The sequence below is a fragment of the Calonectris borealis genome, chromosome 14 (genome assembly GCF_964195595.1).
Source record: "Calonectris borealis chromosome 14, bCalBor7.hap1.2, whole genome shotgun sequence".
NCBI classification, from domain to species: domain Eukaryota; kingdom Metazoa; phylum Chordata; class Aves; order Procellariiformes; family Procellariidae; genus Calonectris; species Calonectris borealis.
This window is the reverse complement of record NC_134325.1, coordinates 18,782,013-19,003,986: the sequence shown is the minus strand read 5'-3', so window position 1 is coordinate 19,003,986 and position 221,974 is coordinate 18,782,013. Positions and strand designations below refer to the sequence as shown.

Sequence of the window (221,974 nt, the reverse complement as noted above, 5' to 3'; positions counted from 1 at the left end):
GCTCTTCACTCCTCTCCCAGCAGGGCCGCCACTTACCCCATTTTTAACAATAACAACAGCAAAACCGGAGAGAATTCACTCACCTTTTCTCCCGAGGACTGTGAAGAGCCTCACGCTTCTTCTGTATCTGCTCCTTTCACAACTTCTTTAGAGCTGGTTCAGGGCAGCCAGCCACCACCTCATCCCTGCAGGCTGCCAGTGCTGCTCTTTCACACAGCCGGCTGATAACAGCCCCTCATCAAGCCTTTAAGGGCTGCAGCTGCAGATCTCCCTTCTCAGGGCTCAGCTGCCCCCGCCAACGTGGGGGATGTGCCCTTGCCACCGCCTCTCACATAGCGGCCTGCTAACCAAAGGTGTACGCAGGCTGCGCGGTGCAAGGCCCATGCTTAATATAGATGCTTCATGAAACAGCCTCCTAGAGAAGAAATACTGTCTTTACCTAGGAAGAAACTGCTTCTTCAAGGATTTGCTGGAAAAAGGAGCTGTGAGATCTACAAGTAAATATAATGCAGCTGTGTGTCAGCTGTAGGTAAGTCTCGCTGTTCCAAACCTCCAGGGTGCGAAGCTGGAACATCAAGACAATGCAGCAGGGCACTCAGGTTTGGGACAGGGACATTCCGTGTCAAAGGTCTGCCCTGGGTTTGAAGCCTCTGGAGTCTGACAGGCAGCAGACCTAGAGTACTGCAGTCACAGAAAGTCCCAGCTCCAGACTGGTACATATTGATTGCCAGTAGCAGAGCTGGGGAGTTCAGTGGCTTGCCTGCTCAACTGGCCCCCGAGCTCCAGGAGAAGGCCACTAAGAGCAGGTGTCAGTATGGTAGTGCTGAGGTCCTGGCAACCTTAACACAAAACTTGCCAACAAAGGCAAGCAGCAGCTCTAGGCCAGCAGACAGCAGGGAGACAGAATGGCCAAAGCAGCTTCCCCAGCACCTGTTAATCATGTTCCCCTGCTTGGGAACGAGGAAATGTAAATTACTGAGCTATGGGAATGCTGAGACCTTGTAAGCAAGTCTGAATGCAAAAGACCAGCCTTTATTACAGCTGCTTGAGGAGCACAGTAAGTAGGAACTATAGACTACCTTCCAAAATAGAAGTGTTCATTGTACACCCTGAACTCCTGTGAGCAAGGACCAAATCATGAGTCTGAATTGACTACATGGTTAGTGCTCACTGAATAGCCAGCCCCAAATAAAAAGTCAGTTGTTGTTCACACCAAAAACTCCCTCAAGCTACAAAGGAGTGGTAGCACTACTGAACCAGCAGCTGCATATATCAAGATGTGCTGCAATGCTAAAAAGTAGAGTCACATACCAAAGCCTAACGCATTTCTCTCCTTTGTTGTCCAAACTCTTTTTTAATAAAGACACCAACCATTAAGACGCAGGGAAGTTTACAGATTGATCTGCCCTCTTTGAATGGAAACTCTGTAGCTGCTACAGCACCCTCATAATATCCCAGTGTGTTGCTCAGTGCCTCGCTCAAGCTCTGCAGTCACACTTCATAAAAAATCTTCATAGACTGTCTCCTGGCAGTGTCACTGCACTTCCCGTAATACAAACACTTTAAAAATGCCTCTAAGGCTTTTCCTTCCCTCCAGCTCTCACCCCCCCAAAGTAAGTCTTTTGATTTAAAGGAAAATAGTACTTCTTAAGTACAGACCCGTCACTTGTTAATTCAAGTTCACTGATTGGCTTTAAAGTCATTTCTTCCACTTCTGCTTTATATCTTTAGTCTTCTTAAATTTCTTCTGTTGCTTGGGTCCTCTTGCTGTTTCTAATTTTCTCTTCTTCTCACTGGGAAACAGGAACAAAATATCTGTTAAAAATACAATAGTTTCCCATCCAGCTGGGAAATTTTTGTTGTAAAAGGGGGGCGAGGGTCTACATAGAAATGTGGTTGGGAGAAAATACTTCCAATTTCTTGGGTCATTTAAACTGGTGCTAAAGAAAGCATGAACAAGAGTATGACCTAGATTCTCTAGTGTCTTCAGATTCTCTAACCCAATTTGAATCCTGTAAGATCTGGATTTTTAGCTCTTGTCATTGCTTTTCAAGACTTTAAGTTATGTGTCCTAAAGGCAATTCATATAGGGCATCTAGAATTTAGAGTACCTAGAAAAAATATTACCACTGACAGTTTTAAGTGTACAATTTTGTTCCTGCACTAGATTCTGACTAGAGCAAACATGACAGAGCTCCAATCTTTATAAGCACTGACAAGACTGACTCATTCCTGTAAGGCTTCTGGAAAGTCACAGCTTCCAGCATTCAGGAAAAAAAAACATGAATATACAAAGGGTGGAATAGAGATCACATAATTACTTCAACTGTCAGGCGCCCCAGGAAGGGGAGTCTCAACTATAAATCCCCAAGGAAAAGATGAGGAAAGACTCCATGCTGGGCAAGGTAGAAGAAAGAAGATGGATGAAAAGGAAGGAATTGCAGAAATGCAGACTCAGTATTTGAAAGAATTCTTCTTGCCTGAATTTGCGTTTTCTCCAATGGGACTATCATAGGCTCCCACCCAGCGTTAGCCCCCAGAGCAAATGGGACAGTTATGTGGAATGAGTTCTTTCTTTAAAAGTGACCCAAGGGAGAAATAGTACCAACCTCTGTGCACAAGAATTAACCACGTCAACAGAAAAAAGTTACAATAATCAACTAAGTTACATGAAGACAGGACTATACTCTAGAGCAACACAGAATGCACAGCAGCAGTCTCGCCATTAGAGGAGCCACTGAGTACCCAGCAGAGCTCTCAGGTGCTCACACCCTGATTTCTCCAGGAAAACTGAGGATTTATCAAGGATGCTAAGTTCATTTTATCTGCATTTAACTCTTCAGCTTCACTCTTCTGAAAAATGTTATAATAAAGCCAGCAGGAAAGACCAGAGAGACCTCTGTGGAGTATTTCAACTTCCTTAACCTTTTCAAACTGACGACGGAAGCGTTCTGTCCTGCTTTGCTCAGCACCTCATTCCATTCTTCATCGTCACCCCGGATAATATATCTAAGTGAAAAAGGTAAAGGAAAATGCAAGTAAAATTGCTAGCACAAAGTAAAAAAAAAAAAGGTGATTATATTGTCAGGCACACACTACTCTACAAAGAAAGCCACTGCGTCAGCACCCAACGAAATCACTATTTGGAAATACATACAAAAGTAGACTGGCAAAGGGATACAACAGCTTGCCACGACTCTGTCAGCAGACTCAGTCCAAACTAGGTCAATAGCAAACAACAATTGTCCCCATGCAAAGCCGGTCAGTGTCGAATGAAGTTCTCAGAAGCCCCTATTGTAAACATCACAGAACTGTTCTATGAAAGCCTCTCATCAGAAAAGCAGAGTGCTGAGTAGAGTACATCTGTTACGAAAGCAAAAAATAAGGCCACAAAGGTTATACTTTCCATAGCAGTGGTGTAGACTTCCACTTTGCCCACTGGATTTCTTAAAAGATAGACCTTCAGTCGCTACAGCTTTAAGCCTGATGACCACAATCAGATCTATATTCACTACATAGATTTCTTTATAAAAGCTTGCGGGCTTTTTTTCTTTTCCCCCTCCAAAAAAGAGGAGAAGGATGGTTGTGGTGGTAAAGGAAGAGGATGCAAAAAGAAATGGCTTATAACAGAAAGTTAGCTAAATTTGCAGCCTCTTAGACCAGCAGTAAGGTTGAAAAACTTAGGAAAAACTGAAGACCTGCAACTTTCTTTTGAAAAGAGAAATTAAGACAACAATTGCTATTCAAATAAGCTCATGTTCTGTGCCTCCTGTCTGGGTGTTCAAGTACCCTGGAAATTACATACAAATTTAAGTAGGCAAAGCAGTCATGTAGCAAAATTGAGTGGCTGCTCTCCATCTCAAGTTCTTAGAGATTTAGAATAGACTAGCCTTTGTTCATACAAGGCTGAACAATACTGGACAAAACCTTTTCAAATCAAACAGCTCTGTCTCTTCTGTTAGTTTTCTACAACCTGTATTGAAAAGTGTTTGAAATAGATTTTTGTCTCTCTTTCCTCATGGAGGAGAACAGAAATCTATTTCTGGGTGAAAAAAAAGGAAACACAGTCCAAAATGAGAAACAGGTATGTAACACTATCAATGCTAAAAAATGGAATTAAAACTTTTTAAAAATTCTGGGTTTATTGTTTTCCTAATGTGACTGACTTGCAAGTGACTTCAAATCGCATCCATTTTTATCCTTCCTTCAAACAAGACAACCAAAGATTCACAGAAGCTTTTACTCCTTTTCTCAGATTTAACAGAGATTAATCTAGAGCCAAAACAGACAACTTTTCTGGGATGCCAATATAGAAAACAGGATTTATAAGACAAAAAGTGGGAGGAGAAGAGAAGGAAGGGAGAGAATCAGTGGCATGTGTAACCCCTGTTGGTCCAGAAAAAGAGACATCTGCTGACACTTCAAGTAAATTGCTGGTTCAGCAACTCAGTATCCTACAAATTGTCCAGCTCTACAGCAGTTAAAAGGCATCCGTGCACACTGTAGTTAGTAAAAGAAGCTCTGGCTGGTTGTTCTTTTTCTGTTGGTTTTGGTTTTTGATGGTTTCTTTTTGTTAAAGAAGAGAATATTAAAATCAGCCAGGTACTATTTTCACTTGAGTTGCACACACAGCTAAGCTGGATAGCAGACAACAGCACCCGGGTATCCTGGTTTGACGAAACTAATGACTCTTTCTAGAAGCACGGGAAACTGTAAAATTAGAAACAATCCACAGCAAGGTAGCTTGCTTTTTTACTCCATATTATAGAACTATGTAACTTATATTTGTATAATATACATACCGTACACAGCCAGGATCAAGACTGACACACAGAGCTACTCCCATGTAAGTAGCAGTAAGAGCTACTGCCATGAATAATTTACCATTTAAGTGACAAAAGAGAACAGATGTAAAAGAAGAATGTGCTCAAGCTCATGCCAGAGGCACTGGGACAGAGCTAAGAATTGATCCAGCGTTCCTGTTTGCAGTACATCTTCTGTTTGCAGCACTGTAACGATGAGCCAGCCCCAACTCTAACAACAGTTCAGTTCTACAGTTCCGCAGACAGACAGATCTCACTGCTGATCAGCTGTGATCTGCTAACTCGCAACCTTCTGCTTTCTGTTCAAAATACCAGCAGAAAAAGGGAAGTCAGTAAGTTCACACTTGGGAGTGTGACACACTTCTCAGGCAATGAATTCATGTACTGAAGTACACAGGTGAATGGCCTTGAAGAGAAGCTGTTACTGAATTTAATTCATACCGGAAAGAATGTTTTGAGTGTGAAACAAAGCAGCTGCTAACAGAGCCAATGAAGACTAAGTTATTGGCTGTCAGGCACACAATACCCAAAGTTTCCATTAGCGTAGCAGCATATGCTTATCTTACCTGGCCACTACTGCAAATACCCACTGCTATTTCTCATTTATTGATCGATTGAGATTGTGATACTGCAACTACTGCTGCCTTGTGCACAAGTCTCAGCAAGGTGGGCAAGTGACCTGGCATTCAAACAGATATCAGGGGAAAACTGGATTTGAGACTCATACAGATAAATTCTTACTGTGTAAGGTCCATTTTCTTCAGCTTCCCCACTTCTTGCTTGTGTTTTTCTTGGAATTCCTTTGCGGCTTCTTCCTACAACAGGACAGCAAAACAGATGCATTAAGTTCTAAGTGCAACAGTGATCATGTAATGCAAGGAAAACGCCTTTCCCACTGAAAGAGAAGTGCATCCCCTAAAACAAATACCAGATGATCCTGAAAAGCTTCTCTCTTTTATATAATTGCATCTTTATGTTATTTGTATACATATACTTGTAATATATAACTCCAAGAACATCTTAGTAGGTTCTGCGAAGAATCTATATTGCAGATTAACAAAGCATGACTAAAGCATGTAACACAAAGCTGTCAGGTTTTAACTACCATAAAGTGACAGATCTGATGTGGAATTCTTTCCATCCAAGAAAATTTAGATTACAAGGCTTCTACACCCAAGGGAACTCCATGAAGTGTTTACATATGTATGAAGAAGAAAGTTCATAATTACCAAATCGTCATTTAAAGATTTCAGTGTTGGCTCCATTACAATGTCCTTTGTGGCCACCATCTGCTCCTCCACAGCTTTTTCCTGGACTGTGTTGAACAACTGAAAATGAAGTAAGCCAACACATGTAAGAGTTGCTGATGTTTCTTCTAGGTTATTGCTTTAAAATAAGTAAGAAATGCTGTCTGTCCGCATGACACTCTTCTAACCTTGCAAATATTATTAGGCAGTTTTTTATTTCTGATGCATGCATTCCATCATACTGAAATAAAAAGCTCAAGGCTGCTTCCTGAAAGCAGAATTATATACAGCTTTTATAAAAAGTATAAAACTAAAGTCAGTCAGCGCTCAATGTCACTCGCATAAATGTAGAGAACTCGTAGTTTACAACATACTTTATTAACACAGCATCATTTGATTAACATTTGCAGCTAAAAGCTGCGGTTTTTTTTTTGTATGTTATTTTCTTCAAGGTAATTATAAGGATGTTATGCTGAGCAAATCACCTCTCCAATGAACAACCTATGCCACACTGCAGAAGCTTTGCTACCGTATCCTGATCCTTGAGAACTAGAGGCCCCAGTCTCGGCAAGCAATTGCAAGCAGTTGGCCAGTATTCTGTCCGTCTCACCATTTGATAACTCATCACGCCACTCACTTTATCACAGACATTAGAGAGAAAGAAAACCACATCCAAAACTTTCCAATTACTTCCCTGGACTTCAAGTCTACCTCTAAATTACATTGGAAAAGTTTTTTTTCAAGAAAAGTTAAGATGCCACCAACGCAGGGAACAATCATAAACAAATGGCTCAGGCTCAGCTGGCAACATGGGTTGTACGCTCAGCATTTTGGTCAGGACGTTTCAATGTTTAAAACCATAAGACAAGCACTATTATTTGGGAAAACACTATATAAATCAATGCCATAAACACCTGCTTTTTCCACTGGGATTTTCCCATCTTACAACAAAGTTGTAAGTCAATTATTACAGTCAATTATTTGGGACATGTTAAAGATACACAGCTCGGATTCAGCTTTCTATTAGCGCCAGGCTCAGTACTGGAATCACACTTTGGTCCAATACAACCAAGACAAAGCTTGTCACGGTGCTAATACCTGAACTACTTTGCGGATGATTCTGTTGAAGAGGCCCATCAACTGACTGCTGGGCAGTTCCACCTCCTTTTCCAGTTGGTCCAGAGATTTATGCTGTAGGCCAATCCCCAGGAAAAGGGCCTGAGGAAATGACATGTATTTCAGTTATAGAGGCTTTTAGAGCAAATACAAATATATAATACCTTCTACACTTCCTACATTTTACCAAGTCCTTGCTCTACTCAAGTAGTACAAGGCTCCTCTGGTACAAGCTGAAGCTCAGATACACTGGAACACCCCTAAATTATTCTGTAGATGGCAGGTGCCATTCCATACCTAGTACAGATGAACACCTTTCTCCTGAAGAGAGCCAGAAGATCATGAGCCAGAAGATTCTGAGGGGTTTTTAAGGCACAGTTCACACCATATTATAAATGCATGGAGTACTTCACTGAACACACAACAGAATATGATCCCTACAAATTTATTCCAAGTAAACGCTAAACGTGAAAGAACACTACAAGCAGGAGAAATCATGAAGAGGACTACAAAAGAAGCAATTAACTGAAGCAAAGTCTTTTTTTAAAGATGATGTGAAACAGGAAACTATTCCAAACATATACACAAAGAGAGGTGAAGCATGGCTTGTTCTCACAGTGATACATACCGACTGTGCAGCAGAGAGAGAGATATCACCCATCTGGTTGAGAAAAAACATCCTGGCAATGGTAGGTACCATATCCATGATGAGATGATAGTCTACCATGTTGCGAGAGTACATCTCTAATCTCTTCAGGTCATATGGGATGAAAACTGATTCTAATTCAGCTCGGCTGATGGCTGATGGGTACAATAAAAAGACAACAATGTCAAGACTGTTCTTCGTAGTTATCCAGGATCTCAGTATTTAACAAGTTCCTTTTCACATCATTGAGTAAAGGCCAACCACTATCCCATAGGTTCACTTCCCAACACACTTCAGAATTCAACACACTAGGTACAACACTGCTATTAAGACTGGCTTGGTTATTCAAAGTCTTTTCAGACAGACATACACCCACATGAAAAACATTGCAACTGTCAAAACACACCAGCATATCAACCCAAAGATACCAGAGAGACTGAAAACAATGAGGGTTGAGAAACACAGTTTGCCCAGTCTTTAACTCTCTTACACTGTTTTTGCTGTTAAAGAGCTTTGTTCCTTGTAGCAGCCACCAAAACTCTTTCACCAAGACAGATACTAAAAACCCACAAGACACAGATTACCAAGCTCTCTCAAGAGGACTCCCCTCTGTTAGGCATACTGAGAAAACAGCAATTTGCTTTTAAGCCAGAAGTGATGGTTAGAACTGTCTTGTCTAGCCCCTTTTTTTACACTGCCTGTGTGCTTCCCCCAACAACTGCTGCACTGAGCCCAATAACATGCAGTTGAACTAAAGCCTCTCTCTTAGAAAGACATCACATTCCAATTTCCAAATTTCTGATGACAACGTTCTTCCTAAGATCCTAAGCAAGCTGCTCTGCCTACTGACCCTTGCTATTCAAGGCTTCTCTTTTAATTCCATACTGGATTTGGCAGGTGTCAGTATCCATCCATGTTTTGTCATGCATTTAGCTGTAACTGTCAAGAGCCCTCTAATTTTGGGTTACTTAAATCTTCGATCAAAAAAGCAGGAAAAAAAAACCCACACCAAAAAACCACCACTACCTCTTTTCAGTGGCAGAAAATGTCCTCTTAGATTTTACTTAGAAATACAAGCATTTTTCTGGGTAATAGGAACACAACACAGTAACTGGCCAAGAGCAATTCATGGCACTTCACAAGAGACACCATATAATGCATGTATTTGAGAACTCTGATAAACATATATATAGACTTTAAACTGCAATCTAACTGGAACATTGTGAGCCAGGGTACTCACGTGGTTGTGGCTGCTGTTTGATATTTTTGTTCTGTAGAATATTCAATGCCAACGAGGGAGAGAACGTGCTGAACTGGTAGGAAAGCAGAGAAAGGAACCGCCTCCTAAAATCTATAAGACAAGATGATAAAATAAACGACTCCTCTGGACCTCTAGAATAAATATCCCAGAAGATTCTTCCAGCTTTGGCAAAATCAAAGTTACCTTTCCAGAAGGCTGTAAGCCAAGGCTCCTGTTCAGTGTCCTCTTCATTCAGCGTCTTCAGCATGATGCACGAATGCTCACCAGTCAAGTCATTCTAATAAACAAGATATATTTCCCATCATCCCCATGAACCTTTTGCACTCTATGCTCAACCGAAGAAGGCAAAGGTCTTCTAAATCAACAACAACAACTCATGTATCAACTGCTACTGATCACCACTGCCTAATGTAAAATCTATGAACTTCTAGAATTTGGTAAATCCCAGTGCTGAGGGATTTTGGCTTCTTGAGGTAGTCACCAGTACTGCAAATTCCAGGTACAGCTCAAGAGCCAGGAAAAAAAAAGGAAAATGCAGTGACACGGGAAAACAAATTATTCTCTCCAAAAGTACTATAACTGCTAGTGTTATTTTTTGTAAACATCTTGAAAAACAAGAGCAGTCAATTCAAGGGCCAGTTGCATATTTTACCAACGACCACATTAATAACCCTCAATAGCTGCACCTTTGCTCTAATCTAACAGTGGAAGACCATATTCACAACCCATATTCACTTTACTCCTTTAGCTAACTATCGGCCCAAAGAACAAAAATGAACATAAAACAAACCCCAAATGTAGTCTCAGAAAACTTTCCTGCCCAAATCACATCTCACAGAAGCTAATGGAAAGATGCCCAGTGATTTCAAAAGGGCTGGATTTCATTCAGAAACAGTATGCTACTTACTGGTGTCTGCCTTAGATAAACTGGCACAAATCCAGCACGTTTCCAAAACCTGGGGAAAGAGAAAAGAGAAAATGCACTGAGAATTATGGAGCTGTTGATTCTACAATAACACCTGTGATTAAATGCAATCTATCTACCGTACAAGAACAACTGTTGAAAACTAGGCAAAAGTCTGTAAGATACCCAACCAACTAATGAAAATGAACACTGACAGAAAGTAGTAACAGCAATCAAACTGACAGAGGTTCTAACTTAGAGGAGTGAAAAATGATGGTTGTGGTATCAAAAAATGAACAAACTTTCACAGACTGAGAGACATGATACAAGAGTTATTGTATTTGACACGCTTCCAGGACCTCCTTTAAAAACAGGCAAACAGGTTTTGACCAATAATATCACTGACTCCTAAGGGACACCCTGGGGAGGGGCTGAGGATTTACAGTTTACTTCAGAGACTCTGCTCTTCTTCAATGAATGACGATTTTCCCTGGCAACTTCCAGGTTTCAGATAGTCACTTGTGGACCAGGGAGAATCCCAGACTGATCAGCAAAATCTTACTGACATCCCTTTCCATCCTCCTGTTCCTTCTCCACCTTAGTTGTGAACTGATCCTTCATTTTGCCCAGTAAAAGGAGGACTAGTATAAAAAGACCTGCTGAGACCAAACATATGGCATCCCAGACAAAAGAAAGAAGCCAGGCCCCAGAGCAACCGTCACTGGCAACCTACCTCCACAGGCCATGGGATGACTACTCATCAGCTGCGCAGGATGTTGCAAAATTTCAGCAGGAAGCCCTACATGGGCCTCTCCCTACCCCACTATTCATCCTTCTTTTATCTATCCCACCACAGCTAGCAAATAATTTAAAAAAAAGTAGTGAAACACTTTATTCTCCCCCTCTGCCCCAAGAGGGATCGTTCAAATAAAGTAAGATATCTGAACCATTTGCTTTATAATTTCCAAAGATTAAGACTATTCCACAACAACCATTCAGTTCTGATGCTCTCCTCCACAGCTAAACAATTCACCATCACATTTTGGCATGAACTTTGCAGCACGCTTGCCATGGAACAAAACGGGCTACAGTCTCTGTATCTGAAATGCCAAATCGCACATAGCTGTCTAACATCGTTCTGACTAGGTCAGTCACAAATTGGCCTCCACCACTCTTACTTCTTCTGTTGAACTCAGTCGCACCTCATGTGCTTGTACAGCACCTGTCCTCTGTAAGTGGAGGCAAGCTGGCAAGGAACCAAGGTTTTGGGTGATAAATGACTGCCTTGCTTTTAGGTTAGCAACAGGAAGAATTCTGCATTATTTTGAAACTGTGTCCCAAACTGTGGATTCACCACTTCCCACACTATGGCTAAGAAAGTCTCAGAAACCTAGATATTTTATAGAATTTGATAATATTAAAAAAGTTAGCATTTATTATAAAATCATATGCTTTTATATAAAACTATGTTATAAAGTGGAGGTAAAACATAAGAAAAATTAATAAATGATTGACAGCTGCAGTAACTCAATGGTAAGAAGCAGCTGCAGTTGCTGGTGAAAAGCATTTACATTACTCAGGGAACTAACAACTAGCTTTGAAGTCAGCAGCAGCTCAAGCTTCTACAGGTCACAGGAAGTAGTATCTAACTTCCCACTACTTATTACAGGCTGTTCTTACTTCTCTAGCCTGGAAAAACTGAGCAATTACAGCTAATTAACTGTTCAGAAGGGTCACACAGACAACCAAGAAGGGAATGGGTTTTCCCTCAGAAGGAGTTTGAGGAGAAACTACCCTGAAGGGTGCTCTTAGGATCAGCCCTACTGTACATCCAGAAAAGGTCTTACAGGAGAAGTGGGCTTGGACCTGTCACAGTTTTAGAAACCAAGTGATGCATGCAGAGATAAAGAAAATGTCCAAGGGCTAAAATAGCTGCATCTATATCTATATACTAATATAGATATTGTTTTAATATACACCATTTATATAGTTATGTTTTTGCACTGGATGTAACTAGCAAATAGAATAACGTCTTACTTGAGTAATCTTGGTGTTAGGCCATAAGATACCCCTAGATAGTCTAGGTTTTCAGCTTGTCTCTCGCTCAGTTTAAGAAGTAAAGGAGGCAAGTCTTTCCGAGGTGTCACAACCTCTTCTAATAAACTAACAGTCTGAAAGAGAAAGTGGAAATGGGTTAGTAGCAATCCTTACAGAAATCTGCAAATTAAATCTCTTATTCTGTACAAAAAATGAGTATTTCCTCCTTACACAGAGAAACCATTATCGAGACTTACAGTGAAAAACAAATAGCTTAGCAAAACAGAAAATACAAGAAATGCACTTAGCTCCATACCTCACTGCTTACAGTTGCAATTTCTTTTGGCTTTTGAATTGTTTTTTCTTCCAAACATGGAAATTTGCCTTCATAGTACATCTGCAGTAAAGTCAGAGCTCTGCTGCCATAGCCCATCTGGGAAGTAGGAACAATACACTATAAGCAAAAAGATGTATCTAGTTTTTAAGACGGGGCAACAACATTACAAACCCATTAACAATCATCAGTGCAGAGATCACTCAGTCACTGCAAAAATGCATTTTCTTTGCCACGTAGCAGCTCCACAGAGAAGGACACTACAGAACCTGCATGTCCCAAATCACAATGAGAGCCCAGTTGGTAGTTCAGGACTGTGTAATAATTCTTGGTGCTTAACTCTGGCACTCAGAAAATGCCAAACACCAGCATGAACATTTGGTAATCTCACAATAAGTATCACTGGATCTTGATTGTATACTGCTGCTTGGGATGCTGGCATGCTACAACGCTGCCTAGTAACGTCAGGAGCGCTGGTTTCCTCCACCCAGAGGAAAGCAACGCCCCCCAGCCTGCTGTGGCATCTGACCATTTCTGTGCGTCTGACCTCATTCTGTTACTACCGCTGGCTCAGTCCCCAAGCTTAAAATGCTGAAAACTGGAGCAATTGAAATGTTTGCCCTGTTCTTGAATTCTGCGTGTACAGCCATTCTCCTGGTGCCACTGCTGACTATTCACAATAATTGGGTTCCAAAATACTTTACCCCCTGATAATCTGGATGAACTGCAATACGAACAACACGCCCACCAGAGAGGCTCCCGAAGTCCGGATCTTGGAACTGCATAAGAGACAAAAATCAATTTAAAGAACACAGATGGGTACTCTGGGAATAAGAAATAGTGCTGAAATATATCTTGGGTGTGAGTACACAGCCAAATTATTCACCTGCTCTGAAATGGTCCACGGAATAAGATCACCAGAAGCTTTCTTTCCCCTAGAAAGGCTGTTCATGATAGACTGGCGAGAGATTTCTCCCTCCAGGCACACCTGGAGAAGGTAAAAGACCGTTAATGGAGAAAAAGTGTTTTCTCCTACAGTTACTCCACTACAGCAGAATCAAAAGTTATACTCATGTATTGGGTTTGCGTGGCACGGTTTTGGGAGTGGGGGGACCACAAGGCTGGCTTTTGTGAGAAGCTGCTAGAAGCTTCCCCTGTTGCTGATGAGCCCATCAGCAATAGTGGTAGCACCTCTGTGATGACATATTTAAGAAGGGGAAAAAGCACAACAGCAACTGCAGCCGGAGAGAGGAGTGAGAATATGTGCAAGAAACACAGAAGGAGGCTGTGGGACCCCGTGGGAAGCCTGTGCTGGAGCAGGCTCCTGGCAGGACCTGTGGCCCCATGGAGAGAGAAGCCCAGGCTGGAGCAGGTTTGCTGGCAGGACTTGTGATGCCGTGGGGGACCCACGCGGGAGCAGTCCGTTCCTGAAGGGCTGCACCCCATGGAAGGGACCACACTGGAGCAGTTCGTGACGAACTGCTGTGGGAAGGACTCACGTTGGAGAAGTTCATGGAGGACTGTCTCCTGTGGGAGGGACCCCACGCTGGAGCAAGGGAAGAGTGTGAGGAGTCCTCCCCTGAGGAGGAAGGAGCGGCAGAGACAACATGTGATGAACTGACCGCAAACCCATTCCCCGTCCCCCTGCATCGCTGGCGGGGAGGAGGTAGAGAATTCAGGAGTAAAGTTAAACCTGGGAAGAAAGGAGTGGTGGGGGGAAGGTGTTTTTAAGATTTGATTTTATTTCTCATTATCCTACTCTGATTTGATTGGTAATAAATTAAACTAATTTCCCAAGTCAAGTCTGGTTTGCCCATGACGGTAATTAGTGAATGATCGCTCCCTGTCCTTATCTTGAGCCATGAGCTTTTCATTGTATTTTCCCTCCCCTGTCCAGCTGAGGACGGGGAGTGACAGAGCGGCTTTGGTGGGCACCTGGCGTCCAGCCTGGGTCAACCCACCACAACTCGGTTGCTGAGTCCATTATGCAGTATTGGCATTTCACGTGATCCCTGCTCTGCAACATGACGAGCAAACACGTATGTGCCAACAAACAGGCTTTGCCCCTAAAAGCCGTGTCGCAAAAAGCACACCAGCGGAACACCACTTGATGCAGGAGGCGTTACACTACGGTGCAACTGAAGAGATTAAAGCGTAGAAAGTGCTCTATGCATCTTCTGTAGTCCATCAACAGCAAACACAAAAGCTTGTCCCACCAATATTTCTCTTTACATGTCATATATTTTTCATGGAAATGGAGCTTTTCCTTTTAAGAAACAGTAGATTTAACTAGCTACATCGAACACAGGTAATAAAGAATCTGTGTTCTTAAGGAAGGAAGGAAGCATACAGTCAGATACCCAACAGTCAAGGGCTGAAATATTTCTACATCTCTAAGCATGTGCATCTGAGGAGTTTGTATTTTTGCAGTTCTACTGCAAACAAAAGGAATGCTGGAAACATGGGATAAGCAGAGTGAACCAGTGAACCAACTCTCCTTGCAGGAAGTTGAAACGGGAGGACAAAGCTCCTCAGAAGGGTTCTCAGCACAAACACACTGTGGAGACTGGGAGGTGAAGGGATCAGCATCACAATGTACTTATACAGCAATTAGTGTTAATGAAAGAAAGCAGGGGGGGGAAATCGGCCTTAATACACCGTTGTAAGACACACAAAAACACAGCCCTAAGCTACCATCCACTCCTAGACAGTACGCTGCTGTCATAGTACACTGACAGTACACTGTCTCACAGCAGTGTACTGCTGCACCATTGAACAGTTCACTTTCATGCTGCTCTCTTACCTGAACAACAGCAAGTACTTCTGGTAACGAGTTCTGGGTAGGTGGAACAGGTGGCAAAAGGCAAAAAAGATGATGGGCAGGTGCATCAGATAGCATCTGGAGGTCATTGGGTGAGTTCTGGAGGGTAAAGTTGAAGAATTATTCCATGAGACAAGTTTCAAAGTCCAGTGTAATGTTAGTAGCTGACTTCTACACAATCCTCCATTTTCTGAATTTAGGGCTATTACAAAACTTGGAACTATACAATACTGATGGATGAAGAAGCTCACAGGCCAGTTCATGGCTGTTATACTACCAGACAGCATCTGTTTTTCTCAAGTGAAACCTCTTGCTCTAATATGTATGGACCTGAACTTTCTATTTTCATATAGCTACTTATCTCTTAATCTACCGAACGTTAAATAATTTTTTTTTTAAATGTCAGATTTTTAGTACTCAGTACTTCAATACTTACAGACTTCACCACTCACATTTACTAGTCACCCATGGTCTTGAAACCTTGAAATGAATTATTACTCTTTTCAGTAGTACGATGGTACTAATCTTTTGGTTAAATTGAGGCTACCAGAATACGGTAAAGAGAACTGCAAAAGAGATTCATCTCTGATACTATTCTGACAAGCTTGTAGCCTCATCTAGAATTTAGTCTCTAGAATTTCTCAAGACAAAAATATTCCAGTTATCTGTAAATCCAGTATATTCAGCCAAGACCAGAGATCTTCTCAGCGGAAGGAGAATACGGATTGGTATACAACAAGAAGCAACTGAAGATCTTCAGAAATCTCAATTAGGCCAATTCAATTAGACTGTCATAACCAGCACTGCTCCCTCCACAAAATTCCTAACTGAAAGTTTGGTAGAAGTAGCACAAGCTTTACCTTGTAGTGTGAAGCCACATAAAGGGCCATCAGTCTCTGCAGAAAAACTTCTGATGCTCTGTGGTAACAAAAAAGCGTGTCTCTATTTACATAGTATCTAAACACAGGGGTTAAGGAAACAACCTCCTTGGAAACAAGAAAAAAGCTCCTTGTTGGTTTAGGAGTAATATTTTCAATACAGCCTTGGGCTACATGCTGGTTTGTGCTCTTAGAGTCCACAGCTCTATCTACAAGAATGAATGACTTTGGGCAGTGTTCATAGCTTTCACACCCTTCACCTGCAACGCTAAACCTTTTATAACTCCAACAAGGACTTCCCTTCATTCAACCCTTTCTTAGGATTGTCTCTGCAGTAAAACGGGAGTTTGGTAATGTCCTGGTAACACACACCACCAGTCTTACAAGGCAGTGGTAAGAGCTTAACTCCAGAAGTGTGGTCTAAATAGACTTTTGCCAAACGATCATGTGCTGAGGTTATCACGTTAGCTGGAGAACCACGACTGATCAGCTTGAAAAAGCCTCCTTCACCTGAAAGCAATATATTTTGATCAGAGCACAATATTTGAGTAAGGATACAGGTCACAAGTCTCAGGCAGCGGGCAGCCGGAGACAATTCTGGTGATGCTGAGACAGTCCAAACACAGCAGATCATTTAGCCACTTTTCAACCGGGTCACCAGGGGCATATCTGATTGACTCATGGAGGGAGACTTCATGCAATGTACGAGCTGCAAACAGATTTCAGAGAAGAACATCTAGTGTTGGAAGTTACAGCTAGCAAAGAATCCAGTAGGATCAGTGTCCTTTGAAGGGCTCCCAGGAGATAAGAAAATCATTACTCGCATAGCTTTCATCCCTTAGAAGCCTTTACATCTGAAAATCATGAGGAAAAAAGAGGAGAGTTCCTTCATTTTCCCATACCAGTACCTTCCTACAGCTGCAAAGTACATGGACACACGGGATACCCACAAAGCTTGCCAGTCAGCAGCACCGGAGATCATGGTTATACACCACAGTCCAGAATACAATGGAGTACCTGAGGTGAGTTTAGCTGTAGCTGTAGATTTGTTCTCTGCTGTCATGGTGACTTGGGTTTGTGCACTCTGTTGACGGAGCTGCTGAATGAGCTTCAGAGAAAGTGATCGACCAGTACCCTCATACCTGAAAAGCAGAAGACAAAAGTCTGAAGCAAATAACCAAACAGCAATTCTGAGCCAGGGGGAAGCTCCAGCACAGAACTACGCTGCCATCCAGAGCTATGTGCCGTTCTGAGGCCTGTGAGGGCCCCATCCATCTGTGAGAATCGCTGCCTTTTAACGTTCTTGCACATGTAGGGCAGCCTACCTGCCTCTTTCTTAGTCTCACCATTTTGGAAGGAAGATGTCATTCTTCCCTCTCCCCTAATAGACTGCAGAATCCTATTTATGTATTTGCTTCTTGTAGCAGAACAGAAGAGGTGCAAGTCAAACACTTAATGAATCCACAGTGGAACCAAAGGAAAGCAGCAAGTTCAACTACTGACTCTTGGTTATTTTAAGGAGCAGTTCCATGACAGATCAAGAATTAGCATGACCTGATATAATAGTGTGTAATAAAAAAAGTATTGTAGATAAGAAATAGTCTACTGGCACTTGCACAACTGCTTTCCCAGGTAGACAGATGCTGCTCAAGCCTTACCCGTTGATCGTAGAAGCCATGAAAACAAGGTAAGGGCCCAGCAGGCTTTTCACCAGGGGCAGAGGAATGGCGGCAGCTTCATCAATCACAACAAGTTCAGCTTGACCCAGTTTCACAGAATCAGCAGGGTGTATGTACTGCAAGGAATGAGAGGACACCGTCATTGTCAACAGCAGCTTGTCTGGGAATTAGGGAAATGTCAGAGTTGGCAAAGCTGGAGCCCTGAAAAACTGTTTGTTGTCCCTGTTCTCCACTACCATCAAGCCAGAGACTGAAACATGAAAACAAACAGCCGGGAGAGGGTTCATGTCACCCTAACAAGGACTGGGTCACACATCTTGTTTTGCACATTTTCACACAAATTTATCTGCAGAGATCATGAAAATAAAGGAAATCTAATCACTGGAAACATATGCTCTTCCTTCACTGTTTCTTTCACCTTCCTTTGCTTTTGTTTCAAGAAGAAATCCACAAGCAATTACCAAGGGAGCTTTGTAATCTACAAGTTATTCACAGAAAGAAATAAGATATTTTGTGAAAGTCACTCACCAGAAAAAAAGGTCTGCCTTAAAGCAAAATCTATCAGTTACGTATCACATAAAATGAACATGCTTAAAATCAAAACAACTACAGCATCAGTAAAACCAACAGTCAGGAACAAAAAGTAGAAAGGCAGGAGTGCAAAGGAGGCCAGTTACCTGAATGGTCTGTCTGTGCTCCTTGAACACATTCACTCTGACAACAGCCTTGTTAAACTCCGGATTTAAAGACTGAACAATCTCATAGTCCAGATGTTCCTGAAAGAAAACATTGTTAAACAGTATGAACAAGCCAAGATCTAAGAAAAATATCGTTTACCATTATCATAAAAATAAGCTCACGAAGAGTACACTGTTATTTCAGATTCTAGTTAAAAACTCTTATAACAAAAGCTTCAGAAGCCTGAGAACTGAGAAATTATTTACTTATTTTAAAAACTATTTCACAAAGAAACTGATCTACCCAACTTAAAAATAGAGAAGGAAACATAACTGTACGATGATTCATTTTTGTAGAACATTACTAGAAAGACTAGTAGCTAAGAAAAATCACAGATGAGATGCAAAACCCTTCCTAAACAGGAATGCTTTGAAAGTATTGTAAAATAGTCTGCTCTCCTTACCTGATACTGCAGTGCATCAAAACCTTTAAATATGAACTCAAAGAGAGTGTGAAGGTTATCAGGGCTTGGAGATGTGACAAAGATATTGGAGTAACTGCACAAAAAAATAAAACAAGAGTTTAACTCTTTTTCTAACAAATTTTACATATACATACTAAGTAGAATATTTTCTTTATATGAGGCATTGATTTTACCTAATAACCAAAACACAGCAGATTCCTTTAGACGTTTATCTCAATTTATGTGTGATTATTTTGATTAAGACTGAGATTTTCTTATTACTATAAAATAGAAAAACTTGAATATCAGTATATGCAGCAATCAAAAGATATAAAAAGAATAAAAAGGAGGGATGTAGGACTGGAAATTACAAATATATTCAAATCCTGTCATCTTTTTTTTTTTTTTGAAACTCATGGATGCAAATAAAGCCTGGGAGGTTGGGGGGGGATCACTCACCCAAAAGCTACTGCTCCAGCAATAGCCAGTCCCAAAGCAGCAGATTTACCACGTCCCCTGGCTGCTGTTAATGCCACAGTGCTCCGTAAAGTCTTCTCAGAAATGGCTTCAATAAATTTTAGAACTGCTTTTGCCTGATGATCAGAAAAAAACAGAAAACAAAAATCAGCTGTATTTAAATTGCTTTCAGCATTACTTACACTTACCACTAGTACATGTCTTCTCTCCTAGGACAGGAAGAAGGAAGAGAAAGACAAGACGGGAGAGCTGAACATTAAAACCCAGACAAATAATGTGCAAGAAGTGGTAATCTTGACCCACTGAGTTCTTGAAATTATTCAGATCAAAACACAGATCAACAATGAGTACAGCAATTCTCAATTACTACCTCCGTGCCACTGACCACAGAGTATATTCGGCAAGACGGGAAGAGGCACACTGCTCTCAGAGGAGGAAGACCAACATATCTGGGCAGTGAGACCTACTACAAAAGGGCTTAAGCAGTGCACAGCTCTGGGAGCCACCAGGCTGAACTGCAGCTTCTCAGCGGATGCTCCAAAACAGGAAAGACAATTGCACACTTATTCTCAACTTCATGAAGAAAATCACTGATACTGTCGTTGAGCTACCATGTCCAATCAATTTTTCAAGGAAATTCTCTAAGACCACACCCATCACTGTTCACACTCAGATTTGATTACATGCAAGATGAGACACAAACATGGGTACCTAAGGTGACCTGTCAAGCACAGCGTATCTCAAATTTAAACACCACACCAACCTGATCCAGGGTTTTACAGCCATCCACCAAAACTCCTACAGGCTGTGTATCCTGCAAGCTCTCCTTCAGTTCTTTCAGCTCCAAGTCCTGCGGCCGGAGGCTATCTTCCTATAAGCACAGGATTTACCATAACAGGATTAGTAAAGGATACTTCGGCACAGTTATACCTTTGTGATGTCTTCTGATATCTTTTATCAGGCAGAGAAAAATATCTGAAAGGAAATGTTACCACAAGTTGAATATACTCCCTAGAAACAGAAAAATTTAAATGGACAGACAGATATTTAACACTTCAATTTTAATGCATCTTCAGGAGAATGGTTACACAAGAGGTGGGTACCCTGGCTTCCCCAAGCTTGGAGGAAAAAAGGAAAGGATTTTTCAGTACATGGTAATTGGAGAATGGCATTGCTGGGAAGAAGAGACCATGGACAAATTTTCTGAAGAATTTAATTCATTTTTCAGTCTTCAGGCTGTACCAAAATTTTATGATCTTTGTTATACCTGTCATACAAGGTGTTCATATCGCCGTGTAGGGGGAAAAACTTCTGCAGCAGCAATAGATCAGTTTTCAAACCAATATCAGGATTTTCAAAGCCAAACAATAAACTTGGACACAAAAGCAATCAATTTTAAATGGAAATGAATTCTGATTTTCCTTATCGTCACTTAAAATTCTAAAGGCATCAGTCTATCTATCCAACAGATAAGCATTTGTGCTGCTGTCAATATTGTTATAATGCTAAGGGGAGTTTCTTTTCGTTGTTTTTTTTTTTGAATCAGTGCTTTGTTAAAATGTTTTTACCATCTCTGATAGAACATATGGTATTTCTTAGGCCACACTAAACATTTCAAAAGCTTAAAGATTTCTATTTAAAACTGGTTCAATTTTACTTTAGTCTACAACTGGAAGTGATAAAAGGATACATTTCTAACAGCGCAAGCTATATGTCTGGCTTATATTCAGTGAATATTTCCCGAGATGTGGCATGTGTATCTCAGAAACTGAAACAACCACCACAGCTTCTAGGTATCAGATGTCTCTTGAGCTTGTAATACGCTTATTTCCAAAGTGTTTTCCCACCCTCCAACTGTTGAAAGGTTTTTTTATTTGTCTCGTCCCAACTGGGCATCAGCTTGAAACCTCTCTATGCACTTCTGAAACAGCAACACAGCAATTAAAGCTCCACCTCGTTAGGCTAAACAGCAATAAAGCAAAATCAATAAATACAGGCAAGCACAAAAAAAAAAGCTGTGACAGAAAAAAAAACAAGGAGGAAAGAAGAGACAGCTTCCCATGCTTCACCCATACCAGGTATAATTTTTGCAGAACATTCTACTTCCTCTCTGCAAAACCATTATTTGCTATAAATCAGGGTGAAAGGAAAGCTTCCTCTTTTTTAAAACTTTAACACACCATGGTCAACTCAGACCAATTTCTCCCAAGGAAAAATGGCTGACATTGCTTACTGACCTGCGACTGTGGTGGAACAGGCGTGATGTTTGCAACGTGACTGGAGATGGGCAAGATATTCAGCTGATCATCGATCACGATGCAATTCTTGCATGAAGCCAGAGACAGAATGAACCTGAGCAGTCAAGCAAAGGCAACTCAGTAAAAACACCAGCAACATAACTGCATTTTGGTAGTTAATTTAAACTCTTTTCTAACCCCAGAGATAGGATTTACAGCTGAGCTACGACAAGTTCACACAACTGGCAGTGTGCCTCTCACCACAAAATCAGGATCATCTACACAAAACAGGCATCCGCTTACTAGGATGTCTTCAAAGAAGAACACTAACTGAAGATGAGCTACCAGAGAGCATTTAAGCGAGAGGTAGCTGCATAAAAGTGTTAAGACGTGAATCCACAGCACTTGTGACAAGCGCTGACCCCCAAAGACTGCAGTCAGTGCTGGCTTATTCATCCTTCTAATTTCTGACTTCACATAACCACCTGCATGCTAAAGAACGATTTCTGCAATTTTCCTATGGCTAGTGCTAGGGCTCACTCACTCAATAAGAGCTGCTTATTCTATACAACAAAAGCAGAGAAAACACCTTTACAAGACACTTCTAAAACCACAGAGAATACTCCACGCTAAGTAGTTTTTTACAGTAGTGCAGTAAGTATCTGAACTTCAGTGCATCTGGAGCATATGTTTCTACAGAGCGTTTCAAGAAAGGGACTCAGAACAGTTCACAAATTTGGGCCTACTTGCATATATCCCTTGTAACATATGCCAAAATTTTGTATACAATTCCTCCAACAACAAACTGTATTCATTTCCAGAACGGTACATGAAAACTTCACTGAAGCAGCCAAGAAGCCCTATTCCAATGCAAACCTATAGGATGCTTTCCTAATATGAATACACAACATTGTTCCAGATGCTTTTCTTGGGCATACAGCCTAGATCCATTACACTCTTAATAACTTACCTCTCATTAAACCGTCCTACCACATCCTGGTGTGCCTCTGTTCTATATCGAGAGTGTACATCCTGAAACAAAAAGAAAAAGTCAATCTGGAGAAGGAACAGCAGTAACAGATTAACAATTTACAAGATTGTTACTCATGGGACAATCCAACTTCTTTTCCACTCTTGTGGATTACAGTCTCCCTTTCCATCAACACCACATCCCAGGCAGGATTCTGATTTTCTGTTTGTTGTGAAACATCCACATTTTCCAAATACTTGTTAAAAATGTACTTTTCCCACCAATACTTTTCACAATGGTCTTACTTATTCTTGCCTGACTTAAAGGTCAACTCTGCCAGGTACAGAACATTTCAAACACCTCAGGGATGCTAAGAAAAAATAGTCTATCACTTTAATTCACCTACTGGCTTTATTACTAATGGAGACAGTTCCTGCTTTAGGGGTAAGTATACTCAGTGTGAATAGCTCATATCTAGAAATGTATAGTAGTTGTGAAGCTGATCTCACCTAGCAACAGGTCACAAAACACTCAAAAGGCCTATTTTTTACTTAACTTCCTGTTACATGGGCAGATAGCATAAATACTTTCCAAAGCTATTGTGAAACAAAAGAACACTGTTACATTTGTGAATGACAGGTGTTTCTTCCTTGTAAACGAGCTGCATTTCAAGACACAGAGGTTGGCAGAACTGCCTACGCATAAGACATTCAATCACAGATGAATGAAGGAGCAGGAAAGATGATGGAAGGAAGACCATAGCCCATAACAAAAGCAAAACTTAGCATCACCACGATATACCTGCTTATATAAAACAGACACATTACACTGAACGTACCATGGTCATTGTATAGAGCTGCTTCAGCGAGTTCATAGTTCTCAGGAGAATCACAACAATTCCACCCCCTTCTACTGTTTCAACAGTTCTAGCTAGCAGGTTTGGAGTCAAGGCTTCAAAATCCTAGGAAATAAATAAAACTTCAAAGTTGCCTAGAATTCACCAGCACAACTAGCACCTGCTAAAAGGAGCAGAAAATGTAAAAACATTATTTCTCAAAGCTTAATTCACACTTAACATTTGCATTAACCAACGTCCCATTAAAATTCTATGAGCAAGGCTATCTCATCCTCACAAAACTTGTAAAAGATACGTAAGGCCATGATAATTGAAATAACAGAAGCACCAAATACTATTCCTGCAGCATTTAACCTGAAAGCAAGTGATTCCAGTGCAATGTCTTTTTTAAGTCAAAGGTTTCACTCCTTACCTGAAGTACACACATGCCGAAAGTGTTACCAAGAATCTTATGAGTTTCATTGTAATAGCAATAGCGAATGTTTGTGGCAGCTATAAATAACTCAAAAGGATCATCGTCCTTTATGTTCAAAGTTCCACTTTTAATCTTCTTCTGTAGTTGTCTCATCCTCTTCTTCCGGTGGCTGGAGAACAAAATTATACAGAAGTTTGCTTGGAAAAAGGTTTGAGAAAAGTGCATTCAGTCCTATGTTCAAGTCTAATTGGAAGTCAGAGGGCAACCTCCAAGGAAAAAAATCTTGGATCACACTTGCCGCTTTCATGATATGTTCCCATGACCCTTCAGCCCAAAGTGATGGACATCACACAGAACCAGCTGTTTTTGCAAGAAACCACTTGGTTGGAATCATGCAGTTTCAGGTAACACCTCCTTCCTGACTTTGTATGCAGACTTTAAGTATACAAATCTAAGAATTAAAATTTTAAACACTTTTTCAAAACGAAGGCATTCTGATGCTTAATCTACATTCAGTCCTAAATACTACTGAGGCTAAAAAGCTGAGGAATTAAACTTTTGGCCTTTTGAGGTTAAAAGGGTGAGGGAGAGATTGGTCCAGGACAACAGATTTAGCGTTAGAACTACAGAAAGAAACCAGAAATACCTAGTGCTGATGTCAACTGTATTACGGAAGCCAAATTTCTAGTTCTGGAAGACCAAACTTCCTATTGCTCCTCCAAGAACTAATCCTGTTTCTCCTTACAACCAAATCACGCAACCTACGCTCATCAGACCATGGAGCTTTTGCTTCACACAGAGCAGTGACTGCAGCATGAGACACAAGAGGTATCTTACCTGCTAAAGCCCAGCTCCTTCTTGTAACACCATAGGACAGAGGGTCTGGCCTTTACAGTTGCTTTAGACAACATGTGATGAAGTATAACCACCTGCCAAAACACAGAAATGTTCATGAGCAACTGTACTCGCAAGCTGACATCGAAGAGCAAAATATTTTTCTATACTTGATTTTACAGCTATGTTTTCTACCAACCAACCCTGTGCAAAACAGAAGGATCTTTTGACATTTTGTGAAGGATTACATTCCTTTTTACACAGAACTGTGTGTCTGTGCCTTCTCCAGGGCTGCATGACATTGAAGACACTGAATTATACCTACCGTTCCCTTTGCACTCTTCTTTGGCAGAACTACTAACAACTGCACAAACGGAAAGCGATTATTCCAGGCTAAGCACAGTTCCTAGTATTTGCCTTTTAGTATAGATTTTGCACAATGTATTTCGGACGACTTCTACAATTTAACAAGATTTCATTTTGAATTTCAATCCTCTAGTGGGTTTGGCAACCCACCTCACCGCTATGTAGCCTGCACATTCAGTAAGCACACTTGCTGCTGTGGAATCCAACTCATCACTGAAGCCAGACTCAGGATATGCCCCACCAGAACTCACCTGTCCACTTTAGCAGCAAATTAATGGTAACTTTCTTGTACTGCCATCTGATCAACTCGTTATTTTCCAAGTTTTTTTTAAAACTAGTTTATTTTACTTCCCCAGGAATTGGAGCTAACTGAATGGACTTACCCTAAAATGTTACAGTTTTACTGTGCTATTCTTCCCCCTTTTCACTCAAAAATCACAAGTCTAGAGTCTCTGAGGATAAACGCATTTAGCGGTTCATTCCTTCCATACAACGTTACCAGGTAGGTCCAGTCCAAGCTCTGGTGTGGTGACATCTGCAAGATGACTCAGTACGTAAAACACGGCTCGCGTGGAAACCCGTAACGTCTTACAACAGAACTGAGATAGGAGTTCTGAATAGAACTAAGAAGTTCCTGCTAGCCAGAAAATTAAATATCTTTTGCCCCAGTTTAAAAAAAATATTCCGATTTGCCCGCACTCGCTTTCATTTAACGTTCACGAGCTTCTCAAAGAGACGCTGGAGGACAAAGTCTCCTAACCCATTTCTAACAGCCCTTCGCGCTTCCGCAGCGCGGTGACTTACCGGCACAGGCCGCACGCGCGGGCTTTAACACCGGCTTTACAGAGGAAAAAGCCGGTACCGGAGGATCACAGATCAACCGTTCCTCAGAGGCTCGGTTCCGTATCAGCACCCCCCACCCCCGAAGGCAGGGCGAGTCCCTCTGCCCGCCGGGAGGAGGTTACCTGGTCCTTGCCGCGGTCACCGACCACCACGAAGAGGGCCCGCTGCCGCTCCGCCACCCCGTTCTCGATCAGCACCCGAATGCGGTTGTCCACTTTCCGGCGCTGCATGGCTGCGGGGCGCTCGGGCCGTCCCCCCCCCCGGGAGCCGCCCGCCGCGGGGAGAGCCGTCCCCTCAGGCGGCAGCGACGGCCCCGCCGGCTCGCGCCACACCACGTGGGAACGGCGCGAAAGGGCGGGCGCGCGCGCCGCGCAGCGCGGCAGGACCCCGAGGCTGCCCGCGCCGTTCGCCTGCACGGCATGCATATAGATATATACGTGCGTGTGTGTACGTATCCATAGGGATTGCCATTCCTTGAGGGGTGCGGCCCATAAAGCCGCTTTCCAAGGGGGGGGCAGCGGTGGCCTCGGCCCCCGCAGACATGGGCCAGCAGGCACCGCACCCCTTCGAGGAGAAGGCGGAGAGAAGCCGCGCTGCAGGCCTGCCCGACCCGAGCCCCAGCGGCAGCCGGGCCCGGCCGTAGGAGGCAGGCAGGGCTGCGAGGGCAGAGGGGTAGGCAGGGATTGCTGCAGCGAGGGCGCTCCGCCAGGGAGACAGAGAGGCCTTCTGGAAGCTACTCTTCAAGTCACCTGCGTATCCTCCATCACATACGGCATACACAACATGAAGTAGCTGAACGTACGGCTGCGAGAACAGGTGAAGAGAAGGGCATTGCTTGAACAGAAGCCCACGGAGGTCAGACCAGGCCGCGCAGGAACGGTCACACCTACTCCCCGTTTCTTACATTAGGTGACTGTAAAAAGGGGATAAACCAAACTTCCATCGCAATGGCAACGCTGATTTTATTTTTTCTAAAATCCGCCGTTCTAAATAAATCTCACTTGCAAAACCCAGCCCTGTTGGAGTAAACACCGTATCTCTAATGATTTTATAAAGATAGTCCATTTCCGCACACTGCGGTTCGACATTAGCGATACACTCTGTGTCACTCGGTGTCCTTTGGTACTGCTGAGAGGGAAAAAAAAATGGGCATTCGGATACAGAGTATTCCCATGGAAACGAAGACTGCAGAAAGCTGAGAGAGCACATATACAGAAAAGCAACAAATCTTTAGGATACGTTATTATCTGACACTAAACTATGAAATCCCAATAAATGTTAGTAACCTTGCTTCTCAATAAAACTAGGTAGCTTATAACATTTAAGCTCCGCTGTTTAATAAAACCACAGCTGTTTGAAAGTTTTCTATACAAAATGCCAAGCTGTGCAACTGTGGAGCTGCAACAGGAAAACAATTAATCTGACTTGGTTCAAATTCTAGTAAGAGTTTTCAGAAACACTAAATTTATTCTCAAACTGACAGCAAAACTATTCCTAATAACCTAAAATTTGTAACATTAACCTGTCAATACCAAAGTTGAGCCAAGCTACTTGCATAGATATATTTATTCTTAGCTTTTAATACTGCCAAAAAAAAAGTTTTGAACTTAAACATTTGAACAATGAAGTATTTAAAACCAGGTAACATCGTAGGAAAAATGTGTTTAATACCACTGGGTGTATTTTGGGATTAAATATTTAAGTTTTAAAATATAGCAAAAAATACGATAAAACTATTGAATTAATAAAGGCTGTAGAACAGTATTTTTTGAGGAGATGAACCCAGGTAAACCCAGTTACTGAGACAAAACCACCAATGCAACAGAAGTGTAGCAAGACAATTCCTCAAGATATAGATAGGAAATATTTGTTTAAAAGGGAAGGACATAAAACGTTTAAATAGATTTATTTTTCAAGTGTTTACATAAGCCATGGACCAATTTGTTTTAAACGTTGAGTTAAAGAACTGCAAAGACATATATACAGGTATGTTTAAGGCCATCAGAAAGTTTAAATCTGACAACTCAAATGTAATTCTGAAGACTTATTTTATATGGTAGATGCACTACTAAAATTTATTCTAAAATTGAATAGCTTCAAAAAAGGAAATACATTTTCATTTAGTAAAAGTCTAATATATAATTGCTAAAATTTATCTTGATATCAAACTTTCCAGTGTACTCTTGATCCACTACTGGATATCTGAGCACATTTTATAGCAAGGAGAAATTGGCCACCATAGTTGGAACTGAGCTAGTTTCACCTACTGATTATTTTAAGAACGTTAAGTGGTGGGGGGAACAGAACCTAGCTTTTAAGATTAATGGGTTAATAATTACAGCAAGAGCTAACACAGATAAAGTTAGGCTGAAGTTTTCCTAACACAGTTCTCTTAAGCATCGCTCATATTCGCTTTAGGATGTGGATTTTAGAAAACAGATTTCCTTCCCTCCATTAAGGCTAGATCTACAGAGCCACAAATCATTTTAATTGCATTATATTAAAAAACCTAAGAAAGTGGTTACCAGAATAGCACCTCTTCTCTTAAATAAACCATTTAGAAAACTCGTTTCTCATCACAGACTCTGCCATACCACCCCAAAAATTCAACAATGCCCAGTTTCTGAAACCCTGTAGGAATAGAGGCAGAAATCCAAGATGCTGCTTTAAGTTTTCGTAGAAGTGTATGAAGGTCAGGGGCTAGCTCTCACATAGAGGAAGAAACATTTAAGTTCCTTTAGCAGTCCATTACAGCATAGACATCTTCTTTCCTTTTAATGTTAAGATGATTTGAATGCAACATCAAATCCTAAGCAGCCAGGTGCAGTGGTTCTCAAAAGCACAGAACCTTTCCTCTTGGAAAATGTACTGACTGGGATGAAAAACATTTCAATGTAAAAGCAAGCAGTATTTGCAGACCAGGAAATTTGAAGGACCTTCCCCATCTCCCTCCCTCCAGAAAAACAAATTGGCCAAACAGAAACACATTAGTTTAAGCGATTAGCCTTCTTCATGACTAGCAGGTATGCTCATCTGACGTTAAATAAGGGAATTTTCCCAAAGTTCATGTCAAAGCTCCTTCTGTTAAGTTCTGCCACCAACTATGACAGCCAAGATTAGTATGAGACCAATCAAACGCTCAGATGCTTACGTTGTGACAGAAGTCAAAGAAATTTTAACAAATTTTGTAATTTAGAGAAAAACAGAATTAGAAGAAAACTACACGATTTTGCAATGTTTGTGTTTCCAGTGAAGTTCCAGACAACAATCATAACTATATTTAAGCCCAGATTTACATAAGGAAATAATCTTTCTAAGTTCAAAAGGAAAGTTTTATTGTTCAGGATCATTTCCTGCTTGCTGTTCAGATGAGGCACCCATTTTTCGGTCAGTGGCAAAGAACACCCCCACCCACCCCATCCGTAGAACTTAGCTGTTGCCAGCTCAAGCGTTTAAAAACCTTTCTAGTCCCATCCATATTCAATGCAGATGGAATACTGTAAAAACAGGTGCACAGATTTTAAAGACTATACAGTCTACTTCATATAGTCACAAACCTCAACTCCAGCTATAAATTTGTGTCTTCAAGTATCTGTTTTGATACTTTGCACACACTTTAATCAAGAACAGTTTTGCATGAGCAAGAGGGATGATCTTTATTTTTCAAGAAGTGACTGGCAGCCTCATTAATGGGGCTGGTTAATGAGCAGTGTTCTCATGTCCCTTTGTGTCCACAGGAGACTTGGGATGGGAGAAGACAGCACCGTTCTGTCCACTGAGCCCAAACACTTGTATCTCAGACATACATTTATAACGAATGGTTCTTGCAAAGAAGAGGTAAGAAAAGTCAACTACTTGGCTTAGGCAATGCCAAAACTTAAAAAACAGAATAGGAAGATCAAGATTTTTCTGACCAATTGGTTTTGCTATCTTACTCTGCTGGACCACAAAGGTTTTGCCCTATTTGCTTTTAATCATATGAAGCTTAACCACTTTTTCAGTATCATTTATCATCTTTTCAAAATTTGTCTCGAGTTAAAGCCTTTTCAGTTACTTTTCTCTCTCCAAAGTAGTTCCTCAAACGCCATTTGCGGGAAAGAAGGAAGCTCGATCCATTCCCCAAAGACACATCAAAGGTGACCTGTAACCCAATCAAAGAATCTGCCTAACAAATAAGGTCAGCAGGATATTTTGAGAAGACACATTTTTAAGGTCACAAAGCTCTCTCAGAGTTATAAAGTCCCGGCAGAATACATTAAGTGGCTACTACTCTTCTAACTATTCTGAATGATGTTATGCTTTAGAGATTGCTATACACAAAAGACAGTATCTTGGAAAGATAATAGGGGTTAAGTGAAGTCTCGAACTCCCTCCCCAGCAAAATCCAAGAGTCATATTGGTGAACTGTTTTTAAAAGGACAGCCTGTATACAGGGAGAACAGAGGTAAAATGTAGGACAACATTGACCTTAGGTATGAGAAAATAGCTCATGATTTCTGAGTTAAATATTTAAGTTGTAGGATGTCTAGGAAGGATCCAAGTTTCCCAGACACAGTAACATTAGGTAGAAACATCTGGAAACTCAAGTGATTTATAAGTTATTTACTCAAGAATCCTTGTATTACAGCCAAGAGGAAGTAAGACGCTGAAGCTAGAAGTTTGTTCTCAAACACATACCACTGTACGTTATCACAGCCTAGCAATTTTAGATAATGAAGCCCCCGCCAAAATAAAAATCTGTATCTCTTCCTAGTAGCTGTATATGCAAGACGACAGTCATAACTCATAACTAGGCTGTTACGCTCCCAAAACACAGGTTCACAGAATAAAGTAAAACCACCGAAAAGTGCAACTGATGTGTCTACATACAGGCTCAGAAGTAGCACTTTGTTATGCTCACTGGCGCTTTCCAATCACAGGCATCAGGCCCGAGCTCCCCTGAAGCAGCAGCTAACTAGAATAAACGCAGCTCAGCCCCTGGCATCCAGAAAGGGCTCTACAACACAACCAGCACGGAACTGCCACCGTTTCGCCTCAGTATGATCACTTCTTATAATGGTCTTTGTTCAAAATACCATCTTTTTCAAAAGACGTATCTAGGAGTGCTTGTGAGCTGGATGCAACTCAGATCTAAAGCTAAGTTACAGAGTGAAGATACTTAAAAGTTCCCCTGAACAGGCCAGAAAAACCAGTTAGTGGATCTATGTGCCATACTGTGACTCAAGCCAATTTTCCAGTACACTGTTTATTAGACACATATATTGAGATTAGAGGAGTCAGTGCAAATTCCCAGATTAAACACATCTTACGTACTTGTTTGACGGTTGTTATTATTTTAACACATCTCCCTCTATACAGTAGAGCAGCTACTCTAAAGACCATTTTCATACACAAAAAGGCTTACAAAGTTGTATCTCAATTAAGAGGCCTCTCAACTACCCAATGTTTTATTAATAAATTTAAGTTAAAAAGAAAAAAAACCCAAAACTTAAGTGGAATGTTCTGATCCATTCAGTGGTCTTTAATTCAGTATGCTGCAAGTTTACTGTCAAACTACAATTAGCTATTTAAGAAGCATTTGGTGTGCAATGGAAAAAGCTGATTAGCTTGTGTTCTACCAACCATTTAAAAAGCTGATGCACAAAAAAATAAAATAATTTAAAAAAAGAATTCACTGTTTTCCTACATCAGTTCAACATTGAAAGGTTTGTCTTTTTATTTTTTTCCAGTTAAAAAACAGTTGGGACTATTATCTCAGTAATAGCTTCCTAAAAAAGACACAGAACAGCAACTTCTCACCGGACTGCAGTTTATATTGTTATACTGGTACGGAATGTTTCTAAGCCTTGACTAAAACTGCTGCTTCTAGCCATCAGCATCGTTTCAAGATGTCTGGTATGTAGTATCTTCTTCACAAGCTTATCACTTCTCTCAGTAAAAACATTTCTCATTTGTGCTCTTCACACAGAACATGGAAAAGTGATATTACCACCTATTTGTATGGAGTTTCAGATTATTTAACAATGAAGTCAAAATACCTGACTACAAGTTCTGAAAGTTCAGTTGTGATACAAAGTAGAAATGACCCTTTGAGTGAAAACAACCTTCAGTTTTGTATATAACAGTTAAACAACATGTAGCTGTTACTCAATTTCACCTTTCCACAGGTAGGAATTATTTGATGAGCAATACTTAACATATATAGCACTTTTCTTCTTGCACGTGCTATAGAATGCGACAGAACTACCAACACCTCTATGGAGGCAGCTATCAATATATTCTCCCCACTGCAGAGAGAGTGCATGTGCGCAAAAGGTAGGCACAAGTGATTTTCCAAAGATTATACCACAAGTATGCAGTAAAACTTGAATAAGACTTGGTATTTTCCAGCTCCTAGTCTTATGCCATTTCTTTTATACATTGCTGCCTTGATGAAAAGTCCATAAAAAGAAAGTTTCCCAGAAGAAGTCACAGCTATTAGAATAAAATCAGAAAAACAGGAAGAGGGTTTGCATCTATTCAGGAAAAAGAGAAACTATTGGGGGAGGGAAAAAAAACAAACCAACCTTATGAAATGTCACCCCATTACATTAAATTTGTTTCAGTCGCTGAAAACCAGTGTTCCAGGATACAATTTTTATAAACATGTTTTATTTGTCTTTCTTATACCATTAGAATTGTAACTGCTGGCTGTCATTTCCCTTAAAAGGGGAAATCAATTCTAACACATACTGGTGCTTTTCAAAAGATAGCAATTAAAAGGGCAGCAGCAGCGGGCATTTGAGATTTCTTAAAACCTTCAAGGCTGCAGGAAAGACAAAAGGACATGTGACCAAAAGTGTTATGATTATCCATTAGAGATTTCCATCAGTACCGGCATCAGTTATTTAGGTGATAATACAGCAAGGTCAAGTATTAGTGACAGACAATGTGCAAGTTATAAGGAATGATAGAGAATACCAATCCTTACAAAAGTCATTGCTATCAAAGAAACTTAAAAGTGTTTCAGAGAGATATCTAAATACTTCACATCAAATATACAGTGGCCATCCAGATTATATCTCACATTTGTTGCAAAATTTTGTTGAAGTGCCAAATCAAAGCTTTTTTTTTTTCCTTCTTTAAAAAAAAAAATTACACAATTACATTAGCAGTTATGCAAGCGATCTTAAATCCTTAGCCACAGTAAACAGGGCCCTGGTGATGAGGAGTGCTGTAGCTAAGGGTGCTGCTTCTTTGTCAAAAACTGGCTATAAGCCTATTTGTCTATTTAGGGAAATATGCATCACTACGCAACTTTAACTGTTCAGTGCTTCAATTTAGTACGAAAAAGCTGAAATGCAGTTGCTCTACCAAGCCACACTTCACCTTTTCCATCCTTTCATGGGAACATTAAGTTTTGTCAACTGCCGCCACAGTAAATCTTTACAAATTTGCAGATTTTATCCAAATTTGTTACATCACTTTTAAATGTCAGAAGTGAGTCTTTGCTTTTTCCTGCCACTTCAGTTAACCATGGAGATTGGATCACCCTGAAAATTGCCTTTTTTGCTTTACTCTTAGCAAGGGTGAGGAATCTGAATCTCATGTGCAAGGCTCAAGATGATGCTTAGGACAGAACATGCAGAGTAAACGTTGTTTCGTTTCTTTCCATATCCAGGTAATATAAAGCTGGCAACTGTAGTCCTGTCATTATGGGTAATGAAAATAGTCCCTTTACAACAAACTTCCTGTAAGGGAGAACAAATAGATAATAACTCTTCTGGTAACATGTATAGTACACTGGCCAGTGTGTTTTTGGCGTTTAATGTAATCCTGTGAATTTGTTTAATTCACTTGCTGAGCATTCATTTGAGGCATCCCTCTGTTTGGTCTTGGGGGCCCTCCACGACCTAGAAAACATGTAAGAAAGGCACTTGAATTATGCATGAAGTCAGGTTATTTTAAAAAATTCCTAAAAGCTCTGGTCTAAACTGAGTAAGAATTCCCAGGTGTGTATCTAGACTATATATGGTTCTAAAAGCTCCTTCAAATCAAAACTCAACAGCATGTAACCTGTCTTTACAGTTTTATCCCAGTATTTTTTTTCCCAGAACTACAAAGCCGTAATGACTTCAGGTAAAAAAAAAAAGTCATGAAGTTATGAATGTAAGACTAAAAATAAAAGTTTTGCATTAACGTAAGGAATAATTACTTTACCGTATTTTAAATAGAAGTACTGTGAGCTAACTAGTCATGTTTTAACTTCCATTCTTTTCTTCCTTCATTAAGAAAGAGACTGCCTGTAGCTCACACTCTCAGTATATGAGAATTGTAGGTCACTTGGGGAATCCCCCTCTCATGTTTGTCTGCATATCCCTGAAAACGAACCTCAAGACTTTTCTTCATTATAGTTGTGCTTCCTAAAATATGCTCCCAGTTTCACCACAGCCTAGTACAACGTTGAACTTCAGGCCATCGTTCCACACTACAGCGCTTTCAGTACCAGTCAAGGACAGAATTCTTCAAAACCAAACTACCACACGGAACTGTGGTTTCACCGACAGTGCAACGTACAGCCTCAAGCTGTCCTCACTGACAAAGCACTCTGGTGGTAACTCAAGATTCTCATGGAAATGTCTGTATCGAGACAGAAGACAGTCTCATGACCAAAAATCTACTAAAAAAAGAACTGTGGAAATCGTGTTGAAAATAAAATTTATAAGTTCAACTACAGCCTCATTATATATGTGGGGTTTTTGCTTTTGTTTTCTCAGATGAACATGTGGCAAACACTCAGATGAAGCTACAGGACAACGTACCTCCATAAGCTAAAAGCAACAATTCTATAAGATGAAGGAACAGATGAGCATGGAGGGAAGTTTTGTATCCTCAGGTCAAAAGAGACCTCCACAACAGATGGAGTAGGACATCTTTAAGTGCGACAGAGTAACATACAATTCTGAAGGCTGACAGCCAGCTCAAGCCCGGTATCTGCTTTACAAGCAAGTTTTACTTGCAAACTACTAACGCACCTACTAAGCAGATCTTAAGTCATGATAAACGTCACAAAAAAAAAACCACTTTCCTACAGCTTTCATTAAAAAAAGGCAACTACATAGTTCTGCTACATTTGAAGTGTCAAAAGCAATTGTTGTTTTAACTTCTTTTCAAAGAATTCCTCATTCAACAGCCAGCTAAACTTCCACCACCAAGTTCAAAGGATCACAGTATAATTCAAGTCAGAAGGGACCTCAAGAGGTCCTCCAAGTCCTACCCCTGTTCAAAAGCAGAGCCAACTATGACGTCAGAGGAAAATAAGCTTGTTCTTCAATTGTGACTTGCTGAATAAGGAGTGAGGTTGCTTTTTAAATCCAAAACTCCAGAAGTTGGACCAAAAACTTCTGTTCAGCCCAAATAAATTATTCACTACTCAGGAATTACCTCTAGGAGCTCCCCGAGGTCCACTTTGTCCAGAGCCACGTTTGAAGTTCTGTTGATATCCATCCTGAAGCAAAGAAATGAAGAAAGTTTTGTTATGTTTCAGGAAATATAAGGAGCTATTAAAGCAATATGCACTGACAGAACACCTGACTTCAACATATAGCATTTTATTAGTTTAAATTAATCTTAGAAAAAGATACTAGTACCTAGCAGGTATAACAAAACATAAAATGACAAATTCTCCCTCCAGTTACAGGATATGTTGTTCAATATAAATAACAAATATAAAGAGATGTATTTAGTGTTCAAATTTTCAAACTACACAGAGATCAAACTGATGAATTTGCTGAAGGACCAATCAACAAATGAAGCGATATTCTACCGGCAGGATCAAAATCTGTCATCTCATTTGCTTATAAATACTTGTTTGGGGATATGCAGAGTTAGAATTTTCCAGTCAGTCTAAGCTTTGAGCAAACTGAGCATACTTCTTTCAGAACAATGAAATTCTACACAAATTTCAGAGTAACATATCAGCATGGCAGAGGACAGGCCATCCCAAACAAGTTTGAAAAGCTAATTTCAATGGATTTAAGTTCTTCTCTAAGTTTCTTTCCAACAAAGCTGTGAAAATAATTATATTTAAGAAAGGGTTCTTTAAAATTCACTCAACCTTGCTCTAGTTACTAGACTAATTCCTTTAGAGATCGATCAGCCAAATAGAACACGTTTCCCAACCAGCCATTTAATATTCTGCTATTTCTAAATATCTGTTTAGTACCTGAAACGTTTGTCTTCATTAGCAATAAAAAAAGTCCTCGGAGAAGTTTTCACTAATAGATTTGTTTGAGTGCTTTCATTGACAGGTACTTTTTTCTTCTACTGTTAGACTGTCACAACATAATAGTAGCTTACCCGCTGGTAGTTTGAATAATCCCGAGGAGCATTAAATTGGGGCTGCGTGTAACCACTGTTTGGAGTGTTGGAAAAGGAAGGACGGTAGCCATCATATCCTCCTAAGGAACAGGGTACAAATCTTTCACTTGGAAATGATAGCCTATTACTTTATGCTACCATATAAAGAAAAGCAGTAACAGCATTTTACCTAAAGCTGAGGAAAAAACTCCCTTTAGTAAGTACCGTTTACCTGCAAGTCAAGCAAATGTTTGCAACATCAGTGCTAATACTATTACAAGAAACAAGAATGAAGACCTAGTAAGAACTGGGAGGAGATGGCAATTCAATGCATTTTTCTAGTAATTTGAAGTTTGATTTACATAACATTCAATCCAAAGCTAAACATAATACTAGGATCTAAATGTAACAGCTGTGACCTACAAGGCCACAACAGCCAACACAAGCAAGAAGTTGTTCCTGAGCCAAGACTCTCCTGAATGCTAAGAACCATGTCCAAGGATGGCTGCAGAATCCAGATCAATTTTAAGCAGACAAGAAGTGACAACTGCATTCCCTACTACAATCAGTTCTATTTGTATTACACAGGTTTCTCCTCTACTCTCCAACCACGAGAGGAAGAAAACATGGCAACAGAACACAGTACTGTATCCATTAGTCTAATCCTGTAACACCTGCCACGGAAACTGTCTCCCTCCCCCATTCTAACATCTTCGTAACATTGACAACCACATATAATAATCTCCAGGAATCATGAAAGTACTCTTATTTATCCAGAACTACCCTATCATTCCTCTGCTCCTGTTAATTCCCTCAGAGTCATGACTTTTGGACTTTTTTGTTCTTGTACTTCTACAGTATCCAGCCTATTCTCAATATGATGAAACATGGAACTCTTTAAAATACACTGCTTCTACCATAACTGGAAATAAAGAACATTTTTGAAAAACCAACTGGCATCTGAATTCCTCACTTGATGGTTGTGAAATTCTGTTGGCTATTTCCAGGTTTGTATATACTTGCAGTAGATACCTAATCAAACTAACACTAAGCCTTCAGCACAGAATGGAAAAAAATGCTTCTTTGTTTACATCCTAGTAGGAAGCCTAACCAAACACCTAAAATTTCAGTTGCTTAAGATAGCTAAAGCAACTGGAATTTTTACTACAAGTTTAAATATCTTACAGAGATACTACTGCAGTATAAAAACAACAGTAGGTCAAGTTTAACGCTTGGTATCTTGACACTTCCAGAAAGAAGTAAAAATCAAATGAGAGAGTTTAGTAAAGCTGTTTACCTCTAAATCCATTTGCCGGTCCCCTGTAACCGTTCATTAAGCCACGAGCCCCACGTGATCCACCACGAGACACTCCTCGACTGTTATAATAAGGCTGACTGTTACGTGGAAATCCAGTATTCTGTTGGGGAGGTTGCTGGTGGTTACCCGCCACTTGATGAGTCTGGTCCGGGGAACCATGGTAAGTACCAACCACTATATTGGAAGTGTGGAGAAAAAAATTAAGTATAGAAGTCTGCACTTCTTTATTTATGTTCCCACATATACTCTCTTCAAACTCAACATTCAAAGCTTTGAAATACCATTGAACACATCTATAAATGCTCACCCATTCAAAGAAAAACAATCTGCAGAATTAAATACCAAGTTCACTATTCAGATATACCACAATATTAAAACAACACAGAAACTGTAGAGTTGATTTAAGTCAGTGTCAAGAATTCTCTAGTGTAAGTTCAGCAACAAGTATTCCTAATGCACGTACAATCTTCCTGTGCTATTTCAAACCCTTTAAAAATCAGCAACACACACTCTGGAAAAAACAGTATGAGTAAGTTAACCCACTTCTGTAACCTCCTCCTCTCTGAAATGGCAGAGAGCCACTAAGAAATCTTTGCTTTCACTAATTAAATTCTCTGTTAGGTGTAGCTGTGCCGACTAAGGTGAGATTGATGGGAACATTTTAACAGAGCTGCCGTTTTGACTGTACAGGCTGGGGGATCCTTTCTTTACATAGAATGTGTAAATCAAAAGGCAAGAGCAGGACAGATAGCTTGAGACTATCTGCATCTTTGAAGTAAGACTACATCTTTGAAGTAAGGTATGCCACCTCTTCACTTCACAGGAATCGTCAGGAATGAAGTGGATTACAAAAGCAATCCAAGGGCTATAGGCTCAGTAAATGTAATAAAAGATGGAATTCTGTATGTAAGAACAAAACAGCCGTAAAATTTAGCCTGATACCAAATGCTGAAGCAAGATTAAGTGATAAAGCCCCCCTCATATGCAGAAAAGGAAGACTTCTCCAACATCCATCAGGGAGCACAACTTTATGCCTACTTCACTCAGCCACAGAGCGCTATGGAACTTTTGCATAGATCCTCCCTTCTCCTCAACTTCCCATCGATTCTCGTGGAATGCATGAAGTGGTCATCCTTTTGAGTGTTTAATTAGTGTGCAGGTTTTGTTCTAAGGCCACTGCATTTTCTGTATATCAACAGTTATATTTACTTAGCTGTTAAATTAAGTTAAGCATTTAATATTGCCTGGCCCACCTTCAACACCAGCGTTCCCCAGATTGTCCTTCTGCCTTGTGCTGTATATGGCTCAAAAAACATACAGTAGACAACGAAAACTTGGTTCTCCCTCTTCTCATCCACCCACCCCAGTATCCCAGCTTGCAAGGAAGACAAAATTCAAGATCATAATCAGAGAAAAAGGATCAGGCTCTTTTTCCTTACTCCACCCTCCAGTAGTTGTTAGCACTTCACCCTTGTCATCTCTGTCCTGTGTCCTTCACTCAAAATCCCTCTCCGCATCTGCAAATTTTATCTCAGTGGAAAGTGAGGAGAGTGCTGGGAGAAGAATAGCTTTGTACACAGACTTTATTTTACTGTTTGTTTGGTTTTTTGACATTGCTAACTTGGAAAGCATTTTGCCTGCTGTATTCAAACCATGTCTAACTGATTTTAGCAGAAGGTTCTAGACCTTTATGAACCTCACAGCGTCTGTGAGAAGCAGTCCATATTTGCTCTCAATTCTAGCTTACTACTTCCTTTTTAAAATGTCATCTCAAATAGCACAACCTTTTTTTTTTTTTAAAGCAAATTTAAGGATCATCCAACAACCTTAACATCAAGTTTTCCAAGTATTCCATTACACTGCTTTCATCTTTACAATAATCCTTAATCCTGTTCATGTTTTTTTTAAACCTATATAAAACTGAATCAATTGGCAAAATTCTTTTAACAGTTGGAGAGATGTATACTGCAATTTCACCCCCTGCTGGATATTCAAACCAAGACAGAGTAACAAAAACCAGGCGTTGTTCAGGGGAAAGCTTCACAAGACTAGGAACATTTGAGAATGTGTGACGTGCTTTGCTACATCATCTAGGACTTCACAGCCTGATCATCTGCTCTACTCAAGCTATTGCCATTCTAGTTTTTGCTAAAATAAGTTTACCTGTCTGGAGTTGTTCTTGCTGAAGATCTGATTGTTCTACTTGGTGAGGCTGATTGGAGAAACTCTGGTTGTAACTGGCCTGGTACTGATTTTGCTGCTTAAGGGTTTCTGGCTCATTAACAGGAGGAACAGGTGCATTCATGTTGAATACCTATAACATTAGAAAAATAGCTCTCTGGTCCAATTCGGTTTTTACAATTCCTCATCGCATCACGTAAAGAAGCATGCAAGCCCGAGGAATGTGAATAGCCAAAGACTATTTTATGTAATTACATGACCGATTCCAGTGTTTGTATAACAACACAAGGAATGACTACCAAAATAAAGGGATTAAATATTAGTTTACTACTTACTGTTTGCATGGATTGGAATGGAGCTGCATTAACATTGATCCCGCTGCTATGCAAAGGTTTGCTAGATCCAGCCTGGAACACCTGTGGCTGGGATGCAGTGGGAAGTGATGATGATGATGGGGTCTGGTCTGCATTCAGTGACATTGAAGCCTAGTAATTAAAACAAACAACATTTTAGCAGCTTTTGAATAATACAAAAAATTTAACTTAAAAACTTCCCTTTAAAAAAAAAAACTGACAATGCCTCAGGTTCACCTCAACAAATGAGTATCTTCTACTTCAGCTGAACAGTCTCATTCACAACGACATAATGGGAGAGGAAAAACCTAGCAGTCTTCTCCCTCGTTAACTTGAAACACAACTAGAAAAAACTACAGGGGGAAATGAACAAGTTTCTGGGCTAACTGCTAGCTAATGTAAAAAAATAAATCACACTTCCTAAGCAAACAACACTGATGCTCATATGCTGATGTTGGCATGTTACTTCTAACTAAACAGACAATCTATTAAGTTAAAAGTTTTACTATGAAGGACTTGCTGCTCACAGACAGGCTCAAAATTTTGAAATTAAATGGAACTGAAGCGGCCCTCTCAATAGGTAACTAAAAATTAGAAAACTTTATTTACAAAGAAACATAGACTAACATTTGATCACACCTGCAAGCAGAGTCCTTCCCACCCCTGTGAAATCTGACTTGCCTGAATCTGGTCAATTGATTCTTTCTGTGGCCGTTGCTCTGTTGTGTGAGAAGGCTGATACATGGGTTGGGAGGCTGTATATCCCTCACTTGTAGAAGAAACCAAGGGAACCTGACAAAATAAAGCCCAAAGCCCCCAAAAGTCAGCTGATGCTCACACACAGTTTTATAAAAACTATCAGAGAACTCTGGGATGAATGGTACTCTCTAGTAAAAGTATGTATTCCAGCAAATCTTTACAACCATTAAAAATTAAGTACTTTTTAACAAGCAGAGGTTTAACCACCTCATCTTGACATATATTCTAACATGCCTCACCACCCACTCCCCCGCCAGATGGTATTCTGTGGATATTTCTGAATCAGCTGGACATGTATTTGCTTTTACTTTCTCAATTCCTTATGCAACCCCAAGTACTATTACAATAAAGCTGGGGAAAGCCAGACAGAGAGAGCAAGAAATATACAGAAGTTTAAATCCTCTGCTCCCCTACACAGAGTCCAGTGAAAAGTCTGGCCAACAAAGCAGAGGACTTTGCATTTATGGCTACTGGGGACTTTAAGAGGCAACTGATAATGACTGATGGGTGTGTTCACATCACCTTGTTGAACATTCAAAAGGAAAGAGGCCAGTTTAGCTACTGCTTGCAAGAACCCCAAGGGAATCATTGGCAGCACTTGGTTGAGATAAGGAAAATAAAAAAAATCCATTGGAGTAAGTCACAGACATCATTTAACAGTAAAACAAAAGCTAGTGCAGAGAGAACTCTCTGACAAAAAAATTATTCTACACCTACAAAACAACAAAACTGCTGAGAGTACTAGCACTTCAGCAGGTATGTACAGAGGAAACTCAAGGTGAAAAACCCCATTCCTGTTTCTATACAAGTGAGTGACTTAAAACTTGCAGACCTAATCTGGACAAGATAAAGCAAGTAATTTATACTACCATCATTCAGATACACAATCTAGCCAGATTTTTCTTTTGGTTTTCAAACACCTACAGGGATCAGATTTGTTAAGTGAGACCAGCAGAGTCCTTCAAAGATGCCACACATGCTTAATACAAAACCAGGAAGTTCTTTATCACTAGACAATTCAGTAAGAAACTTGGCACATCTTAATCAAAAGGTGAATACATCATTTATACATTGCAGAAGCACATTTAGGACATCCTACTTAAAGAGGAATTTCAGGAAAGCTCAACTGAAAACAGCGTTCAAACTAATTCTGACTGCTCTACAATTCCAGTATTAAAATACTATCCAAGCAAGTAACTGGGACCCATCCGTAACAGAACAAGTCAAAAACAACAACACAAACTATATAGTTAATCCATTAAATCTATCTGTATTCTGACACCCACTTGAACAGATACAGACTGTCCTTTAACCAAGTTATTTTGGTTTTGGCATTTCTGTCGCAAATAAGCAAATAAAGGACAATTCGATTCTAACTAAATTAAAAATATTACTACATATGGTTTAACATGAAAGAGAACACTACCAGGCAGAGACTGACATGTCAAATTATTAGTCCATCTTCAACAGAATGCACAGAGAAACTTCAAGTTAAACTGCTATATTACAACAGGACTACACAGAGCAGCATTCTAAAGTCCTTCCCCTCAGTCATGAAAAACCACTTAAAATTCACCACTGTCACACGGGATACAGATTTTAAGTGATGGCAGCCTAACGCACAGGCATGTGGAAGAGTCAATTTGTGAAACAAAAATCACATCCACACACCAAATTTGAAGACTGGGGTGAGCTCCAAGGATTGAAAGAACTGGCAATTGCCGAGAAGTCCACATCGGGCCATCAGAATGAGCAATGCAAACTGCAACTGCTTCTGTGCTTGTGCCCTTCAGGTTAAGAGGCCTCTAATTCTAAATGCGGTTTCCTCAATAAACTCATACTTCAACCTTGAACCTGACAGTTTTCCAAACAGGGTAATGCCTGATAAAGACTCCATTCCAGAAAATATGCAATGTTTGCATAGCATAAAAACTGTATATAGTAACGCTTATAAATGACAATGCTGAGGAGATAATGGAGATAACCAATTTCCCAAAATCAGAACTTCAAATTTTCCTTGAGTTTTTCATATAGTTAGGAATTAAATCCTATTATAACATAAATCAAGACTAAAATAAATTTAAAATCCAAAATACAATTTACTAAACACGTTACCTGTGTAGCTTCTGGTTGCACAGGAACTTGATTAGGCTGGGCAAGTCTTGACTCAGCATGAACTGAAGCAAAATAATTGCACTTATTACATAGTACAATCAAGACTTTTACAGAATAGCATTACCATCTTATCTAATTCAGTTATTTCAGAGCTCATCATTGTAAAGATGATTATGCCTTTGGCATGGCAAAGCTATACTCAAAACATCAATTACCATTTCCATGCAAAGTACGTTTTTTCCAATTGTCCCAAATAATCCAGCAATTTCTGAATGGCTAAGCAAAACCGTATTTTGTCCATTTAAAAAAGTTTAAAGTGTTCCACTCTTCCAAAATCCGGAAGCAAGTGAGAATCGGAGGTCTACAAATGGTATGCTTCAAAAGTACAATCACATTTCTGAGAAAAACACCTTTAACAGTACTCTATTACTACTTGTGATGACTCCTTTATTATGTAGCAGTAACTGAAGCATTTCTAATAGATGACTTGCAGGCTTCCCCAATATTTATGTTTAGGATTTACCATTACAAACCTGGAGGGCAAACCATTTGTGGCATGTCCAAATTCTGTGCTGGATTCATGGGCTGTGCAGATACAATAGCAGGATCAAGAGTTTGGTTCTCAAACTCCAGCATAGAGTCCTGGAAAAAAAATAAAAATAATAAAATCAAATCCAGTTTACTGTATTTTAAAAATATTAACATTCAGAATACAGAAATGACCAGGTCATAATAAAGGAAGCTTAGTCCACAGTTACACAATTGTTGGTTTTACCATACATTTTAAATCAATTAAGATACTAAAAATTCCAAAATTTATTTATCACAATAAAAATTCAGTCCAGGTATACAAATTAGAGCTTATCTCACAAAAAGATAACTGGAGGGAGATTTTAATAGCCAGACAGAATAGGCGGCAATCTATTCTTTATTCTTTATCCTAAATTAGCACTTTGTAGGAAGAAACAAGAAAAGGAACATAAGAAGCGTATGCCTCATTTTTTACCAAGGTGCCCACTCTGTTCTTTGTGGAGGAGGAGGAGAGGCTTTTTCTGATGTATTCCATTATCTCCCAATGCATTTCTAGTTGTTCTAACTTTAGAGGTTAAAGGAGAGCCTTCGAGAAGCAACCCAAAAAGTATTCTCTTCATGTGTTGTAGAAGTTTTTCACAACACAAAATTTAGAACTAGCTTATAAAAGGGATATTTTACAGCTGGTCTCACTTAAGCAGAATACACAATGGCACCCAGTGATGCACAACTTTCTGCCTTCTCTGTAGATTTAGTACAAACAAGGACTGAAAAGCTAAATAACATTCTAACTGTACTTTGACAGCAATAGAGGTTTGCGGGCTTTGACGAGATCTTGCCATATGGCACTATACTGTTTGCACGAGCATTGTATTTTTCAAATAAACTACAGCAGACTCTTTAAACATGAATAACAGCCAGAAAGTGCTTTTGTTTCTTTGGTTCTAGCTTCACAGTACCATGGTGGGTTCATCATACCTGCATGAAGTTGTAAGGGCCCTGCATCTGCGCCATAAGGTCCTGTACTCGCTGTCTTCTAACAAGAGGATCTGCTGGAGCCACGGTAGTGAGCGTGTGAGGTTCAGGAACTGGAGGAGATGTAGCTTGTGTCTGTTGCTGCAGCGAATTTACAACCTAAAAAGAAACAAGCAACCGACTGACATTTCAGCTTAAGATAACACGCATAGAAGTGACTCAGTAGTTCTTGAAATTTATGGCTATTGCCTAATTCGTTATGGTCATAATTACTATAGTGTTCTTGAAGAAAAATACTACATCCTCCTACAGTCATGCCAATACTGGTGGCCAGCTACTGACCTGAGCACTTGACAAGATGAGAAAGTTTAGAGACTGCTCTATTTGCTTTCCATCTACTCTATTCCCCATTAAGAACAGCGCTAACAAAAAATTTGTTCGCTATTACGGGGATTTTTTTAGAGCAGGATTTGAGACAGCAATTTATCAACATCCGGAAATTTAAAGAAAGTCAGGGAAAAGTAAGTTTCAGACACACGCACACAAGGAGAACAATTCTTTTCTCATATGTTTTTGGCAAATGTAAATAGAGTCAGAACTTTTTGGTCTTTCTTAAGATTTCAAAATTTTAAATTTTCATAGCCATGTATAGACCCAAGTTCTTAAGTGTTATCCTAGCTAGCCGATATATGGTCTCAGAGAGCAGCAGGCAGCATCGCGTGATAGGAAGATTGCAAGGCAGCACCGTGGGGAGACACCAGAAGCAGAAGCACAACTTACAGCGGGCAAGAAAGCTCAGATTTACTAGACATATTCCAATATGGTGCACGTAAACAAAGGTACAACAAACAGCAACATGCTTTCAAATACCACCTTGTCAAAGACAGCAGAGCAACCAGGAAAGCTGAACATGAGCATCTAAGAACAACCATCATCAAACAGCTTGAAAACAGATAGTTACAAGAACAGTTGAGCTGCACAAAGCAGCACTTTTGCATTCCTAACCAGTTTTGCTCTTTAGGCAACTCCCATAATACAGAAAAGCCATTTTCAATTTGCATTCATGTCAACAACTCTCCTTTAAGAAGAAGATAATTATCAATAACTTGTCAATCTTCTCTATTCCCATGAGGTTTTCATTATTAATAATCTTCCAGATAAACAGGTAAGCCTTAAACTTACAGTTGTACAGGGCATAAATTAGCATACATGCACCTGAAAGTTGAAAATATTTATGTAAAATAGCTGGTTTCTTATTAAAATTGCAGAAGACAGATTTTTGTACAGCAGTCAACACAAGGGACAAAACAGTCCTATTTTAGACCAGTTCTATAATCACAGGTCTGAACTTTAAACTTGAACTCCCTCCACCCACCCCCAAAGCCTGTAAATTTTTTTAAACTTCTCAGAAACCTACAGCATCTTCCAGTATGCCTACTCCTTGCTCAGATTTACATTGTTTGTATGTGACATTCTGCACATGCAATTGCCTCACAAACTCCGACGACTCTTTCCTTGACCAAATCCCTAGCCATCTCTAATAGATAATTAAAAAATAAAATAAAAAAAAAAAAATAAACCAACAACTCTAAACAAAACTAAAAAACAACCACAACCTACATTCCTCTTCAAGATTCCCTTCAGATCCAAATCTCCACTATTAGCCATCCAAAGAGAAGCAATGCGACAATTCCCATGGAAGTATAGCCTAAGGCCCTCCACACTGGAAAACAAGCACAACTGCTCTGTTGTATTACACGGTCCCCAAACTTCAAATTATGGACTGTTCCCAAATTAAGAATTACACCCTGTGAGTAGAAAAAATTTTTTTTAAAAATATTATTTAGAGCACATATACAGACCTCTCTCACATTACAAAGCTTTAAAAATGAAAGTAAAGAAAAAAAGCAAGCCACATGACTGGGTGAAACTTGAGAGGTAAAACCAGCAGTTGCTCATCTCCTACATAATTATTATCAAAAATGTACTCAATTATTTGAGTACTATCGCTTAACATACGAAGTCCAAGTCATTCATAACAATTCAGTATCTTCAAGAAAAAACAAGCTGATGGAATAATCAAGAACACAGAACAGGGACAAAATTTTATCAAATGTTTTCCTTTTCCACAAATAGTACAGTACCAACTAGATGGTGTTTTACATTTTACAAAAGACATTTTACATTGTCTTTTTCAAACCTCTTTTTTAATGTCAAAAGGAACTGTTTAAGGTCTAGTTCTTTAGTCTTATTATCACTACCAGGTACTTTGACCTATTGTAATCATAGTAGGATGAACCTACTAAAAAAATTTCAAGTTTTGCATATTAAATTGCCAATGGACAGGCTGTAGTTCTAAAGTTAACAGCTTTCTAACAGTTTGCTGCATGAAAAAGGTACTGAACTACTCAAATATAAGGATCGTTATTCAAAAATCAGATTATTACCTGACCATACACCTCCATTCATCCTAGGGGCACAGCAGCAATGTGAAACTTTTCTTTCAGAAGAGTTGAACCCCTCTGCAGAATAGTACTCGACTCATTAAATTGCACGCTCACTTTCTGACACCCTGTCTCCTGACACCCTGCACCTTGACCTTCTCAGTAGGCAGAGCTGCCCAGACACAATCAGAGGGGAATGACAGGGTAGAGAAGGCCAGGGGGCAAAGGAGGAAGGAAGGAGAGGTAAAAACAGAAGTTTAATGAGACCACCAACCAACCAGAATGAACTTGTATTCTGGCAGTCACAGAACAGAGTTTCCAATTCTACACAAAATACACACACATCCATCCAGCTGAAGTTCCATAACCTAAGACACAGAGAACTTTGTATACAAGTAGATTCAGGTACTTATCACAAAGGAAGCAGTTTAAAAAAAAAATCCCACCAACAACAACCCCCCCCCCCAAAAACCAAAACAACAACAAAAAAAACCCCACTATTACCAATAAAGGACACCTTCACCAAAATTAAAACATCATACAATCCAAATGCAAATACACTTTGAGAATTCACAAACAAATTCTTCAGTTTAAAACTTATGGAAGGCCCATACAGAAATGTCATTGTGAGACACCGTCACTTCTCAAACTACAATCATACCATACCACAGTAATCTTGAATGTATCACATCTACTTGAGGGTTATGGAAAAAGAGACGAGTCTGTGATAGCTTTCCTCTTCATAAACAATGACAGAAATCTGCGTAAATGTTCCTTTCAGAATACTATCCGCTTCCAAAATTAACAGCTATCATTCATAGCTCTTAGTATACTAACGCCACAACTACCTTGAGCTGAAGAGCACAAAGGCTCTGTATGATGTGTATCATCATCTTCCCTAAGGACAATTCAGTTGCATTCCCATGAGGAATGGGATTTTGGTGCCAGCAAGAACAGCAAGAGTCATTTCAAAGATAGTTATTTTCGATTTTCCCTTTTTGTGTTGAGTCTGAGAAAATAAGGTTCTTAATCATGAAGAAACAGACTTCAATTTTAAATTTTTCTGAATTGCTCATTTGTACATAGTCCAAGAAATTGGGACAGAAAGGAGAACTGAAGTATATATTCTTTGTATTTTTCTATGAAAACAAAGCTGATACAATCCAGATTTAGCTAACTAGTAAAGACGTGGAAAATTAGAAGTTTCTGAAATCAGTCTGATACAAAACTACAACCTGTACTGCACTAGTACAATTCCTGCATATTATTATTATTCCCATGAGGAAGCATCTGAGTTTTCAACTGTGCAATACACAGTCTTACAGTTCAAGAGCAGAGGGAAGCACCACAGGCTTCAATCATAAGAACATTTCCTGTACTCTCGTGCCTTCATCCACACTACTTATGTTAAGAACTGCAGAGAACTGAACCTCTAAGCTACTCTGGACACTTGGTAGAAACACAAATGTCATTTGGGTATAATTCAAGATAGATTGAAGCCAATCAAGCATTAACTTTAAAATACTGTGTCTTGTAAGAATACCCCAATCAAGCATGACTTTAATGGGTGGGTTTGGAGAGTTTGTTTGGTTTTTTAAAGAGATTTCTTAAATCACGTTCTTTAGGGGTTTTATCTATCTTTAGGTTTTTTTATCTATGACAAGATACTACCAAAATTGCCAGGGAAGATTATGGAGCAGTTCATTTCAAGGGCGCTCACGAGCCACGTCCGGGACAACCAGGGGATCAGGCCCAGCCAGCACGGGTTCATGGAAGGCAGGTCCTGCTTGACCAACCTGATCTCCTTCTATGACCAGGTGACCCGCCTCATGGATGAGGGAAAGGCTGTGGATGTGGTCTGCCTGGACTTCAGTAAAGCCTTTGACACTGTCTCCCACAGCATTCTCCTAGAGAAGCTGGCGGCTCACGGCCTAGACAGGTCCACTCTTCGCTGGGTAAAAAACTGGCTGGACGGCCGAGCCCAGAGAGTTGTGGTCAACGGAGTTAAATCCAGTTGGCGGCCGGTCACAAGCGGTGTTCCCCAGGGGCTGGTCCTGTTCAATATCTTTATCAACGATCTGGACGAGGGGATCGAGCGCTCCCTCAGTGAGTCTGCAGACGACACCAAGCTGGGCGGGAGTATTGATCTGCTGGAGGGTAGGAAGGCTCTGCAGAGGGACCTGGACAGGCTGGATCGATGGGCCGAGGCCAACTGTATGAGGTTCAACAAGGCCAAGTGCCAGGTCCTGCACTTGGGCCACAACAACCCCAGGCAACGCTACAGGCTTGGGGAAGAGCGGCTGGAAAGCTGCCCACAGGAAAAGGACCTGGGGGTGCTGGTCGACAGCCGGCTGAACGCGAGCCGGCAGTGTGCCCAGGTGGCCAAGAAGGCCAACGGCATCCTGGCCTGTATCAGAAATAGTGTGGCCAGCAGGAGTAGGGAGGTGGTCGTGTCCCTGTACTGGTGAGGCCGCACCTCGAATACTGTGTTCAGTTTTGGGTCCCTCACTACAAGAAGGACATGGAGGTGTTGGAGCATGTCCAGAGAAGGGCAACGAAGCTGGTGAAGGGCCTGGAGCACAAGTCTGATGAGGAGCGGCTGAGGGAACTGGGGGTGTTTAGCCTGGAGAAGAGGAGGCTGAGGGGAGACCTCATCGCGCTCTACAACTACCTGAAAGGAGGTTGTAGCGAGGTGGGTGTTGGTCTCTTCTGCCAAGTAACTAGCAACAGGATGAGAGGAAATAGCCTCAAGTTGCACCAAGGGAGGTTTAGACTGGACATTAGGAAAAATTTCTTTACTTGAAGAGTGGTCAGGCCTTGGAACAGGCTGCCCAGGGAAGTGGTTGAGTCACCATCCCTGGAAGTATTTAAAAGACGGGTAGATGAGGCGCTTAGGGATATGGTTTAGTAGGCATGGTGTGTTGGGTTGACGGTTGGACTCAATGATCTTAGAGGTCTTCTCCAACCCTAATGATTCTATGAAAATCATTCACATACATGGCAAAGTTGTCTAGTTAGTTCTAGAAGTCTCACACCCATCCTAAGTATTATTAAATCTCTTAGTGGTCTTCAACACCGTAAGATATGAATTTCAGCCAGACCAAATGTAAAATCGGGCAGATTAGATAATCAGATCAAAATGGCTGCTCTTTTTCACCACTTGAAGAGATGATGAACACTTACTCCACTCCTACACTTAAAAGAGCATGAAGACCCCAAGGAAGAGTCTAAAAAATTGACCATCTGTAATTTGCTGCTGCAGAAGGCTAAGGTGAATCAAAATCTCCAGCACCTGAAAGATGCTGCTCATATCTGTTCTTAACAGGTGGATACAACCCAAGTTCCAACATACCAAACATATGAATGACTCCATCTGACTTGTCCTTTCCAGTACGTGAAGAACACAAATCCTAGTATAATAAAATGGACTTGTTGTACATGTAATTAAGTCTAAAACCTAAATTACTAAACTGGGAATGTATCCCAACAGCAACGTACCACAAACATCAGAAGTGAACAATCACTCAACTGCAAAGTAGTAACAAGTTAAATGCTGAATAACTATAGTTCTTGAAAGCAGGGATGTACATACAAGCATATTTTAACACCAAATTATGTGCATATGCAATCTGGAGTAGATATTAGTTGAGATATTAGTTTTCAGCTCCCTCTCCATGGAACTGCTCAATGAAACACACAACTATGCCATGCTGTCAGCAGCTGTGTAGATAAACTTAACTTCTACATTTGCAGCAAAGTTCTCTTAAAAAAAGTAGTCTTCAAAAAAATCTTAAGTCTTTTTAAGCCTAAGACTCTTAAGTCCTGTTTTCCCAAGCAAGCCACTATTGAACAAAAGCAAGTTCTCCACAAGCTTAGCCAGTTTTTATTTTAGGTACTCCTGAGCTAAATACGTAATTGAAGAATGAGCAGTGAGTCCAAGCCTACTTAAAATATATGTATTTTTATATATACTGAGGGAGAAGGGGTGCAATACTAAAACCTCTCATGAATTGCGAGTCAGCGGAAACAGGGATTGCAATTTTACCTGCAGTACACAAGATCTTACCTCAACCGTTTCAACTGTCCACTCATCTACCTGTTCCTTCTCACTACTGCTGAACTGAGTCTCTGCCATGAATTGTCTGTTTACATACTAAAATAAAAATAAGAAAGGGTATGAAAGTAAAAGTAAGTGGCATTAAAGCTATACAAAATGACAATCTTTCCACTGAATAATACCTCAGTTGATTCAACTTCAGTTGGTTCAGTAAATTCTTCCGCTGGATCAGGTTCTGAAAGAAAAATATTACCACTTACGTGAAAAAAACCCCACACCAAAAACCATGTTACAGACCTACAAGATACAAAGTTAATGAAAAAATCTCCCCCAATAGAAGTGGAATTTTGAAGAAGTGTGATGCATTTTTGCAGTCATCATTTATCAAAAGCATTGACTTTAAAGAAGTGTTCTAGACTATTACTACACAGTAATAACTTACGCATTACACAATTACATCACACAAATTACTACACAGTAATCTGCTGGGTTCAGAAACAAACCTAATGTTACAAGGTAGATAAAAAAGAAACTGTGTCTCAGAGTGAATAAAATAAAAACAACAGATCACTAACAGAGAATTAAGCAGTAACAAAGACTCTCAGAGTTTTGAATTAAAACAAAAAAAATCACATTAAATTCTTGCTATGAAGAGTTATGTCCAGTTACCCCAAATTTCTATTTTCTCTACGACATATTCAAAAGGGAAAAATGGTCATGAATTTTTTTCTTCAAGCTTGGTACCATATTCTCTAGCTTCTTAAGTATGTAAGCATACTCTCTGCTTCAAAAACTCTTCTGTTCTAACAAAAGATTAAACTGGTGGGAACCACTGAAAAATGGAAAAGCCTCAGGCAACCACAACTTTAATCTTCGATCACTTTAACACTACAGACAAACAAAATTTTGTTTATACATCATAATAAGAAGTTCTGCAGAAAAACAAAACAGGAAAGAGATGTTGGCAATAATTCTCATTTGCATAAACCTGCTTCTAAAGAATTTCATTGCTAGCCTGGGTTCTCATTTCAGCAAGTGTCTGGGCAAAGAAATGCTGAAAGATGTGTTCAAAACCAAGTACCACTAAGTGACCTTGTTCCCTCATTCAGCTGATGCTCCACAGTTAGAACAGTAAGCCCTTCCTCGCACACGACGGAGACATTTACCATGTGATCATTAGAAAGGATTACGGTCTCTCCAAAGAAGTAGTTGGCAAGAGTCAGCCTTACAGAACTCTTCTGGGACACAGCTCTGCTTTTCTTTCCTCACGGCTCAGAGCAGGACTGAATGAATGGTTGACTGCTCCTATATATGTTGCCTGGCTAGATGTATACCTGATTATCAAGAAATGACATTTCTATTCAAAACACTTAGTACACCTGAAGAATTCAGAGACAGGTGCTTTTTGCGCTTAGAACTGCATTTGCAATTTAATCATTCTGATGAATCCAAAGAGACAAGACAGTACAACACAAACGAATATGCTAGTCACAAAGGATCTTCATATTCTTACCAGCTTCTGCTACAGTGTCTTCTACTGCCGGTGCGGGTGCTGCCTCTTCTTCCTCACATAATCCATTCTGATGGTTATGGGTGCTATCAAAGTAACTAGTTTGAAGAATACGTTCAACAATCTCCTTTAGCGCTTTATCTAGGAAAACGGAAGAAGTTAAAGATTAACAGTAACTCAATCCTAATCATCCTTTCCTTCCTTCCCGAAGATCCCACATAAATTTTATTACCCTTTTGCTGGGAAGATATTGCTGTCCCAAGCTAATCCAGGCACTACTGTTACAGAATTACTCCTGTCTTACTTGGTCATATTAAATAAATCACTAAATAATTAACTTCTGTTCAGAAAAATCTGAAGGGCAAGGAGAATCTTAAGAGTATATAATACTCTTCAGAAGATTTGTGAAACACTTCAAAGTGAGGTCAAGTGTATGAATTTAATTACCATACTTTTATTCCTGCTATTTCAAAAATCTCTGGTTGCTTAGTTTTCAGTTTGGAAAGTTTCAGGAACTCACTGAAGTTTCAACTGTAACTGATTTTATTTGTAATTTCCCAATTAAAAAACCTTGCTGTAAGTCAATTTCTTACAAAACAACTGTCAGTACAAATTTCCACAGGTACCACCTTCATAAAGGTTCTTGCCCTGAGGTGAAGGGGCTCAGAACAGCCTTTGTAATCGAAACAAGCACAAGCTTGCACTCAGTGCCTCAGATGAATGCTGTGGTAAAACAGATCAGCCACACTGGCAAGGCAGCATTACCGACTGTCTAAGCCGACAAAAAACAAAACAGACTCAAATGGAAGAATCACAATGCACGTCTGGCAAGTGATGATCACTGTATGAATCAATACATACACAGAGAAGAGCACAGAAATATATTAACACTCATCCCTATTATAAGACAAAGCAAACCGGCAATGGCTGCCAATGACATCACTAAAAGCTCATCCTGAGATCCAGATACAATACCCAGCCCGACTTCAGCCAGTAAGAGAACGACTACGTCTCCAAGGAGCATACGTAAGCTCTCTCCTGAAAACTATCCCCTTACCTTCTCCTTCCTCCACCTCTTCAAGAAAGTATGTGGTACATATCTTTGGGCTCTCAAAGATCTAACATCACAACCATTTCACACTTGAGTTCTTGCAGAACAAATATTAATTAAGAAAATACTAACCTGGTACCTCCTCACAAAATTTCATTTCAACAATATAAACAACAGAATGTCTTGTTTATTCCTCAATAAAGCCAGTTAGATAACAATTGCAATACTATCATTTCACTTTCTATGAATAGAACACAAAAAACTCTTTCAACAGCTCAATATTATTCTAATATAATAAGGGTAATCCAACTTTTTTTAAAAAGGGAGAAAGTTGTTAGCCATTTTACCCGCAAAAAGGATACGATTCCCTACAACTTTCCTATTGATTTCCAATTAAGAGACTTCAAAAATTCCCCATGATACAAGAAACGGCACAACTGCCTAGCAGAACCATTTTCTTAAGGTCTAGTATTAGAAGGTATGTATTTGTGAAAATTTACATTTCTGCAAGAAAGCAGTCCATCTGCATGATCACACCCTGATTTACAGAGTTAATCAATCAAAATAGGGCAAAACCAGAATGTTTTTTGCAGGAGACAAGGGGGAGCAGAACATCACACTAAATAAGGCCATGCCAGTTTATATATTAGGTCATATCATTGACGAAGCTCCTTGTTCATCCAGAAAACAAAGAACTGTTACTAAGCACCACCAGCAGCAGAATACTGCTGAAATAGCAGGAACAGACTAAGCTTCAATACCGAGTAATGCTGCATCAGTAAAAAAAAAATACACCACACAGTAAGCTCAAGTTACTCTGTTACAGTCCAGCTACGGTCTGAAAAAAAGTAGCTACTCTAAAAACTTGGGAAGATAATTAACTGCCAAAGTTCTCTTATACGAGACACTGTATTTTAGTTCAAGCACAAATTCAGTGCGTTATCTCTTAATGCAGAGACAATACTTACAGGTTGTTCCACAAACTGGTTTCTCCTTCCCTTCCAGTAAGTCCCACAGATGAACAGATGCTTGCTCGTACTGCTCATTCAACCTTAAAAAAATAATTACTGAGTTAATTTCTTACCAAGGCTTTAAATTACCACAGTACAAATATATCGTTAACTGACTGACAATTATAAAGAAAAGTACTTTACTGTAAGCCTACCTCATGTTCATGTCTCGTTCAGGGTAAACTAGCTTGTAAAACTCATCCAGCATTGTCAGTTCCTCTTCCGTCAGTACTGGTACTCCATTTGATCCTTGTTTCAAGTCGTTGCGCACTTCGTCATCACCTAACTTGTCCAAAATAAACTGTAGCTCTAGTACAGTCTTTAAACGCTTCTGCTCAGCTTCTTCTCGCATCAGTTGTTCCCTGCGAGCTGTCTTTTTTATTGTTTTCTGGATCTGTTTAAAATGAAATTTAAAATTTGCTTAAACTTAGATTCTGTAGTGAACTCAGGGAAGAAAAATAGATTTGAAATGTCTTTTATTGAGAAGTAGAGATGGATGCTGGTGTTGAACCGCCACTTATCAATCTAACGTTACAGCAGAATAACCTGTGAAATTTGGAGAATATCTTTTAAGCAGAGTCAAAACCCTGCAAATTAAGACAGGCTTTAAAATCAATGCCACAAACCTTGGATCATATTGGATCTTGATCATATTCTTACTTCAAGATTGTACTTCATGACTTACACGCAGTTCAGTCAAGTAACTGCAGTTACCACATCTAAAGCTTCAGACATGAATGTGTCATTTCAAACAAGCCCAGCTTGCTATTTTCTGCTTCCTTTATGAAACATTCTGTGAACACTAAGTGATTCTGATCTAGACAAAAGTGGCAAAAATGTACAAAATTAAGTAACTTCTAAGAGGCACACTGTGGCTACTTACAACTTCTGGCTTCTGTAACTCAAGGAGGACTTACAGCAATTAGAAAAGGTGCAAAGAAGGGCAACTCAAATAATTAAGGGGACAGAGCAGTTGCCTTATGAGCAGAGCCTAAGGCTTGAGTCCTTCCATTTGGAGGAGTAAGGGTGATCCAGATTTTTCATAAAGGCCACAAAGGCCAGCAGATAACATGAACAGAGCGTTTTTTCACCATATCCCATGATTGTAGGAGGCATTCATTGAAACTATTAGAAGATCAGCTTAAAACAGATGAACAAAAGTACTCTTGTTTCTTACACACCATGGGAGAGAACCCATGGAATGTTTTGCCATGAAAGGCTGGGGAGATACAGTACTAGCAAGTTCAAAAAGAATTTAAACAAATTCTTGGACATGAGGTCCACTGACAGACACTAGAGGGGACGGGAATGCATCCACTCTAACATTCGCAGTTTGAGGATCATGGATGCTGTAAGGGAATGGATGACAGATAATCATCAGCCTTGTACTCTGCATAGTACCTTCTACATTAGACCTATCATAACACTGGTCTAAATGCATCGCTGGTCTGAACCTACAGGACATTTCTTCCATTCTTATTCTTAATCCAAGCATCTAGCATCCAAAATTCAGCTTGCTCACTTTGTAACTATATAAAGCTTCAATCTTCTTTTTCAAAAAATGTAGCTTGTGACAGTAGCTTTCTCCCTCTGAAGCATTTAAATTTATTTTTTAAAAATCAAAGACACATCTTAAAATCAACTGTATGAAAACTAATTCCAATCAGGAAAAATTGGAACCAAGTTTGAAAGCAGAGCACCAATTTATTACTCCTGGATACACTTGCTCTTTTAGCAGTCAGTTGACCAGGGAAACATTTCAGGACAAACTTGTCAAAAGAAGAAAGTTCTTCATTACTAACATTCCATAAACAGCCATGGAACCCTGATGCAAGAAAAGCAAAGAAACGGCTTGGCTTAGAGGCCTATAAATTTACAACCACATCAAACATAGAAAGAAGTTTATAACGTGAGGATGCTGATACCCTTCAAATTATCACATAGTCTGTTCGCAAACGAAATACAATCGTTAGACCAGTCTGCTGCACTAACATCAACTACACAATGAATTCTACCAGTATTGCTCCTCTTTCCGTAACTCATTAACTCTCACTGTACTACTGCATTTAGAATCTTCCAGCCCTGTAGAATGGGTTATGCTTTCAGTTTGCCCCAGAATTAATTCTTCCTTACAATGATACTGCAGAGGTCTAAAGCGTGTCTTTTTGTTTGCAGCTCTTGGCACAAAGAAATAAAGCAAAGCTGTTCATGTAACTGGAATTGTCTGTTAGAGTTTCAGAACTTATTCTTGATTACACTGTTATTTTACATCCTTGATAAAACACCAACCTAAAAGATTACCTGTTTTACTAGTATTCAGTTAATTTATCCTTTATGAAAATAATACTAATCTTGACCCACACTGCAATTTCAGACTGTACTTGCAATTAACAAGACCGCAAGAAACTTGAAAAAGGAACTGCAATGCTTTCAGTTGCTGAGACTTGATATCCTATGGTAATACGAAGAAATGAAAACCCTCAGCCACTTGCCAAAGAGAGAAGCAGGTCTGTAACATCTGTTTTCTTTTAAGAAAATGTTACTATTGGCACTAAGTGTCTGTCTATAACCTTGCATGACAGGCCTCTTTAGCCATCACACCGTTTTCAACAGTTATGTTTTGTCAGAAAACGACATTATTTTTGTTCCCATACATTTATGTAGTCCATCAGAAAAATCTTTTAGGAACAGTCTTCAGAAAACCTGACACAAACTAGTACACAGAGTAAAAGAAAAACAGCCAAACATAGAAGAAATCATGAGCATTTCATCTCTGTAAATAGAGGTTACTACTGCATCTAGTATTAGTGAAAGAGAGATTAAAGCCTAAGCGTTTTGGTATTGCAGCTGATAGCCCACATTGCACCACTTGCTCTTTACTTACGTCTTGGCTCAGAGCCATAAAACTCCTCTGCAGTTCTTTAGCAAATTCCAGATTATTTGTCACTTCCTGGTATTTTGACACTGCATCCTTAAAAAAAAAAAAAAAAACACGAAAAAACACAAAAGTAAACCATCACAAATAGAACAAAATACATACTTCCAACAAACAAATTCCCACATTTTTAGTTCTTAAGTGAGACACAGCATCCCTGATCGGGACTGCAACAATGTTAAGTCAAATTTTGATTTTCACTGGCCAAAATATTGAAAAGACTTGTGTATGTCTTTAGGGCCTCTGGTTTCTTAGATAAATATGCTAAAGTATATGTCACATGCATGACATACTTTCAATGTTTAATGTTTGGTTTTAGCCAGTTTCTGACAAAAACTACCTGGCAGGCCGGGAGGAATGGGGGAGAGGAGTAATCTGCCAACTCAAAACTGCTGAAGAGATAGAGGTTTGAGAACTAATGCATTGTTATCTTGAGTCAGAGACAAAATCACAACGCTATACACAAAGCATAATGTTCCCTTCTCCAGAAATCTTTATTATTTGCTTTTTTCTTAAATCTAATATTCTGATTTGCACCAAAGCAATCCAAACTCCTTAACCCACTTTGCAGTGCTGAGAAATTACAGAGAATCAAATCAGGGAAAAAACCAAACGGCCGAGACGTTTACACTCCTGCTATGACAAAATTAATAATGGCTATGTTCTTGGTTAAGAACAATTGAGCCAAAGAAAAGGTAAGGTCCTACTTCCTTTGAAAAGCAAGGAACATGAACTGTATTTGCCTTTTTTTCCTTAAGAATTTCCATTTGTAATACAGCTAAGAAACTTACACATACACACATATTACACATATACATTAGGTGATTTACAAAATTCATCATTCTTAGCTGATTTGCAGAAGCAGAAGACAGAAGGGAATGTAACAAATACTTTCAGCATTTCTCCAACCAAAAAAGATTTTATCTTTATGAAGTGTGGTAGTCAGGCTTGATCTTCATAAAACTCAATCACGAGCTTCCCCTCCTCAGTATGGTATTTCATTTATCTTCCCTGCTCATCACATAGAAAACTTCTCATGGTTTATTTTTACAACATGCCATTAAAAAATAAAAATATACAAATCAGTGATATTTCAGTTTTCAGTTAGCACAGAACCACCAAAGCAAAGCTCAGACAGATGAAAAGATCACGTGGATCAAGGGAAGCAGCTAATTCTTGTAATTGTGAACAGCTGCAATAGTTGCAGGGTACTTTTTTTTTCCTTCACTCTTTTCAATGTTAAAAATCATCAATAAAATATTGTTGATTACTGAGCAGCTGGTAATATCTTTAAGTATCAATATGCATGTTTGCATCATACAACTTAATTTAATTTGATACTTGTTTCATATTTATTACAACTGGAAAACTGCTGTTGAGTCAAGCTCTACAATAACCTAAATTAAGAACCAGCCCCAACAAGGAGAGAAGCAGCATACATCCAGTAAGCCCAGCTTATCTAGAGCATCACATCTGCTGCACTGATAGCTGTGATATACACATGGACGTAGCTTATTTTCAGAGCCCTTCAAAACTTGGTCTGAGCTACATCCCTAACTGGACTGCACAATATTTACCAATCACCAAGTGATTAAGCTTGTCACTGGGCACATTTTCTGCAACGAAAATGACAATGTCCAGAGAACCTCAAAGGTATCATTTAGCTCTTTCAACAGTCCTAGGTTACAACATAGGCCAATTTTCACCACAGCTTATTTACAACCTAACCTCAACAAGCATAAAGCATTACAACACATTCCTCTAACTATTCTTTCAGTTTCTGATTAACAGAAAAATTGAGATGTTCTAGGCAATAAAAAACTGAGGCCAAGTCAGAGCTCAGACAAATCTAGCTTTTAACAACAGAAAAGGGAAAGTGAAATTAATCCCTTCCTTCTCCACCAAGATCACAAAACAATTTAACATGAATCTGGTTAGTGTATTTATTTTTTTTTTTTTACCAGTTGATCTTGATTCAGACGTTCTCCCTTGTTCATTCGTTCCTGGTAATCATCAAGTTTGCTCTGAAAAGAAAGAAAAATGCTATTATGAGGAGCCAGAATCAGGTTACTGCTTTCTTCTACTTCTGCTAACAAAATCAGGTACTGCAATATACAGTAAACACAGACTGTAACACATTACACAAGCATGTTTCTGTCATGTAGGAACAGTACCTGAGAAAACTTGTCTTCTGGGTTAAAAAAATGTAAATACTTCCCCAAGTTACAAATATTTTAACATTATTTGGCTATCACAATATATCTTCACGACTAGTCTTAATTTCTGAGGAAATACACATTCCTCCTAATGGGGAGAGCACTCTCAATCCATACTTCCTTCAGTCCAAACAACAGAGAGCTAAACTCAGTTCTGAGTCAGAGCTTATTACCACTGTATCAATACAATACCAAAAACATGCCTGCAAAAAAACACTGTCAATGCCATTAAGATTCAGAACTGTAATTCTTTGTACTTGCATCAGTTAAGATAGTTTTAAAGAATTTAAAACAGTTTCTAATCCTTTGTGCAAGAACGCCCACCAACACAATCATATTAATAGCTCCAAAATATTTTTGTTCAAGAGCATTAAGATTTCTTTTTCATGGGGAGGAACTGAAAAAGGAATCATTAGGTTAATATTCAGCAGGATCAGTTCTCTAATCTGCTTAAATAGAAAACCATGCAAAACACTGCCATTAGGCAAAAGCAGGTAAAACTTACACATGCTGGAAGTAACAAAAAACCTACAGGTTAAGTAGAAAGGCTCTTAGAAAGGAAGCAAAGTTTGTAAGAATAACATAACTAACAATTGAACTTGAAGTTTTCACCATTTCTGCATTATCACATATGTTTGTATTTTTTATGAAATTGGCCTTGGTCTTATTAAAAGAAAGTCATTAAAATGAATCATTAACAATTATCTTCCCAATCTAGCATAACAACATAATGAAAAGGAAAGCAAACAACAACATGTCGTTGTGAATGTAAAATAATTAAAACCCTGATGCAACCACTGTTTCGGAGTTTATACTTGCCACAGAGTGACAGGTTTTTTTGTTGTTGTTGGTCTTTCGTTTTTACTATTTTTGTTTCGGGACATTTCAGTTAAAATATTTTACTGGTATTTTTCTAGCTAATTCAACCTCTATGCTCAATCTCAGACTTTTTGGAAAGATCAAAGTCTGTGAAACAGTTTAACCAGAAAGCTCCTCTTACGAAGTATTTGATGCCCAGCATCACTTACTGAAACACATAACCACTCTTATGAGACTTGGTCCTTTTGATGTCACCTAGTGCCAACAGTTTCTTTCTTTAGAAATCCTACAGGTTAGATGTAACACTTAACTACTTCATCTTTCAATGTATCAGAGCCAGTAATGGCCTAGGCAAAGTCAAAAAAGAGGGAACTTCCTGAGCTCCAAAAATACAATTACTGGGAATTTCATGCTGGGGACAGACACTAGCAAAGTAACAGTTGTCAAATGCTGCAACCACAGTTGGTCATATATCAAAAAAATACCCCTGAAGAGCATTTGGCATATTGGAAATCTACCACAACAGGAAATAAGGTCATTTTACTCTTATACATACTAATTTTAGAATAGATGATGACATGGTTGGACAATCACAAAAGTAGTTTTCATTATTTAAGAGATCGTAGCTGAGCTGTGAAGTCAAAAAGGGAGGGTAGAGACCTCAAACGTTGCAATGCCTCAGTGCAAAGCCAGCCAGGTTAACTGAAGCCTCCGCTGCTTAAGGTAGCTTAAATCCCACAATGAAATGGCTTTGCAGACAAAGAAATTTTTAAAAGTTCCTGCTTGCTCAAGCCACTTACTCCCATGCTGCAGATTACAATTCCCTTGGTCACACTGATGCAATTGTTTGTGAGGCTGCACAGTAAATAGACTGCTAATATGCTCCAGTTTAAACAGTGTCTACAAAAATGCATTAAAAAAACCCCAACAACTTCTGTGATCCAGTTTCCAACACAAACCCATCAACAACAACAACAGTAGAAGAAACAGAATAGAACATCAAATTCTAGGAGAATACTACTTAGATCAACTTTGTTGAAGAAAACATATATTGCAAAATTATGCTGCAAAACACTCACATAATCCATTTTCATGGCTAAGGGCATAAGGAGGGAAGAGACAAAAATACACTAAATAAACTACGCAGAAACAATTGTAGTTTTCCATGCAGCCTTACTTCAGCATGGATGGTATCTTCAAATTAAGCACATTGCAATAACATACTCAAACAGTACAAAAGTTTTTCTTAAATGGTCAAATATTCTTAAGGTCTAATGAAAATGCTTTGTTCATTTTCATTTAGCAATGTATCAACTAAAAAACAGAGTAATGTGTCTATTTCTAACCATTAGAAGCTACTTCTTTTCACTTTTTCTTCCTTAAAAACATCCGTATCGGAAAGGCAAAAGCAAAAGAAGGGAAAGCCCTTTCAGCTGCAATGCAGAGGACAGGCAAATGTGGTTTTAGTTACGTGTTATCACAAAGATTTCAAATGCCAAGTAAGCATTTTTCTATTATCCCAAAGACACAGTAAAATCCAAATGCTGCATATTACACAAAAATACTAAGGAAGAAAAATGCTTTCTTTTTAACCTGTACTGTCAACTAACAGCAATCTAAGAGCAGCATTAGTGCTGTAAAATAACTGCAGTAAAATTCCTGCTTAGCAACCTACTGCAGTGTCTGCAAGAAGTAAAGATTTTCTTAATTTTACCCCCCCTTACACAACTTCATCCTCCCTCATCATGGATATACATCTTGAAGCATAAAAGCTAGACCAGCAGAAAAAAGATCAAGTCGCAAAGCCAGCACATAAATTGTCTATTAAACAGCTCATGAGTCAGCAGATCCCAGCTGTGCAGATAGCAAGCCACCGCGCTTCAGTTCCTTTTCCACTGAGATACCTGAAGTATTTTGGAGTTCCCTAGGAGAAAAGCACTACATATAGTCTATCAGGGAGGGCACACGGGGAAGGTGGTGGTGTTCATTGCTTAAGTATGCCCTAGATTTTATTTAATCGGAATCCAAAATTGAGTTACTTTATTATTGTAAGAGATACCTTCCTTCTCACACTCAAGTTCTCATTATCTTCTCTGAATTGCCTCAAAAATGTTATCCTAAAGTGAAAAAAACATGCAGTTACATGACATTAGCTTCAAAAACAATACTGGTTTTAAAAATGCCTGACCACTCAGCTGTGCTGTTACAGTCATTTACAGTGCTATGCTATAAACTGGATCACTTGAATGATCTGATTAAAAATAACCCTTAAAAAAGGGGGCCAGGAGCAGGAGGGAGGCACTATATTTAACCAGATAATTTCAGTGGTATAGTTTATACCAGCTACAGTGGCACAAGTGTATATGACAAGCTGCAAGGTGGAAGGGGAGAAGGTAACCTCTTCAACCAGCTGAAGTAAACATTTTGTAATGCACACTTGACTACAAGCAAAGAAAAGATGGAGGGGACTATTGCAAGTCTGTTTTCTGAGATATCTCAAAACCTGCATGTGTTTGTTAACAGCATAAAGCAAAATAGCTTTAAAATAGCTGCTTTTATACATTTATACATTATAAAAATAGCTGCTTTATGCATTTCCCACTGAAACAAAAGCCAATTTGTACATTGTAATTTATTTGCCCTCCACCATCATCTCCACACTCATTCATTAGTTTAACTTCTCAGCAAAGACTGCCCAGAAATGACTAAAAAAAAAAAAAATCAGTCTCCCAATTTCCTCAGAAAAATAGGCAGAAAAAAATGAAAAAGGTAATCCACTTAAACTGTATCAGGAATGAAACATGGAAGTTCAGAACCTCTCAAAAAAACCCCACAGTTCTCACATTCATAATCTGGGTACACTTCCTATAATATAGACACAGCTAACAAAAGTCCCAAGAAGCTGTTTCAGTCCTGAGTTATAACCAAGAAGATGTAATGAAGCATTAACATCAATACTCCAGGACACAAAACACTTACAGGTCATCTGTTTAAACTGAATTAATTTTTGAAATAACAGTTATAAATATTCTTACGTTTTTTTCCCCAAAAGTCTGGTAAGTTTGACAGTTTAGAAAAAAATACCTGCATTAGTTTTTAAGTGAGTGATAAAGACATGCCAATTCTGAGACTGCACTCTCATGAGGAGCTTACCCCAGAGGACACGGATCACAAAAGGGGTCAGCGGTTCTCGGCCCTTCCCACATGCCAACAAGGACAGCCATGCGGCCAGACTGACAGCTGGGTCAGGAGCCTGATCCAACCAAACAGGTACAGCCACAGAGATACAAGAATGGCTAGGAGCAGGACCCACTCCTTCCCAAAGAAATGCAGAACGGATGGATATATGCCATCTTTGAAACGTAAACCTTTCAAACTCAAATGAGTTGCCTACAGAGAAATAAATTGCTTCTTCAGCAACCTGAACTAAGCCACAATGAGTGAAACTCCTAAAAGTTTTGGTGGCTGCATATATATGTTCTCTTCCTAAATCGCCATACAATATTTCCTATAGAAACACTATGAATTTAGGTAGGTTGACTACACTGCAAGAGACCTAGATTTTGTTCTACCCATCATTTATGTTCAAAATGAGTTACTTTTACAACAGCAAGTGAATTCTAGAACGCAAACTGGGTTCCAGAACACGAACTGGGCTCTCCCAACACATTCTGTATATCTTTTTCTTCTGAAAGGAAAGGAAAAGCATCACAAAACATTGAAGTAGCATCTGAAAAACTTAAATAACTAGAAGATCTTTCACAGCTTATAGGACTCATCATATATCTAGCTAACAGAACTTGCTAGGAGAAATAATCCCTATGCTACATAAAACAGTTAAAATCAAAACAGAGCAAGCTGAAACCAGAAACTAACAAATAAACTAACCAAACACCAAATAATTTCACAGATAAACCTGCTTGGTTTTTCAGAAATGAAGCTTGGGTTATTCAAAACTGCTATCAAAAGATGTTTCAAAGAAAAATTCAGGCTTTCAATACATAGTTTCAAATTAATTTTACAATTTCTTGGTTTCAAAATCACGTTTAATCTCCAAAGATAAATTTGAAACCAAACTTCACAAGGAGAGCTTCTAGAGAGACACTCACAAGCCCTGAGCATCCAAGTGGCCCAAATAATGGTGCAAAAGGACTTAAGAGTGCTGCTACTGATGGCCAACTTGAAGCATCCCACTTCCCTGCTATCATTAGCTGCATCAGAATAGGAAATTGATCTCAGCTTTTACTATAGGTTCATAACTGTTTCCTACAGGAAATTCAACATTTTATTCAACTATTTTTATATAGTCAGATTAACTTAAAATATCCATCTACTGTTCCAGTGAAAATTCTTGTGTAATAATGACAGAGGCATGTTTTAAGTATTAACTTTTCAACCCAATCAGGATTACGCTTATTTGGAAACTCAGGCTGATAAAGCAACAGCTACAGCTAAAATGTGCCATCTTTTTAACTGTATACACCAAGCTCAAGTCATGTCAAGTAGTTTAAGCTAACATGCTTACTTTATATTTACAGTTGTCCAAGAATAATCTTTGTGATCACCTGCTCATATCTTAAACCATGTGTTAGCAAATGAGGTATTTTGTTCCTCTTACAGAACATTTGGTTATAAAAACTATTTTTACATAGTTCATGCTATAGAACACAAGTTGAAAGCAAAAATAACTTTGCTTTTTTCAGTCGTCATTGCATCAAGACATGAGTCTTATCTACATTCAATAGGCTTAATTTGGAAAGGTTTTTCCCTCTAAAAATCAAAAAGTAGAAGGGGCAGGGAGAAGAAAATGCAGGTCTTACTGAAGTATTTTCTCCTAGGGAACTTGGAGAGCTAGTAGGATTCTAACCTCAGGCACCTAAAAAAAACTTAGGAGTTCATGCAACTTTTAAATTAACTAAGCTTGTCAATATATACTCAAGTTGCATGTCTGAAGGTCTTGTAGAGAAAATACCCCTTCAATTACCCCCTCCCATGCACACACAAACATCTAAGAACAGAGGAAGAAAACAGGATACCATTCCTATAATTTCCAAATATAAAGAGATGAAGAGAGAACAGACATTTTCAGGCCATGTTTTCACATACATTTATGAACAGCAGTTTAATTTATCCTAGTGCCTTTCAACACAAGCAATCCTCATTCTTTCAAAAGAGGTCACTTTCAGGAAGAGAAAATGAAAGCACAACGAATAACCTAGTATTTCTAGTTTATACAGAAACAGTCAAAATAGTATAGAACTAAGTTAGAAATACTATGATTTGAAATTGTGTACTGTATTTTGATGGTCACACCACTTTATCCGCAGAGTTTAGAAGGAAACATGACACTAAATTCACTTCAAAATTTCTAATTTCTTCATAAAGAGTGATCTTTCCTCAACTAAAAGCTGCACGTACCATTTAAAACCTAAGATGGTACCTCTTACAAAGCAATTATTTTTCAACCTTCAAAAGCATGTGTCTAAGTCAAGTGTATTTTTGCATTCGTTCTCAAATACAAAGCTCTCAAAATCATCTCTACTGGCCTTTGTTATCAGCTGCTGACGAAGAAAGGATTAAATGTTCAAGTAAGCACAAGTTTTCAGTGAGATTTACTGGATTTTTCACCCACTCCTGACTATGCAGTATCCAGTATGATTTTACTTTCTGGATGGTTAAAAAAAATTGTCATCAAAAGATTCAAAAGAAAGGAAAATCAATGAATTTGTGTACTTAAGTAAACTTACCAAGTAATGAAATAAAAACACTGATGCCCATGTGTGCAATAAGCTTTGTTTTCACGACCTTAAGCACGCAATGTTCTCTTTATTAAAGAATGTTGATTAACTAAAGAACTGTTGATTCCCCCAAGGGAGAGGCTCAAGCCTGCAAATTAGTAATTCTGGTTTAATACACCAAGAACAATAGCTCATGACTTTTATAGTGTTTACATGAGAGTCCTACTTCAGGAAGTTTCAGAACTTCTTCAGAATGTTAAGACTTACAGAAATCTTTGAACTTTAATTCATCAGTGTGAGAGCACACCTAGCTTTTCTTTTTCAAGACCTAGCCTTTGCCTTCTCTTTTTTCAGCCCACACTGCCTAGCACTGAGTACCCCAAAAAGAGATGCTCTAAGTAATTTTAATGGCAGATCTTTCAACGCAAGCCATTTCCAGAAAAAAGGCACTTCAACCCCTGTATTCACCTGCTATGACACCACAGTTACAAAAAGTTTCAACAGCAGCCACAGATACACAAAAAAACCCAACACACTAGGGCCTTCATAAGCCCAGCATCACCAATTTTCACTCTCTCCTGCCAGAGTAATAGCCTCCCACACATCCTTCTAACTTAAGATACTATGAAAGTTGACCAAAAGTCCATTCAAATAGAATGGAATGGCTAAGCCAAGTGTAAATTATTTTAAAAAGTAAGTAAAAATGCTACTAGAAAGGAAAGCTGACCTGCACACCAATAAGAGTGCGCTTCTCCTCTTTATTACTTCAAAGTACAGAATAGATCAGAAGAATGTTCACCTGCTAATTTTATTTTTAAATACAATTTTGAACTTCATAGCAAAATATTTTAGAGGATTTTTTTGTGTATGTTAGATACAACAATCGTTTCAAACCATTTTATTTTACTGAAAAAACTAGAGATATACAGAAAAATCTGCATTCTTTCTCGAGTTGAGGACCAGTGCTCTTGTGTGCGCGCACATTCATGTGTATTAATGACAAGTTTACGACAGATATCTTGTCCTACCTATACACGACAGTATTCAGACAAGGATCAAGAAAAGATCCTCCGATTCTAAAACATATCTAAAAGCTCCTGGCTTGCTGCTTTTTGTTGTTTTGTTTTTAAAAATCAGGAAAATCCAACACCCATTTTTTTAAGTGGGAAACTACACTTCGCACATATTTACAGGTAAAGCACAGCTTGTTTCATTTGTAACTCACCTGTGCAGACTAATTTACTGCTAATATTTCCACCTGCAAATCTAGAATAGTAATCTGTAAACTACTACGATCTAAAGTGCTAGTTTAAAAAAAAAAAAAGAGGAGTAATTGTGGTTATTTACTTATACGAGCAAAAACAGATTTAGAGCTTCAATGCAGACATAAAATTATTTTTTAGTATTCCCTAATTTTAGCTTAGTAATACAGTGTTTTGAAGCAAGTCTTTAGGCTACATGTATGTTAGTATTTTTCTGATGGACACCTCATGCTCTGTAGGTTAGAAAGCCCTCTGAGGCTCGTTTAATCTAGCAACACTGAGCGGGTGTCACATAAACCGTAAGTAACGACGACACCCTATTTTCTCTTCTGTCACAACTCGAACCGTCCAAGGACCAGGGATTTAGTAGCTGCTATTTCTAAAAATAACCCCTTGAAGGCCGCTTCCAGCTGACCTAAGACTCCCAAAGGGGTGAGCTCAAGGCGATGAAAAACGAGAGATGAAAAAATCCCTGGGTGGGGTGGCCGGCGGCCCCCGGCTTTGTGCAGGCTGCTCGCACAATGCAGTTCCCCGGTCGGAGAGGCTGAGGCTGCCTCCGCCGCCGCCATGTTAGCTCCCGCTTCCATGTGCATGGGCTCTGAAGGGAGCCCGGCGCGCCGCAGTCTCTCCCCGCAGCTCGCCTCTCCGGGGCGGGGAGGGGCAGCGTTCCTCCGACGGGAGCGGGGCAAAGAAGAGGGGGGAAAAGCAGGGAAATCGGGGGCCGCTCCCAGCGGGGCGCCGAGAGCAGGGCTGGGCAAGGCCCCGCCGAGGGAAACAAAAGGCGGAAGGGAGGGGGAAGGGAGCCGCGCCGCCGAGGGGGTCTCGCCCGGAGCGAGGAGGGGGCCGTGGCCCGCGGGGCTGGAGCGGGGCGGCAGCGACGACCCCTCCGGCCGCTGCTGCACCGCGGGGGGGGCGACGCGCCCGGCCGGCTCCTGGGAGCGCGGTACGGGGCCGCGGGAGAGGGCGGCCGAAAAAAGGTGCCGGGGGACCCCCGAAAGGGGAAGGGGAAAGGCCGGGGGAGAGGCGCTCGCCCTTCTGGAACCTTCCAGCGGGCGGCCCCTGGGGGCGACGCCGGGAACAACCCGCGCGGGCCGCAGGCCCCCTCGCCCAGGGACCAGGAGGGCACGGCTGAGGGGGACCGGCCGCCGTCTCAAGGAAGAAGGAGGAAAATAGAATGGGACGGTTCAACGTCCCTTCGGACGGCCGGACGCCGGGGGCGAGGCTCGCCAGAAAGCGGGGGCCTCCCGCGGTGAGGGGAGGGGGTGAGGAGGGTGGGCGACCGATGGGCCCGGGGCCCACCCTCGGGGCAGAGGAGGGGGGGGCGGTCAGCCCGCGGCCGCCGTCCGAGGGGATCGGGAGAGCACCTTTTTCTTCTCCAGGTTGCGCAGCTTTTTGTCGATGACTCCCAGGATCTGCTTCATGGCCTCGGTTTGCACCGAGGTGATGCTGCCGCCCGATGCCTGCGGGGCGGCTGCCGCTGCCGGGGCAGCCTCACCGCCCGGGCCCGCCTTCCCGCTGCTGCTCGCCATAGTGCTGTTGGTAGCCGAGGGCATCTCTGTGAGAGAGAGCGAGGAGAGAGCGAGGGCGCGTTACGGGGGAACGGGCCGCCGGAGGGGACACGCGGGAGGGCGGGCGCGCACACGGCCGCTTCCCCACGCCCAGGGCGCGCGCGCGTGCGCGAGCCGCACCTGCCGGCGCGCGCGCGCGCCCACCCACCCGCCCTCCAACGAATTGACTCGGGCGGGCGCGCGCGGGGCGCTCACGTGACCGGGGAGCCTCGCGCCGCCGCCGGCGCTCACCCAGCCAACGGTCACTCCCCGAGCTCGACCCTTCCGCCCTCCTTCCCCCGCCCCAGGCCCGCCGGTGACCGGAGGGCCTCGCCACCCTCCTCACCGTGTGCGTGAGTGGCCCGGGGGAGGGGGGGGCACTCGGTGCGCTGCGCTCTCGCTCTAGGAATGGCCGCCTCAGCCGACTCCGGCCCCGCCGCCCGCGCTGCTCCTGCTACCTCTGCACCGCGCTACTAGGGGAGAGAGCGGGGGCGCGCACGCCGGCGCGTAAGGCAAGGCGGCCCGGGAGCGAGCGGCGCGGGGTCCTCGCCGCTCGCGAGTGCCCGTGGAGAATGCCTGAGCCCGCCCGCCAGCGCGCTGCGGCGCCGGCCCTGCCCGGGCGGAGGAGGCGCTTCCCAGCAGCGGCGCCGTCTTTCGGCCCTGGCGGGTCTTTCAGGCGCGCGGCGGGCGCCTAAGCGCCAGACACAATAGCCAGGCGGGGCAGCCTGCCCCAGGGCCCCGCCCGCCGCCGGCGAGGCGTCCCCGCCGGGCCCGCGCCTCCGCACCGGGCCGGGACCCGCCGCGGGGAGGGTGAGGCCGGCCCGCCCTCCCCACCACCCCCGCGCGGCACTGGGCTGTGCCGCCCGTCAAACAACCGGCGGCGCTGGGCGGGTTGTGGCCGCCCCTGAGGAGCGGGGCGCTGCCGGGCCCTGCCTCGCTGAGGCGATGGGTCTGAGGCGGCGGGGGGGTCTCCCCTGAGCGGAGCCCGTCGCGCCGCTCCCGCCTTCTCGGGAGCGAGGCCGTTCGTGACTCCCAAACATGTTTTCTGCCTATTCGTGCCTTTAAGGCACGTCCCTAAAACTGTGGGAGGGTTCTGGAGAGGTGGCGTGCCACAGGTGTAATTGAGCCTTAATAACTCTATTTTAGTCACTGAAAACAGTTGCCTCACTTTTCTTTCATACTGGGATTTGCGTTAGAGGTACCTGCATCTCTCTCCAAATACAATCCCTGAATACTACATAACATAGTTCATTTTAGTTTTGCATATTTCTGTGACCCAAAGCTGCACCGTGTCTAGCTAGCACTTGCTGAACTTTTACTTCTACGCTGACAACAAATAATTATTTAATATTACTGTAAAGACGCTGTACTGAATTAGCTTTGGGGTTTCTGTGAAGTAAAGGAAAATTTTGAATGAATACTATGCCTTCTTAGTGAGGTACAGCTTAAAAATTAAATGCCACTGCCTTCAGCAGGCTGGGGAGCTAAATAACCTTCGAAAGATTTTAATATTTATTCAGTTGTCTTTCTGGAATTAATGGATGGAAGGCTTTGAGAATACAAAGCCCTGAAAATTCAATTCCCAGTAGTTGCAAATTTGAGATGGACTTTTTGGTTGTAATACCAATTTAAGATTATATTTGTACCACTGGTTTTCAAAGCTGAATTTTGATCTGTTTAGTCATGGATCCACACAATCAATTACATTGGCACAAGAAAGAGCACTGTTTCTTGGGCCAACCTAATGGTTCTCCACCACCAAAAGAGAGAGATCTCGTTACCCTTCCTCACCTGCACACAATCACGCAGTCCTTGGCCTTGTTTACATCCTGATTCTTGTTTCTCATGAGTTAATTCAAGTTGATATAATCCAGCAAGAAACTGCTTTCTTTGACCTCGTGCTGTAGTAGTTGAATGGTCAGATTTTTTTTCTTCATTCCATCGGTAAATATTGCTTCTTATGCTTCTACTTTTCACGTCTCCCTGCATTTTCCATAGCAGCTCAATGCTTTGTCATTTTATATTAGATTATTTGCTTTCCAAATCACGTCTTTTTGCATAACAGGGTATAAGACAAGTGTAGTAGATCATCCAGCCCAATTATTTCAGTTGAATAAATGAAGCATAAAAGAAATACCTTCAAATATTGAAAGTCCATTTCTTTTCACTATTCACTGAGAAGATTTTGTTAATACCATTATATTTAAAATACTTAGTTTTTATGCATTTACTTCTCCAAGCCCCTTACGCAGGGGTTGAAATCACCTTTTTTCCAAGTCAAATGCGGTTTCTTTGTGAACATGTGAAGCACATTGAGGCTTTTGGACCACAAAATAAAATGCTTTAAAATAATATGGAATTGTTTCATCCATTCCTATTCATTTGTCCTTTTTCTTACGTTGCCATTGCAATTCTGCATAAGCTCTGGGCACTCAACAGCTTAGGCAAGTTTTTCAGCCAAGTCATAGGATCCTAACGTAGTTTGTACTCAAAACCTGGATTGCTGAAGAACTAAAAAAAATCTGCAATAAAAGAAAAATCAGAGCTGATGGGAGAATTGGTGACAATAAATTAAGAATACGTGTCAGACCAGAATAAAGTTCTGATCTCATCCACCAACATGAGATATTTATTCTTCATGGGAGAGCATAACTCAAAACAGCAAATGTTCATGGTCTCAAAAAAAAAAACAAGTTAAAAATACTGCTTCTGAGAGCAGTTATTACGTGACATTACATGAGCAATAATTACATGACAATTACTGCATCAAAGCTCTTCATAATTACACTGGATGCCTTTTTGGTTAGCCAAAGATGGAATTGAGACTACTGCTAAGTTTACATGCTAAAGCATAAGTAACTCTAAGCAAAGCATTAAGTACTTATCTTCCACAGGGACTGCAAAAGGAGGACTTTCATATTAGACTTAAAAAAAAGAGACTTGTTAATTTAGCACGGGATAATCATTACTAAATTCATTTAACAGATTCTTACTATAACACAGCAACTTTGTACCAAAAGTATCTGTCACTGTTGTATTGCAGCATAGTTCACCGTCAGTACGACGCTGCAGTCGCTCTGCGTGGGCTCGTACCGGATCTCCGGACCCTTCAGCAGTCTCTTGGAGCTGGGAACAACTGAAGTACACGTGGTTCCCTAGTCTGCGTCAACTTGAGAAGTAAAACTTCCGTACTTCCAAAATTCACTTGAAAATAACTTTCACGCAAACTGTACTGCATAGTCAATCTCAACTCTTCATCCACGACATAGACAGTGGGATCGAGTGCACCCTCAGCAAGTTTGCAGATGACACCAAGCTGAGTGGTGCGGTCGACACGCCTGAGAGACGGGACGCCATCCAGAGGGACCTGGACAAGCTCGAGAAGTGGGCCCGTGTGAACCCCATGAGGTTCAACCAGGCCAAGTCCAAGGTCCTGCACCTGGGTCGGGGCAACCCCCGGTATCAATCTAGGCTGGGGGATGAAGGGATGGAGAGCAGCCCTGCCGAGAAGGACTTGGGGTACTGGTGGATGAAAAGCTGGACATGAGCCAACCAGAAAGCCAACCGTATCCTGGGCTGCATCCAAAGCAGCGTGGCCAGCAGGTCGAGGGAGGGGATTCTGCCCTTCTGCTCTGCTCTGGTGAGACCCCACCTCCAGTCCTGCATCCAGCTCTGGAGCCCTCAGCACAGGACAGACACGGACCTGTTGGAGCGGGTCCAGAGGAGGCCACAAAAATGATCGGGGCTGGAACGCCACTCCTATGAGGAAAGGCTGAGAGAGTTGGGGTTGTTCAGCCTGGAGAAGAGAAGGCTTCGGGGAGACCTTATTGCGGCCTTTCAGCACTTAAAGGGGGCTTATAAGAAAGATGGGGACAGACTTTTTAGCAGGGCGTGTTGCGACAGGACAAGGGAGAATGTTTTTAAACTGAAAGAGGGTAGATTTCGACTAGATATAAGGAAGAAATTTTTTTACAATGAGTGCGGTGAGACCCTGGAGCAGGTTGCCCAGAGAGGTGGTAGATGCCCCATCCCTGAGAACATTCAAGGTCAGGTTGGACGGGGCTCTGAGCAACCTGATCTGGTTGAAGATGTCCCTGCCCATGGCAGGGGCATTGGACTGGATGGCCTCTAAAGGTCCCTTCCAACCTAAACCGTTCTATGATTCTATGATAAAATATTTCTTAATACTTAACGTGCTTATAATTTTAGGCAGATCATGCTGTCATATATTCATCTACTTTTTTCATACCATTCTTTAAAAAACAGTGACCACAAATTCATTGTACTTCTGTGCCAACAATATTGATCATCAATGCCTGACAGAGAAAATCCTACATGAGAATTCCCCACCGTCAATGAAGAACTGAGACCTCATCGTCTTTACTTTAAGGAAGTGTTGAACCACTTCTGATATGTGAGTAAGCTTTATCCTGGCAACTTCTAGCATGACAAATGTGTAATTAGCATGTGGGTCTCAACCTTTACATTTCTTAGGGATAAGTACCCCCTTACTTACCATGTGTGCTATGATCGCCCTGTAAATCTGTGTTCGGGTCTCCTCACCTTTGACTTCTTTGATGTTAGCTAGCTGGTTGAAATCACACTCAGCATAATTATGGTGCAGATCAAATCTTTTTACCTGTAGGGAGTTGGCTTTGTATTTCATGTTTGTGAGCTGTGTAAATGTAGGTCAGCTCTGGAGTTGCTGATTTTGGAGTCACATTTGTTTAGTCACTATAGAAAGGCAAGAGAGGAGAGAACATCCCCCCAGCATACGTAGCACTTCCACAAATGTGAACCTTTAGACCACAAAATTGCTCAAGATGAGGGAGGCCTCCACCTCCCAACAGGCAGCATGGGGATCCAGATTCAGGAGACGCTTAGCTTTGCTCTTCATGTTCCGGTGAAACGTCTCCCATGCTAGATCTCTCTGGTTTTTCAGTCATCATTATTTTACATCAGCTGTAACTGGAAAGTCTGAATACACCTTTTCTGTTTGTTTCTATCTAAACCCACAGGCTGGCTAACTTTCATGATAAAATTAAGCCTAGACAAAAAAACCCTCTCTTTGAATAAGGATTGAAAGCTCGGTATATTTTGTCTGCATAAAATTAAGTTACAAGTTTTGTATCACAAATGTAAAACGTTGATGTGTTAGCAGCAAGATCAATAAAAAATTCAAAAGATATTTGGGTTCAAAGCAGATTAAATGATGTCTAATGGTACATTTAGTCAAAACTATCATAATTCCAATCCAATACGGCAAAAATTAATTAAATGCCACTAAGTGATACGTTTCCCTACGTAGCTGTCGATGGGAAATCATTATAAAATGTGCTTCTGTTTCTACTGATGTCACACAGTTCTTTGGCCCTTTCGTGAAGCAATTGTTTACAAACAATTGTTTGTAAAACAAAAGTCTTCAGCTTACAGAAGTAAATAACCAGGCTGGGACAGTACTTTGCTACATAAACTATATGCAAAGTAGATCAAGCATTCATTTTCATGTACAAAGTCCTGACATAGGAAGAGAGTAAGTTGGTCATATATACCATAGAAGAAGTCTCAGAACCGCTTACAGCTTTATATTTGCCTGAATTAGATAATTTGAATGGGCCCAGCTTACCACACTATCCAGACTCTTCTATGCCTGTCCTCCCTCTAATTTACTTTTTCAGTCATCTTTTTGTATTTGTAAATTATATCAAGTAATTCCATATTTATTTCCTTACTGTAAGGAAAATATTGGGTAGTGTTATGGCAAATGCTGCAGCTCCAACCAAAACATCTTCCTAAACAGCAATTTTCTATTCAGTTTTGGGGGTTTTTTTGCACCTCAGCCACTTTACTGTATCACACCAGTTTAAATAAGGGTATCACAAGGCTGTCACAAGGCTGTAAGTCAAACTTAGGCTTATCACAGTCTAAGTATCTAAGCATCTTATCTAGATGTTCTGGAGAACATCTAGAGTGGTTGTCACCCAAAACTTGTAATCACCTCAAAAAAAAAAAAAAATTTTTGTTTCAAAAAGCTATTCTCTTTTCTCTGGAGATAAAATGGTGCTTACTGAAAGGATATTCAATCCAGTGCTGTAAGGTATCATAAAAATCAATAGTTGGAGGGCAAAGATACTGTCAGGGAGCAGCAAGGGCCAGCTGCTCCCTGAGGGAGGCCAAATTTTTCTGTAGACAGAATGGGCAACGTGGGGCTTGTGATGTGTCTAATGCCAACTTTTTATTTCTATGAATCTATGAATGGAGGAGGCCAAATAGTTCTTCACAGTCAAATGGCCAGACCCAGCTACTGCCTGCCCACTTAGCCCCCACTAAATTTGTGCCTAAGCTCTTCATCTCTTCAGCCGATTTGGTTATGCATAGTCATTAGAAAAACAACAAGTTTTTTCTAATGATATTAACAATTTATTCATGGTCACGACACATGGTTTCCAAGTGAACCTGAAAATTGCTAATCAAACCTCATGCTCTCCAACTGGCACGTCAAAATCTTCCTGCATATCATAAGAAAGGTAAAGGAGGAGTAAATCTGGAAGTAACTTGAAGGTGAAGGATGACTGGTTATTTTAAGGAATCCATAATGCTGATATAGGACCGGCTGGATTCAGGATGCAGTTTAGTCCCAGGATGCAGTTTAGTCCCAGGATAGACTGCGAATGTCAGCCTCCCAGACAGGTTATTTTGATGCTTCATGATTCTTACTGATAGAAAATTGTCTTTGCATGTAATCTGAATCTCTCCAGTGTTGATGCTGCTACTTCTCATCCTAAATATCCTGGACGCAAATACTACGTTTTTTTCCTTTCTCTTTGAAGCTGTCTTTCTAACACAATATGGTAACACAGTTGTATTTCTTCACAGTGTTCTTTGATAGGTCAGGCACCCCCAGTCCTTTCAACCTTTCCATAGAGTTGAAGTTTGTCAGACCTCTGGTTTATTCTTGATGTTTTCCTCAACTGCTATCTCCAATTGGTCTGTATATACCTTCAAATGTAGTGCTTAAACCAGGTATGTTACTTCAGCCAAGTCCTTATTAATGATGATATCATGATACAGTTCCATTATGTGTCTCACAGGATACATGCACTTAGATATGATGTTTGCTTTTTCTGCAACAAAATCACACCGTCCACTGAGGTTCAGCTTGTAATTCATTATCACCTCCTCATCTTTTTCTGCAGAAATGCTGCCTAACACATTATCCCCCAGCATGAGTTTACGAAGTTGTTTATTGCTGCCTAAGTGGACCTGTCCAGATTGAGTTTCATCTCTTTTTTTGACCATTTCACATTTTGTCTCTGAAGTATTTGACTTTTTTTTTACAGCTTTCGTACCCTCTGTGCTACCATCTAGGTCATAATGAAAATATTAACTAGCATGGACACGTGAACGAATTCCAGTGATACCTTGCTTCATACCTCCTTCCATTTTGACAGGGAATTGCTGGCAATTATTCTTTAAGTAGACTAGCTTTGCACCCACTTTACAGTAGTTTCGTGTAGATCATGTTTTTTTAGCTTGCTTATGAGTTGTGTGAGAAAGTATTAGAAGCCTTATTAAAATCAGACTATGTCATCTGCTTCTCCTCTGTCCATGTGATATTCTTCGTGGAAGGAAATTAAATAGTTTGACACAGTTTGGTTTTTACAAATTTATGTTGGCTTACTCATCTCCTTTATTTCCCAATCACTTAGGATTTTTCGTTAATAAAGGTAGAGCATCTCTAACTTAATTTAGAAAGACTTAGTATACAGCTCAATTTGCAAGTGGCTAGATCAACTTGTTGTTTCATTTTGTTTCCCAGCTGAAAAACTCTTATTATGAGCTTTCAACTGGCAAAGTTTCTCCCAGTGTGAAAACAGAAAATAGTGTTGATGTGTAAATCCCTGTGCACTGAGATGAGAAGATGCCTCTTTGCAGTCTGGCTCTTGTGTACTTGTTTATACTGACCTGCTTATCTCCGGCTTTATCATATCATTTACACTTCTTAACCTAATGTCTGTTTTCCAGTACAGCATAGTCAGAAGGGAACAGGAAATACTTAAAACCTCTCATACAAAATATTCTTATGTGGAAAATCAAAGTGTGCTTAGTAAGCATGACTAAAAGAACTGGAAGCTGCTGTAAACAACAGTATTTGAAACCTCTGCACTTAACAAAGGACAGATGCGGGTTGTACATTACAATTCCACTGTACAATCTTTAAATCCTATTAATGTAACCATGATGTAAAAGAAAAGAAAATCACAGGATGTTTTATGATTCTCTTTATATCATATTTAAGCACAAATGTCCTATCTTTCAAAGATTCTGAGGAACTACAGTTCTCATGGAAGTCAGGTATATTTTAAGGCTCACAAAATATTGACTATAAATACTTTTCTGTCTATCTATCTGTGTATCTATCTACTGTTGTAGTGTCTACCTATCTGTCTGATTAGAAGATAAAGTAATAATACAGATGACATTTCCTCACAGTGAATAGAATTGCATCTCACAATGAATACTTGCATGAAAAGAATGCAGAAAGCCTTTATCCCTGTAGGTATAAAATATCCCCAGTCCAGAGGAGAGCAAGGATGGGTCGATAATTCTCACACTACAGTCAGTATTTGAGGCTCAGCTGGGCTATTTTGAGGATGACTAATCACAGACCTTATGCTAAAGGTCTATCTGAAGAAAAATGACTGGTTGCATTAAACAAGTATTTCCAAATATGTTGGTGTTACGGGCATGCTGTCTTTAGGAGTGCCCGCTGGCACTGTAGCCCTTTTGCTTCCTGACTGCTCAGCACTCTCGGAGGCATGCATAAACATGTTCCTCAAGGCCATATACATCCCAGGGCAGCTGAACAATTCTTCCACTAAAGAATTGCAAATGTTTCTGCTCAAAAAAGCCCCAAACAAACAAAAAACCCAAAACAAAACAAAAAAACCCCGAGCCATAAAAATAATGTGAAAACTACGTAAATTCAGATTTATTCCTAATTTTTGCCTGTGCTTCAGTAGGTTTTTTTTTCAAGCCACTGAGCCTCAACTATGTTGTAGAAGGCCCTTGCTCAGCCCTGTCCCCTGCTGATCATGGCTGGACCTCCTGGCCGGACCCTGACTTGTCCCCTCACCTTGTCTGATGGCCTCTCAATGGAAGGCATCACACTCACCAACCCAGCCCCACGTGGGTACCTTGGGACTGCGCTGTGGTCAGTGGGGTCACTGCCCCTGTTCTGTTCTTGCGCTTGGCTCCTGGCTCTCCTTCCTTTGTGGAGCAGTCCCTGATAGCCTTTACGTGACTATAGCCAGTCACTTTTGGCATGGTGTCTTTTGCAGTCATGAAATTAAGTTCAAGGACTCTTCAAGTCCAAACTCTTCAAGTCCACTGGGCAATTCTATTCCCCAGCACCCCAGTGGTGAATGGGTTATAAATGTCATTGAAAAGCATGAGGGCTATTCACCAGGCAGCTAACCGAGTCCTAAACACACCGGGTAAGACCCTACTGCAGCTGAGGAAATAAGAAATTTGGGAATAGCTTTCCCTAGGGAGGCTGTAGCACGCCTAATTTATCTGAGGACCAACACAAGATTTAAGGTTTTAAAAAAAATATTTTTGACTCACTGACATTAGTAACTAACATATTGCAATAATAACATGTTCCACTCTGAGAATGACAGAACAATTATCTAATTAGAAAGTAAAATTAATTACATCATGTTGTAATTACTTAATAACCAAGAAGTTGTCATCAGGATGAAGGCTGGGAAATGTCATGAAAAATTATCAGGGAGTGCAATTTGCTGGTTAACAGAACGTTTTCCTTGCAAACATGAAGTTTGGAAGCAGGCTTACATCAGCTCCTCACAGGCCCACCACCGAGTTTCATTTTGCGTCACCACATCCATAACAGACTCCCTTTGGGGACAGGAGGCCTTGTTGGACCTGAAGAGCTGAAGGCAAGAGCTGAGACCTGCCGTTGACAGCAGGAGGTAGTACGGGTGCTAGAGAGGGAGAAAGCCTCGGTCCAACAGCGAGCTGGAGGAAGCTGGAAGTGGAAGATGAGATTGGAGAAAGAGGAGCACTGATTTAGAGCAATGCCGGGCATGCTTGGTGCTGTGGCTAGTTTGGTCCAGAACTCAAGAGCCTACAAAAGTGCCATTATTTGGCAGATTATGGCTCACGCTGTAAGAGATGGGTAGCATTGGTTGCAATGAAGGAACACCTTCAAAATCTAAATCTGCCAAATGTGTGATTTGGAATAAGTTTTGGGGATACAATACTTACCAAGGACCTTATATGACACAGGATTTTTGCGTAGAGTTGTTATTGGAGCAACTTTCCGAGTTGCTTCAGACTACTTGAAAAGCAGTCTGATGTTTAAACGGATGATGATGATGATTAAGGTAGTAACTGTGACGAGAAAGGCAGACAAACAAGAAGACACAGTCTTTAAATAAACAGAGTAGACAAAAAAATGAAAACATTCAAATGCCGTGTGTCTGTGAACCAGTGTGTTTGTTTTTGCAAGACAGGTTGCAATTAACATTTGAAAAGGTATGTAAATAATGTTTCATGCAAATATTCCCTTGGACCCAGGTTTGTGATCTATTAATTATTGAAAAACAACGCAAGCATTTTGTCATTACTGTCTGTGGCATGTTCTTTGCTGTAATCTGTCCTTTGGTCTTGGAGCTGCCAGATTTCCATAACTGGGTCACCTGGTTCTTTCTCAACTTTGCTTTCTGCTGTGAAATGAAAAATTAGCATTTTCTGTGACATACATTCAGGGCTTCTATGAGGAGCTTGAATAACTACTCTGGAAAGTAAGGAATCTTGAAATAAGCGGGAAAATATGCAGGAAGGAATGAATTCATGTTTATGGATAACATGAATTTTCAGTGACCGCTGACCTTTGCAAACACAGTCTAGGATAAAAATTGTTAGTTGGCCAAAGAAAAGGAAAAATGTCACTTAGAATCATAGATGCACGGGAATGATATTAGACTCACTCTTTGTACTTTGCATAGTGAAAAACAATACTCTAGTGCCTAACAATAAATTATAATAAAATATTATAACAATTATAACAATAATTAGAACCATAGTTTAAAAATCTTTTAAATTCGGAGATACATGAGTCATTGTGAGTGATTTATCAATTAAAATTGGGTTGAAAAGGTGATAGATGACATTAAAAGTATTTGCTATTTTAACCACCAGAGAGCGTTCAAGAGCTGCTTTAAAAATCCATTTTTAACTCATCCCTTGAACTCCAAAGCAGGGGTGCTCTGAGATGCATGGGATAGTCACTGCGGTTTGAGGGAGGAGTAGGGAGACATCTCAGAGAGAATGAATTCTCCGGCTCTGAATTCTGCTGGCCTACACATGCCAATGAAGAAAAGTATGATGAAGGAATGGAGGCAACCCTCGCCTTTTTGACGTTCTGTCACAATTATCCTCAGCAGGTGACATGCCGTTGGGCGTACACATCCCCGGTAGCAAACAGCACATCAGAGACGATCGGTAGGAAAAAATAATCTTGGAAGTGTTTGTCCTGAAAGGTGAATTTTTTGGTTTAGTTTTCTTAAGAAGAAATATGGATTGCATATTCTGAAGATGAGTAAGCAATGCCGTTTTATTAACTCAGTACTCATAACAAAACCTCTTCATCGTTTGTAAAATGTGTCATCATATTAGAGTTTTGGCTGAAAGAGACTGAAGGTTACTATTGGGACCTCTACAGAGAATAAAAAAACCAATGAAGCCCTTCAGTGGCATGACTGCTACCAGGTGCTGCACTTTGTCCTTCCTCTTTAAAGTGCAGTTTCCAAAGCCAGTTTTATTAAAGAAGACAAATATGTCTCGTTAGCAAAGGCCGTAAAGAATTCTGATCCTGCACATTGACTAGGGATCTCTTCCTCCCTTGTATGAACGTATTGAGTGGCCTCCAGGTGGTTTATGCTCTCTGTTAGAAAAGCACCCTTCTTCTCCTCACCTTTCCTGGCCCCAAACATCAATTTCCAAATTCCTCCAGTCCTCACTGCCCACTCAGACCAGCAACTTTATGGGAACACAATACGTGTTAGCATTTGGCATCCCATGCCAATATTTAATCCTAAACAATGACAAATAACCTGAACTGGTAGCATAAGCATTAGATGAAAACAAATTTCTGTTACGTTCACAACCCGACTCATGACACTTGAACTCCCAGATTTAACCGGAGAAGGGAGAGTTTCCAAGTCAGGACAGAAGAGAGAGCATCACCCCACCTGATACAATGGGAAGCCGTGGAAAGAATAAACTCAGCTTTAGTAATGAGTGTCAGATGGTAAGAGTGGAGGTGGCCCGAGGGACTGGTCTTACTTTTTCTTCTTTGCAGGTGGGAGTGGGTGGAGGAGGCCTCGGTGATGCTCACTGGAAATTTGACTCAAGCACTTGATGCCTTGCTCTGCAGCAACGGCGCACCGGGGCTAAAGACCAGCATCCTGGCATTCCTCATCGTGCCGGCTGGATGCAAGTCTCATGGGAAGCCTTAGGGATCTCCTGAACGTGCTTTCTTCATCCGAAAGTCAGTGTCAGAAGCCAAATTTCTATAAACAAACTCCATGAAACTCCACTTACCTCATCTTTGAAATCACCCACGTTCCCAACTTCACTTCTAGATAATTACTGGAGTTCAGCAGAAGTTCTTCAGCCTGCCCTTTCTTTTTGTATGTGTGGGGAACAAATGGGGATGTGGCAGAAGCCAATTCTGGAGCAAGTGGTCTCCTTGTGGAAAAGGGGAAGGCTATGAGAGGAGAAAGGGAAGGGGGTGGGACAAGCAGACTGTCTTGGAAAACAGCTCTGCTGCCCCATTTCTTTTCCCCAGAGATGTCACAATTTCACACCAGATCTATGCTCCATAACCATTGCCGCAGACTCTCTTTTTAAGGTCCTGCCCCTTTCAAGTGCGTGTTATGTACTTGACCTCAGTTTTTACAGTCCACTAGAAAGATTTGTAAGTGATTTACCGCAGAAGGGAAGAAGGCAGGAGAATGTTAACCTTTATCTGGCACCGTGATTTTAATGGACTTAAGATGTGATAAGAGGTGAGGCTTGGACACAGACCTGCAATGCCTGACCCCAAGCCAAGGCTGGGTTCCACCCCAGCCCCCGAAAGACAAGCCAAAGTGGCAGAGTGAGGATTTGAGCCGAATGGCAAAACTTTGGCACCATTAAGTAAAGTAAAGAGATGTTTCCTCCTGAGGCCTTTGGAGTTGATAGGTAAGGATCAGAAATGTTTTTGTTCTAACAGGATGTCTCAAAACCCTGTGACTATGGATAGTTTTTATGCTCAGGGAAACCTGAAATCAGAGAATCAGAGAATCACAGAATAGTTCAGGTTGGAAGGGACCTCAGGAGGTCTCTAGTCCTGTCTCCCAAACCCCCAAAGTTGGACACTCACAACCTCTTGGGCAACCTGTGCTCCTATTCATAGACCCCAGGATGTTGTTGGTCTTCTTTGCTGCCAGGAACACTGTAAGCCCGTGTTCACTCGCTGTCCACCAAGTGACTCAGGTCCTTTTCAGCAGGGCTGCGCCCCAGGCAGTTGGTCCTAGCCTGTCTGGTTGCCAGGGGCTCTTCCTTCCCAGAAACAGAAGAAACATCTAATTGGACAAGTGGTTCCATTGATTTTTTTATTCTCCTACATGAAAAAATGTGTATGTGTACCAGAAAAAAAAAATGAAAGCCTTCTGTCTGAAAATGATTCCAGCAAGTCTTAACTTGCGCTGCTCATCCAGGGTTAATTTGTAATTTCTAGTGTACAGAAATGTTTAGATTTGGGGACCTGTTCATTAAGCTTACATCAAGTCTTTACATTTGCACTCATCGATTTTGAGGCTAATACATCATTAGCCTAATTTTCAGATTTCTAGAACATCAGTGTTAGTTGTAGATACTGAGCTCGTTTGGAAACCAAACTGAGCAACGATTGCTTATATAAAGATAAATTATGTGGCAATCTGCATTTCCTATGCACTGCTGCTTCTGCTACTTTGAAAACCACCTTCTTACAAGGTCTTCTGGCAGGAAAGGAAGGGTTTTTTTCTGTCCTCCATATTAGTGGCAGAGTTATTTGCAGTATAACCAGAAGTGGATGTAGCAGGGCCTGTTGCAATCAAAATCAGCCCAGTATTGATCATTTCGGTATCCTTGGCCTTCCACGTAGGGTTGGGTTCATACTAAAAGAGAGGAGTTGGGCTTCGTACCATTACAATCAATGGAAGTCAGGGTGAGAAGTGAATGCAACAGTCATTGTTTTGAGTAAAAATGACAAGATTTTTGCTTGAGTCTGATCTTCAGGGCTTGTTAATAATGACGTTGAGGAATCCGAAGCTAATTTTCCTTTCAGTAGTTCTCTCTTCTTTTTCTGCTGCAATGCTCTCCTAATCTTTTATCCACTAGAAGGCAGAAGTGAGGTTTTATGAGCACATTTACAAAAAAACTGCACAGCAGGAAGATTTATAGCAAAGTGACTGCTGCTGTTTTTCTATGGTTTCATCATCTTCAGTCTACCAAGCACTTCTCATTTTCAAGGGTCCCAACGCCTTCACAAACTTGACCTAACATAAGCATTGCACGCAGAAATCCTGCTATCTGCAAACGGTAGCTCAGCGGTGGGCTGCGACACTTCTCAGCCTCACAGGACACGCATGGAAGAATATATTATCTAGCTGAAACTTCAGGGGGAATTTTAAAAGGCAGATTGTAATTAATTGAGTTGGAATTTGGCCAAGGCAGAGACTTTAATATGTCTTCTTTCCTGGCTCTTTTTTTTTTTTTTTTTGCAGACTCAGGAGTCATATAACACCCTTGTCTAGAGCTTCTTTGTCAAATCCATTTCAGTCCCATTCCTGTCAGAATGGTCCGGCCATGGGGCTGGGGTCAGTTTAGCCCTTAGCCGTGTGCGTGCATGAATGTCTTTGGCGTTCTCTCATCCGAGTCCCTCCTCCGGGGTCCCTCCTCCTCATCACATTTTTCCACCGTAGCCGGTCCCAAACCTTGATTTGGCGTCCTTGCCTGCTCCTAATTTCTCTGTCATTCTTACGCTGCGTAATGGCCGCTGCCTTTGGAGGAAGCCTCTTCCTTTGGAGGAGATCTTCAGGTGTCTCTGATTTAATGCAGCCACTTCTGGCCTATAGACTCTTAGTGCTCTCTTTCAGTACATATCTGCTTTCACGTTTTAAACTTTTGGCTGAGCACATCTTTTTACTTTTTCCTCCTTTTCCTCAGCACCAATTAAAGTCCCTAGGCATATATAAAAAATGCCTATTCTTTCCAAGACAGAAACACTTTCTCTTATCGATGGATTTTAAAACCCAAGATGGCTGCAGCAATTTTGTCAATTAGCAAAGAGAATCAACTTTACCTCATTTATCTGACAATTATGCAATGTCATTTGCATAATGTGAAATTTAGATCTTCCATTGTCACATGCTTCAACTCATTTACGATCCTAATGTCCATTTGAAGTACATGATGAAAGTGTTGGCGAATTCATAGCCCTTTGTTTCATACCAGACTTGGTTTGAACCAGTTGCTTAATTTTCTGCCAATTCCTATAGCACTGCGGGAGTTCCCAGCGTTTGTACTACCAATGTGCTTATCTGAATGTTGTATCGTTTTTGCGGCATTCTGTAACGGCTCCTTCCAAATAAAAAGCCTTCATAGCATCAAGGAAAATAAAAAGCACTTTTAAACCCCATTCTTCTTTTTTTTCCCATCAACTGTAAAAATCTGCATATCTGATTAATGCAACTTCATCCTGATCTGAAGCCTCACTGTTTTTCTCTCATTACTCCCTCTAAAACCAGCTTTGATCTGTTGACTATTACTTTAAACAGAATTTTTCTCAGTACTGACAATAAGCTTTTACCTCCATAATTATTTTGATCAGCAGGATCTTCTTTTGCCAGGATTGGGACAACTATTGCCTTCAGCTAGTCACCTGGTAGTCTCTCTCACTCCCACAACTGTTTGTATTTTTGTACATGTTCCACAACCTTTCTGATTTTTAACTCGTTCACTGCTCTGGTTGTTCTTATGATCCTGGCTAAATACTGACTCAGCACTGCCTTACAAGTTAACAAGTCTCTTCTTGCCAAGCGTCATTAAGTCATTCACATACGAAGATGTTCACCGTGCCAATGCTGCGTTTGATCCTTCATGCTTAATATACCGCCGACTTCTACCAACTCGCAGTAACCAAGTCATTGCCGTTAGCAGGTGTTTCTTGGGGGTCTTCAGCAAGTACTGATCTTCTTCAACACGTGAGATATAACGAGACCACTGTACAAGAAAGTATGGCTCAAATCTTGAAGTGATGCGTATTACAGTCACTTTTTTTAAAATGGAAGGATCATACTATGCTAGTCTTTCCGATTTCATCCCCATGGTCCCGTTCCCTGAAGTCCATGAATAATGGCAGTCTGGGTGGAAAGAGTACTTAACAATTTAGGGGGCAACTATGGAATGAAAAAACCCATCACCAGGACACTTTCCTTTCAGTGTCTGTCTGTTAGTAGTCAAATAGTTAAAAACACAGACTTTTTTTTTTGCCTGGTGTGTATGGGAATGCATTCAGTATTTGTACAAGTCTTGTCAGATCCAGGCTGAAATCTTTGTATATACCAGGTTTTAAACATCATGGCAACAAGTTACATAGATTAACTGTTTCATTGGGTAAAAAAATAAAATCTTTGCCCGTTAAAAAAATGTATTTTCTTTCAATGTCAGGAAATGTCTCCTTACTTTTGTACTATGGAGAGGACAGACTGGACCATGACTTTGACTTTACCGTGACTTCTCCTGTTGTTCATTATTATTCACATCTCTGTTACGGGCAAAAAAATTAGCACTAAGTATTTATGATTTGAGTTTTAAAGTCCTTCTGTGTATTGTTCCTATTAACATGGTTTATTATAAAAACAGATGCATTCAATTACTTCTGTGACAGTAAACCACATGGTTTCTTTTCATTGTGTTCCAGCTACGTTTTTGGCCTTATATAGAGCATCTCATTCCTTAACTTTTCTCTCTATTCTCTCTACTAGCTCCTTTCACCTCCTTTCATTTTTATTTTCCTCTTCTCTCTCTCCCTCTCTTCCTCTGCCCATAATATTTTCACTTTCAGAGCTCCAAGAACCTCTTCCCTCCTGTGAACCCCTGGTTTATTATATCCGTGTGTGCCTTCAGTGAAGCTGCTGAGCCCCTGCAGCTCCCACTGCAGCAGAGGGGAAGATGGTCAGCAACCTGCAGAGCAAGTATTGGGCTTTCTCAGAGCTTGGTACATTTTGTACGCTTCCCTTTTTCGCTGTCAGTGTGAAATATATATGTGACACATACTGTGACATTTGACGGAAGGGTGTACAGGGGTGTCCTTTCCCGAAAATAAGAGAAAGGGACCCTCAAAGGTGACTTGTTTAACGTGGATGTTTCATCACGCAGGGCCATGGGCTGCCGATTCTGCCTTCCGGATGGGTTTAGAGAAAAAAGAGAGCAGAAAAAAAAACCCCAAGTTTTTGTTTTTAATTCTTTTTACAGGCCATTTCTCGGTTGGTTCCGTTGCTATCGCTTTGAAGACTATTTTACACACCCCTGTGAAAGGAGTGTTTGTGTCTGTGTGGAGGCTGATAAGGGTGCGTGAGAGGTGGTGGTCTCACCCCGCCCGCTGACCACACCGCCTTTCCCTTTCCTCCGGCTTCCCTCGCTCTCTTTGAGATGCCAGGACATATGGGAGGAGGGAGAGCCGTCTCCTCATTATCATTACCCTGCAGAGAAAGCTCTCAGCAACATCTGCCCGAGCTTCACTAGCTGTGTTTATACCTTGGGTTTCCAGCTCTGTTGTTAAGTGACTTTATCAGCTCCTTCAGCTGCTCTTCAGCGACAGGCGGGTGTCCACTCAGGGGACAATTCTGCAGCGTTTTTGGGAAGCTCAGACCTACAGCCCTATGCAGGCAGAATTTCGGGAAAGGATGGCCTCAGGTGGGGCTGGTTGGTTTGGGCCAGCAGTGCTGCATATTTCTAGTGATTGCTGTCACTACATTACATACATGCCTGAGGGACGGGACGCCATCCAGAGGGACCTGGACAAGCTCGAGAAGTGGGCCCGTGTGAACCTCATGAGGTTCAACCAGGCCAAGTCCAAGGTCCTGCACCTGGGTCGGGGCAACCCCCGGTATCAATCCAGGCTGGGGGATGAAGGGATGGAGAGCAGCCCTGCCGAGAAGGACTTGGGGTACTGGTGGACGAAAACCCGGACATGAGCCAGCCAGAAAGCCAACCGTATCCTGGGCTGCATCCAAAGCAGCGTGGCCGGCAGGAGGGAGGGGATTCTGCCCTTCTGCTCTGCTCTGGTGAGACCCCACCTCCAGTCCTGCATCCAGCTCTGGAGCCCTCAGCACAGGACAGACACGGACCTGTTGGAGCGGGTCCAGAGGAGGCCACAAAAATGATCAGGGGGATGGAACGCCACTCCTATGAGGAAAGGCTGAGAGAGTTGGGGTTGTTCAGCCTGGAGAAGAGAAGGCTTCGGGGAGACCTTATTGCGGCCTTTCAGCACTTAAAGGGGGCTTATAAGAAAGATGGGGACAGACTTTTTAGCAGGGCGTGTTGCGACAGGACAAGGGAGAATGTTTTTAAACTAAAAGAGGGTAGATTTAGACTAGATATAAGAAAGACCCTGGAGCAGGTTGCCCAGAGAGGTGGTAGATGCCCCATCCCTGAGAACATTCAAGGTCAGGTTGGACGGGGCTCTGAGCAACCTGATCTGGTTGAAGATGTCCCTGCCCATGGCAGGGAGGTTGGACTGGATGGCCTCTAAAGGTCCCTTCCAACCCAAACCGTTCTATGATTCTATGATTCTATGATTTTCAGGAGGCCAGATTGCCTTCTAGCAGTTTCCTTCATCAGTCAGGAATGTGCCAGAAATATCTTTTAATCCTCCCACCATCCATCTTCAAAAGCTTTTACCCTCTAAATAAGGACCTCAAGGGAATACCATACATAGAGCTGATTTCTTCTCGGCTTCCCACAGCTCGGATCTGGTGGGAACAACAACCAACTGTCTTCTGGGAGCTCACACCCTCCCGGGTACCCACAGCCTGCGAGGGGAGCCACTTTGGATGGCCGATAGGCAGGCAGGCCATCCCATGTTCCCAGCAACGTGGCTCTGAGTCCCTCTGCGCTAATCCAGAACATCACCAGAAGCCCCTTCCATATAGCATTTCTCTTCCCATAGCATTTTTTTTTCCGCTAGCAGGGTGGGTCACAGGTTTGTAACCCTTCTTTCTGAATATTTCTCACTCCATGTAGTTGTCACTGCACTTCTATTGGGTAGGTGATTTTATTTCAATTGTATATATTTTACCTTTCTTAGATATTCCACCCTGGTACTTCTTTTAAATACCAGTTTTGGTTAGAGAAAACTGATGTTCTGCTTATTGGTATTGATACCATATATGCTGCTGATCTGGAACCACTTAGGCACATAATTAACCAAGAGATTTTATACAGCCCTACTGAGTTCTGCCCAAATATTTGCATGTTATGAGAATCTTTGTAGGACTAGGCTTTCGTCTAAAAATGTTTTAGGCTGGCGACCATTTTTTATGGCATGGCTGGTATAATAGGCGTACACCTGACAGCTGAAGCCTCTACAGACTGCTGTGATGATATATAAAGAAAGTCAGGGAACCAGGGAGGAGTTGAAACATGGTCCAGATGATGTGAATGTTTCCTCAGGTAGAGAGAGCTCTCCCCTTTTTGCTTAGAACAGACATCATCGTAGCCTCAAAGGGAGCTTTCCTAAATTAACATTGGCTGTGTAACTTAAGCACAGACAAATTTCACGCGGGTCTCTTTCCTGCTGTCTTACAAGACCATCAGAAGGGGATCTGTTTCACTAGGTGTGTGTACGCGTTATCAGCCTGCACTAGAAAACCTTTTATTCTGAGTTTTATCACCAAGTAATCTTTCAAGTATTTCTACAATTGAGCAGATGTTTAATAGCCAGGGACAAGTCTAGCATTGAAGAAAAGATATTTTCAAAGTAATTTCGGGGAACCTGACAAGAATCTGTTACTACTGGCTGCTAACTGTGTTTTTTTCCTCTTTTGATAGATCTGGTTGTGTCAAGAAAAGTCTCTATGGACTTGGTTTAACAAAGGCATGATGGATCTGACCCTTTGTATTCTTTGCCATTAAAGCTAGAAAAATGTTAGCTTCTTACTCTGTTGCTATCTTGCCAAACATCATTTTACTCCCAGGAAAGACTGGCTTTGTATCGTGTTAGGGGCAACAGTTACCCACCTGGGCTTGCATCTTTTATCCAAGCATGCCAACTCTTTTTTCCCTTTGTGTTGCCACAGATTTTGATTTATTGTGCCTCTGCTCTTTCTGAGTTAATGTTATTATCTTGAAAGAAGATTTTCCTGATCAGTTGCCATAATAAACAAAGGTTTCATTTGCAAACCTGCCTTGGGTGATTATAGACATTAAGCACATTTGGATCCCTATTGCTCATGATTCATTATGAACGACAATGTGTCTATGGGATGCGTGGCTAGCAAATTTAGAGGGGAAAAAGAGGTCCTATCCCAATTAGGCTGGTGAAACTGAGTAGAGGGGAATGGTGGGTGACGCAGAAATAAGAATGTTATTTCTGATATTCTAATGAAGAAGGAGAATCTCATCAAATAGCTCCCCAAAAATTTCACTGTTCATTTAAAATGTGCCTTCTTGTTAGAAACAACCTCCCAGGCTTGCCGGTACTGCTGTTGTTAATTACTGACTCATCTCACAGAAAGCTGTTTGAAGGAGGTTAAGGATGTTGATTCTTTGGATAATATGTGGCAGCAATGGTAAATGGGAAGCCTTTCTGGATCCTGCTATTAAATCAAGCCCTGGAGATGCCAAATATAATTCTACCGACAAGATGGAGGGCAAGCTTGTTCCTATCAAATGTACAGGATGGAGGGAGGTGCCAGACAGTCATCCTTCGGATACCTCGGTGGACAGGAGAAGTCACAACCTGCTGCCTTTTTATTCTAAACCAGGAGGGCTTGTTTTGTGGTGGGGTCTTGTGCTGCTTACCACCACTCAAGTAGCTCAATGGAGCTTTCCTGTGGTTGTGTCAACTTTGAGACAGGGACAGTATGTGAGATGTCTGAGCCTAGTTAGGTTGAAAATCAGCCCCCTTTCACCTTCCCAAAAGCCTGAGCCTCATCCAAGAGATGCTGCCTACAATCCAGGGCAGGGAGAGCTGACGTGGGAGAGCTGGTGGGTTTAGGATTTTAGATACAGCTACTTTTTTGAATGGCTTTCAGCTACGTGATTGGAGTACGGTCAAAGAATGCAAGCTATCTAGGATTTTCTGTGGTGCTTTGTTTGCACACTTTTATGTAAATACCAGAATAAATTCTGGAAAACCCTACCGATATTCTTGTTTCTTTGTAGTTTCTTTGTAATGAATTTTCTCTCTGATTAAACCTTGACCCTGTTTTTTCTTTGAGTTGCAGCCATAACCTTTTTTTAGTTTTAGAAGTGTCATTCATATTTATAGCAGCACATTCAGGAGAATAATCTAGTCTTGTATCTGAGAAAATAAAAGATGCACTGCATATTTCAGGTTCACACCAAAATGTGAAAACCCAGCCTTCTTTTTCACCTCCAAGACCATAATATAAGACATGGATAATTGTTTATAAAGGATTATAAAAAAGCATTTGTGTAATCACAACTAAGCCAAAAGTTCAAATTTGCTAATCCTCTAGTGGACATTTCTAACTTGGTGAAATGTTAAGAAAGAATTCATTAAGGATATTTTCTTGTCGATATGTTTCTTGTTTTTTAACTCCCGCTCAGAAAGTGAGACCAATCTGACTCAAGGATTTAAAATGAAGAGTACTAATGCAGTACAAAATATTCTAAGGTTTGCTAGCTGTTCATTTTTAAAATAATATTTCATAATAATGGTTCTTCCCACCATATCACTTATTCTATTCACTCCAATGTCCTTCTTTGTAAGTTTACCTCCGCTGGGATCCCAGTGTGATAGATGCTGTACAAACACGAGTCTGAGACGGATCCTACACAAATGGTTTCCAAGGACAAGCCAGGCAAAAGGAAGCAGTATCATTTGACTACGCAAATGGAAAACTTCCACGGGCAGACGAGGCACTCTTCCCAAGATCACCCTGGGAACAGCCAAGAGCTGAGTTAACATCTCCTGAGTCCTTCAGAGATGATCCTTCCTCACCCCATCAGTTTATTTTCCAAAGCCAGTTTATAATCCAAAGTCAGTGGAAAGAACCTTTTGATTTCAGTGGTGTTTGAACAGAGTCCCAAATGCCCCCCCAAAATCCATTGTTGTTTTCCCAAGCAACGTAAAGATAAGACCTTATCCAATGCAGAGAAGAATTTTAACCTCTACTTTTGTCAACTTATGCCCAGATGTTCACTTAAAGCATGGTAGAGCAGCAGGAGCTCTGCACCCTTGTTGGCAGTCAGCGTACTAAGAAAATTATTTATTTTTGTTGCTTCTTGTTATTAGCCGTGTCTCACGTGGGTTACATTGGTACCATTGTTCTCTCTTTTTGAACTTTGCAGTTTGAATTCAGACATGGTTTTTTTGCTCGGCTCACATCTTACTGGTATACAGAGTACTTAAAGAAAAGTATTTTTTTGACAAATTCCGTGATGCGATTCCTGCAAATCCAATATACAGACTTGAGCATCAAATATGCAACTTCACTGCTGTTACCACACTTATCCCCTCTGGAATATTTTACAGTGGAAAGTTTTGAGGTATTTTGGAGTTGAAACAAGACATCAGAGCTGTCACAGTATCATCAACATCATTCAACTTTATCGTGTATAAAAAAGCCTAAACATATGGTTAGACTCTGTAGTGTAAATCTACTGACTTCAGTGAAATTACATCAGCCATAAATTTAGGCCATTAGTTTCATCCTTTGTGATGAGAAGACCCACTGTACCGATTTTGCATTTTTATCGTTCCCATCGAGGCAGTAACCAGCTGAGGCAGAAGCTAAAGCTTGTAGCCCGTATTTCCAAGAAAAGCGAAGACCCGCGTTCTCTTCCTCTGTTCTAGTCCTATTCTAATCCTTGTGCATTTGAAACATCTAATTCCCACTTTTGGCAAAAAAACGCTAGAACCAAACCCAAACCCAAAGGTTGGCTCTGTGTTTTTGTTCTGAAACCCCCCAGTCAAAGCTCTGTCCTGGCAGTCGGTCTTCTGTAAGCCTCGCAGCCTCCACAGAAAGGCTTCAAAGCAAATGTTTACAAAGCTTATTGAAATGCCCCTACTACGTCTCTTTGGTTATCAGCTAATTTATTCTCAGGAGTAAAACCCACACTGGTGAAGTCATCCTGGGTAACTAGACATCCTGAAGGATTTTTTTGACAAATATTTGATTTTTTTTTGCATCTGCGAAGAAAAAAAAGCTTTCAAGTTTCACTTTCAAAGTAGGTTTTTCACATGTCATTTGAGATTCCTTTGCATATTTGAAAACTTCCACGTCAAAATGAACTTATGCAAGAATGCTTTTCATCCAGTGTGTGTTTAATAATGCTTGTTACTCTGATCTAGCTATCCACTATTATTATTTAGCATTTACCCAGCCTTGTTTGCTGTATTCACCTGTTGCGTCCTTTCTGATAATGTTATAAAAGCTCTCCTAAGCAGAGTCTGGCGGCTCACTGGATGGTTAAACCATACGGCTACCATGGAGCCTCCGTTCCTACCTCAGACCCGAGACGTTACTACGATTACAAATGCAGCAGCAAGAGTCTTGATCGCAGCAACAGAAATTTTCATCTCATCCCTGGTACGATTTTACTGCCAGACACAAGCAAAAGTCAACCTGCAAACCCTCCGTGCTCAGCCACGGAGATGAGTGATCAGCGCTACAAGGGCAATGGCGAGGGGAGAGCAAGTTACAAGTGGCATTTTCTTGTCACATTACGAGCTTCTCTCCTACCAAATCAAAGAAGAACAAATGGACCATTTGTTGCAGAGATGCTGCCCATCTGTGGCTGTGTCTAATCAGAGTTAATTATGGCGAGCCGAGTCTCTGTAATACTCCTGGTCCCCGAGCTCTGAAGGACCCACTGCTTTATTCTGTAGCTTCCACTGCCAACCTCTGGAGCTGCCTATTTTATCAAGCACCAAAAGGTAGAGATTGTACAGGATCCCTGGCAAGCAACACAAAGTATCCCAGCTTAATACTAAAGCAATGACTAATCAGGGTATCCCAGGAGGAAGCTTTGCAATAGCTCTTGCAAGGGTAATGAGGACAATTTCCATAGCTATGACACTTTAAGCCAAGCCAAATGCAAGCAATCTCGTTAATTCTTGTTTATTCTTTCCTGGAGCAGCAGGTAACGCAGATCCAAAAGAAAAGGACCCTTCCTGGGAGAAGGATTGCGCCAAGTTGGGTTGCAGGATGAACAGCCACGTTTGTTGTTTTATCATAGCAGGACTAATAGCTAAATTCTATTAATTGCTGAAGGCTGTTTTGTTTGGCAAATACAGGAAGCAGTTTACATGGCTACGCCGTGCTCTGGTTCACAGTCCTTCTGAAATAGTATTATTGTAACGGGATAATACCGATTAAGGACAGTTCCCTGAGGAAGGAGGGCCTTTTGATGATTGAGTCATTTCCTTTCCCTGCTCGACTTCTGTAAGATAGCGCTTCTCTCACCGCAGACACACACCCTTTGTAGCCAGAGACTTCTCCAGCGAGGAGGTCAAAAGCACACATTGGGTGGAAATGCCTGAGTGCCTGAGACCTAAAGAAAGCACTGAATCACCAGAAATGTGCCAGGAGTCCAGGCAGAGACTGTTTTCCCCCCCAGATACTCTTTGCCAGTCCCCTTCCAAAACTACAGGATGATACTGTCTTTGGCTACACCACTCTGCTGGAATAACCTTTCAACCCTTTAATCTTTGCTTTGTGTTCCCATACAGGTTCGGCAAATTAATTAGGTTGGACTCGACGATCTTAAAGGTCTTTTCCAACCTAAATGATTCTAGGATTCTATCTGAAAATAGCGATGGGTTTGCCAGCTAAGCAAAGGCAGTTCTAACAGCACCTCTGCAAACCTCTGAAGTGCAGCCTTCTGCCTCTGGACGTGGTCACCTGCCAATTGCTGACCAAGGCCACTAGCTGAGTTAACACAGATCAGAAATCAGTAATAGCAAACGCTGTTCACTCCTAAACTAGAGCAAATTCAGATTAGGGACCTAGAGGGAAAAGATTCCATGTTCTCTTACAACTGGTGGGCACCAACAAAATCCCAGGTCCCAAACCATATAGGGGGGTTTGGGGGATCCTGATCATATAGGAACATGGGAGATAAGAACAAGCCTCAGCCTCTTCTCTCTCTTTGCTTTTTGTCAAGTGTTGCCGTGGGAGATGCCTGAATGAGCTCAAGTCTAACCATGGCTTAGCCCGAAAATGTTCCTGTTATCACTTCTGAGCTAAAACTGGGTTCTTCTAAATGTTTTCCCTTTTGAGGTACAGTAATTGCTCTCCGATTAGGCAGGAAACTGTACCAGCATTATTGCTCTAAAGGAGCCAGCGTTATCAAAAAACAACACATCAGGGCCTGTCCTCACAGGAAGGGAATCATAAGTAATCAGCAGCGCTATAATGCAATTGGCTGCTGGTCCCTCCGCGCCGAGGGGACAGAGCACAGAAAAAAGTGTTTTAGGACTTCTGTTTGTGGCCAAAGTATTTTAAAAGAGCCCTAGTTCCTCTTTGCCTCCCTGCCTGGCTATTCCAAATATTGCTGTATTTCCTCAACAGAACATAAAAAAACCTCGGCATGTGCAAGAACGCAGAGCAAGGTCCTTCCACCCAAAGGGTTATCTTGCAAACTGGTGCCATCCCTTCCCTGAATGCTCCACCAGTTTGCACTGGGAAAGCCGCCCTCATCGGGCAACATTATCAAGGGGAAGAACTGCCCTAATGTAGCAAGATGATGAAGATCCTTGGTGGTTCCTACACTTTATTCCCTTTCAGGTTACCTCCCTTGGAAGTTCTTTCTAAACGATAGGTATGCCCCAACGTGTGTGAATACGGCACGGGAGCAGTCGTGGGTGTAAAGTCGGTTCTTTTACACAACTGGTTGACATAATGGCCTCTTAATACTGTCCAAGTGGTAAGAGAGCTTAATTTCATCTACCCTCCATCGTGAGGTACATCAATATCATTTGGCTGTTAGACTGACCAGGACCTACACATCCATCCATCCTTACGTAAACACACCCACCCACCCCTACGTACACACCACGAGAACTGTGCAGAGTACTTACATTTGGATTACGTAGCGAGAGCCAGCTTGCTCGCAGCGTGTTCTACGAAAGGAAATAGAAACACGTAATTTGGGTAATAACACAGAATCTGACTGGAAAACTCACCTGGTCTTTTAAGCTAAATTCTACTCAAGTGCTCTTTTGCTCTGCTTTTGCTAGCTGTGTGTTTTGGGATTTGTAGGGGTGTGCAGAGATGAGGTCTACTCTTGATCCCTCCAAGTTCCTCACTGTGTCTTCAGATCAGATCTATTTTTTTTTAACATAACACTAGTGCAGCAGCGAGAATCGGAGATCTCCAGGAAAACTGCTGCATCTGTCGATGTTTGGTTGATGTTTGCGGGGTGAGTTCCCGTCCTGACACAGATGAAGAGGGACAGTCGTTCATCACTCATTACAATCTCGGAGTGACACAGAGGTCGGTCACAAAGGGAGGTCTTCGTAACTCTACACTGAACCTCAACCTCACGACTGTCTGGAATAGATGGGTAAGAAAAAGTCAATCCTCAGGGCCGGTTGTGTGAGAAAATGTCAGGGAGTCACAATTTCCCCGTTTGGCCTGATCGAGGGGTCATCGTCCTTCAAACCTCAGCGGAAGGCTTTTACCTCAAGGGGTATTGCGAGTACCGAGTTGCTTTTACATCTCAGTTGCTCTCCCCGAGATGACTTTTGTCAGTTTGGTTGTTTGTTTTAGTGGTGATGTTTTTAAATTGAAGCCTGTGTGCCCAGAAGGCACATAAAACAAGAGGCTTTTAAAAGCCAGAGGATAAATAAAACACAACCTTGAATAAACAATAGGCTTTTGTCCTGATTTCCTTCCATTCCTTAATGGATGCTGATAAACTATCTGAATTTCTCAGTGTATTAATGCCACAATGACAGTAATACGAAACCCACAACCTCACAATAGCAATGATTTGACCAAATCGTTAGCTTTTAGACAAGCAATTGTTTTATTCAAAGTGTTTTGTAGGCTATCGTGGTCTTACCAGGATGCTCCTTTCTCTACCCCATCATAGACTATTTCAGTGAGATACGTTTATCAAAGAAAACTGCTAGACCCACTGGGGGCTAATACATTTCATAGAAAAAAATCTTGCTGGATCAGGTAAGAACATGCACATCGTGTTTCATTACTGATTTTATACTCACCGCTCTGTTACTAAATAATACTGCTTATTTTCTGCATCAAAGCCTTTCTTGGTATGACTGTGGCTAACAGAAGTACTAATAATACTTTATGTTGCTTTTTTTTCCTATGCAGAGCAGCAACGAAGTAAAGACATACCATTTTCAGGACCTAGGAACATGCTTGCGAGTAAAGTAAGAGAACTGGAGGAACACGCCAAGGAGACTTCTTTGGGAAGTAGATTCAGACCAGGTTGAGCATAGGTCATGCCACTGCTTTTGTCTGCCAGCACTTCAGGTCTGCTTATTCCAGAAGAGATGACTGGTCCCCATTTTGCTGACTGAGGGGGGAACAGGAGCTCTCAGCACGGGCTGAGCCGAGACCCTCACGCAGCAGCAGAGATCATAACAACCATACGAGCCACAGGCTAGTGATAACGATGACATTAAGCTCCATGTTTCCCTAGAGCCTCCTGGTGATTGTCCCAACACATCACGCGCTTTGGCAAGTATCCCTGTCGCCGTATGACTGCCAGCAACACCTATTTCACCCGCACTGGTGTATCTGCAAAAGTACCACCACAGCTCCATTTGTGCCCGCTGTCCTCTGCAGTTACTTCCACCGTGACAACCTTTCCTTTATTGTTTGTGGTCCTCAATGCTCCCACTGGCCCATCCTGGAAGACTATGATTAATTCCTTCCTTCACCCAGGTTTGTGTATTTATATTCATTGTATATTTATATTCATTATCAATGGAAGAAGCCTGAGAATTGCTACATGAAAGAGAGGGGAATCTCTTGTCTGCATTTCTGTCCCTCTCTTTTCGATTATAACTAAATCCGGATGAGGAGAGACACTTCCCCTTGCCCAAGAACAGCTCAGACCTTTGCAGACACAACCACAGTGCTCTCAGCTTCTCAGTACCAGCTGCGGTGCCAGTTCTGCCAGCCAAGCAGGGCTCCACTACTAGTACATAAGCTGCTAGTGCTAAATAAATGCCAAGACCTGTATTTAAGTGCAAGAACCGTTCCTACGCTAGCTTCTCCCAGTATTTCACCGGCACTTTAACTAACAAGGCGCCTTTTTAGCACTTCAGTTCAGTGGGGGTTGGAGCCTGAGCCCAGGATTTCGGCTTCCAGCAGCTACGATCCGTGAGCCCCCTCGCCCCGTTTGTGCTCTGCACCAAGGACAAGTCAAAACAGACTGACCACCCACCCAACGCTTTGTTTTGAGAACATTCCCAGGGTAAGTCACACCCGATTCATTTTTCTTTCTGAAAGTCTTGAAACAAAGCAAGCTATGCTCGATAACATAAACACACACAGACCGAACACGGCCAGAAATAGGCAGCAAGCAAAACACATTTACAGAAAAATACAACTTTGGGCAAGTCTAGACACAGAGAGCGTTCATCTTGCACGTGGATGCACTTAATGTTTATTGCTTGGCAATGGGCTACACGGTGCAAAAAGCGTTTCTCCTCTGTATCGATCCATTCACTTCTGTTTATTTCAGGACGTGTATAACTTTTACCAAAGGGCGGTGATAATTTTCACAACCAGATTTAACTTCGCTTCAGAAACAAGCAAAACATTAAAACAGGCCAATTCATAAAAATACATTAAAATATTGCACATAAAACGACTACACATCTAGGAATGAAAGCTGAGAGTTCAGAGACAAATGGAAAGCACAACGATTTGTTACGAGGGGAGCAGATGAGCGTTATACTAAATAGCAGTAATATTTGTCCACCTATTGGTTTCTCCTGAAGGATTATTTTCTCATATAGCAAGAAAAGAAGCCAGACCTTACGTCATCAGAAACTCAATCTCTGAGCAGCCACGTGACAATCAAGCAGGGTTTGGAGTATTCAAGTATCGCAAGGAGGACAGTGCGGGTTTCTTAAACTACGTCAGTTTACAGAATAAAAAGGAGAGGGTCTCAGCTTCTGCAGTGCAGGACAGGCTGAAAAAGAGAGATTTGTAATCTAAAATTAATATACATTTCAATCGTGAAGGTAAATTAAAGTTCTCGTATGCTCGGGATCTACCCAGAACTAAAAGAAGTGGGAGTTGAGCCTTCCCCTTGCCGTCACAAGCCTTTTCTCCTTCACCCCTACAAGCGTCGTGGACGTTGCAGGGTGCCCCCTGTTCATCCTCGGGAGCTGCCGGCACACAGCTCGGCACAGGAGCAGGTCTGTGAGAAGCAAGCCTGCTGTGTTATGATGAATTCCCTCAGTTATAATGATTTGGAGAAAAATATTGTTCATGGGCTACATAAACAATTTTAATTGGCTCAGGTGCCCAAAATGTGCTTTTTTTGTTTGGCTGCCAAGGTTGCTTTCTCGCTTGCTAATTATGTTTCGCTTTAGCTTTCAGCAAAAACAGGAAATAAAGCATCCATTACTCGAATGACAACTTTTCAGCAAGCCAACATTTCAACATCCATTGTGTAATTTCCGACCTAGAGCCAGCTAGGAGCTAAGTGCCTTTAGAACCGTATATCCCCCCTTACAGGGGCCTTAGTGGGCCCCCTGAGCTCCTAAATAACAGGGCACAACGTGTATGAGTCTGAAATGATGCCAGGGATGTTTGCCGCTGCTACCCCCTGCCCCAAGAACCCCCTCCGTAACACAAGACTTCACGAGTCCTGCCGAAGACCTTCTCAAGAGGTTTTTGCTTTCTCACCTCCTGCATCGCGCTCTGACCGATGCCCATTTTCCTGGCGTTTCTTTTCCTCTCTCCCACACACAGAAACAGGTTTCTTCTTCCAACAAAGGTAGCTGGTAGCTCAAGCCAATGCGGTAGGTGTTCAATACTCACCTGCTGCTGGTACAGAAGGTAAAAGATGAAGGGAAGCTGGGAACTATCACCCATGTGTCGGGCAGCCGTTGGCTTTATTGAGCCATCAGTCCAGCTCACTGGTTCATTTTCTTCACAATCGTATTCAAATCAGCTGTTTGTGTCCTCGAGGAAAGTTCAATATAAATGTATTTGCAACTTTAAATAATCATCATCCAGGTCAGTGGACGTGGAACTTGGTACAAACAAAGCATCTTCAAAACTGGGGTTACAGGTGTAGTTTCTCTTACGTAAACTCTCTGGCATGAACATTGTGGAGTTACCTAGGATGTCTGAAAATCAAACTGGCAATCTAGAAACAGATTAAAATATAGTCTCTCCTCCCTTATATGAAAATATGGTGGTCCCAAGCCACAGCACCAGCAGAACAGGGTTGGACTGAGGACTGCATGTATTTTCGTTTTACATCTCTGTTTCTTTAGTGCTGATATTGATTCTAAGCTCTGATGTGGTCTTTTTAAACAAGTCTTGTGAGTTAAGATTTTTCTTCCCCCCTGAGATGCCTTGCGTTTTGTGGTTTCAAAACACACTATCAAAACCACCTGGAATAGATGCTGTGTACCATTTCCCCGTTCGTGTGTGGAGAAAAAGCTCTTATTCCTCGTGTTCAGCCAACTGAGCTGTAACTGGCAAAGCAAGCGATAGGTATATACCACATCGCGGGGGTGAATGAGGATGCCCTTTAAATTACCTATAAAACCCTTTGATTCAAACTGCTGATGTTGCCATAGGCAATTTGCTAAGCTTATTGATCATCTTCTGTTTAAATTAAAGTTTGATGTCCTGGAACAGGCTATTCAGCACAGAGAGCTAATGGGATGGGATGAGATACAGGGAGCGAGAGAAACACACACACACAGAGGGGAAATGGATTGTGGTCAAAAAGAAAAAAAAGAAGGTTATATGCTGAATAGGTTCCACGGGTCAGTTAGCAATAAATACCATGGTGATAAAAGAGACCAGCGTGGATATTGAAGATAGGGGGTTTTGCTGTGTAATTAAAGGAAAACGGGCAGGTTGTTTGAAAACTAAAATTTCAGACAAAGGAGGTGAAAAAGAGAGCGTTAAGATTTATTATAAATGTGTGCATACAAGCTTAGTGATTTCTGCCAGAAATTCAAGCTCCCCCAAGTTTTTGGTAAGTTGGGTTAGATGCGAGCCAGTACAGGCAAGGGGTGATAGGCTTCAGGTAAATGTTGGCCAAGGCAACCTGGAAGAGGTTGTCCCTAAGAGCACCCCTCTGGCTGCTGTCTCTCCATCTGTCAATCAATCCTACAATCATTCAAATTCAAGCAAAATAAAAGCTTTGGAAGGAAGAAAACTCAGGCTTTCATAAAGAATGAAATGTACCTTGCTGGAGCTGTACCCAGCGGGACGGAGGCTTTTTTCCCCCATGAGAATCTAGCTTGACTTCATGGTCTTAGACTGATTTTCAAACTTCCAAATATTTTCATTGCACAAGACCACCCTTGTCCTAACATTAATGAAACATATGCACTTGCAGAGGGAATATCAGAACAAATTCTGTATTTGAGTTACCAAAGGTGTAACTGAGAGCACAATTAAACTCACTTTAAACTTGGAAACTGTAAAATCAGTCTTCACATAGAAGAATTGAATTCTGCAGAGCTGTTAAGCCGGGGACCACTGGCAGAATCCTTTCTAAACCAGGATTTCTCTCTAAGCCGTAGCAGAAGCATTGCAGTAGGGCTGGGGTTGCACAATGTGTGTACGTGGATGAAGAGGTTTTCTTACTTGACCAAGAGGCAGGAGGACCGCAGCTACTGCTAAGCTTGTAAGTACGAGCTAGGGCTGTATGAAAATAGAGTAAATTTTGCCCACGCTGACTAGGAAGCAATTTGATAACCCCCCCAAAGCTTATTAAGGCTGAAATAGTCTTGATAAATAGTGGTCCTTTGACATGTATACTAGCAAAATCTCCTCAAGATAAACTGCTGCCGTGGATTTTGGTAGGGAATTGTCAGATGCTCTCCTTTTTCTCCAGTATTGCTGTAAATATGTAGGCCAATGAATCCTTTAAAAAGGAGAGGCTTGCAAGATATGGACCTACTTCTGAGCCATCTAAGAATCCAGAATTTTTGTTCATGAGCCCATCCACTTGGCATCAATTACAGGACGCGTCAGCAGCTTTAACTTGCTGGTTGGGGTGGGGATCTTGTTCTTCCATGTTAAAAGCCACTGAAGGGACCTCTAGACTTGGTCTTGCCTCACATGTGCACTGTAAATGAAGATGCTCTCAAGCTGCATCTCTACATTCAGTTCTTATCTATTTCTGTTCTCATCTGGGGATGGTCTTCCCTACTGAAATCATTCCTCTTTCTGCTTTGCACTGTGGGCTAAATTCTGTACATCCTTCTGTGCTGCCACATTCTCCTGGGATGTACCTTCACAGAATCATAGAATGGTTTGGGCTGGAAGGGACCTTTAGAGGTGATCTAGTCCAACCTTCCTGCAACGAGCAGGGACATCTTCAACTAGACCAGGTTGCTCAGAGCCCCGTCCAACCTGACCGTGAATATTTCCAGGGATGGGGCATCTACCATCAATCTCTGCCACTTCACTGCAGCTGAGGTGAAAAGTAGCCTGGGAATCTTAATCCTGGTCAGGTCACCTTTCCTGGATCTGCAGGATATCAAGCCCAGGTATTGCTTGCAGCATTTAGAAACCCGATTTCCCCACCCTGCAGAGTGGGTGGTGAAGCTGGAGTCCTGGGAAGAGTGCATGGAGGAAATGGCAGAAGCACTGACAAGGAAACCCAGATATCGACGTCTTCTGAGAAACACAGCGTGGACTACGTGGCATGGAAAGATGGTTTTGCAATCTCCGCTGTGTTTTGTGTTGCTGTGGGGTCCAAACTTGCCCTCGTTATGATTTTAGTCATCTTCATAGCTGGGATAGAGAGATATTTCTCCTGCTTCCAGCCAGTCCCATTCCAGGAATAGCGTAGAATGGCTCATGTTGTTGCAAAGAGAGGGTTTTCACTGTTAAGTGATGAAGAATTGCCTTATGTCTGATCATGATGCTTATGTTGCAGCAGCAAACCAGAAGCGGTCACACGCTGCGTTTCCTTCAGCTTGGAAAGCAACAGGAACACAAGGAGGGAAGAAACTCTGGGAGTAAGGATACGAAGACTTGTGACAACAGCAATATGTCCTACTTGCCTTCACCTAAAATGGTGAAGGTAAGAGGTGGGGGTTTGCCAGGAAAGCATAGCGGAAATGAGAAATATAAGCTATTGGCTACCACATCACACTAAGTCGCACGTTCATAGCCCACCTCTGCTCATACGGCCCCTGGACAAAGTTCTGAATTGCTCCGTACCTGGGTTCACTGCTTTGTATCCGTCCTGTATAAATACAGAAAACTGCGAGGTTTAAACCATTAACCCTTCTTTGCTGCGAGAAATCAGAGAAACGCACGGGCAAATATTTCATCCATTTTCTGATACAGGTCCAAGAAGCCCGAATGACCCAACCGCAGCCTAAGCCCTAGCCCGCAGATGTTTTACAGCCATCAAGCCCTCGTCGCTGATATATCTGAGCCCGAACCCAGCAAGCTGTGGTGCCCGGGAAGAGCTATCGCAGGAAGCCATCTGTGCAAAGGCAGCCTTTGCAGGAAACCCAGCCAGGCCAGCAGCCATTTTTTATTATTATTTCTCCCCCTGACAGTTTTCTCCTTGACACTTTCCCTAAACGACACCGGGGAGGAAGTAAGTTGTCAATTGAAAATCATCACTTATTATTAGCCGTGGAACGCAAAGGACTTTAGTTAAGAAACCGACGTGTAACAGATTTGCATTTATTTCCTGTAGGCGTAGTTAACAGGAAATCTATTTGAAATAGAAACAATTAGAACACTACAGTGGGCGCTTTTAGAATCATAGAATCGTTGAGGTTGGAAAAGACCTTTAAGATCATCGAGTCCAACCGTCCAACTTTTCCTGAGAAGAGTAGTTTTTATCTGGCCAGAAATTCATGCTCAGTGTTTTGGTGAAAACACCAAGGGTTAGAAAGAGGGCTGAAGAGAATAGGAAAAAAAAACCAATTAGCGGACAAAGTCTGATAAAAACTTTAAACAAGTCACGGAAAAGCAATAGTGCAGAATGCACCTGTAGGATCTCAGTGCACACTCTCCTGAGAAAGCAAAGCCAGTCCCACCTTCCAAATTAAAATGATATCTTTTCCATGGCTAAATAATGACTGAAATGGCCGTTAATTCTACAACACCTGCAGGATGGTGGGAAGAAAATACAGAAAATTATGCTGATCTTGCAAACTATCATATTGTTCATAACCGTCGTTGAAATATTATGGGAGTTATCCCACCTTGGAAATATTTTTCCTCTGCCCAGGTCACTGGCTATGTAATTACTGTATTTCCTATTATGTAAAATAACCAAAATATCTTCAGAATATTCCCTGAGCAATTGCTGTTCATAAAAATCTTCCTAGATTGAAACTGTAAATCTATAAAATAAATCTAAAATCTAAAAAAGCCTAAATCTGTAAAACAAGGTTTATCAATCACAGCCTACATTACAAGCTTTGGCTGGCTCAGGCAGAGGTGGAGGGAGAAATGATGCCAGATCAACATTGCAGTGCTGGCAAAAGCTCCTAGCACATAATAATTCATCCCAGCAAAATGGCACTTTTGCCAACAGAGCATGTTTCACCCCAGTAAGGCTGGAAGAAACTCCGCCAGAAGATGCTTAGGGTCTAAGCTATGGCTACAAAATCAGTATTTTGCTGGTATGGCATAACAGCATAGGCGAATATTCCCCATTTAGGTCTGTCCCAGGTTTCCTACTGAAAGGTAGTAAAGGAAATAGGAAATCAGACGTCAGTGAAGAAACCTCTGAGTCTAAAGGGGAATCTCCCAAAGCAGCGATCCCTCCGGGAAAGAGGAACGTTGGGTGCCTTCCTGCCCCGCAGCAGCACCCACAGCCCTTGCCGGCTGCAGGATCAACCCAGCTGCAGGGCAGCGGGGGGAGAAATTGTGCAATAAGCTCAATCGGCGCCAAAATGAGGAAGGAAATAATGTGTTAAATGATTTAATTTTCTGAGTTCACTTTGTTCCTTACAGATAGACCTAGAATCGGCGCTGATTACAGTGCCTTGTTCTGATTAACGGAGAGAGATGTAAGACGGAGACGTTTCTATCAGTTTCAAAGAGTTTCCACATCTTGTATTTCATTTTCATAGTGGGGTCAGGAATTCAAAGGACATTTATCTGTCACTCTTTATAGCTAAAGAATTATTCTCAACGATGCTAGTTTAATGCTAGTCAACTCCGCTGACCTTACATTTCCTATACTTCAGTGGAATTACTCCAGATTTACACCAGTGGAAGCAGGTACACTTTATCTGACGCTAAGTGAATTTACAAGCTTTAAGTAGTCTGTGCATGCTTGTTCCACTTCTTGGGGAGTTAGATGGAATTTCTAGGTAATCAATTATTTTAGTTGTGTTTCAGCTCTACATACTCCATCAGTCAGGTTTACCGTGTAATGCAGCCAGAATTTGGAAGTTAATGGGCCAAGCGCAGTCTCAGATGCACCCTGAGATGCTGTTGAGATCTGGTCCCCCCCCAGACCATCACTCCTTCTGCCAAATCCCAGCACCTCTGTACTGCCGCGGGAGATGAAAGCAACATTTCTTTTGTACTAGCCCATAATCTTTATGCCTGGTGGTAAAGTTAATGTACGGGATTGTCATTCAACTCATTTCACACCGGCTGCCAAAGAGCCTTCAGAGCACAATGAGGCGGTGTCGCTACCAGCCCCGAGCGGATCGGAGCCAGCGATCTGGAGGTAAAAGCACCGCACACCCATCCGTTCCTCAGCTTCAGAGGACATGCAGCGCCGAAAGCAGTCGCTGGAAAGCGAACGCCGTCACCCTCGCTTCTAAATGAATCATTAAAAGGAATCTAGGATTCCTGACGCTCAACCCTTCGTAACTACTAGAAAGCATCTCCACCCCCGGAGCCTCTGATTCTCAGGAACTGCAGCTCTCTTGAGGCTTGGTGAAAGGGGAAACGGGGGAGAAGCCTGTATTAGACAGCTCTGTTCTTCGCAGAGTGTGTTCCTTTTAATAAGGAATGAAGGCAGGCTCACAGAGCCTATTAGTTGTTCCGCATACACGTTCATGGGGAAGGGGAATTAGCCTCTGGCGAGCACACAGCCGCTGGGTAATGCGAAGGCCGGGCTCCTTTCATCTTCCGCAGCCGCGTAGCGGTGTCCAGGCTTGCCAGGAGCTGCAGGAGGAGCGATGGCCTTGTGGCTGACAGCCTGCTAATCGGGTAGTAGAAAGCAGCTCTAAAGGAGGTGTTTGTGCCAACAAGCGTGGCTTGGCACCGAGAGAGATCTGCAGAGGAACGGAGAGGGAGAGCACGGCGGTGCCGCGGTGCTGGATGCTGCCCCAGCCCAGCAGGGCTTGGGTTTCACAGCCAGCAGAGCTTGATGGTGCTGAGGTTACCCGTAGCTGGTGGAAAGCTACGGCAGAGAAGAAGATGCTTGACTGGAACCAGAAGCAATCGGAAGCGGGTGGCCTGGCTGCTCTGCCAAAAAGAGGTCTCTGTGTCCTGGCAGTGGGACTTGAGCTCACAAACGGCCTAGGAGATGGGAGATGCAAGAGCTGCAAGCACTGGAAAGCGTATGCCCACCACGGGTTTGTCCACTGGTCCTCCAGTTCTCTCGCTCCGTACCACATAACGACCAGCACTCCCAGTGCTACCAGCTGCATTGCTGGGATCCAGCCACCTAGATCCACCAGGACCTCCTGTGTCGGCCCCTGCTTCTCCAAAGCCACTGCAAAGCAGCAGCAGAGCTGACAGAAACTTCACAGCGGAAAACACAGGCAACTTTCTAATACCGCTTTCACTTAAATGTTAGCAGGAGATGCTGACTAATTCCACCTTGATGGAAGTCGTCAGAGTGATCGGTCAAGGCCAGCTGATACGTATGTGATATGCACTTATTGCTGCACCTACGTGTCGCTCCGCTTAGTTAACTCTAGAACTGAGTCAAGGAGGAATTGAAACCACAGTTTAATCTGAAAACACTCAGCCCCTGTGGTTGTGGAATTCAATGCCTGCTCTAAATATAAATAAAGGCTGAAGAACTCACTGCCTACAATATTTGGAGGGCGAGCTGTAGCGCAGGCAGGGTGAGAGAGGCACCCAGGGGGAGTCTGGGGCTGGAGCGGAAAACGCAGGCAAGCATGCCCGGGCTTTGTCAGGCTTTGCTGTTGTTCCTGCTGACCAGGAAGAGAAGCCGCAGCTTCGTGGTGATAATTTGAGTGGGTGACATCAGAGTCTAAAGGTCCCAAAAGGGGCTAAGAAACCAGAAAGGAGAGCTCCAGGGAAGGGTGCATTCCAGAGCAAAATGTCTATCCTCCTTCTTCTGGGAGTATTCCCAAACTGCGAGCGGCCCTGACCGAGCTTCCAGTGGCACCGAGTGCCCACAGAGCTTCTCTCGGTAACAGCAGAGAAGCAAAAATCAGCAACGGATGGTGGTGACCAGATGGGGTGGGAAAGGACCGAACACGCCGCCAGCAAGCCTCTCAGCATCCCAGCTCTCCTCCTTTGCCACGCACATGACTTCTCCACGTCCTGCCAGAGCAAGGAGGTGGCCCTGCTGGTGGCGGTGGAGGTGCACCCGGGATGAGCCGGGTGCTTCAGAGCCGTAGCCGGTGCGGAGAGCGCGGAGGCAGGACAAGCGGCGATTCCCCCACGGGTCGCACGCTGCAACCCAGTGAAGGCAAAAGGATCGTCCCAGGATAATTTCAACGCTCGTGGACAAGGTCACAAGGGCTGTAAGGGCTATATTATTTTTAAAATGTGGCAGGACTGATGAATACTCTGACAAATAGAGGAGTTTTTGACAGGGCCACTGTAAACAGGAGATGTAGTAACTGCGTGGAAAGACACCAGCTGTGCTGCAACCAAGGCTGTTTTCTCATTTAAATGATACTTGCCCGCAGACTTGGGTGCACGGAGAGGAAGCCAGACAATTCATACCCACAGCATTTAGAGGTAGCTCGTAATTTGGTCAATGGTGGAGTGCAGCATGTTTTACTAACATCTGTGGTAACTGGAAATGTACCCATCCAATTTTCTCCTCTCCCCCAGCCACAAAGGGAGATCACTCCAATTATTTTTCAGACAGAATTAAGGCTGATGTTTATCATTATCTCCCTGGTAACCCTCTTCTCATGACTACATTATGCAACGTAATTGTAAAGCTGCCTCAGCTCGCTGGGGTTGTTATTAAATGCACTCTGCTGCTTTTTTTCCCAAGGTCAAGGTTAATAATTAGGTGGCTGGTATGCCAGTGACAGAGCCGTGTTATGTAGGAAAAAAAGAAGCAATTTAAAGGATGCATCAGACATTCCCAAGTGATGAAATTTCTGCAGAGCGTTAGAAGACCTGCTGAAGGTGGCCCAGTGAAGTAGGGTGAATTAGTGAGCATGAAGCGGTCCAGCACGCCGGCCTATGGATGAAGCTTGGACAGACTCGCGGTATGAAGGACCTTAGACGAACTTCTATAGGGAACGTGGGAAAGTGAGCGATGAGATTTGAAGCTGAGCTGCAGCTTCTGAAATGAAGAGGTGAACTTGGCTCCTCTACGCTGCAGTTGGTATTTGAGCTGGTGTAACAATACTGGATTGAGCTGTTTGTTTTTCTTCTGGCCATTTTTTTCCAAAGGCACCTGGTACTTGCACGCAATGCGTAAGCACATTATACAGTTCCCAGGCCATGTATTTTGAGGGGGGGGGGTTATGTGTGTGCATTGGGATGGGACAGCCACTCAGCAGGAGGTCTCGCTGTTTCCATGGCCGGTCAACGGTACATCCAGCAATGCCAGACAAATGCAGTGATTTGCCTGGTTGAAGCTCAGAGGCTGGAAAAGGAGGACGCAGCTAGGAACGGAGAAACTGAGGCACAAAGTCTTGTCCAACTAAGTTCCCTACTCGGTGGCAGAGCGGGAAGCAAAACTCATCTCTCCTATCTGCTGCCCGCTGCCCGTTAGACCACTCTGCCTCCTTGGTGGCACCAGGATGGTCAGGTGAAGACACCAGACCTACTCATTAGAACTACCTCCTATTACATTTAATTTGGGAAGATGGCTTTATCGCATGGTACAGCCCCAGAAGGAATTAAAAGCAGAAAGAACAACATGACATCGGGGAACAAGAGGAGTGATGTATTCCCGGAATGATGTTAGACTTTCTGGTGTTTTGCCAGCTAGTGCCAAGGTTACTACACCTACCTGGTGACTCTCTCAGGTGATAACATGAAATAGCGTGTCGGCTAGAGCCGGCGGTAATCTTGAGAAGCTACTTTTGTTTGGGAAACAGCTTGGAAAGCAGCAAAAGATGAAACTGCACGGCATGCAAGTCTGTATGTGCCTCTGTGTGTTGACAAATACCTGCACACACACCACTGTGTAATTATATGCACATCACATAGACACGCACGTACAAATGTGTATATATATATAAACATGTAAATATGTAAAAATATATATATGTGTGTGTGTGTGTATACATAAACAGGGGAGCCTGAGCTACAGTTTCTGGTTCGTCTATGACTCCCTCTGAAATTTGCCCCGAGGGAATTGCTTTCCCAGTCACCGGTTATTTTCTAAACGAGAAGTATTTGCGGGTCCGACTCAAAGCCCATTTCGGTTTAGATGTTTCTCTCCTCTGATGTGTATGGGATGAGATATTTAATAGCAAAGTAAAAACTATCCCCAGTGCCCTACTGGGGCGATTCCCATGCATAAGCAGCCAGAGTACTTACCATGGAAAAAGGCGGAATTGCTTGGAAGGACTATACTGTAGAGCAGTAGCCGTATGAAAACCATGACAGGGTAATTGGCTCTAGCTTGTGTGCAAGGCAGCAAGGGCTTGATGGGAGCAAGAGAAATCAATAAAAGAAGAGAGAGGAAATGGGGAGGGGGAACCTTTCACATTTTCGCAGTGAAATCTCCCTTCATCTGACTGCCTGGAACTTACTTTTCATCATCTGCGGTGTGACCTGCAGTCAAAGATATCTCTCAGCTATAAACACAGACTTGGTGGGGTTTTTTTTTTTCCCATCTTTGTTGCTTGTTGAAGAAAATAAAGCAAAACAAAAGAAAACCTTGTAACTGCTCAAACTTCTTTATGTACCAGGCTTCTTATCTAACGTCTGGACCTCACAATCCCAGGGCAAACCTCACCCAGAGTGTGGTTTTTATTGTTCTGGTTTGTTTTCTTCCAGTTCAAAGGAAATGTTAACCCCCAAAAAGAGAAGTGTGTCCTTGGTCAGGAGTCTTTAAGTCCTCTGAATCACACTTTACCAGAAGCCTGCAAAGTACATTAGTGCATGTGGTCATCACTGAAGGAAAACTCCTTATCCTTGCTATCACCACTTCTGTCCCCAGGAAAGCTAGAAAACGTGCTAGCTAGGAGAACGATGTGGAGTCTTCGATATGAAAAAAAAAACCAAACCAGCACTTGTGGAGACTGCCCAGACCAGAACAGAAATTACTGGCTAAAAAGACATTTCCAAATCCATGAAAAGGCAAAAAATACCTATTTTTTTCTTTGAATTATGTGGTGCCTTTCATGCCATTAATATTACATAGTGGTGATATAAGTCACTATTGGTATGGCATTGTTTCTCCAGTGGCACAGTCAAATGTCCTTAGCAGTAGCTGGTTCATAGTCCTCCTCAAGCGTTCTGTGTTCTTCAACAGAGACCAAGATCCCAACTTGTTCTGCAGCGTCAAAGCTGTGTTCAAAAAACCCAAACCAACCCAAGCTTTCCCTTTCTTGAGAGCATCATCCAAAGGGCTGGCGTGTCAAAGCCTCAGAAATCCTTATTCCTCTTTGCCGCCTTTCATGCTAATCATTCACCTTTACTCACGGTCTTCACTTTTCTATCCCACAGAAAGCGTTAACAGAAAATCTAGGCCACCGTCACTGCGATTTAATTCTTGTATCTATGCAGAGACTTCAATCTTCATAAACTGCATTTTAGGCAACCAGCATTACTGGCTATTAAGGGCAGCAAAGTTAATCTTACTGAACACAGACTGCTGTAAATGAGGGTGACCTGAAATAGTTCAATAGTATCCATAAGCTCTAGGGGGAATAAAGCTAGGATATACTAAAGAAATAAAGGTAGGAGCAACCTGAGAGTGAGTGGTGATGATGATGATGAACCTGTGGCCTTCCAAAACCAAGCTGAAAATACCACTGAGTCCAAGAGAGGATGTTTCTTTGGAAACAGGCACGTTGAGCTATTTCTTTAGATGACACCACTCATACAAACGATGCAGTTTTACATCAAATGTTCTTACTGAGAAATATCTAGAAAAGTCCAGCCGACTTATTCATGGCACATTATTCCAAGCACTGAATGCTAAACGCAGTTACTAACAGCGGATTTGATCTCAGCCATGCTCCAAGAATTAGGCTATAGCGTGATCTTTATTAATAAAAGTTAATTGAAACCAAAACTCATCCCTCAGGATTTGCAATCAATGAACACAAAAAAAAAACCGTACAAAAAAGCACTGGAAAATACAGCTTCACAGAGAAAGGGACAATGGAAAGAAAAGCCCTCACTAAAAATAGCGCCAGTCTTTTTGTCCCTGTGCAGGAAATGTCGGCACCACCAATGCTAGCGCTGAATAACGCTTTGTCTTTGGGAACGTTATTCAGCGGGAGGCAAAAGTAAATCAACAGCCAATTCTGCTGAGGGAAGTAAACATTTGCAGATGGGAACATTGAGGCAAAGAGGTATTAAGGGACTTGCTCAAGGTGAAATATAGAAGTCGCTCTTGATTGCTGGTCATCTGTTCTGGTGGGACACAAGAGTCCTCAGCTGGAAATGCCAAATTTCACTGTCCAGAGCAAGAATTTACTATATTTAAACCCATAAATGAAAATGGAATTGTCCCAAAAAGGTCTCTGTCTTTGTTCCTCAAAGGTATTAGAAGATGCAACTCTCGGTTAGCATGCTGAGGACCTTCTCACTGGGCTTTCCGCTGCAAATTCCGCTGGCACTAAACCCCAGCACAAAAATGTCAAGAAAAGGTGCTTCCAGAAATGCCACTGGGGCAAACCACCCCCCAGACCCCCATCAGGGAAGGACACTGCTTCGTGGCAGCCTCTGTTTACCTTCTGCCACACCAGCTCCTGCAAAGCCGTGTTTTGATTTCGTTCGAAACCCAACCTGGTGCATGGTGTTGCCTGGTGTCTTTGCTGCGCGGTTTGTTCAAGGTACCCTGACAACTTTAATCCTCACGCCGCGTTTTCTGATGACTCTCTGTCCAAGCCGATCGAGGTCGAGCACTGTCCCATTAAGCACGGTGGAGCAACACATTTATTGTGTTACCTACCAGCAAATTGACTGCTTTTTTTCACTTTTCTTAGCTCACGACTTTGCCTAGCATCTCTCCTTCGTAGGAAAGAGAGAAAACAAGAAATAATCTTGCGGTTTTGATTGCAATTCTTTGTAGACGAGGAGACAGGTGGTGGCTGCAGGACCGTGGAGTGGCCCCAGCCCTATCACAAGTCCTGTGCTTGAAGATCTGGCTTTTTCTAGGAAGTTTGTTCTGGATCTGACTGAAAAGGATGACAATAAAACGCATACAAATTGTCCTCTTCGGCTTCTTTATTGCACGCTGTTCTGCTGGTTTTATGCAGAATAGCTTTCTGCAGGTTAAGGGATTGATCTTGGAAAGCAGGGAGCGTTCTTGGTCTGTCCAGCAATGCGTGTACTCGACTATGAATATGAGAAATAGCTCATTAGCTTCAGATAGTCTGACCAAAGCAAGGAATACAGGTATTGCAAAAGCTTAAAAATTGTGTTTTCCAACAATCACTGGCCACTGTATATTAAAAGTCCTCATTTTTATGTTGTTTTTCTAAGGAATTAAGTAATTCCTTATGTGCGAATGTCGATGTTTTTGTCCTCACCAAAACTTTTGAACCAGCTGATCTCTTTTAGATAGACAAAGGGACAGAGGTCTTAAAGATATTAATTTCCTGTGATTTTTGGAAAAATAAATAGAAGGGAGGCAGCATGCCAGTGTGTCTGTAGTGTGTGCACAACTGTGTCATCTGAAACCGGAAAATTTACCTGGCATTGTGGAATTGTTCACATTATTCCATCAGGAGCTATTCAGAATACCCCAATCATCAGGGAATTTTTGACTCAGAGTTTGTACTTTATTAAACCTCGAGACACAAAGCCAGGAGAAACCAACCTCACAGAAATGTCTTTTTTTTTTTTTTTTTAACATGTTTGAAGTCCTTATGCATGTTTTTGATCCACCTTTAAATTCAATTTCTGATTTTTTTTAAACCAACATAATAAAGTTCCTAGCAGTTTTCTTTTGGGGGGGTGTCTTACAATATTTTAATTATTCAGTCTTCTGGAAAGGTTTACATTTTCCTTTTTCGATCACGGTGTAAATACATCAGAAATTAAATAGTCACATAATTCAGTCCTATCTGCGAAAACCTAACAAAAGAGCCTTTTCCTTTAACAGAAATAAGAGTGACTGTCATACTGTAATAGCTTAAAATACATCGGCGATAATGTTTTTAAAGAATAAGAAAGATGTGTTCTAATGACCAGTGATGGCTCTAAAGTATTGCGAGAGCTTGGTTCAAAGCCCCTTGAAATGAATAAGAGTCCTTCTGCTGACATCACTGATCTTTGAATCGGGCTCATTAATGTATTGCAGATATTATATCCCTAGCTGCCAAAAAGCTGAAAAAATTAGAATGTGGTCATAAAAATAGACAGCAAATACATTTCGCTTCTGGGAATTGATATAGAAGTGAAGTATTTCTACTACTATTCACTAGCGCTTTATTACAGATATTTTCTTACTGTTTTTAAAGGAATTAACAGAGCAAGCAGTTCATCTCATCCAGAACTCTCCCTCCAGCACAACCAGTATCTGATGCCACAGAGACTGGGAAATGCTCAAATTGCTGTAATAGTTTTCACTCTGGCACTGTAAATCAGTCCTTTCCGGGATGTGCTGTGCTGATGGAGAGGAGGAAGGGTGGGATGGGAAATAGAGATATTCAGGCAAGACTCTCCCATCTTTAGCTTCTCTGTGATTAATTACAGATCGATACTTTGTACTCTCCGGCTTTTATAGCTCATTAACATCAAACGGTGTCAAGATATAAATTTGTTATATTGCTTGCCAAGAACTAAGGGATGTCTGGAAGCAGACACCCGTAAATGTTCACTAGGGGATATAAATGAGATGCAATTTAGTTGACCAATTTGAATCCTAGGCAGAAAAAGAATACTTAGGTTCTTTACCTGTGGATCTCAAAGTACCGTACGAAAATATGCGTGCGTGTGGGCATGTGCAAATGTATGTAAGAGAAGGAGAGGGAGAGGAGAGAGACCGTGACTGTCGCTTTGGTCCTGTGTGGAGCTGAGAAGCAGCCAGTAATACGGAACCAGACACTTATTTTTTTCCGCCCTTGGGATCATTTTCAGGTTGCCTACCTACCTGAGCACCCCTTGTCCACCGAGAAAGTGTTATTTAATGCCCTCGGAATGTGAAAACGCAACGTCAGCTCCCAGCCCTGGCTCTGGGGAGCCCCAGCTCTGCCTCTTTAAGAAACCCAGCGAGTCGTGATGCTGCTGTTTGTATTGCTAAATCCCCAGGAGCCCAGTTAAGAAATGGGCAGCTGTCTCTTTAAGTGTGATTTCCTTCTATTGTATTTGAATCGTGATCAGGAAAAAGGAAATGAAACCAGAGACCCGGGGCTGAGCCACGGAGTCATAATAATGCGAGCGATGCTGATCTCCCCATTTGCAGCATAGCCAGCCGGCTCCGGAGCATGTTCGGAGCTGCCCAGGCAGAAAGCCTGAGCGGAGCCCGGGGAGCTCCGGGCTGAGGCCAGCGGTGGCAGCCGAGGCAGCCGCTTCCCACCCGCCGCCGGAGCCGCGGCCGCGGGAGCTGCCCCGCCGGCCGGCGCGCAGGAGGAGCGCGGCGGGGATGGGAGGTTAGAGCCCGCGGAGCAGCCGTGGGGAGCCGGAGCCCGGCGGCGGAGGAGCAGCAGCAGCAGCAGCAGCAGCAGCAGCAGCAGCCCCAGCCCATATTTTTTTTTTTTTTCTCTCTCTCTCTCTCTCTTTGGTGTTGCAGGAGGAAATCCTGTGAATGTCATTGGGGGGCGGAGGGGGAACTCAGCTGGTGAAAAGGCTTCGAGAGCAGACAGCCTTTGCGGGGGCAGCGGGGGCAGATCCCACCACAGGCACGCTACAAAGGAACAATCCCTGCCAATGTCATCGGCCATCGAGAGGAAAAGCCTCGATCCTTCCGAGTAAGTAGCCTCTTTTTCTCCCCCCCCCCCGCCGTCCCTCTCTCCCCATGAGCCTTTCGGTGGCCACTCATCCTCCCCACCGCAGCCACTTGACCGGCTCCGCCGCCACCGGCATTGTGTGCCCGGCAGACCCCTTCCCGGTGGAGGGGAGGGGGTTCGGCAGCAGCCCCTGCCGCTCCTTCCCCCCCCGGCCGTGCCGGCGGAGCCGCCAGCCGCGCCGAGCCGCACCGGGGGCGGCGGGCACCGGGCACCGGGCACCGGCGGCCGCGCTGCCCCAGCCCCCGGCCCCGTGGGGGGCTGGCGGTGGGGTGTGGGTTGATGAGAGCTCCCCAAGTTGTGGGAGAGAGCGGCCGGGAGCAGCCCCCGGGGGCGGCGAGGCGGCAAAGCCCCCCGGGCAGGGCATTTTCCAGCCGCTCCTGAAACCCGGGGGTGCTGGGGACGGCTCAGGGAGAGGGAGAGCATCACGCTTTCCAAATCTGAAGGTGTTTTTCATTTGGAGGGACCCTCTCTGCCCCATCTTTGATCTGCCCAACTCGCCGTAGCCGATTATAGCGAAAGGTCAGAGCTGTTATCTGTGGGTGCCCAACTTCCACATTTTCATAATGCAACTTTCGAGAGCTCGTATAAACTGCTTTGGTGGGGGCAGGGTGTTCTGCAAAGGGCATGTAGAAAGACTTGATTGACGGGATGTAGACGATGAGAATTTCGCTCCCTGGGTTTTCCACTCGGGGAAGGGACGGGCTCTCGTGTCCTGATCCCGGCTTTCGGGCTGTGCTCCGCAGCTGTCCCGTCCCTCCTGCGCACACAGGCATCCCGCTGGCGAGAGGCATGGCAACTCAGCATAAACCCAGAGCCAGTGCAGCCCTGCAGCCCTGTACGTGCTAATAACTGCAGTTATGCTTGTCTGGAATCATGATAAGACAAAAGAAAAAAGAAAATTATAAAATCTCCATTTCAGATAATGCTTAAAACATTGCTCTCAGTAAACTTGAGTCATTGGTGGCTTGTTTCCTGTGAGATACTAAAAATGCCATTGCTTGAAGCCCGGAGTGAACACATGGGAACTGTTTCTTTTGGGGATTAAATCAATTCATTCCGTGTCGCATCTGATAAGTTTTATATGTTACGTTTTCTCGTATTTTATACTGTTTTTTAAGAAACGATAATCCAAGCTCCTAGGTATATGATGTCCCGGTTTCAACTACAAAGTTTTAGTAATCTTTATTTATTTACCTGCCTTGTGTTCTAGTGACTTAAGTGCCGGCTTAGAAATCTATGGACATCAAAAAGCTAATGCATAAACCAGCAGTTCTGTTCTGCATAAACATCCGCCAGGCTGTTCCGGAGTTTAGGGCTTTCAGAGAGACCTGGCTTGTGACTCCTGAACGCCCGTAAGATGAAATATTTTGGGGTACATCTGAAGTTTCCAATAATGGGTAATAATGTGCATTTCCTTCTATTGTGAGGCGCTCAGAACTTGTCAGAGTGGAGCCCACACGTTAGGAAAGGGAGTATGGGGCCCCAAAGAATAAACTTCGAAAAACCAGGGCCTAATCGCATACAGAGTTCCCCATGATTTTAATGAAAACTCACAGGACGGAGAGCTGGTAGGAGAGGGATGTTATGACACAACTTTCGGGGCACAGCAGTTTAAACTTAGAAGAGTGAAAACCAGAACAGAATATAATCAGATAATACCTTAGGGCTCAGCTTGCCTAAATAAAAACTGCAGGAGCAGTTTCTCAGCACAGAAGTTCTTGACCAGTGGTCGTTTCTCCCTACTGAAGAAAGTAATTTTTGCCCAGAAAACTGCTGACCCAGTAAAGAAGCAGTAGTAATATAATTTTTTCCTGTTGGCTGCTGGAAACTGGGAGCAGCCTGATCCTTCTCTATCAGCGTGGGTCTCCTCTGCCCCACCAGCCTAAGAGAGGCCAGACCAGCACCAGAAACAAAGCGCTGAGGGACTCTGCGCTAGAGCGAGAACCCAACAACGTACGAAAAAATTTGGGGCTCCACTCTACCAGATGTTGAGCACCTCGGTCATCATCCAGCAAAGCATAAATGTGCAAACACACGCCTTCCAGGTTTAAAATTAAGCAAGTGCCTAAAGGATTGATCCAGTAGGTTTTTTTGTTAACCCCCCTAGGGTTTGGATGGGGCCCTCAGTGGCAGCACCAGGTCGCTGCAAACCTTGCAGAACTGAGCTCAGGCGCCTTTCTTTTAGTATTTTTGCTGTTCTTTGTTTTTTGGCAGAACTTGTAAAATTGCACGAAAAGGCAAAGAAAAGAATTCCTTAAGAAAGTAGCTTTGAAGAAAATTCTTGCTTTATCCCCAGAACCATCCTAGATTTCCGAGCTTTTTAAAAAGGGAAAAAAAATATCGTGCATTATAGTCAGTGCTAATATCACAATAAAGGTTTGTGCCTCTTTTCATGCAGGGATGTGTAAATCCCAAATAATTGTTTGAGCTATGTTGGCATAGACCCCCCCAGGGGGTGCATGTCCTTAGCCGAAGGAATAAAAGAAGTCCTGCAGTAACGTCAGGTAAAATTCTGGCTCTATTAAAGACGGCAGCAAGACTTAAACCAGTTGGGCAACAGTCTCATCTGTTGTATTTATTCATTTCACGCTGTTCAGAGAAGTGACATCCCCAGACTTAGCCTTTAAATTTACGTTTCCCAACGGAAAGTTGACTGCATGGAAAATCCCTCAGGTGCCTCTTCTAGTCCTTTAGCCCTTGGTGAGACAGAAATTCCCTTTGCTTCCAGCGGCTCGAACAGTCAAAGCTTGCAAGCTCAGGTTTACAATACGGGCTCATGTATTTTGGGGGTTCATGCACGGATGCTTTATGGTACTGCTGGGGTTCTTCAGTAAGTCATAGGTAAATCCAGAGGTTATCTGTGTTGATTAGGTCGCTTAGAGATGTTTCTAGGTAAATCTTAAAAATATTGTTGGGAAAAAAAAGGCATTTTTTAATGGAAATGAAAGCATTGTTATGTGTTGTGGACAAACCAGAATTATCTGAAAATGTGAAGAATATAGTAAGAACTCCTGGGACTTTGGGGTTGTTGGCATCCGTCAGTCTGCACAGACATAACCAGCATTTCTATGAAATGGTGAATCCAGGCAGCTTTTTGATGGTACTTTTGAAAAAGTGCAATCTTTAATGACGGAAGAATCACGTTACGGGAAAGGTATTTCTTTTACAAGAACTGCGTGGATTGAGACACATGACTGAGCAATTCATGTTCTGTCCAGTAGAAGAAAAACGACGTATCTACACAGACACCAATGTCCTGGTAAAGTAGTAGCTGCCTTTACAGTAATGAATACACACGGGTGATACAGAGATTGTCATGTTTATGCATTATTTGAAGAAAAATAAAAAAATCAGTTGGCAAATTTTTGCATGCTCTTATTGACTCTTTAAATTTTAAGCCGTTCTTTTTTTTTAAAGCAAAAGAAGAGTGAAGTCCTGCTCCCTCTGATGTCAAAAGCAGATAAATCATTTACTCCGCTGAGAGAGAAAATGAGGATGTAACCTCTGTTCCACCTTGACCAATCTTGTGTTTTGTTTTTCCTTCTCCTTCTTCTCCTGCGGATGCTTTCAGAGTACATTTTCCTTCTCCGACGATTCTTTCATTCCCCCAGGGAGCCAGTGGATGAAGTCCTCCAAATCCCCCCTTCGCTGCTGACATGCGGCGGGTGCCAGCAGAACATCGGGGACCGCTATTTCCTGAAAGCCATCGATCAGTACTGGCACGAAGACTGCCTCAGCTGCGACCTGTGCGGGTGCCGGCTCGGGGAAGTGGGGAGACGGTTGTATTACAAACTGGGCAGAAAGCTCTGCAGAAGGGACTATCTCAGGTACACAACCCGCTCCTTCTACCCTCGCTCCCCTTCTTTCTATCATTTTACCTTTGCTTATTCGTTTACTTATAGCTAGTGAGCAAAGATCCATGAAGAAGTCATTTTTGGTTACTCTTGAACGTAAAGCCTGACGGCAGTCGCAGTTGTAACACAGCCCTGTGTTTGCAAGCTCAGGTTTACAATATGGGCTCATATATTTTGGGGGTTCGTGCACAGATGCTTTGTGGTACTGCTGGGGGTCTTCTGTAAGTCAGAGGTAAATCCAGAGGTGTTGATTAGGTCACGTAGAGATGTTTATAGGTTAAACCTTAAAAATTTTGTTGGATTAAAAAAAAGCGTTTTTTAATGAAAATGAAAGCATTGCTACGTGGTGTGGACTAAAGAGAATTATTTGAAAATGTGAAGAATATAGTAAGAACTCCTGGGACTTTGGGGTTGCTGGCATTGATCAGTCTGCACAGACATAACCTGACAGCTCCAGGCGAACCGCGCAGTGTCAGCGTGGGATTCTGGCAAGTTGAAATTGGGAAAAGATGATGAATTTCAGCAAGCTCCCTCTGAGCTGACAATGAACCGGTTCCCCCGAATGGTTTTAAGAAGTTCTGTGCTTCTCCAAGCATTGCCTTGGAGCCGAAAGGTATATAAAACCAGGTGCCAAGATCAGCGACTGATGAAAGATCATTTAGTTCTCCCATTTAAGAACACGGTATCCAAGGTAACCGAATTAAATTCATTTTTCTGATGCAGTAATATCAGCTCTATACGTGATGCTTCATTCCACTAGCCAGCAGGGCTGCTGTACCTGTTTGGCGTCTGAAGCCACCGCCTTTTACACACGGATTGATCCCTGCCTTTCTCTGCATCGCTGGTAAAGTTATCTGGGACACTTCAAGCAGAAGGATGCAATGTGCTGTATGTTTATGGCAAAGCTACAGCCAGTACAGGAAAGTTTGATTGCACTAATTTGGATCCAGTGGATTGATTGCACTAATTTGGATCCAGCGGATTTTTAGTGTTCTTAAGCCTGGTCCTGAATAGAGAAGAATTTACCCATTTTGCTGAATCAGATCCTACGAATATACTTGTTACAGGTATTTTCATTAACGTCTCTCTGCCTATCTGTTTTGCCAAAATGCGTAAGTAGAAGGATTAAATTGAGATGAAGATATTTCACAAAAGTTATAATAAAGGATCTTTACATTCTTGATTACAATTAAAGTGTATTGATCTTTGCTGTGCTGGCTGTGATCCATTTCTTCTACTGGATCCCTGCTGTCACAGGAGGTCTGTGGAACAGAATAATGGCATTTGATATTTTTTCAGCTACCTTACTGAAGGCTAATTTACCTGCCAATAAAAACTAAAGCAAAATCTCAGTGGAGTTCCTAATTATGGTGTCCCTGAGCTTTACCGATGGGAATTTTGCGAAGCAGGAACTAAGAACTGAGTTCTGCTAATGGGGCTGCTTGTGAATACTCCACATACACAAGAGCCCAGCAGTGATCCAGTGTTAGTTACACTTCCCAAATTCTTTTCATCTTAAAATGGAAACAACAGAAAGTATGGCAATACAATTAATGTATTTTCTTGCAGTGAAATTCAACGTTTTCATTTATTTAATAATGCAACATGTAATATCTTCCCTCATTAATGAAAAATTTGGCAACTTCTGTGAAACCTTAGTGTTACTTTCGTTGGGCAGAAGTAAACACTGACATCTCCTGGTAGACGAAAGAAACGATGTCTTTTCCCCGTAAAGATCTCTCTTAATTTAGTGGGCATTCTTTTTCCAGTTCAGAAGATGATATGAAGCAGGCACAGCACATGTAAGAGAAGTGTTGGAAAAACTCTTTCCAGAATTACTATGGAAACTTAGAAGTCAAACTCAATAGGCGTATACTTCAAACAAGTAATACGTAGCATTTCTCCCCTCTTTTAAGAAAAAAACCCAATATATTCATGCTTCTTTGTTAATGATTTGACTTACCAACTCCGTAGCCAGCAGACGGCAGGCCAGGCTGGCGTTCACACAGAGCTGAGTGTGTCGCGCTGCTCCAGGGGATGGTAGTGGATGCTGTGAGGGGAGCGCCCAGCTAGGGCATTCGTTAGAGCCTCCTTCTAATAGACAGTACCATCATGATCTCAGCAGGGTTTTTCAATGCGGATTCAAAAGCGGTCCAGATCATAAAATTGTTTAGGCTAGCGTAAGTATCTCGAAAGTCTGAGCATGTATCCATCTGAAACCCAGCAGGAGGGACGTCATGGATATAGAAATGTTTGGGTTTGAAAGAGTCTCCACTGTGGAGGCAACGACAAGAGGCAGGGGAGTCTTAGACCATGGCTTGTGTCAACTCCCTTCTGTAAACTGCAATAGCAACAGCTGAAGATAGGCAAAATTTATCAACAGAAAGGTAATTTCTATCGGTCACGGAAGTGGAAGTATTAGCATGGCACAGCTTTATGCTCTGATCTGGGGAACCTTTACTCCTCCTGAAGCTGCTCAGCAATTCAGGATAAGGTCATTGATCAGAGGAGTCAATTCTGCTGAAAACAGGTGAGGACCTTGGACTTCCTACCTCAATTTTTGGTATTGCAAAGTTTAGAGTTCCGCTGGGCAGCTTTCCACGTGGCCTCTGTCTAACTCGGCAATACGATGACTATTGGATCAAGGCACTGATGATGTGTTCTTGTTTTGATTTGGTTTTTCCCACCTCCCCAGCAAAGGAACTCTGCTTACGTCTCTGCTGTTGTTGTTTCAGGCTCTTTGGCCAAGATGGCCTCTGCGCCTCCTGCGACAAGCGAATCCGGGCTTACGAGATGACCATGCGGGTGAAGGACAAAGTGTATCACCTTGAATGCTTCAAATGCGCTGCCTGCCAGAAACATTTCTGTGTTGGGGACAGATACCTCCTCATCAACTCGGACATAGTATGTGAACAGGACATCTACGAGTGGACTAAGATAAATGGAATGATCTAGCAAAGACATGCCTCATAGTCTATAAAAGACATCTCACGGGCGACACCGATGCATAGCTGCAGTGAGGAGATCATCACTTGAGCTATGGGCTTTGTCTAAAATGGGGGGAAAATACCAGGGAGTCGGCCCTTTGCAGGCAGTGCTACGTAGAACCTAAACTGCAGAGAGGTGAAGAAGGGAGACGGCAGCAATAGTAGATAGACTGACTTCTCTTAACAAAGGCGTAGGGACAATAACTGACAACAGCCATGTAGGCGAGCGTTGGGGAACAAACACAACGCGATAACCAATTCTCCTAACTGGAAAAAGAGTAGGGACTTCTGTAAAGAGATGTTATGACTTTGTCACCTGCAGACTAGGATTGTGCAATGGAATTTTCTTTTCGTCTTGTTTTAGTTACTGAGTTTAGACGACAGCTCCTAATGTAGACATGAGGAAGAATACTGGAAGGAAAGGGCCATCATTTACATGGTCATTCTATACGGCCTTACACTTTGGATAGGAAAGAAAGCGGGAAGAGGGTGGGGGTTATTTCTGCATGGATTTTATTTTTCTTTGAGAATGAACAGTGCATCCTCTAGTCCCAAACTCTTCTTTAAAAAAATCCTGCTGAATAGTTGTTTTTGGGCACTGCTGTTTCAAGATGAGATGTTCCACAGATCATTTCTATACAAATATAAATCTAAAGAGTTGTTCAACTATTTTATTAACTTAGATTATATCAATAAAATATTTGTTGTGTGTAGTAAGACTCTGCAGCTTTAATAAAAATAACAGAAGATTTGAATGTTGTTATTCCTTTTTTTGGAGTTCAGATGGTTTTTTGTTTGTATTATTTATTTTAATTTTTTGTAGCAGGGTTTCTACACTTTGTCTACGGCTGATGCCTGCTGGATCCACTTAAGGTTGTGTTTCAAAGCAGTAATGTCAGAACACTGAGGTCCAGTAAGCTTTGTAGAGTTCTTCATGCTAACGAGAAATTAGATAGTGTTGTAGGAGAAATTAGGTAGTGTTGTAGGAGAAATTAGGTAGTGTTTTGTGACACTGAGGCTCTTTGGTGTTTATGAGGATGTTTTGAGGCTGGTGACCCACAGAGAAATACATTTGGGTGTTGCTTCGCCACAAAGACAGAGCCTATCTGATCTCAGAGGAGATCAGGTAAGATTAGGGTGTTATAGAAAGGTAGCTCGTCCTGATTTTGCTCTGGATTATTGAATCCAGTATAATATCAGTGGAGCCAATCAATACTTGCTAGTATTCAGAAAGAATTAAGTTCAGAGCCTTTCCCGCAAAGACTGTGGTCACTTGCTTCTTAAGCAGAAGGAAGTTTCTTAGGACTGCAGTAACGCTAAGAACATGAGAAGTACGCCTGGTCAGGCAAAAGTGGACATTCGGTATTTTACTCCCACAGAGACAAGTAGTGGGTGTTCAGGCGAGCAGGCGTGACCTCCGCATGAAGCCTTCCCAGCTTGCAGGAAGGTCCAGTGAGCTTTGTGTGAGCTTGCCTTCAGACCCCTCTGCTTAACACCGACCCACAGACCCATTCTCCGTGAGTTTGCCTAGTCTCTTTTTTTGACTCTTTGGCCTCCATGAAGTCCCAAAGGAATGATTTTCACAGTTTAATTCTGTGTGTGTTTATTTCAAAACCTGGTGCCTGATAACTTTATTGGTTGACCACCATATTGTGAGAGAGAATGAATAGTCAACTCCTATCGCCTTTTTTTTTCACTATTCTTGACTTTAAAGACCTATATCGTATTCCCTCCAACTTTTTTTTTCTGAGATGAATAGCCTAAGTTCCTTCTTGCATGAAAGCTGTTTCATGCCTCTGATAATCTCTGGTTACATCTCTGTATGTTTTCTGGTTCTACGTTATCATTTTCAAGAGTGTCACTAGAACTGCACGTTGTATTCAAACGTACTAAAAAAATAAAGCTTATGACACAGTTGAACAGGTCTGACAGTCCACTCAGAAGACAGTTGGCAGGTCCATTCACCCCATCAGTACTAACAGGTAAGGAATAGCACCTAAGCATGTGGATATCTATAACCTGATTATTTTCCATAAACTTGTCACCTAAGGGACCTCTCATCCAAGTGGCAGTACTGACCAATGACAACATTTTGCATTTTACAATGGATATTCTGAGACCAATTTTTTCTTTTCTTGCTTTTGTGGTCACAACTAGCGCTGGGGAACAAAACCTTTAACTGTTATTACCAGTGAAGTTGGGTACTATTCAGAGGACAGAATGAGCTCATGCTTGACAAGTATAGTTTGAGGGCTCTGTGATTTAGCTCTTCTCAAGTGATACGCTGACCTCTGGAGGCCATAATTTTAATTCTTAGCCTAAAACGTATCCCTGCCAGCACGAGCAAGAAAGCTATGTACCCAGGGAAACTACAGCTATCATCTCTCTTCTCCCGCAGAGGCTCCTTGCAAATATTCTGTCCAGCTAGAACCAAGTCTCCGTACCCCTGTTCGTTTACACAGCTTGCTGGATGTAAGCAGGATGCTATCGCAGGGTGGAGGTGCACAATCGTGCTCCAGGTCGGAGCGTGGGAGCACATACACGCAGTGAGCTGCGCACCACCAGACAAGGTAGTACCAACAGCTTCGTGGCTGATGCCTTTGAAGCTCTCCAGGTCGTCATGCCCTGCCATGTCATTGCGATGTCCCTCTCAGAGCCCCTCTTCTTTCGCCCCTTCTCCTTTCCCCGAAAAAATATACCTCGATAGCACTATTGTACGAGCAGGGCAGAGGAGTGCTTACGGCTTCATGAACATCTACTAGGTCATGGCAAGAACATTTTGCAGATGATGGCCATCAGCTATGAAGCTGATTTTTCTGTAGTCACACGCTAATGATGGAGACGAACAGGTATGAAAGGGAGACTGGGAGACTGGGACTCCGCTCCATCCCACGGCGCTGCCAGCTGAAGGGTCTCTGAACGAGGATCACCGGTAGCCATCTGCCGATGGCCCTGACTCTGCGAGGGGCAGCGGGAGATAAAATGAGCTCCCCTTTGACAAAGTAAACCATGATTTTGACTTCTCAGAATTGCTATGAAGACGTTTTGAGCCGCATCCTGATCTCCTACAGCATGATGGTGTAACTGACTCTAAAATAACTGCAATCACAGAGTTACACCAGCATAACGATGGCATCGATGGGGTCACAATCAACTGAGGTCATTACAGGTGAGAGTTTTGACACTTGTTCCCTAAAACCTTTCCAGTGCAATTTTTAACCTTACTCAGCACGCTGCAGAGCTGATTTTCATGATTCCACCTCACTGAGAGGTTTGACTGAAAATTGAGTGTAAGGGGCCTCGTTAACATCTGGGTTAAGATTAGGTAAGCGTGTCAATAGTTCAGGGAGGCTTGTGGTTTTGCACTATGAGAGCAAGATCCGTGTTTTGTTCCCACATCAGAAAGTATTTCCTGTGTGACTTTTGGCAAGTTAGCTAAATATTCTGCTTCTCAGCTGCCCGCCTGTAAAATGGAGATATTACCACTTATTCTGTAAAATAGCATTTAAAACTCCCTAATGGAACTTCACTCATTATTTTGTGTAAGATATAATTTACAAAGGAAAATACATTTTAAAATCTCAGCGAGTATATTTGTAAAGGAAGGATGCTGCAGGGCCCACAGTGGGTATTCTTATTTTATTGTAAGACCACCAGTCTTATCTAGTCTATGTAACTTCAGAAAGGGCTTAAGCTGATCTGGAAAATGACAACTTGTGCCAGAAGAAGAGCAGTAGTATTACTCTACTTTTATAATAATACCTGTCTGTTGGTCGACTTTTCCCTGCCAAATTCCTAACTCTTGCTCTCCGGATCCAGGAGGAGAGAGAACAGATTTCTCTTGGAATTAGTGTCACCAACCCTTCACCTCCATCCTCATCTCAAGTATGTAAGGCCTCTCTCCTGAAATCACAAGAAAATAAAATGTTCCGAAAACAACGGCGAAAATAAAAGCAAAGATGATTTAAAGGCATAGGCAAAAAGCACAATAATCTGAATATGGCTTCATCAGCTGATATTCAAATGCATTGTCCTTTACATGTTTTCAATATCAGCAGTATTTTAAAAGGCGTATCAGCCTTCAAGATTTCCCTTCTTTGTCCCCATTATTCAATGTCACGGTAGGAAGATGAGAGCATTACCATCGATATCACTTTTTTAATTCTATGCCCTTGAATAAGGGCAATAAGAACCCCGCATAATAGAGTTTTCAGCAGAGAGAGTAAATGGGAATCGGTTGTTAATTCAATACAGGGTACAGAAGCTGTCTCTCCCATCTCTTTTTCTCAAGGTAATACTGTGCCTCCAATTGTCATTATACCCAAGAATCAAATTATTTGAATTCTGGACACATCAGCACAAAACCGAAGACTCCCTGCCAATTTTGTAGCCTGCTTGGAAGAGAACATCAGAGAGCATCACTCATTTATACGACTGCCAGCCTGAGACTGTAAATTCAGAAAACAAGAAGGCCTCAGGTGCTGCACTTTAACATGTCTTTCTGCTCCCGAACCACCCCCCCTCGCACCCCCACCACATACGAGGTAACACTTTATCTCCGAAACGCAAAGCTTTCAAGCATCTGCCAGGGTGAGCATAGACACTGTATGAAAATGGGACTATTAAGTATATTAATTGATAACAGTCGTTTGCGACTTTGAAGGAGATTCATGACACTTGGAAAAATAATCTATAAAGATTGTTGTTGCTCTAAAAAGACAGTGCAGCATCAGCTTATTTCACTTGCAGCGGGTTCATCTCTTTTATAGAGCGTACTGCACTGCAGGCAAAGGGAATTTTAATGGACACTGGAAAAAATGAGCTATTCCTCTGTCCCACGACAAAAAAGAAACTATAAAAAGACATAGGCCAGAGCGATTGAGATACGATATCAGAAAACATTTAAGGAACTGTAATTAAATTAAGATTCAGAAGTCTGTCAATGAGATGAAGATTAAACTGGCAGAAAGTTGAACCTTGTTCGAAGCAACTTGTTCCCTCCTGCTGTGGGTTGTTTTGTACCAGGCTAATGAGAAGGCGTAGCTCTGAAAGGTTCCTAATAAACCAGCAGATCTCTGATGGTTAATTAATAAACATACCGTTTCCGTTTAACGCTTTTTAAGTGCCTTGCAAGCATTAATCCATTAATGCATTACTCTCTCCTTTTTTAAGCTACAAGCCCTGCTCCATAGGTGGGGAAACTGAGGCACAAAATGAACATGACCTGCGTAAAGATCACACAGTAACTCAGCCAAACCTCTACGAGAGCAGAAGTTAGAGCTCTTGGCTTAAGCGAGACCATTCAGCCATGGACCACTTGGCAACCGCTGACGGAGCAGGTATGGGTACCACGCATGTCCTGACCTGTCGACAGTGGGGATCTCAAACACATTCTGAATGTCGGAGAGCAGTCTCAAATAGCATTTTATATGGATTTTTGCTATGAATTTTGCCTGACAGTGATATACATCCCTCCCTGCATGACAGACAATCCGGTATATAAAGCTTAGCTGTGCTTGTGGAATCAGGAGTTAACAGCCTATGGGGACATCTGGGCATGGGTGGTAAAAACCCACGAACTTCAGCTAAAATAGATGCATTTGATGACATCTATGGCTTATTCTTCAAACATAGAGAGCGAGCCACCATTTCACTCTCTGTAGCAATACTCAAGCAATGCCTGACGCACCCGTAAGCCCCCTTATCTGTGTTCTTTGCCAACAGCAAAGGGATGGTCAAAAAGCTCCTGTTAAACTGTTTCTCTATTAAAAATTTAGTTTTCAAATATTTAATTTTTGGGGGTGAAAAACAGATCATGCATGAAAAACCCATTTAAGATTTTCAGGGAAGAGATTTTCTTTTTTTAATGAAAAGGTTGAATACACTTTTTGCTGAATGCTTCCGGATCATCTCTGCTCTCTCTCTGGCCTGTTCTGGGTATATTTATACATCGGCATAACTTGCCGTAACCAACGGCAAGAAGTTTGACTTCTGCGGAGGTGCTGGAACGGGGGAGCAAGGAGGGATGCTGTGACAGCAGTGACTGGGCTAGGGAAAAGTAGCTGTTGTCTGCAGTGTTGAGCGAGGAATAACCTTTGAAAGCCATGACCCAAGAGAGCTAACTCCTTTTGCAGTCCCGTAGCTCTGTGCCAGCTACCTTTCACACGATTGCTGAGAGGTTTCCCCTTCAGGGCTGTATCTTCTTGGCTTGGTTGGTAAAAGCTTGCACTAAGAAGGCTATGAAAGAAGCCTAAAAAGCGAGGGAGGCTTTTGTTTTCTTGTTTTGGTTAATCATTGCAGCCCTCTGTCTAAAAGACAAAAAAGTAAAAGCATTTCTCTTGCGTGAAAGCTGCCACGAATGTTTGCCGGGCTACTCACGGCAAAAAAAGATCTGGAAGCAGTGGTGTAGCAGACCAGCAAACCAGCATCTGGGTACAAGCAATGAGGCAAAAGCCCCTGGACATAACAGCTGAGAGTTTAGAAGAGTTTATTCGTAACCGACTGATGAGCCTCCTATTAGTGAAATACTGAACAATGACTCCTGCGCGCTGTGTGTAGCTTCCACAACATAGGATGTCAGCGACAAGATGTATTTTCCCTTTCTGTGGCAGTAGATTTGGATGCTTGTTAGTACAGTGGCTTTTCAACCACGACAGCCGGACCCTTGGCTTCAGTCTCCAGCCTTCAGACGTTTTTAGACCCCTGATTCTGGGCTGGGATTAGGACTTTGGTTTTCTTCTCTCCTCAGATACGTGTCTTGCATATCAGATAACTTTACCAATGTATTTCACAAGACCTGCAAACTGGTTTTGAGATACAGATGATTTACTTATTTACGTTTATTTTAAAGAGACAATCACAATAAAACTGAAATTCTTCTACAATAAGACATAGTCTTCAGCCTGACAATATCCCGAAGCGTCTTGACAGCTACCCAAAACAGTGCTTAGATATCATGTTGATATCTCATTAAAAAGATCTAAGAGCTGCAATCATCAACCTAAGGATGCTTTGCCGGGAAATTCTTGGTCAAAGACAACGCTCCATCACAACGTGGTTATGGTTTTTTTGCAGTCGGTAGGTGCGAGCGAGCGCCGAACGAGCTGCGGTGCAGTCGCCCTGGAATTCTTGGAGCTGGACCAGCAGTGAGTTTGACCCAACATGCATGAGAAGCGTGTTGTTCAGCTGATAAGGAAACTGAGAACGTGCATCAGCAAATACAGTTTGTTTATCTCGTAATAACTGTTTTTGAGTAGTACAAGCAGAAAGAGGCCGGGTCTGCACTAGACAGATAAGAGCTCTGACCGAAAGGACGACCAAAGGTTGCACCAGGCCTCCTGGAAACTTCAAAAGAGAAGCCTTCGGTGGGAATGGATGACTAAGGGAATTGCAAAGGGCTTCTGGAGTCTTTTATCTTTGTGCTACCTCTTCAAATCCAGCTCAACACTCCAGACATTTATTGTTGCCATCGTCTGATGAATGTACGCTGGGCTCAGCCTTGTTCCTACTGCACGGGTGTTTGTAGCCAAAAAAGACCTCACCGCGGTGGCCGCGGCTAACCGGTTAACAATCTCAGCTAACAACCTAACGAAACAGCGCGTGGAGCTGAAAAGTGAGCTGCTATCTGGTTTGTACAGATGGGTTTTTTTAGGTCAGGAAAGACTCAATAGCAGCAGAATTTTCTCTAGGGGTGCCCCGTTATTCTCCATGTTCCTCAGGTAGAGACAGACCTTCTGAGCTCCCAGACAAAACAGCACTTCCCACAAGATAGGACATCATATTCCTCCAGTCCTTGCTTTCAGCAGGGTCTCGCACACATCCCGTAGGCCGTGAACATGCCATTGCATCAGGAATCGCACACAGTGAAAATGCTGTAAGCACATGAAATTACAAATATTCCTGAGGCTTTATTTTACCAAGTTAAGTTTGAAATAAGCAATCGTGGTCTCCTGTGAGCGTTGTCAGCGTTATTCTTTGTCGGTATTAATCCAGCATGCACAGCTGTATACGTACAAAACCTGAAAGCAGGTTTTGCTGGCCTGTGATGAGGGCACCTACGGATTATCCACTGCACGGAGTTTCTCTTTACACTATCTGCTTAATTTAACGTGTTAGCTCTTGGATAGAAGAATCATGCCTTTCTATGCTATTCACGCTCTGTAAAGTAAGTAAACTTTATTTTTGATACCTTCACGGGTTAATGTTTACATTTGTAGCAGTATCTTATATTTGATTTATGTGAAAGAGGATGATATGAAAAGAAAACAAACTCTGAGCTAAGCAACCCTGGGAAAGAATAAAACTTGGGTATGCCAGTTTGTGTCAACATGGAATCTTTCATCTGAAGAAAAGCCCAGTCTACTAAAATTACTCTCCATGTGGGATTCCAAACTCTGCAAACGTACATAAATATTTTAGACCCATCTTGGAGTTAGGAATCTGAGACAAGAAGATTCGCTAATAAAAAAAAGACAAGCCTAAAGTCACAGGGCACCTTGACTGTGCTGCGCAAGATCGGGGAGGACCAGAGGTGGCTTTTTGGCAGCCTTAGGCAACCAATGTAGACAAGAGCATCCACGTAGGGCTGTCTCACAATTCCAGATAGACCGGCCACCGTTATATTGCCGCAGTGCTCCTTCCTTAGCTCACCTCGGCATCAGGACCCGCAGGGGTCAGAGGCAGGAGGACATGAGGCTCAAATTCGGCTTGTGACCTTCTGCCCTAAGGGACCTGCCTGGATTACTGCACATGGCGTACCTTGTAGGGTCCAGAAGGATGAAAGCTGGGAGCAGACTCCAGCTACGGTTGCGTCGAGTCTTTCACTGTGATAAAGTCCATTGGTCGAATTCTTGGCGATTCCTTTGACTTCATTTGACCTTGGAGCTGTCAAGGCTAATTTACCATCGTGTGAGAGAGATTCAAGAGGGGGGGTGTTGTCGGCTGTGTCTACGTGGCAGGGTTTTTTTTTTTAAATCTATGAGGAAGGGATTTTTTTTTAAACCACTGTTTCATTCTGTAGGAGGCAGCCTGAAGCTGTACTCTGACAGATATCCCATTTGTTACTAAAATGTCCGACAAGCTCCTATGCAATATTTAGTTTATTTACGTACACTGAAGTTCTGGCTCTGATGCCTTTAGCTACCTCTCCGTCATCTTTCAAATCTCATCTGAGATTCACTGGTGTGAAGCCTGAAAAAGTGATTTGGTTATCAGTTCATATGTAAATCCCCCACCTTTCAGAGGACTGCTGAACTATCTTTATGTTTATGTGATTCGTTGGAGTCACGGCATGATCATCCAGCTCCCGTTTTTAATTCTCTTACCTTACTCCTCCCGTGCTCTTTATTACAGCCACTCATTGTGTTCTGGTTAATTTTAGACGATTGGCTGTCCAAGCAAAGGTCATTGCCTAATTGTTCCTATGCAGCCCTGACCTTATTGCGTCTTTGCTACAGCAAAGAGCAAACCCAATAATAATAGTATAATAACAATGCAAATTTTCTGGACCTCAGCTTCTTTCCTACTACCAATTCCCCAAGCTGTCTACTCCCCTCGAAGTCTCAGTTTTGCCCATTTATTATTGTCCATTTAAAGCACTAAGAAGCCGATCTTGTGAAATGTAGACCATACCCTGACCAAAAATCTTTGCGCGTTAGGTAAATTTCAAGAGACGCTCAGCACCCGGTGGTAGAGATCCCTAGTGTGTCGTTTCATTAGATTTTCAATAAGTAAAAATAAATGAAGGATGCTAAAAGCCTCATTATCTTTCAAAGATTAAACATGGGATGCGCGAAGCAATCTGAGAAATTTTCAGCCTGAGGAATACCTCTGATATATTTAGCCATTTGGGCTCCAAGACTGGTGATAATGGAAGAAAAACTAGGCTCCATTATTAAAATGGAAAAGAACATTTATGTCTAGACTGAGCTGGGAAAATGCCATGATAATTTACCTGTGTCCACAGTTTGTGCAGCTGTCAGTTATTTGATGGAGAATGCAAAGCCTGCTGTGGGTAAAACATCTAAATGCTACAATTTTAAGTGGGTTTATGTTGGCTTTTGGTTTTTGGGGGTTTTGTCTGTTGCAAATTTTTTGTTCAGCTTCAGGAACATATATTTCTCTTTTACTACGTGTTCTTCGCAATTATTAGGATATCCATGAGGAAAGTAAAATGACAGCTCTTCGATGCACACTGGAGGAGCCCCTAGCCTAACCAGCGTGGATAATTAATTTTTATAACTAACTCCTGCAGAACTATAGGCCACTCCATCTCCACCTTCACCGCTGCCCAAGCCCCCGAGTAACAGCGGTCCTGGATACATTTACCCACGCTGCAATCGCACCTCTGACTGTGGAAAGGCTGCCCGTCAACTCTCAGAAAAGAAACAAAGATCTAGAAACCTTGAGAGTTGTGGGTGCGGAGCTCTCCTCAACCACGCACTGCGGTGTTAGCGATGGTGGAAATTTAAATGCGAACCCACCTTCCAGAGAGTTTAAGCTAATACACTTATTTTGGCAGGGCAGTAGGTAAGAACGAGCGTGTAATTGCTGCAGTTCAGATGACCAGCAGTACTTTACGGAACTGTAGTAACTTCATTCCTTGCAAATACGTGCCCACCTCGAAGGTATGCAGACACCAGTTACTGCCACCGACACTATCTGCCAAACCCGCAGTCTCATGGCAAAGTACTTTTCCTAATTTCTCATCTTTCCATGCACTGTTGCAGACCTTTAGAAATCATTCAGCTATTTTTCTGTAGCTTGGCACATCATTTCCGTGATGACTCCCCATTCTTTAATCCCCTAATTTCCTTGGTGTTGTGAAGATTTGGAGGCATTTATGCTCATTGGCCATCTTGAGCAGGTATAGTTAAAAAATTAAGAGCAGTTATGAACTTTTGAAAGGCCATGTTACAAATTGCCCCTTTTTGGAATGGAAGATGATCATTGAAATGTGCGATTATGATAACTTCATAAATTGTTATGCATTTTCTGCTTCCTTAGCAAAACCATGAAGACACCTTTTTTATTGTTTTTGTATTTCCTTCTGTTACAGTTTCTACTTTGCTAGCAAATCTTGATTATTTGGCTTCCTTTTCACCCACTGAATTATTTTATTTCAAAAATTCCAGAAGTGTTTTAATTGTTGAAGGTAATACCTGCTTTATGTTATGCATGAAGGATAACATAGAGAGGAAGCATATGACATATGAATACTTTTTAGTCTGTCTGCTCTTGGTTTTCTAATTTTTTTCAGTCCGTATGATGTTTCATACTGCTCTGACAGGCAAATGTTATTTAATGCTGTGGTCTGTCATTCAGAATGCAAAGGCAAATTCAGACCATGGCATGGCATTATACCAATAATAGAGGGATTTAAACACTAAAATAGGAGCAAACAGCAAATGAGAAAGAAAGGTAAAGAAGGAATTTGAGAAAGAAAGAAATACAGTGTAGTTTGCACAATTTTATGAAATACCTAACTTGGCTGTTTGAGGGACGAAATCCTCCCCAAAATACACACGCATTACATGGAAGTCATCTCATGTCAATTTACATGGAATTACATCAAATCAAATGGAGCCCAACAGGAGCAGAGGAAGATGGATTCAGCCGTTGAAACAACATGAAAGAGTTCCAGTAGGTTTTCAGAATGAAAATTGAAAGCGCCACAAAGGGAAAGAAGTCCCCTCAAGACAATATTAGAAAATTAAACCATAGATTTTCATTATTTGCAAAAAAAGGTAACAATTGACAACTGTCAACCCATGCAAGCCTTAGAACTATGCAAGTACTAGAAGCAATACTATCCAGGCTTTGGATCTATCTTTTGGCAAAACCTGACAGAAATAAAGAATTACGTAGCTTCTCTTAGCTCTGCATTGTTAGATTTTCATGGACCACAAAACCAAGAACAAATACAAATACAAGTAATAGGATTTTAGTAACATTTCAAATATACTTTTACTATTGTATTTTCTTCTCTACAGGGAACTTTACAATTATACAAATTATAAAGGACAAAAATCTCCCCGACAGCTAGCAAAAATGCAGTCCTATAACCACTAGCTTGCTCCTTTTCAGTTCTTATTTCAGTGATGTTGCTAGGACAATCAACTGTTTCAATAACGTACTACTGGTATCTGAAAAAGAAGAGAGAAAAAAGGATTAGTAGTGTAAAATCATGCAGCAGAAACAATTCCTTCTTTCAAATAAGAACATTTAACTCACTAAAAGTGAAGGACATAAAAAGAATAGTTGCTTTTTCTTCTGCAGCTGTCACAGTCTGATTTTTTCCATATAAAATGTGACCTATTTAGTATTTATCTACTTCAGAGGATGCTTGTGAAGCTCAATTCACAGTTTGTGAAATGCTTTGGGATTCTTAGTTTTACAGGGCTATAGCATTATAAATGAATTATTTTTGTGACTGTATTATCTACTAGTTACTTTTGCTGAGCAAACAGATTTTGCTTGTTAAGCTTGAAATGTTTCACCCGCAACATCGCGGTTTTGACACACTTTCACTCAACTCGAGATTTCTGTGGGCGAGCTGACGGCTGGAAGCTGGTGCGTCTGTGGTCTGTGGCTCAGGAGAGGACGTGGCCAGGGGGTTGGGTTGCAGAGGTTCCAGCGGTGACGCTTGGCGACGCAGCCGTGTCTGAGACACTGGGCTTCTTCACAGAGACCTGGGAGCCTGGTTTGCAAAAATTGCCACATTCCTATTGCAAAGCCAGGACTGAGAACCCTCCTTGAAGGTCTTAGAGGAAATCAGTTCTAGGGACAGTGTTCTGGAAAAGATGTTTTTCTGAAATGCATTAAAACGAAATGAAAATACGCTTTCTCTGAAAACATATTTCTTTTCAAATGTGGAAGAAAGTTAAAAGAAAATCTGGTATTTGCATATACCCTTAAGATGCAATGCATTTTTTCGTCTTAATGATACTCATCTCAGTAAGTTTATTTTCCCGTCTATGGGTACCATAACCTTTTTAATTTCAGTCCTAGTGGATCCATCACAATCAGATGATGGAGGCTGATTATATAAGCAGGTTTGTATTTGCCTCGTCAGTGCTATTCTAACATTAATTCTTGTTCCTTTGGTAAACAGAAAACTACAAAGCAACTGCAAGCAATCTGATGTTGGAAGTAGTCAGCATCTTCCAGGGACGCCCATGGTCTGATCCTAGCAGCACGTACCCACACGAAGATTCAGTGGTCCAAGTGCTCCAGCTGAACACAAATTATTTTTCTGTTTCAGGAAAACAAATTAAGAAGCTTGACCTCTTAACATTCCTTAAAAGCAAAGCCTAGCTTCGTGCGCACGTGTAGTCCCAGACTGCCTGAAACGTTGACAAGATGGGCTCCAGCCAGTTGCCTAACCACAGGAGCCAGACGCCATCTGGGATGCTTTAGGCTAACGGGGACACCCGCCCAGGGCCCGCAGATGGCCGTGCGCCGGCGAGGCCTGCGCTGTACTGGAGCAAAGGCTGAAGGCCCGGTGGCCCGAGCTCCCCGAGGCGCGGGGCACCTCTCCCCGCCGAGGGCCTCCACCTCACGGCCTCCGCCGGAGACGACCGTCCCTACGGGACACGTTTAACGGCCGAGATGGGTTGGAGATGGCCGCCTGCCCCGACCCCGCGGCTGTCCCGTGCGGGACGCGGCCTACCCCAAGGCCCGGCCCCGGGGCTGAGCGCTGCGGCAGGGCGCGACCGCGGGCGGCGGGGCGAGGGGCCGCCGCCCTCGGGAGGAGGCGGGCGGGCGGCGGCCGGCAGGGGGCGCTGCGGGCCGCGCCCCCCCCCCCCCCCCGCCCCGGCGGCTGACAACGGACCGGCGCGAGGGGCGGGCGCGTCCCCGGCAGCGGGCGGCGGAGCCGCGGGACGTCTCGCAAGATGGCGGCGCCCCTGGACATGGAGCCGTCAGCCCTCAGCCTGGAGCTGCTGCCGACCGACCCGCTGCTGCTCATCCTCAGCTTCCTCGACTACCGGGATCTGATGAGGTACGGGCCGGGCCCGGGGCTCCGCCGGATCCGCCTGTAGCCGCGCTGCTGGGGCGGGGGGGCGAGGAGAGGGCCGAGCCCAGCCTCGGCGGGGGGTGGGGGAGGCAGCGCCGGGCCGCGGGCAGAGGGGCGGGGCGGGGGAGCGGAGGCCCCCCCCGCGGCGGGGCTGAGGGGGCAGGCGGGAGGCCCGGCGTGCGCTTGCCGGGTGAGCCGGGGCCGGCCGCCGGGGTCCGCGGGGCCGGGGCGGGGGGACGAGGTGGCGGGTGAAGCCCGTGGGAGGTGGGGTGAAGCTGTGGAGGAGGCAGCCTGCCGCGGCGGGAGCTGCCGGCAGCTCGGGGTTGCACAACTTTTCGGTGCGTGGATCGCTGCGGCCGCGGACGGGGTCGGGGGAAGCGGGCTGGGGAGGGCTGTTACCGGCGCAGCAGGCAAAGCGCTGCCGGAGCCAGCATGTGGGAAAAGGGTTCGGCTTGTTCTGGAGGAGCTGCTGTGTGGAGGACATGTGCCTTTCCAGAAACAGTGGTGGTCTTCGGGGGTTTTGCCTGTTTTTTTGGGTTTTTTTTTTAAAGCAAAAGGGAATTTTCCTCTTTTTTTCTCTCCCCCGTTATATGTTGGTTTTGTTTGTAGCTGAATTGCAATTTAGAGATGAACCAATAACTGAATTTGTGAAATCAATAATTCTCTTAAACTGGTGTGTATCTATGGGCAAACAAAGGGCGGTCTTGTTGCCAGTAAATATATTCAATTATTTGAATGAGCTGTTGTTTGAGGAAAACCAAACGAAATGAAGTAGGACCACTTCTCAGGCAGAAAAACACGAATGAAAGTTGCAAGCTCCTCTTGGACAGTTGAGTAGGTGGCTGGAGAGTTCTGAGAATGAAGATGAGAGTATGTTTTTAGCTAAAACCTTACCAATGAAGTACAAGCACTGACAGTGATTGAAATCACAGTATTTAATCAGAGGGAGGAATAGGTATGAATAAAATAGAATATTAACAAAATGGTTATTGTTTAGTTTTTTCCCCACTGCTAAATATTAGTCAAGAAAGCTAAAGACATCAGGGAGAATTCTGTTAGGGTAACAGCAAAAAAGAGGTTAAGCGTAAGCAAAAATTATAACAATTGTTACAAGTCCAGTATGGATGATTTAGTAGTAGTTGCTAATGGTGTAGTAAAGGCACTACCTATTTTTGTTATGTATTTAGCAAAACGAGGTGGATTTTGCTGTGCAAGGACAATCAAGTGCTGTGTAGGTTTCTTATTTACAAGGTCAGTAATGGCAGTTTTGCATAACTCGCTGTTTATAGTACTCAAAGCATTAACTGAGGAAATCTCTAGCTTGGTTACATTTGTTTTAGTGACGTGTATCCTCTGACCATTGCGAAGATTAGTTTCCCTAGTATTCCACAGGCTGGTTAGCCTGGTGGTGGCTCTTAAATAATGGAAAAGCTGACAGGTGACCAAATATTTATGTAATTAATGAGAATGGCTTTAATTGCATCTTTGATCATCTTTGATGCCACGGTGACGTCTTTCCTACTAGAAATTACAGGCTTGATTGATAAACACCAATATAATAGATTTCTGCAAGGACTTTGACTTTGGGATATTTCTGTTGCACCCCCCCACCCCTCCAAAAAAAAAAAAGAATCACCATGTCATGAATGAAGTTCTTACATGGCTAAATGTCAGGGTTTGAAGTGAATGCGTTTATGTCTTCATCTTATTGCGGGGGGAAAGGGTAATGGCAGGGCATGCAGGAGAATCCCTTTACTTTGTTAAGGTTGGTTTTGAAATACTAATACAATTTTAGTTTAAACACCTTATAATGGATATTGGGGAGGAGAAAAAAAGGATTGAATTGAACAGATAAATATGAGTGATTCTCAGTGCAAGATGTTTTCTCCAGCCCTGGACTTTGGCTGATTTTACTTATCAAAGACAAGATTGAGAGGCATCTTTATTTCAGTATGTAACTATGTCCATTTACACTGTTGATCTTTCTTACTTACCAATTTCTGAGCTACACTGAAAAAAAACCCGAAAAGCAGTAACTGGAAGCTTAAGTTTGGTAACCTCATTTGGGGTATTCAGGTGTTAATCACAGCCATTAAAACACACACATTAACTGTTAGAACAAGCTACCAGAGGAAGCTAAATTGGTGGCATCTTTGGGGGAGTTTCTTTAAAGTCTATCTGATAATACAGCTCAAACACAGAAGGAAAAAGGTTTATTGACTGGTGTTCAGGTTAGATTGAATGAGGCAATAATTTCTTTTAAATTCTATGAATCTTTGAATAACACAATCATTCCCTGTATTACTGCTCTGCATGTTGCTGATGCTTTGCTGCACATTCTTATTCATATAAATACACTGAAATGTCTTGCTGTCGATACCAGTTGTACATTCCAGAAAGGCTTTATAACTGTAAAAGTAAATATGGGAACAGACTGTATTTGATGGCACCTCCATTGCTGCTTTTAAAGGGCAAGTTAGCAGGTGTTGGGAATATACGTTAGCTTTTGCTATCTCCTTGCATCAAACAAGGATCAACTTAAATGATTTCTGAGGACAGTTTTAGACCTATATTCTACAGGTTTTTTAATACTGCATTTGCAATAGTGCTGCACAGTGCAGGATATGATTCTTTTAATTTCCTGAAGTAGCAATGTAATCTGTAATGCAATGGCAAGAGTTTATATATGGTCTTCATTAGAGTCAGCTTGCAGTACTTATTTCCACGTCTATCATCCTTTGTATTTTTCCTGTGTCTGTCTTTGTTTCTGGTCATGAAGTTTGTTATTTAAACAATTTAAAGTGGAAAGTAACTTTGTAATATTCAAACTATAGTTTCTGTAGCTTACTATTTGAGCTTTCAGTAGTATGGCAACAGTGGAAAAGATAAGGTAGAGACTGACAATCCAGGTAAGAGAGCGATTTAAATCATAACTAGCCTGTGCTACTGGAATGCTTACTGCTGGTGGAGAGGAGTCACGCAGTAATCTTCCAGACAATGTTTACGATGGCGTAGGTCTACAGGATGACCTGCTTTACAAAATTACTTAATTGCTGACAGTTTTCAAAGTGTGTAGAAAAGTAGTTCACAACTTACACAGCTCTAATGAAGACTTTTAACCATTGTAAGCACAACTCTAAAAACGACAGCTAACTAACTTTTAAACTCTGCATTTATTTCATGAGAATGGAATATGTAATATACTGGTCAGTATTTATCTGTTTATTTTACTATTCTTTTGCAATCAAAGTTAATGATTTTATATTTATAGTTGCTGCTATTTAAGTCGAAGATTAAATCAGCTATCAAGCCATGATCCGTTGTGGAAAAGACACTGCAAGAAATACTGGCTTATTTCAGAGTAAGTGTGGTTGTTTTAAGTCTTTTTTTTCTATGAAAATGAGGCTTATGTTATTGTGCTGTCTGCTTATGTCCGCATTACTTCTAGTAACTCTAAGACTGAACTGGTATTCACCAGCTTCAAACCAATGAAAAGTTAATCAAAATGTATCAAAAATGTTGATTTCCTAAAAAAGTTTCATGAATGTGCGTTAAAAAGTTTTATGGATGAGTAGAGAAGAGATGCCCTGTTAATGCCTGGACGGGTAGAGAAGAGGTGTCCTGTTAATGCCTAGGCTGAAGGAGAAGCTGCAGCTTGACCTTATCAGACACCAAATATTCTACGGAGGAAAGTAATATTTCTCATTCTGAGTGCTGTAATTATGAGGGTTACAACTGGATGGTTGTGTCAAGGGTAGCCATGACTGGAATCACAGAATAGTTGAGGTTGGAAGGGACCTTTTGAGATCCTGTAGTCCAACTCTTCTGCTCACTCAGGGTCACTTAGAGCAGGTTGTCCAGGACTATCTCCAGTGTCCTATCAGTGGGCACTGCTGAGAAGAGTCTGGCTCCATCTTTACTCCTTCCCATCAGGTAATTCTATGCATTGATAAGATCCCCCGAGCCTTCAGAAGAGTTCCCCCTAGGCAGAAGAGTTCCAGCTCTCTCAGCCTCTCCTCCTGTGAAAGATGCTCCAGTCTCATAATCATCTTTCAGGCCCTGCACTGGACTTGTTCCAGTATGCCCATATCTTTCTTGAAATGGGAAGCCCAGAACTGGACACAGTACTCCAGATGTGGCCTCACTGGTGCTGACTAGAGAGGAAGGATCACCTCCCTTCACCTGCTGGCAACACTCTTCCTATTGCGGCCTAAGATGCCGTTGGTCTTTTTTGTTGCGAGGGTGCATTGCTGGCTCATCATCAGCTTGGTGTCTACCAAGACCCCCAGGTTCTTCTCAGCAGAGCTGCTTTCCAGCCGGTCGGCCCCCAGCGTGTACTGGTGTCTGGGGTTATTCCTCCCCAGGTGCAGGACTTTGCATTTCCCGTTGCTGAACAGGCGATTCTTCTCTGCCTGTTGAGGTCTCTCTGAATGGGTGCACAACCATCTGCTCTATCAACCACTCCTCACAGTTTTGTAGCATCTGCAAACTTGCTGAGCGTGTACTCTGTCCCATCATCCAGGTCATTAATGAAGATACTAAATAGTATTAGCCCCAGTATTGAGCCCTGGGGTACACCACAAGTGACTTGCCTTGATCACCCTTTGGGCCCGGTCGTTCAGCTAATTTTCGGTCCACCTATCTACTTAGCAAACACATACTTTGTTAGCTTCGTTATGATGATATTAACAGAGACAGTATCAAAGGCTTCACTAAATTCGAGGTAAACAACATCTGCTGCTCTCCCTTCGTCCATCAAGCAAGTCACCTCATTGTAGAAGGCTATCGGGTTGGTCAAGCATTATTTCGTAAATCTATGCTGACTGCTCCTGATCACCTTCTTGTCTTCATGTGTTTGGAAATCCTTTCCAGGAGGATTTTCTTCATCATTTTCCCAGGGAAGTCACACTGGGCTGTGTAAAACGTTTTACATATGTGGGTCTGGAGGTGGTGGTGTTTTATTAATTCTTAAAAAGCTCACTTTCTGTTCTGCTTGCTTGCATTGAACTCAGGATGTCTGTTAAGTGGAAGCTAACAGATAAAGGTATCAATCTGCATCTTGCTAAAAGAGCATGTTTTTCTCAAGAGCTGAGAAAGCTAGTGGAGTTGACTGAAGTGAACCGGTTTTGTTACTGCTTATCCCCTGCTTGTGTCCTGTTTTCTAGACAGTATCTTTCTTTTTAGATTGTAAATTGTGAGGAGTATTAACTACTTACGACTTCACTGACCAGTTCCGTGTATTTTTCCATTACTGAGGTGGTCCTTGTACTACACGAATAGCCTAAGATGGCAGAACAGCTAGTGATAAAGAGTTAATATATTATGCATAAGTGGGTGAAGGAGGTAATTTAAGAAAACGTTTCCAAATTTGTAGTTTGTAATCTATATTATATCATATGGACTGTATTAAAAATTAACAGTAAGCAGAGTTGAATCCACAAGGATGAACATACTGTGCATATTCTAATTATATGCAGCTTATGAAGATGTAACACAACTTGTAAAATTTTGCCTTGAGATTCTCTGCATAAAAATCCTAAGCAATATTCGTACTAGAATCCAAACTAGAAAGCAAAATCCGGTGGGGGGCAGGGAAAGAAGGTAGGGAAATGGGAAGTTCAAACTGAGTACCTGATGCTTTAGAAGAGGAACTTGGTGTGTGTATGGGGGAAGATGAGGGGGTTATAGCGCTTTACTAAGGAGAACTGGCTCTGGGGTTGGTTTCTGAGATGCTGGCTTCTCCATAGCCGAGAAAAACTGAGTAATGAAGGCTGTAGGTAATTTCTACAAATAACATTTGGAGGGTGAAAATACGCTGAAACCTCTCTCACCTGCTGAGAGATAATTCACTTGGGGTTTTTTCTTTTACCTCTTTGGTTTGACATTAGTTTATCTAACTTCCCAGTTTAAACTTACTCTACTTTTTTTCCCCTCAGCTCTTCTTCAAGAAGTAAGGTTCTTCTCTCCTTTTTAAAGCTAAAGAGATCTTAAAGGTGATGTCAAGACTTCTCAGTTGTTACATTTTTTATTTAGGTGTACGAAGCTGTACTGAATCTTTTAGATTCAGCGTGCTGGTTGGAGTTTGAGGAGTTGGAATATATCCTAACACAATGATGCAAGGGCTGCTACAATTTGGAGGCAAGCATCCTTTGTCAGATGTTAGTCAGCACTTTTTTGGCAGCCTGTTTTCCCGTAGCCTGCTGTTGTGCCTGTGAGGAGAACTGAATATGCAGTAATTCCTTAAGTGACTGACTTTCCAGATCAGTGCACAGAGTTCTCACTTAACTCTCTGGTTTACTCCTTAATCCTTCTTACTGGGTAAATAAAGGAGTTGTGACTAATGCAGTAGATCAAAAAATGTGATTTTTTTTTTTTTGAAGACCTTTTCTGTGTATGTGTGAAATGTGATCTCAATTAGCTATTCACCAGTTCTAAGATTTAATAATAGACAGCACTCTGTTTAAAGGAACACCGTTTCTAAATTTTCCCGTGATGCTAAGTACCCCAAATGTTTCCTGATTCTGTTCCAAGTTGCCGTTGAATAGATGCCAGAATTAATTGAGTTTGTGTAGCTTCACGTGACTCAAAGTGTTCCTGGCTTAATATTATGCATACTGTTTCTGCCAAATAACAAATATTAACTTACTGGTTTTAGAAGTCAAGCTTTTTAGGCTGGTATTTGAACTTATTTTCTTCACGTCCACTTAGAGATGAAAAAAGTCAACGAAATCAGAGCTGGAAAGCCATCTTCATCAGTACCTACTCTGACCTAGGAAGATATATCCGATACTACGCTACATTGAAAAAAGCCTGGGATGACCTAGAGAAATATTTAGGACAGCGGTGTCCTCGGATGATTGGTTCTTTGAAAGGTACGGTGTAATACCTGCTTTCTCTAGTAGGTTGGCTGACGCGGCATTGTCTGTTATAAAGTTTCATACTATTTTCATCCTAGGTGTGTGCCTCAATTACTGTAGCCGTGAAAGTCAAGTAGATGTGCTTTCCCTTCCCCTCCAGTAAATAAATAAATCGGACCACGTGTAGTCCTTGCGCAGTTACTAGTGATCCATAGATTCTCTGAAGATTTCAGAGAAGAAATTAATTTTGGTTTTTTTCTAGTGATCTGTCTATTTTCTTTATCTCTGGATAATCAGGAAATGAATACACTTGTACTGCTTTTATCTTTGGTTACTATGACTGATTTTTTCTGTTTATCATTATTTTTTAGTTTAATAATCCCATTACTTCAAGGACCTGGGACCTGTTGGTGTGATTTTATTTGTGAGATTTTCTTAAGACCTAATTAAAACACTTTCACATGAAAACAGGCATTTTAAACTAAAGCCAAACAAAAAGGAAGTATTTTTTTTCTCTTCTGTAGGTCTTACTGTGTTCCTCTAATGAAGGTAAATTAGTGGCTGAACAAGAATTTTTACTTCCCCCCCCAGGATTCTGTTTTCAAATTAAGTTTGTGTTTTAGTACTTGAAGTACTTCCAGTGTTCTGGTTCATAAATTTTACACAGCAAGACATACAGCATATTTGGGCTTTTCTGGTATAGGGACAAAATAGCTCTTACATTTTCAACTGTATTCAGTCTTCTGTATGAAGTTGCCTGTTAGACCAAGATGTTTGATTTAACATGATCTGTGAAATTAAGAGAAATCTATAGGCAGTGATCTGTTTCCAACGTAAATCTTGCATGTTTCTTGGCTTGCTGGATAGTGCTGGATTCGTAAGTTTTGCTAAGTATTTGTGAATAACGGAACATGGTTGGAACTTAATACTTACTGTTTTCTTTAAAAAATGTTTTGTTTTGTTACTTCTGAGTGTTAGTAAGGAATGCCTTTTTAGGAAGAGGCCAAAAGGGTTATATGTAGCCTGAACTCTTGTGTAACACAGGCCGTAGCACTTGATGTAGATATCCATGCCTTGATTTCTGTAACTTTCACGCTGCTCTGTCAAAAACACAGACTTCACTCAGGTGTACAGAACCACTGAATTGTCAGTCAAATATTTTGTTAATAAAATGGAAAGTATCTGTGTTGGAGGTGTTGAAATGAAATGCTTTTACCACAGTTTTACTTTCAAAATCCTCCCAAGGAATTTGGTGCAATGAAGCTTCTCTTTGTCTACAGAAAGACAAAAATAAATTTAAAATTATCAATTTCCACACTTGTATAGTGATGGCAGGTTTTAGCAGGAGCTCTTCCATAACTTGTGCCTTTTTAATACCATTTGTACAAGATCTTGTTTCAATGAATTGTTAAATTATGCCATGTAAATGAAACTGATAATGAATATGAAAAGAGTTAAAAAAAAAAATCACCCAAAAAACCTTGATTGGAACAGATCACACAGGCCACCCAATTGATCTTTAGTAGAAGTGAGGGTGCGGAAACCCCCTGAGGTGTGTGTGTAGGTGTAAGAGTAGTTACTCCCCACGCCCTTCTGTTGATGACGATGTGAAAATCCCCTTGTTACAACCCATTTATTGCTTCAGATTCCAGGTGAATGCTGGCTGCAGCCAACACTTCTTTGTTATGGATTGGACTGGAAACTGAAAGAAGCAACCCTTAGAATGATGAAAGAGTGAAATCGATATGGCCTAAAAGTTTTAACTGGGATTCAGTCAGCTAATGAAAATATTGTGGGGAAAAGATTAATTTCACTTTATGAATACTTTCTGCTGAAGTCAGGCCTGTTGAGATCTTGTTGGATGGAGATTGGTGTGCTGTATTAAGTAATCAGTTAATGTAATCAGCTTCCTTTCAAATTTACGTAATATTCATTCTGTGCCACCTAGCATACAATAAAGTCACCAAATACTGACTTGAGTCCGTGTTCGTTTGATCAAGGTATTTACAAATTCCACGCTTTGTATTTGAAATACTTGATTTTTAGTGATTCTGGCCACTAGCGTGAATTTAATCAGTGGAAGATTCTTGAGACCGTGCTAGTAGACAGCTGCGTCCCAAAGTTGGACTGAATTTGTCTTGCTTTTGTATGTCTGTTAGTTCACTTTCTCTGAATTATAAGTGGCAAAATACTTTGAAAAATATATTCCTTTTGTGAGAACATAAAGAAAAATTCCATAATGCTAAGGTTGCTGGGGCTACTTAAAATTCGCTTTGGCAGTTGAAAACATGCTGTTATGTCTAGAATGTAGCTAGTTTTTGCCTTATTTCTAGCCACGCAGCTCTGGAGAAATGATGTGAAAGAAAATTTTAAAGGAAAAGTCTTAACACAAGTTCTGGTATTCACCTTTGTCAGGAAGAGCATACTGGGCACTTGGGGGCAGAGTAGTGAAGCAACATTAAATTTGAGAGTTTCGTAGGAGCAGCAGTTCTTGATTCCCCCTCCAAAACTGCCACTTAATACTCTGTTTCTTTTTGTACACAGAGAGCGTGCGGGAGGAAGATCTAGATGCTGTGGAAGCACAAATAGGTTGCAAACTCCCTGATGACTATCGATGTTCATTTCGTATTCATAATGGACAGAAGCTAGTTGTTCCTGGGTAAGGAGCGAAAACTACATACCAAGTTATTAATTCGTTTCGTGTTTCTTGGACAGTTTTTTTATTAGAAAGATAAAATGTCTGCTGAACAGGATAGATGAAGCATTTAAATGTATTGTAACTGAGTGACAGCTTCAAGTGACGCTTCTAGAATTGGCTATCTTCTAGTCTCAGAAGTAATTGAAAACACAGTGTAGATTTCTAATTGCTCAATTACTCTATTACTCTTACACTTCAATCCTTTTTCCAAGTGAGAAGCTTTTTTTTTTTTTTTGGTAATAACTAAAATATCCAACTGTTAGACTTTTAATCACACCACTGCAAGTTGCTCCCCTGAAGTTTTGCTTTGTATTACATAAGTAAATTAGCCTCTTGGACTCTACAGGTTTCATTATTTAATAACTTTTTTCTTTAAAATGGTTAGGGAATAACTTTGAAACCAGGTGGTCCTTTTAAGTAGAATCAAAATGTCAGTTCTGCAAATGAAGTTTTCTTAGTAGAAGATTTTACAATTTTATGCTGTTTCAGCAATTAAAATCTCCTTTTACATCAAAGTTAGAAGGCAAATGACCAAACATAGTTTCCTATCTTCCAGCTATGGAAAAAGTTAGCAGGTCAGCACTTGATGAAGTGCTGCAAATATTAGCAAAAGATGGAAAGCTAGGGCAAATCACTGCAGTGTCTGCAGGGGGCAATGCATTCGTGTTGCTTTACCAAAACCTTCACTAGTAAAGAAGGTGCAGCTTCCTCCAATTTTAGTGTTGTATGTGCAGAAGGAATATGGGAAACAGTTTTATGCAACCATAAGGATGACTTCTAGTTCTGTTTCTTTTCCAGGCGAGACTTTTTTTAGAGCAGGTGCCCTAGTTCTGTAGACTTCAAATGGAGCTCTGCAGCTTGTGTGCTTCCTGCTCTTCCTACTATTTTTTCACTCCCACAAAGCCTCTACTGTGGCGATGTGCCTGTGGAAGGGCTGTGGGAGCAGACACATGCCTTTGGGCATGCCTTTCAGCTTGAGCAACTGCCAGTGGCCTCTCGTCCATTACTGTGCCCTCAAAGCGAGGGCCTGAGCCCTACACACAGGTTGACAAACCTTGTTGGTGGAGCACTGACTGGGGGACTAGTTAGGTCTGATATGCCGGACCCTGGAGCAAGAAGGGCTGCCACACTGCGAGTGGAAGGTGTGGTCTTACTGTTGGGGACAGGCTTGCTTTCTTGTGGGAGGTGAATACTGGAAAGATCAGGTGTAGGTAGTAGAAGTCTATGCGGCAAGTTGTTGGCGTGTTAGGTCAGAAATGGAGGAGATTCGGGAGTAGTTGTCATTGTTGGATGCTTCAGGTTTCTGTGTTTGGATGTTAGCATTGCTTTTTAAACTGTAGAACATGCTAATTCCTCGTGAGACTAGTAAGGCGAAAGAGGAATGGAACCTGTTGCCCAGGATGGGAGCAGCTTATATCATGCTGACGTGTGGCAGCTTGCGCCTGAGTCACTGCTTTCATAACACCAGTAAAAGCTTAGCATCTGCAAGAGTTTACGTCTGAGGACACCAGTGAAAGGCAAATTAGAAGGGAGTATGGGTGGGGAGGTGTACATTACAGGTTTGTGTACTACTCTTATTGCTAAGCGCACTGCTGTAGTGTGTGCCCTTGTAGTTGATTACTTTGATCATGTTACGCCTTTTTATCATTCTTGCATTGTCTGCCCCTTTGTTACATTGAGTGTAGGTTGCTTGTTTTTTTTTATTTTCACCCTAGCTCTCATCTAGCCCAACATTCATATCAATGTTAACTTTAGCTTCCGATGCTCACCTCCATTCCTAATCTGTTACACATTTCAGATTAGTACTACTTTTTTCCAAGTGTATATTTTCTTTTCTTATGTATAGAGAGGCTCCTTTTACTGTCTTACATCCACTTCCTTATTGGCAAAAACAAACACATAAAAAATCCCATCCTTTGCTGTGATGCTTACAAAAAGCTAGAGGAAAGAATTCGAAAGACAGTTGCCATGTCATGCTGATGAATATTGTCTCATTCTTTCCTTGTATGTCTGTTTACTTGTGTCTGTATGCTTTAGGTTTTATACTGATATTATAATCTCTCTGACTCAATAGTTACTTTCCTTGTTTACTTCTCAATTGTTTCTCCAAAGCATATAGAGCACCTTGCTCACTGCAGTTTTGATCAATGACTGTTACTATAGCAGCTTGGTATTCTAATTGAAAAATCATGGATGCTTTGACAGCATTGAAATGAACTTGCACAAAACTTGAGATGGGGAGCACTGGTTATTATTATATTATGCTACTATAGGAAGCTGCGTCAGCTGTGAACGACTTCTTTGAAGTAATTGCAGACATAATGGGAATCACCAACACAGTTTAAGATGGTGCTTTGGGATGCATAAAACATACAAGGAAGTGTTTATCTTAGAGACATCGTCTTGCTTTGTGAAGGTTTGATCTTGTGAACTAATAACCTAGTTCAGCACCTGGATATTGGGCTTTATCTAAATCTAATATGCATCTAAAGCATTGATAGAATCAATGCTTAGAAAAGATTTAAAGCTATCTTTGTATTGTGAGTGGTATCTTCTTGTTTATCTTTCCTTTTTTTGTTGTCGTCTGTTAAGTTTGATGGGAAGCATGGCACTGTCGAACCACTACCGCTCTGAAGACTTGTTGGATATCGACACAGCGGCTGGAGGTTTTCAGCAGAGGCTAGGTCTGAAACAATGCCTTCCTCTTACTTTTTGCATTCATACTGGCCTGAGTCAATACATGGCCCTGGAGAGTGTGGAGGGACGAAATAAATACGAGATCTTCTATCAATGTCCAGTAAGGAAGATATGTTTATACTTGTGAACGTACTTTTCTAATGATTGATGGTGTCCCTTTGCATGTTACCACATACCTGAAATATTTTACATAGCATAAGGTGAATACTAAGAGATGATATTAGTTTGTTACTTGCCCCTGAGTTGCCATCTGGTTTTCATCAAAGCCCACAAGTGGAATGGTTAGTAAGTGAAAGAAATTTACATTAAGCTGTTTATGGCTATAGCAATTTCTATAGGTTCATGATGGTGGACAACATTCATCCTTATTGGAAGGTATTAAATTTAATTTGCTCAAACTGTGGCAGGTATATACTCTTGACCCTCTTTCTGTAAGGAAGAAAAGGTTCTCCATTATGGAAGATCAGCATCTGTATATATCTTCTCCCCAAGATATGTTAAATGTAAACTTACTACAATAAATGATACCCCCTGGTTTGTAAGCAAAACTTACTTTCCAGTGAAAGAACAAATTGCTCTTGAACAGCTCCTTTGTAGAACATCATTATTTGAGTATTTTTCATAATTCTTATAGCTGTAGTATTTTAAGATAGGCATGTTGTTGCTAGTGAAGCTTAAGGATATTATACCTAACAAGATTTTAGCCCTCTTTCTCTTTACCCATGCCCTGATGATTTCCCCTGCCCACCACCAACAGAAAGCGGGGCGAGTAAAGGGTGTTTCTTGTTAAAAAAAAAAAAAAAGATGGGGATCTTCATCCTGCTATGGAGTTCCTGGCTTTTTGTTTTCAAAGCATGCAGCAATGAGATTCCTAGGGAATGCCTTGATAATGGATCACTTGAAGGATGTTGAGATTCCCCTTTGTATTACGCTGAGCATTTAAACCTCTGGATAATGCTTGGGCACTTGGAAGGTTACTTACACGCTTATCTTGTGGTTCATCTGTGGACAGCCCTGCTTGTTTCAGGGGAGAATATGGTAGTACTGGAGCTGGGATTGTTTAGCCTGGAGAAGAGAAGGCTCAGGGGAATCTTACCAATGTTTATAAATATCTGATAGCAGGGCATAAAGAAGTCAGAGCTAGACTCTTCTCAGTGATGCCTGCCCAATGACAGAAGAAGAGGCAGTGGGCACAAGCTGAAACACGGGAAACTTGATCTGGATGTACACAAAAACGTTTTTACTGTGAATGTGATGGAACACTGGAACAGGTTACCCAGAGAGGTTGTGTAGTCCCTGTCCCTGGACAGGGCATCATCCTGGGCACCTTGCTCTACCTAACCCTGCCTCAAGCAGAGAGGTTGGACTGTCTCTTCCAACCTCAGCTGTTCTGTGCTTCTGTTCTAAGGCAGTATTTTGGGGGGCCTTGTTTCTCGAATGATGCATTAAATCTGATTTTATATGCATGAGCTTTAGTGGAATGCTCAAGCTGTATATTCAGTGATCACGTGAGCACTCATGGGGACAGATGTGTGGTTTATGTATTTGACTATCTGATTGGGAGTATAATGACGTATTAAGCAGCCAGATTTTAGGTTCAGTGAATATACGGGAAGTGTTCCCTATGTTATATTTCAGGTGTTGAATTTTAACCTTCTAATGCATCCATAACCTTCTTTCCCTTTTAGGACCAAATGGCTCGCAATCCATCTGCTATTGATATGTTCATTACAGGTAACACTTCAGATAAAATATTCTGCAAAATGTTTCAATTGCGCTGTTTAGAAAATGCGTGTCAGTATGACTTGAACAAAGCAAACGTTCTAAATTTTCTGTGCTACTTGTAAGACTCTAACCTACTTTAAAACATCAGCGGTTACTTGAAATGAGATGCAGGTTTTCTCTATTAAAGCTTGTCCTTCTGTGTGTCTTGTATACAAATCACTCAGTGTACTAACCTGTCTAACAAGATGAGCAAAACCTTTAACTTAGCCATCATGGGGGTGATGTAAGCAGTTATTAAATACAACACCCAAGTGGACAGAAAGATTTTTTTTTTTTTTTCCCTCAGTAGTTTTTGCAACCATGTTAGAAGTTGAAAATATTTTGCGTCCCTTAATGAAATCTAATTAACTATAAAAATAGCTGCAGAAGAAGACCCTTCTGGATTTTTGATTTGCCTGATTGCTTTGTTCAAAGGATAAAAGAGGGAAGGGGAAAATTGTGTAATTGTTGTTTGGTTATGTAGTAACTAAATGTTGTGATCATCTGTCTGACATGTACATTAACTGGAATAGTTTTGATTATTTCTTTTTGTTAATCCACTGGAATCTGGAAATTGTGGCTTTGTCTAAATTAATTCCTCTCACTCGGTGGGAAAGCAGATGTGTAATAAATGGCACCAAAATTAATATTAAAATTTAGCCTTGCACATTTCTTAGGAAATACGTATAAATATTTCAGTGAGAAACCACATTAGGCAATGCTATACCATTGCTGGTTTGGGTTGAAGGTAGTCAGACTCTTAGCCACGCTAATTGTAGGAAACCTTTCTATGTATTGATTGATTGTATGAACTGATTTCAGTGTGAAGTAGTCAACCTGTTATCTCTTTTACAAAGGTCATTGCAGAATGCATTGTGTGCTTTAGAACCATCATAGGAAAGATATAGCAAAAGCTCAAGAGTTTGGTTACTTGCTTCTCTCCGCCCAAGGATGATGTAATGCTTTAAAGCTACTCTATGGTGAATTGGTATTGCTGCTCAAGGTTGCTGCTTTCATGGAATTGAGTCAATGGTGAGGTGATCTGACATCATACTTAAATGTATTCCACTTGGCTGAAAGGGTTAATCTTGGCTTATCGCAGAGTGGAGCATATACATATACAGCATTTCTCTTGTCGTTTTCAAGGTGGCAGGGTAAATTGGTCCACTTTCTCCATTCGGAGTTACTTTATACAAGGTTTGCATTTTGTGGATTAGTGTAGCAAGGAGGATAATAAACTTGGAGTTCCTTAGACTTCCAAAAGATCAAAGGACAGTACACATAGCTCTTGCTCAAAGGAAGAAGTGGTAAGTACACTTAATCTAACAGGAGTGGTGGTACTGATAACACGTCAGTGAAGGTGAGGATAATGGTTTCTTAGTATTTCAGCTTAAATCCAGTTTTGTATCAGTAATATTGACAAATAGTTGAAGAACTCTGTACTTTTCTATTGAGCTCTATATTGCAATGCTTGGAAGATATATGGCTGAGAAATTCTTTTACAGAGAGCCGGTATGTCTTGTGTGAAATTTTCTTCTTTGAGAGTTAAATGTGACAGCTTGACTGTCTACTTAGAAATCAAGCTGTTCCTAAATAATGGCTGTAGGTGTATGAAAAGCTGTTCTCAGACAATGGCTGTAGGTGTATGAAAATCCCAGGTTCTTTGGAATGGCATATAGCCTTAGTCTTCTGGGTTTGTAGCAGGAGCGCAGTGTGTGTCTATGACATACCCCTGTTTTTAAGGAGAGGGGAATTCGGCAACTTGCTAGCATGTTTCTTAGAAACTCTATTCATATGGAAACCTGCATATCAAAACTAAGTCTGTAAATCCACCAGCGGGCTTGCATGTCTCTTGTAGGTAGAATAGTTGGAAATATGTATACAAATAGTAGGCCACTATACGTGTCATCCTTCCTAGTCATAGCAGAAGAGTCATGAGCAGGAAACCAGATGATGAGAGACACCAGCATTTGAAGACCGTGATTATAATGTGAAATACTTAGCTAAGAGATTCTTTGTTTGCTGTGTCATTTCTGGAGTATGCACCCTTAACTCTTGGTTCTTGGTTGGTTTCTCCAACTGATCTTTGTTAGTAGAATGGACTGGAATACGGACTGACTTATCTAAGTAAACCTGAGAGTTTATTATAAAAATATTCAATGCTTTAAACTGTTTCCTTGGAAGTACTTAATGTAATGTGCTTAGTGGTAAATTCGCCTGTCCTTATGAATACTTTCCTTCTTTGGCATCTAGGTACATCTTACTTGGAATGGTTTACATCCTATGTAAACAAAGTTGTAACTGGTGGTTATCCTATCATCAGAGACCAGATTTTCAGGTATTGTGACTGGGATTTATAACCTCACTGCAAGGTTTGGATGCTTCTTTTAGAATGCTGACCTCTTTCCGAGTAGTTACGGGTATCTGATACAAAAGCTGATGGTGGAGAAACAAGAAAACACGTGAAACTGATTGAAGAGAAAACTGTAAAACAGAATGCTTAAAGAAACTTTTTTTTTTTACTAGAAGCTTCAGAGTTTGTAACTTTGCATTAACAGGACCAGAATTTTGCATTATAACTGATCTGAAGCTTAGGTAACAGCATAATATTTATTCTGCTTGTCATGAGTGTGCTGCTGCTGCAGGACTGTTCTGAGTTATAAAAAGGCAATTGTTCCAGTGAACTGGTCTCTAAAATAACACTGTTGAATATGTAAATAAACAGAACTTGCACTTCATGCACTTTTAATTTCTTCTAAATAATAAACAAGAACCTTATTTCTGTCAAACTGGGATGCTATAGAACCAAGTTCCTGATCTGTAAATTAATTTGCTGTAGGAGTTGCTAGGTTTTGTTTTTTAAATAGCATAATAACACATCCTTATAAAACAAGTGTGTCTTGATTGACTTGAGATCCAGTTATACACCCAGCTTAATGCAAGCATTAATGGAGGTACAAAATGATCCACAGGTGTATGAGTTTAGGTAATGGGGAAGTATACATCATGAAGACACTGCATACATCCTTTATTTAACTGCCAAATGAACAGTTAAGAATTACTTTTAACCTAGTACCACAGTACTCTTACAAGTAATCAACTAATCACTTTACGTATTTAGCTTTCTGTATTGAATGTACAGAGCTACTTGCAGAGTTAATGTTTTCCTTTCTGTAGGTATGTGCATGATAAAGAATGTGTTGCTACCACAGGAGATATTACTGTTTCTGTGTCCACATCTTTTCTACCTGAACTCAGTTCTGTGCATCCACCACATTATTTCTTCACTTACAGAATCAGGTAAAAATAACAACTGAATTAACTCCTACACACAGGATAGACCCACGTAACTTTCAAAGCATCAGTTGTTGCAAACTTAGGCACAAAACATACTAAAAATGAATAGGATGGGCACAAGAAGCTGTACTTTTTAATAAAAAAATACTAAATCATTACCTGGTCAGGTGCGCAAAGTACCAGTCAAGTTGGTAATTGGTAAAGTGCAGTGATGGGGTGGGGGAAAGAGTTACAAGTAACTCTTGTGATTTAGAAAGGGGTAAATAACAATAGATAGTGAAGCAGAGGCATGGAGATGGATCCCGACAACTGATTCAGTATACTTTACCTTAGTGGTTTTTTTTGCCCAGTTTACTTTGAGAGAGATCCCAAGGATACGAAATTTCTTAAAATGTATGAAAGTAGTTACAGAACTATTAAGTACGCTGTTTGGCTTCTAGAATTGAAATGTCCAAAGATGCTCTTCCTGAGAAGGCTTGTCAGCTGGACAGTCGATACTGGAGAATAACAAATGCCAAAGGTGATGTAGAAGAAGTTCAGGGACCTGGAGTAGTTGGTAAGTAAAAGATTGCTTTTACAAACCCAATAGAGAGAGTGTTTTTGTATTTAATGTACATTTATGAAAGTTAAGTTATTAGCCATTCATCATGGTGACAGAGGGTAGTAGTTGTATGGTTTGTATCAAAATCATTTTGTTGCTTGAAAGAGACATTTATCTACCTGTTTTGTCTTTTAAGTTGTTTTTCAAGGGATGTCTGAACACCTTGATAGTTAAACGCTCTTCAGACAGTTTTTAACATCAATAGTTCCTGAGAATCATTTATGCATCCACTGGAATATAAAATGATCTGCCCGAATATGTTGTGGAGTACAAGTGCTTTAGCAAACTGCTGAATTGTAGTTCTACTTTAGTCCTTACTTTAGTCCTTAGTTCTACTTTAGTCCTTAATAAAGTCCTTATTGTGATCTAATATTTTACCAACAGGGGAGTTTCCAATTATCAGTCCAGGGAGAGTCTATGAATATACCAGCTGTACTACGTTTTCCACAACATCTGGATATATGGAGGGGTATTACACCTTCCACTGCCTCTACTACAAGGACAAATTCTTCAACGTCACAATTCCCAGATTTCATATGGTGTGTCCAACGTTCAAGGTGTCTACGGCACGAATGGTAAGTGGAGATGCAGTTGTGCTTATCCTAGTTTTTTTTTCTCTGACCTCTTGTTTTCAGAGAACACTTGGGTTAATTTTAATAGGACAGTGTAACTCTGTGTTTAAACTCCAGTGTCATGTCACTTTTCAGTTTCGATTCTTTTCTTGAAAATAGCTCTCTTTTTCAGAACAATTTCTCAAAAAAAAAAATAGTAGTCTAAAAGTATTACTCAGTCTGAGACTTTGGCAATTTCCCATTATGAATTCTTTCCAGCTTCTCAAATGTTTATTGATAAGAAAACACTCCTGGTGCAAAAATTACAGTACTGAACAGTATTCAGATTGATAACTCCATACAAAACATGGTCCAATTAAGACTAAGTCTAGCAACTGTAGTAATCTTTGTGGGCAGTTTGTACATTGGTAAAGCCGTGTATCCTCATTGCTTTGACATGTAGTGCTACCAGTTTAATTCAAGACCCTCGGCCCTAGCTTTTATAGGACGCTGTATGTAGCTATGAGTCTTCCTCCTCAAGTCTTCGCCTCTGTCTGGTATCAAGGTCAAACCTGGTTTTATCGGTGAGATCAGGGGCCCTGTGGCTTCTCGACAGAGGTAGAACGTGACCATTCTGTTGTCCGGTGTCTGAACACAACTGCCCCTCAGGATGCACAGAAATATATATGTGTGCATGTATGTCTATTCAGGGCCTATGTCAGAGGTATATCTGATTATGCAGACCACAGCAGTGTTGAGTTTTGTTTGCTTGTTTTGTTTTGTTTTAAGGAGCTATCTCATTTCTTAATTTGTACCTAGAAACGTGGCATGGCATTAGCTGTTTGGATTTCATAGTTCTTTTAAATATTTTGTCTTGGTATGACCACACTGTCATCTGTTTTAGCTATAATAGCATCCCTACTTTCTTAAACAAGTTTCAGTTAATGACAATTTAAAAATTATAGCGGTCTGTCTGATGTTCATTAGTCCTCACTGAACATGCATTCCATAAAGTCACTTAATGACTTCACAAATCAGTACGATATTTAGCTTACTGTTAATTATAATGTAGTTTTAGTTTGGAGATTGCAGGTGAACTATATAATTCCTCTCTTTCCTTTGGCACATTTCGAGAAGAAAGCTTTCTTTATTTTATCACTAGCATAGCCCTTATTTAGTGACTATTTCAGATAGAACTTGAAAGTTTTTGTGCGAGCATCAAGTCTTTCCTCAGGGGTAGGCATCTACTTGGATGCTTTCTGCCGTTTTTAATGGGATTTGAGACACCCTCATTACCAGTAGCTCTAACAGTAAGTGCCAGCAGATGTCGTGCTTCTAACAGAAAATGGCACCTCTTAACTCTTGCTCACGCTTACGGGAGTTGTAACCTCCTTCCATTCAGTTGACTGTAAAAATAATTCGCGTTTCTCTTTTGCTCTACCTCTGTTTTAAAGGTAGTAATGACCCTTTGTTTTTAAACTGCTTCTATTAAAAGACAACATAAGCCACCAAGAAAATTGGTACAGCTAAGGTACTGAATTGTGGCTTTACATAGTTGTACCTATGAAATAACGAAGGCTAATGGGTATTTACTGAGTTAAAGGTCAAGTATTTGGCAAAATGATCTCTTGTTGCAAGTTAAGCTTTGTAATTATAAGGAGCTGGTTTTAGGACATAGAGCACGATGTCTACTTCAGCTGATTGACGTGATAATGCACACTTAGATTTTTCTAGGCAATTGTTGGTGCTTTCTTATAACTAGCTGGAATAGATGATTTTAATTAAATATGGATGTGTTTTGTATTAGGAAACAAATCACAATGAATATGCAGTGGATGAAGACGAAGATTCCACAGATACTGATGAATATGAAGATCGACGTAGAGTGTTGGACATTCCTGCACCTTCTGGACGCTGCCCACGTCATACCTGATGGGATTTTTTTCAAAACAAAATAAACTGTTTTCAGAAGCTGAACTCTTTGGGGCTAGTGCATAAGAATATTTCTGACTATTGTAAATGAACTTTCTGTTGCACATCAGGGCAACTAGCATGGATGTTGGTGCCCATTCTAATATTCATCAGAGTATAACTTTTTTTTTCCTGGTTTGGAAGTAGGGAGGGGGCTTGGGGGGGGCAGGGGAAGGGAGGGAGGGAGAGGAAGAGAAAGGTGTTTGGGCTTTGTTCACTTTTTTCCGAAGTGCAAAACAGCTTGATAGTCAGAGGTAATCATATCTTACATTTTTAAACTATTGGCTATTTATGATCATATTGCAAATATGGTGTGGGGATTTGGTTTTATACAAGCATTTAAAATTAGCAATAGATAAGATGGCAAAAAAGGTGTATTCTATTGTCCTTTCTCATGAGTTTCTACTCTTGATAACTCCTGCTAAGAATGAAACTTGCAGTTTGGTCTGTGTATCCCATTTGGGTGAGATCAGGTGCTCTTATGCTCTTTTTTTTTTAATTAACATAGAAGTACCAGAAAATTCTGGTCATCAAATGCATAAATTAGGAAACTGGCCTTATTTTTAGACAATCTTTCAGCTTAATTTTTTGCTAAGTGACTCTGATTGGATAATGCCTTTTTGGAATGCAGTGTACATGCATAATCTGCCACTCGGTAACCAAGAAATTTCTCAATGACTACAAAGTATGAATTTGTAAATACGTTTTGAGTTTTTTCTTTATATGAGGTTTGCTGTTCAGACTTTGTCATAGGTGACAAATTTATGTTAAAGTATCATGTTTCCCTAAATCCTATATGGATTTTTGTACCTACACCTGAATAAAAAAAGAAAAGAAAAAAAAAAAGGGAGCCTGGCAGAACACCAGATGACTAGAAATTTTATATTTAAAGAATATCTGTTTGCTTTATCACTTTTATTTTGTTTCCATTGTCATTAATAAACAACTTAACTGCCTCTCTTGCTGTGAAGTGCTACATGGGACTCGTCTTGCCAAGACTTGAGCAATAATTGTATGACTAACATCGCTATAGTCAGTTCCTCTTTTTGACATCCAGAATTAGTAGCTCCTATGAGGAAAACTGGTATATTGTGGTTCCAACTGAGTGTTTCCATTATTGACTAGTTACTGCTCATATAGAAAGCCTGGTTTTTTTACAAGCCATAGTATTAGATTCTCTGTGTGCTCATCTTTCTCTAGTGCCACGCAGCATTTGGATCTTGCACAGTGGTACGAGGTAGAAAAACAAATATTGAGTATGATCCCTACCACAGTCGTTCAGGTGAAACGTCTAGAGAAGCAAAATAAATTTGTGTTGTCCCTTGCAGAAGTCTGAAGAGCAGTGTGAGTTGCTGGAGTGGTTTAAAAACGTTTCCGTTTTGAGGATTCCTCAGTATTGGCTGTGAGGGGAAAATGTGATGTTTGTGGCATAATGCTTTTTCTTCACAGAAACTTCATCATCTGTTAAAAGGATCAGTGAAAAAAGGATTTAGTGGAACTAGAACTTATCCCAGTGCTGTCTGTTGTGTGTTTTTAAGGACGGGTATCTCTCATGGTCGCAGGCTTGCTTGGTACTTTACCAGGGTCTGTGTGTTCCGGTGAAGTGGTATCAGCTGAAGGTCGTAAGGCTCTACAGAAACACTCCCAGTGCTTGGCCACTTCGCTCTTCTCAGGGAGGGGTTCTCCCTCGGGTTGTTAAGAGGAACTGTAATTATTGCTTACTGTAGAAGAAGCCAAGATACAGGACAATGTTATTCTGTCAACTTCTGAGCACTGTGATGTGAGGGTTTGAGGCCTCTGCTCCAAGCACAACCGGTGGTCACAGGACTCCTGCGAACTGCGCGTGTTCGGAGTGCGAAGGTAACCAGGTAGGAGGAATGGCACGTTGCTGTTACTGTACCACACGCGTTTGTATTCCTAACAGGGAAAAGGTTATTCCGTTGCTTCAGGCAGCTATTTTAGCACATGGCATATTGCCTGAAGTTACCAGACGCAGTGTTACTGCAAGCGTCCTAACTCTTCATTATGCGCGTTTGAAGTGGGGCTTATGCTAGTGGTTCTCCTCGCCCCACCCAAAACTCCGAAGCTTATGCCAGCTTGGTATGGAACGTGAAGCGGCCGAGTCCATTGAAGAAAACAAGGAATCGGTTATGTTTGCCAGCACTGCTGGGCTGTAGAAATCTTCTCCGAGGAAGCGGGAGAGCATTGACTCGGCCCCGCTTGGGAAGACAGCGCTTCACCAGTGCTCTGACTGATTCAGCAAGCGGGTGGTGGGTAGGTGCGCTGGTAACTGCCGATCTAGTGCAGCCAACTGCTAAATGCTTCCTATGCTTGTTATAATCTCTGCAATATGCACGCACAGATTATGACATACAACATTTATATGTCCTTCCCCTTGGCCACCGTCCTTCAGGTTCAGCCTGAAGTTCTGTCAGCTTCTCCTGACTCAGATCCTGACTGTTTGATATTGACGCTTGGTTAGGACTGCCTCGGGAAAGGTCAAATAAGCCTTGTTGAACATCTCTGAATTCAGCATATGGTTAAAAACCTAGCACATCCAACGCAAACATATAACTAATCTAGTCCTTTTTTTGTCTGTGGAAAAGGCCTACGCGGACAGTGTCTCTTTATAATTGCTCTGTAGGATTCCTTCAGCATTTTTGTGGGCTTTTGCTGACTGGATGGTTTACTGGAGAGAACCTTTGGCCACCATTTCCTTGCTGTGGCTGCATCACGCAAGAGAAAAACAAGTGGTGTGCCAGCCAGTGGGGGAGAGAAAAAAAAAGCAAAAGTTGCTGTGCAAGTTATTCCAGTGCTGGATTTTTTTCCCCTGTCATTGCTTAAAGTAATTTCTCATCATCTATGTGAAAAATGTAAGGTGGAAAATTCAGGCCAAGTTGGAAATAGCATTTATCTGTGACGATACAGATAAACGTTCTGTCCGTAGGAAGAACGGTTCTCCGATTTCGGGAAACTAAAATAGGTAAATATTCAACTACAGCTGAAGTTAAGTTCCTTGTTCGCAGTTCCTCATTGCAAAATTTTCTAGGTGAATTAATGAATTAAGGGATTTTTTTATATATCAAGTCTTAATTGAATTGATTCTCATTTAATAAGTTCCATACAATAACCCACAAGTGTCTTGCTCTTGCATCCTATTGCTTTTATTTATGGCTTAAACAGAGGTAAAATCTTAAAGTTTGTAAGATCATCTGCTGAGCTGACTGATAATCATCTTAACTACTGTAAAACACCAACAGAATCTAATTTAAGTTCTGAGTGGTTTAGGGTTTACTTTAGGTTTAACAAATGAATTGGCTGTTGTGCTGTGGTAACAAAAATAGATCAGAATACCTTTTTAAATACGACTGGTAGTGACAGGTATTTCATATTGTACTCAAGGCAGCGCTCAATTTTTTTTTATCCAAATGGCATTGATCTAAATCTCTCAATATGACAAAAAAACACTTTCGGTGTCCTCAACTACATTTCTGTTGCTCTCCTTCAATGTTTTTCTAGGTTGTCAATGTTTAGCTCTATATTCAGCTGCCTCCGGAGGAAACTGCCACTTTCCATTCCTGGTTATTTCCCTTTGTGTGTTCTAAAACTCTTCATAATTTTCCTTACTCCCATCTATTCATTCATACCATTTATTTAACCACAAGCGGGGATGCACGGCAGGCATGGCCGCATCATGTTTTAGGAAGAAAGCCTTTGAGGGCGACGAGTGTGTGACTGCCGTCCGGCAAATCCCATCTCCCTCCCCCATCGCTCTGCCCACCAAAGAGGCAGGGGGACGCAGGTCATGGTGGAGCCCCCAACCACCTTCTGAAACCCAGCGTCTGTGTCCAGAAGGGTGCACGGTGGGCGCAAAGCGCGGGTTTAGCTGCTGGGATAGAAATTAAGCGTAGGACAGCTACGCTTCATGAAGGGTGGGAAGAATCTCCATCAAACCCCCTGAAAAATCATGAGAGCTGGTACTATGCAGCGTTACACATGTACATATGTGGCGTGCATGTGTGTATATAGGAGGGATGCATTTGTATAAGTCTTCGCGGCCTGTTTAAGCATTGCGCAGGTAAGGATCGCTCACCGTCCTGCAGGACCGCTCCTCCCCCGGGCCGCGGCCCCCGGGGGCTCGGGGCTTTGCTCTCCCCCGGTCGCGGCTCGCGGGGGGCTCGGGGCTTTGTTCTCCCCCGGCTCCCGGGGGCTCGGCGCTTGGCGCTCGCCCGGCCGAGGCCGGGCCGGGCCGTGCCAAGCCAACGCCACCGCTCCGCCCCCGGGGGGGCGGCCCAGCCGGTAGAGGCAGCGCCGCAGCCCCCCCGCCCCGCAGACCGCGCTCCGCAGGCGCTCGGGGTAGGTGGAGGGGGCACGGGCTGCCTCAGCGCTGCGGCGGAGCCCCCCGCCCGCCCCTTGCCGCGGCGGGGCTGGGGGCGGGGGGGGGGGAGTGGGGGAGTGGGGGAAGCCCGGTGCCCCCCGCCTCGTCGGGGCGCAGGGGGAGCGGGGGGCAGCCCCTCGTCTGGCCGGGAGTCTGGCTTTGCCTGCTGAGGCGAAACGGTGGCCGGCGCTCCGGGGGGGAGGCGGGCAGAAGGGCAGGTCCTCGGCGGTGCGGCTGGGATGGGCGGGGGGGGGGGAAGAGAAGGGTTTTTCCTAGGAATTGGGGGGGGGGGGGAGAAGGTTTTGGGTGGAAATCTGTATTTCTACTGTGTTAAGCGGGGGGGCCGGATCGGTTTTTTTTTGCCTCGCCGGGCTGCCCCCGGGTCTGAGTCACGGCACCGCAGTGCGCTAAGCGGGGCGGGCTGCGGCGGCCCGGGGCGCCCGGGCGAGGGTCCGGCCGCCCCCGGGGGGCAGCGGGGCCGGGACTCCTGCGGGGGAAAAGCCCAGGAGCCACGGCTGGAGCCCGGCTCGGGGATGCAGATACTGCCCGGGGCGGGCTGCGGCTGACTTAAAAAAAGATGGGAGGGAGCCAGGTTGCCTCTGCCAGGCGGTTGCTGGCCGCAGGATCCCTCGGCAAGCGAAGTGGTGCAACCCCGAGCAGCTGCTAAAGCGCCCAGGTCCCCCCAGGAATGGGGCTCGTGGTCCTTGTTGCCCTTTTCTTGCCTCTCTCTGCTCCGAGGTTATGGTGAAGGTAACAGCCCCGTCTCGTACCTCTGCTCCCCCAGGTGGGACCGCAGAGAAATTCTTGGGTTTCACAACCAAGGCGATGAGCCTTTCCTGCTATTGCAGTTGCTATTTCTTGTTATTTCTTGTTGTTGACGGTCAGATGCTTGAGTTGAAACAGCAATTTAGAAAATTTTTAGGAAATGTTTTCTGCTTTGTTTCTTTTAAGCCATGTTGTGAATTGCTGTCTATATATGTTTGGTTTGTTTTTTTTTTCTTAAGCTAAAATTTTCCTGTTGTGTCATCTCATTGTCATTCAGGAGTACAGAAAAAAATTATTCATTTTCACAAAAATAGATTGGTTGAATGACTACTGTCAAAGCTATTATGCTGGCTATGATGATTTTTATTAATCTGCCTTATATTTATTCTGGTCATGACTGGTTTTGCTAAAAGGCAAAACTGTTTTACTCTGCTGACGCCGTTGGATGACTGAGGGCTCCTGGAAGATGGAGAGGTCCCCAGGGAGGTTCTTGTTGCTGTCCAGAATGGCTTTTGCTTTACCACCAGACGAACAGCACTCCTGCAGATTCACATCGCTGTGGGATGAGCCTCTGGTCTTGGAAGGCTTCTCACAGAGTTGTTTACCCCAGAAAATCATCTCATCCTGCACATTATGGTTTTGTTTTTCTTAGTTTTCGTGCTCAACAGTAGGTCATACAGACAGGAAAAAAAGTTAGTGGGTTTTTTTTGTTGGGTGGGGCTTTTTTTTTTGTCAGTAGAAAAATTAGCTAGACAAGGTTGAGAAGGATTTCAGTATTGTTTTACTATGAAACTTTTCAAGTCCACAGTCAGTCTTCTGGGAGGGAGAAACCATCCCAACGTGATGATGGTCTGCCACGCTAGACTCTTAGTTGCGTATAGAAATAGCTTCAAGCAGTATTAACAGGGTCAAGAGCAGCGATGTGACTGTTTCACTGCAGTCTTATCGTAAGTGAAACTTGTTATCTGAATGCCTTTAATTCTTTGGGACTTCCAATCCCACTTGGGCTTTGAAGATAAAACTGAAATCATGCCCTCCGAGCACAAGTACGGTCCCTCTCTCCCTCTCTCCCCCTGTATCTGCTTGATACCCAGTCTGAGTAGCCTACTCCCTGCAATAGCAGAGATTTTTTAGTAGTAGATATTATTGTTTGTAGTTCCGACTCTGTGTGCAGAACTCTACCTAATAACTCCTGTTTTGGAGTTGCCTACGGTAAAAAAATCCTGACCTTCCTATCTCCGTGTACCTCTGGGTTACAGCAGTCGTGGAGGACTGGAGCCACCACTGCAGCCCCGCGGTGCGTTGTGGCATGTGTCGGTCCCTCAGTGAGAGGGAGAAATTTGGGGAGAGGAGAGGCAAAAGCCCTCTTCGCGCAGACAAATCTCTTACAACCCCATGGGAGAGAAGAAAGGAGAGCAGCCTGGCTCCAGGGTTATTGGGGAATTGCTGTAAAAGAAAAAGGATTCGAGACTTAAAGGGCCTTTCTTTTTGTTAGGTGTGTTTGTAGCTGTAAGAAATAGGGAGGCTTGTTGAATGGTGTAATCAGAGGGGAGAAAGGAGACCCATCTGCAGGCTGTCGGGGCTCAAATCTCAGTTCTCACAATAAAAATCCTGTTCTCGGAATAAAAATCCTCTCTTGGAAAGTGCAAAGTTAATTTTCTCTCTTCTCTTTCACTGGTTTTCCTGGCCAATGCCTTCAGTTCCGTACTGAATCAAGTCTTGAAACCTCGACTCCTCACCATGTATTTTGCTAGTTTCGTGTAGCTTTTAAATAGAATAAACGTAACGTCTGTTTATGCCTTCAAATTAGGGCAGAAGCATGATCAAGATGAACGGCATCCTGTTAACGGCCTGCATTGTTCTGGTCGCTTTTTGTAGTTGTGGTGAGTAGAAGGGAGGTTCTTTCCTGATGCAGTGTTATGGCGGGGGCTGTGGAAATCATGGAAAAAATACCGGAAAAGGAAAAATAACAAAAAAGGCCTGCATTATTTAATACCACTTTGGGGAATGACAGTAACCATCGGGCTTAGTTTCTGTTGCTGATTGTCTTTTGGTCAGAAGAGAGAACTGGGGGCAGAATATGATGCTGCTGCTTAATACGGCAACAGACTGTCGTGTTTTGCTGCTAGAAGATTGGATTCCTGTTGTGTAAATTGGAGACGAGGTGTATAGCACGAGGGAGAAATGAGGTGAAATAAAAAAGGGATAAATAAATTCTGCTGAAAGTGTCTCTTCTTGTCTGTCCTTTTGGAAAAGGCAATCTTTAAGAGTAAATGAAAGAAGCAAACATTTAATATATTATTCTGCAGGGACAGAAGGGTACGTGTTTTTAAAAATGACTTGAGTCCATGCTTCAAAATCTTCCTTTCAAAACTGGCAGTCTCAATCTGTACGCTGACAAAAGCTTGTAAATTTTAGCTCGAGTCTAATATCGGGCATATATTTTGGGACAGTTAGACGCAGATCGTGATTCTTCTTTTTTTCCTTTTTAATGCTGCCGTTGTTTCAGTACTTTGTTATTCAGTAAAGATAAACCTCTGTCTTCTTAGGTTATACCCTAAGGTGTTACCACTGTGAGAACAGCCCTTCCTTGTGCAAGACCAACAGTACTTGCTTAGCGATTGAAGACACTTGCTTGCAGATGAGATTTGGTACGTATCTGTCCTACAGACCTAAAATAAACACGGCTATATCAGTTTTCCTTGCCTGTACGCTTCTAATCTGGCCTTAGCATGCATGTCTTAGCCTCGGCCAAAAGAGGGTTGCGAATACTTTTGAAGGTCATGCTTATAGTAAATTGATGTATTTTGACTTCCAAGCAACTGATAAAAGTTAGTGATGATTTAGATAGCTGATTTATACTTGTACAAGCATATACACAGGTATCTCTATATCCAGATTTAAAAAAAACCCAAAAACCAACAAAAAACCTACCACCTAAGGGAGCTGGAAAAAATAGGAGACAGCAGTGACTTTAAGATATAAACCCTTTGCCCTGAATTTGTTACACTTTAAAAACAGATAAAGTATGTATAACCCACAAAATAAACCTGCAGATGAAGACTTGGTTTTTTATGAATTGAGACTATTAGAATAAATTATCTTATCCTGAGGGTGAGGTCACCTGCCTCTCAGGAAGATGGTCAAGGATATTCGGGGCACAGAGTTACTGTTAAATAACATTTAAGTAACTCTTTTACTACGAGCGTCAGGAGTTTCATTGGAAAAACAGAAGTACCGAGTCAGCTGAAATAATCTCCTGCTTTCCCAGCTGGTTCCCTCTGCCCCAGACAGCGGGGACCGGGGTGGGGTGGGGCCGCTCCCTTCCTCGGGATGGTCCCTGCCAAAGCTCATGACTTGGCGTGGAGGAAGCAAAGCTGCTCACACCGCTGGACCGGGACGCTGCTCTAAGGAATTTTCTCTGTTGCCATTTCCCTTGAGCCTAAACCTTCACGAGCACAAACTCTCCAGCGTGCAGCCTACGGCGGTTGTCCGCTGTCAAAGTCAGGAGTCGAGCACTTGAGGTGTCAAGCTAGGGAGGATGGAAGACAAGTTGTTTGATCGCTGGTGTCCAGGGGAATGAGCGAGAAAAGGGGAGGGCTCTTCTGCTCTGTCTTCTGCACGTTGCTTCTGGAAATGAAGCCGGTCAGATCCGACGGGACTTGTCTTCAGCACAAGAATGGGCTTGAGTTACTGGGCTCACTCTGAGCTTTGTGGAGGGAGAACGCCCGTGCTGTAGGACAGCGCAAGAGCAACGCGGGTTGAGCTGGATGGTGATGCACTGCCCTGCTCTGTCAGGAGCCTCAAGCTCCACCCTGTATCTCCCAGTGGGTCTTTTGGACTGAAGTGGAAGCACTGGTCAGCTTGAGCTAGACATCGTTCTTAACCTGTGGCTAAGAGCTACAAGAGAGCGCTGTGGAGGCAGGACCGTGGCTTGCTGTCGCTATCCGCACTAAATTCCTAGTGAAGGCAAATTTGGAAACTTCTAAACACTTGAAGCTAAAAAAAACAAGTATGAGGCAGTCTAGGCAGTGATTCTCTCTCCGTACCAAAAATGGTATTACTTTCAATATTCTCTTAATCTGTTTAATGTTTTTTTTTTGTAGGTAAATTGAGAACTTCCTCCTGCTGGAAGGCATCCCAGTGCAGCATGAATGATATTGCTGAGTTCTTCCAGTTGGATAATTTTGAATTCTTTTGCTGCCAACACGACTTGTGCAATGAGAGCGCAATTACTGGGGTTAACAAAGCAGCCTTCAGTATTGCCTCTGTAATGACCATGTTATGGATGCTTCTGTAATAATCCTCATTTGTATGCCCTACTTTCAAGCTGAAATTATACAAAATCATTAACTCTTTTCTGAATTGTACTTCTCGCATTTTCAGTTCCTAACTGTGGGCCGAAACATTACCTTTTGATTTTAAATTCTGTTTCCTGAGGTTCCATCAGTTAAATCACTGTCTTCATTCATGGGAAGGAGACGTATATTGTTACCGGTTACAGGAATTCGGGTATTTTGGCCTGCTGTATTCATGGGGAAAATAACTTGTTATGAAGTAGTGTTACCATGTGGAGAACATGGGAAAGCTTCAGTGGGTGATGTGAAAGGAAAGGAATATTATAGATTTTATGCTGGAAAACTGTCATTTCTTACCATCCCATAAATTGTAATTAATTTTGGTTGGGATTTCTGGGGTTTTTTTTTTTTTGGATGCTACCTTGTCATACACCAAGCAGTAGATTTGCCCTCAACACAAGCAGTGTTGGATCATAAGTATAAACTCACTGCAGTCTTCATCATGAGTATGGAAATACTGAGTTTCAAGTGATGTAGACTCTGTTCCCATCACTGTAACATTTTTTTTTCTTTACACAAACGAGTAATATGACCTTGTAAGTACTGTTATTTTGGGAGAAAGCATCTACATTTCTTAAACCAAAATAATGCTATGAGTGAGAAACACTTTTCCCTCTTTTTATATTTCTGTGAGCATGCAGACAACGTGTGCTAGCTTCTTTTTTTTTTTTTCCTTATACTTTATCCATGTCCAGGATTTTAACTAAGCATGTGCTTTGCACTGAGTATTTATTGGTATACTGAAAATTGTTTAGAAAATGCTAAGGAATGGAAATGGCACATCTAGTTTATTTTCGCCCATAGTTAGCTTTTGGGTTTTGTTGGGAACAGCGACGTGTAAACTTTACCCTTCAAGCTTCCCCTAAGAGTATTAAACAAAACCTTGCAGAACTTTATATTTTGACTTTTATGCAACTCTATAAATGCCAATACAAAATATACCTGTATTTATATAGCATGAATAAAAACCGGTTTGTATGTGTAAGAGGTCTGAAGCCGAAATATTCTGTACAGGGCTCTGCCTCGGCGGTGGAGACAGACCTTTGGTACATCTCTGGTACTCGGGACTCTCTCTGCCAGGTACAATGTCAAGTTCTCCTTTTTCTCTTCTGGAGCTCCTGGCATGTCCCTGCAAGAGTCATGGTCCATTCCAACGGCGTATTCTCTTTCTGAGGACCCTTGCTTGCGCTGTGCAGGGTGCCAGTGACACCCCTTCACCCCGTAACAAGGGTGTTGCTCCAAATCCATGACGTATTCTGCAGTGTATCTTCTGGTTAAGCTTAGCTTAGCTATGGAAACATCCTGGGATCTCTCTGATCACTCGAAATACCGAAGTCATCCTGTCTTTGATTAATAAAAATGTCAAAAAAGAAAACGTGGAGAGCGTGGTTATTTATTGGCGCGCTGTTTACAGCTGGGTAGGACTGGAGTCGCTTCCCCGTGAGATGCATCCACGCTGCCCGTCCAGAGACTCTCCACAAGTTGCAAGCAGAACTTCTCTCACTTCTCCTCTGGAGATGGGTGCTAGGTGTAGTCAGTTGGTTTTGGCAGAGAGGTTATTTGCTGTTTGATAGCACAAGGGGGAATGGTTTTAAACTAAAAGAGGGTAGAGTCAGACTAGATATGAGGAAGAAATTTTTTACGATGCGGGTGGTGAAACCCTGGAGCAGGTTGCCCAGAGAGGTGGTAGATGCCCCATCCCTGGGAACATTCAAGGTCAGGTTGGACGGGGCTCTGAGCAACCTGATCTGGTTGAAGATGTCCCTGCCCGTGGCAGGGGTTTGGACTGGATGACCTCTAAAGGTCCCTTCCAGCCCAAACCGTTCTGTGCTTGGAAATGAGGAGAGTAAGCCATCTTTTCTAGGTGAACTAACAACGATGTGGCGCTGGGGGGGAGCAGCAGAACGTGTGGTCCTTCAATCTCTTCTGCTTGAGAATTGTCTCGTTGGAGATAGGAATATGCCATGATTTGGGGGGAAAAAAAAAAAAGAGTTCTCCTTGCGTGACGGCTTTACCAGCTGGAGCGCGGCGTGCAGCGTGCCCACTGTGACCGCCCTCGGAGCAACCCTGTCGCAGTCTGCCACTATCGCGTGGTTTTATTCCCCTACGTACTGGCTAGATTTCTTTGTGGAAGTACCGGCTGTTTCTTCTCCCCCCCCCGCCTTAGTTCTTAGCTTTAACTCCTAACATCTGCTTCAGGAGGGAAAGCGGTTACACGTGATGCTTCCCAAGTTGTAAATGGTCTTAATAGAAACTGCTGGCTTGAAGCGTGTGGCCAAGTTGAAGGGAAAGCATTTTGGTTGATATTTGTGAAGCCAGGCAACTGGAAAACAATATTTTCCTCCTCTCTCACGGGCTAATTATACTTTGAACCTTTTGATGTGCATTCTCAATCCAACAGGTACTTGAAATGGTGATTTGATGTTGCGCTAGAAAGAAGAAAACAGTCCTTGATTTCCCACTCTCTTGTCCTCCCGTCTTCTTATCTCCCATCTGATTAACAAAAGCAGACACTTAAAAGACAGCAACTTCTGCACAGTGACTTTTCCCACCATTTGTCAAGCTCTTGCTCATTTTAGATGAAAAAGTGGTATTAAAGCACTGACTCAATATACAGTTGGGGGAAGGTTTGTAGCAGAGAAGGTATATTGTGTTAGAGAAGCTGATAGATTCCTTATGCTTCAACCATCTTGGTTGCTGCATTTTTGCTCTACTGTATTGTCGATCTCTTTTTTGATGGTTGGCACTTTTAAACCCCTTTGATTGCCGTATGGTCTGCGTATGTAAAATGTTCTTTTTTTTATAAGCGCAAAAAGAAGCTCTGTATTTTGTCTGTCTGATAACGGTTCGAACAATCATTTTTAATATTAGTTTTTTGACAGCCTTGAACACTTCCTTGTCTAATCTATCATATTTCTCCTTCTTTTCTCTTCTAGAAGCAGTTTGAGCAACGAGTCCTTGTGTTTTGTGCTCTAGAAGGCCACTTCTTTTGTAAAGATCAACAGGAACATTGTTTAATTCTTGTGGTGAGAACACATGTAGCAAAGCGAGAGAATTTGCTATGATAGCAAACAACTTCAAAAAAAAAGACTAGATTTCAAGTGGAAAGCCTCCCTTTTGTCCCTCTCCTGGGAAAGGGAGATTAGTTACGTAGGCTGATTCTCATCTCGTGCTGTTTACAAGCTAAATGATGCAAGGTTTCGTGTTTTCCTGTATATTTGCGTCTTCTCAGCCTGCGTGGTCTGACTGGTGGGCTCCCTCCTGCAGAAGGAGCTGTTGGACGGTGACTGCTGCTTGAACATTGGCACTTCTCCCTCTGCTGCTGCATTACGTCCAGATTTGATGGCCAGCCCTCAAAGATGGGTAGCCAGAGCCATCAAAACCTTAGATCAAATACAATTCCATTTAGTGATAGTAAGACAATACAGTGCAGGGTGCCGGTGATCAATTCTGCATACAAATATCGCACCAGTGCAAATAATTGGTTTTGCTTTAGGTTTGCATACACTGTAAAGACGGCTCCATCTTCGCTCTGAGCTACAGAGCAAACAACCCTCATTAGGCTGTTAAAAATTTTTCTGTAGCAGTAATTGGTCATTTGTGTGTACAGCCTTGGCGCAGCCTTGTGGCTGTTCACTTTACATACGTCCCTATTCTTAAGTGATTTTTTCACTCTATGTAACAGTCAGGTTAATGTGTATGATAATTTCTTGACTCTTATTTGTATCGAATTACGGCACTGTTATTGGATAGACTGGAATTTAGCTCTTTTCCAGTTGTAACAGCTAATTACAAGGACCTGAAGGGCTGGTGGGCAGCGACAGAATCACGGAATGGCTGAGGCTGAAGGGACCTCTGGAGGTATCTGGTCCAACCCCCCTGCTGAAGCAGGGCCATCTAAAGCCAATTGTCCAGGACCACGTCCAGACGGCTTTTGAATATCTCCAAGGATGGAGACTCCACCACCTCCCTGGGCAACCTGTGCCAGTGCTTGGTCACCCTCCCAGTGAAAAAGTGTTTGCTGATGTTCAGAGGGAACCTCCTGTGTTTCAGTTTGTGCCCACTGGCTCCGGTCCTGTCACTGGGCACCACTGAACAGAGTCTGGCTCCGTCCTCTTTGCACCCTCCCGTCAGGTATTTATATACATTGATAAGTTCCTCCCTGAACCTTCTCCCGGATGAACAGTCCCAGCTCTCTCAGCTTTTCCTCGCAGGAGAGATGCTCCAGTCCCTTCATCACCTTGGTAGCCCTTTGCTGGACTCTCTCCAGTATGTCCACGTCTCTCTTGGACTGGGGAGCCCAGAACTGGACACATACCCCAGATGTGGTCTCAGCAGTGCTGAGCAGAGGGGAAGGACCACCTCCCCTGACCTGATGGCAATACCTTGCCTAATGCAGCCCAGGATGCCATTTGTCTTCTTTGCAGCAAGGGCACATTGCTGGCTCGTGTTCAACTCGGTGTCCACCAGCACCCTCAAGTCCTCTTCCGCAAAGCTGCTTTCCAGCTGGTCAGCCCCCAGCATGTACTGGTGCCAGGGGTTATTCCCAGTCTTTGGGGTGGGTGTCACAAAACGGGGCTTAAACCCCAGAGACTCCTAAGTTTAGGCCATGGCCAGCGGGAAGTGCAGGTGCCAGATCCTTTGTGTGGTTTAGCTGCGTCCTGTAAGATAATGCAAAATGTAGTCAGAACCGCTCTGTTACGGTGCAAATGGGCCTGTGCGCTCTGCAGTGAGTGCTGGGTAACTTGCCCCTATTCTCTAGGGGGTTTGTTTGTTTGTTTGTTTTGTAATTACCTAAATGGTTTGCTCTGTTCTGAATTAGTGGCATGACGAAACCCTCATCCTGAGCTGTTTGCGTCCGAGCATGCTTTTTTTGCCCAAACACATCATTTATACGCTCATGGCCATCTAACCATCAAAGAGTATTCTTCCCTGCATCTACTTCTCAATATTCATTGCTCCCATAACCGTTAGTCCCTTTTTTGGGGCACAAGCTCACAAAGGAGTTATTTTTCCCTATAGGCATCTGAAGAAGGAGCTAGCAAATGGAAGCTGCAGTAGCAGCAAGCGGTACGTGCAGAAATTCGTTCTTGTGATCTGTCTTTGCCATTAATTCCTCCTTCAATCTCTCCTCCTACCTTCTGCCTTCTGCGTGGTGGTGACTAGCTGTCCTTTGACCTGAACCTGGGCATGGAGAGCATGGAAGCCCCCTAGTACTGGTGGGAAGGTGGGGCTGATACTGGTTGGTAGGGTTTTTGCTTTATCCTGCCTGAAGTCCTCCTCTAGTTTTACCGTCACCCATCAAAGATAAGGTGGGATGTCTCGGTGCTATTTCAGGATGCAGGAAATTGTGAAAAGAAGCAGATGCATGGGAAAAAACAGATAGGCAGAGCAAGCAATTTCCTCCCACTTCTTGGAGTGAGAGGAATGAGGAGGCTGACCAGCGAGGAGCTTTTATTTTGTAAAAAGGAGGAGGAATCGCTAAGCTAATAAAGTAGTCCCAACTGGGACATCGGGGTCCTGCAGTTATATAAATATTAAATGCATTTAATAACAGCGGTGTTCCTCCAGCTGGAAGAGATTTAATGTGTCTGAATCTCTACGTGTCTCTGGGGGGCTTGCATCTCGCTGGTAAATATAGTCAGTCCTAGGGTTGGCATCACAACAGGGAAGTTAGGCTGCAAGCTAGGCCTAAACATCCAAGCCAGCTTATCTGTAAGATGCCCACGTGTGTTTGGGCAGCAACTCGTACACGGAGCTTTCTGCCTGGAGAACACAATGTTCACATGGCACCAACAGGACGCGATAACAGCGTTCTGCATTTTAGAGAGGGAGAAGAGAGCAGCTAATTTGGCTGTGGGATCCCTGAAAGAAGTAGGTTGTCATTTCCACTCCCATCTTTTCAAGAGTAATTTATACACTGGGATAAAAGAAAGACCTGCAGATGATATTATCTTTATGTGTTTATAGGCTGCATTAGTTATTACAGTATGACAACTTATAGCATAGGAAAAACTGTTCTGGAGCCTAGAAAAGTGAAAGCTTAAAAATGCTTTTGGTTTCTTTCATGTAAGTGGAATGAATAAAAGAAATGTTTGGGGGAAAATTTCAGAAAAGAGAGTGTTCTGAAATGAGAAACTCATTCTGAAGAGTCAATTAAGATGATGATATAGGTGTAAACATGAAGCAACAGGGACCTAAATACAGAGCGTTCCGCCAGGCAACACTGATATGCACATCCCCATGTACGAGAGCTGAAAATTCTGTAACTCTTGCTTGCTGCAGAGACCACAGGGCAGGCTCTGCTCAGAGACCGATCTTTACATGCAAGCCGTCTATATTGACGTCTTTTTGCATATACGTTCTGCTGCTCTTGGTTTTACCGCAAAACCCCAGATGTTTATTTAGATATGGATGAGGACAGCCGTGCTGTAAGAATGGCTGTTAGCAGAATTTCAATCTTGCAGATACAATGCAGAAAAATCTCTGCTCAGAAATGAAGCAGGAGGAAAAATTACCTGAATATAGATGGACTTAATGTTTTGGACTATTGCATCTGAAGCCACCCTCCTGCATATGAAAATCTCTACGTGTGATCCAATGTTGGTTCTATTTAAGCGGTCAGGAGTCTTGCATTGACTAAGATGCTCCCGGGATTCAGATCCCAGCACCGTTCTGAGCCTGGCTGAGTTACTCATGGCAGGCTACTGCTCTTCAGGAACAGTAACGTCACCGTTCCTCACTGCACAGGGTTGGTTTGGTACTCGATACAACTTAAAACGGCCACTTATACCACTTTGGTGGCACATTCATTCCTGTTTTCTCCTTTCTGGCAGCCATTCAGAGATGCTACTTTGGGGCAGGTTTGTGTCCCGATCCAACGTCGGGAGAGGTTTCGATATGATCCCAAAAGCGAGATTAAGATGCAAACGAGGTCAAATGCCGCATATCCTAAACATCTTTTTATTATCAAAAGTAAAGATTAGTAGTGATAGGATAGATCAGAACAAAGACAGAAATCAAGCAAGCATTCGGGACAGAGTTGCAAGAATAGTCACCACCACGGATCCGCGGCGTCCCGGGGTCCAAGTCTCGGGGTGTTTCGGCGGTGGGCGGCCGCGGCGGGGTCGGCGGTGGGCGACGCGCGCCGGGCTGGTCTTGGCAGTCCCTTTTATTCCTGTTCAAGGGCTGTAGTTTGATGGCCACGGCACGTTGCTACATTCCTGTGCTCAACCGAGTCCTGCACCCAGCGCAGCCCCTGCAAACCGGAGTCTCCGTGGCCTTGCAGCCGCTGTTATCGTATTCAGAGCAATCTTTGAGACAAGTGGTCTACAGTTCAGTCTCTCACACGTATTCAGAGGATTCTTTGCTTAGATAAGCAATCTTTGAGACAAATGTTCTGCAGTTCAGTCTCTCAAAGTTTGGAGGAAGACAAACAAGGCTACGGAGGTACTGAAGGATGGGGTTAAAATCATGAAGGTTACAGGTTCAGCAGATGGAGGTTGTGGTCAGATGCACTCTGGTATTTGTTTTGGAGACTGCTGCAAACCCAAACTGTCTGAATCAAGAGATAGTGCAAACCACCTGACTGTCTACCTTGTGCTCTGCTGGATGCATAAGGAGGACTAATTGGTGAGCGTAGTAATGAGAATACTGGCTTAAAAGTTGCTTTTTAAGGATCCAAGTTTCCTTTGGGTGTCATTAAAGTGCACAATATTTTTGAACGCCTAGCTAGCCCAACAGTGTTTTAAGGGTGCAACAAGGTGCTTTTTTCCCCATTTGTATGATTCCCAAAGAAGCTTTTATTCTCATGAGCGCTCTGCACCGCGTTCAAGCCCGCAGTGGTGTAGTTCATTTCACGCTCATGCTCCTGTTTCCAGAGATGCTAATGTCTTCCAGAGAACTTCAGGCACCCATCATCATCATCATCATCTGTCATATTACTAAATGGTCAAGGCATGGAGGAGAACACGCATGATGCAAGCAATCGTTTAGCTCGCATCCGAAACGAATGAAGATAGTCTGCAGTGTTGCGCCATGAAAAGATTAAAGTGAATAAAATGACAACCACATCCTGAAATCTAATAACTTTTAAAGTCTGATGGGTTTCTTCCTTCCTGTTCCCAGCCATTTTAATGTTGTAGTCTCCTGTAAAGGAAGGCTTATTCTCTGTTCCACGTACTATAGGATGAACTGATGCTTCTCTGGGAGATGCTGGGGCTGTAGCTGGGCTGCACCAGAAGCCGGACAGTGCCAGATACTGCTCGAGAGCTGCGGTTTGCACACACAAAAAATGACTATCTGAACTATTACAGGAAGCAAAATACAAAAGCTGCTGCTGTCAGACACAATGTACAGCTTGCTTTTGTACTTAGGAGTATGTTCTACCCCACAGAAAGCTGGAGGTGGTTTTCTTTTTTCTGCTTAGAAAAAGGACTTTCAATCCATTCCTCTCCCTGAAAGCAAGATCAATGCAACTATTGTTACAAAAATTCCCTTCCCTAACTATATAGCAACCCGTCTCTATAGCATGAAAGCGTTTTGTTAATATATATATTAGTTCACATTATACACTGTAATGTAATGAGGTAGTGGAATTTTACTGGAGACTTTGATATTGTTCGTGCTTAAGTATAACAAACTGAAGGGCAGCCCAGCCCTGGAAAGAAGGACTTTGCTTCTTGGAAGCTTAGAGCTGTCTGTGAAGGATAAAAGATACCCCGGAACAACCAAGATAATGGCAGCATCGTCTTGTACCTGAACATTTGAAGGGTATAAAACCACATTGCTGGGACACCTCACGCACATCAACTATTTACTCTTGGATTTCTCCGCGTTGTGTCCTAGCCTCTCTCCTTGGTCGGCACGGGCCAATTTTGGTGACACTGTGTGCATCTATACCCTCACTAACCTTGAAGACCTCCACTGAATCAAATTCCTTCTCTCTACAGGAAATTTATCACAGGGCTTCACTTTTTCCTGATGTTTAACTTCATCTTCCTTGCTGAATTTTAGCTCCTTTGCTATCATAGTCCCACACACGCAGAAGATATTCTGGTCCGTTTTGCAGGGTCTCCCCCACAGGAATTCTTCATCAGGTTGGGAAAGTGCTACCAGCTCATTCAGTCTTTCCTTGATCAGTCTGTTCTCTTCCACTGAATAATTCCCTTTATCTCATCTTTTTTATTGTCTTGGAGGATCATTTTTTTTTTCCTCAGGTAACATCTTTTTTCCTGGTTTTATTTGCTTGCCAAGATGTCATTTTGAACAGTTTCCAGTCCACGGTACTTTAAAACATCCGCAGGCTTTTGCTGGGGGGAGGAAGACATCCTCTCCATCACCTCCGAGGGCCGGGGCCGTCGCCGCCCCGGGGGGACCGGGGGCACGCGAGCGCCGCCGGCCGGGCACGGGGCGGACCGGGGTCCTCCGCGCCGCCAGGGGGCGCTGGCGCCGCCGGGTGACGTCTCCCGCCGGGGCGTGGCGGATGCGGCGGGGGCCGCGCTGAGGAGGAGGAGGAGGCGGAGGCGGTGACCGGCTGCGCTGCGCAGGGCCCGGCCGCCCCACCGCCACCCCGCAGGTGAGTGGGGCCGCGGGGGTTCGCTCCGCCGTGCTTCAGTCCCTTCCCGCCGCCCGCAGGCTCTGCTGGGCCTCGGCGAAGGGCGGCGCGCCTGTCCGGGCCCGTCCCCGCCTTCCGGGGGGGCGGCCGGAGCCCCTTGGGCCGCTGGCAGAGCAGGCCGTGCCCAGGCGGGGAGGGAGGCTCCCGGCCAGGCCGGTCTCTGAGGGAGTAGGGGTGGTCCCCTGCCTTGTGCCTGCGTCTGAACCGCACTAAGAGGTGCTCCCCGGGGCTTAAGGCATTCGCCGCGGGGAGCCCCGCCGAGAACGGGGGGGGCGGCGCGGGGGGGTTGTCGGGCACCTCCAGTCGCAGGCTGCTGATAGCGCTGCACTGCAGAAGGAACTGCAGCCGGCGGCTGTGATGGAAATAGCTAATTCTCTGCACCGGGGGCTCTGCACGGGTATCATTTCTCCAGTGCTGGTGCACTGTTAGTACTTACCTTGTTGTATGTATCTTTAAGGGGAAATTGTGATCAGTGTTATTAAGAAATAGTGTTTATAATAGACACGAGTAATAGCTATATAAATGTATTGTTGTATTAACTTTACAGAGAGCTTGTGGTTTGATTAACACAGCTTCAGTGTTTGTCCTGCTTTGCTGTATGTCATATGTTTGTGCAGTTTTTATCCAGGAGCTTTTAAGTCGCAGATGGCACAGGCCATTTGAAAACAAGTTTAGCTTATTCAGCAGAAGAACCAACATCTTGGCAAGCCATCAAACTAGGATAAAAGCAAAAATGTGCAGATACAATAAGAAAATAGTTATATTAAAATGCTTTTCTTTCAGTGTGCGTGTTTAAAGCACAAAATTGTTCTTGGAAATGGATTTAAAATAACAAAACACTTACCTGAGTTTTTACACACTTCTGCTATTGTCTGCTTTTCTGCTGTAGTCTTGTGGGAGAGAGGAGAAGGGGGACTACTGTTGCCTTCCTTGGTAGCAAGAGGCGCGGAGTTCTGCCTCAGTGTTTTCTCCCATCATCTGAATTTCTGCAAGAGAAGGGGGAAAGGTCCTACCTTAATAGCTTCATAGTGAGAATTCAAATGAGTGCTCTTTGAAGCCATTTTTAATATCAGAATGATTTTTTAATAGATGTGGGGAAAGCTGGACAAACATGAGTAGTTCTGTGGGAGTCAGTGGACTGTGTCTCTGCCTGGGTAATCATCCAGATAGGTATTTGTAACAATGCAGTTCAGTATTTTACCATGTAGATTGGTCACTCTCAGGCTGTGAGACTTTTGTGACCACCTCAGTATGAGCTGCTGCTGAAATCTGTCCTGTCTGCCGTTGTGTGCTCCTGAGTGCCCCTTGTGCTGAGCCCTGTGGTATCTGACGCAGGGGAGTCAAGTAGGCTGGAAACTACCGAGATGAATAATACACGGTTGGGTTTTTTTAGCTGGATTTGGCTGCAGCTAGTGCTGGGACAACAGCATGGATGAGTATGAAGGCAAAACTGCCAATGGGACTTTTCTTTTCAGTAACATCCCGTTACAATAAAAGCTGAAACCTCAGTTGCACTTTGAGAATCAGAAGAAACTTGTTTTATAAAATTAAGTGGGCCTCTGTTGTATCTTGTGGAATTTGTGAAAGGTTCGAATATCCTGCCCGTTGTTCTTCAGTGAAGAAGAGATTAGCGGAAATGAGTGCGTAATGGATGACAAAGAATGGTTGTCAACACTGTAGGATAGAGTAGAATCATATAATAGAATCAGTTAGGGTGGAAAAGACCTTTAAGATCATCGAATATGCAAGATGAAGAGCAGGATGAGGTACTGGCAGTGATGAAGCAATGTGAAACCTTAAAAGTGAGGGTGAGTGGTTTGAACTTACAGGGGAAAGACAAATTATCTGTCACTGTGAAAACTTCAGAGAGGGTAGCCACAGATAATTTGGACTCCCTGTTTCTCTTATGCTTGATGCCTGATAATGCTATGTCCAGGACTTAGGCCGCCAAAGGAAGGAAAATGGTGGTAGAAAACTTAATTGAATTGTGTTTAGATGTACTGTTAGGAGAAGGGATCGAGTTGAGCGGTTCCAGCATTCACATTGCAGCTTCACCAGCTTCAGTGCTTTAACTTGCTGTCTCTACGCCAGAAGATAAGCAAAAAAACATTATTCATTGACTTCATGCTGGGTAAGGAAAGTTCCCTTCAGTTTTGTTTCCCAGCTTGATTTGGAAAACTTGTCAATATTTAGTGTCCCTGATGTAAATAAAAACACATCGGAAAGTAACAGTTAAGGTATTCAGGTAGGAATGCTGGCATGTGAAGTGAGCAAAAGTGATTGCATCAGTCAGAGCTGGAAATGAGCTAAAATATTCATAAATTAAATACAAATGCACCACCACGTTATGTCTAGTGAGTGATTTTGTCCTCTTTGTACCCGTTTATGTGTCTGGAAATGAGCTTTTCACTGAGAACAGATGTGACGTTACGGCTCTGGAAGAGTTATGAGAGGAGGTTTTTTACTTACAAGTTCTGTAATACCCATCCCCAAGCCTATGGCTCGTTTGTTGATTTTAATGTTAGAAAAGATTCTTCGCAGAATCCAGTTTGGCCTTGTAGATAATGTAGGCCATAGATTGCAGTCTGTGATTCCTGGTTTTAGCTTTGAAATGATAAACAGCTTTAAAAGCTGCCTCTGCTATCATTTTGCATACTTTTAAAGATAGGCTATGTGCTAATGTTTATTATAAACTGCTTTCCAAATTCAGGACTGATCTGTGTATGCATATTTCATAAGTCTGTAATACAGATTAGAAAGGACAGATTATTTTCCTCTGGATGTTGCTAGTTGAGAGTGAAAATTACTGAGCAGGTACAGCTTCTCTTTTCACTTCGTGCTGCTATTGGGAATATTATGCAGAGGCCGAGGAAGATATGTTAGTCTGCTCTGAAGATTATATCTCCAAGACACAATTTGGAATTTACTGCATGGGCTATTTTATAGACTTTGCCCATCTTTTTTCTCAACCAAGTTTGCCACTATTATTCAGTAAAAGTCTTAACCTTTAGGCTGCCTTGTACCTACTCGGTCTTCAGGATTTTGCTTTTTAAAACCTTCTTATGGCCTATACTTGTCTTTATTAGGAAGATACAGCTTTCCATGATCAGAAACTGCAATTACGCGTATGTCTGGTACTTTGGTGGTACTTGATTGTGAGGAAAAACAGCAGGGAACACTTGCTGTTTCTGGGGTTTCCGATGCCGGCATTTTATATGCTGATCAGTGACCTCAAGGGTTGCAACACTGCAACACTCATTGTATTTTTCAGATACGCAGCAGTCACACAGCAATTAATGCAGTTTGGTGTTCTTTAATGTTTTTAGTCTTTATGTATGATTTTATAGAAATATTCATTGATATAATGCCTGTTATATTGTAGTGGCAGGCAGTGTTTAAGGTCGGGTTAAATATTAGCAAACTATATGTGGTTTGTATCTTCTATTTATATGTGGAAGAAGCAACTATGCTGAATAATACTTCATGGCATTTACTCTTTAAAGACTTCTTTGGATTATTTTTGATAGTATTGACATTTTGCTGACTAGCAGTTTTTAGAAAAGGCATATTATGCATATTTTGTACATACTTTCATTATTTTTCAACAACTAGTAATGAGGTGGAGATCAGAGGTGCTGTCAGAATTGAACAAACTAGTTTTAAGCATTTTACAGCGAAATATGTAGAGAGAAGTACGAGTTAATTACAGTTATCTGGGAGTCACTGGTACTTACTCTGGTATTATTTCATTTATTTTTTCATAGCCGTCGTGTAACTATGTGGAAATGGGGTAGTGGAGATGATTCTCCTTCCAAAACAGTAGTAAGTATTGAATTACTATTAAATAATATTTTCTTAAGAATTTCTGACTTAGAGAATCTTTAATTGATGATATACTAATCGTATATATTTGCTCTTTTGTAAATAAGTTGCTTAACTAATTTTACCATGACTCAGTTTTAGGACTCTAAAAGTCAGGTTGGGTTCTTCCTTCCCGTCTGCTTGGTATTTAATCTCTCGTGCATAGCACAGCTGCTCTATTCCTACTCACTATGCTTATCTTGCTTTAAGAAAACACCTGTAGGAATTACATAAGCTTTATCCCAAGTGTATTTTTTGTGTATAGTATGTTCAGTAGCAATATTTTGTTGCCACTGGGTTCGGTAACACTACTACTGGTTGTTATGATGCAAATCCAGTAAATGAGGAAATTCAGTTTTAGATACCTAGATGCTTTGATGGTTTTGCTGTATTTCAAAGAAATATTCCTAAACCAGTTTCTAAGATTTATCATTTCAGGTATCTAACAAACTTGCTGAAAATTGTCTGGTATAGGTACATACAATATATGTAAGTTTTAGTATTGCAATCTCACAAGATTTGTTGAATGTGTTTAAAAAAACCCAAACAAACACCAACTGATGACTTTTTTGCAGAAGCAGTATTTATTGTCTGCACCATTTTGTTTGTTCAAAGTACACTTAATGTCTGCAGGCTGCAGGCTCACAAGATGCCAGAAGCATGTCGGTGACGGATTTGACTGAACAGCTGACAAGTACCGAACAGCTGGTAACACAGCTCAAGGAGCTTGTCAGAGAGAAGGATGCTGAGCTTCGAAATAAAGATCTTCAGTTAAAGGTACCACGCGTGTATTCTTGTCAAAAAGACTGTTTTAAAAACCTCTTCGGTCCTGTTTATCATGAGGTGTTTTCGTAGGTACAGGCTTATATTCAATTACAGCAACTCTAGGAACACAGGAAGCGTTGGTCAGGATTAGCTCTTACGGTTGCTGGACGTTACCGCTTTTTGCCAGTGTGTCTTCTGTTCCAAAATTGTAACTGGGTTTGGCTGTTAAACAGGCAACATGTGTTCCTTGCAGATGCACTTAATTGCAAGGAACAGGCGGACTTTCTGAGAGCTAGAGGTGCATGGTCATGTTAGGCTAAATATGGGGAATAACACCATCCAAATCATTAGTGGACATTTAGTGAGATGCCAGCTTTCCTCAGACTGAATTTCTGTAGCTAATTTTTTATTTCTCCTTCCACTATATATGTCTTTTTGTTGTATAATGATCTTACTATTAATGCTATTATCCTCTGCCTTTGACTGGCATTAGGAAGGACAAAACTAGAAAGGATTTATATCTAATATCCTGAAGACTTTTGAGGGTTTGTTATTCTTTACTCTGTTGTTTTTTAAACAGTCATAAGGTTGGTCTATTCCTGCAAGAGACTATTTTTACACTTTTTAAAAAAATGTCTTCTGTGGACACTAACAGCCAAGTGTTAAAATACTGAATTTTCTAAAACTCATTGTAAATTAAGTCCTCTCTATAAACAAAATGAAATATGCTTTTATAGTATTATGAAGGTGTCTTTTTGCATCCAAAAAAAAAAATTAACTCCTCTTGTTAAAAAATCAAGACCTGAATTTGTATTGCTATCAAAAAATAGGAAAATTCTAACATTATGATGCCCTGGATTCTATACAATAATAATAATCATGTGCAGGAAGTTTAAATAATGAAAGGAAGGTTGTTTCATATATGCAGACCTGTTGTATGTGACATTATAACGTCTCTTCAGGGGAAAGATTTTTTTGGTAATCCCTTTAGATTTCTCTCTCTCTCTGTTTTTTTTTTTTAAGAATTGAAGGATGCAGTTGTTCCTGTAGCTAATTTAGTCCTTCATGACTTTGATGTTTATAGGAGGAGAAGGAATCTGCTGATGCCAAACTTTCCAAGTTGAAGCTGCAAAACAAAGCCAAGGTTGCATCATTAACCTCACAGTTGGAAGAACTTAAGAAACAGTTACCAGTATCAGGAGGCTTAGAGGCAAAAGCAGAACAAAAAAAGGTAAGTGTTCTTACATTTTAAAGCAGATGTAATTTCTGTAAGGCTGTAGACGGTTTTGCGTGCTGGACTGAAATGTGGAACCAAAGATCAAATTCTGCGCTGAGTCAGATTAGGATCAGGGCAGACTGTGTGGGTGCTGTCAGTCCATCTGTGTATTTCTATTTCATTCTTCTTTTATCTTTCTATAGAAATTTAGAAAATTGTACATTTCTTTCAAATTGTTTTAGTAAAAAAATGCTTACTGATCTTCATCTTAATAGCAGCTCAAACTTTTAACACATGTGAATCAGGAAGATAAGTTTTTGAGAAGAAAAGAAAATAAAACCTAACTTGTTACTTTAATGTCCAAGATAAAAATGGAAATACAAAAATGTCCTTGGTAGCAAAATGTAAATTAAGTGTAGGAATATCTCATTTAAGTGACCAGTGTTTTACTGTTAACAAAGATTCTTACATCTGTTTGTAGTAGCGCAGTTGTGTGAGTAGACTTGTATTTTTTCAAAATAGCATATTTTGACTTCATACAGCTTCTAAAATAACTTTAGTGAGGCTTTAATATTTCTAAGGCATTTGTTTTTTAAAGGTGTGCTGAAAGAGAACAGAAACAGATCAATTTGTTGAAGTCCCTAGATGTTCTCAAAGACACAGAGTAGCTAATTATTTATGCTTCTGATCTATTTTGCTGATAAAACATATTCTTAGCAATTGCACTTGATTTCCTTTGTAATGGCAAATGATTTCTATAACCCAGTAGTTATACCTGCTGAAATTCTGATTGGAAACATTTTAATGCTTAGGAACAGTTTAATTTATACTTTTTCCCCCCCAATAGTCCTTTTTTCCCCTCTGAGTTATGTGGACTATACTTGCCAGATTATATGGGTTACAGTTGCCAGAGGAAATGAATGCCCTTATTGTACATTCCAGTCCACTTTGCAGCAATAATTATCATTAATAATTTAAATATGAAGATTTTTACAAGCTCGATACAAATTCTGTGCCTGATTTATCTAGCTTCTAATGGAATATGTAATATATTAGAGAACTGAAATACAAACCATGAGTAAAGTCCGCTTTCTTTCACCAGTATTTCTGAATAGGTAGAGGTACAGAAGTCAGGTGTTACCTGTTTACGGAATGCAAAACTCCCGGTTTTTGCAGGCATCAAAAGATGGTGACCAGGAAAATGCTGCGGCAAATCGTGGGAAAATATTGGTACTGAGAAGAAGAATTGAAGAACTAGAATCCCAGATCACTCAAAAAAATGAAGAGTTACAAAAAAAGGTGGTGTTTTATATGATGCCAAGTGTGTGGCTTTTCACATTTGTGGTATAGGATTATGTTTAAATGTAGTTATTTAAATATATTTATATATTTAATTATATGTTACATTATTAAACAGATATTCTGAGAGTTTTCTGTTGCGTAGACAGAGAAATTTATATGCTACAACCTGCCTGAGCAAACGCAGCGAGAATTCTGTCGTCGTGTTTTCAGTGAGCAGTGAATCCTCAAGCATGCTTTTGTAGTTGTTTGAAAATGAATGGAATAGGATACACAAATATGAACTTTGTGGGTTAATGTTATATTTAAATCTTGTATTTTGAACAAAAGTGCTTCAATTTTTCTTGTTGCAAAAATGTCATAACAGGAAGAAATGTAGGCAAGGGATGATTTCATGTTATGGTTTGTACCTGTTCTGTGCAGTGATGTGTTTGGTGGGCATGACTGTTGATTGTGGAAAGTGGCAGGAGTATGAATGCGGCAGAATTTCAGAGAGAAAGGGTCAATAATTAAAGATTACACTTAAAATTGAACCAGGTTATAAATTTGATTGTAATTTTTTCAGTACCCTAAAGCAGACAATAAGGAAATAATGCAAACCGTTCTTTGTACAAGCAATGCTGTCTTTTCAGAGTGTTGAACTGGAGGCCCAGCGCTGTCGTGGGGCTGAAATGGATGCCATGCTGGCAGAGAAAGAAAAGAAGTTAGCTGAAAGAGATGCTTATATCATCGATTTACAGATAGCGTGCGGATCAAGTGGTGTTGCCAATGAAATACTCTTGCCCAATGAAGAATTGAAGGTATATTAGCAGCTCAAATATAAAATCTCCATAGAGGTTTCAAGGAATCAACGAATTCTGATGCGTTATACGGTGGATCCTTCTCTGAAGCACAAATCCTCTGCAGTTATTCATGTGAATAAAAATTCTTTACTGATTATTTTCATTTATGTTAGTAGATCTATATTTATTTACTTTTGTCAGTACCATTTATACGTGTTAGTACCAACTTCAGAATCTGCTGACTAATTTCATTCAAGTTAAAACGAAACCTGAATTTTGAGTTCAGTGTTGCTTTAACTGAGGGAGGGGTAATGGGGTGGCTTCATGATGATTGCTTTATCTTTTTTCTGGGTCCATCCTTTAATTGTCTTTTGATTTGCATTCTAAAGAATCAGCTAGCTGTTAAAGAGTCATCACTACAAAGCATGCAGATTCTAGTTCAGAACCTTACCAAGAAGGTTGGAGACAGTGAAGAAAAATGTAGCTTGTTCCAGGAACAGATTGAGAGTCTTAAAAATATTCAGAGCAAAGAAAGAGAGCGTTTCCAAGGAAAAGAAGCTACATATATGGAAAATGTAAGTAAACACACTGTAAAAATATTTATATTCTTTGGTGGAAGAAGTGGTATCTTGGCTGTAGTGTTTCTATCTCAATAGTTAAGAAATGCCATTTTTAATTTGGGATGATTCTTGAGTGAAGATCTCTATGGTGATCGGATGAAATGAGAATAATGAAGCAGTAGATGGTTTGGGCTGGTAAGTTGAAAATTTTATGCAAGAAAGGAGTTTAAGGGTGCGGCTGGTGTTTGGGCACGGAGGAACTAGCGTGTAACAGTGAAATGAGTTGCGCAGAATTCTAGTTGAAGAACCTGCAAATATCTCTTTCTTGTAGCACTACATTTGAAGGTGCAAAAATGGACACATGCAGTGGTTGGTAGTGGTTTTGGATTATTGCAATCGTTCTTGGCAGAAATGACTATTTGGCAGCTCGCTCTTATTTGTGCTGTGAGATATATGGTACACTTTTTAGCATGAGAGCGTGGAAAAAAATTGTTTTCCTCCTGACTGAAAAATAGCTGAAGAAGTTTGGTATACTTAATGGGGAAACTTTTCTAGAAGTTAGCAGCTGATTAACAGGCCAAGACAAACAACAACAACTTCTTAAATAATATTTAAAAAAAAAAAAAAGAGGGGAAAAAAAAGTGGAACTAAGGAGCATGTTATCCAATCCTTGATGTTACCAGCTCTTCCAACCATCTTGGAAGCTAAATCTCAGATTTTAATGTCATGTCCTTGATCTCTCAGCGTTTGAGTTCTACCATGTATGAAACTATTAATCTCAGTATTTTCCACATCATTTGATGTCTGAGTTTATTTTATCTGTAACAAAAACACTACTTTTGAGCCTGAACATGACCACACCTGTTCACTAGCACACAGGGAATTAGTTTTGATACAGGAAAGAAAGAAAAAGACAAAGAGTTGAGACTGTAAAAGCCATTTAACTGAGCACAGTGTCGTTACTAAGATATAAATCTGGGTAAGATTTTATGTGAATTTATTCAAAATATCATTAGCGAGATTCCAAAAGTTACATCCAGTTCTTATAAAAATTGTAAGATCGCCTACAAAGACACATTGGAGGTAGAATACAAGTTTTTGAGGAGGCGGCAGCTAGGTTTCAAAGCTGCTGTTTGGGCTTAATTGATAGAAACTTGCTAGAAATGAACATGATCAGTGCAATCTTTTAGAAATTGGAAGAATCAGAACAATGGCATCCAAAAAAGAAAGGTGAAGATCTGTGATATTAAACAAAAATGAATGGTACCATGCTTCTCATCTAAAGTTTGTTTTTGTGGAATTGAGACAAAAAAAAGTTGGAGGTTTATCCGCATGCACCACTGACATCAGTAATCACTGACTGATTAGTATATTTACCGTTAAGTGGAAGCAAAATTCAGACTTAAGATAGAATTATCTTGCTGTACCTTTAGTTAAACAATTTAGTGTACTTCTACTATACCTTTGTGGACTGGTTTCATATTTACTTTCTATGTGTTTTCAGGTACGTGTGTTTCAAAATATTATCCAGGAAAAGGAAAAAGAACTAGAAGCACAGAGGGAAAAGCATGAACAGGAGCTCTTTAAATTAGCTGCTAAATCTGATGCAAGTGCTGACCTAGAACAGGTATGTTGCTTTGGAAACTCAATAGCTTGCTTTGATTTATTTAGACGTGGGAATTTGGAATCATGTAATTACTAACCTCTGCAGCACAGTTCAGATGTCTGGTTGGGAAAATGAAGGTAAGTCTTTTTCTTTCTCTTCTGAAAGTTTTAACTCCTTTATTGATTGCTTGATTTTTTTTTTCTTTTTTCTTTTACTAGCTACTAAAGGCCTTGAAACAGAAGCTCCACGAAAAGGAAGAAGTCATGCTGGGAAGGACACAGGTGATAGATGTCTTGCAAAAAGAACTGGATGCCAAGGACCAGCAATTGAAAGTAAGAAACAGCATACATGCACAACTAAATTCATCAGGTCAATTACAAGTTCAAAAAGCTGTTTGGATGTGCACAAAAGATAATTTTGCATAACGTATTTAGGCAGCTCTCTGGGAGGCCTTGACATGTGCTAATAATGCAACGATAGTTGTGCAAACAAATACTAACTACAGTTAGGAAATTAACTTAAAGGAGAGGTAAAGTCCATAGAATATAAAACTGTCAACTCTTGCCCATAGTTTGACTTGATTCATTTTGGGAACTTGCCATGTAGGGAAGACTTTTTGCTGTCAAAAGATTTCAGCTTCTCTAGTTAGAGGCTGGAGTGAGCCCCAAAACTTGAGGCTTTTTTTTCGCCCTCAAAGAAAGTGTTTTGCTAGTAGTGTGCTTTTCCTTCTGCTGTATTTCTACAGATTGCAAAGGCAATACGTAATCAAGGTTCTTTGTGTTTAAGCACCTAGCATGAACTCTGATTACAGCCTTTGAGTGCTGCCGCTTCAGTTCAACAGTGTAGAAAAGGACGTTGCAGTCTCTCAGATAGGCTTTTGGGACTCTTTGCTGAAAACAGAGCCTGTCTGGGGTGCCAGGTCCAGCATTTTAGCTGTCTTATTTCCAACAAATTTTCCACTTACCAAGAGGACTGCCAGAATCAAAATCTTACTAGAAATAGTTTCAGCTACGTACCCAGGTAGATGTCATGCTCAGGTAGTTAAGATCCGTGGTAGTTTAAGCCTGTTTCATTTGTCCTTCCCATTTGTTATGCCTCCTGCCTTATGCAGTGGTTTTTTTTTTGAATTAAACGCATCTTCCTACAGTGATCCTCTCAAGAATGATGGTGCCTAGTGCTAGCACGTTGAGGGGACGAAATGCATGCCTTGAAAGTGGGGAGAAGGTTTGACTATGCCAACATGAACTTAAAGCACTTTAAACTGTAATGGAATCTCAGCTTTAGTATTAAAACAGCAGGAAGCCTTGCTTTATTTACATAAGCAGTTTTAACCATATTTTGGAAATGTTCCCTCTGCTGTTCTGCACAGCTTCTTTACTTGGACATTTACATTCCTAGGTTTATGTATTATGAAACTAGTTTTTTGAACAGCAGGTCTAATGTGAGTGGACTGCTCTGTTACAGTGATCTGTAATCTTTTCTACCTCTTTATGTATTAAAATAACTAATGTAAAGGCACTAAAAGTAAACTAGATAGCAACTAAATATTGTAAAGAACAACGAGATAAGTTTGCCAACTTTTAATTTTAATGGATATAGGTGACAACACCTGGGTGGCATTGTAGTGAGCATTCTTAATCTTTGGGATCACTGTTAAAGAGAACTGCTTCCGTTTTTTTATATTCCATAGAACCAAACATTCTTTTTTATTCCATTTTCACCTATGAAAGAGTTTGCATGTAGTTTGCACTCAAATAATGATGCCATTTTGCTGAAGTCCCCACTTCTGTCTTGGGAAGTCAGAGCTGAGTAGCTTTTGTAGTAGAGCCAGGTTACCAACAGTAGCACTGATTTCTGATTATAATGTGGAGAAGTATGTAGGAATACAGATATAATATTTGACAGTGGTACTGAAAATACTTTACATTAAAATATAAAGGTGGTTTTTTTTTTTACAGGAGATTAATGAAAACCTGAAACGTCTTCTGTCTGAAAAAGAAAACCTCCAGTCTAAACTGGATGCTGAGAAACATGTAATGAGAGCCCAGTTAAGAGACATGATGGAGAAACATGAGCTTGAAATGACAAAAGTTAGGGAGAAATATAATGCTGAACTGCATGAAATTCAAGAGAAACATGAAACTGAGCTGCAAGAGAAAGATCAGGCCCTGTTTCAGCTTAAGAAACAAGTGGCAGAATTAAGTGGTAGTGGACAGACTAACTCAAAAGAAGTTAGAGATCTGGAGTCTATAACCAAAGAGAAGATGGAAGATTTAGAAGGTATTCTATTTAAACAGTTGTTACATATGAGTGGTTCCTTTGCCCCATACTGTTACGTATTGTATGCCAATTTCATACCTCTTGCAAGTAGAACTACATTAAATTTGGTGGAAGAGTTATTGCCACACTAATTGAAAAGTATCTATGCTCGAATACTATAATAATGAGGGTTATAGGAATACCAAGATAATCACATGAACTGTAAATTTCTCACTACATTTCTTATTGTTATGTTTTTCTTTAAATGCAGTTGGCTTGTAAAAGTGTATAACTTCCAATTGTTAAAGGAATTAAACACAGGTCTTGTATTAATAATATTTCTAGGGTTTTAAATAATTTTTTGTGTCTTTTTTTTAGTACAAGTGAAATTGAAAACGGAAGAAGCCACCAAATCTGAAGCAAAGTTTCTGAAAATGAAAGCTTGGTCTAAATCAAGAATCAAACAACTGGAGGATGAACTAAAAAATGTACGTGTAACATTGTTTAATATTGCATGCCTGTTTTAAAAACTACTGTTCTTGGAGATTTGACTGAAAAAAGTAAAATTTGGGGTAAACAGAATATTAAAATAATTTACTCAAAGTATCTTTATATATGAGTTAATGTATAAAAATTGAATGGACTTAAAATGTTGATACAGGATGAAGTTTCTACAAAAAATAGTGCAAACTGGTGTTACCAGCATTCGGGAGTAAATTTGTTAGAGATTAGCTAGTTTATTGCACTTTCAAATATTCGAAAAACAGCTATTCTAAGTATTACTAAGAAATCAGAAAAAAAAGTTGTGTTGGCTTTGCTGTGTTTCTGGTGTTTTGGTGCATTTGAAAAACTCCAACTATTTTTTCTTTTAGTTTTCATCAAAGAATAATGATGTATCTGCCTTAAACAATCGTGTCTCGGAATTAGAAATTGAAAATAAAGAACTACAGTCAAAACTGCAATCGTTATATGAAATCAGAACTCAAAATGGTAAAAAAAAAAATCTATTTTTCTTTTGCCGATGATTCAAAGAGACAAAGATAAATGAACTTTCTCATTTTTATTTTCAAAGTGTATCTTTGTTTTTAAACAGATTCTGAAATAATTTCATGCAACTTTGAACAATAGCATACAGTACTTGAGTAAGAGTTACAGCTCAGCTTCTCCTTCCCTAAATCTACCTGTGCATAATACTTGTTGCATTTCGGCTTAGGCAGAGTATGTGTAAACTTTTCCAGGAAGTGGAAGAGGCACCTTCTTAGGAGGAAAAATGAGATCAAACATACTTGGAAAATTTATCAGAGTATACACAATAAACTTTTGAGAGTAGTGAGTTTCAAATAAATTAAGAATTATCTCAAATATTTTTCTTTTGTAAGGATTTGAGAGAGAATTTTTGCTTAAAACCTCAGATAGTTTAAAGTAGAGTTCTGTGAGAGATTTTTCTGTTTCACCTTGCATTATTTTCTCTGACATCCTTTCTGTAAATGAAAAATGGTAGAATTTTCAGTTCATCAGTCTAAATTGTTAGCAGGTTAGATTTAAAGCACTCATCAATATTTAATAATCAAGAAGTCAATTTCATGGGTAGATGGACAACACAGCCCAACAGAGGTCTTCTAACTGAAATGAATTATAATCTGAATGTTCTTTTTGAATCTTTCTTTCAAATTTTTATTGATCTTCCTATTAGTTTTGTGTCCTAATGAGCCAAAGTTATTATGTTTTTATAGAAGAATTGCTGACTAAGCTGGAAGTCTATGAAGAGCAGCAAAGGAAGTTGCAAGCTGATCTTGACCAAGTTACAAAAAGGGCAGCTTCACAGGTTAGCTTTAAAAGTCATTTGTATGAGTTTCTGATTAACTCAAACAGTGCTAATTAGACCATGAAAAGTGTGTTAGCTGGATTTTGGAGCTGAAAATTAATTTAGTAATGTATGGAATTGTCAGTGTCAGTAGCTGTTCAGTTGGATAATAAGCTGACAGGTTTTGAATTCCATAAAAAGACTGATTTCTACTTACTTTTCCACATACCTTAAATTATATTTTTCCAAGCAGTTTATTATTTATTTAGTTACATTTAACATCAGTCATCAAAGTGTAGCTGTTATTTTGTATACAATACAAATAGCTTTCAGAAGGAAATAATAGCTGTGACCTTGACAAATGTACAGGTCCGGATAACAAAGAAAATTCTGCTAAAGGGCTTTAGATGGATTAACGGTATATGTTAATCATGGTAACTTTGTACAGCCCTAGCAGCAGAGCCAGTTTGAAACAGTTAATTATATTTTGCTAAAAAAGAATTATTTTTGTGGAGAAGGTGGGTTTTTTTGGTAAAATCTTAAAATAGTTTTTATTTTGATGGGAAGGCAGAAGCATTTTTATTCTGTTCACGGAAAAAAAGTTAATAGAGATAACTATAAGCCAGTTGAATATTGTTTTACTTTGAAACATTGCTAAGATGTGAAAATGAAAATAACCAAAAATATTTTGGTTAAAAAAGCCATTTTTCGTTTAAAAATATTTCAGATTAAAAGTGCAACTGGCAGTAGCATTTTTGATATTTTACGAAGTGGTGAGGCTTGGTTTTTACGTAATCTACAATAGCAATTATCATCACTTTCATAAATTTTTATTTATGCAAAGTGGTAAATTATAATAGGTTGTTTTCGCTGTGAATGGTTTACAACTTAAAATGTTATTTACATTTGCAGTGGTATTTGGTGAATGTATTTTCATGCACAGTTTCTCTTGTTAGGCCAGTGAATCAGGTAGTGTGGATGAATTGCAGAGTCAGCTTTTGGAATGGCAAGAAAACGTACCAGAGTCAGAGGAGTCCCACGATCAAGTCAGAGAAGAGAAATCTGCTATGGCCTTGAGAATGGCTCAGATTGAGGAGGAGAGAGAAGGTGAATTGTTTTATTTACGATAAAATTACTTTATTTATACATTTTATCTCTCTCTCTCTCATAGAATCATAGAATAGTTTGGATTGGAAGGGACCTTTAGAGGTCGTCTAGTCCAACCCCCCTGCCATGGGCAGGGACATCTCGAACTAGATCAGGTTGCTCAAAGCCCCGTCCAACCTGACCTTGAATGTTTCTAGGGAGGGGGCAAAAATATATATATATTTTTGTATTTGATAGCGCACCACCATGACTCATTTCTGTAGTCCTAAGATTTGTATAGCTAGTGAAATTGCTTAAACTTGCAATTTCTACTTTTTCCTATTTCCGTGAATCTGTTTTTCATACATTCATCTTTTTTGTATCATTTTTATGAGCAGACGTGCTTGTTCTGTTTGCCATCTCAGTTGCTGCTCTGTAAGACTGCTTGAATTTACTACAAAAGCTTATTGTCTGCATATGAATGATCAATGATAAAAAGTTCACCACTGAAATATTAAAGCTGCCTGCCTAAAACAAGCAGTGAAGGTGTGGGGAACTATAGTGTTGGTTAGAGTTTGATGAATGAACGTGGTGCTTTAGTAAAATGTACCTGAGACAGAGTTTCACTTTAAACATAATTAATGAGAAACCTTTCTTAGAATATTTAGTAATTGATTAGTAATTGTCACTTTTATAGGTCAGCTGAATAACATTAACTGGCAATGGTTTGGAGCTAGTTAAAAATATTAAACTACTTACAGAAAATAACATTTCAAGAAATCTCAGGTTTTATAGTTTTTCTAAATTGTTCATAAAACCGATGAGAAAGTGAAGCAGCTTCTATTAAAACTTATAAAAGTCTGGTTATATTTCAGATAGTTTGTTTTTTCCATGCTATCTAGTACTATATTATAATTTTTGTCTTGTTACTTAACTGCGTGGGGATTAATGGCAAATTTTAATGTGCACAGCCCACCATCATAATTAATCCACTTAGTTAATTTGAGCCTTCTGTTTTTAATCCGCGATTGAATTATTTTTCATTTACGTGATCAATTTGGAAGTTCAGTATGTAAGGACAGAAATGTTTTAAGGATCACGTCTCTTCTTTTTGAGCCATTTACACATGTAATGCTTTGGAATTGAAAGAGAATAATATTCCCTTCATTAAAACTACCTGTTATCTCATCTGTGGTAACTACAGATCCACATGCAATATTAATAACAGTTGTAAAGTTTCATCTGCGTCAGTCCGTGTTTAATTTTGCATTTTTTCCCCTTGGGATAAGCATGACCTTTCTGTTTCTTTTTTCCTGCCGTTACACCTGATGAGCGCTCAGCGTCCCTTCCCCCTCCACTCCTACCCTACACTGCGATTTGGTCAGCCTGTGAGAACGTAGTTTCCCATCAGTTTTGTGCATGCAGGTTCCTGCAGCAATGGCAACTTGTAATGTACTGTTGCTGATTTCTTCTGTTGTTGCTTCTTTTGAGGAAATCGCCAAAAGTACCTTATAAGATTTGCCATTGATGGTATGGTTTTTAGCAATACATGTAACAAATGCTGGTTTTAACTTGATTTTTTTTTTTCCTCGCCTTGCAATACCTGTTTCTTCATTTATATTAACCGAATCATCTTTCTTCATTTTTCTTTGTAGTAACAGCTGACTCCATATTTATGTTGTAACTTTATCTAGCGAAAAATTTCTTGGCTTGCTGCAAGTGGTTGTGACTAAGCAAGAATCAAATTCATTTAAATCTTCTTAGTAGTACTTGAAATTCAGTAGTATTTTTTTTTTAAAAAAATTATATTCCATCCTATAAACTGCAGAACTTTGCATGCATAATATTAGCTACCAGTATTTTAAGCAATACACCAACCCACTACTTGTGCCATCATAGTCTATGACAATTTGCCATATATGGCGATTGTCTCTTTTGGGTTGAATGTGTAGGGAGCTGCAAAAGCTTAGAGGATGACAGTATTGATTACATTTATAGACTGGGGGTTGTTTCCTCTGCAGACCACTAAAGATTGTGATATTTAGTGTGAATAGTGACACAAGGAAATATAGGCACATCGTTAGTTAATTTAAACGCAGTGTGTATCTGAAGAAAGGCGTTCTGGAAAGTTTTTCAGTTTTTGTGTTAGATATAATTGCAAATGAAAAGCTCCCTAAGCTGCTGTAAAACATTAGAAAATGTATTTACTTACTAATTGTTGTTAAAGCAATGCTGAATTTAACGCAAAGCGTTTTAACACTTGCCTAAGTGTTCTAAATCATTCTAAAGCTCCGATTTCTATACTTCAATTTTTCATGTGACAATGGTAATTTCATTCTTTTTTTCATTATCAAATACTTAGGAGCCTAGATATTTTGGGTTCCTAAAGGACAGTGTGTTATTCATTCTGGTTATACTTAAAAACAGATTACCTCAATTTCAACTTCCAAGAAATTGAAATTTCTTTTTTTTTCCCTCCAAATAAGGGATTAAGTTCTTATCTGGAATAATGCATGCTCCTTGAATTGCTTCACTGACTTCAATGTCAGCTCTTGTAAACAGAGGCATGCGATCAAAATTTGGCATTTATTTTCATGGCTTTGAAGAAGTATGTATAATGATTAAAAAAAATAGTGGTAGACTCTATACTTGAAAACAAACAAAGGTGTGTAAAATGAATGCTGGTAAAGTGACAGTGCCAGAAGCCAAAGTGTAATTAAAACCAGAAGTAAAAACCAATTTAGTAGTCCTACTTTAAAAGGGTCATTGATTTTTTTTCTTTAACTTTTTTCCTCTAATCTCTTCTGACAACATGTTAAGTATGTAATTTTGAAATATTACAGGAAGAACTTAAATCTAGTAGGTGTTACAGAATTGTATGTTAATGAAATTTGTGGTATAAGTAATCCTTGGACAACTCAGATGAAAGCTGAGTATTCCCAGTAGGGCTGAATCTCCTAATAGTTTCTGATGTTTCCCTCACAGATGCATCAACATAAGTTCTCTGAATTTTGCATGCTGTGAGGACAACTGTGGAGTGATGTGGTTAAATTGAAAGCTAAATTTGTAATTATCTAATTAATCTAATTTTCAGTTGAAGTATGGAGCCACCTTTACTTTCGTTTCTTTTCATGGGCTGTTCTGTTTTGTCTGCTTTGCATGAAACATCTATTTCCTAATCTGTTACCACAAACATGTTTTGTCATATCACAAAACAGATGGGAATGTACTTTAAATGAAAAATAATTTCTAACAATGAACAGGATGTACACCTAAGCTTTCATATTCTGAATTTATTCAGTGTGTTTATTTACAAGTGATTCTGTATTTGTTTTAGAAAGAATGGTATTATTAATTTATGATAAGATGGTTTGATGCCAGTTTGCAGTGTAACACGTGCTTGTGACTTCCTCAAATTACCTGGCTTTGTAGCTCATACTAAAATTATAACTGAAAGGGTCACATGTAATTTCCATAAAAATGAATGCGATTGTTCAGGTTATAAAAACCACAGCTGTTTCAGCTGATGCCTTTATCATACAAATTAGGTATATTTTAACCTGTAAATTGAAATGAGATGTAATTTGGCATTTTAATTGAGATGTAATTTGGCATTTTAATTGGTTGGCTTTTTGTTTTTTTAGTATCAGCATAACTTCACCCTTTCCGGTCTCCTGTATAAAGTCTTCAGTTAGAGCTGATGAAGAAGTAAAGTTAGATTTCAGTTTGCTTTTTCTTAGTGAGATATGCAGACTTTATTCTTATGTTCTACATAGTAACGTTGGAGGGGAATCACAAGGTGAACGCAATGGATTGCTTCTTTAATCTTGTTCGTATCGGTCATTCATAGGGACTTCAGCCTGTCCTTGGTCTCTTTACATGTAGTAGTGTCTGATATAAATGTAACTGCTTTCCTGTGGCACAAAACTGATTGAGGATGACTGGTTCTTTCCTGGCTGCTCTGATCCAGCCATAGTCTCAGGGCAACAGGAGCTGGAGGAGGAACTGACCACAGTTCAAGGAATGGGCAGGCTGCAGCAGGCAAGAAGAAAAAGCAATCAGACCAGCAGGAAGCTTCAGGTGGGTTAAAAGAGATAAGGGTTTTTTTTTACCTGTATGTTAATAAAAATATGGAAAGTGCTATTATTTGTACGGTGCTTTACACTTAAAAACATTAAGAGCTTGAGAACTTACATTAGTTATGTAACTGAAGACTTTGGTAAATTTAATGATCGTGTATGTAGCCAGAAGATGAGAAATTCCGATGGCATCACACCTCTCCTATTCCTTGAGTAAGGAGTCTTAATTTTACACTGAAAAATAATGAACTTCCCTGTGGAGTAATTGACATGCTTGAAGCTATGTGCATGCCTAACATGTTAAAGCCATTTTTGATACAGTCTTTACATATCTCTCTGTTGGTGGAGCTTTACTGAATAATTAGTAAGTAGCGTCCGTTCATTCAGCTGTACTTTTAGGTAGTTGGTGCTGTAACTTGCACAAAAAAATGATAATCTTTTGTAAGAAGAATTAGGACGTCATTGTCACATTAACATACCATTGGAAGAATAATTTTATGTTTAACTCCGATACTTTACCCTGAGGTTCGGAGAACCCTATTAACTGTAGAAATCGGGACCAATTAAGGTATCCAAATGTAGTTATCCATTGGCCTTTCAGATGCCTGAGGGTGTCTTTAAAGGCCTGGCAGATACCATACAAAAACTGTGGGAGACTTGGCTTTTCTGGAAATAATAGCTGGAAGCTGGGCAGGTTACTCTAGTGTCCCCAGTGATCCCATATACTTACATTTAGGCACCTGAATCTCTTGCTGAGTTTTAGGACTTTTAATTGAAACTACACTTTTACTAACAGAATATGTATTTTACCCTTGCTTCCTTTCTTCTTTAAATTAAAGTTCATTTTCATGTTTTGTGCATAGGAAGAATACAACTTTGATAGAAAACAAGAATTGAATGTCACCTTGGATAGCACTGATTCAGCTGAAGGAGAAAATATGGGAGGTTGGTGGCCAGAGTACACTTCACCTGATGCAGGTGTGATAGCGACTAGACAGTTTATTAAAGCATGCACAGCATCTGTATTTTGTGTCTATTTTTGTTTTCAAATTCAACTAACAACCCATTTGTGGTGTATTCTAATCTTTGTTGAATTTTTTTGACTTGCATTTTCTTCCTTTTCATTTTAAAGCATGTGCGTGCTGGATGAACTGCCTAGTGTTGGTTCAGAATAAATATGACTAAATGCTGGAATTGGTTGAGCCTTGGTGCCCATGAAATATCCTGTGTGGCAAGATCATGTGTTTTTTAAGTTATGAGTCTTGTTCCTGTGACTGTATTTCCAATCTATATAACAGTTATGTTGCAAAACAGAATTGCATTCCATTGCTGTATGCTTTTAATTTAAAAATCAAATTCTTACTTTTTTAAAGCAAATGTTTTTATATTGGTGCTAAAGGCTGCAAATATATCTTATTGTTAAAAAGGAATAGACTCATTTGCAAATTTTGATACAGACCAGTGTACTTAGTTTATTAATAATTGCTTAAGATCTGATGCTGCAAGTAAACGATTAACCTTCGATTAAAGTAACATGAGCCACACTATTGATTGAGCCACAATATTGTTTAGAATATTTCTGCCAAGTTCTCTGAGTTCCTGAGCTATGCAACTTTATTTTGGTTTTTCAACAGTTAAGGGTACTTTTGCCATCCAGTTTTTGGAAGTGCAGGGCCTCAGGCATTTCCACTGGAAATGGTTGAGATCTGATTGTCCCCAATACTGGTGAGAATCGTCAATAAAAAGCTGAAACCATTTCTAGACTTCAGAAATTTTAGTAGACCTTTCTTGAAATAATTTTTCTTCTTTGACTTAAGTAGGTTTACGGAGTGTGGTTGAAGAGTTGGAATTGGAAAGAAATCAACTGCAGGAACAAATTCTTTTTCTAGAAGAGCGTTGTCAGGATTTGGAAGATAGATTGCAGCTTCAAGGTAGAATGGAGGCTCTTCAGGTGAGCTTTTGTAGTTGTGTAAAACCTGATGAGATAAGAGAATTATTTTATTCTCTGTTTATATTCTCACAATCACAGCCTACAGAAAGACAAAAACGACAATTTGCAGCTAGCAAAAATGTCTAAAGCCTACTTTATACTTCATAATTATGTTGGCAGAGAGTGTACACATACTTTATTATGCTCTGAAGTTGAAGCCTGTTGCTTTTGTTCAACAAAAGTAAAAGTAATCACACGAAGAAACTTGTTTGAAAGTAAGCTTTGTTATTTGTTTTAGAAACATAGTAAAAGGCAACATGATTTTCATTTTTTCATTATTCTTTGTGGGGGGCCTTTGTCAGAAGGTCCAGAATTAGGTTTTGTTACTACTGGCATAAGTCTCCCTCTTCTTACATCCCTCAAGTTTCTTTTATATAAATATGTGTGCATATGTATATAATTACTTTTATATATATACACACAAATATATTTATAGAAAAGAAATGGTGTAAATAAATAAAAAATAATAATTTAATATTTATTTTTATATTTATATAATCTAAACCCCAGATACTAATTTGATATATATTTATATTGTAAAATTATTCAATGAAGGCAGCAAAAGGAACACTGAAGTAAATATTTATCAGAAAAGTTATTTCTAATATTTCCTGATTGACAAGTTACTGCGTTTAATAATTTGTAAACCTTGTTTTCACTAAATGACACAACTGATCTCTTAAACTCTTTCAGGCTTGGTCCATTATTCATAGTTCTTTATCTGTTAAGTTGCACATATATAAGAAAAAATTAATGTTTTTAAGATGAAAGACAACCTTACAGTAATTATTACTTGAGAATTTTGTAACAAAGCCTTTCAATACAGGTAACGTTTGATGTAGATGAAGAAGGGCAGCTATTGAGGGCGGTACAGGTGTGTTCTGCCTCCTCCAAAATGCTAGCTTATTTTCATTAGAGGTGACAAGTTTGCCATGTTTGTCCTATTTGCTGTTGATTCTGGATATGTGTTCTGCTTTTGGTCTTTCGTTGCTGTTGTCAGATTTTTTTTGTGGTTTTGTTTTTGAATTGGTGCAGTGGATCTGGCTAGAGTAGGAGATTTGTACTATGTTTAAAAAAAAAAAAAAAAAGCTGTGTGAATGAAGCTTGCTTCCTTTTTCTTTTCTCCACAATCCCCCATATGCAGGTTTTTGCATTCCTTCAACCTGAAAAAAAAAAGGCAAAAAAAAATTTGCAAGTTCGGTACTGTCTTCAAACCAATGAGGAAAGTATTTTTTCAAAGCAGTAGCTTCCCCTGTTAAGATAAGTAAGCTGCCTTAACACAGTATAAGTGTGTGTGTTGTTTTGGGTACACAGCAATCATCCTTGAGTTCATGCTATCATAGCACTGCTGAAGGAGGTATTTCTGAAAGGTGGGTTGCATCTATTTGAACTAGTATCACAACTGAACTTGTGATATTAGTGTTGTATTTTGCACTGATACCTGCTAAAGTGCTAGAAAAATGGTCTCTATTACCATGTAGGATGTAAATCTCCCGAAGAGTCAGATTTTCATGACTCCAGTTATCTTATGCTATTCTGGGTGTTTGCATGTGATAATTCTCTTCATTACTATTTTGTTGCAGAATGAAAATGAACGTTTGCAAACTCAACTCACCCAATTACGCAACCAACAATTGCGAGATGCGGAAAAGCATCAAATTCTGATCTCTGGCTTGAATGAGCAGCTTAAAGGGTAAAATAAAGATTCTTTACAACTCCGTACAGGATTAGCTTTCTTTGCTTTAAGCTTAAACTTCTAATGAAAAGTATAATCTCTTAAAACACTTGGAAAAAAAAAAAGTTACTTGATTCCTGCTTCTGTTTGCATTAATTTTATTTTTGTAAAAAATTTATTTTTTTATTTTTATTTAATTTAAACAAAAAATTTTACAAAAATTTAAACAAAAATTTAGTTTTGTTTAAATGGAAAGTGTAAAAATTCTTTTAGGAACATAGTTTGGGGCTAATAAGTCTAGAAAGCTTAAAGCAAGCTTTGTTTTCAAAATATCTAAATATGTATTTTCTTCTTAGATTAAGTGACAGAAATAGCTTCCTTGAAACTTCACTTGGAGAAAAAGAACAAAAACTGTTGAGTACGACAGAAAAACTGGAACAAATTGAAACTTTGAGGAAACTGCTTCAAGAAAAGGATCTTCTGAACAAAGAGCTTGGAGAAAAGTTTGTGCATACTGAGCAAAAAGTAAGTTAAAGTTATTGTTAAATAGTATTTAATTTATTAGAACTGGTGAGCATTAGCCATAATTTTCTATTTGTGTCCCAGCAGCAATATTGCTGTTTTCTGTATCTGAAGGTTTTTGCTCTGCTCCTTTACAGTTTTGTTCACTTTATGTAATTGTTTCGCTTTAAGTTGGGTGTCAGGATTTCTTAGACCCAACACAGAGCTTTGCATGAAAGTATTTGTATTTTATTGGGGTGATAAGTTATCCTCGTTTATTAATTTCAAAGTATAGACTCCACTGTTATGTAAACTCAATATTATAACTCTAACATCACAATTTTAATATAATTCTATATATTTCTATCACATTGACTTTTATTTTTAATGCTAAGCTGAATGAAGCCTTAAAGAAATGCAGTATTTATGAAGTGGAGAACACTGAGCAGAAAACAGTCATCGGTGATCTAACAGAAAAAGTTGCTACACTGAAGGAAAAGGTAACTCATTAAAACAAAGTAAGAGAAGAAATGTTATGTTCTTTTGACATGGCCCATTTAAATGTCAGCAAAATAACATCATTAGCTGCTAAAAATTTCATATACTAAACTTTCTCTATGCTGAAACAATCTAAAGAATAACATGGTTATCTTGTGACTATACAGTTGAGTACAGATTGATTACCTTAGATACTCGTTCTACATGTGGAGTGTACTTCTCCCTCTAACATATGTTTGAAGTATTCTTGTAACATTATTTTCTTGATGTTTAGACTTTGAAACAAGATGGCGTCGTAGAGTCAATGCGGCTGGATCTGGACCAGACAAATGAAGAGCTTGACAAACTGAATACAAGCCATTTAGAGGAAAGATCTCAACTTATTCAAGATCTCCAGAAACGTGAAAGAGAAATTGATAATCTTAAAGAAACACTGGCAGAAAAAGACAGGGAGATGTCTGTCCTGTCTTTGAATGTGACAGAATATTCTGAACAGGTTATCATCCTGAAGCGTCAAGTGCAATGTAAAGAGGAAGAAATACGAGGGATGGAAGAGGCTTTATCAAAGGCTGAAAGGGAAACTCATTTACTGAAAGAAGTACAAACAGCTGATGTAAGAGATGCAAGTGTGAAGATATCTGTCCTTTCTGAGCAAAGTAATACAATGAGACTAGAGCTAGAAAGAGTTAGAGTTGAGAATGAAGCTAAAATCAAAGAAAATGAGGAATTAATAAGACAAAGCAGTGAGAACAGCATTACAATTAAGGATCTCCGTTCTGAAATCAAAGCCAACAATGTCGCATACCATAACAAACTTGCGGAGTGTGAGTCACAAATTACTTTGCTGAAAGAACAAATTAGTAAATCATCTGAAAAGCTACAAGAAACTGAGGATAAACAAAGAAAAGAAACTGAATATTTGAAATCTCAGCTTGAGGAAAACAATACTCTAAAGGAAAAATGGAACAATTTGCTTAAAGAGAAAGAGAGTAAAGCACAGACACTTGAAAAAGAGTTAAAATCAATTAAAGATTCATACAACAAACTGGTTTTGGAAAATGCTAAAAAAGATGAAGAGTTGGCTGAGTTATCTAGGAAGCTTATAGAACATACTGAACATCAGGAAACAATTAAAAAAGAATTGCAAGAGAAACAAGAGTTTATTATTTCATTAGAGCAGAAACTTGGGGTTTTGGAGCAGCAAAATGAAGAGACTAAACTTAAATTAACTGGAGATCTGAAAGCCAAAGAGACATGTTGCAAAGAACTTAATAACCAATTAAATGAAATACATAAACAAATGAACAAGATGGAAATAGAGACACAGGAGAAAGCTTCAGCTAATAAGCAATTGCAGGCAGATCTTGAAGGGAAAGAAGAAAAATTGGCAGAGCAAATAAAAGCAAATGAGTATCTGAAAAAAAGTATAGATATGGTGAAAAAAGAGAAGGAACAACTAATCAGTAAAAATGAGAATTTGTCCAAACTCCTGGATGTAAAAGAGTGTGAATTGTTAAAGAAAATCCAGGCTGTAGCAGAAATAGAGAATAAGTTATCTGTTAGCACTGCTGAGTATGAAAAAACTCTTTCAGTACTAAATTGTGATAAAAACACTCTGGCAAAAGAGATTGAACAACTTTCAATACTTGCCGAGCAAAAAGAAAAATCAGTTGCAGAACAGCTGCAGGAGAAAACAAAGGAATGTAATGTGCTAGCTGATCAGTTGTTTGAAAGGAAGGAACAGACACAACAGTTGCATGAACAAATGCAATCACTTCTCATTCAGCTGAAGGATACTAGAGACAAAGAAATAAAGAAAGAAGAAATGTTAAATAATAAGTTATCTGAATGCAGTAGCCTAGTCCAAGAGCTCAGCCATAGTAAGGAAAAGAATTTACTACTGCAGGAACAAATTCAAAGCGTAACTTTGGATTTTGAAGCTGCAAACAGGTCTCTAGAGGAGAAAATCCTTCAAAATGATTCATTACGTAAGGCAATGGAAGAGAGTAAGTTTTGTATTGGAGAGTTGCAGGATGAAATTAAAAATCTTAAAGATGAAAAAACAAAGTTATCTCAGTTGGTAGAGGAAAGAGACCTGACTGTAAAAAATCAGGATACAGAACTTGAGAAGTTTCATAGGCAAGTTTGTGAAAAAATGGAAGAAAGTACAGTGTTTATAAATAATCAGCTACAGCTATTAAGCAAAGAAGTGGATGTGCTTCAGCGTGAAAAGGAGGACTTTTCAAGCTTATTGAGCGAGAAGTCACGTGAATGTGAAGTTCTTCAGTCACAGTTGGTACAGCAACAGTCTGAAATTACTTCAGCAAGGCAACAAGCACATACAGCAGCTCTAGAAAATGAAAAATTGAAAGTAAACATTGAAACAGTTAATGTTATGGTAATGAAAAAGTCAGACGAAGTAGCTGCTTTAACTTCACACTTGTCCCAACAAAGTCATAATATTTTAGCTCTGAAGGACCAAATTGATGGCCTCTTGATTGAAAAAGAAAACTTAAAAATTGTCTTTGAAGAAAAAGAAACTCTCCTTTCTGAAAAGGAGGCTTTGATTCAGCAGATGAAAGATAATAAAATGGCAGGAGAAGGGCAATATATGCAAATAATTTCAGATCTGCAAAACCAAATACAAGCCCTAGGTTTTGAAACCAGCCAGCTTAGACACGCAATGCAGGAAAAAGAAAATGAATTTAAGAGGCAATCCCAAGAATTAAAGTTATTAAAAGATAAATCTGAAGAGTCTGATGTACTTAGGGTTCAACTGTCTGAGAATATGGAGGTTATTTCTGACCTTCAATATCAGCTTAGAAAAGTGACAGAAAAATCATCCCAGTTGAATGATTCAATAATACAGAAGGATGAATCTTTAAAACAAAAGCTAGATGAATACATCGGTTTAAAAGCACAGCTTTCTGAGGTACAGGAATCTTCCGTTTTGCAGCAGAAACAGTTGGAGCTTTTAGCCTCTGAAGCAAAACAATTAAAAGTACTTGTTTCAGAAAAAGAATTAACCATCAACAATATTTCATTATCAAGTGAGAATTTAAAGACACAACTTCAAGAGAAAGAGAATGAATGTGAGGTCTTAAAGAAACAGGTAATAGAGCTGGAGGAAGTGAAAGTGAATTTACAAAATGAAATACAACATCAGAAGAATGTAATAATTGAGATGGACCAGTCCTTATCAGAAAAGGAGTCATCTCTTATGGAAAATAAAAGTCTTCTCAAAACTCTGAAGGAGAAAGCAAGGAAAGATGAAGAGAAGACAAATTTAATTTCTCAGCTCAAAAGTCAGGTACATGAACTAACACAAGAACTACAGAAATCTAAAGAACTACTCCATGAGAGAGAAGATGCCTTTTTATCTCTTCAGGAGAAAATTGAAGCACAGTATGAACTAAGAACTGAGTTGAATGCAGCTCTTGGGAAAAAAGAAGAAGTTATTGCTGGACTGCTTAATTCCTTGAAGGAGAAAGATAGCAGTATACAGTTGGCAGATAGCAACATTAATGTTCTTTCTAGTGAGATTGAGGTTCTCAGAGGAAAATTAGAGAAAAGTGGTACAGCTGTGAAAAACCTTACTAAGGAGTTTCAGGAAAAGAACGAGAAGCTTGATATTAATCAGAAGAAAATTGATTCTTTGACAATTGAACTTGACTCTCTTAAAAATGAACATCAAAAAGCACTAGACCAAATAAGTACGTGGGAAGAAGAACTACAGCAAAAAGAATTGGCTGTGGAGTCTCTGCGTGTGAAGAGCGCTGAACAGGCAGATAACATAGCATATTTGAAGTTAGAGTTGAACAATGTAAATTCCAAATCATCTCAAGACTGCCATGACAATGCGCTTTTAATAGGTAGTCTGCAATGCCAGGTAGAGTCTTTAGAGAAAGAAAAAAATCGGTTACAAGAAGATGCTGATAAGCTGATGGCTGAAAATGCCCAACTTACTACATCTCAAAATCATTTGCAGAAGGAATTGGAAGAGCTCCGAGAAATCAATGAAAAACTAGAAACCAGTGAGAATTATTCAAGAATGCAGATAGATGCTGTCAAACTGCAGATGAAGACTGAAAAAGAGAAGTTACAGATGCAGGTTAGTGTGAAGGGTGAAGAACTTTCTAAATTAGAACTTAAATTTGAAACTCTTGAACAAAGTCTACTTGAGTCAGAAAACAAATGGGTGACAGAACTTGATAGGGCAACTTTACAAAACAATAATCTTACTGAGCAATTGAGCAGTTTAGAAAGTGAAATGAAATCAAAGGATAGCAAAATCCAGTCTTTGCAGCAAGAGCTGGATCTTATAAAAGAGAAATTAACTCAGAGCTTATCTCCATTGCTTAGTAGTAGGCTTTTATGTAAAGAAAAGATGGCACAGACTTCAGATTCTGAACTGCAGCTAACTGATAGTAAAATTCAGTTGGAAAAATTCTCCACTCTGATAACCACCATTTTGAGCAAAGAAACAGAAGGAGAACAATTGCAACTGGTGCTTTTAGAAAAACAGAAAGAAATAGACACCATGAAAGATGAATTAGAAAGTATGCAGTCACGTGAGAAGCAGAAGGAGTTGCTGCAGAATGAGATTGAAAAGATGAAGGGCAAATACAAATCTGAAATTGAATGTCTGTCAAAAGAAATGGTCACAGTCAAGGAAACAGTATGTAAGCAACAGTCTCTCTTGCAAGAAAGGGAAGAGTCTTTTGCAGAAATAAATAAGCAGGTTGAATTTCTTCAAGACAAGGTAAATAAATCAGAAGAAATAGTAAGAACCAGTGAAGAAAAACTGCACATTGAAGGTAAAAAAGTAGCAAGTCTTCTTGAAGAAATGGGAAAAAAAGATCAACTCGTCGAAAACTTAACGTCCCAGGTAAATCAGCAGAAGGACTTAATTTCTGGTCTAAGCCAGCAACTGAAAGAAAAGGACTGTTCTGTTACCCAGCTTGTGGAATCATTGTCTAATGAAATGCTGAAATTTTCTGAAGAGAAAAATACATTAAATACCAAACTGCAAGACCTTGAAGCTGTTCATAATAGTTCTGTAGGAGAACTAAAACGAGTATTGCAAGAACTTGAGGATTGTAAGAAAGAACTGGAACATAATCAGGTTTCGTTGAGCAGTAGAGAAGCTGTGTTTAAAGATCTAATGAATGAAAAAGAGGAGATGCAGTTTAATCTTGAGAAAATGGGCAAGGAGAAAGAGAATCTGAAAAAGAAACTTCAAGCAGCATTGATAATAAGGAGAGATCTAATGCAAAAAGTTGGAAAACTAGAAAAGAATGGACAGGAAGAAATAGAAAAAGAGCAAAGAAAAGCAGAGGAGTTGTTGAAGAAAGTTAATGAGTTAACAGATAAGCTGAAACTAGTTGAAGTACAAAATAAAGATTTTGAGTCTCATCTTGGAACTTTGAAGCAACAACTTTTAGAAAAAGATGCCAAAATAAGTGATTTGACTGAAATTTTGTCTTCAAAAGCCTCTTATTTAGAGGAACTTCAGGACAATATTGCAGAACTAAATGATGTCATTGCTAAAAAACAAAATATATGTGAGCAGAACCTAAAATCTTTAGAGGAAAAGGACTGCATGCTTGCTCATATGCAATTTATGCTTGATGAAAAAGCCAGTGCATATGAAGAGGAACGTTCTCAGCTGCTCTTAGCTCTTGAAAAGGTGAAGTCTGAAGTTACGAAGAAGGAAAAATTGTTGAAGAATTGCAGTTCAGAAGAGCCTGGTTTAAGTGCTGGGGACAGGAAGAAGTGTCTGGACCCCAACAGTGACATTAATGTCATGAATCAATTAAAAAAAGAAAAAGAAGCCTTACAGAGGGAGCTTTTGGTCATGAAAGAAGATATGAAAAAATTTCAGAAAGAAAGGGAAGAGCACACTAAACTTGCAGCAGATTTTGATGAACAAAAAAATCACCTTGAGCAACTCAAACAAGAACATAAAGCACTCTGGGAAGTTCTTCAAACAAAATGTAAAGAACTTGACTTCAATCAGTTAGAAGAGTACCCTCTAGGGAAAAAGCTGGCTTCACCTAAGGCAGTGCTGGGAGAAGAAGCAGCAGACCTAAGGAATTTGGAATCAGACAAACCAAGAAGCAAGGTTCAGGTTGCATCCTTAAAAGAGTCAGAAAACATGATCACTTCAGCGGCAAGTAAAGACACTGAATTAAAAGAACTAAGAAGTAATTATGCAAAACTTCAGGAGGAAACAGAAATGTTAAAGAAAGAGTTGAGAAAAATATCAGTTGAATTTGGTGATGGAAGAGAAGAAAGAGTCAACTTAAACTCTTTGAGACAGCAGGAGCAGTACCAGGAGCAATGTAAGGGCAGCTTGTTGGAGGACATAAAGCAGCTACAGAAAAAGCTGAAAGCATATGAAGCTGAAGCTGTAGACATTAAGACATCACTTGAACATGTGAATAATGAGAAAGAAGCACTTATTAAAAAAAGTGAAGAGGATTACAAGATGAGCCAGGAGAAACTGCAGAGGTTGAGAATTGAAGCTGAGAAGGAGGTTGCAGAAAAGAATGAGGAAATAGAAGCATTGCGTTGTTCACTTACGGATTTCAAAGATAAACTTGTTCTGGAAAAGGAATTATTAAACGAAGCTATAAAGGAGGGCCGAGAAGAAGCCCACCATTACAAAACAGCATTTGAAGAAATGAAGAGTGAAAAAGAGAAACTTCTCAGTTGTTTAGAAAAGTCAAATTTGGAACTAATTAATATGAAAAAGGAGGTAAAACATTTCAGTGAAGAAAACAAAAAACTTCTGACAGAGCTATGTACACTACATGAGAAGGCTGAGATGAGTAGAGCTGTGGTGTCATGCAAAGAGCTTAAGGAAGAAAATGCTACTGAAAAAGAATTGGGAGAGTTTTGTTCGGACAGTAATTCCCTTCAAGGAAAGTTACGAGGTAAAGGCACCTGTGTTCAACTATCAGAGACTGATTATTCCGGGAAAACTAAACTGAGAGAAGCAACAGAATGTCCAATCCAGAAACAAATGCAAATGATTGAAGAGACACTGGCAAAAACTGTGAATGTAAATGATTCTAAACCACAAGAGCAAAGAACTGTAGCAGAAGAGAAGTCTAGAGAGCGCCTTCAAAGAAAATTACAGGCGGCTTTAATATCACGTAAAGAAGCCCTGAGAGAAAATAAGTGTCTGAAAGACCAGATTGATAAGCTGATGTTGGAAAGAGAAGAACTGGTGAACAAGACAGGTATGCTTGAACACTTGTTAGAGTTTGGTAGAGAAAAACAAAGTACTGTTTCTCCGTTGTCTGAAGAGGAGAGCCTTGTTTCTGAAAATGCTAGACTGTTGACTGAAAACGAAAACCTCACCGCAGCATGTGAAAGTCTTAAGTCCACCATGGAGACTATAGTTCAGGAAAAAGAGGCCTTTTCTTTCCAGCTAAATACCTTAAAAGATTCTCAGACAGTTGAATTAACAGGATGGAAGGCTAAACATAGTGAATTAAAGCAGGAGTATGAATCACTTCTTCAGGCGTATGAGAATATCAGTAGTAAAATAGCAGATATGAGGCAAGTTATTGATCTCAGTAGAAAAGAGAAGCAAGAGGCTATTCAGAGGCTCAGGGAAGGAGAATCTGAGAAGGAGGCTCTTGAGAAGCATTTACAAAAACTCATTGATGAAAATGCGGTTATTAAGAATCAACTGAAACAACTTGGCGAATCCAAGAAAATGGAAGTTGATGAATTACAAAGTAAAGCAGAAAGGCAGATACGTGAGCAAGAAGCAAGGATGCAAGAACACCAGGATCGTCTTCATGAACTCACTGAACAGAATCATCAGCTAATGGAAGAAAACGAGCAGCTGAAACAAACTTCTGAAAACTTAAAGCAGGCTTTAGAGAAAATTCAGAATGAAAATGATATCCTTCATAATAACATCACTGTAACTAAAACAGCTTTGGGAGAGCTCCAAGTTCAAATGGAAGTGTACCAAAATGATATGCAATCGAAAATCAATGATGCATTATATGAGAATGAATCATTGTTAAAGGACATTGATGGGTTAAAGGATAAACTCTCTGAAAAAGAACAAGATGTGCTTGTCCTAGAACAAGAAAGAAAATTAATTTCAGAAAAAGCAAAAGAAACTGAAAAATCTTTGGACCATAAAAATCATTGTCTAACAAAGCTGGACATGGAATGTAAAAGTCTTGCACAAGAAATTGTTAGTCTAAATGAAAAAGTTAAGATTTTAGAGGATGATAAATGTCTGTTACAGGAAGAATTAGAAAATGTACAAGAAAGTTCTTACAAAGTAAAGAATGAGAGAGAATTTCTTGAGACAGAATTGCTTAATCATGTTAAAAAAGTTGATCATCTTACTGATAGCGTGAAATCAGCACAGGTCCAGAATAACTTGCTGTTACAGCAACTGGAAGAATTAAAGGCAGAAAAATGTAACATGATTAGAGAAAAAGATGAACAGCAGTTACATCTTGTAAAAGTGTTTGAGGAGAAGGTGAAAAGTGCTCAGAGAGATAATAATGGAAGTAAAAATAAAACGAAAGAATTGCAAGAACTCTTAAGGGAGAAACAGCAGGAGATCAACCATTTGCAAAAGGATTCTATAAAGTTCCAGGAGCTGATCCTGGATTTGGAAAGATCTGTGAAACTGTCACAGTCAAAAAGTGAAAAATTCGAAAAGGACTTAAGTAATATGTCAGAAAAGCTTGTGAAGTCAAATGAAGAAGTATGTTGTCTCAAGGGAAAGCTTTCATCACAGATGAACTTGTTGGATCAGTCAAAGAATGAAGTGGACAGGCTTACAGATGAGAATCTGAATTGGAGAAAAGAACTGAAGAAGAAAGAAGACGAACTACAAATTCAAAAGAGAGAATATCAGAGAGAATTGGAATTTAATCTTCAACAATTAAAATTGGTTCACAAAAGAGAATTTTTGGACCTAGAGGAAAGACACGGTGCCCTTGAGAGAGAAAAAGATAGGGCAATTAGTGAGATTCATGGTTTGCAAGAGGAAGTTAGCATTAAGGACTCTCAAAACAAGAAACTTCAAGCAGATTTGAATGCAGCTTTGGCACGATTAGCTGCTTTTACAAAGTGTATGTCCTCTCTTCAGGATGACCGGGACAGGGTAATCACTGAAATGAAAACCTGGGAAATGCAGTTCAAAGAGGCCATCCAAAATAAAGAGAAACAGATAGAAGACGGTAATAAAAGAATAATGTCTTTACAAGATGAATTGAAAGACAAAATTACTCAGATTCAAGAATTGAATACCAAATATTCTGTGGTAGAGGAGACAAAGGATGAACTGTATTTGAGGCAAAAATCTCTTGATATACAACGCTATGAAGAGCTCTGCAGAATAAAGGAGGAAAATACTTTTTTTTTTAACAGGCAGCAAGAATTGGAAAGGGTTCTTCAGTCCAAAGAAGCAGCTTTGCAAGCACTCCTTAAGGAAAATAATTCTCTTAATCATCTCATAGAGAATAGTAAAAGTGCAGGAAGAGAGATAAAAGCTCTGGAAAGTAATTTTACAAGACAGGAACAAGAATTGCAACAGCTGCTAGCTGAGAAGGAAAAAATTAATGCTGAATTGCAAAAGCAGATTACCATTTCTGAGCAAATGAAGATCATGCTGAATAATAAAGACAAAGAAATTTCCTTACTCATTTCTTCAAAAGGTGATGAAATTTCTGACTATCTGATTCAGGTACAGACTCAACATAGAAAACAAATCAAAGAGTATGAACTTCAGTTAAGGTCTTTGCAGATAGAGAGACAACAATCTGAGGAGTCCTGCCAGAGGATGGAAAATGAATTGAGAAATCTCCAGATGAAAGCAGACAAAGCAGGTCAAGATAAGGCTGCAATTGCCAGTGAAATAGATGCTTTTAAAAAATCAATGTCATCTCTTCAGAATGATCGGGATGATCTTTTTTCTAAATACAAAGAGCTGGAACATCTTCACCAAGATGTCTTAAATCAGCGGGACAGTCTTATAGTTGGCAATGCAAGTGAAAATAATGCTTTGAAACAAGAATTACGGATACTTCTCAATCAGATAGATGATCTTCATTCTGAAAATGCGATGCTAAGTGCACAGCTGATAAAGTATAGGGAAGATCTTAACCAAGTTTTATCTCTGAAAGACCATCAGCTGAAAGACTTACTTAAGCAGAAATTGGATTGTATTAAAAGCCTTGAACAAGAAAAATACGATCTTCAAAAACAAATGAAAGAAGTGCAACTTTCCAATGAACTGCAAAAGGATACTGCTGTATCTTTGGAACATGAAAATAAAAAATTGTTGTCTAAAGTAAATGATTTAGAATCTTTAATTGCATCATTAAACAAAGAGAAACTTGTTTCTGAATCTGGAGAGAAACTAGTAACTAGTGATAGTGTTCAGAAAAAAGAATGTGTATCAAATGGACAGTATGGAGAAAATCTTCAGAAGAAGATTCAAGAACTCCAGAAATCAAGAGGCAGAAATACTAAGGGTGCAGATGAGGAATACAGTAAGACTCTTCTGACACTTGAACATGGAGATGAACCTGATGCTTTTGCAGAGAAGATGATATTAGATGTTCAGTCTCAAAATAGTGAGCTGAGGTCCCAAAATGAGGCCTTTGGGAAAGCAATGACTGCTCTGCAAAATGACAGAGATAGGATAATAGAGGACTTTAAGGTACTTCAGAGCAAATACACATCTGAACTCAAGACTGAAAAAAAGAAAGGGGATGAACTCGAAGCTGAATTGCGTGGCTTTAAATTACATCTTATCAGTATGCTCAGAGAAAATTCTCTTCTGAATCGGGTTATTTTTGATGCTGCAGATAAGGTTACACTTGATCAGATTGCTGATGAAATTGAAAATCTCTGTAGGACGTTAGTTAGTCGTGAGATGGAGATTAGCAGGCTCTCATCTGAGTGTGGGAATTATGTTCACCAGATTGAAGCGTTTTCCAAGGCTATGGCCAGTCTTCAGGATGACCGAGACAAATTGCTGCAGGAACTCAGCAATCAGAAGGTAACTTCTGAAACAAAACAGGGCACAGCTTCATTTCCCATTGATTGCAACAGCATCAATGAGATAAATTCTTTTAAAAGTAATTTGGATATGCCTCAGAACAATAGGGAAAGATTGGTAAGTTTTAATCAGCGACATCGCTTTGTAATTTTTTTTTTAATGCAGAGAATGCTTAGAGACATTATGGATTCTGAAGTTTAACTTTGTAAATTATGTGAGTGCTAAGAAAACATTGTGTGACTAGAGAAGACGTGCTTACAGTTTTGGGAGTTTAGGTAATTATCCTGTTAAACAGGAGCAAATGGGGAAAAAACATTATTCTGTAATTAGAATTCTAGCACTAATAAAACTTCAACTATATAGTTTTCATTCCAGTTCACTAATCATGTTTATTAAACGTAGGCTAAAGAAGGAGCCAGCCTAGCAGCTGTTGAAATATCAAAACTGAAGACCAAGGTTGATGATTTGGAGAAGGCATTGCATCAGACAAAAGCCTTCCAAGCAGAAACTGAGAGAGAGATTGCATCATACCAGAATGAGCTTGCTGGATTAAGGTATAAATGTTAAAATTAACAAGTAGTACATGTGGTTCTGGTTCAGAATTCTTTAGTGACTTCACAACCTGACATCAAACTGACACAAACCCAAAATTATGTATAGTTTAGCAGGAAGTAGGATAAGAATATTTCTGTAATGTGCTAAATCAACTTCCACAGAGTCGTCTTTGTTCGTGGTTATCCTTCTAGCTTTATGTAATGGTCTCTTTGTTTATATAAAGTTTCAGGCAGTCTTAATTGAATGTTTTCTGTTCTGTTGGTGACTTGGATATATGGAACTACAGTTTAAGGATCTTATTTCAATGCTTGGTATTATATTCCCTTCTTAGAATAACGATTGATGTGGCTGAACATTTCCCCCCAAATCTCTTTTTTTAAAAGATGTCTGAGGTGTTGCGCATTTGGCTCAACTACATATTGAAAATCAACTTCATTTCACATTTGAGCGTTATTTTTGTAGATTCAAGAGTCCACTTCAGCACTGTTCACATCTTGCATCATCTGTGACAAATGAATAATGTGACACCTCAGGCCTAATTCGGTGAATGCCTCATGGGTCTGCTTCAAAGAAGGCAATAGCCATTTTTAAGTGGCACTCAATGGAGGCAGATCAAGATTTGGTCATTTTAGACTGCTGTTCTCGTTCAAGCTTTTAAACTTGTGCAGATGATTGAAGTGCGAAAGCATGTTATGATCAGTTCAGTGAAGATAATTTTGTTTGAATTTGAGGCCAGTAGGCATTGTCCTAGTGCCTTACAGCATTTTATTGTCCGTAGTGCAATTTCTAGGTCTCTAACAAGTCTTTGTAAGATAATATCCGTTTTATACTAAAAGCTCTTGGGGGAGGGGGCGTAGATCAAAAGGCCAGCCCCATATTTATGTTTGCAAATGTGAGCGAGTTAGCATGAAATATTCAAACCTCATTCTAACTTGTAGACTTAACCAGTGAACAGCATGAATAGTCTTTTTCCATTTTTTCCCCCCAGACTTTAAAAACATATATTAAATTGAATTCAAAAGGATTTAAATTACTTTTATGCCCTTTGTGATATTGCCTGTGTATGACAGCCGTTTCTGGAGATGTGGCGTGTTTGTTTATTTCAGTCTTCTGCGTCTAGGGTATTCCTTTTCAAACTTGTCTACTTGCAATAGGGTAGACTGGCTATCTTGAGCAGCACTCTGCACAACTAGAGTTGCTTTGCTGCGAAACCGTATCTTTTAGGTAGCTGAAGTATGTACTATATTAACAGACGTTAGTATCTGTACAGCAAATGAACTTCTCTCATCTCCAAGCCAATGAAGAAAACATCACTTTCCAGGCTTTGTTTTCTGATGATTTTTTTTTTTTAGCAGATGTCTTTAAACTGAAGTATGTATTGAGAATGTTCACTTAGTGCTCCGTATTTGCATATAACTATTCAAAAAATACCATTATTTATTTCAGAAATAACAGTGAGTACAGCTTTATCCTTTTCATTCACTAGTATGTAGTATATTATCGTTTAACGTCTAGTCTAACATTTTATGTTCAGAATGGAAAACAACCTCCTCCTCTCAGAGTCCCAGGCACTGCGAAATCAATATCAGATCACAGTTGCTGAGAAAGACCGACAGATTGCAGAACTACAGAAGCTGCAACACGACATGATTGTTAAGAAATCGGTCTCCACTGGCAGCAATTACCCAGTCAAGGTAAACAAATGAAATGTAGCAGGAAGCACGAATCTAATTCCATCAGTTTATTGTATTAAATTTGCAGCCTGCTTCCCAAATGAGAACTGTGCGGCATATGATAGTGAAGTATCAAAGGCTGATGAGTGCATTACCTGTAGTCAGTGTTGCCTGGGGTCAAATCAGCAAGTTACAACTATTTCAGGCAAATCAGTTGCAATTATTAAAACCACTTTTTAACAGAGTCTGATATATTGGTCAACTTCTTTTAAACAAAGAAAAAGAATGAGTTTCTCACGTTGACAAAATAACAGTGTTGTATTTTAATAGTTAAAAACATGGAAAGCACCTTCATAAAGAAATGAAATGGTTGTGAAGCAAAAGGTGAAGGTCATGAACCAATAACGGTTACTGATTCTTAGTCAACAAGGAGTAACAATTTGCTGTGGTTACATTGTAAGGTAATCGTATTTGCTTGTTGCCGAGTTGCTGATTTTAGTAGATTACTTTAATTACTTATAAGTTACTATCTCAGGTTAGCTAAATCCAGAATAACAAAAAACAAAAAAACAAACAACAAAAAACCCCCAAAACAAACCCAAGGTTCAAACATGGTGCAACAGCAGACTGGGTGCTGATAAATAAAGACACATACTGGAAAGGGAAAAAAGAACTAGTGCACTTTACAGGTTTCTTAGTTAATTCTTTCAAATCAAGAAGAGGATAGGGAACTTTCAGGCAACTCAAGGAGGGATTCTTCTCCTGTAGTAGCTGAGATGAACCATGTTATGTCCACAGGTGGGAATATAATTCTGGTTTCTTGTGCCAATTTCATCTCTGTCATGCGTCCTCTTACTGTTCAGACTGTTATAACACCAGTGTCGTTGCTTGTTCCTATAGCACACTTGTTCAGAAGAGAATAGGATGCTGTACTATTACCTGTAGGATGCCAACAATGTATTTATTGTCACTGAGTCCTTGTGTGCTGATTGACTTAATCACCTGCCTGACAGCCTGTACTACAGCTGTGTTCTACCTATTTCTTTTTCTCTCAATAGGTAATATCAAGTTGGATCTGTCTCCCCCAGTTCAGTGATTATTACACTAAGTATAGAAGCATCATAATTTTTTGAGACATGAACCTTCTTTTAAAATCCAGTTTTAGAATTGGCTCGCTGTTGCCAATATTGGGGGAACAGATAGACAAACAAGATGACTTGCATATATCTTATTTTTAGAAAACCAGTCTAAATCAAGTAAGTTATTTGAATATTGAAGAAATGGTATGATATAGAAAAACTTCTCAGAAGAAAATTCAGAAAAGATTGGGATTGTTTACATTAAGAAAGAAATAAATGAGAGGGGAAAAACCCCAGCCTAATAGTACTGTGGGATGTAAGTGAAATGAGAATCTACACTCTCACTTCTTGGAAACCCAGAATAAGGGACATTCAGTGACAAATACAAAACTAGTAAAAGGATGTGCTCTTCCAGGTAATGTGAACATTTTTTCAGATATATTATAGCTACAACGTGTTTTCAGGGACACAGTTTTTAAGAGGAAAAAAAGAACTTGGTAGTTTACATTGACAACAAGAGTTTTCATAATTTGTATACTCGATGCTAACAAATTTTAAAGCTCTAGTAAAGTTCATTCATCAGAGCCTAAATCAATCTCTAATTACTGCAGATTAGAATAGAACGAAATTGGGGGAGAAGGGAGAGATGTGCCCAATGGAAGTGTTCTTACCCTTCCCCTGAAGCAGCTGGAGTTGGCTTCTGCCAGGAACAAAATACTAGATTTAGAAAGGCAGTAGCTGACACCCAGTCTGGCAATTGCTGTCTACTTTTGTAGACTATCATTAAAGGTTCAAGGAAAGTGTTATTTTGGAATAATATTCTTATTTGCCTTTTCTGTGCCAAAGGAAGTAAACCGTATTCCTTTTAATTTCATTAAAAACAACATTTTAGTTTATCAAGTTTGTGTCTCATATGCTGTTCGTTTTCTGTGATTAAAATCACGAATAAACGCTATTGAACAGTAATGTCTGTTGGATTATGGAATATTTTATGTGGTAAAAGTCTTTATTTCATGATTTAATAGGAAAATAGATTCCATAAAGCATTAGAGAAATGCTTTATGGAACACTTCCCTCCGTTATTGGAGATTAACATCAAAATGTTGACCTGCCAGAGATAAAGGCGGCCAAAGTTGTGAATTGGTGATAAAGTTGGGTTGTTTTTTGTTTGTTTGGTTTTTTTTCAAAATGGACTTTCAGCTTTAAATTCGTATTTACAGAATAGCTGTTTTACAAGTCATGAATACCATGCATTATTCGTTTGAAAATAATTTTTGAAAGGTGTTTTATATTCACCTGGCTTTTAATATTTTTCCTTTTTTTTTTTTTTTGCATGCTTCACACTATTTGCAAATTAAAAATTAAGTTGGGTTGCCTTTTCATGGTAATTTTTTATTGTTTTTTTTTTAATTGAAGTATTTAGGTTGAAAACACTAAGTAGAAGATTTTTTGTTTTATATACAAAGTCTCTTGCAAATGTGCTAATAACTTGTGAGAAGGAAATGATCTTGTGAAAAGGGAATTATTGTTTAGTCCATATGTATGTTTAGTGTTGGAGTTGTGTATTATTTAGAAAACTCTTATACCATTTACCCTGAATATGCTAATACTTTTTAAGGTTTTAGAAACTGCCTCCCTCGCTGGAAGTGCAGACATGCCGGAGGAAACCAAACATGTCTTAGCTGAGAAGAATCAGCTTCAGAATGAACTGCAGCGCTGCCTTCAGGAGATACACCAGAAGGATCTGCATTTTCAGCAGATTAATTCAAAGGTAACTTAGAACAACAGCTGCGATCCCAAATAGCTCATGTGAATCTGAGCTAGAAATATTGCTGAATTGGCGGTGTCTTGTATAATTGAAAGTTGGAGTGCTTTGAAACTTAGATTCTTCAAAACAACCCTGTTGGCTCAGACTAGAAATTGCAAACTAAATGTCAGTATTATCTTTCTGTCAGGGTTTCCTGACTTGTTATTTGGCAGAGAGAGGTTTATTTGAATTTGCATTCTGAAGAGGTTGATAGGGCACTGCTGAACTTCTACTCAAAGTAAAACATTTTTCATTATAGACAGAAACAGATGTCTGTCTGAGCCAGAACAAGATTTTAGCGCGCTCATACCAAATTTTAAGTACCTCAAAAATGTTTCCTTACAATTTCTTGATGAACCCTTTTGTGGCTCTCAAGACGGTAAGCATGTGTCTGTCTGCATGCCTGTGTGTGTTTGTGTTCAGTTTTGTTTGCAAAAGTTTGTAAACGTTCTTGGAAATTCCCTTAATGCTTACCTCTCTGTGTGGCCTGGTGTTGGAAGCAAATTACGTTTATGTTACCTTTCATCTGTCATTGTGTCTGTTTTCACTCCGTCACCCAAATATTTTATAAACCTAGTAACACTTTTAACCAAACTTTGAAACAGGTGTAGAAATCTCAAGCTCCTACAAGTAAAGATGACTGTTTGGGTAGTGGGTGGAGACCCAAATTACGGTCTGTTTTTTGAAAAGATGAAAACTCAACTGCTGTCTGTTCCTGGACTGCCTGGTGAACATGTTTATATTATCAGGCTTATTTGGCTATATAAGCTGAAGTAGCAGCTATATATACTGTCTTTTGCCAGGTGGTGATATCATAGCAAACATGGGGAGGAAGGCATTGGGGTTTAAAACCCTGAGTTTCTGGTTTGGGCATATTGATGAAAGGGGAAATCAATCCTCAGGTTTCATTATTTCCACTGCTCATAAAACAACTAGTTAAATCTTACCAAACTGTAAGCTTGCCAAAAAGTTGATGCAATTTTGAAACTAGTACTCAGTTGTTTTCAACAGCAGGTCTCAAATCTGTAGTAATTTCCTGGAGAAGATAATTCCTAATTTTTATTTCTTTAAATGTTAATTTCTTTCAGGTTGTGCAGTCAGCAGAAGAGAATGCCGTCTTGTCTGCCCAGTTGAAGACTCTTTCGCAGACTCTAAGGGATAACCAGCTTCGTTACACTGACTTGCAAAATCGTTATTTAAGACTGGAGAGGGAATATCAGACCATGCAAGTGACATCTTTCCAAAGCACTGTTCAGGTAAACAAATACATGGAAATGTTTTTAGGTTTTTTTCTTCTGTGCTTACACTTTTCTGGTTTTGCTGCTAAAAATGAAGTACTTCTTGTTGTACCGATTCAGTACTTTTGCTAGCCCATGATGCGCTGAAGATAACTGTCTTCATTGTTGTAAGACTGTTTTTATTTGACTTTTCATTCAAGGAAGCTGTTTACATGCTTTTTTTGGTTTGAAGTATTATCTTGAATTGGTCTACTGCTGGCAGAGATAATTGGATGATCACTAATCATTGGATCAGCAAAGTTTAGTGGTAATTTCACAGCAGTCATGAATCGTTTTGCAAGGTGTTTGAGTAATATTTTCAGAAGTGAGATCTATATCACCAGTTCAGCATTTCAGTACCCTTTGCCAACCCCTCATATACATCTGTAAGCTTATTCCTTTGTGATCTTTTCATTTTTCGAAAGTTTTCCTGTACTGCCTTGGTCATTCAGTAATGATCAGTTAATATAAGACCCTAAAATATCATATGGATACTTATATAAAACAACCCTTACTTTTCCATAAAGGGAAATAAACACAAACAAGGAGAACTGTAAACTACAAAATAAATGAATCCCCTGCTTCTTATCTCACAGAGGATTTGGATTCTAACTCTTTCACATATTGATTGCAAAGCATGGGGCTGCTTAACCACAGTTCCCAGTGCTTCTGCGCTGCCTAGAGCTCACTAGCTCTGAACTTAAACATTGCTAATGGGTATGCTTTAAGCTTTATGTTAAGCATAGATTATCTGAGAGAGGATAAAAAGGAAACTTCAGACTCTCGACATCACCTCTTCTTCACTTACGTATAGCCATTGCTCCCAAACGGTTAATCAGTGCCACCCTGATTGGTGATCCCAAGTTGCTCATGACTTGTCTTAGTCCTACTGCATGTCCAGGAGTTTCTGCTCTGCCATGCATGTTATGCTACAGCAGTGACCTAGGCAGCTATAGCTGCAGTAATTAGTCCTGATAGTCAGAGGGTGTTATGAGGACTGGAAATACAATGTGGAAATTGTGTGCCTGGAACGAAGTCCACAAATGTGAGAAAAAAGAATGCAATCCTGTGCAAAATATTTCCGCTACCTCTGTGTGAACTGGCATATCTATATGGTGCGATACCACACCTGTATTTTGTCTCAGATTCTGTTAGTGGAATAGCTGCGTTACTTATGAAACTCTGGTCAGTGCTATATCCTATGTGTATGTGTAGATGCATTTCTTCCACTTACTGTTCAGAGATTGCCGTGTTACGCAGTGTACGTGTATCCTTCAAGTCCTGCAGCACACACGGGCAGTATTCTTCACCAATTTTCTGTTAGAAAACAGATTTGGAAAATTGCAGCTCCGGAAATTAAAAGATTAAATGGCACAAAGAGTGGTTTGTTCACTGCTTGGTGGCACTTACGGCTTCTGTAATTGAAATAAAGATTTTTAGCAACTAGAAAAACTGGCTTTTTTTCCCCTTTAATATTTTCTAGGATGAAACTAGAGCCGAAGTTCCCCCTGGAGCACCACAGGAAAGATCTGCGGTTATTGTTGAACTAGACAATATGGAGCTAAATGAACTCCGAAAAAGGTCAGGACTGAGAGCATGTATTAGCAATATTGTTTCCCTGGCAGCTGTGTTGTAAGTGTGAAAGTAATGCTTTTCTATCCCTCTAAGGCATTTTGGGGAAAAAGAGAAAGAAGTGGATTTACAGTGGATTAAATGAATCGTAGTCATATTCTTGAATTGTTATTATCTGGTAGTATTTGTGGTTTGTTTTTGTAAAGATACATACTTACTGGTGACTTTAGTTCAATATCTAATCTAAAGCATCTCATTATAATTAAGTCTTCATCACAAAAAAGAACATTCCTTAATAAGAACAAGAAATTAACTCTTTAAGTGTGTAAAATATTGATTTCGGATTTCCTTTTGTCATAGGCTTGCAGAGACTGAGCAACAATATGACTCAGTACAGCAGGCTCTCTCACAGCTGACAGAAACGCTGTCAGAAGAGAAGAGGAGGAGAGAAGCAGCAGAAGAGGCTCTTGGACTCTCTGAGGAGCGAAGCAACAGGTAAAATACTCCTGTCTGTAAAACAGACAGTTTTTTCTTTGGAAATAAGTGTCTCTAAAACATATTTCTTTTTCTTTTCTTATACTTTTGAAGTATGTGACAGTTAGATTGCTGCATTAAACCCTTATGTGGGTATCAAATAACTTGCATGTTCAGAGAGACAAAGCTATCTTTCGCTTCTGCTTCCCCTCGGACAAATGCATGGTGAGGTTTTCATTTACACTATGCGTGGAGTAAATGCAGAGTGTAATACAGAACTTGAAAACGGCATGTCAGATTTTTTGTTTGCCTTTTATTTTTAGTGAGATTAGTGATAGGTTTTCCTATGGGTGTTAGATTTCTGAGCAAATAATAGAACAAACAAATAATGGAACCTGTTTGTGAGTCCACAGCAATGAAAATGCATGTGTAACTGTGTTAAAAACCTAGGTCTAACTCTGTGGATCAAGAAAATGTTATGGGCTTTGGGATTTTTTTTTCTTTATTTAACTTCTTGCTTCAGATGCTGGACTCAGTAGTGAGTGGTATTTCTTTTTTTCCAAGTTAGAAAAAAAATCTCACATATAACAGCTTTTGAACAGCCACTGTTTAGATTTAAAATATCATTATCCATCTGCCTACATAAAGTGTCCATCACTACCATCATCTGAAAATCACTCTTCAGTCAGCTAGGGATGATGGGGGTTATTCTGAGTAAATAAAACACCTTGAGAGTAGATTGCAAATTGAGACTGGAAAGGACCTGGTAACATAAACTAAGCCTTACTGCTTTTTGTGGGGACCTTCCCGCAATAATGTAAGTGTACAAAATAATGTTTCATATGTGAATTCGGTACTTTAAAAGAGCAGATTATTCAGTGCTCCATTGTCTGCCTTTAATTTTTCTCTAGATTTGAAGTAAGCAGTTACAGGGCTGTACCTAGCGAATACACTGTTCAGATGGAAACTGAGGAGGAAAGAGAAGCCTTAATCATCAATCCTAGCGAACATGTTGTTGTGCGAAAGGTAAGTAAATGAAAGCTTTTAAAACCCCTGAATTTAACGCTACTTAAAAGTGGCGTGCATATTGTATACTGCTAGTTGCAGACTGGATTGAAGACAGCACAGCTCATTATCTCCTTCATGCTACCCCTTCCTTTTTCCTGTCTTCCCTCTGCTATACCTTTCTTTCAACTGTCATTCATTCTTGGAGTGCGGATTTCCCTTCTGAGTGACTGGGAGTCACTGGGTTGTCCTCTTTATACGTGAACACTGGCATGAAGCAGCTACTTGTCTAAGCTGCCTTGTCTCTGAAAAGCTGACTGAAGTACTCTCTTGTTGTGTTAGTATCGTGGGGATGGGTGGGCCGTAGAGGCAGCCATTCAAAGTAGCAAATGACTATTGAAAGTACATTTTACTGAAAAAGATGTCCTTAATTTCCTTCTGTTTGGGTTGTGGATGGTGAGTCAAATACAGACAGCTGTGTAAACCATGCCATAGAACACATTACATATGTCCAAATTAAAATGTGAGTAATCATATTTATATTACGCATGTGGCCATTAAATAAAATGTGTATGCATATAATTGTGCATTTTCATCTCTAGTATGTATGTGTAATTGCATAATACACAAATACCTTGTATCCGTTCCTCTCCCCTTTTATGAATGCTGTTTTCTTTGGCCTTTGAATCACTTATGCTTACAGCCTGTGCTGTGACAGCCATTGCTGCATCAGAGGCAAAAGGTTTACAGTGCCTCAGAAATTTAAGTTGCAGTGGAACTTCTTCTCATTTGCGTTCACGATTACTTATTTGACGTTTTTTGTTTCCTAACCAGATGAAAGGAGGAGCCCTTTCCTTCCGAAGATGGCTTCGAGGGCGAAGTCTTTACTGTTCTAAGCTGCTGACCTCTAGAGCAAAATCCCGCTATTTATTCCTCACGTACCTAGTTACACTACATCTTGTTGTTTTACTGTGCCTCACTGGTGTTCTCTGAATACACTGCATTTTCTGGGTAAACTATTCCCCTGTAGGTAATGGTGTGCCAATTCAAGATAATAGACTTTTCACATGCTGCTGTTAAGCTATGCACTGGACACAGTTGTATATATTCTTGTTACACTACATGAATCTTAAGCTTCTTAAAAGAAATTTGTGTATATCACAGTTGCTCCAAAGTTGACTTGAATTGCTCTTTAACAGTGGAATATTATATTTGCTAAGGAGAAAATATTCCCTTCTGTCCTATAAAGAAACTGCTGCATACAAGTTATTTAATATTGTTTGTGAGTACATAATGATTGATTACTACTGAATGGGTTGTAAATGATATCTTTTCTATATAAATTTTATTTTAAGAGTTAAAATATAAATTTTAAAGGAATATTCAGCTATTACTGTTTATTGGCTTCTTGATTATAACAAGAAGTTTTATAGGGTGCAATAAAGGAAGAACTACTGTTTGTTTTTTTTTTTTTGTTTGGGTTTTTTTGGCTGAAAATAAAAGAATTAAGAAGGTTTTTCTTTGGCCACATGGTCTGTAATGGCTCTGACAAGGTGCACAGATATGTATGTGGTAATGAGGTAAGCCGATGATTAAAGATTCAGTAAAGATTTAGAATTGAGATGACATGAAGAAATGTCTTCAACTTCTTTTACTCCTTTACTGTTGTTTAAAGGTGCAATTTCTGTAACTTTTCTTATGTGTGGTTTTTTTTTTTAATTCACTGGCACTTCTTGTCTTGGTGGGTCTAGTTACTGCCTGTCTTAGGGGTAAAATGTTACTCAGCTGCTCAACACATGAAATTCAAGCTTATAAAGACACAACCTTACATATTTTACATGTTTGGGCTTCAAGATACAAATGAATAAAGGGTACATTTCCAACTAAGAGCCTATAAGAAGGACGATTTGTGTTCAGTTTCTGTAGACGTGTAATAGTGTTACGCGTTGCATGTTAATACATCCATGTTTTGTTACAATGTTCTCTGAAACTGCACAACTATTTCTCTGATTCCAAAAATATCTTATTTGTGAAGACTGGCCACTGGAAGCTGCAAGGTTGTTTTTACACCCTGTATTGTTGTTTGTTGGTGTTTGTTCTCTCTGCGTTTCTGCTCACATCTGTATAAAATGGAGACACAATCAAAACAAGCTGAGCCTAAAGGAGTAGACATAAAGTCACAAAAAAGGAGTAGCCGTTAGATTTCCTGTTTGCTTGACTAAAAACCTAAAAATCTCGTGGGAAAAGAAAAAC

General features: G+C 40.8%; 6 protein-coding genes and 3 long non-coding RNA genes across 29 annotated transcripts; 5 read left to right on the top strand and 4 right to left on the bottom strand.

Moving 5' to 3' along the window:
- Positions 1-1,325: 1,325 nt before the first annotated feature.
- On the bottom strand, positions 1,326-26,269 carry NAT10 (N-acetyltransferase 10). Of its 3 annotated transcripts, none has more exons than XM_075163396.1 (28): positions 26,008-26,269; positions 24,680-24,771; positions 23,840-24,011; positions 23,410-23,532; positions 22,572-22,633; positions 21,602-21,716; positions 20,128-20,235; positions 19,347-19,480; positions 18,888-18,981; positions 18,424-18,522; positions 17,726-17,862; positions 17,085-17,209; positions 16,626-16,776; positions 16,050-16,146; positions 15,172-15,288; positions 13,255-13,356; positions 13,073-13,147; positions 12,351-12,467; positions 12,035-12,168; positions 10,001-10,049; positions 9,277-9,370; positions 9,073-9,183; positions 7,815-7,987; positions 7,169-7,288; positions 6,053-6,151; positions 5,565-5,638; positions 2,926-3,009; positions 1,326-1,793 (listed from the first exon to the last, which is right to left on the bottom strand). In XM_075163396.1, the coding sequence occupies exons 1-28, from the start codon at positions 26,113-26,115 to the stop codon at positions 1,700-1,702; spliced, it is 3,060 nt and encodes a 1,019-aa protein (XP_075019497.1). In that variant the 5' UTR covers positions 26,116-26,269; the 3' UTR covers positions 1,326-1,699. The 3 variants fall into 3 exon arrangements, 2 of the variants coding, with proteins under 2 accessions (XP_075019497.1, XP_075019498.1); XR_012675785.1 differs by lacking the exon at positions 1,326-1,793 and adding an exon at positions 4,803-5,122 and having other exon boundaries at positions 26,008-26,218; XM_075163397.1 differs by lacking the exons at positions 1,326-1,793; positions 2,926-3,009 and adding an exon at positions 3,018-3,363 and having other exon boundaries at positions 26,008-26,218.
- Positions 26,270-31,572: 5,303 nt separating this feature from the next.
- On the bottom strand, positions 31,573-69,582 carry CAPRIN1 (cell cycle associated protein 1). Of its 4 annotated transcripts, XM_075163388.1 has the most exons (19): positions 69,391-69,547; positions 68,862-69,050; positions 59,424-59,486; positions 57,412-57,498; positions 54,683-54,921; positions 54,486-54,568; positions 52,470-52,607; positions 51,139-51,191; positions 50,966-51,052; positions 44,459-44,614; positions 43,483-43,591; positions 42,950-43,011; positions 40,757-40,867; positions 40,058-40,207; positions 39,705-39,855; positions 37,521-37,715; positions 36,224-36,324; positions 35,309-35,372; positions 31,573-33,777 (listed from the first exon to the last, which is right to left on the bottom strand). In XM_075163388.1, exons 2-19 carry the CDS (start codon positions 69,048-69,050, stop codon positions 33,713-33,715), a joined length of 2,103 nt encoding a protein of 700 aa, XP_075019489.1. In that variant the 5' UTR covers positions 69,391-69,547; the 3' UTR covers positions 31,573-33,712. The 4 variants fall into 4 exon arrangements, with proteins under 4 accessions (XP_075019489.1, XP_075019491.1, XP_075019490.1 ...); XM_075163390.1 differs by lacking the exon at positions 40,757-40,867 and having other exon boundaries at positions 68,862-69,052; positions 69,391-69,582; XM_075163389.1 differs by lacking the exon at positions 50,966-51,052 and having other exon boundaries at positions 68,862-69,052; positions 69,391-69,582.
- A 17,193-nt stretch (positions 69,583-86,775) lies between these two features.
- On the top strand, positions 86,776-98,981 carry LOC142088235 (uncharacterized). Of its 2 annotated transcripts, none has more exons than XR_012675781.1 (3): positions 86,776-87,077; positions 95,705-95,918; positions 96,695-98,904. It is a non-coding gene; the product is annotated as an uncharacterized LOC142088235 (long non-coding RNA). The 2 variants fall into 2 exon arrangements; XR_012675780.1 differs by lacking the exon at positions 86,776-87,077 and adding an exon at positions 98,935-98,981 and having other exon boundaries at positions 94,881-95,918; positions 96,695-97,805.
- Positions 98,982-114,237: 15,256 nt separating this feature from the next.
- On the top strand, positions 114,238-122,395 carry LMO2 (LIM domain only 2). The gene is made up of 4 exons (XM_075163394.1): positions 114,238-114,480; positions 114,621-114,798; positions 118,449-118,664; positions 121,427-122,395. The coding sequence occupies exons 1-4, from the start codon at positions 114,474-114,476 to the stop codon at positions 121,644-121,646; spliced, it is 621 nt and encodes a 206-aa protein (XP_075019495.1). The 5' UTR covers positions 114,238-114,473; the 3' UTR covers positions 121,647-122,395.
- LOC142088242 (uncharacterized) lies at positions 118,664-130,768 on the bottom strand. 2 transcript variants are annotated; one of them, XR_012675782.1, is made up of 3 exons: positions 130,436-130,768; positions 120,655-125,581; positions 118,664-120,450 (listed from the first exon to the last, which is right to left on the bottom strand). It is a non-coding gene; the product is annotated as an uncharacterized LOC142088242 (long non-coding RNA). The 2 variants fall into 2 exon arrangements; XR_012675783.1 differs by having other exon boundaries at positions 118,664-119,953.
- Positions 130,769-133,617: 2,849 nt separating this feature from the next.
- On the bottom strand, positions 133,618-135,444 carry LOC142088243 (uncharacterized). The gene is made up of 2 exons (XR_012675784.1): positions 133,910-135,444; positions 133,618-133,821 (listed from the first exon to the last, which is right to left on the bottom strand). It is a non-coding gene; the product is annotated as an uncharacterized LOC142088243 (long non-coding RNA).
- Positions 135,445-135,481: 37 nt separating this feature from the next.
- Positions 135,482-157,084, top strand: FBXO3 (F-box protein 3). The gene is made up of 11 exons (XM_075163392.1): positions 135,482-135,677; positions 138,964-139,053; positions 142,401-142,564; positions 145,094-145,208; positions 147,840-148,044; positions 149,633-149,678; positions 151,962-152,046; positions 152,886-153,008; positions 153,446-153,561; positions 153,991-154,181; positions 155,965-157,084. Exons 1-11 carry the CDS (start codon positions 135,571-135,573, stop codon positions 156,088-156,090), a joined length of 1,368 nt encoding a protein of 455 aa, XP_075019493.1. The 5' UTR covers positions 135,482-135,570; the 3' UTR covers positions 156,091-157,084.
- Positions 157,085-160,409: 3,325 nt separating this feature from the next.
- On the top strand, positions 160,410-166,614 carry LOC142088241 (CD59 glycoprotein-like). Its single transcript, XM_075163395.1, has 4 exons — positions 160,410-160,484; positions 163,082-163,154; positions 163,821-163,922; positions 165,378-166,614. The coding sequence occupies exons 2-4, from the start codon at positions 163,091-163,093 to the stop codon at positions 165,569-165,571; spliced, it is 360 nt and encodes a 119-aa protein (XP_075019496.1). The 5' UTR covers positions 160,410-160,484; positions 163,082-163,090; the 3' UTR covers positions 165,572-166,614.
- Positions 166,615-175,114: 8,500 nt separating this feature from the next.
- On the top strand, positions 175,115-221,608 carry LOC142088233 (uncharacterized). 14 transcript variants are annotated; one of them, XM_075163372.1, is made up of 30 exons: positions 175,115-175,206; positions 179,010-179,067; positions 179,740-179,883; positions 180,956-181,102; positions 182,264-182,386; positions 183,019-183,186; positions 183,558-183,743; positions 185,233-185,355; positions 185,553-185,666; positions 187,293-187,614; positions 187,972-188,081; positions 188,466-188,583; positions 189,327-189,418; positions 190,354-190,504; positions 194,454-194,563; positions 195,426-195,507; positions 196,383-196,513; positions 197,379-197,426; positions 198,136-198,245; positions 198,584-198,752; positions 199,124-199,228; positions 199,501-210,396; positions 210,682-210,833; positions 212,369-212,528; positions 215,205-215,357; positions 216,482-216,649; positions 218,154-218,251; positions 218,603-218,737; positions 219,628-219,742; positions 220,556-221,608. In XM_075163372.1, the coding sequence occupies exons 2-30, from the start codon at positions 179,023-179,025 to the stop codon at positions 220,712-220,714; spliced, it is 14,634 nt and encodes a 4,877-aa protein (XP_075019473.1). In that variant the 5' UTR covers positions 175,115-175,206; positions 179,010-179,022; the 3' UTR covers positions 220,715-221,608. The 14 variants fall into 14 exon arrangements, with proteins under 14 accessions (XP_075019473.1, XP_075019472.1, XP_075019479.1 ...); XM_075163371.1 differs by having other exon boundaries at positions 196,380-196,513; XM_075163378.1 differs by having other exon boundaries at positions 195,426-195,540; positions 199,501-210,279.
- Positions 221,609-221,974: the final 366 nt, after the last annotated feature.

Excerpts from the sequence above, each read along its gene's own strand:
- LMO2 (XM_075163394.1), top strand. Across the intron at positions 114,799-118,448 it reads AAAAGCCTCGATCCTTCCGA|GGAGCCAGTGGATGAAGTCC; the intron begins GTAAGTAGCCTC and ends TCATTCCCCCAG. Across the intron at positions 118,665-121,426 it reads TGCAGAAGGGACTATCTCAG|GCTCTTTGGCCAAGATGGCC; the intron begins GTACACAACCCG and ends TTGTTGTTTCAG.
- LOC142088233 (XM_075163367.1), top strand. The coding sequence starts at position 179,023 with ATGTGGAAATGGGGTAGTGGAGATGATTCTCCTTCCAAAACAGTA. Across the intron at positions 188,584-189,326 it reads TGAAATCAGAACTCAAAATG|AAGAATTGCTGACTAAGCTG; the intron begins GTAAAAAAAAAA and ends ATGTTTTTATAG. Across the intron at positions 198,753-199,123 it reads TTGTGCATACTGAGCAAAAA|CTGAATGAAGCCTTAAAGAA; the intron begins GTAAGTTAAAGT and ends TTTAATGCTAAG.
- FBXO3 (XM_075163392.1), top strand. The coding sequence starts at position 135,571 with ATGGCGGCGCCCCTGGACATGGAGCCGTCAGCCCTCAGCCTGGAGCTG. Across the intron at positions 148,045-149,632 it reads AGATCTTCTATCAATGTCCA|GACCAAATGGCTCGCAATCC; the intron begins GTAAGGAAGATA and ends TTTCCCTTTTAG. Across the intron at positions 154,182-155,964 it reads AGGTGTCTACGGCACGAATG|GAAACAAATCACAATGAATA; the intron begins GTAAGTGGAGAT and ends GTTTTGTATTAG.
- CAPRIN1 (XM_075163388.1), bottom strand. The coding sequence starts at position 69,050 with ATGCCCTCGGCTACCAACAGCACTATGGCGAGCAGCAGCGGGAAGGCG. Across the intron at positions 44,615-50,965 it reads GGACAGTTGAAACGGTTGAG|GTTGTAAATTCGCTGCAGCA; the intron begins GTAAGATCTTGT and ends GTTTCTTTTTAG. Across the intron at positions 43,012-43,482 it reads ACAAATGGTTTGCCCTCCAG|TTCATGCTGAGTCAAGACTT; the intron begins GTTTGTAATGGT and ends ATTTTGCTTCAG.
- NAT10 (XM_075163396.1), bottom strand. The coding sequence starts at position 26,115 with ATGCAGCGCCGGAAAGTGGACAACCGCATTCGGGTGCTGATCGAGAAC. Across the intron at positions 17,863-18,423 it reads AGCACAGACAGACCATTCAG|TACATACACCCTGCTGATTC; the intron begins GTAACTGGCCTC and ends CATTCCTTGCAG. Across the intron at positions 16,777-17,084 it reads TACAGCTAAACTCACCTCAG|CTCGTACATTGCATGAAGTC; the intron begins GTACTCCATTGT and ends ATCTGTTTGCAG.
- LOC142088241 (XM_075163395.1), top strand. The coding sequence starts at position 163,091 with ATGATCAAGATGAACGGCATCCTGTTAACGGCCTGCATTGTTCTGGTC. Across the intron at positions 163,155-163,820 it reads GGTCGCTTTTTGTAGTTGTG|GTTATACCCTAAGGTGTTAC; the intron begins GTGAGTAGAAGG and ends CTGTCTTCTTAG. Across the intron at positions 163,923-165,377 it reads TTGCTTGCAGATGAGATTTG|GTAAATTGAGAACTTCCTCC; the intron begins GTACGTATCTGT and ends TTTTTTTTGTAG.